At 35.6% G+C, this 257,500-nt stretch overlaps 12 protein-coding genes across 12 annotated transcripts; 6 read left to right on the top strand and 6 right to left on the bottom strand.

The window, feature by feature from the left end:
* Positions 1–33,888: 33,888 nt before the first annotated feature.
* On the top strand, positions 33,889–62,699 carry sim (bHLH transcription factor single-minded). Its single transcript, XM_090118189.1, has 9 exons — positions 33,889–33,949; positions 36,843–37,061; positions 38,188–38,363; positions 39,138–39,259; positions 48,827–48,947; positions 50,144–50,322; positions 60,240–60,346; positions 61,028–61,175; positions 62,194–62,699. Exons 1-9 carry the CDS (start codon positions 33,889–33,891, stop codon positions 62,669–62,671), a joined length of 1,611 nt encoding a protein of 536 aa, XP_089974315.1. The 3' UTR covers positions 62,672–62,699.
* Positions 62,700–69,583: 6,884 nt separating this feature from the next.
* On the bottom strand, positions 69,584–75,236 carry Nse4 (SMC5-SMC6 complex kleisin component Non-SMC element 1). The gene is made up of 7 exons (XM_090118232.1): positions 75,059–75,236; positions 74,353–74,463; positions 73,193–73,311; positions 72,441–72,607; positions 71,423–71,610; positions 70,419–70,528; positions 69,584–69,712 (listed from the first exon to the last, which is right to left on the bottom strand). Exons 1-7 carry the CDS (start codon positions 75,126–75,128, stop codon positions 69,656–69,658), a joined length of 822 nt encoding a protein of 273 aa, XP_089974358.1. The 5' UTR covers positions 75,129–75,236; the 3' UTR covers positions 69,584–69,655.
* A 1,158-nt stretch (positions 75,237–76,394) lies between these two features.
* On the bottom strand, positions 76,395–81,863 carry LOC149896234 (uncharacterized). The gene has a single exon (XM_090118413.1). The coding sequence runs from the start codon at positions 81,861–81,863 to the stop codon at positions 76,395–76,397; it is 5,469 nt and encodes a 1,822-aa protein (XP_089974539.1).
* A 3,802-nt stretch (positions 81,864–85,665) lies between these two features.
* Positions 85,666–129,293, top strand: mahj (LisH and WD40 domain-containing protein mahjong). The gene is made up of 34 exons (XM_090117964.1): positions 85,666–85,990; positions 90,756–90,906; positions 92,317–92,454; positions 93,636–93,760; positions 94,266–94,341; positions 95,128–95,230; positions 95,868–95,975; positions 97,626–97,721; positions 99,186–99,271; positions 100,054–100,221; positions 101,159–101,292; positions 104,510–104,621; positions 106,899–107,035; positions 107,856–107,940; positions 108,736–108,896; positions 109,564–109,694; positions 110,737–110,828; positions 112,459–112,581; positions 112,832–112,985; positions 114,003–114,148; positions 114,750–114,950; positions 115,754–115,866; positions 116,478–116,675; positions 118,648–118,852; positions 121,557–121,676; positions 122,531–122,622; positions 123,517–123,713; positions 124,188–124,285; positions 125,246–125,323; positions 126,010–126,130; positions 126,929–127,086; positions 127,434–127,515; positions 128,446–128,555; positions 129,143–129,293. Exons 1-34 carry the CDS (start codon positions 85,893–85,895, stop codon positions 129,215–129,217), a joined length of 4,272 nt encoding a protein of 1,423 aa, XP_089974090.1. The 5' UTR covers positions 85,666–85,892; the 3' UTR covers positions 129,218–129,293.
* A 3,076-nt stretch (positions 129,294–132,369) lies between these two features.
* LOC149896232 (coiled-coil domain-containing protein 186-like) lies at positions 132,370–164,583 on the bottom strand. The gene is made up of 15 exons (XM_090117828.1): positions 163,334–164,583; positions 162,406–162,618; positions 161,636–161,755; positions 152,760–152,868; positions 151,566–151,720; positions 150,608–150,717; positions 148,552–148,711; positions 145,018–145,155; positions 143,461–143,562; positions 142,391–142,484; positions 139,990–140,078; positions 136,837–137,043; positions 135,363–135,383; positions 134,629–134,775; positions 132,370–134,055 (listed from the first exon to the last, which is right to left on the bottom strand). Exons 1-15 carry the CDS (start codon positions 164,429–164,431, stop codon positions 133,987–133,989), a joined length of 2,832 nt encoding a protein of 943 aa, XP_089973954.1. The 5' UTR covers positions 164,432–164,583; the 3' UTR covers positions 132,370–133,986.
* Positions 164,584–165,066: 483 nt separating this feature from the next.
* Klp64D (kinesin-like protein 64D) lies at positions 165,067–204,586 on the top strand. The gene is made up of 14 exons (XM_090117878.1): positions 165,067–165,230; positions 165,497–165,706; positions 190,294–190,499; positions 190,966–191,096; positions 191,536–191,735; positions 193,005–193,202; positions 194,409–194,539; positions 195,181–195,233; positions 196,101–196,228; positions 197,018–197,094; positions 197,933–198,113; positions 199,485–199,721; positions 200,868–200,990; positions 203,875–204,586. The coding sequence occupies exons 1-14, from the start codon at positions 165,225–165,227 to the stop codon at positions 203,998–204,000; spliced, it is 2,007 nt and encodes a 668-aa protein (XP_089974004.1). The 5' UTR covers positions 165,067–165,224; the 3' UTR covers positions 204,001–204,586.
* A 983-nt stretch (positions 204,587–205,569) lies between these two features.
* Positions 205,570–211,275, top strand: LOC149896229 (uncharacterized). The gene is made up of 8 exons (XM_090118284.1): positions 205,570–205,680; positions 206,248–206,403; positions 206,706–206,831; positions 207,080–207,243; positions 207,681–207,836; positions 210,091–210,218; positions 210,777–210,883; positions 211,112–211,275. The coding sequence occupies exons 1-8, from the start codon at positions 205,570–205,572 to the stop codon at positions 211,271–211,273; spliced, it is 1,110 nt and encodes a 369-aa protein (XP_089974410.1). The 3' UTR covers positions 211,274–211,275.
* On the top strand, positions 208,286–209,550 carry Kpc2 (Kip1 ubiquitination-promoting complex subunit 2). The gene has a single exon (XM_090118283.1). It carries the CDS (start codon positions 208,411–208,413, stop codon positions 209,548–209,550), a length of 1,140 nt encoding a protein of 379 aa, XP_089974409.1. The 5' UTR covers positions 208,286–208,410.
* Positions 211,276–212,763: 1,488 nt separating the features above from the next.
* On the bottom strand, positions 212,764–231,414 carry LOC149896227 (uncharacterized). The gene is made up of 8 exons (XM_090117998.1): positions 231,277–231,414; positions 229,898–230,035; positions 224,156–228,781; positions 223,135–223,307; positions 222,147–222,364; positions 221,046–221,148; positions 219,804–219,906; positions 212,764–213,943 (listed from the first exon to the last, which is right to left on the bottom strand). The coding sequence occupies exons 1-8, from the start codon at positions 231,318–231,320 to the stop codon at positions 213,859–213,861; spliced, it is 5,490 nt and encodes a 1,829-aa protein (XP_089974124.1). The 5' UTR covers positions 231,321–231,414; the 3' UTR covers positions 212,764–213,858.
* On the bottom strand, positions 215,192–216,915 carry LOC149896228 (uncharacterized). Its single transcript, XM_090118374.1, has 3 exons — positions 216,747–216,915; positions 216,440–216,531; positions 215,192–216,094 (listed from the first exon to the last, which is right to left on the bottom strand). Exons 1-3 carry the CDS (start codon positions 216,913–216,915, stop codon positions 215,192–215,194), a joined length of 1,164 nt encoding a protein of 387 aa, XP_089974500.1.
* A 1,382-nt stretch (positions 231,415–232,796) lies between the features above and the next one.
* LOC149896226 (uncharacterized) lies at positions 232,797–234,415 on the bottom strand. The gene is made up of 3 exons (XM_090117795.1): positions 234,245–234,415; positions 233,350–233,549; positions 232,797–232,887 (listed from the first exon to the last, which is right to left on the bottom strand). Exons 1-3 carry the CDS (start codon positions 234,383–234,385, stop codon positions 232,797–232,799), a joined length of 432 nt encoding a protein of 143 aa, XP_089973921.1. The 5' UTR covers positions 234,386–234,415.
* Positions 234,416–234,969: 554 nt separating this feature from the next.
* Positions 234,970–244,800, top strand: LOC149896225 (V-type proton ATPase subunit e 2-like). The gene is made up of 4 exons (XM_090118156.1): positions 234,970–235,162; positions 235,247–235,294; positions 238,745–238,832; positions 244,453–244,800. Exons 1-4 carry the CDS (start codon positions 235,065–235,067, stop codon positions 244,471–244,473), a joined length of 255 nt encoding a protein of 84 aa, XP_089974282.1. The 5' UTR covers positions 234,970–235,064; the 3' UTR covers positions 244,474–244,800.
* Positions 244,801–257,500: the final 12,700 nt, after the last annotated feature.

Below are 257,500 nucleotides of genomic sequence, written 5' to 3'. Positions count from 1 at the left end.
TTATGGACATAAACTAAAATGTTGTAAACGCCTCAAATTGTAATTTAATTCAAATCAAATCATTTATTTGCAATCAAACATGGTTACACACAACAGACAACTTACATAATATATAATAACAACCTATAAATATTATGTGGTAGATACATTTTTGTGTATTACAATTTACAATTGAAAATGTTCTTATAACAGTTATACTGTTGGTTTGTCTAAAATAAGTAGGTACCTAAATAGAACAGTCCTACGTCATTTATATGAAAAATGGTTAAAATATTAAGCATTTTATACGAAGTTCTATAGCATTCAAATGCTATGTAAAAGAGAAATTTAAAAGAATAGAAAAACATCGATCCCGTCCTGAAATTGATTATTTCTGCAGTTCTTTAAAAATTCTCAAATATTATGTGTACGTACGCTTAGATTATTGTTATCTAAGTCCTACTAATATTATAAATGGGAAAGTTTGTGAGAATGTGTGTGTGTGTGTGTGTGTGTTTGTTACTCTTTCACGCAAATACAACTGAACCGATTACAATCAAATTTAGCACACATATAGAGGGTAACTTGGATTAACACATAGGATAAGTTTTATCCCGGAAATCCCACGGGAACGGGAACTATGCGGGTTTTCCTTTGAAAACGCGGGCGAAGCCGCGGGCGGAAAGCTAGTATCTATATCATAAATCAAAATATAGGTTCATATAACGTACGAAATATCTTAAATATACATATCTTTCACATAAAACCGCATAAAACATCACTAGGTACATAGTATAAAGCAAAGTCGCTTTCTCTGTCCCTATGTCCCTATAATATGTATGCTTAAATCTTTAAAACTACGCAACGGATTTTGATGCGGTTTTTTTAATAGATAAAATGATTCAAGAGGAAGTTATTATGTTTTAGACAAACTTAACTTAAACCTTTTTTTTCTACCTACCATCGTAATTTCAGTAAGCTTGTTACCTTTTGCCCAGGTTGCCTGGAAGAGATCACTTCTAAGTGATAAGGCCGCCTAATAAACTATACTTTCCTTGTTTTGTTTTGTATAAATTAGCAATAAGTTAAATATAATTGTATCTACTAAATGTATAGTTTTATTAAAGAGTAATAAATAAATAAATTAATTAATTAATTAAAGCCGCGGGCGGAAAGCTAGTTATTGCATAAGTACCTACAATCCATACTAATATTATAAATGCGAAAGTAACTCTGTCTGTCTGTCTGTTACTCAATCACGCCTAAACTACTGAACCAATTTGCATGAAATTTGGTATGGAGATATTTTGATACCCGAGAAAGGACATAGGCTACCTTTTATTGCGAAATATGTACCACGGGCGAAGCCGGGGCGGACCTCTAGTTATTGTATAAGTACAATAATACCATATTTGTAAAGTTATTACTCCCAAACCCGTCGGGAGCGTGTACGTCAAAACAGTGTCGAATTACAGCTATAAAATATTAAAACAACCTTTGTGCCCTACGACATTCCTTTTGAATTATTGTTTTTGTTCTTTGTTTCTTTGTTTAATGACCGTTAATAATTGTGTCAGATTTAAAAATAGATTTTGAAAAGAATCGGTTATATATCTTTGTTAGGTTAGACGTTAGTCAGGAGTCAGCACTCAGGTCACGGACGAATCTATAGATACCTGAAGAGTTTGTTTGTTTGAACGCGCTTATCTCAGGAACTACAAGGTCCGATTTGAAAAATTCTTTCGGTGTTAGATAGCCCATTTATCGAGGATGGCTAGGCTATATGTCATCGAGCTAAAACCAACAGGAGCGGAGCAATGCGATGCGGGTAAAACCGCGGGGCAGAGCTAGTAAATTACATAACTGCCGAATATCAACAAAATCCTTTCAGTGGTTTTCGAATAATAGAGTAACAAACATACAAAATGTAGCGTTTCCAAAATTAGTAGAATTTTGATGGGCTTCCTTTAGGAGTTGTAGGTAGGGTGTAGGTACAGCTTTTTGTCTGACTGACACTTTTTTGTGAATCTCCGCAATTCGAAGCGAAGGCTTCTGGATACAACTCCAATAAGTAAACACTGTGCTGTTAGCTGTTAGTAATAATCTTGGTGGTGGTGGTAAATGTGGTTAATAAATAAGAGCAAGTGTGCGGAGCACACGTGTCAGAAGTGAAACTTCTTTAGCAAGATTCAAAGATATCAAAGTCGTAGATACTCCATGACGTGACTGTATTGCCATGACGCGACCTTTTATTAACTCACAACGCGCCCAAAGAAGTTTCATTTCAAAAATAAAAAACACGTTTAATATTCAGATTTCAGAATAATAAGATAAACTTATGAAATTATTGTAATGTCACTGATCCTTGATAGGTACCTAAGTGTACGAAGTTTTTATTGAATCTATCAGTTTAAAGTGGGTAAGTCCAAAGGAGTCGGTAGACATACTTACAGCTGGGGTCGTCCTAAGAACGCAATAACCATAATGTTTAATTATGGTACTTACCTATAATATGAATTTGTCAGTCAGTTCAATTCACGGCGTAAACTGTCTGGAAATAAGAGGTTAAAAAAAGGTTTCAAGTTATTAAAACTAAATTTGTGAAGTAATCAGCTTTCCGTTCCAGACTGATTTTGATAAGTCTCCATCAGGAATTTAGAGCTTTTTCCTTTTTACACGCTTTATATTAGCTTCACCTGTAGGTATGTTTGTAACCGACTTCTTTGGGCGCGATTTTGACCCACTTTAAACGGCCAGATTTCGTTCAAACTTTGTAGATTTATTGAGGACCGATGACAATACACTAATTTGATAAAAATTTTCTATTTTTTAGTTCGGTTTTCTATAAAAAGCGTGTTCTTTAGTTTTTTTTAAACTATTATTATTTAGATAGAAATATTATCTAAAACAAAGCCGAAACTCAATACCGTTACTATCGTAACTTCAAGCACACCCTTACCTTAAAAAAGCGTCAATTAAATTGACAAACAAGCAAAATGCAGCGCAAACAGAACCTTAGCACCCTTCAAGGGGTGAGATAGGGCACGTAATTCCCCGCGCTCTGATTGGCGGAGGCCCCCAGCTGCCACCCTGGTATCGACCAATGAAACGCCAGAACGGCCACCCCGGCCAATGATTGGTCGTGGAATTTTAAAATAAGAACGATGGAACGTTGCTCTTTTTTGAGAATTGTTGGATGTCTATTTGGATTGAACTGGTTTTTTAATATTTGATAATAATGTGTTATTTGTTAACGTTGTTGGGAATGGAGGACTGAGGTCGAACGGTCTACACTAATATTATAAAGAGGAAAACTTTGTTTGTTTGTTTGTTTGATTGTAATGAATAGGCTCATAAACTACTGGACCGATTTTAAAAATTCTTTCACCATTCGAAAGCTACATTATCCACGAGTAACATAGGCTAGGTTTTATCCCGGAAATCCACGGCCGGAATTCAATCCAAAATTTGAAAACGCGGGCGAAGCCGCAGGCGGAAAGCTAGTGCTATAATATAATGATTAGACATCGGATTATATGCACTAACAAAATGCCAAAATATTCATGCAAATATGCACTAAAAAAAGGCCGAAATATGCACTAAAAACGACTGATATGCCTAAAATATGCACAATACAAAATCAAAAAACGAGGAATAACACCTGGGCAGGTGCGAGTTGGAATCGCGCGAGGGTTCAGTATGATTGTGTATGTATGATTTTACTATGTGCTATTATAAAACGTTACTTCTAACAAAATTTCATGATTCTGCGTCACGGGAAGTACCCTGTAAGTTTTGATTCCTTGAGATCCTTTTGAATGTCGAAAAAATAGGGGAGACCGGGTACAAAAGTAACGGTGGGTCGAAAGTAACAAATGCTCTCTAGATTTATCCAATGGGCGAACACCGCTAAGCCTCTGTCAGGCGATAGCCGAGAGCGTCCCCCTTAATTGTATTCATTCGCCGCGTGCGCCACGCGCTGTTAGGCTGTGTGACAGGACGCTACGTGTTTTCACGAATCAAAAGTAAGATTTTCGACATTTTTTTATTAACCGTTTACGTAGTCTTAAAAGGATGATAGAAATCTGAATGTTTGCATATCCATTCTTGATTAGAGTAATTGTACATTGCTCATAATCATTTTTATGTAGCACGTTCCGTTTTAAAGTTTTGTTGCACGTCTTGGCAAAAATATAGACGGGTATAAAAGTAACATAGCCCTATGGGTACAAAAGTAACATGTTATTTTTGTCCCATTATGATTATGTATATTTTTATGTACATCTTTACTTCAACAGAATGCCGCGACAACGCATTAGAACTACTGATCGAGGAATTACCAACACGGCTGAAGAGCATTTTGAAAGATGTTGCAACAATTAGAGGCCTTGCAAAAATATAATATGTATTTGCCATGTAACATTATACAGGGTGTCCCAAAAAGTAGTGATGAACGCAAGTTGGGAGGTAGAGGACCTAGAGGGCTATCCGAATCACCCCCATGTATGTTATGCGATTTTTCGTATTTTCGGAGTTATGACGTTTTTTTCAATTTTTCTGCTATCGCCGAGTACGATGATATTTTCACTCATGGTGACGTGAATTATTGCGCTAGATGCTTAATTTTTTTTGTGTGCTAAGCTGAAAGATAGGTCAATTCAGTATGGTAACATTTATTATCGTTAAATCTTCAAATGGAATAAAAAAAAGAGTTAAATGTCAAGAAAGATAAAATTATCCAGTATGTTCAAAACTTCAAGGGCCCATAAAAAAATAAAATCACAAGAAAAAAGTTTTCCATTTGGCTTTTAAAAACTTGCTCTATCTATTGAGTAGCTACCCTAAAAATTTCATTTTATTATTCAGAAGGTTTCAATCGAAAAATTGAAATCTAATGTGATAAGTGCAAATATTTTATTAACATGTGTAAGGTTTTCTAATTATTATTATTATTTTATCAACTATAGATTATTTATAATTTCATATTTTTATAATGTAAGGTTTTCTAATTATTATTATTTTATCAACTATAGATTATTTATAATTTCATATTTTTATAATTCAATATTAATTGTTTAATCAACTGGCAACACTGATGGCCGCTTGGTGGCGCGCGGCATTCAAAACGACAGTTGAGACTTAGCGCTCGAAGTGTTCGGTTGTACTTAAGTTTTGTTACCGACATTTTCAAGAAATATAGTCTTTGAGAGTTTGAATATTGGAGTTTAATTACAACCCTCGACAACCAGTGCAGTGTTACAAGGGGATCTTACATCTCAGAAGCGGGATAGACAATAAAAGTGTAAGTACACGCCTACAACTTAATTATGCTCTGTAAAGTCTGATTGTTAAACGTTGTAGTTGCTTTCACGAATAGAAGTTTATTATAGTGATCCGAACCTAACGTCATACCAGATGTTGAAGCCGTGTTGTAAATAGACATTGAACGCATGATATTCACTTTACGCCACTTACCTTCGAAGTTTAAGCTGATGTTATGCTTCCCGCATAACAGTAAAGGAACTATAATATACTTAAAGATAACTCGCCAATGGTGTTGGTAACTCCAGAACGGCTGAACCGACATCCTTAATTCTTACTTTTCTTATTTTCGTTTATTCCTCGATGTACGAGGATGGCTCTTATGGAGGGAAAGCGTGGATGTGTACCACGGGCGAAGCCGGGGCGGACCGTTAGTTTTAAATATCGTTAAACTAGGAGAAGTTTAAATTGAGGGTAAAAAAAAAAAAAAACCTGAATGTGGCTATTTTTATTGTTGCGTCTGGGGGTTTATAAGGGGGGGTCAAAATTTCGTTATTTTCTGCGTAGCACGCCTAGTTTTCAAGATATTACTGATTTTGTCTTTTCAATAAAAATGTTACCCGATCTTATACTAATGCACACAATTTTCCGGCTACGAGTTTCAGATGGAATCAAACGATGTTGGACGGAACGCAGGAACTCCCCGACGGAGCCTATCGCGTTCCAGGCGCAGCCTCACTCGCGGCCGTGAACGTGACTCCAGTCGCAGCCTCACTCGGGGGCGTGATCGCGATTCCAGTGGACGCAGCCGCAGCTACTGCCGCCGGCTGCAGGATCGTGAAGAGGCATTGAAGAAAGAACAGAAGCGGCTTCGCCAACTGGAGCGCGAGCTGCAACAACAACGAGACGTGGAGCAACGTCGGCAGCGCAGCGTAAGCCGCGTGCCGCTACAGAGGGTGAGGGCGTGTCCACATGTACACGGCACGGCGCCGTCAACGCGCAACGATGCGATGTCGCGGCGCAGTGTGTTGCCGCGTCGTAGAAATTAACGTTGCCGTATTGTAAAAATTCACGTCACTATGCCGCAACGTTACAGGGCACGGCAGCCTTGGCAGAGAAGTGGCAGTCTGTAGCACAGTGTGATCAGAATTACCAGAATTCTGCGATTTTAGCAGAATATGAACCCTGATTTAGGGCTTAGCATAATACGCCGCACAATAGATAAAGTTGACAATTTTTAGCAGAATCTTAATAATCTTAACATAATTCAACATTTATTGTAAGTTAACTAGAATAGGTTTCATTGAAATAGTTGTGCTAGAAACATAGAAAAATCTATCATTTCCATTTTATGTAACGTTTTTGTTGGTGTGTTTGCCTTGGCCACCCTTCAGCAGAGCAGAAATTCAGGATTTTTTTAAATGTTTAGCATATTTTAGCAGATTAACCAAGCAACTAGCAGAATTTCTGCGGGGGTCATATTCTGCTAAAATCGCAGAATTTTGTTAAATCTGATCACACTGTGCTACAGACTGCCACTTCTCTGCCAAGGCTGCCGTGCCCTGTAACGTTGCGGCATAGTGATGTGAATTTTTACGATACGGCAACGTTAATTTCTACGACGCGGCAACGCACCGCGCCGCGACATCGCATCGTTGCGCGTTGACGGCGCCGTGCCGTGTACATGTGGACAGGCCCTGACCCGTGAGAGCCACAGCTGCAATTTTTGTAAATAGGCATCTGGGTGACGTTGGCGGAAGCGCCAACTAGGGACCTGTGTAAGGCCTGTTGTAAATAGGCATCTGGGTGACGTTGGCGGAAGCGCCAACTAGGGACCTGTGTAAGGCCTGTTGTAAATAGGCATCTGGGTGACGTTGGCGGAAGCGCCAACTAGGGACCTGTGTAAGGCCTGTTGTAAGTAGGTATCTGGGTGACGTCGGTGGGCCCACCGACTAGGGACCTGTGTAAAGCCTACTGAATAGGTATCTGGGTTGACCTTTGTAGACTTGTAACATGTAAATTTTAGCAGCTCCCCCCCCAATTGACAATACAGTATGAGATAAGACATTCGCCCAAAGTTTTATAGGTCTTAATAATTAAGTCCTGGTTGGCAATATCTCTCAAGGTTTTGAAAATTACTTTCAGTCGTCTAAGTCTGCTCACCGTACTAGTAATTTGTTCTTTCCAGTTGAGGTTTTCATCAATCCAGATACCCAGGTATTTTATTTTGGGTGTCCTGTTCAGAGTTGGGCAAGAGCATAAACTTGTTATGTTGTTGCGGTTACAGGGAAAGATGTGTAATTTAATATTTATGTTCTCTTTTGGCTGCATAGATGAAGGTTTTAATGAAGCAAATGTATTTGTTTTCGGTATTTAAGGTCAATAGACTGTTTCAAACCATTTGCTAATTATACGTCCTTTAGTCCCTTTTCAGCTTTATCAATGGCTTTCACCCAAGTCTTTGCGCTAAATAGAACCACAGTATCATCAGCAAACATAGTAGCTTGTCCACATCCAATATCAAGGTTACATAAGCCGTTGACGTAAATCAAGAACAGAGTAGGTCCTAAGGTACTGCCCTGCGGTACTCCGTATGTACACTTGTACTCTGAACTAAGATTGCCGTCAACTCTTACTCGTTGGGTTCTATCGCTAAGATAGCTTTGGAACCAGTCTTTGGGAATACATCTAACGCCTGCATCTTCCAGCCTACTTAACAGGATAGGTATGGAAACAGTGTCAAAGGCTTTTTGTAAATCAAGAAAGACCCCCAGCATTAGAGTCAAGATACGATGTGACCAGAGATGTTAAACGCAAGGTAGCGCCCTCGGTGGATAGGGCACTTCTGAAACCAAATTGATTAGGATTAAGTAATCTAAATGATTCCAGGTAGTTCATGAGTCTTTTATTGACACATTTTTCTAAAATCTTGGATGGAGTACCAAGCAGTTATATAGGTCTATATAGTTTGAAGGAGACGTTTTATCGCCAGTTTTGTATATTGGACAGACTATAGCTTTTGAATAGATCAGGAAATATACCGCTAGTGAGACTTAAATCACACAAATGGGCTATTGGTTCTGATAGGATATCTTTGCAAATCTGGATTATGGGAGGGGGTATTGTCATGTCCAGAAGAGTTGGTGTTTTTGAGACCAGTGATAATAGCATTTATCTCATATTTATCAGTAGGTGTAAATGCAATGAGTTAGCCGGACAATTCCTGTCACTGGCTAGGGTTGCTAGTTCGAGTTCTGATTGGTTTAACTTATTTAGAGTTTCATTGGCTAAGGCTGATCCGATTGAGACAAAGTACTTATTTACAGCATTTAGAGATTTAGTAGGACATGAGTCTATTCTTAGTAAATCTGTACATTTGTTAGTAGTTTTCGTAATATGACATGCTTCTTTAATAATGTTCCAAGTTTCTTTTATATTGTCAGTCTGCTGTTCTAGTTTTTGTTTATAGTAAATTTTCTTTGCTGTCCTTATTAGCTTGTTACATAAATTTCTATAACTTCTATATTTATTTAACATCTCTTCATCGCAAGGTGATTTTTTTTAGTGTGAAGTTTGTTTCTAAATCTTATGCTTTTGATTAAACCTGATGTGATCCAAGGTTTCAATGGTCGTTTACGGTTAGGTATCCTTCTAATACCTTTTTCGTTAGCTCTACTTAATGTTAGCGTTAGATAGTTGTATTAGGGTCAGTAATATTATAAAGATTTTGCCAGTCAGTTTCACTAATAACGCTAGAAATAATTTGTTTGTCGAATATTGTTTTATATTTATCTAGTTTATGTGTGTTGAATTTAAATTTGTTAAAAGCTAGTAAGATAGGGCAGTTAATGCATCAAATATATATGTTAGGCAATATTTTTTTTGATTTGACCATAAAATGGTCGATACATGTTCGTAGTCTAGTAGGTTTATCAATAGCTTGTCGGAAACCGTGATAACACAATATGTTTAGGCACTCATTAGGTTAGATAAGTTAGATGGCAAAATATCTAGATTTATATCACCAGTGAACATAACATTATCAGAATTAATTGAGGATAAGAGATTACTGATTGAATTAATGTATTTGGTAGGGTTCGAAAAAGATGGAGGTCTATATGAGCACACAATGGTGGTGTTATTCGATATCTTTAAGAGCAGGCAGTTACCATCGTCTATTAATGGTTTAAATTCTAAATCTTTTTAATATAAGCAATGACACCATCATTTTGATTATAAGTTGCAGTGTATGAATTGAGTGGTATTTGTCTATGGAGGGTATTAAGCTATCCTGATTAGTCCAACATTCTGTGAGGATGACTATATTATCTATGTCAACCCCCAAACTCTCCATAAATACAACCAGCGAATCGAAATTTCGATGAACGCTTCTTATATTAACAGTTAGAATTAGGAATTGATCTTCTTTTATTTGTTTTCTTATGACCCTCAAATTCTAATAAATTACAAGAAACACATTTTATTGCGCAGGAAGAATCAAGGTCTTTAATTAAATTGGAGTTGAGGTTATCGAATGTTGATAATTTTTGAAAAAAAAAAGTCAAATAAAAATATTACACATATTATGTTATGTTGAATAAACGAACGACATGGTTTATTTTTAATGAATATATAATATATTTTATGTTGCCAATAGTGGTAATCATTGTGTGTAAGTTGTGGGTCATAATTCTTCAATGTAGTAGAAAGTGTATTATATAGGTTGATGTGTTAGGGTTAGTAAAATTTGTTAGATCACTAATTAAAGTATAATCTAGTCACAATGATTGTTTAAGAGAGAGTAGTTGATGCTCATTTTTAATGAGAGCTTGTTTAGGCGTTATCTTCCTTCCTTATAAAAACTCTCCCGTTGGATGTCCAACAATATTTGTAATGATATTCTGTAGCAAATGTCCGCGTAAGATAGAAAAGTTTCTTCGTTTTGCTGTGAGACTTTCAGCTATATAGATGGAACATGCCATTTCAATATGGCTGGAGTTAAATTTAAAATGCAATCTTAGTTTAATGTATGTACGTTGTGATTTAAATGAATGAGGAAGTTGATTTGCTGTGTCTTATTGTTTAGAAATAGGATAGTAGGATATTGTGATTATGTCCTGTCTAGCTGTTGTTAAATCCATGTTCATTTCGAGTTTGCTCTATATGTATAACGTATAAATGTTTCCGAAAGATAATTTTATGATTATAAAGTTAGTTATAGAAGGTTACAAGGTTACAAGGTTACAAGGTTACAATGGTTACAATATTACAATGGTTACAAGGTTACAATGGTTACAAGGTTACAATGGTTACAAGGTTACAATGGTTACAAGGTTACAATGGTTACAAGGTTACAATGGTTACAAGGTTACAATGGTTACAAGGTTACAATGATTACAAGGTTACAATGGTTACAAGGTTACAATGGTTACAAGGTTACAATGGTTACAATGGTTACAAGGTTACAATGGTTACAAGGTTACAATGGTTACAAGGTTACAATTGTTACAAGGTTACAATGGTTACAATGGTTGCAGGGTTGCAAGGCTACAAGGATAACTGTAGCCTTGTAACCTTGCCTAGTGTTTAAGGTTCTGTAGATAGTGAAGTCAAAAGTGATTATTTGGTTACAAAGATAAAAACGAACTTTTGTAAAATTATTATTAACTCATTTACATGTATTGTATCTCTTGCTAATTTGTTAATGATGAATAAATTTTAATTAACGGTTATAGCGTGTATCATAAAAGTGAATATTGTATATTATATTATTAGTCTTTGGCATATTATGATATATTATGTAGTTAGATATAAGTTACATATTATGTAATATTGACATGATTTTAAAAGAGCAACTATGGAGTTTCTTGCCGATTCTTCTCCATAGATACTGCTTTGCGAATCGGTGGTAAATGTTAAAAATACTTAACTATGTAATGACGATTCGAAAGTGCTACTAAATAGTAGTCTAATTGAAAAAATGAATGTTTGAGTTTGAGTTTGAGTCGAATGCCTCGTTCTGCCAAGTGTAAGGTTTTATATGGTTCCACCTGGTGCATGCATGAGGACATGCATGTCATCAGGATGGTCGAGTGTAAGGTTTTCTAATTATTATTATTATTTTATCAACTATAGATTATTTATAATTTCATATTTTTATAATGTAAGGTTTTCTAATTATTATTATTTTATCAACTATAGATTATTTATAATTTCATATTTTTATAATTCAATATTAATTGTTTAATCAACTGGCAACACTGATGGCCGCTTGGTGGCGCGCGGCATTCAAAACGACAGTTGAGACTTAGCGCTCGAAGTGTTCGGTTGTACTTAAGTTTTGTTACCGACATTTTCAAGAAATATAGTCTTTGAGAGTTTGAATATTGGAGTTTAATTACAACCCTCGACAACCAGTGCAGTGTTACAAGGGGATCTTACACATGATGATCATTAAAACTATTAAATAGGTGTTTAATTACCAGAAATTTTTAAAATAACCCTGCTGTGGCTCAATGCAAGTGCGACACCACCTTAAAAAGTTGTCTTTTAAATGTCTGAATGCCCTTTTATCATTTTTAATGGTTTCTTCTGCTACTATGAATTTCAGGGTTATTTCGTCCAAATTGTGGCATTCTTTCAAGTAGCCGAGGTCTTTTTAGTATCCCCATTGAAACAATTCAATGGGGTTTAGGTCGAGGGACCGTGGAGGCCAGGATTTAAGGCAGGCGTCACCGGCGCATGCGCAGGCTGCAACGACCAATCTATCTTTCAGGGTATCTTTGCCCTTTAGCCTGGGCTCCACGGTCCCCGGACATAAACCCTATTAATTTTTTTCCGTGGAGATACTACAAAGACGAGATACTGCCATAATTTGGACGAAATAACCCCGAAATTCATAGTAGCAGAAGAAACCATTAAAAATGATAAAAGGGCATTCAGATATTTAAAAGACAACTTTTTACGGTGATGTCGCACTTGAACTGAGCAACAGCAGGGTTATTTTAAAAATTTCTGGTAATTAAACACCTTGTTATTGGTTTTATTTTTTTTTTTTATCAATCATCATGTAAATTCAATTTTTTCACTTGCCTCATTTAGATTTAAATTTTTCTATTGAAGCCTTCTGAATAATAAAATGAAATTTTCAGGGTAGCTACCTGATAGATAGAGCAAGTTTTTAAAAGCCAAATGGAAAACTTTTTTTATGTGATTTTATTTTTTTACGGGCTCTTGAAGTGGTGAGCATACTCTGTAATTTTATCTTTCTTGGCATTTAATTCTTTTTTTATTCCATTCAAAGTTCTAACTATAGTAAATGTTACCATACTGAATTGGCCTATCTTTCAGCTTAGCACAAAAAAAAAATCAAGCATATTCCGCAATAATTGACGTCACCATGAGTGAAAATATCATCGTACTCGGCGATAGCAGAAAAATTGAAAAAAACGTCATAACTCCGAAAATACGAAAAATCGCATAACATATATGGGGGTGATTCGGATAGCCCTCTAGGTCCTCTACCTCCCAACTTGCGTTCATCACTACTTTTTGGGACACCCTGTATAGATTTATAAAAAAATTATAAGCCGTAATACTAGTGCAGCTACCTTGCGTCGATCGAGATTTACTAATAACAAGTAAAGTAATCTACGCGACTATTTAATCGAGTGCTCTGCAGTTTATTTTCAGTTATCTCCATCAACGAGCATAATGTGAATAATTTTTTTGATAACCTTGCTGAGGTATTGTGAAAGATACCAATTTGAGCCTAAAGATACTTGGAATATGGACGAGACAGGGGTGACCACAAACCAAATTTGTAGATTAAAAAGGGATAAAACAAGTAGGTGCCATATCCTTAGCAGAGCCTGGAAAATTAGTAACTGTTGCTGTTGCCATTAATGCTCTAGGAGAACACATTCCGCTTTTTTCGTATTGCCGAGGGTCCTGTTGGTTGTGCTGGAGCTGGGAATGCTAGTGGATGGATGCGGGATGCAGAATTTTTAATTATAAAATAATGATTCCCTTAATTAATCTCATGACTTGAACTTCGAATATTTTTTATCGATTGTTTTGTATTATATTTGCAAGTATTATATTTAAAATACAAAAGTTGATATGTGTTATTAATACAAAGTCTTAAAACAAATAATTTGTTGATTTACCATCATAATATTGTATTAATTACCAACCCCTTTGTCTTGTTACTTTCGACCCATGACGTGTTACTTTCGACCTGCTTACGGGGTCGAAAGTAACAACTGACGATTTTTTTTTAAACTTACTTTATGAATATAAAACACTACATAATATAATAAATTGAGGTGCTAGTGTAAAGAATATAAACTAAATTTATATATGGTTATATTAATTTAATGATAACAGTAACACCCAGTCAGAAATCAAGGTATAAGTACAAAGTGTTACTTTTGTACCCGGTCTCCCCTACAGCAAAAATGTCTGTACATATTATAGGGTCTTAACATACAGACAGATATACAGACAATGAAGTAATCCTATAAAGTATAAGGGTTTCTTTTTCCCTTTTTCGTTCGGAACCCAAAAAAAGAAATGATGCATAAAGCTCATGTAAGCTGTGCAGTGTGCATTTAGCTGAGCTTTTAGGCTCAAATAGACATATTTTTCGCGGTCTTATAAAAACCGACAGGCAATTCCAATTATTCTTTTTGGTACAAATTCGCCATATTATTATGTATCTAGGTATCTTTCTCTTATATATAAAATTCTCGTGTCACAATGTTAGTCTGCATACTCCTCCGAAACGGGTGGACCGATTCTCATGAAATTTTCTGTGCATATCGGGTAAGTCTGAGAATCGGCCAACATCTATTTTTCATATGTACCACGGGCGAAGCCGGGGCGGACCGCTAGTCTTATATATAAAAATGAATCGCAAAATGTGTTGGTAAGCGCATAACTCGAGAACGGCTGAACCGATATCGATAATTCTTTTTTTATTATATTCCTTGAAGTACGAGGATGGTTCTTATGTAGAGAAAACGTAAATATTATCTACCACGGGCGAAGCCGGGGCGGACCGCTAGTCTATAATATAAAAATGAATCCCAAAATGTGTTGGTAAGCGCATAACTCGAGAACGGCTGAACCGATTTCGATAATTCTTTTTTTATTATATTCCTTGAAGTACGAGGATGGTTCTTGTGCAGAGAAAACGTAAACATGTACCACGGGCGAAGCCGGGGCGGACCGCTAGTGCTAAATAAATATTTACGTTCATCCAAAAGTAAATTCAGCAAGATTGAATATTCTCCATAATCTCAAGATAAATACCTACATATTCAAATAAAACCGAGAGTGCTCCATTAGATTGGAATTACAGTAAAGCCGGTATGAGTGGTGTATGTTTGTTCAAAAATTATCGTTCCTCTGTAAACGCGTGCGCCGAATGATAACAAGGGGGAGTAATCGTTTTGCGGAATATTTAGTATTTACTTAAGCGAGAAATAAACGACTAAACCATACCAGGGGCCGTATTATGACCTCTTATTTCCAGGCAGTTTACGCCGTGAATTGAACTGACTGGCAAATTCATATTATGATCGCAATAACCAGCCATAGTTAATAACCATTCAATTTGCCAGTTAGTTCAATTCACGGCGTAAACTGTCTGAAAATAAGAGGTCATAATACTGCCCCAGGGGAGAGGAAAAAGTGCAAGTCGGACTCGCACACCGAGGCTGTGACTGAGGGTTCCGTATGAACCTGTTTTGATGCGAAGTTGTTGTAGTTTTGAGAGTAAAATTTCAAGGTCGCGTCATGACAATGCCGTCACGTCATTGAGTAGGCGACGATTTTGGTACCTTTGAATCTTGCCAAAAATTTTCACTTCTGACACGTGTACCTACCACTACTGGGCATATACGCTCTTTTTTTTATTATCAGCTATATGTGTATATTTTGTAGTGTGATAAATTTGGCGAAGCCGCGAGTGGCAAGCTAGTATGTGTCTACCTAGGTACATAACTCTATTACTATTTGACTTTATACGTATTATATTTGTACGAGCGTTAAATTATTCATTTTGAATTTACCGATGATCTTTTTATTTATTTTAACTCAATAACACGGATCAAATGATTAGTAGACCTATTAAGTCATTCAAAGATACTATTCTAAAATGTTTAAAAAATTACCATAAACAACGTTCGTCAATCAAAGTATTTTAAAATCCTTAAAAATCTACCATAAACATTCAAACAACGCAGCTGGCATGTGATCAATTATCTCTCTGGGCGGAGCGAGCTTGGCCCCGCCTTCACCTGTATTGATACCATAGAGTACAGACTACAGAGTATAGATTATAGACTATAGAGTTTTGTGTCTATGATTAGACTTAATATTTGCTAATCGATACAATGTTATAGGCTAATCCTAAATTAGCGTTATTTAATAGTCTATAGAGCTTTGTGTCTATGATTAGACTTTATAATATAAGCTTATCGATATTTGTATATGGGCTAATCATAAATTAACATTCGAGTTGATATGGGATTTGATTGATATAGGTAAATAAAAATTCAATAGACTATATTTTTTTGTCAATGATTATTTATTAATATATTTGCTCTTTGAATTGTTGATATGGAAATGTGTCTAGTAGGTACCTACCTACCTACGGTCTGTTATAAGACTTTTTATGGGCTTATCTCATTATTTTTTCACTAGCTGTGCCCCGCGGTTTCACCCGCGTGGCTCCGCTCCTTTTGGTCTGAGCGTGCGGTGATACCTATACCTATAGCCTTGCACGATAAATGGGCTATTTATCTAACAGCAAAAGACACATCGGGCCAGTAGTGCCTGAGATTAGCGCGTTCAAACAAACAAACAAACTCTTCAGCTTTATGATATTGTAAGTATCGATTTCAACAAAACACTACTACAAATTCCCGTCGGCACCCATCCGACTTCCAGCCGCGCTAACATACGCTTACCCTTTACGTCTGTTTGGCACAAACAATGCCGCTGCTGGTGTCGTTAATGATGCGATTCTCACGCCGCAGTAGGTCGCTTAATGAATGAAATGAATAGCGGGTGGTAGGTGGGTGGGAAAAATATTTATGAATTGATTTTAAAGTCATTTTAGGGAAAATAGTGAAATAAGCAGAGCGCTGAGACAAACGAACGAATTTTGTCTGGATGGGAATTTTGGTCTTTGTCGTCGTCGTCGTTGGTAATGTGACCGAACCATTATTAAAATGTCATGAGCTTATGTCAATAATTAGCGATAGCAGTTTATATTCCTTAGCATTTATTCTATTCTCTGCCATTAGTCTCGACCTGCAGAAATATTTATTTATGACACTTCATTGTACAATACCAGTAATAAGAACATATATAAACATGAATATGGTGTGCACAATAGGCGGCCTTATTGCTTAAAGCAATCTCTTCCAGGCAACTATAAAAATAATAGACATGTAGGATGCTGGTGATGCTGCATGAAATATGCCGAGAGCGTTGATATTTTTTTAGGTTTTTTTTCCGTATCAGAGCTTTTCCCTACCCAGGAACTAAAAAAACATTCCCATTCATATTGTACCTACCTCATCTAATCGTATCAAAATAGCATGTTTTTCTATAGATATTATATGTTTGTATGGGGTGTAAAAATGGGTATCAATATTTTAACGCAAATACACAAAAACACATAATATATAATTATAGGTAATTTCTTTCTTAAATGATCTTAAAAATTTACCTAACTTACCTTCCTTCAACTGAGATTAATTAATGAAACATTGAAAATATTATTTATCTAGATATAATCATTAATAATCATTATCATTTATCAGCAATTAAAAGCAATATCAATTCTTAGCAAAACCACGATTTACAACTGCGAACTAACTTCCATTTACGCACGTACGATTTACATTGATGATTGAACATTCGAATTAACAATTATGTGACGTCACAAAAATGTTCTCGTCAAAACAAATGACGGACTATAGACAAATACTTCTTTAAATTCATTTATTAACTTAAATTCAATTAAGCATTTTCTATACTAACTGCGCCCCGCGGTTTACCCGCGTGGCTCCGCTCCTGTTGGTCTTATATTATAATATAGCCTTCCTCGATAAATGGGCTATCCAAGACCGAAATAATTTTTCATATCGGACCAGTAGTTCTTGAGATTAACGCGTTCAAACAAAAAAGAAACAAACTCTTCAGCTTTATAATATTAGTATAGACATAGATAATTTTAGCTGTCCACCTGTTCACGCGTAATCAGCTGGACAATTTTCGAAAATTATTATTTGCACGATTTATTTTATTAATTATTTTAAAATGAAAATTTTACGGTTCCTTAAAATTCACGGGTGACAGGGATAAATACATGCGAAGATAGGACCACGGGCTAGTTACAAATATAATGAATGTAGGTAGGTAATTATTATCAGCAAAATTCTTAGTCAAATCACCATAATATAATAAAACCGTGCGTTTAACTTCCATTTATGCACGTACGATTCACATTATCGAATTCACAATGACGTCACAGTTGACAGATCGTAAAACCCGGTTCCCGCCAAAACAAATGACGGGGCATAGACAAATGGCCGATTTTTATTGTCATATACGTAATACGGGCGGTGCTTACCGCGTCACGTTCGAATCGACCTTTTTTGTTAAAACTGATTTATTAGTGCATTTTAATGTGCATTGGCGGATATGCCGCCTACATAATCTGTACTAAAGGGCTGTTTAAAGTGCTATTGTGATTTTTACATGGGGTTTATATGTATGTTATGTGCTTGTAGGAAACATCATTTGTTAGGATTAGAATGTTTTTGTGATAGGTTCGATCCATGTTTGAAATTTTATAATAAATCGCGTTCTTCTGCACGTATCGCGCTGAAATACACTTTCGACGAATACTAGTGATGCGGATTATTGATTACCTACAGAAACGACGCTTTTTTATTACAACGGACCCTTAGTAATAAATAAAGGAGTGATAATTAACTATGTGAAAATAATCTATACTAATATGTATTATTAAGCTGAAAAGTTTGCTTGAACGCGCTAATCTCAGGAACTACTGGTCCGATTTGAAAAATTATTTCCGTGTAAGATAGCCCGTTTATCGAGAATGGCTATAGGCCATAATTATATCATCACAACAATAGCGGAGTCACGGGGGTGAAACCGCGGGCACAGCTAGTGTGTTTTATACCATCAATCACGAACCAAAACATGATTAGAGACCTCGACCCAGATTTTCACGCATGACCAAGGGAAATACGGGTTCATTATCTTATAGGAAAAATAACAACTATTTCTATATATTATATAAAAAAATACAAGTTACATAGGTCGTAACTAGTACAAGTTTAAGACGTGATGATAACCTCCTGAATTCCTGATATATCACTTAAAATCTTAATACCCTACAAATTAAACACCTTTCACGTCTAAAACAACAGTTTATCCGTTACACCATAAACACAAAGACCCCTGCGCGTGACACGGAATAATGTTATTGTCTATGGCCGATTGACGAACTGTCAAAGTGACACTTGAGTTTTATAGCGGCGTGCGGGCTACATAATGGATGTCTTTTTGTAATCTTCATCTTGATTGGATTGAAGAGTTTTAAATTATAATTAATTTTATGCTATACTAGCTGTGCTTCGCGGTTTCCGCGTAGCTCCGCTCCTGTTGGTCTTAGCGAGGTGAAAACTAGCCTATGGCTTTCCCCGATGAATGGGCTATCTAACACCGAAATAATTTTTATCGGACCAGTAGTTCCTGAGATTAGCGCGTTCAAACAAACAAACAAACTCATATTATCAGTGTTGGATAGCCAATTTATCGAGAAAGGTTGTAACTTTGTAAGGCCTAAGGTAGATATGATCTCACTAAGACTTGCAATAGAAGCGGAGCACTAAGTGTAAAACCGCGGAGCGCAGCTAGTAATACCTACATTATTTTTTTTATTGTTGATAGGGAAGAGCTTGACCACAATCTCGCCTGATGTTAAGCTGAGATGTGGTCTAAGATGGTCTAAAAATATCTATGGTTTTAGACGGTTAATATGACGGTGCGTCATATTAATTTATGATTTGTATTTGTCAGCCTTAGGCAATATAGTACCTATGTAATTTTCATGAACATTGCAAAATATTATCACTTGCTACAACACTATCAATGTTGGTAAAATATTGGGAAATGCATTGTAATATTATTTAGAATTATTGCTAATTATATTGTAATCTTTGTTCGTTAATTATTAATACAATAGATATTAATGTCGCAGGCAAATTGTATAATCTCGCCGTTTACAAACGCGCGGCATTTTGTAATATTATTATGTTGTGTATTTACTTTTTTCAAACGTCCACAAGAAGACGGTTGCGAACCGATGGAGCCCTCGCTTCGTGGGGTTCCTATTTCTGTGTAGTTTTAAAAACAATAACCTAATCTAACCCACCCCCTTATCCAAACCCAAAATTTCTGATTACGAATTCTCGACATATAACAAAATGCCTAGCGTTTGTAAAATGACAGACGCCGCGCCGTTTGTAAACAGAGGAAATTGTACAATGTGCCTGCGACATTAATATGATAACTATTAAGAATCGATAGTGTAAATTCGCTTTCTCTTAAATATGTATAGGTATCAAATGAGAATAGTGCTTATAAAGATTTTTATTTTAAGTCAGACCCATAGGGCATAAGACAATAAAAATTATGCTTTAATTTTTTTTAAACTATGATAAATAAATAGAAAAGTTTTGATGATATAGTAAATAAACTAGCTTTCCGCCCGCGGCTTTGCTCGCGTTTTCAATGAAAAACCCGCATAGTTTCCGTTCCATAGTCCGGGATCCATCGCCCATTTTTGCAAGTGATTACTATCAAGCTAATTTTTCGTGAGTAGCTTTATTTTGATGAGATGCCCAATAATTTCATGTACGAAACTCTCGATTGTGGTAGCTACCAGAGGAAACAAGGATAAAATATTTTGATTTGATGGTTCTCAAATATTAATTACTAACTGAATGTTTTTTTTTGTTCAATCTCAATATAATTATCTAAATTATTCGAAAAAATATTTGTCTTACAAAATCTATGGTTTGATCAAAAAGTCCCCCTTTCCAATGTGTATCGATAACGAAGTCATCATAAATGATTACTAACCAGCTGATTTTTTTATTTTCACTTATTTAATACTTATATAATTCAACAGACATATTGTCCTACAAATTGCGTAATAAATATTTGAGAACCGTCAAATCAAAAATTTTTATCCTTGTTTCCTCTGTAAGCTACCACAATCGAGAGTTTCGTACATGAAATTATTGGGCATCTCATCAAAATAAAGCTACTCACGAAAAATTAGCTTGATAGTAATCACTTGCAAAAATGGGCGATGTATCCCGGACTGGCATTTCCGAGATAAAACCTATCCTATGTGTTAATCCAAGTTACCCTCTATATGTGTGCTAAATTTTATTGTAATCGGTTTAGTAGTATTTGCGTGAAAGAGAAACAAACACACACATCCTCACAAACTTTCGCATTTATAATATTAGTAGGATAAAATATTAGTAGGATAAAATATTAGTAGGATTGACCTAACTGTAAGCCTAACCTACATAACCATTATTACAGAAAACCGACTTAAAAGGTAATACAATCAGTAATGAGGCCAGTTACAAACTGTCCCTCAGCTACGTAACGCTGATACCGCAAAACATTTGACATTGTAAAATATAATAATAACACGGAAATTAATTTTCATATCGAACCTCATTCGTCGGCCATTATTTTTTCATTTGACAGGTCGGTTCGCGCGCTTTCTCGCATAGATAAGCGATGTTCCAATCGGTGTTTTTTTCGCATAGATAATTAATATTAAATAATTGTAGATTTTTAAGGGATGTTCTTTACGTTGTTTTTGAATCGTGTTTTGGTGTGTGTGTGTTGGATAGAAGAATGAAGATGAAGATCACTGGTAAATAATTTTTTATGTTGTTGGTACATGGATTAAGTTGTAAGTACCTAAGCTCATGAATCATGATGGTTATTAATATTACTGGAATTATTATTAAATTTATTTTATTACTAGTCTATATTTAATTGATATTTAATATGACAAAAAACCTAAAAATAACAAGTGACTTGTTCATTTACACCGGAAGACTTAACGTGAAAATTAATTAACATTTTCTTTTAAACAGTTATTTGGTTACCTGTTAAAATATTATATTTAAAATAGTATTTATAAGTCTTGGAGTCGCTAAGTTATTAGTGAAAACATTATACAGTTATACCTATACTAAAATAACCATTTTTATAAAATCGTTAGACGTAAAATCCACATTTGAGATATATCTTAGAACAACAATATGTAGAAAGCTGAAATCCATCAAACCGTTTGCGATACAGAAGTTGCTATATAAATTATAGGTAATCGTACATAATATACCTATATCCAATAGAATTAAAATGCAATAACTTATAGCTTTCCGCCCGCGACTTCGTCCGCCTAGTCAATGTAATAAAAAGTAGCCTCAAAACTCTATCAGGTCCTAATCTCCAGATACAAAACTCATCGCTCCGTTGCGACGAGAAAGAGAGACACACAAACATACTTTTGCATGTATAATATTAGCACAGAATACTTAATAGTAGCTAAAGGGAAATAATGGATATAGAAACGCATATAGAGTACAGCCCAAGCCGAGGTTCGGGATCCCCGTGGTGGGGGGACGCCCTTGCGCATGTCGCTACCAGGGTGAACCTTCAGTTCATGTGAACATTGAGAGACCCCCCAAAAAAAAAATTACTCTCAACGCGCCTAAAGATGTTTCACTTCAATAATATTAAAATTATATTCAACATAAAGTAGGTACCTAGGTACTTCCTAGGTATATTATGTTCGTTTTAAATTAACGATTTTAATAATTTCCTTCCTTTTTCTGCCAGACGTCATGACTAAAACTATTTTTTTAATTATTTGATAAATAATCAAAAAAACGGGCAAACATTTAATATACTAAACTAATATTACCTAATGTTCTTGCTTTCTTTATATTATAGCCCTACTTATGCGTATAGTTTTGCCCGGCGATTTCATTTGCGGAGAAAACAAAATCTTTAATCTTCTATCCTTTTCCTCTGTTTGAACCGAGGTCGTTAACTTTTTTTCATTTCAAATTTCATCAATAATTTTTTCTGTGTTTAGACGTGGAATCATGACGGATACGGACACACATTAAACTCACAAAGGTACAGCATTCAAAGATGGCGAGTATATTTTCAAGTTCATATAGTATATAGTTATTTTCATCAAATCCACCACATAACTCACTTATATTATATTACGAACTATTGAATCATAAACAATGGACTATTGTTAATTATTTAAAATAATAATTTAAAAAATATATTCATGAGTTTTCAATCTATAGTGGTTTAAAGTTAACTCAAAAATGGAGCATTTTCGTAAACTTTCTAAAAAATCTTAGAGAAAGTGTAAGAAATGTTATAGTATGCTATATATTCGTGATCTACTCAATAAGCTCTTTCATTTGATACCCGACACGGCATGTTTTGGAAATTTTTATTTTCTTCTTTGTATGCCATATTTAATTACCGGGGTGCGGGGAGGGGGACCACAAAACTGGTTGGCAACATCTGTCTATAGGATGTCTGGGATCTATACAATATATATCAGAAGTCAGATTTAGGTCCGCTATTTTTGCAAACGAACATCTCCTTGGAGCCTGCTCTATAATGAAATCGTTGGAAAATCAAAACTGTAAAATAGAATATTTTTTAAAATAATTCTTGGGGCGTCATTTAAAATAGATACCGAAGCCAAAAAATATAGTTTTTAGAATTTCTGTCTGTTTCTCATGTTTGTTTGTACATTCTACATAATATTTCCGGGCTAAACTTAAAAAAAAACTGCATGGATTTGCTTAGAGATTGGCATAGATATCTCTATTTCTTGAGACCTGTGGAAGGACCTAGGATAAGTTGTACCTATACCTTGGAAATCCCACGGGAACGGGAACTATGGGTTTTCTTTGAATACGCGGGCGAAGCCGCTGGCGGAGAGCTAGTTAAGTATAATATTAGTAGGATGTATTCGTTCAGATAAGGATAGAAGTACCTATCTACATTACCTACCGCATACTTCTTAAAATACAGATAATAAAACCACGTGCGATAAATAATGGAAGACAAAGCAAAATAATCGAATTGTATTCGTTACGTATGACCTTGTATCATTGACACACATAAAATTGCTGAATCATATGCTTTGTGCTAACTATCAACTTTATTCACGATAGTATATAGAACCTTCAATCGTGGTCGTTATTTAATAAAGCCTATATGTTTTAACTCCTTTATTAAATTAATAGCATTCCGCCCGCGACTTCGCCCGCCTGGTCTAGAATCAAATAGGTACGATATACGTACTTAACCTAACTCAATTGAATCACTCCCGCATCAAAATTCGTAGGCAGTCTTAAAGATTTAAGCATAGGTACATAGGGATATTAGATATAGGGACAGAGATTGCGACTTTGTTTTATACTAATGGTAATGATAAAGTTAAAAGTTAAATTTAGAGGTGATATAAAAGTTTTTTTTTGTAGGTCTTATTTTTGAAATCGTTCTTAGGTAGGTACTGTGGTACCCCCTCTATTTATTAGATAAGAGTCGAATTGAGAACCCGTTTAAGGTCGTTTGCACTGAAAAGGACAGATTTGTGATGCGAAGTTTTTACTGTTCATCTCAATACGCTTTCAAATTAAAATATACTAGCGGTCCGCCCAAGCTTCGCCCGTGGTACCTACATGTTTAAACTATCCTATCTCTCAAGTTGGATCGAACTGTACATGGTGTGCGAATTTTATTATAATCGGTTAAGTGGTTTAGGAGTACATTGAGGACCATTGAAACGTTGTGACACGAGATTTATATATATTAAGATTTGCCTCAACTCCAACGTTAGTCTGATATTTCTCCCTGCCCAGATACCTGAGGAAAAATTCCTGTTGACAAATGACAGATCACATATTGACACGTTAAATATCGGTAGCCATGTTGGTTTTACGCAAACAACGATAAAATGGCCGCCATGTTCGATTCCAGGTAAATGATACATATTTGATTCAATTGATAACTTACTACGCTACGCAATCCTATCCTATCTTATCCTACTGATAATATTATAAATGCGAAAGTTTGTGAGGATGGATGTGTGTGTATGTTTGTTGCTCTTTCACGCAAATACCTACTACTGAAACGATTACAATGAAATTTAGCACACATATAGGGGGTAACTTGGATTAACACATAGGATAGGATTTATCCCGGAAATCCCACGGATACGGGAACTATGCGGGTTGTTATTTGAAAACGCGGGCGAAGCCGCGGGCGGAGAACTAGTAGATAGTAAAATCAAATAACTCTTTTTGTATCGACAAAAACTAGTAAAAAATTTACAATTAGGCATATGGATTTACAATTTGTAGAAAGTTTGTTTCAAACAGAGAAATCTTCGCGATCGAATTATTAGGTATGTTCTTATGCCCCCCTAGTCAAGTGGCTTTCTGTTAGCGTAGCGTTCAATAGAATAGACTACGAATGTATGAGATTGACGTAAGCTGTAGATACGTTTATCGACAGCTTACGTCAATCTCATACATTCGCAGTCTATTCTATTAAACGCTACGCTAACAGAAAACCACTTGACTAGGGGGGCTGGTAAGATCTGTAGCGTACACGCCTTGATGAATTTTAGCTTCGAAGGTGTAGATTCACCGATTTTTCGTTTGTACGTGTCTTATTTCACACTAGCTTTCCGCCCGCGGCTTCGCCCGCTTTGTCTCCCTCCTCCTCCTCCTTTTTCATTTTTTTTTTCGATCAGGTCACGTGTCCTGAGTCCTGACCGCTGACGCGAGTTTGATTTTATACCAATTACAGAAAAAGTGCTCAACGCCGCGTCAATATTTTCTTCTAAAAATATTATTTATTTACCAAACCTGTCCCATCCAACTATTAGCATTTACGGATAAACGCTTAAACAAGCAAACATTGAATCCATAAATAGATCATAGATCATTTTACGTAAAGCACCCGAAAAATGTAGCGATCGTCACGCACAAAAACGATCTATACGGATTTCGGATACGTGCGTGCGCGCATGACGGATTCAAAATGGCCGCTGTTTTTTCTATTTTTATTTGTTTATTGCAAGGAATGCATTGGTGCAGTCACGAAGTGGATATTAGGATGGATTTTTGGCTATTGATATATTTTTATTGTAATGTTTGTTGAGTTGAGATGAAAATACATTCATGATACATTGAAAAAGTTTAGAGTCAATGAGTTTCGGAAGGATTTGGTTAAGTATTTTTATAAAACTTCAAATATAAATTGTAAATTGGCGTGAATGCTTATTTTTTTGTAAAGTAATAAAAACAATAAAAATAGATTTTTTTTTTCAAATATTAATTGACTGCAGATACATGTTGCAGTCAGATAGTACAAATCGCCGTATTACATAACGGCTGGTTGTTCCAAAAAACATTTTATATTTACTATTGCAGAAGAAGAAGGGCCAGGTTGTTAGTCTTTTGAGCTGTTTGGTGTTCGTTTGAAACTTCTGTTTCCGTTTAATTTATAAAGTGCGAAACAAACAGAACATATTTTCTGATTCCGAATTCTCGACCGCAATAGAAACAGCTCAGCTTTTGCTAGCAGTTACTCTAATGATGATACTATGTTCTAAGGATAAGGTTCGCAATTCAAATGTTTTTTCCCCTCAGAACTTTCTACTGGATTAACCAATTTTGTTGATCCTCTTTTCTTTGAAAGCTGTTGCTTCCCATTAAATTTGATGAATTTCTGAAAATTTGAAAGCATTTTAGTGTTTATTAAAAAATAATAGTATTATTGTAAACAGTTAACCTCACGATTAGGTTAATAGCTAATGATTTATTTAGCATGACTTTTTTAAACATAAATCACTTCTTCGTGGTTTTGTCGCAACGAAATGTTTTTAAGATGTGACTTCCATGTCTAAACTTAGGAGGCTAGTGAAACATTTCATTTCTGTTGGAATTTCCTTTGACTATACATTCGAAGTCGCGCGGCACAGCCAGTATTACAATACTTTAACGGTAGCAAGTGTACGTGACTTGTACACACCAACAGCAATGTATTTACGTTGTGAGCACGTATTAGTACATTGTTGCGCGATGACATGTCGTAAATAGCGTACAGTGTTGCGATTATTCGCGTAAAGGTATGTGTATACTGGGAGGGTGATGTAAAGGTGTGGGTACATTGGGAGTAATAAAATTGTTTTAGTATGTTTAATGGTAACATTAAGCGATGAGAGAACAATGTCTAAGTATCTGTACTAGTAAATCTGTGGTAGATATGGGTAAAGATGCGGGTAAGGGGACGATATACAGAAGTATACAGTGCAGATGTAAGTGCTTACTCTCGTACCCTCGCTCGTAGCACAGTATAACAAAACTAAATTCGTAGTCTATGTGAAAATCCATCCCTCCTATAATGTTAAGACTAGACCTTACTAGTTCATCCTAGAGTATATATCAACTTATTTCTACTAGGTTTTGGCTAGGAATTGGTTTATTTTATTGGACTTTGGATAAATTAGTTTGCATAAAGCTATACTATCACATACTATGGCGTAAAGAAAAATTTAGCCTAGACAAAACGAGTTTATCTTGAAAGAAGGGTTTTCCGGTAACATCTATTACAAGGGTAAATAATAATGACGCATGAACATTGTGAGGCACCTTTTCGCGACAAAGTAAAGGTAACTAAAATTTATCGTTAGTTAAATATAATAGTATTGTAGTTACACATTGTGCGACTTCAGTTCTACATAAATACAAATGCAACAATGTTACGGTAATTTTGCATGTTAACACGGAATATTGGTGTGGATGAGAAATAACAATCAGCGGAAATACCTACCTACCTTCTGTAACTGAAAATAATTATATTTAACTAGCTTTCCGCCCGCGGCTTCGCCCGCGTTTTAAAAAAGACCAAAGTTCCCGTTCTCGTGGGATTTCCAGGATTAAACCTATCCTATGTGTTAATCCAAGTTACCCTCTATATGTGTGCTACATTTTATTGTAATCGGTTCAGTAGTATTTGCGTGAAAGAGTAACAAACATACATACTTTTGCATTTATAATATTAGTAGGATAGGATAGGATGCTAAAGCATGTTTCTTACAGATGAAGTGATAATATATGTGCATGATAATTGTTATTTTTTTTGAAGTGAAACTTCTTTAGGCGCGTTGAGAGAAAAATTTCAAGGCGAGGATTTTGGTATCTTGAATCTTGCCAAAGAAGTTCCACTTCTGACACGTGTGCTCGGCACACACGTGTAATCATGGGTTTTATAAAACAACTGAAAAAAAACTGGTAAAACACATCAACGTGTTTTATAAAATGACAACAAAAAAATAAACGTTTTTGCGTAAAAAATCTACTTTACATCTATGTGGATCATTATTTATTATTAACCAACATACAAACTTTTCAACAGCTGTTAACAACACATAAATAAACAACATATCTATTTATCAAAGCATAGTCTAGCCACATACAGTCTAGACTGAAGCACCCTCACTGTGACGTCACTAATGGTCAGGTCAGACTTCACTCAACATTTTCGGTCGTACTTTGATGTTAAACTTCTGTTTAATTATAATTGACGTCATTAGAGTTTGTCACGGACTTGATAAAATGGGCAAATACGTCACGAAACAATACTATTAAAAATATGGTTTGTTTTTAATTTAAGGAATTACGATCTCCATATTAGCCAAAGTCTTACTACTACTAACTTTTAAAAAGCACCACAAGCTCCAGAATATAGCTTTTTCTGTGTGTATTTTATTCCCGCTATTTCTATTTAAATTTATTATGCCTAACGCTAACACAATCCTATAACGATACAAATTTTTTCAGTGAAATAAAAATAACAAATTTCTCGTCTTCTTATGTGTTCGTTTGGAAAAAGTAAATTTTTTTATTTTTTTTATTTTATTTATTTGGTCAACCAACATTTGTTTACAATGATTCTTAAATATAAATTTTACATAACATATAGTTCTTGCGATAAAGTAACAAATAATTAGAGGTTGACACAGCATGCGCCAATTATACAGAGTTAGTTCTTAAAAGTAGGATACTTGTTATTGTTAATATTATTAAAAGAATAAGAATTATTTAATTATGGTGATGACAACAATTTAAGGTTTTAATTTTTGTATATCCTTCACTATAGAACGGAGCTTGTTGGATGTATGGAAGAAGATGTCGATTTTATCACTGTATTTATTTACAATTTTGGATAGCCTGGGTAGTGGCGAGTTGGCCCCGGAGACGGATTTGCGGAGAGGAGGAGCTAATGGGGTTATTTTGCAGCGGGGATAAGGATAAATTGTCGTCATTCAATGAACGCGCTAGTCAGTCAGTCAAATAGCAGATTTAACCAGATGACGGCGACATTGCCATGACACGCTATTACAAACCTTAAGGGACATACAAGAAGCTTGGTACATAAAAAAGGGCGTGTGTGCCGAGCACATTTGTCAGAAATGAAACTTCTTTGGCAAGATTCAAAAATCAAAAATCGTCGCCTTACTCAATGACGTGACGGTATTGCCGCGACGCGACCTTGAAATTTTACTCTCAACGCGCCTCAAAAAGTTTCAGTTCAAAAATCACGAGATTACAAGACTAAATAAAAACATTCCAAACACTTAGGTACAATCAATTTCACTAATAGCAACCCTAACTGCCAGATGTTTTACCCACCAGATTACGAGCCCATATAATTTTTGTTGCGCACAATAATCTTATAATCCCGTACTACTGGGGCGGATAGCGATAAATCTATGTTTCCTGTAAATCACTTGTGTTTTTACACCTTTCAATGTGTCATGTTTCTTTACTAAGTAATTAAAATTAGGTTTCTCGAGTGCTAAATTTTCGATTAAATTTATTTAAGTAGTATTTTAAACTAAATAAATACGATGCGTTGATGCCTTACTAATTTTTACACGCTTTATATTAGCTTCACCTGTATGTTTGTAACCGACTTCTTTGGGCGCACGGCCAGATTTCGTTCAAACTTTGTAGATTTATTGAGGACCGATGACAATACACTAATTTGATAAAATTTTCTATTTTTTAGTTCGGTTTTCTATAAAAAGCGTGTTTTTTAGTTTTTTTAAACTATTATTATTTATACTTAATTGCGTTACAAAAAGAAACATAACATAAACTCTAGCTAACACTAGCAAGCTACTAGATATTATTCTGTGACGCTAGTAAAACTTATAGCAGCAGTAAAAAGGCGACATAGGTACATCCGCAGTTACCTATTTAGAATAAAAAAATCCAGTTCTAAAATCAGTGAAGTCTTGTAATTTCTACGAGGATTACTCAATTTAAAACCATTTCATACTACATTGATTCCCTTAACAGGTCTATTAAAAAAAACGTAACAAAAACAACCTCAATTACAATTATAAACAACCTGTCATCCCGTAACCACGAATACCACGAATATTTAAAACCAATATAGTAATAAAGCAATTTACATTACCCTTGCATGATTTATTATGCAAATTATTAAAAAAAAACCTATTGTCTATGCTCCGTTCCCGCGCTAAACAATGCCTTGTCATTCTTCCCGCCAATTTTGATCTGTCAACTGAAAAAAAAAAGAAGACAACTGAATGCAGCCCTAAAGCTTGCTATTCGAGTATGTTCTTTAATTATTCTAAGTTAAGATTTATTTTTGAAAGCATTTTGGTAAAATTTAAATGAGAAAGTATTATTTTAGCACTATAGCGCGATATGTATTGTTTAGTTTACTTTGAGGTGCGTGGGAACAGATTTTAAAATATTGTGATATTCACTAAAAATTAAAACCATTGGTAATAAACACTTGTTTTTACATAATTATTTATGATTGTAAATTGTAATGTATACCTATCATATTATGCTTTATTATAAAGTAACTAATTACCTATACCACTTCACCTACTTCTGTAAATTAGATAAGGTTTTCAGTCAACTTGATAAAAATGTCTAAGTAATAAATAATTAATGTTGTTATTTAAAACTGTTTTCACAGTAAAATGTTGAATTAGAAGATATAATATTATGATGATCTCGTCACACATCGATACATATTCGCAAGAACATAAAAATCAGTGCCAATAAAGCGCCAAAACTCACACCTTATCTGCATACGTCATTCACAATTCCACAACCCAAAGTTCCCACAAACACGCAAATTGCTGAATGATTACGCATCATGAATGACTCTACAGGTGTCTACTACGCGAAAAAAAAACAAAACACAGTAAAACCTGTTGTAGACACGTGCGTCCGCCTTGCGGCCATAGACAATGGCCGGTGACACCCCGCCTACGAAAAAAAAAGTTAAGACCATAGACAATTTTTTTTTGTTTTCATTGACTCGTTACTCGTTCCCACGTAGTTTTTGTGTTTCGAATTTGTCATATTTTATTGTTTATTGAAATTTTTGTTAAAGCCTCGCGATCATATAATATTTATAATACCCACACCTATTTAATAAGTACAGCTATAGATTCAATTAATTTAAAAATTCAATAGACGTAATTAAATTTCTGCTTTAATTTAAAATTTCAAAGGGTGTTTCTATCTCATAAACACATCCAAAAAAGTGCCCTATTAAAGTGAAACTTTTATTACATCGTCTCAAACTTTTTGGTCTGTGTAGCGCATGTCGCGTGTATCGCGGCTGCCGAGTAGGTATACCTACTCGGCACGCGACATGCGCTACACAAAGCAGTGTTCGGAACCGTTCGAACAGTTTCACTTTTACCGTGGTTTCATAAAACCACACAACATTTTTTATTTAATTTATTTCGATTACTTCCTCTTCATCTCTAGATGCTCTTCATCCTTTCAATTAAAATTGTAAACTACAGATTTAAAAAAATACGAAACAAACAAATTATTCCCAATTTATTATTCTTCAATAGAACCTTCGTACCTAGTCCCAACATTGGTTTAAAACTAAATCCTTTCACTTTCTAACGACAAAATGTAATCCACTGATTCGATTATCCATTTACAAGCATTGTGTAATGGAGGTAAACATCTGAAAGAGATTATCCTTGTAAAGATTATAAGTTAATAGGTTTGTTCAGAAAATACTAATATTTTTTCAATATGAGCACACGAGTTTTTATATGTGTGATTTTACAGCGTGGGTTAATTGATGAAACGATAAAAAACAAATATCTATGTAGGTAATGTTATTTTGTAAAAATAACCAAAAATGTATAATGATATAATGTACATGATTATTTGGCCTAATATTTTTTTCTGTAGGTAGGTACATAATATGTTTGTCTCTGAACTCCTAAACGACTACCTAGACCGATTTTGATGATATTTTTTGTGTCTTCAAAATATTAAGATAATGGTCTAGATTTACAATTCAAACGCAAAAGCTAGTCCTATCTTGATATGATTATTCGATCTCCTAGTCTTGTCTTATAGGTAGGTAGGTATATGAAGTTCGACAAAATCAGTCATTAAGTTTTCAAATTCTAATTTCAAAAACTCCCATATTTATCTACACTCAATTCGATTTAAATCCAACCATAAACAATTCCCTCCTACACTGATCACATATATACACATACTCAATTCGAAATTAAATCACACCATCAACAATTTCATAAATCGCGCATAGACAGCAGACTAAACAGTGGGATTATGTTGCCAGCAACAAAAACACGCACACGTGGTACGGATCTGGGCCGCATGGTGGTCCTTGAGATATATTGTTTTAAAGGGGCACAAATGCAAGCAGGATTTGCGTGATTTTCAAGGAAGAGGGGTAGTGATATTTTTTTTTTATTCATTTATGGTATTAAAAGATTTTTTATAAGAACGAGCCGCCATGTAAAACTGAAGCTACGGCCGTTACGTACAAAGTACTCCGTACTCCGTTTTCGATTTTAATTGTATTTATCGATTATATATTTTATTTATTTTTATAAGATCTAGACGCACACAATATTTAATAAAAAGCTTCTTGTAAAGAGTGGCTCAGAAAATAACAGTATAACCTTAGAGTTCATCTATAATGTTATTTTTCAAATTTATGTTAATACTAGAGGTCCGCCCCGGCTTCGCCCGTGGTACATATTTCGCAATTAAAGGTAGCCTATGTCTCAGGTATCAAAATATCTCCATACCAAATTTCATGCAAATTGGTTCAGTAGTTTAGGCGTGATTGAGTAACAGACAGACAGACAGAGTTACTTTCGAATTTATAATATTAGTATGGATGGTAATAATGTAAATACATAGGTACTGATTCGCGTACATTATTGCAGACTGTGTCCACCTCAAGAAGGTCACTTACTACCTGAGATGTCTCATAGAATAACCAAAGAAAGTGCTATAGCTACATATATTCCTCGGATAAAACCACGGGGCACAGCTAGCTTAAAATACCAATACGTCCATACGACCAAACCAACGCATTCAACACAAAAATAAGTATATCATCATATTCAATCTCTTTCATAGATCCAACGTCTCCAATATCCAAGATGGCCTGATATGCAAATATGTTTATTGATTTGCGCTCTTTGTCCGCGAATTATCTGTGACCACGCATAATTATGCCTCATTTGGTTATGGCTAAATAATGTTTGTGACATATGAATGTTATTGTAGATACTAGATACCTACTTCCTTTATGAAGTAATAGTTGTGTCGAGTTGTTGATCGTAAGGACACATTTGATCTAAAACTATAGGTAGGTACTTACCTACTAATAATATAAAGCTTAATAGTTTTTTGATTTGTTTGAACGCGCTAATCTCAGGAACTACAGATCCGTTTAGAATAATTCTTTCAGTGTTTATCGAGAAAGGCTATTTTGCCTATTTGCGTTTTTGCTTTTTTCTGTGATGATATAAATGATATCCTCACGAAAAAAAAATTGATTTTTTATTTGGTTGTAGGTACCTAGCCTAGTCAATTTAAAAACGGCTCGACCAGTTTAATTAGATAGATGATAATTTGCCCATTCGTAATTTCTTTTATTAGGTACGGGTCAAGTCGGGGCGAGGAAATTTTCGTTTAAATATCGTCAGAATAATGCAATAATTAATCTCTAAAATTAATTTCAAGATTTCGCAATCACCATATTAAATTTATCTCTACACCTAGCTCCCATCCAACCCTTACGTCTCAATTATTTTCAAATACAATCACAGTTATGTAACGCGATTATCAACACCAATACAATGGACTGTCAAAGCTGTCAAACAAAATACGGGCTCTTTGCAATCATTGTACCTGTGCCTTTTATTTTTTTTTTCGGAAACGGACATAGGAAGATGCACAGATAAAACAAAATATTGGGAAGGTGCAAACAGCCAGTACGATTTTGAACCTGTACGAGTAAGGTGTAACTTTTTAATTGTTTGAATTGCGAATGAGTTTCCCGCGCTTTTAAGTTTTTTTATTGGAGTGATTGCCAGTTGTTATAATGAAATTTCCGTGTAGAAGAGACCATATTAAGCATTCGAAAGAATTACACATGGATTTTTGTAAGTTCTTTTATTTTATTAATTAAAAATAAAATTAATATTCCTTACCTTAGTAAGTATATAAGTATTATTGTCGAATATTGTAATTTTGTGAAAATCTATTATTATTATATCATACAAAGTATAAAATTAAATTAAGCAATATACCTACTTTATAAATACATACATTTTAAAATATTATGTCGTATTTAAAAAGGCAAATTGAGTCCTCTATAAATATTGCTCTTGTCTTATTATGATATGACCACGCTCACTGCAGTGTCACGGACGTAATAATAATATGAATTAATCTTGTTAATATTTCGCTTAAAATTAATGAAAATAAAATGTCATTAATTTCGAAATTTCATTTTTTTTAATATTAACATGGTTCCTATAGACTATTTAGTATTTACTATTTAGTGTAGGTATATTATGTTTTCGATCGAGTTTATAAAATAAATACCATCACAAAATATTATGTAGCTAATTAGAGCACACCAATAAAAAAATAATAGCAAGTGAAAAATATTGCTTTGAATTTTAGTAAAACTTTCAAATTTAATAACAAGAATGACGACGCGAACGCATTAGATTTTTCTCTACTAAAAAATTTTTAACCGTGCAAAAGAAAAATCACTTCAAAAATAATTGTCTGAAGTTTATGAAAAAGGATACAAGGAAAGGTAGTTCACCTAAAAGAAAACCGCTTTCCGCCGTCTGTGTTCCTGTAGGTATGCTTAGATCTTTAAAACTACGCATCGGATTTTGATTGTTTTTAAGATTTAAGCATAGGTACATAATTACATAGGGAGATAAAGCGACTTTGTTTTATATTTATACTATACAGTAGGTATACAGGGTGTCCCACTATCGGTATACTAAGCGCGAAGTTACTTATAGTTTTGCATATTTACTGATCACGTAAAAAATATAATTACGCCAAAAATTTTTTGCTAAAATTAATCCATGTTTTCGTCTCTAGCTTCGCGCAGCCGGCATATACCGCTTCGCTAATATGAGCATTTCTATGAAAACATAATCTCACGTGCGGGTGGCAAAGTTGAGCGGGTCGCTTGTTAGGGGTGTACACATATCATCTATTTGTCAAAAAAAGTCGTTTGGAGTTTTATAATTATTTTTTGCGTACTCAGCGTATGCAAAACTATAACTTCCTAGTTCCTTGGGGCTTGGTATACCTACCGTTGCTGCGGGCGGTGAGCAATCTCAAAAAATAGTCAATAGTAATACTGAAATCAAAACTATAGAAAAAGGTTGCTATATCAAAATAGAAATACGTTGCAAATTTGGAAATAGAACAAATACCATTGAGCTCACAATAGTTTATTGCAATTCCAATATAAATGGCGGCCATATGTTCTATTTATTGTCGCGCGGTTTTAGCGCTATTGGCCAATTTATGGGGTTTCTAGTGTGGATGTAAAATTACCTTAAAAATAATTTTTGTTAAAATTTGTTGAAAAATTCTACTCTAGTAGGTACAATATGCAATGTTTAATTTAGTAAATAGATTTTATGATTTAAAAATTTTTGAAGTGAAATTCCTTAGGCGCGTTGAGAGTAAAATTTCAAGGTCGCGTCATGGCAATACCGTCACGTCATGGAATAAGACGACGATTTTGGTGCTCGGCACACACTCTCATTTTTTACTATTTGTGTATTTGGAGAGTGTTTTAGTGATACGAGTGGGAGTATGTTTTTACCCGACTGCCAAAGAAGGAGGGTAATGTTTTTCGAGTGTATGTAAGTATGTATGTATGTCTTTTCCTTTGTGACCACCTGTAGCCTAAACGGCTTGATGGATTTTGATGTATGAGGTATCGTTAGATTTGTCTTGATTACGGGAGTGTCATAGGATACATTTTATCCTAAAAGTCCCACGGGATAAAGACATAATAATATTTTTTCTAAATTTCCCTTTAAAAAAATATGTATGCGGTATCATTAGATTCATTTCAATCACTCTTTTTTTAGTGTGCAGTCGGGTATTTTGTTTTTTTAATAATTTACTTGTCAATCAGAATGGTTGAAGGTCTCCAAAACTAAAGTATGTAGAAAATCGTGTTTTGAAGTTCTCAAATGAATTAGTATTACTTACGTTATTAATAAGTATACCTGTAGTACCTACTACTGGTAAATAAATTTGTAAGAGATCGTTTTATCCTTATATAAATATTTTTACCAAAATATTAATTAACTTCAATAAATGTTCATTTGTTGCATTTTTAAATGTGTATAAATAAGGATTTATTTTCGTTTCTGCTAGATTTTGAAACATATAGAATGGCAAAATTTCCTCAAAATCGGGGAAAATCTCCCTACTCACAATAAAGCCAATTCGTATACGTTAAGCCGGTAACGTCATTTGTAAGAATTACGGTTGATTTGAATTATTCATCACCGTTGTTGTTTTCCCGCCATTTTGTCTATGTTTTTTTTTTCTTCACAGATTATGAATATGTATATATCGTTAGGGTCATGTAAATTTTTCGCATGCATAATTTTTTATTCATATATTCGCGTTTGAAAAATGAAATATGCTGGAAAATTGTGAACATGTAAATTTCTAGGTGAAATTGTACTATGCGGTAGGTATAGATACTATGTTTATAAGTGTTTACGTATTAGGTTATCTCACTTTGTAGCCTAATTAAAAGTACTCTCCATGTTGCGAACTTTCATATACATATTTTCATAATTCTATTCAACAATATTATGGTCTAATATCCGGCATTAGAAAAATATAATGTGTTAATTAGACGAAACAGTTTTTTATAAGCTGATTTAAATGTCATGAATTTATAAAAACAAGCTTTGTAAAATAAGTCTGTTCATTGTTAAAGTTATTGCAAAGTTTCTAAAATGTATAATTCAAAATAATAATATCCCTCAGCCTGCCGCAAAGAAGCGCGGCCGCACTCCATCAACGCCGCCATCATGAAAGAGAAAAGCAAGAACGCGGCCCGATCTCGTCGGGAGAAAGAGAACGCAGAGTTCCTGGAACTGGCGAAGCTTCTCCCTCTACCGTCAGCGATCACTTCGCAACTGGACAAGGCGTCTGTTATACGGCTTACGACTAGCTACTTGAAGATGCGACAGGTTTTCCCAGACGGTAAGTATTTATAGTAATAGAGGTGGTAATGAAGCTTGTGATAAATCTGGTGATGAAGCTGCCGTACATGGACAGGTAGTATGGTTAAGCAGAAGCCATGGTAAAGGTAGAAACATCAATATCGTGGTAGGTCACCTACAATGTTTAAGAAGAAGGCAAAATGCTCGATAAAGCTGGTAATATAGCGACGCCATGAACAATGCACTAAAATCGTGGAAAGAGAAAAAGAACGCAGAGTTCCTCGAGCTGGCGAAGCTTCTCCCTCTACCGTCAGCGATCACTTCGCAACTGGACAAGGCGTCTGTTATACGGCTTACGACTAGCTACTTCAAGATGCGACAGGTTTTCCCAGACGGTAAGTAGTAGATAGGTAATGAGGGTGATGATGATAGGGCTAGTATAGCTGGTAATAAGATTGGTAATCCAGCTGGTGATGTGGTTTATGAAGAAGCTTGTAATACAGCTGCAACATGGACAGGCAGGTCACTTACAATAAGGTGACACGATTAAGCAGAAGCGATAGTAAAGGAGAAACATAAATGCGAAAATCAGTATTAAGGCTAAGGTAAGTGGTAAGTTTAGATATTATCTATATATGTATTTATTAAATATTATATATTTTATCGTCGCCTAGTAGGTACCCACAACACAAGCCTTAATTGAGCTTACTGTGGGACTAGGTCGATTTGTGTAATAATGTCCTATAATATTTATTATTTATTTATTTATTATTATACGTGATGATAATGATGAAGGTGGTGGTGATGAAGTTCGAGTTATTCGATACTTACAATATCAAAGCGTTGCTACGCATACGGCATACCGTATGCTTAGCAACGCATACGCATAAGTTAAGCGAAAGCAATCAATTTTTTGGGTGTATTCGTTCGTAGTTTTAATTATTATACTTTTACAAAATGTAGGTGGTATTTTAAGTTTTAAAATTTTCAAAAAGCTTATATCGAGATACTCTATGTAAGATAGTTAAATATACCACTTATGAAAGATTCATCCGCCGTCGATATCTCCCTGGAAATATTTTATTAAATTTTAAACAATTTTAACTTTTCCATATCCCGTGGGCACCAGCTTCATGCCCAGTACAATATTCCCTCCTTTTCACCAGGCCTAGGAGACGCGTGGGGAGCAGCACCACCGCCCCCACAGCCGCGAGAACTGTCCATACGAGAACTCGGATCCCACCTCTTGCAGACCCTCGATGGGTTCATCTTCGTGGTCGCACCTGATGGCAAGATCATGTATATAAGTGAAACAGCGTCTGTTCATTTGGGTTTGAGTCAGGTAAGTGAATTTTAGAACATGTTTGCTCTGTTTTAAGAATTTTTAATATAGTAATGTAGTATATTAGTGAGGGTAGACACAAATAATGTCACCCAATGTCACCATAAATAATGTCAATAATGTCACACAAATAGTGTCATTTTTGTTGCTGTGAGTAAAAGTGATTGCATCATCCTTGTGTTTCAATCTAAATTAAGCCTCAAATACCATATAAGAACAGTTTGTACTTTTTTAACATGATTTTTTTTTTACTTGTAGGTAACTATGTTGTGTAAAACAATTTTTTAGTTATTGGCAAATTTTGGAAAGGAAATGTAGTTTTTATGAAAGAACGTTTCTTTCTTAATTTTAGTTGTTGTCGTTCGAGCTTTCAGAAAGTCAGTGTTTTTGCCTAATTATCATGAAAATAATGAAAATTTTAAATATCAATGCCATTTTTGTAACCTAAATAGTCAATAGCAAAGTTCTACTTTATCTACTTTACAAATGAACTATTTGAAAACGGCATTGACCGAAAGGTTGAAGAGCTTGTTTGTTTGAACGCGCTAATCTCAGTCACTACTTTTCTGATTTGAAAAATCGGTGTTAGATAGCCCATTCATCGAGGAAGGCTATAGACTAATACATCATCACGCTAAGACCAACAGGAGCTGAGCAATGCGGGTGAAACCGCGGGGCACAGCTAGTTACTACTATAATACTATATTGTCTGTTACATATAGAAGCCCTTTAAAAGCAAATTCAACCATATTTTCCTTCAAATTTCCCCAACAGGTGGAATTAACAGGCAACTCCATATACGAGTACATCCACCAAGCGGACCATGAAGAGATGAACGCAGTTCTCAGCTTACAGCATCCACACTCTTATTTAGGACATCAATGTCCTACCATTGGGTAAGTTATACTTAGGGCCGATTTTTCAATGCTTGGATAAAACTTATCCGTCCAATAAATTATTACACCATAATATTAAAATGTCACGTAAACTGCCAAATACGGGCAATTAGAATACGTTTTTAAAATGGTAGTTTTATACATTATTCGACGAATAAGTTTTATCCAAGCATTGAAAAATCGCCTTTATTTGACTTGTTTTGACAGACTTAATGTTATATTTTGATGTATTAGTTCCTATTTCGACACGTTTGATTTCATGGGCGTAGCTAGCCATGGGCTCAGGGTGGGGCAATCATATAAAATAATATGTAACTAGAAACAGTACCTACCCGAGCTGAGGTCTTATATAATAATAATAAGCTTTATTTATTTCCACCTTACAATTATTAATAAACTAGAGGTCCGCCCCGGCTTCGCACGTGGTACATATTTCGCAATAAAAGGTAGCCTATGTCCTTTCTCGGGTATCAAAATATCTCCATACCAAATTTCATGCAAATTGGTTCAGTAGTTTAGGCGTGATTGAGTAACAGACAGACAGACAGACAGAGTTACTTTCGCATTTATAATTATATTAGTATGGATACATAATCATACATAATACATTTCAGTTATTTTTTTCCTTTTGTAATTACTTATAATAAGAATATATTTTTTATTTTTATTTATCTATTCCTTGTTAGGTGGCCCCTTATGGGTAAAAGCCTCCTCCATCTTGTACCAAAGATCCCTATCTTGGGCCATACGCATCCAGTTTTTTCCTGCTATTTTCTCTATGTCGTCCACCCACCTCTTCTTCTGCCTTCCCACTTTCCTTTTGCCGATTGGGCCCTGCCATTTAGTGGTATGGTATGTCCACCTGTCATCTTTATATCTGGAGAGGTGTCCTGCCCATTTCCACTTTTGTTTTAAACTGAAATTAAGTGCGTCTGTTAGTTTGGTTTTCTTGCGAATGTCCACGTTCCTTTGTTTTTCTATTCTTCTTAGTTTCAGTATACTTCGTTCCATAGCATGTTGGCATGATGAAATTTTGTTCTTTACTTGTTCTGTGAAGACCCATGTTTGGCTTGCATAAGTAAGGCTTGGAAGAATACAGGAATCCATTATTGTCTTTTTTATTTTAAGGCTATAATTACCTTTTAGAATTTCTTTTTGGGCCCAGTATTTTTTCCAGGCTGTAATTATTCTTCTGTCTACTTCGTTTTCGTTGCTTTTTGTATCAAAAGAAACCAACTTTCCAAGGTACACATATTCATTTACATAGTCTATTGGGTTTTCCTCTATTCTAATTGTTTTCTTTTGACTATTTGACATAATTTTAGTTTTAGATGCGTTCATGTGTGGCCGACTTTTATGCTTGCAGAATTTAATTTTTGTAGCATTGATTCTAGCCCTGTTGCAGACTCACTGAAAAGAACAATGTCATCAGCAAACCTTAGGTGTGTAAGTTTTTTATTTCGTATCCATATGCCATTATTTTCCCACTTAATGTTTTTAAAAATATTTAATAGAGCTGAGGTCTTATCCCGGTTAAATTTTAGGGTTCCAAACCTCAAAAGGAAAAAAGGAATCCTTATAGGATCACTTTGTTGTCCGTCTGTCTGCCTGTTTATCTTTAAACTTTTTTCTCAGGAACGCGTAAAGATATGAAGCTGAAATTAATATTAAATACTAATGTCTACCGTCCCTTGAAGCTGTGAAAAAATCAAACTTATAAACCAACGCAATCAAAAGATACAGCCGTTTATGCTGTAAATTTTCGCAAATTGCGACTTTCGCAAGGGAATCATAACCTACAGGGTACTTTCCGTGAACACAGAATCTTGAAATTTGGTAAGAAGCAACATCTTATATGATAGATACAAGAATAATTATTGTGAAAAGTATAAATTTTCTGTAACAACATATAAACAGGCTCATACGCAACCATCGGTGCACAAGTTAAACTCGCGGTTTTTATTTCATACTAAATGGTCAGAAGGGTCTGGCCGGGTGTTGTAGGGACAACACCCGGCCTTGTATCAAGAAATAAGATAACAGTTGTGTCTTCTAGATACTACATGGATGTAGTTAATAGTACCTACCTAGACACAACCAAAAAACCGGCCAAGTGCGAATCGAACTCACGCACCGAGGGTTCTATACAAACATGTTTTTTTTGTTGTTACCTACTTTAAATTTATGCTTTTCGCAAAATTTTTCTATATCTGCGCTATAAGAAGTTACTTAATACCATCTTAATACAGATTCTGGTTTCACGGGAAGTACCCTGTAGGTTTTCTTCCTTGGGACCCTTTCGATTCTTGAAATTTTTTAGCAAAAGCGGCTATATCTTTTTGATTGCTTTGCCTAGTAGTTGGATTTTTCATTTTTTTTTCTTCAAGGGACCTTAGATTTGAGTATTCGATAGCAATACATCCACGCGTTCCTGATAAAAAAGGTGTTGACAGACAGACGGACAACAAAGTGATCCTAAAAGGGTTCCGCTTTTTTCCTTTTGGTGGTTCAGAACCCTAAACATATGTTTGGGGCTACTTTATTATACAATTTAGTTTTCTATAAATACAATAATTTGATTTATTAATTTCTTTTTTACCATGAAATGTAGTTTAAAAAGTTTTTGGCCAATATCTCAAAAACTATCCACTTTTGGGCAAAAGTTACCTATTAATGTGACCTTTTTTGTAGAGAATAAAATTTCGCATCTTTTCTACCTTTTAAACTTTTTCGTAAAACTGAATATTTTCCATTGCCCATATTTTTTGAGCATAGAACGTTTAATGTAGAAATGCCGCGGGCGGCCGAAATAAACTACTTACCTATAAATTTTTAAGCACTATTTTTTTTTAGTTTGTTGAATTTGTACCATTATATACTGTGCATAACTTGAAATTTTCGATTAAACGCCCAGTAGTCCAACATTAAACGTTCTATAACTCAAAAAGTACGGGCATTAGAAAAAAAAAATCAAACAAATGCTGTAGAGTGTAGAAAATAAAGTGCTCTTAAAAAATGAATAGATGCATTTTATTGATTAATCAAATATTTTAAGAGTTATTAGCCAAAAACAATAAACCGGTTCATTAAATAAGCCATAAATTGTAAACGGTAAGTTTTACAAAAAAGTTTACAAGGTGAAAAAGATGCGAAATTTAATTCTCTACAAAAAAGTCATGATAATTTTTGCCCTAAAGTAGATAGTTTCCGAGAAATCGGAGAAAAAGATTGCGTTTGTGTACGTATAAGATAAATCGTACCAGCTTTTTGTTTTGATCGCATTTTTTATGTCGACTGACGACTTTTGAGTGTGAATTTCTTATAAATATTAAGTACCTAATTAGTATATAGTTAGTTCCTAGATAATTCAGTTTTTTTAAATTTGGTTAGGTACCTTCCAGGTCAGAGCCAGGGTGGGGCAAGCGCCCCACCCTGCCCCACCGTGGCTACGCCCATGTTTGATTTGACGTAATATTCTTATTTTGACACACTTTTTTGACATATTTGACTTAATGTTCTTATTTCGACATTTATTTAACTTTATCACAATTGAAAATAGAAGTAGAGTCAAAACTATATCTATTTGATAGGTAGTCGTTGATTTGATATATTTCAAAAAATTTGGATTGACAAAATATAATAGCATATAAGTTATTGGAATATTCTCTATACTTCATGCCAGTATTTACTTTTTTAACTATTTGTCTTATTGGTATTTCTGTATTTGAATCATTCGATATTTTTATCATATTTGTCTCATATGTATATCGGCGACGGCTGGATTTTAAAACTATGTGGGCTGGTTATATCCTCTACATTGGGCATCTTGGGTAACTTCGAGCATCAAAAGACATAAACGGAATCTAACACTGACAATCACTAATGAACTGAAATGAATACTTTGTATAGCGAATCTAAACTCAAACTAATATAGAGACTGATATAGACTCGAACAGACAAGTCCGCTCGGCACGAGCTCCAACACTAGAATGCCCGTCCGCTACCACGGCCATGTCCAAGTGCACTTCGTGAGTCATGCGCTTGCGTTCGGTAATATCAGGGGGGGGGGGGATCTCCGACACGGCCATCTCTGACGATCACACGTCCTCGTGTGAAGTCTCTGCAAAGATTACATACTCACAGTATCCTGCTCGGCCATACTGATTCTTGTCAACCATTTTAGGTTTTCACATTTATCATTATTGATCAATCAGCGCCGCACCAACAGCTCTCCTCGATTTCGCACCTACGAAACGAACACAACACTGAATAATGTTAATACAATGACTCACCGCAATTTCGCACCAACGAAATAAATAAAGCACGGAACATCGTCGCTACAACGACACACCACAATTTCGCACCAACGAAATGAGGCTTAACATCGAATAACGTCGCTACAACGACTCATCTCGCGTTCGCAACAACGAAAACAAGGATATCTCAAAAAGGTCGTCGCTTCAACGACTCATCTTGTCAACGCACCAACGTAAACAAGGACAACTCAAAATGTCGTCGCTACAACGACTCATGTTGCTTATGCACCAGCGAAAGCAAGGATAGCCCGTCGCTACAACGACATTACTCGTTAACGCACCAACGTAACGAAGAATCTACTACCACTCAACAAACGGCACTACAATGCATTACAAAATCCAGATAAAACATTTTACATCTCCCCTTTTTTACACATTACACAAAGTTCTTACGTCATTTTATCTACTACCACTACTAGCTACTACTAATAACCTCATGGTCGGATATTTTCCTGACTCTGTTGTGAGGATTTTGGAATTGAATGATTTGAAATGGTAACTATCATTATACCTCAACAATTTTTAAGCGTACCCTTATACTTCAAGTCAAGCTTGCTCTGATTTATTTCCTCAATTTCGAAAAGAAGATTATCACCAACATTAAATTTCCATTTAGAGAAGCTTTACTTTTATCATAACTTGATCGACTTCATTATCAATTACAGACATTAACCCCAAAGTCTCCTTTAACAAATAATAGCTCCTTCAGCTATCTAGCTTTTGTAACACGGTTTATAGTGAAGTTCATTGCCAGTCATACGTCACCTAACGTATCTTGACAATATCGATGTTTGCTAGACTCTACTGCTGTGTCTAGCAGTGAACAACCAAAGGATGTTGATGATGATGACGATGACGACTTCCATGTTCAGCAGTGAATACGAAAGGCAGATGTTGACGATGACGGTGATGATGACTTCCATGTCCAGCAGTGTACCGCAAAAGGCTGATTAAGTTGACGATGACGCCATGTCCAGTAGTGGACTATATCGATGACGATGATGAATGATGACTGCCATGAGCACACCTTTTCAGCGTACTCGTCACTATCTACCTGATCATTAACACCACTACCCTCGGTGGAGACTACATCTTAATGTAACTTAATGTAACTTTTTTTACAAAATAACTACGAAAACATTTACTTTCTAAGCACCTGCCCGATCATCATTAATACTGGCTAGTTATCCAAACAAATGAACACTGGCCTCCAGTGCCGTTATACTACTTCTACTACTACTATACCACTCTACACATTTTTAAAGTAATAGAGCAAAACATATCGGGTGAAAGACTCAATTAGACTTAAACATACTCCTTAACATCATTCTTCCCACTAAGTTTCCCCTGTAGCATCAATGTGCACGGAATACTAACTTAAGAGTTCTGCCTGAATTCTACTTGAGCTAGGCTTAGAGATTTAGCAAGTGATAAAGTTCACAACGAACTTACACCCGAACTTAGACATGTAGCCCAGATGCATGACTAAATCGTGGATATTATGTACCACTGATCTTTTACCATTTTATCTGCACCTTGACAAATAATTTGCAACCTTACCGCATATGTCTTCCAGACATCAACAAGTAACAACTCATTCTGCATGTCCAAATGCCTCTCATGGTCCTGGCAGCCAGTCAACGGAAAGCTCAACTAGGTTGACTCGATTCTGCCCCACACAATTTGGAATAAACGAAATACATACTGTGACAGCGAATGTGCATTGCGCGATACTCGAAAGGCAACCAACCTCCTTTATACTAGCTCCCTTTATCTCTGTCATGAATGATATTAGAGTCGATAGACTGGAGACAGACCCTCTCTACCTGTGAACACGTGAAGACACTCCTCTGCTTTTTACTAAACGGCTCCCACCGAATTGCAATCAGTCACCACTGCAAACTTGCAAACCTGTAAATAATACCTGAAGTGCATAACTGCATTAACCACTGCTATGCTGCTGCAACTTAAACTGCGGTCTCGTGTGCATGGAAGTAAAACCTGGACTCTAAGGCAGTAGTTCTGCGTCTGTAGTAAGCGACTGGACAGTTCAGTACCAACATACATCCGCGCTCGCATCTATGTGAACTGAGGTCATACACCATAAGAATAGGCTGTGATGTTAAAAGACTAATAAACGTTCGACTGATTAGCTCATGTGATGATGAGTAATCACTAATCAATTTTACTTCCCTTGTAACTTGTAAGCATAAACAACAGTGCTATAATTTAAGAAAACTGTTAATAAACTAACAGAAATAAGAAGCTGTATAAGCTATGTGACTGTACTTTACCATCCTTAATAACAAAGCCTAAGTATTCAACACTTTGCTTTCAAAACTCACATTTGGATAGGTTGAAAGAAGATACTACCTTCCTCAAAGCACTCTCTCCATTCCTTACTACAATCTGGATACGCACTGTACCTTGTTCCACGTCAGAAGCTGACCAGATAGCTACTTGGTTTCACTAATCCAGCTGTTAAAAACTCATTGACACTTTGTTACGCAATCTGCTGCTCGTTCAACGCACAAATTTCCTCTAGAACAGACACATATTTCAACTGTAACTCAGATGGTAAATCAGTGCTAATGCAATAATAATAATACACTAAAACACAACACATTAAAATTCTCTAATTGAAATTCACGCCTCTGCATGTTGGACTTATGTCCCTACGTAAGCCTACCAAACCGCTAGGTATCTTTCTTCTATCGGTACCAGTGTATATTAGAGAGAAACTCAATTAACTAAGCAACACGCTTCAATAAGATGAAATTATTGTATTGTCACTATTCCTTAGTAAATGTACACAGTGTGAACTAAATCTGTCTCATTAAAGTAGGTAGTTCAAAAATAGAGTCCATTACATACGAACAATAAAGGAAGCCAATGTTAAGCGTGATAAAAATCAAAACAATTTGTCGTATCAGACTTGTTACAAATAAGTTTACATTAAACATTATTACACAATAAAATAACACATTACAATATCACACATGTAAACTTTGTGTTTAAATTCTCAACCTAATAAGCTAGCATCGCTATCATAATAATGATTAGGCACAACACAAATTAAAATTACTAAAAAGTAATCACCCATTGTAACTTGCCATAAACCTTGTTATGAACTGTCTACGTTACTATTTGTTATGTTATTATTAAAAACGCTTACTAGTCAATTTGCTACTAGCAATTATATCTCTGATAAGGATACACTCAGTACCTACCAAGAAACAAAACTAAACATGTATGACTCACAGTTGTCCATAAGTTTGCCACACGGCACGTGTTGACTCAATGATTGCGCTCAGGCAACGTGGATGTACCTGACCTGCTGGTTTTCGGTGATTCTATGCCTAGTGCAATCATTAGCACCTTATCCGCTCGTGCACTCCGATGCAAAGTGGCCAGACACGCCACACATGAAACAAATGACTCGCGATGGTTAAACCCTACACTAAGAGGACTGCTGATCCGTCGCGCGCCCTCCATCTGCTGTCTGCGAATGGGATTTACACGCAGGTCTCATACAGACTTATTGATAGCACACATTCAGCGAAGCAGCCCTGTTACGCCTCGCACTTGTCCTGTAAATGTCACTAATTTGCGAAGCCCTTCACCGCATAAAGACGGCTGCCCTGAGCTCTTGCTGCAGCAATCCCCGGCAACAAACTCAGTAGTAGCAAGGGCCATACGCTGCAAACGCTTGTTAAACCGTGAAACACGCGACAACACGGTTGAAGTGGCAACTTCCTTCACGCTCACATATCGCCACGAAGCCACTGACGCACACAACCCGAAGACACACACCGACAGGCACTCACGTCGCTAGGCTCGCCACCCTGCAAGTTAACACAAGCAGCCGCAGCGGGCTTAACATAGTCACATTACGGTACACAATACTGTAACAATTCTCCTTACTGTGTCCCCTGCTACCAGAAAATAAATTAAGAGACATGATAGACACTGCAAAGCACTTTAACGCATCATAAATAGCAAATAGTAACAAATAATAACTTTAACGGCTTTTTTCAAAACACAGATCAACGGACAATAGCATTACATCACGCACGTTGTTGTTCCACTTGTTGTATGTTGTAAGCACTCACCGGTTTTCTTATGGCTACGATTAAACGTCGCATGATACTATTTTGCACCTCCAGAATAATTTTATAACACGTCTACATTACCACATGATGATTGTAAAAATCACGTTTATTCTTTGTGCTCAAAGCAATCCCGCTTCTGATATCGGCGACGGCTGGATTTTAAAACTATGTGGGCTGGTTATATCCTCTACATTGGGCATCTTGGGTAACTTCGAGCATCAAAAGACATAAACGGAATCTAACACTGACAATCACTAATGAACTGAAATGAATACTTTGTATAGCGAATCTAAACTCAAACTAATATAGAGACTGATATAGACTCGAACAGACAAGTCCGCTCGGCACGAGCTCCAACACTAGAATGCCCGTCCGCTACCACGGCCATGTCCAAGTGCACTTCGTGAGTCATGCGCTTGCGTTCGGTAATATCAGGGGGGGGGATCTCCGACATGTAGATACCCAGCAACGTGAAAGAGCGTTCAAACATTGCAGATCTATTTGATTGGTCTTTTTTGACCTATTTGTCATATTCGACCTATGTGACATAATATTTGACTTATTTATCCTATTTGGAATATGTTTAACATTTGACGCATTTGACCCATTGATGCATTTATTTCTTCTATTTCACTTATTGAAGTGAAACTTCTTTATCGGGGTTGGAAAAAAATTTAGTGTAACATTTTTCGTTACGCGTGACATTTTTCCGTTACGCGCCATCTTTTTCTTATCCCTACCACGCGTGATTCGAAGTAATCTGTATAGTTGCATATATGTAGTAAATTATTTTTTGAAAAATAAGGTCATAACGAAGTTTCACTTCTAACGTGTGTACACTAGTACACGCACACATTTTTTTGACATATTTGTCTCATTTGAGTTAGTCATCATATTTCTCTTTAATCAGATATCCAGTTGGTGGCACATGGAGTGCTAGCTCTAGCAGTGGACATGGAATGTATAAGAGCATTAAATTATTTCTCATTTTTGTATATTTAACTTGTCGTATTTTACGTATTTGACCAATTTGACATTTTTGACCAATTTGACTTACCTATTTGAAATATGTATTTGACCAATTTGACTTATTCAATATTTATGTCTTAATTGAAATATTTATCCTATTTGTCTCACAGATACCCAGTAGGCGGTACATGGAGTGCTAGCGTGGACATAGAATGTGAAAGAGCGTTCTTCATTCGAATGAAGTGTGTTTTGGCGAAACGGAACGCCGGTCTCACTACCTCGGGGTACAAGGTTCGTTGTTTTTTTAATTTTAAATGGTATTTTTAATAAGAGAAAGATAAATTAAGTTTCATTCCCTAACGTTCTTCAGTCTCGTGTTCTTTGTGGATCCAGAGGAAAACCAAACAGGACTCATCGGTAAACAGAAGCAATCAACGTGTGGAACATTTTACACGGCTTTGCAACTTATACTAGAAAATTATTTAATATGTGCACAATTTCACAATTGTATCGTATTTGAATAAAAAAACATTGAATATTTTATCTTTATTTACACTGCACATTCTGAAGGGGATCTGGGATTTGAAGTAATAGAACAAATTTATAATAAAAAACAAATAGGTACAGCTTCAATGTTTACACTTTACATCAAATTTCTTCGAGCACCTTCTGATATATATCAACTAAGTTTGAGATATGAGCATTTAACAACATGTACTTAATTTTTTAACACAGTCAAGTACAGTCATAATTTTAAATTTACTATCAATAAAGATTCCTTTTTAAAAATTAATTTGGATATCATTAACAAACATGCTTGGATTTAAATCTAAAATAAATGAGTTCAATATGACCGCACCCTAATGTGAACACCCTGTAGCGAGGCATATTGCACTTTGCGTGTGATAATTAGTGTACAGGGTGATGAGAGGGTATTATAATTGTATATTAGGGGTGGTTTTAGTTATTCTAATGAAATATGCAATTATTTTACTTATGACATCAGATATAGGTATTACTTTTCTTTTATCTTTATATTGGTTAAATAGAACCATAAGCAAGTGGATTTGATTTGGAGCTTCTCCATAATATTTGTTTAAATAATGTCAATGTCGTCATCTGTCATCTGGATCAATCTGCTATTTGATTGAATGACTAGCGCGTTCATTGAATGACGACAGAATTTATTTTTTCTAAACGTCCGCAAGAAGACAATGGCGACTTGACGGAGCCCGCTTGGCGGGGTTCCTATTTCTGTGTAGTTAAAAAAAAACACGAACTAAACCTAACCTAGCCCATCCCCTTATCCAAACTAACGACTATGCTAAATGACGTTCAGTCAATACGTTGAACGTTACATTCAATAAGTCCATAATTCAATTATTAAGGAAGGTGTTAGTCATTAAATAAAATAGCAGATGACTCCGACATACTGCCTTTAAACTGACTCCGACATACTGCCTTTAAACTGACTAACTCGACCTCAGGTGATCCACTGTTCCGGTTACCTCCGAGCCCGTCGTTTCGGTGAAGGCTCTGCGCCACTCGGTCTAGTGGCCGTCGGACACTCACTCCCGCCCTCCGCAGTCACCGAACTGAAGCTGCACTCCAATATGTTCATGTTCCGCGCGAGCCTTGATATGCGACTTATATTCTTGGACGCCAGGTAAGCATACACACATGACACAACACATCACATAGTGATCACATCAATAGCACATAACATACATACTGCGCATAGCACATAACACAACGCATTGCACATAATACACTGCAAACAATACGCTGCAAACAACACACTGAACACAACACTGCACACAACACATTGCACACAGCACACAACATACTGCACACAACGAACTGCACACAACACACTGCACACAACTCACAACACACAACTTAGCAAATTTATTTAAAAAGCCCGCGATTTCGGGCGCGTGATACCCAGTTAAAACTTGCTCATGATGTGCTAAACTCAATCTCTCTACCATTAACAACCGTTGACTAGATTGACTTCCTTCTGATTTAAAAAATTATGGTTCAATATTGATGCTGTGCTGAGTTGTAACTTGTATACCCTAAATAATGACAAACTCACATTTTTACAAATATATTGCGTAAAAACACATTACAAAAAACTATAATATAGAAACAGAACACAGCAGAAATGCATTCGTTACGGTTTGCTTTTCTTAAATACTACAGAATATGTACTACCTTCTATTTCACGTCAAATAGGAAAATACATATCACTTACTAAAGCCCTAGTAATAAATCGCAAATAATTCAAGCTCAGCCATTTGACATTGGATGTTTATTGCATTCCGAGAAGCATACAGCCAACAATACTATCGCGGACTGTTTCCATGGTAACACGATAAACTCGTGGGTTATTGTAGCCAGTTATGTGTAAAGCTCTAAGCTTTATTTTCAGATAACAGTAACGATATATAAAGAATGTCGTTTTAAACATAATATTATACCGTTCACCCCGGTTCAGCCAGAGTAGTTTTTTTCTTTTTCAAAATTTTTATCACTTCTTATCGAGATCAGCTTCACAAAAATCTGTCAAGCTGATCTTACACAACTTTCTTTATTTGCACTAGTCTTGGGAAACTGATTTTTAATTAATTTACTATTTTAGTTTAGTTGGCCGAGTTAAACTTTTTTGGTAAGAGGTTATTAGCATAACTAAATTAAAAAAAGTTTTTTTTTTTTTTTTTTTTCTTCTGTCACAACTGTCATAACCATGAAATCATACTCTCGTGAATATAAAATCGTTACTACGGGAAATATTCCAGTTTATGTCGTTAAAAAGTGAAAAAAGTGGAAAAGACAACCTGAAGTACATGTGTGATTGTTATCCAGTGAAAGTGTTGTGTTTTGCGTAAAAAAAACTAGTGCTAAAACTTTATAGTGACACTTTTAACTGTTTGCAATCGACAGACTACCCTCATTATTACACCTAACATTTTTATTGTCAAGTGAAAATGACATGACATTGACATGTTATGACAATCCATAGACAATATTCTCTGTGTTGCCACTATTTAAATTAATAATAATAGAAGATAAATTTAATTAACTTTTAAAAATATTTCTAAGAATAATAAATATAAAAAAAAAAAAAAAAAAAATTAAGTTGAAGTATATAGCCTTCATGACCGGAATGGGAGTAACCCGGTTGTGTGACCTGTATATTTGCCCTACCAATACCAATCAAAAAAGGCTTACACAACAAATTTTTCACCCTAGTCTCTTCAATAGACCAAGATCGCAATCCCTCACTGATTGCAGCCAAAACATTACTGATATAACTAACGACAATGAAAACCCGGATAATTCTAAGTGGACTGAAATTCAAAATCGCAAGAGACAAAGAAATAGTCCCGAAGCAGATAGAAGCCAAAAACAGTCTAAAATCAGCACATACTGGCTAAGCCAGCCGACACCCACACATAATTCCTTCTCTATGCTCGATAACGATATAGAAAAAGAGGACCATCAACCCCAGCCAACAGAAAGGATACCAAAACCTCCACCTATATTCATCGACAAAGTGAATAATATTCGTCCCTTAATAAAATTGCTGGACGAAACCGTGAAAGATCTTTTTGAAATTAAAGTATTACCCAAGGATCAGGTAAAAATTCAACCAGCAACAACAGACGCGTACAGGATCATTGTCAATGAACTAGATGCTAAGGGCACAGAATATTTTACTTACAAACCCAAACAAGAACGGAACTTTAAAGTCATACTTAAGAACATACATCCATCGACTGATACTGATGATATTAAAGAAGCATTGGCAAAGCTAGGGCACATCACCACTAATATCTGGAATATCAAACAAGCATTGACCAAAACCCCGTTGCATATGTTTGTAGTCGAACTCCAACCTAGCTCAAATAATAAAGATATTTATAAAATTAAAAACCTGCTATATTGTCGCGTAAAGTTTGAACCACCAAAACCAAAACGGACTATACCTCAGTGTGCCAATTGTCTTGATTACGGACACACAAAAGCCTATTGTCGTCGTTGTCCAAGATGCATTAAATGCGCCGGAAATCATGCATCGTCCACATGTGCGCGTAAAGATCGATCGGATGACGTCAAATGCGCTTTATGCGATGGAAATCACCCTGCGAACTATAAAGGCTGCTCTGTCTTCAAGGAGCTTCAGAAAAAGAAATACCCTGCTCTTCGAGCCAGAGCTCCTCAACAAGACCTGAACATCCCTACTTCTAATCAAGTCCAACATCCAATTCAGCCATATGCTGACGTCGTTCGCAACGGTCTAAATAAGAAACCACAAAACCAAAGGCTTTACAAACCTCAGCATGTAACAGTTGCAACTCACGCTCCTCCGCTACAGGATCCTAATCTGCCTAAAACTCAAACCCAACAAACTGGAAAGTCCAATGAAACCAATAATGACATTAAAGAACTCTTGGATATGCTTAAACAAATGATGCAACAATTGAACAACATGACAAGCCTTTTGCTAAGTGTAATATCCGACTGGCGATCGCAAACGACAAATCAAGGCAGTTGCGAGGATTTTATTCAGGCGGGAGGCAGGCGGCCCACCGTGCCCCCCCGCAACTAAGTATATTTAAACCCATAATCCTCGGCTTGTGGAATGCAAATGGGCTGTCAAATCATACTCAAGAACTAATATATTTTTTGCAAACTCATCAAATTGATTTTATGCTTATTTCTGAAACGCATTTTACCGTCAAATCCCACTTCCAAGTGCCAAGGTACAAATTGTATCACACTAACCACCCTGATGGCGGAGCTCATGCAGGTTCTGCAATACTGGTCAGGGACAATGTCAAACACTACGTCCACAATCCAATAAGCACTAACGAAATTCAAGCCACTACCATCTCTATTGAGAGTGCAAGTGGTCCAATACTGGTCTCAGCGCTTTACATACCCCCAAAGCACAACCTAAAAGCTGAGCAATATATGTCTTTCTTCAATCAACTCGGCAATAGATTCATTGCAGCGGGGGACTATAACGCCAAACATACTGACTGGGGCGCAAGAACCACTACTACGAAGGGTCGTGAACTAAAGAAAGCTGTCGAGCAACTTAACCTATGCGTTACATCTACTGGAAAACCGACATATTGGCCTTCCGATCCAAAGAAGAATCCTGACCTGGTTGATTTTTTCGTAACGAAAGGTCTTCCCATCTCTTCCCTACATTGCAAATCTACATACGAACTATCGTCTGATCATACACCTGTCATAGCCGTACTGTATAATGAGCCTGTGGAAGTAACAAAACCTTGCAGGATTCATTCTCGAAGAACTAACTGGGAATACTTTCGAGAAATTATAGTCAGCACAATAGATAAACATATACCCTTGAAATCAGATGACGATATAACCACAGCTGTTGAGAGTTTTAACAATTGCATTCAAACTGCTGCCTGGAAAGCTACGCCCAAACACAGAGATATTAAGATCATACCCATGTATCCACAAATAGCAACCGAACTAATACTTAAAAAGAGACAGGCAAGAAAACAGTGGCATACCTCTAGACATCCAGAAGATAAGAAAAAATTTAACAAACTAGCGAAGAAAGTTAAGAACACTCTAGAAGACATCAGGAACATAGAAATAGAGAATCGCTTGCACAGCCTAGATGCCACCTCTGCAACAGATTACTCTTTGTGGAAGACAACTAAATCTTTAAAAAGCCCAATATCTTTCCAATCACCACTTCGACGGGATGATGGCACGTGGGCCAAAAGTGACGCTGAAAAATCAATCTTGTTTGCTCAGCATCTTTCGCGAGTGTTCACGCCGAACTCTGCTGACGGCTCTAGCAAGATATCTGAAGTAACAGAAGCTCTATCGACACCGCATCAGCTTTCACCTCCCATAAAAAAGTTCACGGCAAGTGAAGTTCGTTCCACAATCAATAATCTTAGCTTGAACAAAGCTCCTGGTTATGACTTAATAACAACTAAAGCCATGAAGGAACTTCCTACCGTAGCCATTGACTTACTAACTGCTATATATAACGCTATACTGCGAAGAGAATACATACCTTCTCAGTGGAAAGTGGCTGAAATCATACTTATTCCCAAACCAGGAAAGGCTCCTGAAAACGTTTCTTCCTACCGCCCCATAAGTCTACTACCTGTTGCCTCAAAGATCTTGGAAATTCTCATTCTGAAACGCCTGGCTCCACTGCTAGCCAAATCTGATTTAATACCGACCCATCAATTTGGCTTCCGCAAAGGTCACGGCACGATTGAACAAGTCCATCGTTTGGTCGAGATGATTAATAACGCATACGAACACAAAAAATATTGTTCAGCAGCTTTTTTGGACATTTCGCAGGCATTCGATCGTGTATGGCATGAGGGCCTTCTTTATAAAATATTCCAAGCTTTACCTATAAACTTCTACCTAATCATTAAGTCTTATAATCATTAAGTCTATAATATCTTCAACAACGACACTTCTATGTTAAGCATGGAGACGACAGAACAAATCTCTACGAAATTAAGGCTGGTGTTCCGCAGGGCAGCGTAATGGGTCCTGTATTATATCTAATATACACTTATGACTTACCGACTAAAGAAGATGTTCTCGTTGGGACATTTGCTGACGATACTGCTCTCATCGCAATGCATGAGGATCCTGTATCTGCCTCGAAAATGTTACAGCAAAGCTTAAATGATGTCTCAGTGTGGCTGAAAGACTGGAGAATAAAAGCCAACGAAACGAAGTCGGTGCAAGTGACATTTACCCTCAGACGCGATACTTGCCCACCCGTTCAACTTAACGGAATAAGAAGTCCCCAGTCAGAAGATGTGCGTTACTTAGGTATATACTTGGACAGACGTCTTACATGGAAGAAACATATATTCACAAAAAGGAAAGCTCTTAGTGTACAGTTTCGCAAATTGTACTGGCTCTTGGCGCGTAACTCTGGCCTTTCACTGAACAACAAACTTCTTTTGTACAAGTCTATCCTCAAACCAATTTGGTCATATGGAGTTGAACTTTGGGGTACTGCAGCTCACTCTAATCTGGAAATTATACAACGTTTCCAGTCAAAAATACTTCGTATCATATCTCAAGCTCCGTGGTTCATTAGCAATTGTCATCTTCACCGTGACTTGTTTATTCCAACTGTTAAAGAGGAAATTCTCAAGAAACTTAAGTCATATAAAAGCCGTATAAAAAATCACCCCAACATACTTGTCTGGAACATGATGGAGCCCACTCGCACTTTTAAGCGCATAAAACGGAGAGCTCCACAAGACCTCCTTCAACCGTAGAATCAGACTTACCATGATCATAGAAAATATTATATGGAGACGCCACTGGGCGTTTGCCATGCATGCCAACATTAAAACTTTTAACCACCAGCTTAATGCTTAATAAGGCAGATTGCAGGTTTAGAGGAGATTTAAAAAAAAAAAAAAAAAAAAAAAAAATTAAAAAAAAAGACAGGTTGCACTCCGGGAGTGCCGGCAGAAGTGAAAACTTGATTATTAACGTTCAGCATGTTTGATATTTTGGAATGGTATCCGTCTTACGCATGGAATATAAGGGTTTAAAAAAAAAAAACATCCGTCTTACGCTTTCTCGATCAGGTCACGTGTCCTGACACGAGTTTAAGATTTTATACCCAACGCCGCTTAAGAAGTTTTCACTTCAAAAAAAATATACTTGTTTGTACAAAACAAAACATATCCATGCTATATTATGTACATTTTCGTTTGTAATATATCAAGCAAAAACATGTTTTACTTTGTTAGTTTCTCACACGTCACGATAATCCCGTACCGTGTGTTCATGGAAACGCGCTCACATTTATTGGTTCACGCCAATCAGCGGCGGGCCGAACAATCGTCGCTTCGTCGAAACATTACTATAACCGGTCGAGCCGTTCCCTATATTCACTTATAAAAGAAATACTCGCTAATATTGTTCGACACTTATTTATACAATTACTAGCCTCGGCTTTGCCCGCGTTTTCAAAGAAAAACCCACATAGTTCCCGTTCCCATGGGATTTCCGGCATAAAACCTATCCTATGTGTTAATCCAAGTTAGCCTCTATATGTGTGCTTAATTTCATTGTAATCGGTTCAGTAGTATTTGCGTGAAAGAGTAACAAATACACATACACATACATATCCATCCCCACAAACTTTCGCATTTATAATAATTAATAATTATAGTAGGATAGGATGTTGTACCTATGCGTATGTGGTAAATATAATATCCATATTTTTAAATGTTATAAATGTTTGTCTGTCTGTTACGTATATTATGTTATTTTAAATAGTTTGGTAACACTTTTTACAATTTAAAAATAATTAGATTTTTCTTTCATAACCCTCAACAAATTATTATGCGCTAGCTTTCCTCTCGCGGCTTCGCCCGCTTTATCTAAAACCTAATAAATTATATACTAAATCCTTCCTCTTGAATCACTCTATCTTTTAAAAAAATCGCTTCAAAATCCGTTGCGTAGTTTCAAAGTTTTAAGCAAAGATAGGGACATAGGGAAAGAGAAAGCGACTTTGTTTTATACTATGTAGTGAAGTATAGATATTATGTCGATCTTTCTAGTCTAAAAATAGTAATCTATCCATACCATAGATACAATAATATTCGAGTACTAAGAAGTAAGAATAAAATAGTTATTCAATACCAAAACATCGCACCTGAGCGCCAGATGGTTGTAACTCTATACGTTGATTTTATCTCGCATCAGCAAAATTTCAAATAGATACATTGACCTAGTGATATTATGAGTAATCTATATTCTATACTATCTATATTATACTAGCGGTCCGCCCCGGCTTCGCCCGTGGTACTTACGTTTTCTCTACATAAAAACCATCCTCGTACTTCAAGGAATATAATAAAAAAAGAATTATCGAAATCGGTTCAGCCGTTCTCGAGTTATGCGCTTACCAACACATTTTGCGATTCATTTTTATATATAAGACTAGCGGTCCGCCCCGGCTTCGCCCGTGGTACATGTTTACGTTTTCTCTACATAAGAACCATCCTCGTACTTCAAGGAATATAATAAAAAAAGAATTATCGAAATCGGTTCAGCCGTTCTCGAGTTATGCGCTTACCAACACATTTTGCGATTCATTTTTATATATAAGATTATAAAGGTGAAGTTTGTTTGTTTGAACGCGCTAATCTCGGGAACTACTGGTTCGAAATATGTATATGATAGATGAAAAATATTTCATCTATCATATACATAATATCATCACGCTAAGACCAACAGCAGCGGAGCAGCACAGCTAGTAATAAATATGTATAGTAAAAAGTAAAAACAAAACTAAAAAACCGGCCAAGTGCGTGTCAGACTCGCGCACGAATTCCGTAATCCGTACTATGTAGGGGACGTATATTTTTTAATTTTTAGTAGGTACCTATTTGTTGTTATAGCAGCAGCGGAAATACATCATTTGTGAAAATTACAGCTTTCTAGCTATCACTGTTTATGACATACAGCCTGGAGACAGACAGACAGACAGACAGACAGACAGCGGAGGCTTTATAATAGGGTCCCGTTTTACCCTTAGGATACGGAACCCTAAAAAGGCTTAAACTCAACATTTGTGGGTCAAATATTCAAAATCGAGTCTAAAGAAGTCCATTACATACAAATGTTATGAAAACACAAAAAAATAAGCGAATCTCATTTTTCCAGAAACAGATAAAATCCTCAAATGATATAAAAATTACTAAGCAATTATTTGAAAATAATATATCAAATGACGAAAATTATTTCAATTAAAACTCGATCTTATTACAATTGAATAAAATACATTTTAACTAAACAAGCTTGGTACGTGCCAAAGTGGTTTAGACGCAGATTGCTTCCGCGACGTCAGCATTGTGAAATGTGTGGAGTCGCTTTGTTTTTATTTTAATAAAATTATTATTGAAAACACATTTAACTCAAACAGAATAAACATGATTATTCATTTATTTTGGTTGATGTGAAAGTGTTTGTGAAATAATTATGAACAATTTATATTTAAATTAGCTTTCCACTTGCAGCTTCGCCCGCTTTGACTAAAACCTAATAAATTACATACTAAAACCTTCGTCGAGAATCATTCTATCTATTAAAAAAATCGCATCAAAAATCCGTTGCGTAGTTTTAAAGATTTAAGCATACAAAGGGACATAGGGACAGAGAAAGCTACTTTGTTTTATACTATGTAGTGATGATGAACAACTCCACGAATAGGTAAAACTCATTCAACACCCGGGTGAATGAGTTTTAATCCTTATGTTCATAATCCTTAAAAACAAAAAGTAGCCTAAGTCACTACTTATTACATCGGCTATATGTCTGTGAAACTAGGGAGGCTATCCTTCTGCAACAAACATACAGACAGCCAATTAGGTAGGTACCTACTACCTAGTGTAAAAATTACTTTTTTGATTTATGTACTGTGTATACATCCATCTTTTTGTAAAAAGCGGTAATTTCATTATTACAAATAGACACTCTAATTTTATTATTGGTATAGATAAATACATGCGACTCCATACCTTTTTGTTCGCCAACCACTCCACTAGGCGTCAACTGCCAGCATAATTGCTACGCCTTCAAGTTTGCAGAATCGATCTCTGTTAGATAACTACAGTTTATATATTATTTGTGACTACTTAGTTAACTTTAGAAAAATAAGGTCTTTGTATTTTTTGGTAGAAAAGAAATTTTTGATAAAATTAAAAATTCCTATGTCAGGTAGAAAGAGTAAAAACCTACTAAGTACTTCTTTTTTTACTATGTATAATAATATAAAGCCGACTTTTTACATAAAAAGAAAAAGATACAACTTTTTCTTTTTATGTAAAAACTAAAAAGTCGGCTAAAAAGGGGCTGTAAGTCCTTCAGGCAGATCTTCAGACGCACAGTTTCAAACTACCTAATATTTCCCAATTGTTTTACGAGAAAATATGAGATAATTTTACATTAAAAAAAGGCAATTAAGTAGATACTTTATTTTCCCTCCATAATCACCATTAAGTTCTTACCCATCCAAAAACAAACCCCGCTCTCCGTTGCTTAACCCTTCAACAACCACTTAAGCTATAATATAATATCAGCTTCCTTTAAAAATTAACTACAAGCTTTCATAAACAATATGTTTAAATTTAGAACAATAGAACCCCCATTTAAAAATCGAACGCGATTCAAAAAGCGGAAGTCGAGCGCCCTCTATGCTTAATTGGCGGAAGTGATAGGTTTTTGTGTCAACAGATTTTTTGAAGGGTGTAATCTGACGCTTGGCAAATTATTTTTTCACTTCATAGATATTGGAGAGGGTAAAAAAAGTATGGTGTTTGCTTTTTTTGTAACAAATATGCAATAAAAATGACAGTTGCACTTTTTATGAGCATTATAGACACTATTGGTCTTACCACAAAACAATTTAAACAGTCAACAGTCAACATTTTGGTATCTTTGAATCTTAACAAAGAAGTTTCACTTCTGATACATGTGCTCGGCAAACGCTCTTTTAATTTTATTGTTTCTTTCTTACAGAGTAGCGTCTCTAACGGGTTATGAACCACAGGACCTGATAGAGAAGACGTTATATCACTACATACACGGCACCGATGTCCTGCATATGAGATATTCGCATTGTACATGTAAGTTTTTAATAAATACCCTTTAAATATAAATTTAATTTTATAAAGAATAGAAAAAAATTCGATCACGAGGCGGGACTCGAACCCGCATCCTTTCACGCGGAAAAAAGATCTCTATCATGATTTAAAAAACGCAAACTGACTGACTGATCTATACAGCCCAAACTTGTTAACTGATCAAGAGATAGCCACTGTGACGTAAGCATCCGATAAAATAATTTTGACTCCTACCTGCTTATGGGGATAAAAAAGGTTAAATATTTATTCTGGCCACAATTTTCCTTCTTTTCCCAAAATTTTCTTCAAAAAAAATGTCGTTTTTTTGCATCAACAGTGTTAACAAAAGACTGAAAGACGTTCTATTGTAGAATAGAACTACATAATATATTATAATATTCCAGAAAACTTGGAAAAATCCTAAAAAAATGTTGTGTGGTTTTATGAAACCACGGTAAAAGTGAAACTGTTCGAACGGTTCCGAACACTGCTTTGTGTAGCGCATGTCGCGTGACGGTCGGCTGCCGAGTAGGTATAGAATACCTACTCGGCAGCCGCGATACACGCGACATGCGCTACACAGACCAAAAAGTTTAAGACGATGTAATAAAAGTTTCACTTTAAAATATTATCTCTTTAAAACAGTCAAAAATATTTATAAAAATATCTTCTTTTCCCTAACAGTGTTAACAAAAGGCCAAGTGACCTCCCGGTACTACCGGTTCCTCACGAAATCTGGAGGCTGGGTTTGGATGCAGAGCTATGCCACTATCGTACATAACTCCAGGTCTTCTCGACCACACTGTATCGTTTCTGTTAATTATGTTCTCAGGTAAGATTTTATATATTTTCTCGTTTGATTTTGTAATTTAATTTTTACGGATTTTAAACGCGATTTATTCATTATAGTCTGGGGTCATGGTAAATAGGGGTAAATAAAAAAGTGTGAAGTCCCGTCTCCCCTAGTGGGGCAGATGCATTAAGCGCGTCATACACGGTGAAGATACTATAATATTTTATCTTAAGATACTGTAATATTTTATATTACAGTATCTTAAGGTATGCGGTATCAGCGTTCTGACCATCATTTTTCTTTTTGTCATTGCGTACTAAGGCGCGGGACATATACAAGCGGCGCGGCGTGCATCGGGTGCGCTATTGGCATTTTGTATGAAATAATTTTGGGGCGGCGCAACCTTGGCACAACCGTGGCGTGCCGTCTCGACGCCTGTCCAAAATTCTTTCATACAAAATGTATAAGAAGCACGTGGTGCAAAACAGATTCAAGAGGTGCGCTTATGGCACGCCCGCGCCAAGCCGCGCGTGTTTGACCCGCGCCTTAGACCCCTGTAGAACCGCCATCCTGTTACAAATAACCCGAAATTTTGTAGGTCATTTATAACAGGATGGCGGTTCTACAGGGGTCCTTAGTACGCAATGACAAAAAAAAAATGATGGTCAGAACGCTGATACCGGATGCGTTAAGATACTGTAATATAAAATATTATAGTATCTTCACCGTGTGTGACGCGCTTCATGCATTCATCTGTTTCACTGATCGATTTTCTTTAGGGACAAGTAGACAATCAGACTTCTGTGTCCTGCCAGACCGAGACATTTTTTTTTCTTCGTCTCCACCGGGAATCGAACCTCGGTTCTACGCTCACGCGTCAACCACTGTACCAAGGAGGCGGTCATTAAGGCTACAATATACTTAATAATTATTTTCAAGTTAGGATATCTTTTCTCTTCAAATCAAATACTTTGATTGCTAAGAATCCGAAACCAAATTTCAAACCCCTCCTCACGATTATAATTTTCATGCTATAAAACTAATATTTATTTTTCAGTGACATAGAAGAAAAGAACCTCATCCTCAACATAGAGCAAGGCCCACCGAAAAACAACGAACCACACAGACAAACAGACAAACTGAACGAAGACTTCAGCCCAGACTCTAGTTACACTTACCCCGAATATAATTTGCCCATACTACCAACTTACGACACTACCGAAGAATACCAAAATGGCTACCAGGAAATCTTCTATGAAAACTACACGGAACCCGAAGTTGCCAATTACGCATATCCACAAAATCAACGGCCATTTTCTGCAAGTTCTTCCTCTTGTTCGTCTATAGAAAGTTCTGAAGTTAACCAATTTAATTATACAATTTACTATGGGCAGAATCAAAATGGCCGACCGGATAATTTTGGTAATTTCGCGAAAATACCGAGTCCAACAGTACAAGAGGGATATACTAGTGTTATTGTGGATAATACACAGCAATTCCATCATGGCAGTAATGTTAATGAGTTCGTTCATTGATACCTCGTGACTGATTTGTCTGAGTAGTTCGAGCAATAATTTTGTAATTTCTATTTTATGTATGTTACATATCTTAAAAAGAGCGTGTGTGAAGTCAGAAGTGAAACTTCTTTGGCAAGATTTTAATTATTTCTTTTCAATATGGTTCAAAGATACCAAAATCGTCGCCTCCATGATGTGACGGTATTGCCAAGTCGACTTAGAAATTTTACTCTAAAGAAGTTTCAATTCAAAAATGTATTTAATTTTTCCATCAGATTCGTCATTTTTATATTTCATTTTAAACTACATATTGATATTATTAAGAACAAATAATATAATAATTATTACTGTCTTCAAATTATTGTATTCTTAACAATAAAAAAAGAAGGAAAGCCATCTATAAAACACATCAACGTGAAATATTACATATAGTAGTGGCTAAAGAATAGACCCTTGAAGCACACCAAGCTTCATTATAAATACTTAGTTTACATTTAAATATGAACGTAAACACTAATATAAAAAGGATTTTCTTCATACATTGACATCATAAGGCTGGTTCCAATTTATAAAAATATGAAATACGTAATAATTTTATAATGTACTCAATCGAATGCTTTCCAAAAGTCAGTTTTAAATTGTTAAAAATGCATCGATCTTGCCTTAAAATTAGATATTTGCTTGTCGAATATTATAACTAATAACAATATAATATAACGCCTATAAATTTATCATAAATTTTGTAAATAATTTGTATAGATTCTGTTTAGTTTGTAAATAATTATTATTAGACTTAGTAAAAAAATAATAAATTCAACTTGATTATTACTATAGTATTTTTAACGTCATAAATAGGTATTATGTTTATAAATAGGTTTTTTTTATATAAATTTTAGATGACGGATTGATTTTTTTGTGAAAACTTGGAACAAAAATATTTTATTTTTAAACATTTAAAATTATATATCATGTACTAGACAATAATAGTCATATAATAATAATTATTAGAATGTAAATATTAATTAAGTACTCATTTATTTATATTTTCATCTATTTCAAGTTCTAATTCTAAGAAAAATTTAATAATACAATTTTTACAAATATTTTTTTTATTTGTTTTACAATTTGCGAACGTATTTTTATTATAAAATTGTTTTTAGAAATCTGCAGAGGCTATGTTATTTCAGTATTATAATGATCTGTTTAGTTTTATTTTTAATTTTAGCTTTATTCAAAAATTGCTTTAAAATTTGTATTTTTTTTAATATCAAGCTTAATATTTTTTTATTTTATCGCGGCCATTTTTTTCTGAATATACATATATTTGTAATATATTATTTTTAATACGAAAAGATCTTTAGTTTATATAAGGACTGAGATCGGCTAGTCGGTAACTGTATAATAATATGTAAGTTAAGAATCATTTTTATCCAAGCTTTTGATAATGTACCTAATAATATTTAATACTGAAATATATTTATCTAGTAATCTATTTTCTTTTATTTTTTAATACTTCCTACCATATTCCTACTTATCCTTTACTAGACTTTCTAAAAAGAGGGCAATATACACATTTAGGAAATATCGAAAAATTTTCAAGGGAAAAGATGATCCGAAACATCTCAACCGCTAGAGCGAGTGAAAATTTTACTTGATTAACAAATATGTATATAAGGATTTAGGATTTGAAAAAAGTATAACTAAGAAATTATTAATTTTGTGGAAACTTCTTCCTGAACTCCTATTTATTTTTGTGGCTCAAATTTTCTGGTAAAAATGCGTGAGCTTAGAAACGGGTTCAATTCCCGTTGGAGTCTAGCAAAAAAATATCTTGTTCTTAGAGGATACTAAATAAAGTAGATCAGAAAAATAGGTTTAAAATTAAAGAGCCGAATATCCCACGACAAGATAACACTTTTATTCGAAAACGCAAAAAAAAATCTCAAAGTATACACATAACGCCATCTAGTGTTATATTAAAAAAACTTGTAATATGAAAAAAAGACAAGCACATTTGAGCACATTTCATTTTCTCGTGAACTGCATTTTACCCTAAGATTTTACCATACGTTGTACAATTTAGTTTTTAAATTTAAGTTTCCGCGAGCAAGCAAACGGCGAAATCAAACAATTTGCCTAGGATATAATACCTATTGTTGTTGGACAAATTTATAAATTACATATATTCATATTATTATATTTAAATTTATTAACATGTCGCTAGATGGTGTGGTCTGAAAACTTTGAGAATGAAGATGAAATATCGGCTTTGCAACTGTTATATTTATTAAATTACAAATATGAAAAATGTACTGTATTTTTGTAACAGCTTTTATAAAATGTAACGGAATTATCGAGTTTAACGATTTGATAGATTATGCCAAATAGCAGCTTTTTTGAAAAATAGGTAGTCCTTAATCCTTATATTGGACACATAAAATAGATATTTTTATTATGTACATCAAAATATGTAATTATGCAGTGAAAGGTGTTATTTTTAAACAGGTACCTAGGTATCTTGTAAGTATCAAGTAAGTCAAGTAGTATTTAGTTACCGAAACCGAGTAAATAAAAGGTAAGGTAAGTAAGTAAATTACAAGATTTATAAAAAAAAAACGGCTCTACCATTTTTAATCGTTACTAGGTATTACGAAAGACTCAATTAAAAATCCTATTAAGTTTTACCGAGTCTGTACACATAACACAATGTGCAAATCGAGTTTCCTTCAAATAAAACAACAAAACAAAAAATAATCATTTATTTAACAAGTTTGCGACTGCGTACATGTCACATAACACATTTATAAAATAGCGCTGTTTATCGGTATAAATAAATTTCGGAGCGAATTATATAGGCTAGGGGTTATAGGCAACCTAAATATAAGTTGGAGTACAATATACTACATATTACAACCTAAATATTAATAAATGTTACATTAAATACTTTTGAAATTTTGCGTTTTTCTCGTTTTATTTAAAAAAAAATATTATTGTAATTTTTCTCATTAGGTGAAGTGCTTTCGATATCAGTTTAAAGTTTTTTTTATATCTGCAATAGTTACGGAATAATCGCCTGTGCACACCACAGAGCAAGTATGTGCACACTAATCAGAGATATGTAACATTATTTTAAGCATGTAATTTTGAATATTTGAGGTGATATTACCATATCCCATCCTTTAGCTTGTTTATAATAAATAATAATATTGTGCTTTTGAAGACTTCTTCCGACTCAAAAAAATAAAAAATCCTAGGTAGTTGTTATTAAGATAGTACATAAAGGGAGTTTTCAAATAAAACAACAACATAAAAAACAATCATTTATTCAACAACAATGTCTTACACACAATTCTTATAAAAAATAACTTTTATAACAGCGCCCTCTGTCGTCTCCGGGCAGAATCACTTCAATCCTTTTAGTTCTAATATTTCAAAGCTTCGCTTAGTTAAAACTAGATGTCGTTTTACCAAAATACCCTAAAATACAATTCTTATAAAAATAATTTTTATAACAGCGCCCTCTGTCATTTACGGGCAGAATCACTTCAATATTTTAAATTTAATTATTACAAAGCTACGCTTAGTTAAAACTAGATGTCGTTTTACCAAAATACCTTTTAATTTACAGTATTGCAAAGCTAATAATGCGCATGCAAATCTTCGCAATTGTCGTATTTCCAAAATGTATTTCATTTGACTAAACAAATTTTACATAAAATTATGCATGAAGAAAATGCATTTAGGGCCGATTTTTCAATGCTTGGATAAAACTTATTCGTAGAATAATGTATAAAACTACCTTTTTAAAAACGTATTCTAATAGCCCGTATTTGACAGTTTACGTGACATTTTAATATTATCGTGTAACACTTTATTGGACGGATAAGTTTTATCCAAGCATTGAAACATCGGCCCTTAACCACTCTATATATATATATATATGACAGTTGCCGAACAGTGACGAAGATTTCTATGCGCATTATTACTTTTGGACTACTGTAACTGTCTTACCACAAAGAACTTTAGACAGGGTTTAACTTTAAGCGCGGGTTCTCTTTAATCTGGTTTTGACAGATCCCTGGTTTAAAGTTAAGACTGTGTTTAAATTGTTTCGTGGTAAGATCATAACAATCTCATACAAAACTTTAAAATTAAGGGTGCTATAACAGTTTTTTAACAAAAACCGCTATTTTACGGTACAATTTTAACTCAAAGCACTTACACGTGAGAACAAAGTAATATCTTAATTTAAAGATAATATATTCAGTTCTACGATCATCTTATAAAAATTGTACGACGTCATACAAAATTGTCACTGAAATACGATTTTCCCAGCACAATGATCGCATAAAATGCAAAAAAATGGGGTCTAAACCGGTACACTTTTAAGAAAATTAAAAGCCTAATCTATCTTCTTACCTATAAATTATTGAGGGATATATAGTCCTTTATAGATTGTGATAATTTTTTTGTATCTAAATCAAAATTTTATTTCAATTATAAGCTAAATTAAAAATACTTGTCGATTTCTTCATACATTTTGCTCTCGCGGGTCGTCAGACCGCGCTCAGAAGCGCTCTTGGAAGGACGGGTGTATCGCTCCTCGTCCCAAAAATAAAAACGAATTAGAAAAAGATTATTGTGCGTATACTGTCGTTTTCGTGATTTGAAATATTTGATACTTTATAAGAGTAAACTGTATAAGTTTCATATTCCAGTTATTTGTAATTTAAAATTATGTTTTAAAAATTATGTTGACTGAGATCCTCTTTTTTTATGGGTTGTTGAACGGATTGGTGGGGTAAAGCAATTTGACAAAACTTAAATCCAAAATGGCGCCGACGAAAATTTGCCATCTTTTCGTCATGGGTGTCATTTTCATGGTTTTTGGGGTAGCTATTAACCAATATGAGGTCAAAAATAAAATCCAAGATGGCGCCGACGAAAATTTTACATCTTTTCATCATGGGTGTCATTTTCATGGTTTTTGGGGTAGCTATTAACTAATATGAGGTCAAAACTAAAATCCAAGATGGCGCCGACGAAAATTTTACATCTTTTCGTCATGGGTGTCATTTTCATGGTTTTTGGGGTAGCTATTAGCCAATATGAGGTCAAAAATAAAATCCAAGATGGCGCCAACGAAAATTTTACATCTTTCCGTGATGGGTGTCATTTTCATGGTTTTTGGGGTAGCTATTAGTCAATATGAGGTCAAAAATAAAATCCAAGATGGCGCCGACGAAAATTTTACATCTTTCCGTGATGGGTGTCATTTTCATGGTTTTTGGGGTGGATATTACGCAATATGAGGTCAGAACTAAAATCCAAGATGGCGCCGGTGAAAATTTGACATCTTTTCGTCATGGGTGTCATTTTCATGGTTTTTGGGGTAGCTATTAAATAATATGAGGTCAAAACTAAAAATCCAAGATGGCGCCGACGAAAATTTTACATCTTTTCGTCATGGGTGTCATTTTCATGGTTTTTGGGGTAGCTATTAACCAATATGAGGTCAAAAATAAAATCCAAGATGGCGCCGACGAAAATTTTACATCTTTTCGTCATGGGTGTCATTTTCATGGTTTTTGGGGTAGCTATTAACCAATATGAGGTCAAAAATAAAATCCAAGATGGCGCCGACGAAAATTTTACATCTTTTCGTCATGGGTGTCATTTTCATGGTTTTTGGGGTAGCTATTAACCAATATGAGGTCAAAAATAAAATCCAAGATGGCGCCGACGAAAATCTGTTATTTTATTTTAGTTTACTTCTTTATTATTAAGAAAATTACACCTATGACGAAAAGATGTCAAATTTTCGTCGGCGCCATCTTGGATTTTGGTTTTAACCTCATATTCGTTAATAGCTACCCCAAAAACCATGAAAATGACACCCATCACGAAAAAAAGTCAAATTTTCGTCGGCGCCATCTTGGATTTTGGTTTTAACCTCATATTCGTTAATAGCTACCCCAAAAACCATGAAAATGACACCCATCACGAAAAAAGTCAAATTTTCGTCGGCGCCATCTTGGATTTTAGTTTTGACCTCATATTTGTTAAGAGCTACTCCAAAACCTTGAAAATGACACCCATGACGAAAAGATGTAAAATTTTCGTCGGCGCCATCTTGGATTTTAGTTTTGACCTCATATTGGTTAATAGCTACCCCAAAAACTACCCACACTTGCAATTGTGTTTGCTACGTAGGAAAAGTTCAGATTTAAGAGTATCCTAGGTAATGTGTTATGTGACGAATACCTATAATTTATTTCATTCCGACTATTTTTCGGAATAACATACATTTTCTAAGAATTGTATACAATGCCGGATTTAATACAGTGCCGGTAACATCATATGTATGATAATAATTCTACATTTCTTAAAAAGCTTTGATATTGTATACAATTCATAGATTATTATTCAATGAAATAATGTTGTAAAATAGTCACACTTTTTTAAGTTGTTTGAATATACTAACATACTTATTAGGATCGTACCTACTAATAAAAGTAACAAAATGAATTTTTAAAGTTCCTAGTAATCTTCTGGAATCAATTTCAATAAAAATACATAATATCAAAAATTAAAAATAATATCAAGTATGAAGATGGTCTATAAAATGGAATGCGCTATGTTTACGTGAGCGTGATATTGCCGCGAACAAAGTTACGTCGTTAGATACCTAAATTTGAGTAACGCAGATTTGTGACAGCGTCCTTAACGAGGTAGGTATTATTTTAGTCACTAAATAGCTTCCCTTGGGGAAAATATCACAAATCAGTGTCAATCTTAATTTTAGTCTATTCATATTTTAACGCTGAAGAGTTGTTTGTTTGTTTGTTTGAACGCGCTAATCTCAAGAACTACTGGCCCGATTTGAAAAATTCTTTCGGTGTTAGATAGCACATTTATAGAGGAAGGCTATATAATATCATCACGCTGAGACCAACAGGAGCGGAGCAATGCGGGTGAAACCGTGGGGCGCAGCTATAACTATTATAATCTCTTCAAAACCATCATTGGCTGCGTTATTCCAAATGCTTCAATCAGATCCTGAAAAAAATTCAAATATATTGTTATTTTTTATTTATTTTCACTCAAAAAGGTAAGAAAAATGAAATAGGTAAGTTTACAGCTACACACAATATCTATTCATGTAGGTACATAATATACTAATCCTACTAATATTATAAATGCGAATGTTTGTGAGGATGGATGATTGTTACTCTTTCACGCATATACTACTGAAGCGATTATAATGAAATTTGGTATGTAGGTAGCTCAATATCCGGAATAGCACACAGGCTCCTTTTTTTGAAAACGCAGGCAAAGCCGCGGGCAGAAATATTTACTAACGGCCTTACTAATAAAAAGGTAAACAATGGATAAAATTCAACCATTTTCTACCATAGCTGTGTCCTGCTCTTGCTCACATGAAATGTCAATCATAAAAACAAGACAGGTTATTGCAATAACTAATCCATTGAATAGCGAATGGGTAACATTTTATTAGTAAGACCGTAGTATTATAAAGCTGAAGAGTTTGTTTGTTTGAACGCGCTAATCTCAGGAACTACTGGTCCGATTTGAAAAATTCTCTCGTTGTTAGATAGCTCATTTATCGAGGAAAATTATAAGCTATACATCATCATAGTAAGATCAACAGGAGCGGAACCACGCGGGTGAAACCGAACAGCACAGCTAGTGTAGTATAAAAAGTTTCCAAAATTTGTTAGTTTGATCACTGTTACACACTCACCCGCCATCTTTCCATGTTCATAGAAACAATAAATTGGTTCTCGTCAGAAACGTCTTCGTTTTGCACCGTTTGGGGCACCGGTTCTACAAACGGTAGCCCGTGTTCTGGGTCTGGAAAAATGATATTTTTACATGAAAATTATGTTAATCTTAATATATGTATGTCGTGGCGATATCGTAAATTTGCTCATTTCATGAAATGGCCATTATAGTTTGATCAGATCGTTAAATCGTCAACGTTTCACGATTTCGTCATCGACATTTGACCAGATCGTATAAAATATCTTAGGGCCGATTTTTCAATGCTTGGATAAAACTTATTCGTCGAATAATGTATAAAACTACCATTTTAAAAACGTATTCTTATTACCCGTATTTGACAGTTTATGTGACATTTTAGTACTATTGTGTAATACTTTATTGGACGCATAAGTTTTATCCAAGCATTGAAAAATCGGCCCTTAGAGAGTCCATAAAACATTAAAAAATTCAGAATATTTTAAGAACTTGTTTATTGCCAGAAGCGAATCGCTTTTTAAAAAAGAAACAAAAATGGTCGCATTTCGTGAAATGAGCAAATCTACGATATGGCCACGACATATATATAAATCTCGTGTCACAATGTTTGTCCTCAATGGACTCCTAAACCACTAAACCGATTATAATAAAATTCGCACACCATGTGCAGTTCGATCCAACTTGAGAGATAGGATAGTTTAAACATGTAGGTACCACGGGCGAAGCCGGGGCGGACCGCTATAGTATATTACATTATCTATGGTCTACTCACGTTCATAGACCCTGATGAGGTATTACGCCTATAGAAACTATCGCTCTACAAAAAACCACAAAAAATAAATTTTTTTTGACCAACACTTTTTCACAAAAATACATTTTTTTTTAGTTGTGTTATTTCTATTAAAGTGTGTTGTTTTACTAATATTTCGTAACAAACCTTCAATTTTTGCCACCAGAAAAAAGCATCCATTTTTATTGTTTACTCACGTTCATAGACCCTGATAAGCCCGTCTCGCACCAAAAACGACATATAGTATATATTCTCTATGGTCTTTGTGAAACTCGTGGGATCCAACACTATATGGTAGTAACTCTTGGCTCCGTTTCTACACGCCTTGTTTATGAAACGGTGCACTCGGCTCACCATCTCTGAGCCTTCATCGGTTTTTTCTAGTCTGTAAAAGAATAAAATAATTATTGTCAAAATATATTGCGAGATAACAAAATTATAAAAACTGATCCGAACATGGATATTTCTCGTTTTACTTTAAAAAAATAGTAAAGGTATATCAGTTTAAAGTTTTTTGATACCTGCAATAGTAACGGAATAATCGCCTGTGCATACTTCGATTACACCCGGTATACCTATACTAATATTAAAAAAGCTGAAGAGTTTGTTTGTTTGAACGCGTTTATCTCAGTTTCTTTCGGTGTTAGAGCCCATATATCGGGGAAGGCTATAGGCTATATATATCATTACGCTATGACCAACAGGAGCAGAGCCACGCGGGTGAAACCGCGAAGCGCAGCTAGTAATAGATAAAAAATGATTTATAAAAATATAATTTCCCTTTGGAAAGATATAACCTTTGTCATAATAATTACGTTTAACTTTTTTTACCGACAGGTTCCGCGTTCTGTATGTCCTGTGCTTTCACTCACTTTACTAAATCGACCCATGCAAACTTTTTGTCCGTCAGTCTGTGTCGGCCAATCTCTGGAACGGTTGGACCGATTTTGACTAGCAGATAGCTAATGTAATAAACGTCTATCTATCAAAACTTTCGTTTCAATCAACCCCTTTATATCCACCCACCAATTTTAACCATCTGTTCGTACAAATAATACCCCCTGCCTACCCCAACTATCAACCCCCCTTATCACGCTTAACCAAACTATTAACCTCCCCCCCCCAAATCACCACTTAATCCAAGTATTCAGAACCCCCCCTACTTTTTCAACCTATTCAGCCCTCCCCCCACCCCCCCTTTTCCCCCCAACTCACCGATCAACACACTCCGGAGCGCTCAACTGAGCATTCTTCTGCGCCACGCGACGTTGCCGCTCTTTTGGTCTGTGTTCGGGCGGCGTTGGTGCGAACGTGCCGTGTAGTGATATAGAGGTGGACACTTCGCGGGGGAGGGGAAACGACCAGAATGTGGGGTTTTCCCGCTAGAATAGGGAATATTACTTTTTTTAAAGTGAAACTTGTTTAGGCGCGTTGAGAGTAAAATTTCAAGCTCATGGCAATACCGAGCGTGACAGCGAAAGAGCGTGTGCCGAGCACATGTGTCAGAAGTGAAATTTCTTTGGCAAAATTCAGATCATGATGTGACCTTGAAATTTTACTTTCACGCGCCTACAAGTTTCACCTCATAATATTTTTTATGAATATTATAACCTCACCTCATAATATTTAATTTAATATATGAATAAACATTGTTCTGCTTTTCTGTTATCACTGTATGAAAACTAGATGTCCGATTTTTAGGTCTACAAAATAGGCACACAAAATTTCATAGGAATCCGTCAAGCTGTTTCGGAAGAGTTTAAACCTTATTTTTCATGATATCTATAACAATGAAACCCGTTTTCCTTGGTCACGGCATCACGCGTGAACGGGTGGACCGATTTCGATAATTCTTTTTATAATATTCCTTGAAGTACAAGGTTCTTATGGAAAAAAAACATAAACATTTACCACGGGCGAAGCCGGGGCGGACCGCTAGTTAAGTATAAAATTTTTAGAAAACTTACAATATGCTGCGCCAGCTCATGTTTGTCATATTTATTCTCTAGTCCAGTGACGGCTTCAGAACAACTTATAGCCAAATCACTGGCCGCTCGGAGCACACGAGAGTCGAGATAGCTCTCACCTGAAATGTGGTGTCATTTCTGAGATTTGAGTTAAATTTTGAGGTTAGTTTAGGTTTTATTTATTTATTTATTTCTTTAGGACAACTTACAAAATATACACCATTACATGATTACAGATATAAAAGATACAAATATATAGCCGAGTGTTGTTTTAATTACAAGTTGCCACGGCTTGTTAACGGACTATAAAAAAATATACGATTTATTACATAAAATGACTATTTTGATTATTAACAAAATAAATCTTAATTGAAAAAAATACATATTTAAGTTAAAAACTATAAACTACATTAAAAATAAAATTCATTGAAATATAAACATTTAAATTCATAAAAATCAGTAGGGAATATAAACTATAACTCTTAGATAGACTTATAAGTCAAATCCCAAAAATTGTAGGATAGGGGGAGGGTAAATCGTGAATTACCTCCAACTGCCCTTCTTCCTCTGTGGGATGGCCCTCGCTACGCTGCGCTTCGCACGGAAAAAAAAACTTAACCTAACCAACAATGAGGAATTCTGTATTGATTTAGAAATGATAAAAAATAGTTTACTAGCTTTCCGCCCTCGGCTTCGCCCGCTTTGTGTAAATCTTACGGAGCTTTCTTTCTTTCTTCTTCTTTAAACAAACATAGAGCATTTTGTTGCATTCAAGATGACGAGTTTTCGTTTACACTAAAAGATCAAGAAATAATGCTCTAGCTCTATGATCATTTGACTGCCTCCTTGGTACAGTGGTTGACGCGTGAGTATAACACCGAGGGGGCCTGGGTTCGATTCCCGGTGGAGACAAAGAAAAAAAAATGTCTCGATGCAGGACACAGAAGGCTGATCACCTACTTGTCCCTAAAGAAAATCGATTAGTGAAACATATGTATAATGCATCTGCCCCTTACCCCACTTGGGGACATGGGACTTCACTTTTTTTTTGTCATTTGCTGAATCGAAATTTACGACTCTCAACTCGACGTCCAAAAAAAGTAATGTTTTAACCGAATAAATAAATATTTGAGTTTTAATGTTTAATGATGATTGTATACCTGGATGCCGCACCCTCTCCTCGACGCCACCTTGCTGCAGCAGCTTCTTCACCTCGTGAACAGCCTCCGTCGTCTTTTGCATTCTCTGATCATTGTTATCATTCTCTTGCTCTGAAAATGTGAGAAATAGATGTTTAAAACTAAGATTGTAGACTACAGGCCCATGTTGAAACAATTATGGGTCATTTGAATCACCAGATGACCTATCTAGAACAATATATGTCTCTCTCATCTAGTACTTTCGAATTCTCATCTGCACTCAGTTGGACAGCTTACAAGTGACGGCATAGTGCTGAATCTTATTATTTTATGCTCTTATATCGTTCTAGATCACCTTGTGGTTCAAATAAATAATAATAACACCGAAAGAAATTTTCAAATCGGACCAGTACTCCCTGAGATATTAGCGCGTTCAAACAAACAAACTCTTCAGCTTTATAATATTATAGATTAATTACTGCTGATGCTAAACTTTTTGTAGAAGCTAATTTTGATACAATCCATACTAATATTATAAATGCGAAAGTAACTCTGTCTGTCTGTCTGTTGAGTATCACGCCTAAACTACTGAACCAATTTGCATGAAATTTGGTATGGAGATATTTTGATACCCGAGAAAGGACATAGGCTACCTTTTATTGCGAAATATGTACCACGGGCGAAGCCGCGGAGGACCTCTAGTAGTAAATAATAATAAAGAACTTACCCAAGCTTAAATCTTGAAGTATGACCCTATACCGCATCTTCCTATCATGACTCGTGGTAGATGAACTCATGGCGTCCTCTTGATTAGATTTTCTCGTTTAAATGATTAGTTTAAAACACTTTTACATGTAATAAACGGCCGAAAAGCGGTATCTGTGAGCGGTATCCGTATTTGTTATTCCAAATTTCAATATTTTTTGGCAGGATCCAATTTTGAATATTGACATTTGACATCAATTTTTTTATTGATTTATTTTTTAGACGGATACTGAAAAATTAGACGACTACAGAATAAGTTAATATTCTACATAATGCATATAGTAACTATTTATTAATCTATGAAATGATAACCAAACAAGAAGCTTATATATCTAATACACTGGAGATTGCACTATGACCATTATATAACTTGTAACAAGAAAATATGTTTTTTTATCCCTTTCACACCTAATAGCATCTACAGACGCTACGATTCGGTTGGTGCCAACCATCCGACCACGACCAAATCGGAAAGTGTAGAGAGCGGTCGGTCCGACATAATTATTATTAATATTGGTTTGACGTGGTCGGATGCGCCAGCAATACCGACCAAACCAACTTCCTATCAGATCCAACCAAATTGGAACGTTTGGAAGTGTGAGGGACTGTAAGACTCACATCGGTGGAGGCTTCCACCCTATAATTGTGCTGGGGTTGGTGAAGAGAAAGACCAAATGCTGCTTATTACTATACGACGAGTCTTCTACCGCAGAGTGTACTATGTGGTCTGAGTTATGCGAGCGTGCGTGCGTTTGGCGCGAAAATCGGTTATATTTATGTGTCGATTACAGGTGTTAATGCGTGCGGTAGGAAAACTCTCGCGTAGTACTCATTTATTTCTCATAATTTCTTATATCTATTACATTATATTATTTACTTATATCTATTACATTATAATACTATTTACTTATGCTAAAATAACAACACCAATAATCATAAACTTTATTTGTCAAACAATCTATAAACTATAAAAATTATACGAACACTATTTTTACTATCTATTATGTATCACACACTATTTTCTCTTATATACTATTACAATTTACGAACATAACACATTTAAATCAGTCTTAAAACATTCTATACAGGTTAACACAACTAAATACACGAAAAAGAACATTACACATACATTATAAACGATTAAACTTGTTATGTAAAACAAATGAACTTATAACACCGTTAAACTATTATGAAACGAAATAAACACTCTATATAAATGAAACTTAAAGTAATAACTTTTACATACGTTTTTATATTGTCGCGAACATTCTCCCGCCGTGAATTGACTCTGAGTCAATTCAGTCTCCTGCGTGAGCGGCTGCTGCTGCTGTTGATGGTAGCACGATGAGTTTCTTTGCAGGTCGCCGGAGTATGCTCCCCTTCGTGCGGACGTCCACTGTTCTCACGATGCCGTCTGCTCCCGGGTAAGTTGCTGTGATGATTCCGAGCGGCCATGTGTTGCGTGGGAGTGTGTTGTCCACTATTAGCACTATGTCACCCACGCGTAGCGCTGCGCCTTTGCCGTAGGGCTCCCGCCGGTTCTGCAGTCCAGGTAGGTACTCCTGTACCCAGCGTGTCCAGAACATGTCCGCTAGTCTCTGTGCTGCTCTCCAGTGTGTTCTGCCGATCAGGTCTTTGTCATCGAACGGGCCCCAGGTAGGTACTCGAGCCGGTCCGAGCAGCAGGAAGTGATTCGGTGTGAGCGCTTCAGGTGAGTCCGGGTCGACTGATACATGTGTCAACGGACGGCTGTTGATGGTGAACTCCACTTCAGCGAGGAAGGTGGTGAGTACTTCCTCTGTTGGATGACGCTGATGCAGCACTGCTTCTAATGCTGTTTTTGTGCTTCTCACGAGACGTTCCCACGCGCCGCCCATGAACGGCGCGCCTGGAGGTATGTACCGCCAGTTGATGAGTCGCCGGCTGGCTTCGTCTTCTGTTGCTGCGTCGATCGCCTGACGTATCTCCTTGTCTGCCGACTTCAAGTTGGTTCCATTGTCAGACCAAATCTCTGTAGGGCAGCCGCGGCGCGCTATCATTCTTCGAAGCGCCATGACTGCTGATTCGGTGGTGAGTGAACCCGCCAGCTCGAGATGTATCGCTCGCGTCGTGAGGCACGTGAAGAGTGCCACATACCTCTTCTGTGTTGATCTATTCACTGTGACTGTTAGCGGGCCGAAATAGTCGATTCCCGTATATGTGAACGGACGTTGATGATGTGCAAGTCGACACTCGGGATGGTCGCCGGTCGGTGGCGCGGTCGGCATAGCTCGTCGTCGTCTGCACGCAAGACATCGATGTATTATCATCCTCGTCGCCGGTCGTAATCGAATAATCCAATAGTGTTGTCTGCACTCGTTAATTGTAGCTTCGACGCCGGCGTGATGTAGCTGTCTATGTATATATTCTATATACAGCTTTGCTTCTATACTATTTCCGTCGAGTATCGGAGGATGTTTTTGACTATCGGTGATGTCGCGCGTCCTTGCTATGCGTGTTTTCACTCTTATCAGTCCGTTGATAAGAACAATTGATAATTGTTTTGTTCTACTGTTGATAGGCGGCGCTGCATTCTTCATTAAACAGCTTAACTCGTTCGAAAAATAACTATGTTGACTCGCTCGCACTATTAATTCTTCAGCTTGTTTCATGAGTGACGCCGCTATTGTTTTAAATTTTCTGTTGTCTTGTACTTGCGTCCGCTTGCTATTGTGTTGTTGTTTTTTAACTTTTTTGTTCCAGTTTTCGTCGGCGCGTTGATTGGCTTTCGTTTTCTTGTAATTAACTTTTTCTGTGCGCGCCGATCGACATAAATCGATGAATTGAAGTACTCTTGCGGTCGTTCGTATTAAACGTTCCCATTTTGAAAATCGCGCGGGCTCTGGAAGCGCTTCTGATAGGTTGCAGATAGGCTGTCTGCTGACTATGTTGTTGATTTTTTCTTCGCCCGTTTCATGTTTCAGCTTCGGCTGTTCTATGCACCATGTTGAGGGGTCCGACTTGAGGAATTCGGGGCCCTGGTACCATCGATGGGTGTTGCTGAAGTCATGCGGTATGTCTCGTGTGGCGTCGTCTGCTACATTTAATTTCGTAGGTACCCAGCGCCATTCGTTGACCGCGCTGTGTTCTTCTATTGCAGCGATGCGATGAGCCACGAATGGTTTGTACGAGCGGGAACCTGTTTGCAACCATGTGAGTACTGTGCGGCTGTCGGTCCAGTATGTGATGGACTCCGGTTTTCTATCATGTTCTTCGATGACTGTGACCGCCATGCGACATCCCATCACAGCTGCTTGCAACTCGAGTCGTGGTATGGAGGTGACCTTGAGCGGCGCTACACGTGCTTTAGCGGTGATGAGTGACACGTGTGTTTCACCGTCGGCTGTGGTAGCTCGCCAGTAGAGCGCTGCTGCGTAGGTGGACTCGCTGGCGTCGACGAATACGTGCAGTTGTAATGACGTAGCTTCACTATATTGTGAATAGCACCGCGGTATGTTGATGCTACTCAGCGCTTTCAGGTGTTGCGTCCAGCTTCTCCACTTCGATGCGAGGTCTTCGGGCAGCTGTTCATCCCATCCGATTCCGCGGCGCCATACTTCTTGTAGTATCCGCTTGGCGTTGATGGTGACCGGCGAGGCGAGTCCGAGTGGATCGAACACGGACATCACTGTTTTCAATAACTCACGCTTAGTGGGCTTTTCGATGTCGAGCGCGCCCACTGGTAATCTTGACATGTCGAGGTTGAACGTGAGTGTGTCCGCGGCTGGTCTCCACATGAGACCCAGAACTCGTTCTATTTTTGACTCGTCGTTGATGTCGACCGTCGTCATCGATGTGTTGTTCTCACAGAGCGCTTCTATAACTTGTTGTGAATTCGACGCCCATTGCCTGAGTTCGTAATGTGCTTGTTGATGTATATAACGAACTTGTTTAGCTATCTTGATCGCCTCTTCTGTGGTTTTGTAGCTATGGAGATAATCATCTACGTAGTGATTGTTCACGATCGCTGCCGCCGCTTCCAGATATTCTTGTTCATATTTTGCGGCGTTTGTATTCTTTACGTAGATGGCGATGGCTGGCGAACACGTGGCTCCGAATATTAGTGACGTCATCCTATATTCCTCCGGCGGCTGGTCGTCACGTCGATTGCCTCGCCACAGGTATCGGAGCGCGTCTCTATCTTCTATATTCACTTTCACTTGCATAAACATTTCGCTTATGTCGGCGCTCACTGCTATTCTGTGTTGTCTGAAGCGCATCAGGACCCCCGGGAGAGATTGAAGGAGGTCCGGTCCCGAGAGGAGGTGATCGTTGAGTGAGACCCCCTGGCTTCTGGCCGCTGCATCATGTACTACACGTACTTTATTCGGCTTCATGGGATTGAGCACCGGGAAGTGTGGTAGGTACCACGTTCTATTGTCGCTTTTTTGTGGCGGCGCGGGCTCGGCGTATCCCTTTTCTATTAAAGCGTTCATCTGTTCGTTGTACTTTTCTTTCAGTCTTCCGTCTCTGTCTAATTTATTTTCTATGCTGTACAATCTTCGAAGTGTATTGCTGTAGTTATTCGGCATCTTGAAATCTCGTTGTTTCCACAATAACGGCATTTGATAACGGCCATCTTCTGTCTCTGTCGCACGCTCTTTGAGTTGAGAGAGAGCGCGCTGTTCCGGGTCGTTCGCTGGCCTCTTCTGTTCTATTGTGAGTGACTCGATGGCGAAGAATCTTTTCAATTGCTCATCCATGTTGTCTTCTATTGTTATGTGGTTTACGAAATTAACTCGTTGTCCTAGTGAACGAGTGTGCGCGCCGTGTAATACCCATCCCAACGGCGTGCGGGATGCGACGGGCTGATGTCGTTGTCCCTTTCGCACTTCGGACGCTATGAGCAGGTGCCAGTTGTCTTGACCGATGAGTATTCTGGGCTTCGCGTTGTAATATTTCAAACTGTTTTCTAAATCGCCAAGATGCTTGCAGCCGCGGACGTCTTCATCTGTTATTGTTTGCGGCGACAGTTGTAGGTGTTCTATTGTTCTCGCAGTCATCTTGTGATTTTTAGTTGCGCCGTGAATGGTGAGAGTGATACGGCGTGACTTCGTTGCTTCTATCTTTGTATTGGCGATCGCTTCTATGTGTAATGGATCGAAAGTGCCGGTGACGCCCGTCCTCTTCGCTATGTCGTTGTCTATGAGTGTGACGGTTGAGCCGTCGTCGAGGAGCGCGTACGTGTTGACATCTCCCGCCGGTCCGGATACACATACGGGCAGCATCTTCAAATACGCTCGCGTACCGCTCTTTGTCCATGTTGATGCGACCGTTTCTTGTTGATTTTCTGTCTCTTTCTCGGCGTGGATGAAGTGAAGCAGTCTGTGATGCGATCTTTCACAGTTATTTTCATTGCATCTTCTCTTGGGGCAATTGTGATTCTTTGTTCTATAACGAAGGCAGCGGAAACATAGCCGTTGTGATTTAGCTATGTCCCATCTCGTAGACACGTCGTTTTTCTTGAATTTTTCGCACTGTGATATGTTGTGTCCCTCTTCCTCGCAGACTGGACACTTCGATGGTGGCTTGCTGACCGTGCTGAACGTTCTCTGAGCTTTTCTTTTATTTTCTATATTTTCTATGTTGCTTTCAGGTTGAGCGTAAGGGCCGCATCGTTCCGCCTCCCTCTCGAGGAAGCGAGATAGCTTCAGTAGGTCGGCCTCTTCTGTCTCGTGCTCCGATGAAAAATCGTACCATCGATACTTCATTACTGGTGGTAATTTTTCTATTGTGATCTTCGTAGCTTCTGGATTATACAGATAATGTATGCGATTGAGAGCTTTCAGTGTCGCCGTGATGTTGGCGACGCGGCTCGCGAATACGCAGATATCTCTCGGCGTGTCGGCTGGGCGTGGCAACGATCGTAGCCGATCTATTTCGGCTAACGCTATTGAGTCTGGTCGGCCGAATCTTGATTCTAATGTCTTCATAATTTCTTCTGGATTCCCGCCGTATATGAGGAGACTCTCGACTGCTTCTTTTGCTCGCCCTTTAAGACTTCTGCGAAGGCGTGCTGTATTTTCTATTTTCGTAAACGCCGGTGCAGATTCGTTGTACGCTGCTTTGAATGAGAGCCATTCTTGATGTGACCCCGTATACTGTGGTAGATCGGTGATGTACCTCGGTGTTGTTGCAGGACCGCTTCTCGCGGCGATTGTGATGGCCGCCGCGAGCTCTGATATGTTGATGTTCGACGAGTTCTTCTCTGTTGACGCGTTGCTTTTTTCAGTTTTCGTAATGTTCACGTCGGTTGCTGCGGCGGGGGGGGGCGACGCGACCGTAGGCATTTCTTGCTGTGGTTCTTGCGTAATGGCTAGCAAGTGTGGCTGCGATGTGTGTAGCCATTGGCCGACCTTCTGGCGCGGCTCGTTCGATATGACGCTGCGGTTTTCTTCTTCACTATCTTCGGCTTCGATGGCGCTGATTTGTTCTTTAATTAATTTGAGTTTTAAGCGTAGCGCTGCTCTTTTGGCTTTCGCCAATCTTTGTTTCTTCGATTTTCTTTCTTCTGTGTAGGTTTCGTCCTCGCTGGAGGTTTCTTCTGTACTATGATCTTGACGACGTCGCGAACTTGCAGTTTTCGTTGTTTCTGATGCGGTGGTTGACTCTTCATTCGTCGAGGTGTCGGTGGTCGTGCTTGCATTTTCTGTAGTGGGTTCTGTAGGAGCAGCACGGCCGCCGGCTTCGCTATTTTCTTCCTTGCTCTTCTGTCTTGTAAGCGGCATTTTTTCTATTTTTCTATTCTTCTTTCTTCACAATCCTGCTCGAAGGACCAAAATGTGAGGGACTGTAAGACTCACATCGGTGGAGGCTTCCACCCTATAATTGTGCTGGGGTTGGTGAAGAGAAAGACCAAATGCTGCTTATTACTATACGACGAGTCTTCTACCGCAGAGTGTACTATGTGGTCTGAGTTATGCGAGCGTGCGTGCGTTTGGCGCGAAAATCGGTTATATTTATGTGTCGATTACAGGTGTTAATGCGTGCGGTAGGAAAACTCTCGCGTAGTACTCATTTATTTCTCATAATTTCTTATATCTATTACATTATATTATTTACTTATATCTATTACATTATAATACTATTTACTTATGCTAAAATAACAACACCAATAATCATAAACTTTATTTGTCAAACAATCTATAAACTATAAAAATTATACGAACACTATTTTTACTATCTATTATGTATCACACACTATTTTCTCTTATATACTATTACAATTTACGAACATAACACATTTAAATCAGTCTTAAAACATTCTATACAGGTTAACACAACTAAATACACGAAAAAGAACATTACACATACATTATAAACGATTAAACTTGTTATGTAAAACAAATGAACTTATAACACCGTTAAACTATTATGAAACGAAATAAACACTCTATATAAATGAAACTTAAAGTAATAACTTTTACATACGTTTTTATATTGTCGCGAACAGGAAGCTTTGTTCCGACCAAATCGGCTCATTCCATAGAGTAACATAGGTAATTGGCTCATTCACATTCGCAACGCCGCCGGTGTAGGACGTCAACATGAACGCCGAGGGATTTACGGTCACCGAACGTGACATATTAATAAAATTACTGGACTATATAAAGACTTTCCCTGTTTGTGGGACTTAAGTAACAAAGATTACGCAAATAGAGATGCCAGAAATCAAGCGTATTTTATTATGTTAGAAGTATTAAAAAAAAATGATAGTGCAGCTACATTAAAAACCTTAAAAAATAAGTTATAAGAGCCGCATATGACTGTAATTTTCTCTATTTCTATAGTAGAATTTAGCCCATTCTCTTCGAAGCATCTACAGACGCTCCGATTTGGTTGGTGCCAACCATATTGGAACCGACATGGCAACCATTCCAACATTGCTACAGATTGTCCGACGGTTGGCCTTCCAGCTGTCAGTTGACCATAGAGTAATATGTCAGTTGACCATAGTATAGCATCTACAGACGCTCCGATTTGGTTGGTGCCAACCATCCGACCACGACCAAATCGGAAAGTGTAGAGAGCGGTCGGTCCGACATAATTATTATTAATATTGGTTTGACGTGGTCGGATGCGCCGGCGATACCGACCAAACCAACTTCCTATCCGATCCAACCAAATTGGAACGTTTGGAAGCTTTGTTCCGACCAAATCGGCTCATTCCATAGAGTAATACAGGTAATTGGCTCATTCACATAATTGGCTTTGGATAATTTCATTAAGATTAATTGTGTGAGACCCATTTGTAAAAAAGTCTTCAAATAACGATTTTCGTGGACCCTCCGCCGTACGAACTACTGTTATGTGATATCCGAAGCTATAAGGCCGCCTGTCCTGCAAGAAAACTTCCGCAAGAAATGTCCGACAGTCTGTCTGACAGCAACTTGCAAGTCTACTTGCAGATGGATACACGGAGTTAGACATGCAAGCTACTGTTAGACAGACTGTCGGACATTTCTTGCGCAAGTTTTCTTTCAGATGGAAACGAGGCCTAACAAAAATATATGTCTGTGAAAAATACAGACGATAAGATTAACTCAAACTGCTAATTCCACGCCGAGAAGCTTATATATTGCAGTTAGTATTGCAGTGGTTACACAGCTACCTTAGTGGTCGTCGGCAAAGAATTAAAATTGATGACTCTTTGTCCTCCTGGTCGAATCTCACTGCTGGCGTTCCACAGGGCGGCATCCTCTCTCCTCTTCTTTTCGCTATTTATATCAACAACATAACAAAAGACATTTTATCACAGCATCACATATACGCAGACGACCTTCAAATATACACTCAAGCTCCTATCTCTGATCTCTCATCGGCTATTTCCACCACAAACACTGACTTGGCCACAATAGTAAGTTGGAGTAAACAGCATGGATTACATGTGAATCCAATAAAAACTCAATCAATAATTGTCGGTAGTTCACAATACATCCAAAAATTAGATTGGGAAAATCTGCCGCCAATAACTGTTGATGGTGTTGTGGTTCCGTACAGTAAGAATGTTAAAAATTTAGGTCTCTGCATTGATCGTTCTCTGTCTTGGAATGAACAGGTAAAGCAGGTCAGTAAGAAAATATATGCCGCATCACATTCGCTTAAACGAATTCGTAACTTTCTTCCAATTCCGACTAAAATTTTGCTGGCTCAATCCCTCCTTCTCCCTATCCTAGATTATGCCGATGTATCCTATCCCGATCTCACCGAACTTCTATTGGATAAGCTCGAGCGATTTCAAAATCTATGCATTAGATTTATATTTGGGTTACGCAAATATGACCATGTATCCGATTATCGTGCTAGACTCAGATGGCTCCCTATCAGATTACGCCGGGATACTCACATACTCCATTTGCTTTACAAAGTTTTGTTTTATCGTAACACTCCCTCATATCTCAAAGATAAATTTCAGTATTTATGTACTCACGGACTGAACCTGCGCTCTCATGAAACTCTATCTCTATGTATTCCTACACACAAATCTTTCTACAATTCTTCATTTACTGTGAAAGCTATTAAACTGTGGAATGATCTCCCCGTCACAATTAGAAAAGCTCAAACTTTCGAGACTTTCAAACGATTACTGAATAATCATTACAATAAAAAGTGATAACTTATTGTATTTAGGTATATATTTTTATTATGATATTTATTTAATATATGCTTTATGTATATATATATATATATATATGTATATATATGTATGTGTGTATGTATGTTTTTATTTATAATAATTTGTATGTACTTATGTATGTGTATGTGTAGGTATATTGTTTTTTTTTAATTTGTTTTTTTAATTATTAATCTAATATAGCTTTACCACCACCCTCTGTCATGATTTTATGTTTTTTTTATCTTGTGTTTGGTTGCCTGGAAGAGATGGCTACTAAAGCCATAAGGCCGCCATTTGTGCATGTCTCTCTTCTGTATATGTATGTCTTTTTCCTGTTTGTAATGGTGTACAATAAAGCGTTTTCATTCATTATATATTCTAATATCAGATCCCTTTCACACCAACTTGCCAAGTTAGGTGTGAAAGGGATAAAAAAACATACAGGTGTCATTCAACGTCATATTTTCTTGTTACAAGTTAATGTTCATACTGAAATCTCCAGTGTATTAGATATAAGCTTCTTGTTCCACGCTTATTCCCACAAAAAAAAAAGGTTTCGTTTTAAATATATTTTTAAGATTTTGCGCTACATTAGAGGCAATTTTTATTAGGACGCTAAAATGACATGCAATTTTTTGATATGGTATACCAATTTCTACCTGTCTTGTCTTGTCTGCCCCCCTATGCAAGTGGCTTTCTGTTAGCGTAGCGTTCAATAGAATAGACTACGAATGTATGAGATTGACGTAAGCTGTAGATACGTTTATCTACAGCTTACGTCAATCTCATACATTCGTAGTCTATTCTATTGAACCGTTTATCTACAGCTTACGTCAATCTCATACATTCGTAGTCTATTCTATTGAACGCTACGCACACAGAAAGCCACTTGCATAGGGGGCCTGAACTCTGAAATCTGATGGAAAATTGCGGAGCGCGGCTTGAGGACAATACGGTTGACTTATGTCGAATTTAAGTGTACATTTTATTATATATAAAAATAAAATTTAAATGTTTTATCTAATATGTATCATAAATATGATTCATTATTACACAACAACTTGTAAAGTGTGTTGAGGCTGGCAGTGTTTGTGAGGTTATATTTGTTTTCTAGGATTTATAAACGTGTTTGTAATTAAAAATGGATTCAGGACCAGCTCAAGAAGTAACTGAGCTATTACGGCAATGGGAGGAACAACATACGACTCCGACGTACGACCCAATACCAACATTAACAAGGTAATTTTTTTTTATAAAGTTTGTTTCATACTTCGTTGGTACTTTTTTACCTTTCAAATTGCCAGGATTATGTATAACCAATATTGCCAAAACTTCAAAAAGTTTACTTTTTTTGCAACTATTTCAATCTTATATGTCCCCCCCCAGGGCCTACTGTTACAAGTAGGGGGTCTCAGTAGAAACCAAACTAATTTACTATTTATAAATTTACAATATGTTATCAATAACCAGACTACTTAATATGATAAAAATTGTAACTTTTAAAAATTTACTTTAAAAAAGTCATAAAAAAGGTATTAAGACAATATATTACCGCAGATAATTCTATACATATTACTATTAGTCAACAACTGATCACAGATGATAATAAAAAAAAACATTACTATAGCTCTTTATCAAAAATCTATGAAAATTGAGAATTATTTCTAAGTGTCCTCATTTCTTAACACAATTATCAGACAGCTGGAAACATATGGATAATCCTAAAAAATACACTACATTTTACTAGCCTTTGAGAAGAAATAAATTCCTTTTCACATAGTGTGATAGGACAGGTGTATTATACATCTGTTTAATTGGTTAAGCTTTAAAAAGACTTATATGCCATATAACTTGTTAACTACAATAAAATGCGTAAACTAACTGACAAATTCAAGCTTTGAACTAGTCTCTTAGGAACGATTGTTATAACTGTCTGTTCCCCATGACCTCAATGATTGTACTAATGAATGAATGAAAAATTCTTTATTGCAATCAAAAATACAGGATTACAAAATAAGAGTGATACAAGTTAAAATATGTACAGAGGGTCGTCTTATCGCTGTAAGCCATTTCTGCCAGATAACCCGCAAATCATAAGGATTCCATATTTTATTGTGATGGTGCATTACATTTAGGTACATTTTGCTTTAAAATTGAATAAAATCTATAAATAATTATGTCATAAACAATAAATATATAAATACTAATCTTCATTATATTTCACCAATGTAAAGTGTGGTTCTTGAGGAAAGATTTAGTATATAATTTCTTAAGTTATAGACAAAACAGGCGAACCTGTGAAAGCTAGTTATCTTATTAAAAAATCAAGTAAATCCCTTTGTCTAAAACCTCATAAATTATATACTAAAACCTTCCTCTTGATACACTCCATCTATAAACAAAAACCGCATCAAAAACCGTTGCATAATTTTAGAGATTTGTAATATGTAGCCCTATCCTATTAATATTATAAATGTGAAAGTTTGTGAGGATGTGTGTGTGTTACTTTTTCACGCAAATTCTACCGAACCGATTACAATGAAATTTAGCACACATATAGAGGGTAACTTGGATTAACACATAGAATGGGTTTTATCCCGGAAATCCCACGGGAACGGGAACTATGCGGGTTTTTCTTTGAAAACGCGGGCGAAGCCGCGGGAGGAAATTTAGTGATATATAAGGTTAAGGAAATAATATAAAAGACTTATTCTAGTAACAATACAGTTATTGTTGAAATAATTTTATTCAAATGATTATTGGGCTAAATAACTTGGCAAATATTCAATTTACCACAAATTGATATATAAACACAATTGTATAGACTTCCTTGGTGGAATAACCTTCATGAGATATTTATAAGACTTTTTAAGTGTACTACAACTGATCTATAAATGTTTTTTATATGTTTTGTTTCTAATTACATAGTTACTCTACAATGAAATTTTTCTATAAAGGTGATGGTCCAAAAAAAACCCAGAGTCGATTTAGACAAATTGGGTATCAATGGCTATATTATATTACACAATTTACCCCACCGAAAAATTAATGCCCATATCCATGGGGTATGAGAGTTATAGGCTAACAAAGTATGTATGAAAAAATCATGAGTAACTTGTTATTTTTACCAGTTTTTACAACAGCAGTATACTATTAAACCATCCATCAGCCGAAGGACGTCCACTGCTGATCATAGGCCTCCCCCAAGGTTTTCCACCGCGATCGGTCCTGTGCCACCCGTATCCAGCGGCTACCCGCGACCTTCACCAGATCGTCGGTCCACCTTGTGGGGGGCCTACCAACACTACATCCTCCGATTCGCGGCCGCCATTCGAGGACCTTTCCGCCCCAAGAAAAAAAAAAAAGCCGCTGGATGCGGGTGGCACAGTACCGATCGCAGTGGAAAACCTTGGGGGAGGCCAATGTCCAGCAGTGGACGTCCTTCGGCTGATGGATGGATTAACAGTATACTGCTGTTGTAAAAAATGGTAAAAATAACAAGTTACTCATGATTTTTCCATATATACTTTGTTAGCCTATAACTTAACTTAACTTAACTTAACTTATAAAATACTTAGGGATAACAATAGATAAAAACTTAAACTGGAAGCCGCAAATAGATGATTTAAAAAGTAGAATACGTAAACTTATACCAATTTTTAAAAAAATAAGACGCCTTAAGGATGAAACCACGAACAAAATCGTTTATCAGTCTTTGTGCCAATCGCTCATTAATTATGGTATCTCGGCTTGGGGTGGCGCAAACAAAACAACACTTCTTAAGCTCGAACGCACACAGAGATGTATCTTAAAAGTACTGCAATTTAAGCCGTTTAGATATCCAACAAATCTCTTGTACACCGAATGCCGCGTTCTGACTGTGAGGCAATTATTTATCAAAGTAATAGTCCTGGAGCAGCACACAGTTCCTCCATCTTCTTCCGTTGTTACAAAAAGAAAAACCCGCATTGAAGAGATTTACTGTGTGCCGGGTTGTAAAACTCGTTTTGCGAAAAATTTTGCATATTATATTGCTCCCTATTTGTATAATTATATTAACAATAAAATTAAAATAAAAGAAATGAGTAGATACCTTTGCAGTAAATCTTTGGATAAATTTCTGCTTAGCCTCGACTACAACGAGACAGAAAAACTGTTTGTGGCTCGTGCCTTTTAGTACACGTATTACTTAAAGTTACCTAATTATTGTTTATCCTCATAAGTTTTATATCTTTAAACCGTAGTGTAAACTTTGCAAAAAAATAAATAAATAAAAATAAAATAAAAATAAACTTCCCTACTGTAACACAGTGGCGTCAGCGACTAGCACGGAGGGAAGTAATTTATGTTTATTTGTAATAATTACTATGTCTTACTGAAATAGATTAATTGATGATTGTAAATTGTCTGGAGGTAAATATATAAATATAAATATACTAAATATACTAAATAATAAATTGTTGTGGATAGTTTTTAGAATTTTATAGTAACTAGAGTGTATTTAGTTAATTTATGTATGAGTTAAGCATTTAATTAATTTATGGTATTTTTTTGTATGTAATTTCAGTATTTATACTCTAAGAACAAGCATATTTTGTATGTCACAAAGTTTATCTCGTGCCTTTTATACCTACGAATCTATGTTGATGATTTCAAAGACTAAAATTGTTACATTGTAATATTATATTGGTGGTGGTAAGGTGAAATAAATAAAATAAAAATAAATAAATAAATAAATAAAAAACTCTCATACCCCATGGATATGGGCATTAATTTTTCGGTGGAGTAAATTGTGCAATATAATAAAGCCATTGATACCCAATTTGTCTAAATCGACTCTGGGTTTTTGGTCCATACATTTTTGGACCATCTCCTTTCTTGTAGAATATGCTTGTAATGTAGCTTCACTCCCATAATCAAGTAGGATTTCTGGAATAAAAATTACCCTTATCCTTTCTCAGGTCTCAATATATCTGAAATTCAAATTTCATATGAAAATTGGTGTAGTAGTTTTTGATTTCATCACGAATTAACAGACAAGGACATTGTTTTGTAATATTTAGTGACTTGTAAGTTATAATTATTTAGGCTATATACAATTTTTACCTATATTTTTTTTCCTGGAATAATAAAATAAAATATCACTAAGTATAAATTTTTAAATTTAAAAACACAATAATATTTCAAATTTCTATAGGCATCAATAAAATTGTGATTCAAGGTTATTTTATGCAACACAACAACACAGTCTCATAAATATGAAAGAGTCACACTATTTATTCATATCTCGGAAAGATTGGTATTGTGGGTACAGTCATTATTACCCAACTACGAAAGAAGGTGTTATTATAATCATCAAAATAACGATAGTGATATATATGTTGCTTGTTTAAAATTATCATTCAGGTTTTTGCGATTTCGTTATAGTAATAATTCTTATTAAAAAAATGATAAATTTTTTCCATGCAACTAAGGGCTTCAAAAATAAAAGATTCTATGGATAGAAGTACAATAAAAGAAAGTTTGTGAGGATGGTTAGATGTATGTGTGTTTGTTACTCTTTCGCAAAAAACTACTGGATGGATTCGGGTGGCACCTTACAATACGCGTTTTCAAAGAAAAACCCGCATAGTTCCCGTCCCCGTGAGATTTCCGGGATAAAACCTATCCTATGTGTTAATCCAAGTTACTCTCTATATTTGTGATAAAGGTCATTGTAATCCGTTCAGTAGTATTTGTACGAAAGAGTAACAAACATACATACACATATATCCTCCATCCATCTTCACAAACTTTCGCATTTATAATATTAGTAGGATAGGATAGGATACATCAGATTAGCACATGAGAATTAAAGAAATACTTGATTTTGCCCAGTGAAAACGCGCCACACAGCTGGTAATCAATATGTGTTGTACAATTCATTATAATAAAATACATTAAAAAGCACATTTATGCAATTAAAGATTATTTTATTTATTTTTTTAATAATTATAAATTCCAGGATAGCGGAAATAATAGAAGCGGAGACAGAGAATTTCATGAAGAAGGATCCGGACCCGTTCGACGAGAGACACCCGTCGCGGACGGACCCCGAGTGCGCGTTGGGACACGCGCTCAAAGTTATGTTTAAGAAGGACAATTTTATGACTAAGGTAATTATATTGTGCTCATTTTAATGGATTAAATTAAATTAAATCCATTAAATGGATTTTAATGGATTGGGGAACAGCCAGCCATAGCAATATCGAAATTCTCGAAAGGTTCCAGAATAAAACTATGAGAGCTATGTTCAACATCCCACCATACATTAGCAATAAATATATGAACTTAGATCTCAACCTGCACACAGTGAAGCAAGAAATAGAACTAAACAGCAAGAAATATCAAGGCAGATTGGGACACCATATAAATAAATTAGCTGCTGAACTGAAGGGAGGGGGCACTGTGAGATTTTCTCGCCTGAAGAGAAATAGCATACCCGATCTTGCGATAAGATTCGCAGACAAATGATGAGCTTTGCGTCACTGGATGCAAATCTCATTCTATGAACATATTTACAGATGAAAATCAGAGACCATATTAGATTATTGTTTACATAAACAGATGGCTAAGTTGCAGTATAGAAAAAAAAAAAAAAAAAAAAATTAATGGATTAAATGCGGTGTAGAGATGTTTGAACATTGTAAAGGAATTGAAAATTTTGAAGCGGGTTAAAACCTTCCTTTGCCATAAATATATGAAAATGTGGGTATAAACTATACAACATACTTATTAATAAATATGTAAGTGGGTATGTCTTACTAATATCTGTAAACATAGAACACAAGATGATTTATTTTTTCTTCTCTTCAAGTAGTTATAACATTTGAAAATCAAATTATCGCCTATTATTATAAATTATATTAAATACTAGCGGTCCGCCCCGGTTTCGTCCGTGGTACATATTTCGCAATTAAATGTAGCCTATGTTCTTTCTCACGGTCTAAATTGTCTGTGCAAAATTTCATCAAAATCGGTTGAGAGGTTTAAGCGGGAAAGCGTAACAGACAGAAAGACAGAGTTACTTTCGCATTTATAATATTATTAATAGGGATAAGTAGGGAAGTAGGGATAGGGATTATAAATTTATAAATGCAAAAGTTTTTGTTGGTTTTTTTGTCTCTCCTTCACGTCGCAACGAAACGATTTTATCATATGAATTTTCTATTAGGAAGATAGTTGTGCTGTAGGGAGACGTGTAATTTTCATGGGAATTTTCCTTCCACCCAGTTGGTAAGACGCGGGCGCAAAGCCTTTTATTATATCCTTAAATTTGAATAATAATTTGTGTTAATCATCTCAATAGACGGCGCGCAGTGTGTCCCTTAGACACATAAAACTGAAAGAATAGAATAAGTTCGATCGCTCTGGCGGGTCACGAGTGGCTGAGTTGGTCAGGCATCCGCCCCGGCATGGCGCGAAAGGATGCGGGTTCGAGTCCCGCTGAGTGATCGAATTTTTTCTATTCTTTATAAAAATAATATTGAATAATAATGTTCTTAAATAGTTAATTTATCTTTCAGCTAGTCAACGACTACGTACGAGACACGTACTATTCCCGTCAGAACATTACAGGTCGAGATGTTCATAAATTGAATGTAGCGGCTTGCAGATTGACGCTCGGTTTGATGCCCGGCCTCGAGATGAGTGTAGTGTTTCAGGTAATTGTAGTTTTTGTTTTTATCCAACTGTGGCAAAGGGAGTAATGTTTTTTGAGGGTATGTGTTTGTTTGCAACTGATATTTATAAATAGAGTATGACCATTTTAAGCCAAGAAATTTAAAAAAAATATAAGAAATACTGATTGTACTTTTTTGAATATGTGCCCACAGAACTTTCGTTTGCGACAATTGATTTTGATCATTATAAGAGCAAATAATGTGGGTTATATACTTAATTGTAAAAAAAAAAAAATTAATTATTTTTTTTATCATCATTCTTTTACTTACTTTCTGGCGCGATGACCCCAAATTGGGGCTTGGCCTCCGACAGCAAGATCATCATTCTTAAGTACTCTAAAAATAATAAATAAATAAATCATTCAGACAATTTTCACACTCGGCACGATCTGATCCCATACTAAGCTTTCGCTTGTGTTATGGAAACCAGATGGCTGATAAACATACATATTATACATATATATATAATTTTAAATAATAACTTATAATATTAACACCCCGACACAGAGCAAACATCTAAGTTCATCACTCAAATATTTGCCCTGGGTGGGAAGGCAGGGCCACTTATAATATTGACATGAATTAAATGATGTATTAATTTTGGTATTGTTACTAACATAGTTAGATATAAGAATATTGTCCTACAAATATTATAAATGCGAAAGTTTGTGAGGATGTGTGTGTGTTTGTTACTCTTTTACGCAAATACTACTAAACCGATTACAATGTAATTTAGCACACATATAAAGGGTAACTTGGATTAACACATAGGGTAGGTTTTATTTCGGAAATCCCACGGGAACGGGAGCTATGCGGGTTTTTCTTTGAAAACGCAGGCGAAGCCGCGGGCGGAAAGCTAGTTATTAATAAGTGGACCAATGATGTTTCAATGAATAAATGAATTATTGAAGTGAAACTTCTTTATCGGGGTTGGAAAAAAATTTAGTGTAACATTTTTTCGTTACGCGTGACATTTTTCCGTTACGCGCCATCTTTTTCTTATCCCTACCACGCGTGATTCGACGTATTTCTGTAAAGTTGCATAATAGGTATAGTAAATTATTTTTTTTTTAAATAAGGTCATAAAGAAGTTTCACTTCTTACGTGTGTACACTAGTACACGCACACATTTTTTATTATTATAATTACAATAATTTGTCCAGGACAACGAAGCGCTAATCCATCGTCTAGTGAACTGGGCGACGAATTCACCGGAGCCGCTACAATGCTACGCGACGGGTTTGCTCGCTGCGGCCATGGAGGTGCAGGAGATTGCTACTAATTTTAGGTATTTGTGTGTTTGAATTAACTTAATTTTCAAGTGTAATTAAGCTATTGCATAGCTTCTATCGCGGGCCTTGAGCGCGGGGACCGAATCCAGAAATTCCGTAACGAAAAAACCTCACGCTCCCCACTCCGACGGGCGCGGAGGTGTGGCTTGAAGGCATAGCATGCAATAGCTTTACCGCGGCAGTCCCCGAGTGACACACGTCTTTTTTATTTGTTTAGAATTAAGACGGTTTTCTTTTTGAAGAGGATCTGTATTTTCGTAATTGGTAGACATTATTTACTATCAGTAGTTAAAAAATCAAAAATTAACCATAAGTTACATGTTCTATTAATACAAATTACTACATGGTATAAAAAGTCGCTTTCCGTCGTCTGTGTGTCTGTATGCTTATTGTAGTGATTCTCGAGGAAGGTTTTCGTTTAGAATTTGTCAGTTTTAGACCAAGCGTAGTGTAACTCGTTTGATATACTGACTTCATACTTTATAAATTACTAACTTCCAGAGATCTGAATGCAATGCTCGTACCGCTAATGTTGAAGAGGCTCCACGAGTTAAGAAACAAAACGCAAGATGAAAAGGTGAGGTTTTAATTTTTGTTTTTTTTTTATTTATATGTGAATTAGATATTTTTTTTGTGATAAAATCATTGACATAGAATAAATAAACAACTCGACAAAACAATCACGCTCAAGAATGTCCGAAGCAAAACTCTGCCTTCTCGTCTATTAGGCAGAGTTTTCTAATGAGCGTATACAATAGACTTTGAACTTTACTGCAACGAAATAAGGTGTTAAATTGAATGAGTGTTATAATACGGTATAGTGTAAAAATTTATATATTTTCAAGTGTCTTATCATTTACTTGTTACTACAAATTAACTTACGGCCTTACTAATAAAAAGTTAAACAATGGATAAATTTCTACCATTTTCTACCATAGCTGTGTCCTGCTCTTGCTCACATGAAACGTCAATCATAAAAATAAGACAGGTTGTTGCAATAACTAATCCATTGCAAAGCGAATGGGTAACATTTTATTAGTAAGACCGTATTAGAAATTGAATATTTCTTCTCCATCTAAATAACAATAATGCATAACTGTAAAAAGAATGTGTGCGTGTACTAGTGTACACACGTAAGAATTGAAACTTCTTTATGACCTTATTTTCAAAAAAATAATTTACTATATGCAACTACAGAAATACGTCGAATCACGCGTGGTAGGGATAAGAAAAAAATGGCGCGCAACGGAAAAATGTCACGCGTAACGAAAAAATGTTACACTAAATTTTTTTCCAACCCTGATAAAGAAGTTTCACTTAAAAAATATTGTATTTTAAAGTACATAATATAAATAATTTTCAGCCGAACCACGTGACGCCGCCGAATCAGACGAGGCACTTTGCGCGTTTCGATAAAAGGAGGAATCACGATCATAAGAGTAATGGTCCTGTTAATGAAAAGACAGGTAAGTATCATATTTTTAATTACTTTTTCTTTATATAATAACTAGCTGCTCGTCCTGACTTCGTTTGGATTGATCCGGGATAACAAAATTAAATATTATGCACCTTTCTACTGGTGGAAGAATTTTTCAAATTGGTCATGTTTAATTTCGTAGCCTGTTTTAAACAAACAAACATAAAGTAAAAAGGTTTCATTTTTATTTATAGCTCTGCCCCGCGGTTTTACCCGCATTGCTTCGCTCCTGTTAGTCTTAGCGTTATGATATGTAGCCTATAGTCTTCCTCGATAAATGGGCTGAAATATTTTTTTCAAATCGGACCAGTAGTTCCTGAGATTAGAGTGTTCAAACAAACAAACTTACTCTTCAGGTTTATAATATTAGTATAGATTTTTTTAAGCTATTGCATAGCTTCTATCGCGGGCCTTGAGCGCAGGGACTGAATCGAGAAATTCCGTAACGAAAATCCTCACGCTCCCCACTCCGACGGGCACGGAGGTGTGGCTTGAAGGCATAGCATGCAATAGCTTTACCGCGGCAGTCCCCGAGTGACACACGTCTTTTTATTTGTCAAAATCGATAAAAAGTAATGAAAATGTTAAGAAAATGGTTTATTTATCTCAATGTATATAAATTGCAGATCACGCGAAAGACGAGGGGGGAGGGGGGGACATGGACGTTGACGTCACACACACCACACCACACACCCCCGTTAAAGATCCCGAAACGCCCGTCAAGAGTTATAATAGTGAGTTATCCTTATTCCCTAACAACATTACTAAAGTAAGGCCAACGAGAAGCGATACAAAAGGTCATTCACCTAAAAAACAACTGTGGCGTTGACAATCTAATATCCATCTCTTTCCATCTTGTGCCTTTGTCGTAATGTCTCGTTCTCCCGGCAAAAACATAACAACGTCAAGACGGATTCGCCAACATTCGGGTGGCCATTTTATTCTTATTATATTTTATGATTGAGAAAATTATTTTTATTCGCGTGATTTATTTTAAATCTACATTATACAATAATTCAAATTATGATAAAATTTATAAAAATAGACTATCCTTTTTGGTATTATTACAATTTGCCGGATATTTTTTAAAACTATATAAATCCAACCTCCTTTAAATGTGTTTTCCTGTTAATGTTAATGGTAGTCTGGAAGAGATCGCTGCCTAGCGATAAGGCCGCCATTTGTACATACTTGCATCTATTTGTCTTTCTCTGTGTTTATTGTAAATCTTGTGTGTGTGCAATAAAGAATTATCTATCTATCTATCTATCTATCTAATCCAACTTTCAAAAAGTTACGCACCCCTGCAATTCCCAATGACCTTGCATGTGTTTTGTTTACATTTGATATCGCTTCTCGTTGGCCGTACTTTAGACTCTTTGATCCTAAAATAAAATGACCAAATTTACCCCGGCAATTGTAGGAAAATAAAAATAAATTCCGACTTTGTGGACCACCATTTTTGTACGGCATCTGTGTCATACTATTTCTATACTGCTTTTAATCCATTATTCCGCAACGCCGTACAAAAATCATGGAGACAAGGGGAAAAAATCTCTACCTGTACTTTCGAATCCTCGCCTGCACTCAGTTGGACAGCTTACAAGTGACGGCATAGTGCTGAATCTTATTATTTTTTGCTCTTATATCGTTATAGATAGGTCACCTGGTGGTTCAAATGACCCATAACTTTTTCAACATGGGCCTGTAGTCTATACATTTTTTCTAATATTATTTAATTCAATATTAATATTATTTCACTCATTCATTATTTTATCAAAGGAGAACGACCACGCGTGGAATCGGCAAAATTTTAGTTGTGTCACGTATTCGTGATGTGTTTAATTCCTATTTGTATTTATAATAAATATATTTATCACTATTTTTTGAAGTGAAACTTCTTTAGCCGCGTTGAGAGTAAAATTTCAAGGTCGCGTCATGGCAATACCATCACATCATCGAGTAAGGCGACCATTTTTGTAACTTAGAATATTGCCAAAGAAGTTTCACTTCTGACACGTGTGCATTGCACACACGCGCTTTTTTTATTTGTCTGTTTCTGCGTGATGATATTATATAGCCTATAGCCTTCCTCGATAAATGGGCTATCTAACACCGAATAAGCGCGATCAAACAAACAAACGCTTCAGCTTTATAATATACTAGCTTACCGCCCGCGGCTTCGCCCGCTTTGTCTAAAACCTAATAAATTATATACTAAAACCTTCCTCTTGAATCACTCTATCTATTAAAAAAACCGCATCAAAATCCGTTGCGTAGTTTTAAAGATTTAAGCATACAAAGGGACATAGGGACAGAGAAAGCGACTTTGTTTTATACTATGTAGTGAAGTATAGATTCAATAAATAATGTATTTTCAACAGATGTAGTATGGTCGCCGCCCGGCAGCGCTTGTAGGCCACAGATACATGAAACATCGTCAAATTCTAGTTGGGTCGAAATGGAGACATATGTTATTGGTAAGTTATTATATACTAGCCGTGCCCCGCGGTGTTACCCGGATTGCTCTGCTCTTGTTGGTCTTAGCGTGATGATTCCTCGATAAATGGGCTAACTTTACGTCCGCGTTATTAAATTAAAACCCGCATAGTTCCCGTTCCCGTGGGATTTCCGGGATAAAACCTGTGCTATGTCCTTTACCAGGACTCAACTATTTATCTTATATATAAAATTCTCGTGTCACAATGTTAGTCTGCATACTCCTCCGAAACGGGTGGACCGATTCTCATGAAATTTTCTGTGCATATCGGGTAAGTCTGAGAATCGGCCAACATCTATTTTTCATATGTACCACGGGCGAAGCCGGGGCGGACCGCTAGTATTATATGAAATTTCATTTTTCGTCAAAATCGGTTCAGTCAATTCAGGCGTGAAGAAGAGGCAAACAGATAGACAGACGCATAGAGTTGCTTTAGAATTTATAATACAATATTTAATATAGTAGGGACTGGCGATTCGCCCGGCTTTGCTCGTGGTACATACATAGCCTATATTATAGTACTAAGGGATCATGTTCATATCCAATAGTGAAGGAACTTTTTTTTAAATTAGTTCATCATGAAAATATGCTGTATTATTATTATTTTTTTTAAGCTTTTGCCACAGAATACATAATAGTAGCTAAACGCTACAGAACGGACACTCTCCGCCTCCCGCCAAAATTAAACTTACCTCACCCCCGCGCGATCAGACATAAAATGGGCCATATTTTTCTGCAAGGACGATACGCAACGAAGATTGACAACATTAATCAAATTGACTTAAAGTAATTTTATTATTTTGGATTTGTGATTATCGTTTTTCGTAGAAAATGGTTAGATATTGTGCTGTTTACGGATGTATTTCATCAGAAAAACGCGAATTTTTTTTTATGCTAGTCACAAATGTGCCAACCATAAAGCGTTAACACACACATTTGCAGTCTCTACAGTGTGACTGTCAAAACGATCATTTTGTATGGAGTGTCCGGGGTGTGCTTTTGCATAGCTTCTATCGCGGGCCTTGAGCGCGGGGACTGAATCGAGAAATCCCGAAACGAAAAACCTCACGCTCCCCACTCCGACGGGCACGGTGTGACGGAGGTGTGGCTTGAAGGCATAGCATGCAATAGCTTTATCGCGGCAGTCCCCGAGTGCCACACGTCTTTTTGACGTGACAACGTCTTATAATTCGATAGAGCCGGCTGCACGCACGAAAAAACATGACTCATGCGGCGTTACCTCGCTCTGAGGCGTTCCATGTAAGGCTTGAAGTGCAAGCGAGAGCGCGGATCGAGCGACAAAGAAGCACAATCGGACGTTGTCACGTTCAACTATCGTCAGTAAACGGACTTTACAGACAACCAATTTTTTTTTAATTAGTTTTTCTTGACAATATGCTGAATTATTATAAATTTTTTTATGTATTTTTCTCCTTTTTTTCAGGCAACATACAAATACATCCACCTACAGACGCAACGAAACAAATGCTTATATTAAGGTATTTAACACCGATGGGAGAATATCAAGAGGTGAGTCGAATTCAAATAATTTAGTCTCTGAATATTATTGTATAAGTAGCTTTATTTTCGAGAAATATCCTAAAGTTAAATCATAAGTATATTTGTGAAGAATATCTAGTAATGGATTTTATTATAATAAACAACTAAATTCAGATTCACGTTTAAAATTGTCTGAAACTAAACTCTGCCTACACTTGTATTGGGCAGAGTTTTAAATGAGCGAGGCAATAGTCCGCTTCATATGAATTTGACAAATTTAATAAAACCTTCCTTGACCACTATATCCATTCAAAAAAAACCGCATCGATATCCGTTGCGTAGTTTTATAGATCTAAGTGAACATATACAGTGTGGAAATTTTCGATGGTCCCTGGAGGGAAAGTACTTGAAATACTGAAGATAGCAAATTTGGCTCAGAGGAAACACACATTCCTTTATTTTTAAAAAAGAAATAGAACTACATTCAAAGATTTTGAAAAATTCACTTGTTTCGACCGGGAATCGAACTAAAAATAAAAAATAAATAATTATCATTTCATTCTTCAAAATTAGTTTCTTTACATTATTTTTCTTGCTATCTAATACTAGCTTTCCGCCCGCGGCTTCGTCCGCTTTGTCTAAAACATAATAAATTATATACTAAAACCTTCCTCTTGAATCACTCTATCTATTAAAAAAACCGCATCAAAATCCGTTGCGTAGTTATAAAGATTTAAGCATACATAGGGACAGAGAAAGCGACTTTGTTTTATACTATGTAGTAGGTGTGTATTTTATTTATTTTTTTCCAGTTTCTATCGCACGTGTTCGAGAAAGACGCTCTAGGACTGATCTTAGGCTATCTAAACGTGAGGGAGTCGAAAGATTCACGATTGGCGTTCGAAGCATTGAAGTATTTAGCGGCTCTGCTGTGTCATAAGAAGTTCTCGATAGATTTCATTAATATGGGCGGTTTGCAGGTATGGTTTTGTGTTTATCTATTATAATAATAATAGTTTAAAAAAACTAAAAACACGCTTTTAGTTCGGTTTTCTATAAAACGCGTGTTTTTTATTTTTTTTAACTATTATTTATTTTATCAAATTATTGTATTGTCATCGGTCCTAAATAAATCTACAAAGTTTGAACGAAATCTGGCCGTTTAAAGTGGGTCAAAATCGCGCCCAAAGAAGTCGGTTACAAACATACAGGTGAAGCTAATATAAAGCGTGTAAAAATGAAACCCGTTTCGCGTTGTCACGGCATCAACATCGGCTGAACCGATTTCGATAATTATTTTTTTATTATATTCCTTGAAGTACAAGGATGATTCTTATAAAGAGAAAACGTAAATATGTACCACGGGCGAAGCAGGGGCGGACCGCTAGTTTTAAATAATAATAATGATTGTTTTTGTGTTTATATAGTACTAGCTGTGCCCCGCGGTTTTACCCGCAGTTCTCTCCTGTTGGTCTTAGCGTGATGATATATAGCCTCTAGCCTTCCTCGATAAATGGGTTATCTAACACCGAAAGAATTTTTCAAATCGGATGAGTAGTTCCTGAGATTTCGCTCGCTCAAACAAACTCTTCAGCTTTATAATATTAGTATAGATTAAGTAACCAAGTGAAGTCCCATGTCCCCAAGTGGGGTAAGGGGCAGATGCATTATACATATGTTTCACTGATCGATTTTCTTTAGGGACAAGTAGGTGATCAGCCTTCTGTGTCCTGCCAGACAGAGACATTTTTTTATTTCTTCGTCTCCACCGGGAATCGAACCCAGGACCCCTCGGTGCTACGCCCACGCGTCAACCACTGTACCGAGGAGGCGGTGGTTGATTAAGTAACCATATAGCATTTAATTAAATAATTTATCTACCACATAATTTATCTAGTAATAATTTATCTTTTACAGAAATTCCTCGAAGTACCAAGACCATCGGTGGCCGCTACAGGAGTTTCTATATGTCTCTACTATCTGGCATATTGTGAAGATGCTATGGAAAGAGTGTGTCTGTTGCCAAGGAGGACATTGGCTGATTTAGTGCGGTAAGTGTAGGAAAGATAGACAAAAGATTGAAAAAAAGATAGGAAAAAAAGACGGGTTGCACTCCGGGAGTGCCGGCAGAAGTGAAAACTTGATTATTAACGTTGAGCATGTTGGATATTTTGGAATGGTATCCGTCTTACGCTTTTTTGATCAGGTCACGTGTCCTGACGCGAGTTTAAGATTTTATACCCATTACAGAAAAAGTGCTCAACGCCGCTAAAGAAGTTTTCACTTCAAAAACACGCTCAAAATCAAAATTATTACTTTGTCACCAATCTTTAAAGTGGGTCCAAATCCATTATAAAGGAATTATACATACACTGACACATTTAATTAAAATTTTTTACACTTATCAAGGATTACAGTGACGGAGTAGGGAGTAATAATTTCATTAGTTTGTTTGTGTGCGTGTTTTTTTTAATAGGCGTGCTCCTTCACATATTACATATAAAAATCACATTTATATACAGGGCTTAGATCATTAAGTAATGGATAACACACGCAGGCGTTTCCCCTTTTGCCGAGGTATAAGATTATTCGAATCGAAAAATCTTATGCTTTCATAAAAACTACTTGCGTAATCGATTACGAACACTCTGCGTATTCGTAAAACATCGAAAGGACGTCTGCGAGTGCTCCGCTAAAAATGCCGTTTTGCACTGTCAAGTCTTGCAGAAGCAATTCAAACATGTCGAATATTAAAAAAGATGGAATAACCTTTCATTTGTGTATATTTTTTTATTTTTTTAACGTACATTTCTAATTAAATGCAATTTCTAATAATCGTCGATGTATCGTTTAGCGATATGATCAAGACAAATAATCGAGTCATGTGTGTACTCGATCATTGATGCGGCCTCACGAGACTATCATGGAAAGAAAATATACAAATTTAATCTTTATGAACTAAGCGATAAAGTTGAATTTAGAACGCGATATTGAACCGCACTCCCCACGAGACTATAAAGTGATGTAGCGAGACTATCTTGAAGAGAAAATATACAAATTCTTTATGAACTAAGCGATAAAGTTGAATTTAGAACGCGATATTGAACCGCACTCCCCACGAGACTATAAAGTGATGTAGCGAGACTATCTTGAAGAGAAATTCAAATTTAATCTTTATGAACTTAGTGATAGAGTTGAATTTAAAAACTCGTCGCTTAAAAGGTCGTTATTTTTTACGACTTTCTTAGTGACGGACTGCTTTTAACTTGAACGTCGATAAAAAAATATTTTTCTAAGTATAATTTGAAATGAGATGAGAATTATTAATCTTTATTATATTAAAATTTTACACAACTGCATAAAAAGGAGTATAATGTTTATTTTGTAAGTCTTGTATATATTTATTGAAATTTACGCTCGGTTACTTTTAACTGGCAGAATATTTTAATGGTACTGAACCCTGCGTGCGCGAGTCCGACTCGCATTTAGCCGTTTTTTTTGTAATGTTAATCTTGTAACCTTTCTATTATGTAATCTATACTAATATTATAAAGTTGAAGAGTCTGTTTGTTTGTTTGAACGCGCTATTCTCGGGAACTACTGGTCCGATTTGAAAAATTCTTTCGGTGTTAGATAGCCCATTTATCGAGGAAGGTATATATCATCACGCTACGACCAACAGGAGTGGAGCCACGGGGGTGAAACCGCGCGGAGCAGCTACTTTATTTATATGTATGTACGAATATTGCGTATATTTCAGATTTACAAAAAATCCTGCTTTAAGGCTAAGGTGGATTGAATGCTGTGGGAGAAAATCAGAATGGACACCTCGGTACAGAAATAATAAAAATTTCTGGGCCGATATTTATTTTATTGAATATAATATGTGATGTGTTGAATAAATACATATTCAAATACAAATAAAATGGCGTTTTATTGTTTTTTCGTATGCATATAATAATGATGAAAACGTTACAAATGACCTGTGTAGTATTTTTTATGAATATAATATTAATGTTATTTCTAATTTCAACAAAATTATTATTTTTGTAATATCGATATGGTTACATCCCTTTAGAGCGATTGTATTATTACGTATATGTATAGAGATTTTTCTGTGTAATCGATGTATGTGTGCAAAAACATGCTAGTCTGTCCATTTTGTAATAGTTTGAGTTTGTAAAGACACAAATTATTTTTGTGAATGTGTGATTGTGTTTCAAAGTGTGAGTTACCCTCCCCGCACCAAAACCGGCAGAAAGTTTAGTTAGAACATTTGCCAGCGTGCTCCATCCATTACTTAATGATCTAAGATACAGGGTGTCCCACTGTTGGTATACTAAGCTCAAAGGAGGTTATAGTTTAGCATATGCTGAGTTCGTAAAAAATACTTCCTGACGCATTTTTTTTCAAATAGATGAATTCTTAAAACTCTTTGTGTACACCCATAACAAGCAACCCGCCCAACTTTGCCTCCAGCACGTGAGCTATCCTTTAAGATTATGTTTTCATAGACAAAATGCTCACATTGGCGAAGCGGTATTTGCTGGCTGAAAATTTTTGACGTAATTTTGTTGTTTAAGTATTTTTTACGTGATCAATGTATGCAAAACTACAAGTCCCTTGGCGCTTAGTATACCAATAGTGGGACACCCTGTATACATAGATAGATATATCACACTTAACATCAGGCGGAATAGTGGTCAAACTTATTTATATAGATATTTTACGACGATGAAGACGATGGACGATGATAATAATGGTGATATCTATTGTCGAGCCAATTTAATAGGCAACATTTGACGTCTATCAATTTTATCTTCGAAGAGAGGTAACCTGCTTAAAATCATCGATTAAAGTGAATTAATCGATACGGATTTGAAACATTTGTCAATCGAATTTATGATGATTTTTATTCACAACTAATCAATGCATTTGATTCTAGATGTCAGATTTCGATTTTTAGAGTAACGTCTCTGGTATTAAAAAAGATCAAAGGTTTATAGACACAAAATTGTAGCGACGTCAGTTCTTCAATTCTGAATAATTATTATGTTTAGAATGGTTTATCAGTAAAATGAAATCTTAAAATTACTTCGGTCATTATTATTATAAATATGTAGTCGTAATTGAAAAAAGTTGAGCAAATGTGCATTTCTAACAAAACGAAATATCATGTTATTCTATGTCGTCGTTACTAGGTTACGTTGTTGAATTTTGTTGAACTGTCCAATGTTGCCTATTAAAATGGTTCTACTATAATTTCAGATACGCACTATGGCTACTAGAGTGCTCTCACGACTCTGGCCGATGTCACGCGACCATGTTCTTTGGCCTGTCGTTCCAATTTAGAGTTATTTTAGAGGAGTTTGACAATCAGGTACGTTATGTTTATTTTTTATGGGAAGTTTTTATATCTCTTATATATAAAACTAGCTGTTCCCCGCGGTTTCACCCGCATTGCTTCGCTCCTGTTGATCTTAGCGTGATGATATATAGCCTTTCTCGATAAATGTGCTATCTAACACCGAGAGAATTTTGCAAATCGGATCAGTAGTTCCCGAGATTAGCGCGATCAAACAAACAAACTAACTCTTCAGCTTTATAATATTATTATAGTATAGAAGATAAATCCCTATTTGCCTTGGTCATGGCACCAACCCAACAAATTAACCGGTGTCGATAAATATTTTGATCGATTTTTTTGAGGTATTCGTTCTTGTCAGGATCTTATGAAAGAAGATCTTAAGAAATTGCAAGGTTTTTCAATAAGTAAAAATTAAGTCAGCCGAGGCAAGTGTGACATAAATTTAAATGGTACAAATTATTTTTTTTAATATTTCGTTACCGTAATAGTCCTATGCCGATATTTTAATTTTAATACATTAATTATTCATTTGTTCAATATTTTAACAATGATTTGTAATGTTCCTAGAAGTTTTGTGTGACATACGTAAGCAAAAAGAAAGGAAGGTTGGAGATTGACACACTTACCCCAGGAATGGGGCAAGTGTAACAGATAGCATTTTTATTTGTTCCTCTGGTTATTGTTGCTGGTCTCTTACTGAAATAATGAGATATTAAATATGTCAACTTAATTTATAATCTAATTCAATAACACGATAGTCTATTCTTGCTTGCAACAGATTTATATTCTAGAAGGGGTAAGTGTGACAGATTTTTCGAGGACTAGTGATGTGACAGTATGTTACACTTCCCCCGGGAAGGTTTAAGCATAATAAAACGTAAATATGTACTTATTAGTTAAATATTATATTTAATTAAAAAAAGTAACTATTACAATTGAAGCCATTTTCTTCTCAAAATCCTTTGAAAAAACTGTTGGTCTCCCATGAGATTTCGATTTTACACCACGAACACCATTTACGTGTGAAATTATAGTTGCTCTAGGAACATTGTAAACTCTGGATGCTTTCATGCGGGTCATATGCTGCTCCCGTACTGCTTTGACTGCTTCGCGTAGAGTTTCTTGAGAGTATTTATCAGTAGCTTTTCTTTTATAGTATCGTACCATCTAAAACAAAAAAAAATGCTTCAATTTTACTTTTAAAAAAATCGTTGTATAAATATATGCTGTCCCATCACTATCATGGTATCCTCATACAAAAGGGCTGGGGTAAGTGTGACTGTGTCACACTTTCCCATGTTAGGTTAGCGGGTGAGGTAAGTGTGACATTGCACATATGTCAAAGAATATCAGAAATTTGGGCACAGAAACATATAAAACTTAATACAAATCGTAATACTTTGTCGCTTACCTTTAACTCCTTAAAACAACACTCCAAAACACCAAAAATCACTAAACGCGACGTCCCAGATATCACGGACTTCAATCATAATTCGCTTTGTTTTTCAAAATGGCGTATGTCGGTAAAACAGTTGAGTATTTGCTGTGTGTCGATACAAAAATTAATGATGAATAAGTTCTTCTAACGTACGTTAGATGGCGTTAAAACAAATAAACGTGTTTAGGGCGCGTAATTTGAATTTGTTACACTAGCCCCACTGTCACACTTGCCTCGGTTGACGATATTATTTTCTTTTCTTAAATTTTTGCCAAAAATATGTATTGTACGGGCAGCTAGTATAAAATATGGAAAGAAAAAACTAAATTCTTAATTTTTTTTTGTGTGTGTATTTGTCACTGTACTCCTGAACGGTTGGATTTTAATAAAAAAAATTGTGTCTTCTAGCGAATTTGATGTGTTTTTTTTTATTAAAATACTATACAATAAAAAGTACAAACACTTAATTGTTGCCACTGGAACATTGATTTGATTTTATCTCAATAAATATATGTCGGCTGCGGCTGGATTTTAAGACTATGTGGGCTGGTTATATCATTGGGCATCTTGGGTAACTTCGAGCATCAAAAGACATAAACGGAATCTAACACTGACAATAATAACTGAAATCACTAATGAACTGAAATGAATACTTTGTATAGCGAATCTAAACTCAAAATAACATAGACTGATATAGACTCGAACAGACACGTCCGCTCGGCACGAGCTCCAATACTTGAATGCCCGTCCGCTACCACGGCCATGTCCAAGTGCACTCCGTGAGTCATGTGCTTGCGTTCGGTAATATCAGGGGGGGATCTCCGACATATATATTTTTATTTCCATTCCAGGACGGTCTCCGAAAACTGTACAACGTGATATCCACCCTACCGATCCTCGGGTCTGATGATGAGGAGCTCCGGGTGTCTGATGATGAGACGTGCGCAGCGAGACAGATTGTGAGGCACGTGTGTGTCGCTTTACGAAGGTAATTTTAGTAATAGATATAAAAGATATACATTTTTGTGTATGGGAAACTTTTCTGGTCGTGTACAGCAAGTTTTCGTAAGGGAAAAATCTTATGGCTGGATTGTTTTTAGGAGAAAAAAACTTATTGTAGGGCGATAGACCCAGTGATGGGCTGCGTGGCTAGTGTTGGAGGGATTTGTTATAAAATTAAACTAAAATTGACACTAATTAATTTATTACTAAAATCACTGTTCTACTTGTTTGTTACAAAACACTGTTATACTTTACTTGCTAATGTTTTACTGTTAATGCTATTATTAATAATTGTTAAATTATATATTAATTATTCTGTTAGATTTTTATGTTATGTTATAATATGTTTAATGTTAATGTTATGTACGCGTCGCGACGGTAATATGTTATTTTGTGGACTGCATGAATTTATGTTAAACGCCGCCCGCGATACCTAGTATTTGCTGACTAGGCTGTTCGGTGGTCATTGCACCGAACACTTATTTTGTTGGTTTGAGCAGTTTTTTGTAGGGGAAAATGTTATAGGGCTGTTTTTTTTGGTATAGGAAACTTTTTAAGCTGTATTCAATAGATTTTGTCTGGGAAAATCTTTTGTACTGATTTTTTTTTGGGATTAAAAACTTCTTGGGTCGCTTTGAGCAGTTTTTGGTAGGCTATTTTTGGGCTATATTTTTTTTACTAAAATCTTTATGTAACGACGACTGCCATTCGTCTTTTGGGTACATGAAAAGTAGAAAAACACAAAAAATTAATAGTGTCAAAAATTATATCGCCAAAAATAAATATAATATGTTCGTATTTTGCAGGTACTTCGAAGCGCACTTACGAATACGAGCGGCACAAGTTGCGAGACAGCAAGGCGACACTGTGCCCGAACCGCCGCCTTATAAGGTCAGTCAGATACATGTTAATGCACATACATTATTGTTTTCAACAACATATACAATCTTGCACAAAAAGTCAAAGGGCGGCCGTACACGGACTGCTTCAAGCAGTTGAGACCGACGGCTTGAAGCCGCGACCGCGCGGTGAACTATAGTCACTGCCGTACACGGACTGCTCGAGCAGTCAACGGCTGAGTGACGTACACGGACTGCTCGAGCGGTCGGTCGTTGACTGCTCGAGCTGTCGCTACAAACCGCGCAGTTGACGGCTTGAAGCGGTCGCGACTGCTCGAGCAGTCATGTGTACGGCGGTGAATGAATGTCCATAGTTCATGTCGCGGTCCGTGTATTGCCGCCCTTATTTTGTAGATAGATATAATCCGTTACGGTCTTGTTTTCAACATTGACATTGTTTTTGACATTGAAATCGATATCTTACCATTACCCATCTATGATATCAAACTCAAACATTTATTTATTCAATTAGACTTCTTATAAAAGCACTTTTGAATCGTCATTATATATTTTTAAAATTTACCACCGATTCGGAAAGCAGTATCTACGGAGAAGAACCGGCAAGAAACTCCATAGTTGCTCTTTTAAAGTCATGTCAATATTACAATTTAATTTTACAACTTATCGATTTTAAAGACTTATCGATTATTATTATTTTTCGAGATTTAACAACTTTTTTTGGCGTGCATTAGGAGAGGCCTACGTCCAGCAGTGGACATCGAAAGGCTGATGATTGATTGATTGATTGATTTAACAACTTTTTTACAACTTTTTTTCTACAAACTAGGCGTCGAAATCGTCCCCCGAAGAGATCCAAGAGCAGATAGAGCTCGTGCAGCACGCGGCTTGCGCTCGCTGGCCGCCCGCCGACGAGCTGCTCGCGCTCGGCGGAGTTACACTGCTGCTACAGGTTGTGGGCTACGCGTATGACTGGAACTTTAACGGCCGGTGAGTTTGGGGATGCCATCCTCGAGCGGGGATTACAGTGGGGATGCCATCTTCTTATGAGGATTGACGTCTTGGAGGTACAGTGGGGCTATCTACGAGCGGGGATGGCCATCCTTGAGAGGGGATGCCATCCTCTTGTAAGGATTGACATGTTGGAGGTGTATTGGGGCCATCTTTAAGCGGGGATGGCCATCCTCTTGTGAGGATGGGCATCAAGGGGGGTGTAGGGGGGTGAGACACCGCAGACGAGCTGCTCGCGCTCGGTGGCGTCACGCTGCTGCTGCAGGTTGTGGGCTACGCGTATGACTGGAACTTTAACGGCCGGTGAGTTTGGGGATGCCATCCTTGAGCGGGGATTTAAATAAATTAATAAATAAATAAAACACATTTATTGTCAGAATCACATAAAGATATACATTTACAATTTTAAAGATATACAATTTAGAAGATTACAAAAGATATACATTTAGATTTCAGTGGGCATGACATTCTCGAGTGAGGATTGGCCTCTCTGAAGTGTAGTAGGGCCATTTTCGAGTGGGGATTGCCATCCTCGAGTGGGGATGCCATCCTCTTGTTATTTTGTGTCTTTTTTGACAAAAAAAGTTAAAGATTATGCGACTTTTAAATTGTTTTTCATAAAATCACGTTTTTTCCTCACACACAGAGCGGAGACAGTCCGCTCAGCGCTGGACGTGGTGGCTATCTGCTGCGTGGCGCCGCGCGTGCAGCTGCTGCTCACCGAGCGGCTCGACATGCGCGACACCGAGCTCACCACCGGCGTGCACATCGTGCTCGGTGAGCGCACACGCACTTGCACCGACACTTACACACTATGGCTAACACACAATATTTTAGTGTATGTATTTTATCATGCGTATGTATTACACATAACAAATATTTAAATATTTTATTTCATATTTATATTAGTATTTAATTATAACACAAACATTCATCACACAAAAACACAAAAAATACAGACATGCATTACACTCATACAAAATAATTATAATATTTATTATTCCATGACATAGTCGCGGTATTTGCGTAGTATGCGTGCCGCGACAAAAATATCACGAATCGAGCGGGTACATCGATATACTTCTTCATTAAGTTTCTTTATAATTTAAAATTAAATCAGTACGATCTTAGTTATTGAATGCGCATGTTGTCAGTGTTTTTTATTTCGTATATTTTAATGTTAAAAATGTTTCTTGTGTCTGTTAAATATTATATGGAATCCTCTCTCCTTCTATGTGGAGTAATAAACGATAAATAAACTGTGAGTGTGTGATTATTTGTGTATCAATAAAAGGTACTGTACCTACTGTTAACATCCATTATCACGCACCCCACAAATTGGTGACCCCGACGTGAAGTGTATGTATTTTAAAAAGTTACTACACTAAAATATTGTGTGTTAGCCACACATGCCACGCCACAACACCCCTCGTGACGACATGCCACGCCACACCACACAAAATATCGCAACGTCGACATGCAATAAAGTGACTATATCTATATTGTCACTTCAACTAAAACTAGCTAACACTTGCACTAACACACACGCCACGCCACACACCACCACAACAAAACAAAATATCGCAACACCGAAATACAATAAAGTGACAATATTGTTCTTCTTCAACCATAACTAACTTTTGTCAGTTTTAGACTTTTAGAGATATAAAAATACGGTAAATACTAGCTATTTACGCCGGATCCGCACATGTTTATCCAGTAAAAAAATAGCAAATGTTGTGAAATCGTAATAAACAAAAAAAGCCTTTGTAATAGTAGTAATTATAAATTCAAGATTTTGTTACACAAATTATTACAGGTGCAGCGGACGGTGATATAGTGGTGGAACCAGAAGTACAAAAGGCGGCATTAAACGTGCTTGTCAACTGTGTGTGCGCACCTTTACACCGGGTGAGTTGATGATTACAATAAACAACGAGACAAAATATCATGTTTATAAAGAAAAAAAATGTGTGCGTGTACTAGTGTACACACGTAAGAAATGAAACTTCTTTATGACCTTATTTTTATAAAAATAATTTACTATATGCAACTTTACAGAAATACGTCGAATCACGTGTGGTAGGAATAAGAAAAAGATGGCGCGTAACGGAAAAATGTCACGCGTAACGAAAAAATGTTACACTACTTTTTTTACCAACCCCGATAAAGAAGTTTCACGTCAAAATAAAATTATTGTCCGAAGCAAAACTCTGCCTAATATATTCAAAGGCAGAGTTTTGCGTTGGATTTTTTTTGCTAATGCGCGCATGCAATAGACTGTGAACATTATTGGAACGAAATAAGGTGTTAATTTGAAATTTGGATGAATTTTTTATACAACACCGCTCGGACATTTTGACGATCTTTTAATAGGGGATTGTGCGTCTAGTTTTTTACTAGGTTTCCGCCCGCGGCTCCGCCCGCGATTTCAAAGAAAAATAGTTCCCGTTCCCTTGGGATTTCCGGGATAAAACCTATCCTATGTGTTAATCCAAGTTACCCTCTATATGTGTGCCAAATTTCATTGTAATCGGTTCAGTAGTATTTGCGTGAAAGAGTAACAAACACACACACATCCTCACAAACTAGTAGGATTAGTAGGATAGGATTCAAGTTGCCTACTTTTGAAATATAATTCAAGCAATCAAATCACGAGGTAATTTAGCCCTAAGTTATGCATTCCGGTATAAATGTTTAAGTTAACAAGCTTCAACTTGCCTCAACTTTATACTGAGGAGGGCTCTTTAAATAAAATTCAAGTTTCAACCTTATAACTAGACATCGGATTATATGCACTAACAAAATGCCAAAATATGCATGCAAATATGCACAAAAAATGGCCGAAATATGCACTAAAAACGACTGATATGCCTAAAATATGCACAATACAAAATCAAAAAACCTTTATTATTTCTATATATTTCAATCAAAGACTGTACAGAAACAGTGACTGTACAGCCCAGTGTTGCCACCTTAGACCTTTCCGGGCTAAATCTAGCCCTGTTTTGGAATTCAACCCGTGTTTTAAGTTTTTATTCCCAAAAGTATAATCTAGCCCTATTCTGAATGGCTCAAAATTTACTTAAAATGGAGCCCATTTTGAAATTTTTGGCCATTCTACCATGCCAAAATGGGTTTGTTTACTCGCTGAGCGTTCTGATTGGCTAATAAGGGTTATTCGACCAATCAAAACTCCCGCTACTTAACGAAATATGCACGATTGGGGAAAAAGGCTAAAATATGCACTAACGCCGTAATTAGAGAGTTTTATGCATTTGCATATGCAAATATGCAAATGCAAAAAAATAATCCGATGTCTACTTCTAACTTAACCATAACTTATCTCTTTCACACTAGACACATAAAACTGAAAGAATAGAATAAATTCGATCGCTCTGGCGGGTCACGAGTGGCTGAGTTGGTCAGGTATCCGCCCCGGATTGGTGTGAAAGGATGCGGGTTCGAGTCCCGCTGAGTGATCGAATTTTTTCTATTCTTTATAAATTTATATTAAATATTAATATATTATCTCTTTCAGTCTGGTGTTTCAACAGCTCGGTTTTCGCTAACCGGGTCTACGAAGAAGAAAGCGGCGGTCAAATCGTACGAGGACGTGATACAAAAAGTTTGGGAGAGCGTACGAACTAACAATGGCATAATGGTAAGGATAATGTATTTAATTTTTATTGTATATGTTTTTTGAAATTTTTATAAGTAGCGATGCATAAAAAAGAACATGTGTGCCGAGCACACGTATCAGAATTCAGAAGTGAAACCTCTTTTGTTACTTCGACGATAGGTGACAGATTTGGTATCTTTGAATCATGCTAAAGAAGTTTCACTTCTGACACGTGTGCTCTACAAACATGCTCTTTTTATTGATGTTTTTACGAAAACTACGCAATTTGCAGGTGTTACTATCGCTAATGATGGTCAAATCGCCGATAACGGACGCGGACCGTATACGAGGGCTCGCTTGTAGAGCGCTTGCCGGTTTAGCTCGATGTCCGACCGTTCGGCAGATCATATCCAAGCTTCCGCTGTTCACAACTTCGCAGATACAGGGTGAGTATTGAATAAGTTCTAATATTCTAATAGCTTGGATATAATTATGGTGGTGACAGAGGTACTGTCACTCGGCACCTAAGACATGATTTAGGGCCGATTTTTCAATGCTTGGATAAAACTTATCCGTCCAATAAAGTATTACACGATAATATTAAAATGTCACGTAAACTGTCAAATACGGGCAATTAGAATACGTTTTTAAAATGGTAGTTTTATACATTATTCGACGAATAAGTTTTATCCAAGCATTGAAAAATCGGCCCTTAAAAGAGCAACTATGGAGTTTCTTGCCGGTTCTTCTTCGTAGATACTGCTTTCTGTTGTATTATTATTTCTGTTATTTCTGCTGTATTGTTTGTTATTATTATGGAGTCAAATAAATGATCTTTCTTTCTTCTTTCTTTCCGTATCGGTGGTAAATGTTAAAAATAATATGTAATGACGATTCAAAAGTGCGTCTAGAAGTCTAATTGAATAAATAAATGTTTGACTTGAAGTATACCGCTTTATACTACCTCGAAGATACAAGTTTTCTTTAATATCGGAAAATAGCTAATTTTTTTTTAATATGTTGTCATCTGCCAGTAATTATTTAACTAAATAGTTGACTCCGAAAATTAAGTATAAATGAAATTTATTTATTTACGTGTAATTTCATTCATAGAAATAAAAAAGTTTCTTTTTCTTTAATAATAATCACTCTAAATCAACTGACCATCAACGACTGACAATCGACTGACCGGTTGTCTTGGTTGGTAGTGGCCCTGCATTCCAAGCCAGCGGTCGTGGGTTCGATTCCCACACAGGGAAAATATTTGTGTGATGAACATAGATGTTTGCTCTATTTCTGGGTGTTATTTATCTATATAAGTATTTATTTAAAATTATATATGTATGTTTATCAGCCATCTAGTTTCCAATAACACAAGCGAAAGCTTAGTATGGGATCAGATCGTGCCGTGTGTGAAAATTGTCCTGAAATATTTATTTATTATTTATTAAATACATTTTCAGTGTTAATGCGCGATCCTATTTTACAAGAGAAGCGTCAAGAGCACGTGATGTTCCAAAAGTACGCGCTTGAGTTGCTCGAGCGTGTCTCCGGCAAGAGCAAGCACAAGGGAGCAGAGTTCGAGACGTCGCTCGCTAATATACACCGGGTGAGTGAGTGAATGAATGAATTGAAAGAATAAAATGTGTATGGAGAGAATTTATGAACGAATGAAAATTGAATGAATGAAAAAAATCAAGAAATGCGGCGCCTCTCCTCTAATACGGAGACACAAATGCTGAGTAGTCCACCTAATCACGAATACCGACTAATATTTGAATATATTTATTGTATTTTAAGGTTTAAATTTATTAATGTGTATTTTTCTCTAAAGTGTATTAGGTATAAATGAAAAATTGTAGTTAAGTATTTGTGATTAAACGTATTTTCTTTCTTTCTAAATGTACAGTGGTTGAGTGAACGACTTAACGAAAACCTGGACATTTTAGTTAGTAAATTAGTGAATGAAAACAATTTACATTTGGCAATGAACAAATGAGAAAAAAATTCATTGAAATTAACGCCTAATTTATGTTGCAGTAATTTTTAAGGTGTATTGTATTTTTTATAAGAAAACTCTGCTTAATAGATATGCAGGCAGTTTCATTTTGGGTCAATTTTAACTATTGTTTTCCGTTTTGTATGTAAATTTGTTGACAGTACGTAAACGAATCATCCAATCTTTTATCTATCTATCTTTTACCTAACAGGCGAACGTGGTAGCGCAAACGCGCATCAACTACAACGAGCGGCAATTACTCCAATTAGTAGCGCGCCATCTTGCGGCTCGGGGCTTACACGAAAGTGCTGCAACGTTACAAAGGGAAGCAGCCTTACCTCCCCCCGGCCCCCCGCCCGCCCCCACACACCCGCACCCCCCGCCCGTGTACGCGCCCGCTACACCCGCCAGAGTGAGTATATACACACAGACAGACAGACAATAATTATACACACACATTGCACGTGCCCCACCACCGACCGACGATACCAACGAGAAAGACACACCGACACACATATGCACAAATACACAAACACGTACAAAGAGATAAGCATTCACACACATGTACATGCATGTCCGTATACTATAGCGGATAGGCATTGGCCACACACACTAACGAAGTGCATAGACACCACACACACACGCACGTACCACACCCGTCAGATCGTTAAGAGTATTAGTGATATGCGTACATACGCATACCTACCAACATCCAACACAGACGCCCTAAGAACGTTCTGACAGATGCCTACATTCGACACATGATACACATGCAAGCCACAATATACATACATACAGTAGGGAAACTTCATACAAAACGTTCGAAATGGCTCACGCACACAAGCAAGCGTGTCTAAGGGTATTCTTATATCTGTCAATTATTGTCATAATACCCTTACGATTCTCGTAAACACGCTTTCTTGTGTATGTGAGCCATTTCAAAAATGTTGTATGAAGTTTCCCTACTGGTTGTATCTGTATATTGTGTGCAAGCAGACACCGTCTCTACCGTCGCCGTAAATCGATAAAATAAAAGAGGAGAAAAGTTTTTAATTATTTAATGTGTATAGTAAGTAAATTCTCTATTTTGTTAATGTATTCCACATTAACAAAATATATGAAATACATGTATCAACTGATAACACTTAAAAATAAATAATTTATTTTAAATATTCAAAAGGTATAGTAACTTATATACATATAAACATATTACAGCCCCGTCTGTCCGTGTCCCGTACGAGTAGCGCAAGTCTACTGAGAGATAGTATGGACTTGAACCATTCTACACACGAGGAGAATAGTCCGCTACCGCCTGTTATTAAATTAAGGTACGTAAAATCAAACACCGGAAATTTTTAGGTTATAAGTGAAGTCCCATGTCCCCTAGTAGGGTAATGGCGCAGTTTCATTAGTCGATAGGGCCCGCATGCGGGGTGCGAGAGATTTCTGGAACGCGTGCCACAGGGCCAGCATTCGGGGAACCGTTTTCATTAGTCGATAGGGCCCGCATGCGGGGTGTAGGGAGAACCTCCATTTTCCAAGCTGTATATTGACCGATGAATTTCATTGGTCGATATCACGGTCGGTATTAAGCATGCGGGGAACTTGTTTTCATTGGTTGTTATCTCGCCTGCGGGGACTCCCCGTATGCTGTATACCGAACGAGTTAACGACTAATGAAACTGCGCCGGGGCAAATGCATTATACATCTGTTTCACTGATCGATTTTCTTTAGGGACAAGTAGGTGATCAGCCTTCTGTGTCCTACGAGACCAAGACATTTTTTTTTCTTCGTCTCCACCGGGAATCGAACCCGGGACCCATCGGTACTACGCTCGCGCGTCAATCACTGTACCAAGGAGGCGGAAAATTTTAGATTATAACTAATGTATTATTAAAACGTGCAATATGTAAATTAACACGACAAAACCTCCCCCAGAAAGGTCCAGACGACCCCCCACCCGCCAACCCCCACAGCGGAAAAGCGGTCCCTACAGAAGCAGTTCAGCGCGGGAGCTGACCGTCCACCGTCACCCCCGAGGGTCACACTCCACTCCATCATCACGGAGTACCTCTACAACCAGCACGCGCTCTGCAAGAACCCGGTGGTCACTTGCCCACAGTTCAACTTGTTCGAGTGAGTAGATACACACAGCCAGACCGACAGACAGACATTAAACTTATTTTACTTGATCTATGAATTGTACTATATAAAGTAATTGAAGTGAAAAAATTTTAAGGGCCTTGAGCACTTTTTCTGTAATGGGTATAAAATCTTAAACCCGCGTCAGGACACGTGACCTGATCGAAAAAGCGTAAGACGGATACCATTCCAAAACATGCTCAACGTTAATAATCAAGTTTTCACTTCTGCCGGCACTCCCGGAGTGAAACCCGTCTTTTTTTTTAATAATTTTTTTCCCTCCAACTATACTGTGTGTATACAATTTGGATGGCATTTTGCCGCAACATGTGATTGTTCTACGTAAATCTATACTAATATTATAAAGCTGAAGAGTTTGTTTGTTTGAACGCGCTAATCTCGGGAACTACTGGTCCAATTTGAAAAATTCTTTCGGTGTTATCCTATATGGTAGCCTATTTATCGAGGAAGGTTATAGGTTATATCATCACGCTACGACCAACAGGAGTGGAGCCACGGGGGTGAAACCGCGCGGAGCAGCTAGTGTGTGTATAATCAGTCAAAATTGTCAGCTGTGGTGTGCACCTATTTAAATAAATAAATAAACTGATACATTTATTTATTCAATTAGACTTCTTGTAAAAGCACTTTTGAATCGTCATAACATTTTTAACATTTACCATCGATTCTGAATTCGAGAATGACGCTGCACCCCATCATCATTAAATTTGTTCGACTGGGGGCCGATTTTTCAATGCTTGGATAAAACTTATCCGTCCAATAAAGTATTACACGATAATATTAAAATGTCACGTAAACTGTCAAATACGGGCAATTAGAATACGTTTTTAAAATTGTAGTTTTATACATTATTCGACGAATAAGTTTTATCCAAGCATTTAAAAATCGGCCCTGGGACATTTAATTTATTCGAGAAGTAGATAGTTGATTAATTAATAGTAGGGTAACTTTGTTCAGAAGCAATCCTTCCAGAAGAACTCCCAGTCGAATCGCTCCCTCCAGAAGTAGATCAGCGTGGGAGCTGTACGTTCTAGAATATTTTGCCCGAATCTCCACCCTTAAGGCCAAACAAAATTAACAGTTGTCATGTATTAAACTTTGAAATGTAATTTATAAATTTTGAAGTTAACACACACAATCGATTATCCACCATTTTTGGGAAACCCTGTATAATAATATATTATTATCGTTATATGTCCGTATACTATATTCATTATTAAATATAAAAAAAAACAAAATTGTATATTTGGAACAAAACTTTACTAATTGCCTCCCCCCTATTCCGTGTTTAGACCACACGCGTGCCCATCCCCACGTAGTGGAGGCTTATTATCCCCCACGGAACCCCGAAACGTATGCGCATGTAGTATACGATCTTATACCTATATTTAAAGTGTCTTTCGTGTGCTTATTGCTATCTATGCATACCTAACGCCTACCCCTTATTTCTAGACCACACGCGTGCCCATCAACACATACCGGCGGTCTTATTATCCCCCACCGAACCTAGAAACGTATGCGCAAGAGTAGTATACGATCTTATACTTATATTTAAAGTGTCTTTCGTGTGCTCTTTACTTTCTATATGTACTCAACCCTTCCATTGCTCTTTAAACAGACCACACGCGTGCCCATTCCCACGTACCGGTGGCTTATTATCCCCCACGGAACCCCGAAACGTATGCGCAAGAGTAGTATACGATCTTATACCTATATTCAAAGTGTCTTTCGTGTGATTTTTGCTATCTATGCATACCTAACGCCTCCCCCTTATTTATAGACCACACGCGTGTCCATCCCCACGTACCGGCGGCTTATTATCCCCCACCAAACCTAGAATCGTATGCGCAAGAGTAGTATACGATCTTATACCTATTTTTAAAGTGTTTTTCGTGTGTTCTTTACTTTCTATATGTACTCAACCCCTCCATTTCTCTTCATACAGACCACACGCGTGTCCATCCCCACGTACCGGCGGCTTACTATCCCCCACGGAACCCCGAAACGTATGCGCTCGAGTAGTGCGCCGAGAGCTCGGCGGCGCGTCGTCACGGCGACAGCACTCCGCGCTCGCGCACGCGCACTTCGCCGCGGCGCGCACGCTGCGCCTGCAGGACGACGACGCGTACTTCACGCACACCATGTTCCACGTGAGTGTGCACACTACACCACACTACATACCACGCCACGCCACGCTACGCCACACAAAGCCACATCACACCACCCCACATCACACCACGCCACGCCATGCTACTTCCCGTCACGCCATGCCACACCACACCACACCACGCCATGCAACGCTATGCCACGCCACACCACACATCCCAACAAACAATTATGCGTTAAGACAAGCTTTATTAGACATGTATTTCGGTTCTACTTAGATATTTAAGAGGTAGCGTATTTCTTATAAGAGAGTTATAGAGTGTAATAACACCTTTATACCCTCGATTTTGGCACAAAATTTTGCAGGCTAAGCCTGTATGAATCCCTATATAGTGGTTCTACAAAGCCTTTAGTTGAAGTGTGTAAGAGGTGTTACAAGAACGTCAATTTTAGTTTGAAACTTTATAGCGCCTTTAGAATGGAGTTAAGTTGAAACCTAGAGTTATATAACATATCTATAGTGGTGTTAGTTAGAACTAAGACCGGTACGTTGATACCTTATAAGTCATTTGAAAAGTTTTCTGTGTCAAAATCAGATTGTAAAAGCTTTAAAGTAAAAAGAATTCTATTAATTTATTAAGTTATTATTTGTCCAAATGAGTGCTTCGTTTATCTGCCGACAGTATGCCGCCATTGCAATATTCTCATCACAAAATGTATGATTTGGATTTAAAGTATTTTTGAAGTGTTAAGTTAATTATTAGTGCGCTTGCCAGTTTACTGTGATAGTGTATCGTGTTTCTCATCTCAATTTTAACGCGCCCTCAAAAAATTATGAATTAGAGGAATAAAAGGATAACATTTGAAAATGCAAATAACCTAAAATAGTTTTAAACGTCATTTTCAAGTGTTGCTCGGTTTTATTAGTGATTATATACATAAAACTAAGTAAAATAATTAGAAAAATGTAAATATATCGTTATTAGAAAGTGATTTTGTACCAATAAATTTTTAGGTTATGTTTACAGAAAGTAATCAAAATGGCGATTTTTTCTTAAAGTTACAGTCTTCCCTTAAATCAATAATTATGACACTTGATGAACTACAACGCCGGTGGTAAAGAGTATTATACGGTCTTGGGTTGATATAAGAGAGGAATTATACACGTATCGAAGACATTTACCTGCTGTGGAGACTAAAATACTGATTTTAGCTTTATTTATACATGTTTGGATTAGGGTTCCTTACAAAGTAATGAAACCCCTAATCTTCAAGTCACCCCAGGCGCAGGTTTCATTTTAAAGAAAATGCACAGCTTACAGTTCATACATTCACAAACACAAAAGATACACAAAAATATTTTCACGAGCTCAGTTCGATAAATGTTTTCAGAATTTGAGGTTAGGTTATGCATAAACTCTATAAGCGTTCGAAACATTTAATGGTGTTTTTACAGAGTTACAAGTAATTCATCTTACACCAAAACCTTTTATATAAGGATCGTACAAAACCACTGTAACTATTTAACCTATGATTGCCTTTAGTATAACAGGCGTAAACTGTATATAAGGGTTATACAACGTATGTAGAGTTTGGTGTTACTACACTCTTAATTAACTCCCTTGCAGAACCGCTAACGTTACTGAAGTTGAAATAAAGTCTTATGATCTAAAAGCAACTCCGTTATAGCAGATTTGTAGCAATAAGAGTTAAAGAGAGTTAATGAAGATCTTTCAACAGGTTTTAACGTTGTAAGCAGAAACAAGCTTTAACGTCTTAAGTATATACGCAGCCACTGATACTACACTAACTACTAAGGAAATTGTGATTCGTTATTTACAGTTGTAATGCAACTTGAAGAGCTGAACTTATTTAATAAGTGTACTGAACCACCTTTAGTGATAACTGAATCCATTATAAATCAATAGTAGTACCTTAAACATTAAAATAGCCTGCAACCAACGCATAATTGTTTGTTGGGATACATACAACACCGTACAATACAAGCGTCCCACGTGTAAAACTCACGACACGTATTTATTTCAAGTAATAGGGGTAATATAACGATATCCACGCTGCATTGTAATTTGCACAAAGTGTTTATTTATTTATTTATTTATTTAGAATTTCCAACAGAGGATACAGATTACATTTGTTACATCTAATTATTTAAGTACATGGTCTTCTGCACCTTTAATTATAGGAAATTACAGCAAAATATTTATTACAATCACAATTCGTCAATTTATTAAAAAATATTAGTTAAACAAAAATTAAAGAAACTTAATAACATTGATTATATACGTTATACAGTGAGAATTACAAATTATACACCACATTCTATGTACATTACAAATTACGATACACTACATATACACTTTCGCCATTTATGTCCTCTTGGGAACCCGTAACTTTAAAAAAATTACGGGCTAATGTTATAAAAGTAAATATCAAATTTAAATATGTTCTATAAAAATATTAAATCCATACTAATATTATAAATGCGAAAGTAACTCTTTCTGTATGTTACTCAATCACGCCTAAACAATTTTCATAAAATTTGGTATGGAGATATCTTGATACCCGAGAAAGAACATAGGCTACTTTTTATCCCGAGAAAATGACGCAATCTTGGGAACTATGCGGGGTTTTCTTTGACTGCGCTGGCGAAACCGCGGGCGGAAACCTAGTATATAATATGTTATATTATATATTATATTATGTTTTTTATAATTATATTATTTGCAGCCGACACAACAACAATTGCTAGCGGCGACGTCATCAGGCGATATAAGGATATTCAACTTGTTCAGTGGCGTCGAAGAAAATTCGTATCAAGTGCACGAATCCTACATATATCATATGCAGGTCAGAATCTATACTAATATTATAAAGCTGAATAGTTTGTTTGATTGAACAAGCTAATCTAAGGAACTACTGGTCCGATTTGAAAAATTCTATCGGTGTTAGATAGCCCATTTGTCGAGGAAGGCTATATATCCAGCCACGCAGGTGAAACCGCAGGGCACAGCTAGTAATATAATAAAAAAATCATTTATTTATTTATCTCTTTCACAAGGGTTTTAAACGTTACAGATAATATTTTCAAGCATTATAAATATTATGTTATATTAATCTTTACTTTATCTAAAATACTAAAAATACAAATCTGAAGAGTTTGTTTGTTTGATCGATCTCATCTCAGTATTACCTGGACTTTCCAATAATTAAACAGACTTTTTAGTTTTATAAGTAATCTTTTTTATTATTTCTATAACGATCTAATAAAAATAGGAAAATAGCTTTAAAAAGATAGGACTGCCTGATGAACTTAGTTTTAAACAATTTATATGTTTTTTTAATGTGTTTCCTTCTTATCTCATTATAAAGAAAAAATAAATATAGTTTAAGAAATTACATGAGAGGCCGGGTTAAATATTAGTTTGAATGTAATAAGAATGTACTGCGATTCTACAGCTAGGTACCTAATTGATGTAGGTAGTTGATAACAAATCGCAGCAAGTCAACGACTATTAGCAAAGTGAGGTAAACAACGTCTGTGCCCCTAGGCACGATTCGTACGAATGCGCCACGAGACAAAGGAAAGCGGCTTTTTATAATATTCGACAGCTAAGCATGTACAGAAAGGAAATAGTGACAACTATTCACCCAAAAAATTATTAAATCACAAGTTACGTCTAACAATATATTGTATTTTTCAGGCAAGCAGAGACGGGCTATTATTACTAGCTTCTTCGTCGACAACGTGGCGGACGCTCTCAGCGTTGTGGAATATGAAGGAGTTTGAACAATTGTATGTATTTATTTGTTTTTTGTTATTTATTACACTTAACTAGCTTACCGCCCGCGGCTTCGCCCGCTTTGTCTAAAACCTAATAAATTATAAACTTACCCTTGAATCACTCTATCTATTACAAAAAACTGCATCAAAATCCGGTGCGTAGTTTTAAAGATTTAAACATACAAAGGGACATAGGGACAGAGAGAGCGACTTTGTTTTATACTATGTAGTGATGATATTTGTATGTCATTTTTAACATGCTTATATTAGCTTCACCTTTATGTTTGTATGTAACCGACTCCTTTACTCGATTTTGACCCACTTTAAACGGACAGATTTAATTCAAACTTTGTACACTTATCAAGGATCGGTGACAATACAATAATATCATTTTATTAAACCGAGTTAGATTTTTAGCTCATGATTTTTCTTATATGTCAGAATGAGCCCTTCTTAAAAAAAATTCGTGTGTCACTCGGGGACTGCCGCGGAAAAGCTATTGCATGCTATGCCTTCAAGCCACACCTCTGAGCCCGTCGAAGTGGGGAGCGTGAGGTTTATTCGTTACGTAATTTCTCGATTCGGTCCCCGCGCTCAAGGCCCGCGATAGAAGCTATGCAATAGCTTAAAAGTCTATTTTGTGATGAATTAAAAGAGCAACTTTTCTTGCCGGTTCTTCTCCATAGATACTGCTTTCCGAATCGGTGGTAAATGTTAAAAATATGTAATGACGATTCAAAAGTGCTTTTATAAGAAGTCTAATTGAATAAATATATGTTTGAGTTTGAAGAATACAACGGCTAGTGACGATTGTAATAAATTCGAAAGTATATGTTTTAGCCATAAATTTTTAATTCTTCGTAACTTATAAAAGTTACGAAGAATTAATTATTATTTTTTTTACAGATTCCAACTAGACAACGAAGAATATGTGGAATTCTCCAAAATGTCGGATGATCGGATAATCGGCACTAAGGGTGAAACGGCGACCATCTTTGATACTCGCACCGGAAGGGAATTGCTCACTTTGAGTCCGTCTATAAGTAATCAGTATGCTAAGAACCGGGCGTGTTTTAATCCAACCGATGAATTGGTACTGTCAGGTGGGTTTGATTATTATTTACTAGCGGTCCGCCCTGGCTTCGCCCGTGGTACATATTTCGCAATAAAAGGTAGCCTATGTTCTTTCTCAGGGTCTAAAGATTGTCTGTGCCAAATTTCATCAAAATCGGTCCAGTAGTTTATGCGTGAAAACCATACATACATAATTACAAACCTTTCCTCTTTATAATATTAGTATAGATTAACATTAAAATAAAACACCATCGTTATTATTATCATCATAATGATAATATGAACATAGATGTTAGCTCTGTGTCTGGGTGTTAATTATCTATATAAGTATTTATTTAAAATTATATATGTATGTTTATCAGCAATCTGGTTTCCATATCACAAGCGAAAGCTTAGTATGGGATCGGATCGTGCCGTGTGTGAAAATTGTCCTGAAATATTTACTTATTTATTTTTAATAATAGAAGATTCTAATATTATTAACAATATTTTTAATTTTTCAGACGGCGTCCTCTGGGATGTGAATACAGGAAAAGAAATACACAAGTTCGACAAATTGAACCAAACGCACAGCGGCGTGTTCCATCCGAATGGATTAGAGGTAATGTATTAGCACAGAATACATAATACATAGTAGCTAAACGCTACAGAACGGACACTCTTCGCCTCCCGCCAAAATTAAACACTTACGCACGCACGATCAGTCTAAAAATGGTCCGCATTTTTCTCCAAGGACGATACGCAACGAAGATTGACAACATTAATCAAATTGACTTAAAGTAATTTTATTATTTTCGATTTGTGATTATCGTTTTTCGTAGAAAATTGTTAGATATTGTGCTGTTTACGGATGTATTTCATCAGAAAAACGCGATTTTTTTTTTAACGCTAGTCACAAATGTGCCAACCATAAAGCGTTAACACACACATTTGCAGTCTCTACAGTGTGACTCAGACTGTCAAAACGATAATTTTGTATGGAGTGTCCGGGGTGTGGTATTAGTATAAGGGATGATTTTCCAATCCTAAGTTAAAACTTATTCAACGAATATCGTATTAAACAACCATTTTAAAAATGTGTTACTTGCCCACTTTTTGACAGTTTTTAGGTGACATCTGTATATTATTGTGTAATACTTTATTGGGCGGATAAGATTTAACCAAGGATTAAAAAATTAGCCCTAAATATATTTATTTATGAATTTACACTAATAAAATGAAAAACTACTCGGATGTGAGTTTCCCCCCTTTTCCCAGTTTTTCTTAAGTTATTGTAGAAAATATTCAAACATAAATGAATGTCGGGTTTGGAAACCACTTATGACTCAAGAATGGCTGAATTAATTTTAATGATTTTTGAATTTCTCTCCACGAGCAGATTGAAACTTAAATAATTTGAAAAGCACAGAAAAAAAAGAGGAGAAAGCAAGTAAAAAGTTTGTTACAAGAAATTTACTGATATAAAAAAGAGAATAATTTTTTTAATTATTTTAAATTTCTCAAAATAAATTTAAAAAATGACTTACTAATGATAATAATTTGTCACTTTTGCACTTTCCAGGTCATATCAAATACCGAAGTGTGGGATTTGAGAACGTTCCACTTATTGCGAACTGTACCAGCTTTGGACAAATCTGAAGTACGTATATATTTCTTTATTTATATCATTAATTACTTAACTTTTTATCAAGTTAAGTCATATGACGTCACAACACAACACAAATGAAATGATTTATTTTGCAAGAAATTTGGAAGATTTAATTATATGTTACATAATTAATTGTTCAGCACAAATCGCCAATTGATTGGCAAGCAAAAATTAACAATGGAATGTCAATGTACTACATAAATATCATTTTTTACAATTATATAAGCTTTCCGCCCGCGGCTTCGCCCGCGTTTTGAAAGAAAAGCCCGCATAGTTCCCGTTCCCGTGTAATATCTGAGATAAAACCTATATCCTATGTGTTAATCCAAGTTACTCTCTATATGTGTGCTAAATTTCATTGTAATCGGTTCAGTAGTATTTGCGTTAAAGAGTAATTAAAGCATCCTCACAAACTTTCGCATTTATAATATTATTAGTAGGACTGTGCCTCGCGGTTTTACCCGTTTGGTTCCGCTTCTGTTGGTCTTAGCGTGATGATATATATAATTATATATAGCCTATAGCCTTCCTCGATAAATGGGCTATCTAACACCGAAATAATTTTTCAAATCGGACCTGTAGTTCCCGAGATTAACGCGTTCAAACAAACTCTTCAGCTTTATAATATTAAGTATAGATATATGTTTATAAAAATGAAATTAAATACATATTTACAGGTAATATTCAACCCGGCATGTACAGCGCTATACGCAGTGTGTTCAGACCAAGATTCGGAAGATAGGAGTCAATTCGACACCAGCTTTAAGACTCTGGACGCGTACGACTACTCTAGTATAGGTGAGTTTTGACTGACTGCGAAAAGGGGGATGTGGTTTTTTGGCAGTGAATGTTCGAAAATTATTATATTTTTGTGTGAAAGAAAACGCAAGTAAAAATTTGTATTGGATCACCCTATAGGAAAAATTATCGTGTAGGTAGGTATATAGTGTAACTAGCGGTCCGCCCCGGCTTCGCCCGTGGTACCTACATGCTTAAACTATCCTATCTCTCAAGTTGGATTGAACTGCACATGGTGTGCGAATTTTATTATAATCGGTTAAGTGGTTTAGGAGTCCATTGAGGACAAACATTGTGACACGAGATTTATACATATTAAGATAAAGCGTCGTTTTTTCTTCATTTATTTATTTATGTTTGTGTGTACGTTTTTTCTTGTGTATTTTAATCGATATTTTCATCGTTTTTTATGGATACTTGTTTATAATCACTTGTTTAAATAAAAAATAATATGATATATAAAACTAGCTTACCGCCCGCGGCTTCGCCGGCTTGGTCTAAAACCTAATAAATTATATACTAAAACCTTCCTCTTATATCACTCTATCTATTTAAAAAAAAACCGCATCAAAATGGGTTGCCTCTTTAAAGATTTAAGCATACAAAGGGACATAGGGACAGAAAAAGCGACTTTGTTTTATACTATGTAGTGATGTTCACCGCTAATTTCGCTAAATGTGCTGCTGCGCTGAATCGATTTGGAAAATTATTAAATTTGGTCCTTATTTCTTGATTTCTTGATTCTTTAAATGGTAATTTTTCCCATTTTCTCCCACTAAACTATAAATTATTTTTCAGCGACCATAGACGTGAAACGCAACATATACTCGCTGAGTGTGTCCCGATACGGCACTCAAATATCCGTCGTAGAGAATTTGGGGGACTTCGAGCAAGTGCAAGAGTCGTGTGTCAAGATATACGATGTTGGCAGAAAGAGAGATCACGATGATGACGCGGTGAGTTGAGTGGGAGTGAGTTGGGGGGAGGAGAGAGAGAGGGTTGAGTTATAGTGAATAGAGAAGACTTTGAACAAGGTTGGTGCAAGAGTTCTGTGTGATGAAGAAATATACGACAAGGGTATTAATATGTTCCTGCTGATTTCTTGATCATGACGACAAAGCGGTGAAGTAGAGTGAGTAGAGAGAGAGAGAGAGAGATTTTTAATTAGAATGAGAAGAGATAGAGTGAATAGAGAATGAGTGAGTTAAGTGACTGTGTTAGAGTGAGTAGAGACTAGAGACTGCTGAATGTTGGTTTAACAAAGTAATAAATAAATTAATCAATTAAAATAATGTATGTACAGGAGGAAGACGACGAGGAGGAGCTAGCCGGAGGATCGGAGAACGACGACGGATCGGACTCCGGATCCGACAATGATGACGATTGTGAGTACATTTATATTGATAAATGTTTTACTTTATTTATGTGAAACGCATTGACCTTATTTATTTATGTTTTTTTATATTTATTTGATTTATTTCAGATAATTGCAATAATTATATAACTGTTAGTAGGTATCTTGTTACCTTAAAAACTATGTTAGTATTAAAATTACACAATTATTAACAATACTATTTTAAATCATAATGTGCTTGAGACATGGATTTTACTCCAATGTCTCAAGACATTGCTGTCCCATCTGTCCACGCTGACTAGCTAAAAATATAAATAGCTTATACCGGATGCCACTAATCATATTATGCCTCTAATCAAATTGCACTAACTCAATAAAGTGCGTCACACACGGTGAAGATACTATAATATTTTATCTTAAGATACTGTAATATTTTATATCACAGTATCTTAAGGTATCCGGTCCCGGACCCGAAATTTTGTGGGTCATTTGTAACAGGATGTCGGTTCTACAGGGGTCTTAGTACGCAATGACAAAAAGAAAAATGATGGTCAGAACGCTGATACCGGATACCTTAAGATACTATAACATAAAATATTACAGTATCTTAAGATAAAATATTATAGTATCTTCACCGTGTGTGACGCGCTTAAGTGTCAGTGGCTAAGTGACACTTGCATTGATGTACAATAAACAACAAGATTCACAATCACGCTCAAAAGTTGTCTGAAGCAAAACTCTGCCAACGCATACATTAGGAAGAGTAGTGGCTGTGTTGGTCAGGCATCCGCCCCGGAATGGCGCGAAACGATGCGGGTTCGAGTCCCGCTGTGTGATGGCATTTTTCTATTCTTTATAAATTTATATTTATAAAGCATTTGAATGCCATTAAACCAAAAATATCAAATTCAGCTAGTAAGTTTCCAATAAAAAAGTAATTTACAAGCCACAAATCTCCCAGTAGCGTCAAGTCTGTTGCGCAATGCGGTGATGGGGCTCGCCGGCGGGGACAGCTCGGGGGACAGCTCGCGGGACGAGCCGCAGAGACCCAACAGGCGACGGCGGCGCAGGGTGAGTTGAAAAACAAACACACAAATAAATAAGAAAGAAGACGGGTTGCACTGGGGGAGTGCCGGCAGAAGTGAAAACTTGATTATTAACCTTGAGCATGTTTGATATCCATCCGTCTTACGCTTTTTCGATCAAGTCACGTGTCCTGACGCGAGTTTAAGATTTTATACCCATTATTAAAAAAGTGCTCAACGCCGCTAAAGAAGTTTTCACTTCAATAAAAAAACACGCACACATACGCACACAACAGACAAACACACACGCACATCTCATACTCGCACACATTTATTTATTTCCAGAACAGTGGCTTACAGTCATGCCAAAGCGCCACTATGCTGTACAGTACAAAATCATTATTTGAAGTAAATACATGCAGTACTTTTTGAGTTTAGCCCTGACATAAATACAGACAAAAATTCAAAAAACTTTTGGCGATTTTAAATCACACCCCAAGTTTATTTTTAATATTCAATATACATATTTGACTTTCCTACGATTTTATTATATGTATAGATTAAAAACGATAAATAAAGCTTTTCATTGCTATAAAACTAAATATTAATATCGTTTTTTTTTCAAATTTACAGCAAGCGGATAACCACAGCAGCGATAGTGACGGGGACATTGACCTCGGCGATATTATTGAATTCGAACTGGACTAGACCAATAAATGTGTTTATAATAATTCGTCTTTTATTTTATTTATACGATGTAGTGGCAATAAAGTTTTATAATGTTTGGTGTGTTTTATTTTATGGAATACCCCTTTTTTATAGTGTACTAGCTGTGCCCTGCGGTTTTACCCGCATTGCTCCGCTCCTGTTGGTCGTAGCGTGATGATATAATATAGCCTATAGCTTGCCTCGACAAATGGGCTAACACCGAAAGAATTTTTAAAATCGGACTAGTAGTGCCTGAGATTAGCGCGTTCAAACTAACAAACTCTTCCGCTTTATAATACCTACTAAGAAAGGGAGTTTAATTTTTCAAATAAGTTTAGATAAAGTATTTTATTTTTAAACCATTTGTGGTACATATGCATTTTTGGCAAATACTTATAGAAATTGAATTTGATATTATAGTCTTCAAATCTTCTTATAAAATAAAAATGAACGCTAAAATGTGTGTTGATAAGCGCAAATCTCGAGAATGGTGAACACATTATTGAACTGTGCTTATATCGTGAAACAAAGCGATAGTACCTACGTAGTTACAGTGTATGAACTCGAAAGTATACCTTTCATATATATATTTTTTTTAATAAATAAAGTTGCTAACTTGCTAATTAAAATAGCACCCTAGATAAATTACAATTTACAATCTAGTCTACAACTGACAAGACTAATAAATAATTTTATGTTAACCTCAATTTCTAAATAACTTCCATTTTCACTTACTTAGTGTCTGACAGAATACTTAAAAGTAGGTCGAAGGCGACAACAGCTCATTATTGAACTGTGCTAATATCGTGAAAAATTTCCAGTGTATGAACTCGAAAGTATTACCTAGTATATCTTTCATATGAATCAGTTATTTCAGTCTGATACGTGGTTAATGTATCAAAAGGATAGGCGGGCCAACACAATTCTACTTATAAAAAAGTGTATGGTTTTAATTATTCTCCTCTTGCTCGCCCGCCTACACGAATCAAATTTTAGAGTGCCCATCTAGTTTTTTATTTTGATCATAAAATATCTTTAATGTTTTAAGTGTCTGGGTATTGTCAGAAATCTAGAAAGTGATAATATGTCTTTTAAATTACTTTTAACCGGAGTGGGACAACTCATTCCCTAGAAAGATGCTAGAAAGATTCCATAAGTTTCGCATTTGAGCCATTCCGAAATTTATAAATTCCGATAGATGGCGTTATTTTAAAAATGTGACATGAATGACAATTATTAGAAAATTTAAGATTTCATTACATATAATAATACCCCAACCACAGACCTGCCGGTTCTACTTCTTATATAGAGCTTTTCGAATCGGTGGTAAATTTAAAATATGTTTTGACCTGTGGTTTTGACGATTCCAGTGCTTCTAGTTTCTACTACTTAGATCTGATTGAATCTGAAAATTGAATTGAGGTCTAATTGAATAAATCAATGTTTGAGTTTGAATCGAGATTCGAGACTAAGATTAATTTATGTCAAATTTAACCACGATTTCGGCAGTGAGCTGCTTATGTGTGAAAGATAGATATTAGAGAGAATATACATCTATAAATAATAGCGTAGTTTGAATTTGACTGCACTGCAGAATATAATCAATTTTTATATACATATTACCTTATACTTTAATATGGTGATACCAAAGAAAGGGCTAAATCTATTATTTTCTATAGGTACTACTAATATTATAAAGCTGAAGAGTTTGTTTGAACGCGCTTATCTCAGAAACTACTGATCCGATTTGAAAAATTCTTTCCGTGTTAGATACCCCATTTATCGAGGAAGGCTGGCTATATATCATCACACTAAAACCAACAGCTAGTAAGAAATAAAACACAAAAAATGCTGAAAATATATTTAATTTTCGATTATCATACACAACACCATAACATATAATTATTACCAGCCAACATTTTGATACACTCTAAATTAATATTTGTTTAAACAATTTTTACATAATGGAGAACGCACACAGACACAGGAATAAATACTTATATATAGTTGTTACATGAATAAGTTGAATACTAAGTTATTGTACATATTTAATACTTAAACATATTTTGCGATATTAATTTTTGTCGGCCCATTTCTATAATTTAAAACAAGTAGTATTTGTAATAATAAGAAGTTAGGTGCAATTAGTTGAATTGAATTAATGTTGTAATTTGTAAATTCAAGTACATATATCCAAAATCAGAAAATAGTTTTAAAATATAGAAACAGGACTTAGGGCGGCAGTACACGGACCGCTTCAAGCAGTTGAGACCGACGGCTTGAAGCCGCGACCGCGCGGTGAACTATAGACATTCATTCACTGCCGTACACGGACTGCTCGAGCAGTCGCGACCGCTTCAAGCCGTCAACTGCGCGGTTTGTAGCGACAGCTCGAGCAGTCCGTGTACGTCACTCAGCCGTTCACTGCTCGAGCTGCCCGTTTACGGCCGCTCTAATTTGTCAATCGAACACTACATAAAACTGTGTTCATAAATTTCGTAATGCAGCCATTTTTTAAACTGTCAGTTTCGCAACTTCTGGATATGTTCTGAATAGCTTATCTGTCAGTTAAAATGACTCAATGAAAATTTAAGTCAAAAAGTTCTGAGTTTCATTCAGTATCATTGACTTTATCAGCAAGTTGGGAAACTGACTAATGTTATATAAGGAATAAAGTAGAATCATTTCTTTAAATACTTTTCCTTGGAATTACAATAAATAATAATTAGGTATGGAAAAGAATTATTAAGTTTCAACGTGAAAAATTTTAAAAAAATATTTACAAAACATAGAGAAATTATTTATACATTTTTTTACAAACAGCCTCCGAAAAATCAGTTCATCAATAATTAATGCTTTGACATATTCTGATAGCGCTCAGTAGTTTTTGTACGAAATAAAAAAAATTAACAATAATCACATTTTTACATATTCGTATTGCGACATGCTTCAACTATAATTTTGACAGAAATTATAAATTTAATTTCCTCACAATATTTTTCATCTTTATGCAAAACAAAATACATTTTAAATTTGTCGATTTTTTTTGCAATTAAACGTTCCTAATATTATAATTAATTTAAAGATGGCGCCAATTCTTATGCAATGAGTGCGATAGAGATAGTAGATCTATCTAATCTATCGATCTATCAATGTGTGGTCTACCACTATCAATGTGTAAGCGAGACGACATGATTATTTCGATTGTCTTGAACTGTATTTTGGTAATTTTCAGAAATATCAAATAAAATTAGAAAAAAAAATATATTTTAAGAAAATCTATGTGTATTTTTCGAATTAAGAATAATATTTCTTATTTCTATTGCAATATACGATATGTTCCCATACTACATCTGAACTATTTATATACATATATTATTTCATTTATCTTTGGACGTTTTAGGTCTATGTTTTATAATAAATAGAGTTACAATGAAGTTGTTACTTTGTACTATAGTATTAAATGATAACTGCGAATGCATAAACGCCAAAAATTATTTAATATGTACGTCGGAAAAACTGACATAATGGAAAAAAAATCTTATTTTAGTAACAAAAACTCAGAGTATTTAATAAAAATATTTCCGGAGCCGTAACTATTTTAAATATGATTTTGTCCAATAATTACAAAATTTATCACGTAATTTATAAGAGATCAAATTACAAGAAAATGAAAATGAAAAGCTGCAATAAAAATAACAAAAATACGTATTTTTAAAAGAAGCATTGTTCAGGTACATTTAGGTTTTAAATTCAAAATGAACTTAGCATAAATTTTGTTCTTTTTTATTTTAAAAGAGTCGTCAGGATATTATTAAGACAAAAAATATTCTAGCTAAAAAATATTAATATAAGGGGAGTGTTTATAATTTTTCGAAAACAAAAAATCTGATGATATTATAATAAAAATAAATCAGTATTTTTTATATTGTTTGGGAATTATTAAATCTAACACAGATTATCAGACAACTTACACAGCTTAAAAATAAATGTCTAGAATGTATAAATGTATAGGTTTTAGATATGAGCACTTGAAATAAAAAATGGCATTTATAATAACTAAAATATAAAGATTAAAGGTACTGACTTATCTAATATCTATTTTTTTGTTTGTATTTTAGAAAATTAAATGTCCGCTTCGTCTCAAAAAGAAAAAGGTGTAACAATACTGTCAATTTATATATTTTTTTAAACTAAATCTTTTCATTTAAGGGCCAATTTTTCAATCCTTGGTTAAAACTTATTCATCGATTATCGTACTAAACGACAATTTCAAAAATGTGTTACTTGCCCAATTTTTGACAGTTTTTAGGTGACATCTGTATATTATTGTGTAGTACTTTATTAGACGGATAAGATTTAACCGAGGATTGAAAAATCAGCACTTAAGTATAGAATAATTATTTTAAGCCCTCTTGAGGCGGCCATTTTGAATTTAGTATGAGGTTATGTTCTACTCATATATACCATTTAACCGATTTATTATGAAATAAATTCACATACAATATGCACGTTGAAATAATTTTTTTTCTGTAATAGATTTCAAAGAAAACTATAGTTATAATATGCCTTTCCTGGCTGTTTCGCTGAAATATTTTGTAGTAAGTAGGATTTTTTGTAAGTATTTTTCTTTACACTGGGATATTAATTCTCACCCTCCAAAACTTTAATTCCAATCTCTGAATACTATTTTTGATAAATTTTTTGATGACACAATAAAAATAACAATTTTAAATTCACATAGCCTTTAACACTTGGAATGTAATAATTCATTTTGTTTCCGTATTTTTCTTGCCTTTTAACCTCGCTATTTCTTCTCCTAGCGTGTCAATGTTTTCCTGAAAATATATAAAAAAAATTTAGAATTTCTGTTTTTGGAAAGCCGACATTTTTAGTTTATTTTTCGATGTTTTAAGTGAAACTTCTATAGACGCGTTGAGAGTAAAATTTCAAGTTCGCGTCATGGCAATACCGTCACGTCAGGAAGTAAGACGACGATTTTGGTATCTTTGAATCTTGCCAAAGAAGTTTCGCTTCTGATAGGTGTCTCAGCACAAACGCTCGTTTTTAAAAAGTGAAGAAATTCTATAGCTATGTGACATATTTGAATAAAAGATAGTCGTGATATTACTTACTTAACTAAAGAATGGCTGAACAAATTTTAATGATTTTTAGTGTCTGGATAACAAAACTTTAACTATTCACAAGTAGCTGAGTTGGTCAGGCATCCGCCACGGTTTGGCGCGAAAGGATGCGGGTTCGAGTCCCGCCTCGTGATCGAATTTTTTCTATTCTTTATAAATTTATATAAGTACTAGTTTACCATGAATATGGGGGATTTTTAATAGAAAATGTACAAGATATCTCAAGTAGGAGCAGATTTAATAGAATAAAACGGATAATAATCTTACCTTAAGCGTAATATTCTTAAGCAGTGTGTCCTCCAAAACAGCTTGTAATTTCTTGTTAATTTCTAGCGATAGTTCCAGAGAAATGCCGTTTGGATCTCCCCCCCACACTGCCGCCATTGCTCCACCGCCAAGACGCGCTATCTCTTTCTATAACCACCAAATTGTATTGGTTAAAGAGAGACAGCTATATAACCATATGTATTCACATACACACATCAACAAAGTCTAAGAATATTTTGTATTACATCAAATACCTACAAATCTATGAGTAATTTTGTGATATTGTAAATTGAAGAATTCAAAGCTAATTTTAATTATTTTTACATAAAAAAAAAACATTTCATGATTTTTTTTTTATTCTCATTAAAAATAAAAATGTTAATTTTTCTCAACAAACTGGAAACTTGAATGGTAAGGATCTTCATTTTTTATTAAAAAACTTCAGTTTTGACTAAAATTGACATTTTTTTAAAATCTAATAACTATAAACAGTGTTGTTCTTACTTAAAATTGAATGCAAAAATGTTTAAATTTGGCGGGTAAGGACTTAATGCAGAAAACTTTGAAATATGGCTTATAGACGTAGTGGTAGAAACGTTACTAAAACTAGATGTCGTTGCATAAAATGTTATAGAATATACTAAATGAAATGAACCAATGGTGAACACTACGTATCGAGATGAAACAAACATATGATACAAATCTACTTATCTAAATATACATGATAAAAATACCTTTGACAGTTTCCTGATTAACTACAGCGAGCATGGAAAAAACAACCTTAGCTTTATACCTCAAGCATTACATTTAAGAAATTCTATCATAATAAATCTTAAAGTACCTAATTGTCACATTTTGGTAATTATTACAATTGTTAAAAACAATCTCCACAAATTTATTGAAGTGAAACTTCTTTATCGGGGTTGGAAAAAAATGTAATGTAACATTTTTTCGTTACGCGTGACATTTTTCCATTACGCGCCATTTTTTTCTTATCCCTACCACGCGTGATGCGTCGTATTTCTGTAAAGTTGCATATAGTAAATTATTTTTTGAAAAATAAGGTCATAAAGAAGTTTCACTTCTTACGTGTACATTATTACACGCACACATTTTTTTTATATTACTGAGTGCCGTTTGTGAAAGCACGGAATCTCACTCACATTAAAAAAAAACAAATGAAATAACTCACAGTATATTTAATTTTTAATTATTAATTTGTTGCAAATGACCTCTAGTATAACCCCTTTGAAGGATCACGTCGAATTACCAGCCACCCTGTATACCTTATTCTTAAGCGCTCCTTTGAACCTTTTGCACCACCCCTTACCTTATCCCTCCTTCTTTTACCCTCTTATCCACTATCCAACCCACCTTTTCAGCTCATCTCGTGTGTGAGCTGCCGGGAGTGTTCCGTCTGTCTGTCTGTCTGTCTGTCTGTCCCTCACCTTGTTCCGATCACTGTTCTGCGAGGCCACAGCGCCCGCGGGCAGTGAGGCGAGCAAGTGCCGCAACAACCTGGCCTTGCCCCGCAGCTCGTGTGTGAGCTGCCGGGAGTGTTCCGTCTGTCTGTCTGTCTGTCTGTCTGTCTGTCCCTCACCTTGTTCCGATCACTGTTCTGCGAGGCCACAGCGCCCGCGGGCAGTGAGGCGAGCAAGTGCCGCAACAACCTGGCCTTGCCCCGCAGCTCGTGTGTGAGCTGCCGGGAGTGTTCCGTCTGTCTGTCTGTCTGTCTGTCTGTCTGTCCCTCACCTTGTTCCGATCACTGTTCTGCGAGGCCACAGCGCCCGCGGGCAGTGAGGCGAGCAAGTGCCGCAACAACCTGGCCTTGCCCCGCAGCTCGTGTGTGAGCTGCCGGGAGTGTTCCGTCTGTCTGTCTGTCTGTCTGTCTGTCTGTCCCTCACCTTGTTCCGATCACTGTTCTGCGAGGCCACAGCGCCCGCGGGCAGTGAGGCGAGCAAGTGCCGCAACAACCTGGCCTTGCCCCGCAGCTCGTGTGTGAGCTGCCGGGAGTGTTCCGTCTGTCTGTCTGTCTGTCTGTCTGTCTGTCCCTCACCTTGTTCCGATCACTGTTCTGCGAGGCCACAGCGCCCGCGGGCAGTGAGGCGAGCAAGTGCCGCAACAACCTGGCCTTGCCCCGCAGCTCGTGTGTGAGCTGCCGGGAGTGTTCCGTCTGTCTGTCTGTCTGTCTGTCTGTCTGTCCCTCACCTTGTTCCGATCACTGTTCTGCGAGGCCACAGCGCCCGCGGGCAGTGAGGCGAGCAAGTGCCGCAACAACCTGGCCTTGCCCCGCAGCTCGTGTGTGAGCTGCCGGGAGTGTTCCTCGAGGAACTCGCAGCGTTCCGCTCGGCGGGCGGCCGCCCGTTGCAATTGTACTATACGCTCGATCAGTGTCTGTCTGTCTGGTTCGCGCGTCTGGCGTGGGCAAATATGGGAAATATTATAACAATTATAATATTTAAAGCATAAACATTGACATATTATACAGGGTATCCCAGAAATAGTGGATAATCTAGAACGTGCGTGTGCGAGAGGGCAATGGGGTCACCTTTCGTCATCTTCAAAACTCTATCCCACGCACTCTCTGTGCACCCTCCCACACCCCCCCCCACCTCCGCAAGCCCCGCCCCCAACATCAACGCGCTCTATCGCCCCACGTCCACGCCACACCTACCCCTTCGTTGTAAAAAGCACCTCACCCAACTTCCCATTACCACTTCCACACGCAAATTGCGCCTCCCACCACCCCCATAGACTCAAACTCAAACATTCATTTATTCAATAGTAGTCTACTACTATTTAGTAGCAATTTCGAATCGTCATTATTTAAGTAAATAGAGTTCGAATTGCTCCCGTTCCCCTCCGTCCCGGCCTGCAAAGTGGCCGGGCTCGAAAAACTACAAAACGAGTCGAGTGACGAATCATCAGATGCTGAAAATCCGTATCCTTCAAACAAAATGTCTAAAAATCTTAAACAGGGCGATTCGCCTTCCTAATGACCCTACCGTATAACGGCGACGCTAACAACTTATTGAAGAGGGTAAAGCCTCCTAACGGAGGCTGCGTGTGAGACAATCCCGAGCCGTCAAAAGTCAAAACTCTATCCCGAAGGGCTCGCAATCTACGCCAGTTTAAATAAAATTAAAATATATTTATATAATAAACTAGCTGCTCCGCGCGGTTTCACCCCCATGGCTTCACTCCTGTTGGTCGTAGCGTGATGATATATAGATTTCCTCGATAAATGAGGTATCTAACACCGAAAGAATTTTTCAAATCGGACCAGTAGTTCCCGAGATTAGCGCGTTCAAACAAACAAACTCTTCAGCTTTATAGTATAGATTAAGATATACATATACAATTCTTCTCGCATTTATGGACATCACGTCTGCAGATTTCGTCCTAATTCCTTCCTAACGGTTATCCTATTAATTTTATAAACGCGAAAGTTTGTGAGGATGGATGTTTGTTATTCTTTCACAAATTTTTTGAGTTTATACCCTATTACCTCTCGCGCTCACGCGAGTACTAGATTAATTACTTTCCACCATTCCTGGGAAACCCTGTATAAATATCTACAACGCACATGTACAATAGTAAAAAATAGACACAAATATAATAAAGTGCAAATTTCGAGGTCGCGTCATGGCAATAGTATAGTGGCTAGCGACAGCCACTTAAAACATGAAAAAAAATTGGTTGTCTGTAAAGTCGGTTTACTGACGATAGTTGAACGTGACGTTGTCGTCTTAAGGCCGTTTGTGCTTCTTTGTCGCTCGTTCCGCGCTCTCGCTTGCACTTCAAGCCTTACATGGAACGCCTCAGAGCGAGGTAACGCCGCATGAGACATGTTTTTTCGTGCGTGCAGCCGGCTCTATCGAATTATAAGACGTTGTCACGTCAAAAAGTTTGAAGTGGCTGTCCCTGGCCACCAGTGGCTGTGGTCGGTAGCCCGGTTGTGCGCACCCTAACACTAAAGTGAGAATTGAAACTTCTTTTGCAGCATTCAAAATACCAAAATAATCGCCTTACTCCATGACGTGACGGTATTGCCATGACGCGACCTTGAAATTTTACTCTCAACGCGCCTAAATATCAATACTATTTATTACAAGAGGAACTATTACTATACACAAAAATATAAGAAATATTTCTGTTTTAAATAAGTCTATTTTACTGTAGAAATTGACATGAAAAATATACCTTAGGAAACATTTTTTCGAATATATTGCCAGTTTTAATCTGTGAAGTAAACATTAAATTGAAAATTCTATTTTGTTTATTCACTTAAGTTCATGTAAGTTCGTCTGTACATGTATCGGTTTGTAAATTTATAAAGAACTAGCGGTCCGCCCCGGCTTCGCCCGTGGTACCTACATGTTTAAACTATCCTATCTCTCAAGTTGGATCAAACTGCACATGGTGTGCGAATTTATTATAATCGGTTAAGTGGTTTAGGAGTCCATTGAGATTGGATATTAAGATCGATTCGATCACTCAGCGGGACTCGAACCCGCATCCTTTCACACCATTCCGGGGCGGATGCCTGACCAACTCGTGACCCGCCAGAGCGATCGAATTTATTCTATTCTTTCAGTTTTATGTGTCTAAGGGACACACCGCGCGCCATCTATTGAGATGATTAACAACCATCTCAACCAATATCAAAATTTTTTGAAGTGAAACTTCTTTATCGGGGTTGGAAAAAAATTAGTGTAACATATTTTCGCTACGCGTGACATTTTTCCGTCACGCGCCATCTTTTTCTTATCCCTACCACGCGTGATTTGACGTATTTCTGTAAAGTTGCATATAGTAAATTATTTTTTGAAAAATATAAGGCCATAAAGAAGTTTCACTTCTTACGTGTGTACACTAGTACACGCACACATTTTTTCAATGAATACAATATTGTAACGATGGAACACGACCTTTTTGTTGAATTTGATATTTTTGGTTTTACGGCATTCAAATGCTTTATAAATAATTTTTTTTTATCCATAATAATATTATAAATGCGAAAGTAACTCTGTCTGTCTGTTACTCAATCACGCCTTAACTACTGAACCAATTTGCATGCAATTTGGTATAGAGATATTTTGATACGCGAGAAAGGACATAGGCTACTTTTTACCCCGGGATATAGGATAGGTTTTATCCCGGAAATCCCACGGGAACGGGAACTATGCGGGTTTTTCTTTGACTGCGCGGGCGAAGCTGCGGGTGGAAAGCTAGTTCTTTATAAATTTTATTTGTAAAGCGTTTGAATGCCGTAAAACCAAAAATATCAAATTCATATATCGGTTGCTAACACATGACACTTATACAAATTACCTATACATGTATGTATGTATATATTACCTGTATATCTGGCAAGTTGTCTGTATGTCCGTTTGTCAGTCTCTCTTCGTGGGGCGCACTTTCCCCACTACTTAGTGATGTTACTGAACCTGCAAGTTAAAAATATATTGTTAGACGTAACTTTTGATTTAATATTTTTGTGGATGAATAGTTGTCACTATTTCCTATCAAAACATGCTTAGCTGTCGAATACTATAAAAAGCCGCTTTCCTTTGACTCGTGGCGCATTCGTACGAATCGTGTCTAGGGGCTCGGACGTTGTTTATACGACGTTCGACCCAACTACCCTCACTTTGCTAATAGTCGTTGACTTGCTGTGATTTGTTATCAACTACCTACATCAATTAGGTAGCTGTGTAGAATCGCAGTACATTCTTATTACATTCAAACTAATATTTAACCCGGCCTCGCGTGTAATTTCTTATAATATATTTATTATTTATATATGTTATTTATAAAAAAGAAAGTATTGTTAGGTACCACAACTCAAGAACGATTGGATTCTAATTATTGTTGGTTCGTTTTATTTGTGTCTACTTGGAAAGTTTTTTTTTACCAAGTAACTATTATGATAAAAATTCGCTATCAATGAGTTTCATTTCTTCTTAGGGCCAATTTTTCAATCCTTGGTTAAAATTTATCCGTCCAATAAAGTATTACACGAACATTTTAAAATGTCACCTGTAATCTGTCAAATACGGGCAAGTAGAATACATTTTTGAAATGGTAGTTTAATACGTTATTCGATGAATAAGTTTTAACCAAGGATTGAAAAATCAGCCCTTAATAAAATTATCTCAATTTAAATAGGAGTTACTAAACATGAATAGTTCATGGGGCAGAAAATATAAACAAGAATCTACACTTTATATTATACAGAAAAAGAGTTTTTGAAGTGAAACTTCTTTATCGGGGGTGGACAAAAATTTTGTGTAACATTTTTGCGTTACGCCGCGCGCGTGACATTTTTGCGTTACGCCGTACTCGTGACATTTTTGCGTTACGCCGTACTCGTGACTATAATACATGTTATATTAAAGTGATCAGCAAAATCAAAGGGTTTGTTTTAATTCTAATTCCAGTGAATTTCTAAAAAAAGTAAATAAGTAATTACATCTATTTTTCTAATACTTAGGTGTAATAATGGTATTTATTTTTCTAAGTTATAATTTATGATTAACCTCACTTTTGTTTGTATTTTTCAATACACTAACACGTGGGTGGAATTATGGTATCAATTTTTTCTAATACTTGAATGTTGATTGTGGTATTTATTTTTCTAAAATTGTATTTAAAGTTAACCTCAGTTTTTGATTGAATTTTTTAAAACACCAACACGTGGGCGAGATCATGTTATTTATTTTTCAAGTTATTTAAGCTTAACCTCTGTCATAATATGTATATACTATCAACTATGTGCGTCATTAATTTCTGACTGTTTCGAGATTTCGACATTAGGAATTTATATTTATTACCTCTATTGTTCGAACAAAAATAAGTTACCGCCTTTAAGAACTTGCCGACAATGTAAGTACAGTATTGTTTCTTAGAAAACATTTTAGGAGTATACGATAATAAATCTATGACTCACGTTAACACGTGTTTGCTTGATTGGTGTTCAATTATGATTTTGTGAATTCAATATTTATAAGAATAAACCTCAAACTCTTTATGTCCAATCAAAATCCGCTTAAGTCGAAATCCTTTATAAGTTGAAAACTCTATATAACTCGAATTTTTTGGCGTCTCCCTTGGTCTTTTGAACTACCGCACGAGCTGAGCGAGCGAAGCGAGCGAGTCGAGGCAGTGGCCGGCGTAAATATTCAAATAGGTAGCGAGGAGCGAAGCGACGAGCATCTTAGGTTAACTTTTGAACTACCGCACGAGCCGAGCGAGCGAAGCGAGCGAGTTGCAGCAGCGGCTGGTGTAAATATTTAAATAGGTAGCGAGGAGCGAAGCGACGAGCGTGAGACTAACGTATTTCTGTAATATTGTATACAAGCTGTGCCGCGCGGTTTCACCCGCGTGGCTATGCTCCTGTTGGTCTTAGAGTGATAATATATAGCCTATATTACTCGTGGATAATGTAGCTTTCGAATGGTGAAAGAATTTTTAAAATCGGTCCAGTAGTTTATGAGCCTATTCATTACAATCAATCAAACAAACAAACAAACAAAGTTTTCCTCTTTATAATATTAGTGTAGATAGTAAATTATTTTTTGAAAAATAAGGTCATAAAGAAGTTTCACTTCTTACGTGTGTACTCTAGTACACGCACACATTTTTTTTTTTCTTTCGCGCTAGTCTTTGGAACTACTGGTTCGTGTTGATAAAGTTTCTGTGATTGATAGGGCAAAAACGAATCCAGGATAGGAGATAGTTTAGAACTTACGACACTCACCAGTTCTTATAGATGTACTATCACCATTTTGCGGCATCTTAGCTTCCAACTGTTCGACGCGTTTCAACGCTCTTTGCAGTTCTCGATTTAATTCCTAAAGAAATACATATACTTTTATATATATAAATCTCGCGTCACAATGTTTGTCCTCAATGGACTCCTAAACCACTTAACCGATTATAATAAAATTCGCACACCATGTGTAGTTCGATCCAACTTGAGAGATAGGATAGTTTAAACGGGCGTAGCCGGGGCGGACCGCTAGTACTTTTATATAAATAACTAGCGGTCCGCTCCGGCTTCGCCCGTGGTACATATTTCGCAATAAAAGGTAGCCTATGTTCTTTCTCAGGGTCTAAAGATTGTCTGTGCCAAATTTCATCATAATCGCTCCAGTAGTTTATGCGTGACAACCATACATACATACATACAAACCTTTCCTCTTTATAACATTAAGCGGCGCGGCGCTTGTATATGTCCCGCGCCTAAGACTCTTTTTGTTAAACCTTATCTATCATATATCGAGACTAGCTTACCGCCCGCGGCTTCGCCCGCTTTGTCTAAAACCTAATCAATTATATATTAAAACCTTCCTCTTGAATCACTCTATATATTAAATAAACTCATCAAAATCCGTTGCGTAGTTTTAGGGATTTAAGCATACAAAGGGACATAGGGACAGAGAAAGCGACTTTGTTTTATACTATGTAGTGATGATTAAATGTTACATTAAATAATATCGAAATGTTAATATAATTTGTCAGATAGAAAATTTTGAGAAAATGAAATATGTATACAAAATTTAAGTGTTTCTCTCTTTTTTCCATGTACAAGTAAATATTTATAATATACTAGTGGTCCGCCCCGGCTTCACCCGTGTTTACATGTTTAAACTATCCTATCTCTCAAGTTGGATTGAACTGCACACATGGTGTGCGAATTTTATTATAATCGGTTAAGTGGTTTAGGAGTCCATTGAGGACAAACATTGTGACACGAGATTTATATATATTAAGATATAAATACTTAAAAAAAAACATATAAAATCAGTACGCCCAGTGTATACTCACCTTTATGGCACTGGCGTGTTTCTTCTTAAGCACTCCCACTTCTCCCTTCTCCCACTCCCACTTCTTATTCGCTTCTGCCGCTTCTTCTGTTAATTCCGCTACCTGAAAATTTTGTTTGTTTGTCTGTCGATCAGTGTGGAACGGCTCGAAACGTTTGGATGAAAATTTCAGAATAGTTAGTTTAAGGCAGACGCCTTATTAGTATCTAGTAATAGTCTTAGTTATATGGTTTATTTTAGCTACTTTCATAGCATTATGTCCTATGGAATTCTACTATGGGGCAGGGCAGCAGATATAGAAACTATATTTATCTTACAGAAAAGAGCCATTCGTTCTATATATAATTTACGTGCTCGGGACTCACTTAGAGATCTCTTTAAGAATACTGGTATCCTCACTGTACCATCACAGTATATATTTAATAACATTTTATATATACACAAAAATGCAGACTTACACACAAGAGTAGGAGATAGACACTGTTATAGCACAAGGAACAGAAATAAAATTGAAATGCCATTTTATCAGTTAGCGAAAGTTAAAAACTCATTTATGGGCCAAGGTATACTTTTTTACAACAGAATTCCTCATAGTATCAAAGAGTTTAGTAGTGCTAAATTTAAAAATTATGTAAAAAACGTATTAGTTCAGAGAGCCTATTACAGCATTAAGGAATATATGGAAGATAAAAACCCATGGAGGGTTGTCGCGTAAAAACCACAGGACAGTTCTCTGGCATATTATGATAATATACAGTTACATATTTTGTAAAATTAAATTGTAATACTGATATGTTTTAAAAGAGCAACTATGGAGTTTCTTGCCGATTCTTCTCCGTAGATACTGCTTTCCGAATCGGTGGTTAATGTAAAAATATGTATTGACGTTTCAAAAGTGCTTCTAGAAGAAGTCTAATTGAATAAATAAATGTTTGAGTTTTGAGTTTATGGTATTGTTTCCTTTGGAAACGTAACCCTTAAATCATCTTATTACAAAATATTGTACACTATCACCCGCGGCTTCGCCAAATAAATTATAATATACAAAACAAACCTCTTGAATCACTCTATAAAAAAAAACCGCATCAAAATCCGTTGCGTAGTTTTAGGGATTTAAGCATACAAAGGGACATAGGGACACGACGACTGGGATCTTCGCACACGCAGCCTCCGCAAGGAGGCTGCGTGGGGAACACTGTTCGGGGCGGGAAGCCCCCTGCAGTGGGTTTCAAGCGCCGCCCGTCAACACGGGCGGGTCATTGTGTGAGCGACTCGCTCTATTTATTAATTTGAGGCACAGTTTAGGAGACTGTGCCTGGACATAGGGACAGAGAAAGCGACTTTGTTTTATACTATGTAGTGATTCATATTGCCACAAATTAAACCGCCATTTGTTTATGTTATAGCTGCGCCCCGCGGTTTTACCCGCACTGCTCCGTTCCTTCTTAGCGAGAGGATATGTAGTCTATAGCCTACCGAAAGAATATTTCAAATCGGACCAGTAGTTCCCGAGATTAGCATGTTCAAACAAACAAACTCTTCAGCTTTATAATATTACCTTCCTAGCAAGTACTCTAGTCTCCTTGTTCCTCTTTTCAGTCTCTTCACGTAAAGCCTCTTCCAATTTGGTCACTTCGAGAACCAAACCCGCTACCTTCTCTCTGAGGGATGCGTTGTCGGCAGCTAACGCTTGCGCCTGTAATATTTAGAAAATTTATGTATACTGTAATTTCTAAAACTAATATTAATTAAAGAAAATAAAAAATCGTGTGTACGAAGCACAAGTGTCAGAAGTGAAACTTCTTTGGCAAGATTCAAAGATACTCAAATCGTCTCCTTACTCCATGACGTGACGATATTGCCTTGACGCAACCTTAAAATTTTACTCTCAACGCGCCTAAAGAAGTTTCACTTGAAAAACAAGCTTTAAATTTATGAAATAACTAGCAATGCCCTGCGGTTTCACCCGCATAGATAGCGATATCGTTACAGTGAAAAGTCTACTATAGGTCGGACTATAGGTTTAATTTTTAATCACATGAAAATCACCTTTACCCCGTCCCGCACTACGGCCTTTTTTTTTTTGTTTTAGTGGGGAAATCTTTCATAGATACCCACGGCCTCCGGGAGAGGGGCCGTGGGTTATGTCTGATTCCTACCGACCAAAACCCCACTGTGTTCCGTCAAGACGCATATTGGTAGAATTCCTCCGTGACCCCCGCACTACGGCCTGCTCGAACAGTATACCTACTATTTTCTGTAGATTGACACTTTTAAAAATTCGTTATATCTTTTGAATGGAATATCCAATTCTTTTCATTTAAAAAGTATTTTGCTGGTATTGAAACAGTCTATAATAAAACATCATTTAATGGGATAAGGATTAATATATGTGTATGGATAACATGGTTTGATTACTGTCGACACTTCTATTTACTTTGAAAACGTAAAAAAGTTGTTGTAGTAACATAACTACTGAAGATGGACATATGGTATCGCGGACTTTCTTGTAGATATTGATCCATTCTATAATACCGTAGAACATTTTTTTGTTCTATCTTCAATAGATTCCGCAGCGCACGCGATGACAGAAGTTTTATTGAGGATTTTTTTACACCTTGGGTTACATTATTGCATTTTTGGTAAGGATCTCTAATTTTTTTGAAAATGCAATATAGCCTATGTTGCTCAGTAAAGATGCAGCTTTCTAATGGTGAAAGAATTTTTGAAATCGGTCCAGTAGTTTTTTCGTGAAAACCATACATACATACATACATACATACTTACAAACTTTTCCTCTTTATAATATTAGTATAGAAAAAAGTGGGTTAAAATCGAGTATGAAGGAGTCGGTCACATACAGATGAAACTACTAAGAGTGTGTTAAAAATTGGTTGTTTGAAAAGTAGGTTTACGATCGAGATGTGTACGTGATAACGTCTTATTGGTGGCAGCGCTCGAGATGAGACGGGAGATCGGTCCGTCTCTCTCTCGTTATACCTGCGATCGCGCTCGTGAGGTTTTGGTGTGACACAAGTTTCTGATCATGACACCCGACTAAAACGATTTTAAAAACGTTATCACGTCAATAATAATAAAATTATATGAAAGAGATAGTAAATTTTTGTAAACCATTATGCATGAGTCACGCTACCGTGACGGAGCCGGGCCGTGCAAGATCCGGGCAACAAATGAAACGATATACTATATACACATTTCAACACTGTGCCCACGGCCACGGTAACGTATTTTATATAAAAAGATTAAGAAAGAGATTTTATTTCATATAAAAAGTAAACAAAAATGTGTGCGTGTACTAGTGTACACACGTAAGAAGTGAAACTTCTTTATGACCTTATTTTTCAAAAAATAATTTACTATATGCAACTTTACAGAAATACGTCAATCACGCGTGTAAGGGATAAAAACAAGATGGCGCGTAACGGAAAAATGTTACACAATTTTTTTCCAACCCCGATAAAGTTTCACTTCAATAATGTTTTATCGAGCCTCGGACAGGGCCCGGTCGCAGCACGGTGTAACGTAAACCATCCTTAATTTAGACTAGGCTTGATAATTTTTTTTTTTAATTATCGACACTGGTCAATCACGGTAGGATGAAATTTTTAGGTTATGTGAAGAATTGTAAAAACAAAAGTTGTCACCATAAGATTATAAAAGCCATATAGTAGTAGTGTACTGTCAGCAGTTTACTGTATTATGTAGTGTACTTTTAAGTGCACTATACTGAATGTTAAGTGTACCGTCTAGTGGTGTAGTGTCTGAATAAATACCCGAAACAGATATATTTTCTTTACTAGAATATTACCGTGGCCTCGTACTGTGCAGCCCGTGCTCTCTCCGCTACATGTGTGGCGGTGAGTCGTATTGCTTTTTAGTATAGTGTACTGTTTAGTGTGTAGTGCATAGTATAGTGTACTGTTTAGTGTGTAGTGCATAGTGTAGTGTTCTGTTTAGTGTGTAGTGCATAGTGTAGTGTACTGTTTAGTGTGTAGTGCATAGTATAGTGTACTGTTTAGTGTGTAGTGCATAGTGTAGTGTTCTGTTTAGTGTGTAGTGCATAGTGTAGTGTTCTGTTTAGTACAGTGTATAATTTAGTTTAGTATATTGTCTATAGTATAGTGTACTATCCATTGCATTGTAATATTCTGTCTAGTGTAGTGTACAAGTATAGTGTACTGTATAGTGCAGTGTACTGTCTAGTGTAGATTGCTGTTTAGTGTACTGCCTATTGCAGCTTATTGTATTGTGTGCTTTATAGTGCACTATACTGAATGTCAAGTGTATTTTCTAGTGTGACGTCTAGTGCAGTTTACCGAATAAACATCCGAGACGGAGACACATTTTAGAAGTGAAACTTCTTTATCAGGGTTGGAAAAATTTAGTGTAACATTTTTTTCGTTACGCGTGACATTTTTCCGTTACGCGCCATCTTTTTCTCATCTCTACCACGCGTGATTCGACGTATTTCTGTAAAGTTGCATATAGTAAATTATTTTTTTGAAAAATAAGGTCATAAAGAAGTTTCACTTCTTACGTGTGTACACTAGTACACGCACACATTTTTAAGCTATTGCATAGCTTCTATCGCGGGCCTTGAGCGCGGGGACCGAATCCAGAAATTGCGTAACGAAAAACCTCACGCTCCCCACTCCGACGAACACGGAGGTGTGGCTTGAAGGCATAGCATGCAATAGCTTTACCGCGGCAGTCCCCAAGTGACACACGTCTTTTTTATTTTATTTAAATACTATACCGTATTCTCGCACTGTGTAGCTCGTGTTCTTTCCGCCACATGTGTGGCGGTGAGTCGTGCGGCTGTATAGTGCAGTGCAGTGCAGTTAACTCTATGGAATACTGTAGTGTCTGGTGTTGTGTACTATCTACTGCAGTTTGCTATATGGTGTAGTGTACTGTCTAGTGACAGTGTAGATTACTGTTTAGTGTACTGTCTATTGCAGTTTATTGTATTATGTAGTGTACTTTTAAGTGCACTATACTGTGTACCGTCTAGTGGTGTAGTGTCTGAATAAATACCCGAAACAGATATTTTTTTTTATTTGAATATTACCGTATTCTCGCAGTGTGCAGCCCGTGCTCTCTCCGCGACATGTGTTGCGGTGAGTCGTGCTGCGTGCTCTAAAGCAGCCGCTTCACGTTTAGCGCAAGTTTCGCCTCGAGCTCGTTCCGCGTTCAACGCGTCTTCCGCTTGCGAGCGGAGTTCTGTTTCCCTGGAGATTTATATTTTTTAAATAAATAAATATTTCAGGACAATTTTCATACACCGCACGATCTGATCCCATTATAGAAACATAATGGCTGATAAACATACATCTATATATAGAAAACTCAAAGGTGACTGATATAGTGATCTATCAATGCACAGCCCAAACCACTGGACGTATTGGGCTGAAATTTGGCAAGCAGGTAGATGTTAGGACGTAGGCATCCGCTAAGAAAGGATTTCCCGAAATTCTTGCGGGAACGGAGAAAAACGGGGACGCACGTACAAAGTCGTGGACGGAAGCTAGTTCGATGATAAATGGGGTTAGACCGCGCGTGCGTGTATATCAACTTTTTACATAAAGTCGGGGGGCATTGTGTTCGTTGAAATCTCTACTTTCTGATGGTATAAAAAACATTACACATTAAAAAACAGACATTAGCAAAAAGTTTTCAGAAAATGCATACTAAGGCCCGGCGTAGATATGGCGAAGCGTAGCGCATTTTGACGTGACAAAGTCTTATAAATCGATAGCGCCGGCTGCACGCACGAAAAAATATGACTCATGCGGCGTTACCTCGCTCTGAGGCGTTCCAAGTAAAGCTTGAAGTACAAGCGAGAGCGCGGAACGAGCGACCAAGAAGCACAATCGGACGTTGTCACGTTCAACTATCGTCAGTAAACCGACTTTACAGAAAACCATTTTTTTTAATTGTCAAACTATTTTCGACATTGTTTTCCTTAAAATAAAATTCAATATCAAATTATTTTGGGGAGCATCGAAACGTCATACGCGAAAGGAAGCGCGCTGCGCTTTTGTGAACATTATTTTAATGAGGACAATGTCGATAATAGTTTGACAACAAGTCAATAACTGCGTTAAAAACAACCGACTTCAAACTTTCACTTGCAACATTTACAAATATAGACAAAAATGCTCATAAAATAAAAACTACTGGGCCTATCCGAATAAAATTTTTATGGGACCAATTCGACACCATCCCGCATCGAACAAAAAAAGAATCACGTAAATCGGTCCAGAAACCACGGAGTAATCGGTGTACATACATAAAAAAAAAAAAAAAAAAAACATACCGGCCGAATTGATAACCTCCTCCTTTTTTTTGAAGTCGGTTAATGAAAAGTGTGCTGCGCTGTGCTTGGTCAAATCGGCGCCGGGCCTAACAGTGTGATAGTAAGCTTTTACTAAATCAGGCACATTTCTAAAACGAGCTGAAATGTTTTATCAAAATCATTGCATGTATTTTGTTTTTGAATCCATACTAATATTTTATATTATAAATGCGAAAGTAACTGTCTGTCTGTTACTCAATCACGCCTTAACTACTGAACCAATTTGCATGAAATTTGGTATAGAGATTTTTGATACCCGAGAAAGGACATAGGCTACTTTTTACCCCGGGAAATAGGATAGGTTTTATCCCGGAAATCCCACGGGAACGGGAACTATGCGGGTTTTTCTTTGACTGCGCGGGCGAAGCCGCGGGTGGAAAGCTAGTATGCTATAAGCTATTAGCTCTTATATCGGTACTTTTAATAGATAATTTTTAAAGTGAAACTTTTATTACATCATCTCAAACTGTTTGGTCTGTGTAGCGCATGTCGCGTGTCGGTCGGCTGCCGAGTAGGTATACCTACTCGGCAGCCGCGATACACAAAGCAGTGTTCAGAACCGTTCGAACAGTTTCACTTTTACCGTGGTTTCATAAAACTACACAACATTTTTTTCTTTTGTAAAATATTACCAAAAAACAAGAATTTCCTTTCAGCAAAATTTGCTATCAGTATTTCAAGTATTTTCCCTCCATCGATATTTTCCCTCCAGGGCCCATCGAAAATTTCCACACTATGTAAAGGAAACTTTATGTGAAAAGTATCTCACCTCTGCAACTGTGAACTGAGTGTATCAGCCAAAGCTGCTTGAGCTCTTAAAGCGGCTAATTCAGCCGCTTCTTCTTCAAGACTGGACGCATGCTGTCTCACTCGCTCCAACTGAAAATGTATACGTCTGTCTCAGGTATGGGAACGTGTGATATTTTTGAAGTGAAAACTTCTTTAGCGGCGTTGAGCACTTTTTCTGTAATGGGTATAAAATCTTAAACTCGCGTCAGGACACGTGACCTGATCGAAAAAGCGTAAGACGGATACCATTCCAAAATATCAAACATGCTCAACGTTAATAATCAAGTTTTCACTTCTGCCGGCACTCCCCCAGTGCAACCCGTCTTTTTTTTTAATAATAAAGGTAAGTTATGAATTACATGATTTTTTTTATTGTATGTAAAAAATGTATGATAAAAAAAATAAAAATGTGTGGGAGTAAAAGACATAAATCATCGCAAAATAACGTTATTTTGAGCCGTTACAGATTCAAAAAAAAATATATGCTTTAGAGAACCTATGTGTTATATGTATAAATATTATGTCATTGCACCTTATAAAAAAAAATGTGTGCGTGTAACATTATTAGTGCGTAAGAAGTGAAACTTCTTTATGACCTTATTTTTCAAAAAATAATTAATATATGCAACTTTACAGAAATACGTCGAATCACGCGTGGTAGAGATAAGAAAAAGATGAAATTACTAAACTTTTTAAATTTTTTTTACAACCCCGATAAAGAAGTTATACTTCAAAAATCGTTTGCAGATAAATTTTGTACGACAAGCATCAAATGGTTCACTACTATACAAGATTTAGCGCGCGTTAGGTCATGGAGTAAGGCGACCATTTGGCATTTTTGAAACTTGCCAAAGAAGTTTCATTTCTGGCAGTTGTGCTCGGCACACACGCACTTTTTTAAATTAATAATCAATATATAATTTTGCTTTTTTTCTCACCTCAGCCTGTGTGTGAGCGAGAGCGCTGCTAGCTTCGTCTCTTTCCCTCTTACACGTTTCCAATTGCTGTAATGCTGTATTTAGTCTTCTTTCGAAGTCTTCTTTTTCATGTGTCCTTAAAATTAGGGCAGCTTGACTCTCTTTTAGTTCTGATTCTGAAATATTTGCATTAAGATAAAATAGAAGTATTGTTAGACGTAACTTTTGATTTAATATTTTTGTGGATGAATAGTAGTCACTATTTCCTGTCAAAACAATATGTTTAGCTGTCGAAAACTATAAATTGCCGTTTTCCTTTGACTCGTGGCGCATTCGTATGAATCGTGCCTAGGGGCTCGGACGTTGTTTATACGACGTTCGACCCAACTACCCTCACTTTATTAATAAAAAAATAATAATAATAACCCGGCCTCTCGTGTAATTTCTTATAGTATACTAGCTTTCCGCTCGCGGCTTCGCCCGCTTTGTCTAAAACCTAATAAATTCTATTCTAAAACCTTCCTCTTGAATCACTCTATAGTCTATAGTCTACCTTATTTAAAAAATCCGCATCAAAATCCGTTGCGTAGTTTTAAAGATTTAAGCATACATAGGGACATAGGGCGAGGCCACAACACTGCGTTGCGGCGTCGCGTCGTAAAAATGTACGACGCGGTGCGCTTATAATTCGTGTGAATATAACTACATTTTGCACGCCTCATAAGCGAAGCGTTGAGGTGGGTACTACTGTCACTTCGCGCAAAACATCTGATTTTTCAAACTTAAAATGTCTTTATGTATCATACATTTTAAAAGTCTGCGGCGTCGTAGATTTTTACGACGCGACGCCGCAACGCAGTGTTGTGGCCTCGCCCATAGGGACAGAGAAAGCGACTTTGTTTTATACCATGTAGTGATATTCAAAACCAAAGACTATAGTATTAAAACTATACAGCGTACAAAAATCAATGCGAAAAAAAGTTATTGCTATTAGATCCCTACTAATATTATAAATGCGAAAGTAACTCTGTCTGTCTGTATGTTACGTTTTCCCGTTTTAACCTCTGAACCGATTTTGATGAAATTTGGCACAGACAATCTTGAAAGAAATGATTGACCCTGAGAAAGAACATAGGCTACCTTATATCAAAACACCACGCGGGCGAAGCCGCAGACAGAAGCTAGTAAAGAACAAGTTTAAGTGCATTAACTTACCCAACTGTTTAGCCCTTGCAGAGTCAGATGCGTTGATACACGCAGTTTCTTTAGCGGCTTCTAATTCGGTAACTTGCTGCGATAGTTTCTCCGCTCGTTCTGCACTTTCCTAGGAAAGTAATTGAAACAAGAATTATAATTATTTTTCTATGTAGTCTATGTTATTGATATTTATTGTTTTATGCTTTATAAATATAAATTTATAAAGAATAGAAAAAATTCGATCACTCAGCGGGACTCGAACCCGCATCATTTCGCGCCATTCCGGGGCGGGGCATTCAGCCACTCGTGACCGCCAGAGCGATCGAATTTATTCTATTCTTTCAATTTTTTTTATTCGATCGCTCTGGCGGTCACGAGTGGCTGAGTTGGTCAGACATCCGCCCCGGAATGGCGCAAAAGGATGCGGGTTCGAGTCCCGATGAGTGATCGAATTTTTTCTATTCTTTATAAATTTATAGTCTATATAGTCTATGTTACTACCAAAATTCTGATGATTACAACGACATTACATAACAGTGCATTTACATCAAACAAACATAGATCTAGAGCTTCCTTTCGTGATCACGAATTGTGATAACAACCTGTATTCAGTGTTGTTCAGTATTTATAACATTGCATAGAATCTTTTCGAACGCACTAAGAAACGAAATAATGCTCTACGCCTGTTTACACTAAAATTATTTGACATCTAATATCTAATATTATATAATATACCGTCAAATGTGGCTACTTGACCTTTACTTGGCAACTTGACCACACCTTCCGTTTAACCACAAAATATCAAATTTTGTAGAATTGAAAGCAAATTGACCTAACGTATCGATGTTGGTAGGTTTTTAAAATATTAATTGGCAACATATTTTAATTTTAAAGCGGTAACGCTGTTGGTTCTCGCAATATAACGTATCGAAGTGTGACTGTGACTAAGGATCTTTTGCCGGTGTCAGTATTATTATGTTTGTAGAGCTTAAACTGCACATCTCAGGTGAGTACAGTTTTGATATGTTGTGTAATAAACCCTAGAGATTAATTTTACAGTGGGAACTTATCCAACTTTAGGCTCATCTGTCGAAATATTTGCTTGGGCATTGATGCCTCAGGTTAGGTCAAGTTGCCATTGACCGCTGCGTGGCAACTTGACCTACGCCTAGGGTTGACACAAAAAATAACGTGACTGCATTTTTTCCTTTTTTTATCTGTTTCGAGTTTTGCATAGTAAAATCAATAAATTTGCTGCAAATTTCGGACAATCCAGATACTTATACTCTCTTTGATGACAACGATTTAGCATATTTCTAATGAAAAATAAATGTTTCCTTACCTATTAATAAATACCTATAAGTATTAAGTAATATACATATACATATGTATTAAATTTAGTTTAATAAATAAATAGTTCATTAAAATTTGTGTCTTGTTTGTGACAACCCTATCCGACATGTAATGCTTTGTATGAAATCATTACAAATCCCGTGGCAACTTGACCAGGTAGCCAGAGCCTAACAGTTTATTGTAAAGGCTTCGGGCTGCAATATTTAAAAAGTCGAAGAATTAAAAAGTAATAGCAACTTAGCCTTAAACAAGAATGTTAAGCATCTACCTATGAAAACTGATGTGCAAGGTCAAGATACCACATCAGTGTCAACTTGACCTGTATTACGTTTATTTGTAAATAATGTCAGATTCAATATATTTTAAAGAAATACCTAGTAAAAGTGAATGATGAAATCATTCATGACATGAACAAATCATAAAATGTTAATAAAAGTTTAATATAAATAACTTAGATTAAGGATTGGTCTCCGCGCGCGCGCTACGACTAGATACCGCCCCACCTAAAAACAATAGCTCTGTGAGTGCGGCAACTCATTTCTGTAGTGTGTGTTAGGCAATTTGTAAAGACGCTAGTGTGTGTGAAGAATTGGGCTGCCAGCTACATAAATTTTACCTCATAAATGGGAAATCTGGCATCTTGGGAAGAAGTTTTAAAAATATTTTTTTCATCCTGACCTGGCCGGGAATCGAATCCATGAACATGTGACTCAAATCCACTTGCGACGCTACTATACTATAGTCACAAAGGTTGTTTAAAAGTAAAAAAACGGAAATAAAAAAAAAAAACATATTACATATATGAATCAGTTAAACATGGTTAAACAGAAATAAATTATTGTATTATACTTTTTTATACATGTGTTAGTAATAGTATTGAAAATAAAAGTTCAAATTATTGCTAAAATATTTCCTCAACCACGTGTATTTTTTTGGATATGCAATACGGCAACACTGAATGGCGTCGTATTTTCGTAGAAAAATTTTTCGAAGTAAAGGAGAAATTTCGAATAATACGATACTTAGTGATGGTACGTGATCCCAGTGTATTTCTTATTTTTTGTTGTATTATTTTTAAATAGTTTTATGACACAAATAGGCATTTTACTTCAGATTTTGTTCAAAATCTTTATAAATTATCGGTTGACCCTCTCCACACAATGCTTGTGACACGACTGGCTTGGGTACGCCGAATTCGGCGTACTATAAGTTGCCGCATTTTTCAAGTACGCCGGCGGTATCTAGTCGTAGCGCGCGCGCGGAGACCAATCCATAATCTAAGATAAATAAGTTAGCTAAGAAAAAGTAAAAAAATGTGGTCAAGTAGCCACATTTGACCGGTATCTAATATCTAATATATATTATAAAGGCGAAAGTTTGTAAGGATGTATGGATGTATGGATGTTTGTTACTCTTTCACGTAAAAACTACTGAACCGATTACAATGAAATTTAGCACACATATAGAGGGTAACTTGGATTAACGCATAGGATAGTTTTTGTCCCGGAAATCCCACGGGAACGGGAACTATGCGGGTTTTCCTTTGCAAACGCGGGCGAAGCCGCGCGCGGAAATCTAGTATGTATTATAATAATTTGGGGTTAGAATGAGCAATCGCTCGTTTGATGTAAATTCACCATAAGGCACAATCCGTGCAGCGGTTTGGGCAGAAGGGCGTGCCAAAGAAATATATAATACTAGCGGTCCGCCCCGGCTTCGCCCGTGGTACATATTTTGCAATAAAAGGTAGCCTATGTTCTTTCTCAGGGTCTAAAGATTATCTGTGCCAAATTTCATCAAAATCGGTCCAGTAGTTTATGCGTGAAAACCATACATACATACATACACACAAACCTTTCCTCTTTATAATATTAGTATAGATACAATATACATATATATAATATTTATCTTAATCTTAATCTATACATATAATAAAATCGTAGGAAAGTCAAAACTGTACATTGAATATTTTTTTAAAAGAATACTTGATCCATGATCTATAATCGATATAGAAGCCAAAAATATAGTTTTTAGAATTTTTGTCTGTTTGTCGGTTTGTCTGTTTGTCTGTTTGTCTGTATGTATTTCCGGGCTAATCTCAGAAAGTACTGCATAGATTTACTTCAAATTTTGCATGAATATTCCTAAGAGGTCGGGTGAGGATAGTTTAAACATATTATCATGATATCACCTTCGCGGGAGGAGCTGTGAACCTTTATTTTTCTTACATTTTCCGTGTACTACGACAGCGTACAATCTAAAGACTCATGTTTAAATGTTGGTTTCGAGTAAGCCATGCTATTATCTAGCTTTACAAAATAAAAACTATGTCATTTACGTAATTTGGGCAGAGAAACAGTTTAATGAATTTAGTAGTATAAAGACAAATTTGAAACAGCGCCATCTATGAGATTTCGTAAAAATCAAATCAATTTACATGTTATCACTACTGAACAACTGTTGAAAATTAATAATTTAAATATAATCATGTTATTTATTTAACTCTTTAACCCATATCTTCCCTTCCCTATAAGGTGCGCTTATATTTCGTGTGAATATACTACATTTTTAAAAGTGAGGGTAGATGTTTATTATTTTAAGTCAAACTAGACACCATTACAATTAATCTAATATTGATTGTGTTCATTGGTTACATTTTTAATCTTCGTGTTTTATAAATTTATAAAGAATAGAAAAAATTCGATCACGAGGCGGGACTCGAACCCACATAATTTCGTGATCGAATGTTTCTATTCTTTATAAATTTATTATTTATAAATTTATATTTATAAAGCATTTGAATAAATAAATAAATAAAATTAAAATAAATGTCATAAAACCAAAAATATCAAATTCAATCTTCGTGTTTTGTGAATTTTCACCATGCGTTCCCACAAAAGGTAAGTTGTTACTTTTATAGGTATTTATTTTTATAATGATAGCAATTCATGTTTTTTATTGGTTTTATAATGGTTTTATATTACACTTTTAGAATGAAATAATAAAATGATGAATTCTTTTTGACTTTTACAAGATTTTGAGGTGCGTTGGGAACAGTAGCTTGTTGATAAAATTTTATATGTAAGTAGCTTTTTTTATTGATTTACAATTATTAACGTTTGATTTTTTATTTACAGATTCAATGTTCATAAAATTATATCGCCTTTGGAAGACTATTTCTGCTGACAATTTTACAACAACACTTGAAAATTGATGATTTGATGATGAAGATAGTGGCAGCAAGGATTAAGTGGAAATTAGTAATCATCCGCTTCGTCAATTTTTGACTGAAGTTAATGTCCAACGTCCAATGGTTCAATCATTGGAAGTATCTCGGGAAATTTTGGAGGATATTTTTCAGGAAGGAGAGGAGGGGCAGCCAACCACATATCAAACTACTACGTTTTAGTACCGAAAAAAATGTTATTGCCAAATGAAACATAAATTTTGCACTCACAACTGTACAAGTTATGATTTTTATTCTGACTTTGCTGTTATCTGATTATAATATTTATCGTTATGGCTATCGAGGTACCGACCGTACTGGGATGAGAGTACATGATATTATACCTACTCATCATCCAGGATTGCTTAGAGCATTTTCACACTGAAAAAGATGTTTTCTTTGAATCGTAGTTGCTTCATTTATTTATTTTTAATCATTTTACATAATATGTTTTATATTTGCCCATTTTCATTATATTTTATAAATAAAATGGAACCAACATAACTTTGTTACGTAGGTATCATTTCTCTATTAATAATCCGTAGGCATATTTTCCGAGCACCCCATTTAAGGTGCGGTCCTGAAATTATAAAAAGTTAATGTATACTTTTGCCTAATATAAGCTCAAGATCATTTTTAGATAAAAATAACAAAAAGAACTTATTTATTAAAATTTAGTAGATAAAAGAAATTATGTTACGATTTTATAAAAAAACACAGTATATTTATTAGGCAGCGGTGATCTCTTCCAGGCAAAAGATATTCATCAGCTCAATAAAATTGAATAGTTGTTGTTAGTTATTCTTTAAATTCACTGATTGTAATGAGCATTTCCGCATGCAAGTTGTATCGTAGTTTAGATATATCATAGTTTTGACACATTACAGTTCCAACAAAACCCTCAAATTTTTGAGCAGAGTTGAGCAAGATAATTTAAAAAATGTGCTGTGTTAAGTATTATAGAAAAGGTTAGTTCGTTGATAATTATCATTTCTTCATCATTTACATGGGTGTTGTTAAATGTTAGTAAAAATAAACTTTGACTGTTAATACTTTTGTTCAGTATTTACCTGTATGATTATTGCTTGGTAATTAATATGTATATTTTCATGTCGTATAGCTAATTATAAACATAAGTGTGATGTGAAACTAGCTGGATTTATTTTTACACACTCACAGCCATATATTTTATATTAAAATAGTGTAAATCATAATATTTTTTCACAATTAAAAATATTTCCTTTTTTCTGATGGTGTTGGCATCGAATTAAACCGCGCTGTCGTTTCGTTCACTAAAAGTGATGTTATGAGGACCGAATATGTAGCCGCCTCAACTTACGGAAACGAGAGTAACCTGCGTTGTCTGTTAGTTATTGTATAGTCGAATTTAACGTTACATGGAAATTGGAATCTAAATATATTATGTATACTTAGGTATATTAAATCTGTACATGAAATATATTTCCTAAATAACTATCACGGGGTGATTAGGGATCGACACTGATGCCAAAGAAGCAAACAGTAAAATTTTTGTCCGTATAACCGGTATAGAAACAAAAACTACTCGACGGATTTAAACGAAACTTGGTACAATTATTTTTCATATTCCTGAGCAGAGCAGTAACTCCATTTTTAAGCTTTCGTCGCGTGTGCAACCTTAATGGTTAAAGCTACACAGAAATCATGTATTCAGAAAGAAATGTTCTCCTTATTATATAAAAAATATCTCCCGACATCATAAATGTCTATCTTTTATGGTTGACTCACAATAACACGTGTAACTTCCGATAGCTTAGGAGTTCGAAGCTTTCTGATTATATTTGTCTATAACACTCTCAGTCCGTTTTAACTCAATTTTTATTTTCATGCATCAGTGCCACCTAAAAAATCTTTATCTCGAAATTCGAGCAAAGCTAAGAAAATGAGAAATAAGAGTTCTCAAGAATCGTTAGAGGTATACTCTAGGCCGAAAACAACACGTGTTATGCCGAGAACCTGAAACCGCTTCACAACGAGAATTGCGGCTCACAGCTGACCGCGAACGGCATGTACTATCCCGTGAGACCGAAACCTTCACTGAGAGGGTATAACGTCTCACAGCTGATCACGGCCGTCACATTTTATCTCGAGAATCTGAAACTTTTACTCAATATGAAGACCGTTTGACAAATGATAGGGTGCACCATAATATTATTCGATCTCTTGAAGATGAACATGAGCATAAGCAATGACTAGAGTAGGGACGCGAATATTACAATTAATTGAGACAAAAACGATTATTAAGTTTGTTTAATGAAAGATTAAGAATTGAAACTATTCGGTCTCTGGAAACGGACGAATAGCGAGAGGCCCCTCTTACTGCAGACAGATTTCGCATAGTCTTAATGACTTAGAGGTAAACATAGAAGATCAATCTACGAATTCGGTGGTGGGGTCCGACAAATATAAAAGTGGGTTTTCTTATAACCTCACAATTGATTACAGATCATCTTCTGTATAGGCGATATTAACGTAGTATGTTATTTTTGTAATGCTTTAAAGTGGAGTAAGGAGTCGGCTTTCGTTTGAAGATACACCGGAACCTTTGAAATCACTACTTTTAGAGGAACATGACGTGCAATCTAAACAGTTCTTAGACAATATTCGCTCTTATAGTAGTGCGTTTCAAATGATCCTTTGATGCTCAACAATTATCAGAAGGTCCTTTCATGCTTACTTTTAAGATACAAGGTCAAGTTTACCATTTGATAGGATCCCTTTTGCCTGAAGGCCAACCTAAGTTTCTTTAAATATATTTTGTATTCGACTACAACGAATAGTCGAATACAAGAATTATCAATATTTCTCGAATTTAAAACTGAACTCATTTCACAATTTTAGAACACGTTTCATCAGGTTAATTCGTATGTATGCAGTTTTAAATCGACATTAGAAGCTTTTCCTCAAGATGGTGATATTAATATAAGATTGTTATAAATGTCTATCGGCACTCAGGAACTCCCTGGGCGTGTATAACGCCCAGGCCACAGTATTACAATTTTTCCTACAGCAGGGCGACGAATGTATTTTCGCATAGCAAAGGAGGGGAACTCGCGGGGGGTCAAGTGACGCGGGCCACGTACCATTAACATGCTTAGTTTGTGGTACCGAGCGCGAAAGAAAGTCATCGTGTTTTTGTTTTGTTACTATGTAAACTAACGTAATTTAATACTTAGGTACATATTCTATAACGGTGCGCTCAAACTGTTAATCTACATTTAATTTAGATTATTATTTGAAATACTAAGTAATGTAGAATTTAAATCACATTCCTTCATGTTTTCCTCAGATTTTCAATTTTCTCCGATTTTAAGATTTTCAGAGTGTTCAATTTTAATGTAGTTAAATTTTATAAGAGACAATTAAGAACATTCAAAAATAAAGTGTCACGTATTTTTTTTAAACGACGAATGACCTAAAACGACGTAATCGCGGACGAAGTCGCGGGCAACAGCTAGTAATATATATAAATCTCGTGTCAAAATGTTTGTCCTCAATGGACTCCTAAACCACTTAACCGATTATAATAAAATTCGCACACCATGTGCAGTTCAATCCAACTTGAGAGATAGGATAGTTTAAACATGTAGGTACCACGGGCGAAGCCGGGGCGGACCGCTAGTATGTATATAAAAATTACGTATCACGTTGTTTGTCCACAATGGACTCCTAAACTACTGAACCGATTTATAATTTGATTTGCACCCCGTGTGCAGTTTGATCTAACTTGAAAGAGAAGTTATATCTCAGTTTAAAGTTGCAATATTATTTTATTGCACATTATTTACCTATTATTTGACAGTCACAATTATTTATTTATTCTTTATTGTACATAATATACCAAACATAAATAAGCTATTACAATTAAGATACGATGAAAACACACGGCACATACATACTAAAAGGCAGCTTTATTGCTTAAAAGCAATCTCTTCCAGGCAACCCTGATCGGTAAGGAATGTATGCCAGAACGCGACTTGGCGCAAATTAAATGAATTATCTGTTAGCTCCAAACGATTCTTACATATGGCAACATTTAAATTACTAAGACAATGTCTGTCTTGTCTACTCAATCTATAATTAATATTATAAAGCTGAAGAATTCGTTTGTTTGTTTGAACGTGCTAATCTCAGGCACTACTGGTCCGATTTGAAAAATTTTCGGTGTTAGATAGCCCATTTATCGAGGAAGGCTTTAGGCTTATCGTCATGCTAAGGCCAACAGGAGAGGAGCACTGCGGGTAAAACTGCGGGGCATAGCTAGTAATCCTTATACCTTATAGGCATCCATTTCAGCTCGAAGTTTGCTCTGAGTCCATTTCAAGCGTCCCTCCAACTCTTTGAGATCTTCCCGAACTTTCGCCACTTCTTTTTCACTGTTCGCTAGGTCATGACACTGGAATAAATATAATATTAATATTTGAATTTTGAAGTGAAAACTTCTTTAGCGGCATTGGGTATAAAATCTTAAACTCGCGTCAGGACACGTGGCCTGATCGAAAAAGCGTAAGACAGATACCATTCCAAAATATCAAACATGCTGAACGTTAATAATCAAGTTTTCACTTCTGCTGGCATTCCTGGAGTGCAACCCGTCTTTTTTTTAATACATATTTAATATTTCGGGACAATTTTCACACACGGCACGATCTGATCCCATACTAAGATTTCGCTTGTTTTATGGAAACCAGATGGCTGATATACATATATAATTCTAAATAAATACTTATATAGATAATTAACACCCAGACACAGAGCTAACATCTGTGTTCATCACACAAATATTTGCCCCGGGTGGGAATCGAACCCACAACCAGTGGCTTGGAAGGCAGGATCACTACCAACTAAGCCAACCAACCGGCCAGTCGAATTAAGTATTCAGACGAATTAATTATTGTATATTTTTGTTTTCAAACTTAATTTTATACAAAAGAGTATAAATATGTGTGTGTGTGTGTGAAATCCCGTATAGTTTCACATAAAGAGTATAAATATGTGTGTGTGTGTGTGTGTGTGTGTAGTTTCACATAAAGAACCAATTCCCACCTTATCATCATACAACTGGCATATCCTCTGTTTCTCCTCCCTCGCCGTCTTCAGCTTATTCACCAGCAGCTCTTTCTCAGCAATTGCTGACCGTTCACTTTTGACAGCATTTTCAGCGGTCTTCCTCGCTTCGATCACAGTGCACTCGAGGCTCGCGTAACGCATAACGGCCGCGTCTTTTTCCCTTTGCGCTTGTTCTGTACGTTTTGACATCTGAAAGTTATATAGCCAAAAGCTAAAGAGAAAGCCTACAAAACCCTCTATAAATTAGATTTTCACCCGCGGCTTCGCCTGCGTTTTCAAAGAAAAACCCGCATAGTACCTGTTCCTGTGGGATTTTCGAGATGAAAAGTAACCTATGTCTTATTCTGGATCTTCAGCTACCTACATACCACATTGCATTGTAATCCGTTCAGTCGTTTTTACTTGAAAGAATCCATTTCATACTTACAAAATTGCGCGTTTATAATATTAATATGATGGAAAGGATAGACATAGGATGTGAAAGTTTGTAAGAATGCAAAGATTTATGTTTGTTTTTGTTACTTCATCATCAGCCCATATACACGGGCCTACTATGGCACAGGCCTATGTATCCCTCATGCTGGCCAAGTGTGGGTTGGCAGATATTTTGGTACATAATTTGATGAAATTTTGTGGTGATGTAGCTTTTGCATGCGGTTTATACTTAACATGAAATATATTTATGAACTAAAAGACTTTTGATTATTACTAATTTACAAAAATTAGTCATTATTTTTACTAGAAAGCAAACAAAATTTAGTTTTATTGTGAAAAAATTTTCATGTGAATACTTTATTTATTACTTTATAAAATTACTTTTAATATACATTATATTTTTTCTTTCAAGTATTCTATCACACAAATATATAAATATGTATTTCTTAATAATAATGAAATATATTACCAAATCAATTTTAACTTCCAACTCCTTGAAAGCCTGGTCCTTTGTTTGTAACTCTTCTATTTGCCTATTAACTTTCTCTCGTAACGATGCATTATCTCTTCTCTGCTCCGCTAAAACTCTTTCTAACGACTCTATTTGCAATTTTAAGACATCTTTATTAATATCTTTATCGTTTATTTCCTCTGTTTTAACTATATCTGTTGTTTCAGGAAGAATCTCCGGTTTATCTACGATTTTATCCTCTGCATCTTCAAATATATCGTTTAGAACTTTGCTTTGCGGGAGCTTCGTTTTTACAGGTTTTTGTGTTACTCTTTGGTTGTTATATGCATTCTTTAAACTACCGCTAACGGAAGAGAAGATGCCGTGTACGTTTCGAACTATACTGCCTAGATCTTGAGATAGAATCTCTTTCGGTATTTTACTTTTTAAATCTATTTGCACATTGTCTGGTAATATCTTCTGTGTTGCAACAACTTTGTGTTTTTGGTTTTGGAATTCATTCAAAATTTGTTCAGTGTCCAATTCGTTGGTTCCTTCGACATTCGTTAAATTATCAGCGCTCCTACTGAGCGATGATTGTATTGTGAATTTCTCATCAATTACATTCAAACTTGTAGTTGATTTGTTCAAGTGATCATTGTCTTTGTATACAATGTCACTGAGATTATCTTCAGAAGTGGATAGAGATTTATTTTCACATACTAATAGACTTTCTGAAACTTGATTATTTTTACAAATATCTTCGTCCATTTGATTTGTATTAATTTCTGTATTACAGTCATCGAGACTTTGTTTTTCAGAGCATGTAAAGCTAATTTGTTCGCTATCTGGGCTTATCGATACAGGAAAGGCTGAGTTACTTTCTTTTTCCGCAACTTCTATAGCCCTTTCATTATTGGCCTGTTTATCAATATCAGGAGTCTTTAAAGGCGATATTTCGGAATCGGAAGACGGGGGATACGTCGCAGAACATGATTCTAAGGTTTCAGCGCCTGAATCACTAGATAAATCACATAATATATTATTTTCATTCACTACAGTATTGACGTCGACAGCCTCAATATGGGGCAAGCCTTGGACAGTATCACCCGACATTTTTTACTTTTTAATTCTATTATACGGTTGCTCAAATTATCCATTACAAATTAAACAAAGCCATTGGGGAATTTATAGATAAGTTTTTCTTTTTTAATGAAAATAAACATCACTCGACTATTTTTTATCATATGACACTGACAGTATTTTGATTTCGAGTTTCGACTTGACATTAATTGACACAATCACACCTAGAATTTGACTTTTCCAATTTCATCAAAAAATCGATGGAGACACTTTCAGAAATTATTTTCTTTACATTTGAGTGCTTTTTATTTTCTACAATACATTGATTTAATTACGCATAGAAATGTTTACATCGACTTCTCTTTTTAAATTTTGTTCTTCTTCTTTTTTTTTCAAATGGCAACTACCGATCCCAGTGAGGAGAGATTCTGCCAATTTATAAATTTTGTTTGGATTTTACAGCTAGAAATTTTGTATATAATTATTATTGTTTTATTTGAGTATCCCCTACTATTATTAAGTATCATATAATCTAAACCTATTTTAAAACTATTTATTTTCTCTATTAAATTTAAATTAGAAATTATTGCCATATACAAAAGACGCTATTAAGGCAACACCTATAAATTAACTGTCATAAGTCATTTCAATTTCATTTTCGTTAGCATTTAGCAAGCAGCGAGGGCAGTGCGAACAAATCGAGGGCCCAAAGAAAAGTAGGTCGACAGTATTGATTTTACTCAATATTCGACAAACAAAGACGTCACTGCTTCAGTGCGATTATAAACACTCTGGTGCGTGAATCAACTGAGGAACAACGTGCAAAATGCCTGTAAGTGCCATTACTATTCTTATCATGTGATTTCCGGGCTACGATTTCGTAATTCACCATTTCCTCAGCCACATTGCTGCAATGGGAGCGTATTCCAATTGGAATTAACGAATTCGATTACGTAGCCAAACTTTTACTTGCAACAGTATCGTTTCCGCGTGACTCATAAGGGATTTATGTCAGGGTCATGTAACTACGCATATTGCGCGGCACGTGTGTGGAAAATGGAAATCTTGTTAATTTTTTTTTCTAATTTCCGCGGCTAGGATGCGGAGTTGGGCGGGACGGTCGAGAATGTTCGGGTGGTTGTGCGCCTGCGTCCGATGGATTCGAGGGAAAAAATCGACGGATCGTACAACTGCGTATCAGTTGACACGGTGAATAATACCATAGCAGTCACGAGGACGAATGTATCGCCGCCAGAGCCGCCGCGCATTTACGCTTATGATGCAGTCTTCGATAGCAACACTAGTCAGGTAAGGAAATAACCTTATATTGAGATATGACGTAATTCTGCAGCAAATCCATTTCCTGTTTAGGTTAAATATCGTTATTATGCTATGTACCAAATTTTAATTTGGATTTGGAATCTTGTATGGTCATCTTTTTGAATGATGTTTTCTAATTAAAAATAACTACATTGCATTTTTTCCTCATCAATTTTAAAAGATGACATCACCTGCATAAGTACATACTTACTACATTAGGTTGCCATATAATTATAAGTACCTTCTACTATAGCTATGTATAGGTGTTTCTTTCACAAATTACAGTATTTATAATTATTTTACTTTAACAAGAATGTAAATTAACTGCCCTCGAAGTGACCTAATTAGATAAATGTGTATTATTTAAAAAAATTAACAGTTCATAGATTACTACATAGTACATATTATATTATAGCAATGTAACAAACTACTATATAAAATAAAACCGGCCAAGTGCGAGTCGGGCTCGCGCACAAAGGGTTCCGTAGCAGCAAATATAATAAATTACAGTTAAATCAACCTATCTCAAAAACTATAAGAGATACTTTGATCAAACCAAAAATCGTTGAAAGAGTTAATTAGCATGCATCACCTCTATTTTTTTTAGAATTTTATACCCCGTAGTTATAAAAATAGAGGGGGGGGGACATACTTTTTACGACTTTGAGAGCTGATATCTCAAAAACCGTTCACTTTAAGAAAAATGTTTTTTAGAAAACTTTATATCATTTTAAAAGACCTTTCCATTGATACCCCACACGGGTATGTACATCGAAAAAAAAAATTTCATCCCTCAGTTACATGTATGGGGGGCCCCACCCCCAATTCTTTTTTTTACTATTTAGTGTCATATTTTTGTAGCGGTTCATACAACACATATTCCCATCAAATTTCATCACTGTAGTACTTATAGTTTCCGAGTAAATCGGCTGTGACAGACGGACAGACGGACAGACGGACATGACGAAACTATAAGGGTTCCGTTTTTGCCATTTTGGCTACGGAACCCTAAAAAAGGTATTGATAGACAGACAGACGGACAACAAAATTATTTTATAAGTGTTCCTTTTTTTTTGAGGTTTGGAACCCTAAAAATTATAAAAATATTAAATAGTATAATGCAAGATTAACATTTAAAGAATTCAACCTAAAGCTACAAAAAATTGATTTAATTTTGTTTCTTTCTTATCAAAGCCTTACTTAATCAATCTGCTTTTAAATACAATATTGTCAAATGCAATTTCCAAGTCCACTTTAAAGATTGCTTCAAAGATTTCAAAGTGACAATAAATAAATATTCGGGACAATTTTCACACACGGCACAATCTGATCCCATACTAAGCTTTTGCTTGTGTTATTGAAACCAGATGGCTCATTAACATACATATATAATTTCAAAAAAATCCTTATATAGATAATTAACACCCAGACACAGAGCAAACATGTTCATCACACAAAAATTTTCCCCGGGTGGGAATCGAACCCACAACCAGTGGCTCGGAAGGTAGGGTCGCTACCAACCAAGCCAACCAGTCAGACTATAATATAACTTTAATATTTTAAACTGCACATGCGAAATATCATTCAGCCTCCTTTTTTTTATTTAAAAAGCAGCTATACAAAGTAGAAGCTAAACATTATTTAATATCAGTTATAATAAAAATAATAACTCATGCATTTGAGTAAAAAATGTGTGCATGTACTAGTGTACACACATAAGAAGTGAAACTTGTTTATGACCTTATTTTTCAAAAAATAAAATCACGCGTGGTAGGGATAAGGGGGCAGACTGAAAATCAGCGCTGTTCAGGTGTTAAAGCCCGACAGCATGGCTGAGCCTGATCTGATTGCCATGTAAACTATTGTATATATTTTTTTAGTAATATAAGTAGTTATGTGTAACATGTGGCAATAAATATTTTTTCTTTCTTTCTTTCGTAAGAAAAAGATGGCGCGTAACGAAAAAATGTCTCGCGTAACGAAAAAATGTTACACTAAATTTTTTTCCAACCCCGACAAAGAAGGTTCACTTCAAAAATGCTTATAGGAAGATATAATATTGCATTTTGTAATGCTCTTACATAATTTCAACACAATAGTCGCTATAAAAACTAAGATTTATCCGTCATGTAATCATACTTTCTTGATAAAAATTTATTTCAAAAAAAGTCACAGATTTTTTGAAAAAATGTTTTCAAAAGAGTCACAGATTAATTATTAAATTTTCTAACAAGTCAAGTGGAAATATTCCTTTTTCTCTTTTCTTCTTTTACAAAAATTAACCAAAATGAATTATTTTTAAGTAATTAGATTTCCGCCCGCGGCTTCGCCCGCGTTTTCAAAGGAAAAACCGCATAGTTTTCGTTCCCGTGGGATTTCCGGGATTTTATATATACACTAGCTTTCCGCCTGCGGCTTCGCCCGCGTTTTCAAAGAAAAACCCGCATAGTTCCCGTTCCCGTGGGATTTCCGGGATAAAACCTAGCCTATGTTACTCGTGGATAATGTAGCTTTCGAATGGAGAAAGAATTTTTAAAATCGGTCCAGTAGTTTATGAGCCTATTCATTACAATCAAACAAACAAACAAACAAACAAAGTTTTCCTCTTTATAATATTAGTGTAGATTAGTGTAGATATAAAAAAGAAATACATTATAAGAACCTTTGTTCCACATAATTATCAGAAATATTTCAACATGTGTGAAACTGTTTTATCTAATCACAACGATTATCTTCGATGTTGATAATTCACGCCGCAAGTACGGGAAATAGGTTATAATATTATTTTAAACACGAACCATAGATATAGATACAAGTAGACTAGATACGGCATGTAATAGCGTGCCGAAAGGTGGTGCTATGCACTCACTTGTCGTAACGTTATTCGTAGTTCAGCCCTTGTGGTGGAAGGTTGTTCGCGTAGTTACGATTTACTAATACTTATTATTATACTATTGTTGTTGTGTACTATGATTGAGCACGGTTTTCAACGGACTAATAATTGGAGGTCATCGAAATTCGGCATTGCGACAGTCGATGTTGCAATGGAAGTTTTTATGTCGTTTTTTAGGTAGTGTTTTGGTGAATATAGTTGTTTTAAAATTATCTTCGTTACAACCTTAAAATATACGATTTATATAACTAGCTTTCCGCCCCCGGCTTCGCCTGCTTCGTCTAAAACCAAATAAATTATATACTAAAACCTTCCTCTTGAATCACTATCTATTAAAAAAACCGCATCAAATCGGTTGCGTAGTTTTAAAGGTTTAAGCATACTAGGGACACAGAAAGTGACTTTGTTTTATACTATGCATATTTTATTAAAAAGTAAATCGTTGTAGGTAGGTAAGAATAATTGAGAATATTTCAGATAAGCAAGTGATAACATTATGATTATAATAAATAAATTTTAATTAATTAGCACTAAAATGAATCGTGCTAGTAAAAATTAAATCAAATAATTAGATAAATCGAAGTTAATCTTATAGAACAGAACTGTGACCTACTTTCTGAAAGCTTCGTGTGTGCTTACTGCTTATATACTTACATAACATATCTTTAAATTTTAAATACTGTTTTGATATTTACGCATACAATAATTTCAATTAAAAATTTTCATCTCGATTTTCATAGATCGAAAACTACTATACTTTTAAAAAAATACATTCAAAACAAAATAATTTTTACAAAATTACGACATCTCTTGAGTATAAAACCGTAATGAGTTGTGTGCTATTGTTAGCTGTTAATTATTGAAATACTAGCGGTCCGCCCCGGCTTCGCCCGTGGTACTTATTTCTATGATAAAATGTAGCCTATGTCCTTTCTTGGGTATCAAAATATCTCCATACCAAATTTCATCAAAATTGGTTCAGTAGTTTAGGCGTGATTGAGTAACAGACAGACAGACAGAGTTACTTTCGCATTTATAATATTAGTATGGATATGCTACTTGAAATCTATTAGAACATCGTAATATCCTTATCAATATTCTTTGCATGATTTCCTTTCTTTCCTCTGTTCTGAAATCCTTTTTTTTCGTATCCTTTCATATTCCTTTCCCACATTTAAAAGGTACAATTTTTTTTGCTATTTTTTCTATTGAGTCTCATAGCAAATCAAGAGTCAAGAAAAAAAAGAACCATAGAGAAGAAGAACAAATGCAACTTTCCCGCCATTCGTCCGGATTGACGTTGTCTAACCGTCAGTCTTGTCGAATGGTGGGTAGGTTGTGTTTACAATCAACACGAAGAAAAAAAGGACCATAGACAACATACTCTATATCTGTGTGATACTCGATTTGGCAACATTGTTGTAATTCGATTCAGAAAATGATCATTAAAAAACATGTTTCTTATTTATTGATAATTTTACAATTAAATGCAATTAAGTACTATTTTTTACATTATTTTGTTAAATTTATCATCTCCAAAAATAAATTGTGACATATTGATCAATGAACAATGTTACTTTATATGTATTTAGTAATTACATTATTTTTTTTAATATTTTACACAAGGACAATGATTTTATTTGTTAAAAATAACAATGTTGCCGGCCAATCGAGTCATAGACTATAAACACCATAGACTACCAACATAACAGCAAACTGCGTGACGTTCTTTATGCATCTTGCACGTCCTCTGACGGTGCAAGGGGGCGGTAATGCTCATGCATCGTGAATGTTGCGCATTTAATCATCTGTGAAGACCATCGACTAAATAGTCTATGAATTGAGGGTGTTTTGATTTTGAATTTTTTTGGCGTGTGTATTGTATCTTATTGTAAAATGTATTGTGCGTATTTGCTTTGCAAATGTGTATTTTTTAACAATGTTTTTGAAGTGATACTTCTTTATCGGGGTTGGAAAAAAAATTAGTGTAACATTTTTTCGTTACGCGTGACATTTTTCCGTTACGCGCCATCTTTTTCTTATCCCTACCACGCGTGATTCGACGTATTTCTGTAAACTTGCAAGTAAATTATTTTTTGAAAAATAAGGTCATAAAGAAGTCTCACTTCTTCGTACACTAGTACACGCACACATTTTTTATTTTTATTTATGTAATGTTATATCTGTTATTTTTATGTTATAAATGTATATTTTATTGATGTATATTGTCTACATATTATAAAAAAAAAATTAAAAACTTATATTGAAATATGTATCTGTATTAAATAAATAAAAAAAATAAAATATCCTTTATTGAATTATTATGTACATTAATGGACGACTAAGATCCGTTAGGCGAAAATAAAATTACAAGAGTTAAGTATATTACATTACACAGTTATTGAAATAACACAAAAAAGTATCAATTTAGAAGTTATTTAAATATTAACGCAGAAGCCGGGCATAAAATGCCAAGATGCTGCTACCAAAATTCGTTAAAGCATTTATAATCGAGTTACTAGAAGTAAAAAGAATATTCCTAAATCTAGCAACGCGATGCCGCGTCTTTCCAAACTATACAAGGCCAGTACGCAACGGTGTGAAACTAATCACGTATAAATTGGAAATAACATTTTTACAAAGTTCTTCCAATCTATACAACAGCAGTACGCAAATACTCGCGTATACTTTGTAGTGAAGTAAGTAAGAATAGCGCTCCAAAATATACAGCGCCAGTACGCATGCGGACTAATCGTGTATGTTTCGGAGTAAGCGTGGCGTCTTTTCATTGCTCGCGTTTATACTATTGTATTGCTGTTTTGAAATCTATTATTAAAATGCATGTGTATTGTGTATATAATGTTGCGAACTGATCGTATATTTTTTGTATCGAGGATGCTTGTATCTTCGTTCCCGACTATGCTGCACGACTTACAATTGACAATAGTGCTAAAATGTAAGAATCTAATAAGAAGAAGACGGTTGCGAGGCGACGGAGCCCCGCTTCGCGGGGCTCCTATTTTTGTGTAGTTAAAAAAAACACGAACCTAACCTAACCCATAGCCCCCATAGGTAACATCTGTTACCTATTTATTTTTCTAAGCTTACCTAATAATATTAATATTATTCCATATTTTACTGAATCAATCAAGAAGAATAAAAGTAGATAGATATAGCTGTACAAGTCTTTGATTGCCTATATATTTATTATTTCGCTCAAGCGTAAGTGGTGTAGTAGCTATATTTAGTTATACATATTTTGCGTACTGATCGTGTATAGTTTGGAACGTAGAAGTAAGCATCCGCGTTACAAAGTATACACGATCAGTACGCAAAATTCGTGTATATATTGTAATAACAAACTTAAAAACAGCATTACAAAGTATACACGAGCAGTTTCCTATGGTTGCGTTCTGGCTATGTATAGTTTGGAAATACGCCGCGATGCCTGATCAATGCATCGAGAACCGGCACGCGGGCTTCCGCGAACATGCTAGACGCGCTACACCAACGCGGTAGTTTGAATAAAATTCGAAACGAATCATTGTATTGTACCCTAAAAATTCGATAGTATTATAAAATATAAAGTAATGTTCTTATTATATATTTCAAATATTAAACCAATTCTATTTATTATATTATTCTTGTGTACCTTGATGTGTCCTATTCCTTCCTGTATTTGCCTTAAAACACTTCCTACCTCATTTATCTTTTGTCAGATAATTGATTGTTACATCAATTGACAATTATTATTAATCGATGGTTGCCATTTTTAGATTGTTTTTTTTTTTTAATATTGCTCATCCATAAGCTTTGTCTTCAAAATTTACCTTATTAATAAAATAAGATTAAAATCTAAATATACTGTTAAATCTTTCCCATTTTAAAAGCATCTTTCCCATTTTAAAAGCATTTATAAGAACTGTAAGTTCGCAACTCCTCTGTAGGTAATGAAATTGCAAATAACCCTAAAAATACAACATTTAAGGCTAGTAAACTATGATGTTTACCTTTTAAGCGCATAATATTTGTAAAACATTTTTATCGCTGAAATAAGGACTAACGAAAAGAGTAAAGATATGCAATATAACTCCTAATTTTTATTAATACTTCAAATTTTCGATTCAGTACATTAAAATAGGGCAATACCGTCATGGAGTAAGGCGACGATTTTGGTATCTTTAAATCTTGCCAAAGAAGTTTCACTTCTGACAAGTGTGCTCAGCACACACGCTCTTCTTTAGTTAAGTTGTAGCATGTATGCTAGTCCGGACCAAAATCTAACTTTGTACAAAACCTATTGAATGATTTGGATGAAATTTAGAATGAAAATATTACCTAGTTGAAGACTCAGACTGAAACAGTCTAAACTCTTTGTGAATGTAGTGTTCATCTGTAATAGTTGTGCATAATAATGTGTAAATCCTATGTTACTGTTTTACGTGAATGATACATATGTAACAACTGGTGATGAACCTTTTTAATAAATAAAATAAAATAAAAAAAAAAAACAGTAATAGTCTGTTAAAAAAATCGACCATATAGAAAAAGGAAAAGAATTGAATTTGTCCACGAGCAAAAAACAAGGCACATCTAGTAAGTTTCTATTTGGCATACGACTTGGCGCCTCAAATGATAGTTTCATGTTACTAATGTAGGCCAGGGTCGCCATACTAAAGTTAAAAATAGAGAAATGTTCAGAGTTCCTATGAATTAGAGGCTAAATATTATGTAGAACTAAATGTGCCGCGCGGTTTCACCTGCAGATAAAGCAAAAAGTTCTTTGACATGTTATAAATAAATAGATAAATAATAAAAACTTTATTGACATAAAGAAATAGGTACAGCTTATAATATTTGAATCCATAGGCTCCTGAATTAGTTAAATACTGTGTCTCAGGAGCCAGTGGCTTCTCCCATTATATTCTTAACAGTATACCTACGTTATACATACTAATATTATAAATGCGAAAGTAACTCTGTCTGTCTGTCTGTTACTCAATCACGCCTAAACTACTGAACCAATTTGCATGAAATTTGGTATGGAGATATTTTGATACCCGAGAAAGGACATAGGCTACCTTTTATTGCGAAATATGTACCACGGGCGAAGCCGGGGCAGACCTCTAGTACAAAATAAAATTTAAAAATTACAAGTAAAGGTGGAAAGCGCTTTAATGTTTGTGTGTGTATGTGTTAGTGTGAGTGTGAGTATGTGTGTGTGTGTAGGTGTAGTTATGATTATGCACTTATTATTACTTAACTTGTAATACTGACATAGATACTGCTTTCCGAATCGGTGGTAAATGTTAAAAATATGTTATGACGATTCAAAAATTCTTCTACTAGTCTAATTGAATAAATAAATGTTTGAGTTGGAAAAAATGTGAATGCCTGTATCCCCAAATGGGGTATGGGGCAGATGCATTATGCAAGCTGTTTCACTATGTAATCGCTTTTCTTTACGGACAAGAAGGTGATCAGCCTCCTGTGTCCTATTTATTCTCGAATATTCGTGGATATAACTTCATCGCTTATGTTCCCATTGTAATGATTATTTTTGTTGAAAAATTGGTTATTATGAGAATTAGAGGGGAATTAAAAAAAAATTAAGGCGCTTTTTATTTTAGTATTTATATATTACTACGGTTTATAAAGGCTCAATTCGATCTGATGATGTACCCGAAACAGTGACTAGGGAAGAAGTGACGCAGTTACAGTTAGTTACCTTGTTGGGGCTTGATTCATTTGTATTTACTAGCTGTGCTCCGCAGTTTTACCCGCAGTGCTCCGCTCCTGTTGGTCTTAGCGAGATGATATATAGCCTATAGCCTTATATGGGCCCCATTTATCGAGGAAATGGGCTATCTAAAGCTTTGGTCTGGTGATCAGGACGCACAACGCTGAGGTATGCGCCCCAACGCAGCGTCACGACGCAGCATTTACCGTCCCTGCGGAGAGGTGGTCAGTTGATTTTGCCGCAGCTACCAAGGTAGACGTGAACATGAACAATTTTGCTGTAATTATCAAACTTCTATGTTTTTTGTCTTTATTTTTTATAAAGAAGGATAGCTGCGAACTAATTCTATTAAATTGTCTTCGAAAATATTCATATTGTCGCATTCATATATGCCGTGACGCATATCCGCACACCGCAGCGTTCAATCGAGAATGACGCCGCGCTGTGCGGGAGTACACCTCCCCACTCACCGCGCTTGCCCTTCGCCGCGGACGCATACTGCGACGGAACAAGAGAACATTGTCGACGTTTTTCATATGATTGAGTGTCCGGCATCGCAAACCGTATACCTCAGCGTTGTGCGTCATGATCACCAGACCAAAGCTTTACACCGAAATATTTTTTCAAATTGGACCAGGTAGTTCCCGAGATTACGTGTTCAAACAAACAAACTCTTCGGCTTTATAATATTAGTACAGATATACGTCCCATCTAGATGGGTTGTGCCATCTAGATGGGACGTATATCTGTATGTACGTATATCTGTCCTATGTCTTTAGGGGTATCTGTTCTTAGTTTCGTTTTAATTACCTATGACGTCACAAAATGGCGCAGAATCAATCAAATTCTTTGTAATTATCTAAATGGTTATTAATTTAAAATAATTATTAAACCAACTGGATACTTCTTGACAGAAGATTCAATCTTAAAGATTGAATCGGATTATTCTTTAGCTAAAAGATTCGTTTTAGTCTATTACCTACCTACACCATAATCCATACTTAATATTATAAATGCGAAAGTAACTCTGTCTGTCTGTCTGTTACTCAATCACGTCTAAACTACTGAACCAATTTGCATGAAATTTGGTTTAGAGATATTTTGATACCCGAGAAAGGACATAGGATAGGTTTTATCCCGGAAATCCTACGGGAACGAGTTGAAAACGCGGGCGAAGCCGCGGGCGGAAAGCTAGTTTTTTATATGTATACGGCGCGAGCATAGCTAGTTATAATATTATTTAATTCCCATGCCTTGCCTGACCAAGCCAAAATGCTTCAGTATGCGTATAGAATCTGTTAAAAATATACGTTTATGAGTACTAGCGTCCATCAAATAAAATGAAACCCTATTCTCATACGCTTTAGGTATAAAATCCTTATATTTCGATACGTACGGGTAAACCGAATATGTATTCTTATATACTATAGTATATCTAATACTGGTCCGCCGCAGCTTCGTCCATGGTACCTACATAATAAGCTATAACACTCAGGAATGAAGTACATATCCAATGGTTAAATAATTTTTAATCGGTTCAGTAGTTCTTGAGATTAGCGCGTTCAAACAAACACTTCAGCTTCATATTATTATTTATTTGTGTTAAGAGTTTGTTTCCTTGAACGCGCTAATTTCAGGAAACACGGGTCCGGAATAATAATAAGTAGTTTAAAAAAACTAAAAAACACGCTTTTCATAGAAAACCGTAAATAATTTTATCAAATTAGTGTATTGTCATCGGTCCTCAATAAATCTACAAAGTTTGAACGAAATCTGGCCGTTTCAAGTGGGTCAAAATCGCGCCCAAAGAAGTCGGTTACAAACATACAGGTGAAGCTAATATAAAGCGTGTAAAAATAGGTTTCACTGTCAGTTAGATAGTCCATTTCTCCTGTACCATCACGCTAAGACCAATAAGAGCGGAGCAATGCGGGTAAAACTGTGGGCGCAGCTAATAGATAACAAATTTTGACCACGTATAGTTTAATAGACAAAGGAAATTATAGAAAAAGTAAAACAGTAGGAACTTATTCTTGGTCGCGGAAGAATTCCAACCAATACCAGCGGCCCCATCATTAAAGGGGCTCGACGGAACACAGTGGGGTTTTAGTCGGTAAGAATCCGACATAACCCACGGCTCCTTCCCCGGGGGCCGTGGGTATCTTTGGAAGATTTCCCCACTTAAAAAAAAAGGAACTTATTCTTAACTAATTGCATTTAACTCATAGAACGTTTCTTTGTCCGTTTTAGTCCAGGGTAAAGAAAATGGTCAGGATCTCCTGAATAGCTGTTTAACTTTCTATTAGTCAAAGAATTTTTATGATCGAATCAGTTCTTTCGAAGATTACCCCTTACGGACATGTAAAATGAGATGTCCTCTTTATAATGCAAATTAGAAGCTAATAGCAATAGAAAGAAGGTTAGTAACTATGTAGTAATTAAGGATAATATATACACACATAAAAATGCTATATGTACTACTAAAAGCTATTTTTGATAATGGTTCATAAATATACATAGTTCACAACAAAGGAACAAACATAACTACGTAAAACTAACTGCATACACCCTTCGACATAGCAACCTGACCAAAGTACATCCCAATGTCCATACTACATAAATAGAACTACAGTGCTCGATCAATACATGCAACGCGCACACCTACCGCGCGGCTCCGTCCTCGCCCTACTGACCTACTTGTACATTGTGAAGGCGGGAATTAGAATTAAAAAAAAAAAGATTAAAATATAGTCTATACTCTATGGATTAGAACGACTTATGGAATGCAAGTCAGTTTGTTTATGGTTCGCGGTTTGATTTTGAATTTTGATGGAACGTTGTTTTTTTTTTCTTTTTATAGTATTATGGCAAAAGTGTAGGCAAAGGAAATGTATGTTTTTAGGAAAATACTTATGGAATTTATTTGGAAAATTTTGATGGAAATTTCAAGAGATGAAGGTTAAAAAATAAGCTTTGTTCTCTATTGGATTAATAAAAATTCAAACATTAATTCATTAAGTTAGAGTTCCTTGAGAAGCCCTTTTCAAATTACATAATTTAGCATTTAGCACTATTTCAGAAAGCATTTTCTACAAAGAAGAGCCGGCAAGAAACTGTAAAGATAGAAAGTATTATGACCAAAGTACCTAAGAGATCTTTTATTTATGTTTCAACTAGCGGTCCGCCCCGGCTTCGCCCGTGGTACATGTTTACGTTTTCTCTACATAAGAACCATCCTTGTACTTCCAGGAATATAATAAAAAAAGAATTATCGAAATCGGTTCAGCCGTTCTCTAGTTATGCGCTTACCAACACATTTTGCGATTCATTTTTATATATAAGACTAGCTTTCCGCCTGCGGCTTCGCCCGCGTTCCCGTGGGATTTCCTGGATAAAACCTAGCCTATGTTGCTCAATGAAGATGCAACTTTCTAATGGTGAAAGAATTTTTGAAATCGGTCCAGTAGTTTATGCGTGAAAACCATACATACATACATAATTACAAACCTTTCCTCTTTAAATTATTAGTATAGATATATAATATATATATATAATATTGACAACGATTGATCTTCTCTTATATGTATATAAAAATGAATCGCAAAATGTGTTGGTAAGCGCATAACTCGAGAACGGCTGAACCGATTTCGATAATTCTTTTTTTATTATATTCCTTGAAGTACGAGGATGGTTTATATGTAGAAAAAACGTAAATACGTACCACGGGCGAAGCCGGGGCGGACCGCTAGTATTTTATATATTTAAGTTATTGAAGATGCGACTACAATATAAAATTACATGAACTTTAATGTAAAAAGGAAGACAAATACATATCTTTTCATTTAATATCAATTTCAGTTCATTTTCATATGAATATTATTTTATTTCGAACTAGCTTCGCCCGCGACTCCGTCCGCGCGGATGTCGCTCTTCGCGTGGATGGTTTATTTCTCCATTTTGAGTAACTCTGACAATACCATCTTATAAATATCTATTGGACTCAAATACGGCTAGGCCTATAATAATACCCAACGTGTGTTCGCTGTTCTACAGAACAACGTCTATGGATAAAACTGAAAAATTAAGATTATGTTTTTTCTTCGTATTTTTTCAGGATAAAAAGTAAGTATCCTATTTTACGCCCAGGATAATAAGGTATAAACTATAATTATACCAAGTTTCATCGAAATCGAACCGTTAGTTTTCACGTGATGTCTTCACATACAGACAGACAGACAGACAAAAATTTTTTTAATCACATATTTGGGTTTGGTATCGATCCAGTAACACCCCCTGCTATTTATTTTTTCAATATTTTCAATGTACAGAATTGACCCTTCTACAGATTTATTATATGTATAGATTATCAAAGTGAATAAATCAAATTTGGACAAAAAATGTCTACACAATAGATATGGTTTTGAGGTTTGTAAATTGTAATACAGTGTTATATAATATATCATATTCATATAATTTAAAATATGGAATGCTCTAGCGAACCACCATACACATATGACACACAGTGCTCTTACATCCTACGACCTACATATCATAAATGCGAAAGTTTGTGAGGATGCATGTTTGTTATTCTTTCACGTAAAAACTATTGGACCGATTACAAAGAAATTTAGTATGTAAAAGTAAGTAGCTGAAGACCCAGAATAAAACATAGGCTTTTATCCCGGAAATCCTACAGGAACGGGACCTATGCGGGTTTTTCTTTTAAAACGCAGGCGAAGCCGCGGTCACAAATCTAGTATTATCTAAATGAGAAATTTTGCAAAATTGATAACACTTTTAAAGAGCAATTATATAGTTTCTTGCCGGCTCTTCTATATAGAAACTGCTTACTGAATCACTAGTAGAAAAAAATGTGTGCGTGTACTATAGTGTACACACGTAAGAAGTGAAACTTCTTTATGACCTTATTTTTCAAAAAATAATTTACTTTATGCAACTTTACAGAAATACGTCGAATAACGCGTGGTAGGGATAAGAAAAATATGGCGCGTAACGGAAAAATGTCACGCGGAACGAAAAAATGTTACACTAAATTTTTTTCCAACCCCGATAAAGAAGTTTCACTTCAAATATGCTCCAAGTTAAAAGTTGAGGTTGCCTTACCTGGCCTTATTCTATCATATTAAAATTTAGGAACATAGTTAAAACATTTTGTTCCAGAAATCATTTCAATAATAATTAAATAACGTAGAGAAAAATGCTATATGAACAAGTAACTTAGTTCAGTGAAAATAGATGTCGCTATACGCTATTGAGTCGAGTTGAATCGCGCTAGTGAAATTTTTTGTTGTATACTGATATAATTTTTGAATGGAAAGAAAGAGACGAAGCACTATGCCGAGACAAATTGTCAATTTTTGAAAAATCTGACAGTTAGTCAGATTTGTTTAAAATGTAGTGGAAGTTGATTATAATGACTCCGAAGCTGAAGGGATTATCATACACGCCAAACTGACAGAAAAAAGAGGCCGCCATAGCCCATAGCACAGCCCGTCGTAGGTAGAAAGCATTTTGTAGAAAATAAACAATCCTGCTGGTTTTGTAACTATAATACTTTTGTACTTTTATTACAAACTAGCCACCCGCCCCGGCTTCGCACGGGTGCAATGGCGGCCGGCCGGTACCGCCGCAAACGCTACGTCCCGCAATTTTTAAATCTGTAATATCTTCGAAAATATTCACTTTAATCATACGGTGTAAAGGGCCATATAGATCTATATTAAATGAACAATGTATTCAAGGTATTTAATTCGTTAAGGATTAATGCTGTATTGGTTAAAATCGCTTCGAAAATTTACCATTATATTTTGTCGTAAAAAGTAAATGACAAAAAAAGTTATTGTGGGTTATCCATAAGAGATAGACATATAGGTACCATCGCGGACTTTTCTGTAGACCTTTTCAATGTGTACAATACTTAGTACATTATTTTGATAAAACGCGCAGCCTGCGTTTGCAATGTAAGCGGAAAAAATATAATTATTTACGACATCACATTAGAAACCTCAAAAATAACAGTACTTCTCCACTATTTAATGGATGTTATTATACATATAAACCTTCCTCTTGAATTACTCTATCTATTAAAAAAACCGCATCAAAATCCGTTTCGTAGTTTCAAAGATTTAAGCGTACAAAGGGACATAGGGACATAGGGACAGAGAAAGCGACTTTGTTTTATACTATTTAGTGAAGCTATTTTCTATCAAACATGACTAATAATAGATGCTCTAAAACAAAATGGTTCGTGAATGGATAAAAATATAATAGTCCATTGAATAAAAAGTTCTAGAGTGCGTGAGTTAGTAACGTAAGATGTTTCTTCGGAAACATGTTAAGAGTCCCTAGGTAATAAACATACTAAAACCCCGGGCCACTAGGAGGAGCCCCGGAGTGGGGGGAGGGGGGAAATGGGTCCATTTTTTCATTTTTCGCTTAAATCTCAAAAACGGTACATGTTAGAGAAAAACTTTCAAGGAAAAATTGAAAGGCCATAAAATTATCTACAAGTTGTACCTGAATCATTTTTTCCTATATCCTACCGTTTCTGAGTTATACGCAGTAAAACATGATTTTGGCTCAAACAATTTCAACATCAATCGATCAAAAAATATTTCTTTCTTCCAAAAAACTCAAATGTGCAACTTGTGACCAGTACTGATAGATTGCTCTTAATTAGTTCTATAATTGGTAAAATAAACACATTCCTCCATGGAAGCCTTTAGGAGGAATCGATTGTCAAAATATTATATTATGGTAGTTTGAGTTACTGAACTTGATCTTTTTATTTTTTTCTTCCAAAAAACTCATAAGTGCAACTTGTGACCGGTACAGATAGATTGCTCATAATTGGGTCTATCATTGATAAAAATACCAGATTCCAACACGGAGGCGTTTACGGGGAATTGAATTTTATTAGGGTAGTTACGATACTTGAACTTTTTATTTTTTTTCTCCAAAAAAACTCAAAAGTGCAACTTGTGACCGATACTGATAGATTGCTCTTAATTAGGTCTATAATTAGTAAAATAAACACATTCCTCCATGGAAGCCTTTAGGAGGAATCGATTTTCAAAATACTATATTAGGGTAGTTTGAGTTACTGAACTTGATCTTTTTATTTTTTTCTTCCAAAAAACTCAAAAGTGCATCTTGTGACTGGTACTGTTAGATTGCTCTTAATTAGGTCTATAATTGGTAAAATAAACACATTCCTCCATGGTAGCCTTTAGGAGGAATCGATTGTCAAAATACTATATCAATATTGGGATCAATATTGGGACCTCTATTATTTATCCTGTACAGTGCCGATGTAGTATCACGCATAAAACATTGCAATTACCAGATGTACGCTGACGATATGCAACTGTACATATCTTGCTATCCTAATGAGACACAAAATGCCATAAACCAAATTAATTCTGATTTAAATAGTGTATTTACATGGTCCGTAGGTAATTCTTTATTTTTAAATTTATCGAAAACCAAATTTATGCTTCTAGGAAGCCCTAAGATGGTAAAAGCGATTGAGCAATTTGATCCCAAAATAGTAGTTGATAATAATTTAATCGAGCGTGTACACGAGGCAAGGAATTTAGGCTTATTATTTGACGAGAATTTGAGATTCGAAAAACATATTAATAATACCATTTCTAATTCTTTTTATAGGTTAAAAATTTTGTATAAAATAAGAAAATATATAAATTTAAATTTACGTATCCGTCTATGTGATTCTCTTGTATTGTCGAAATTTAACTTTTCGGATACTGTATATGGCCCTAGACTGCTTAGCCGTACTAGAACAGCAATACAACGCGTCCAGAATGCCTGTGCACGATATTGCTGGAACGTTCCACCTAGAAGCCACATCAGTCCCTATCTTAAAGACGCCAATATTTTAAATATGGATGGACGTAGGAAATTGCATTTTGCTACTTTGGTATTTGGTTTAATGAACAAAAAAATACCATTATATCTATATAAAAAATTAGCCTGGTTAGGTCAACGAAGCGACCTAAAATACAAAACTAGATTTGCCAGCATAAAGCTATCAATACCCATGCACTACACTGCATCATTTAGAGGCGGTTTCACATACAGCGCCACTAAGTGCTGGAACAACCTTCCACCACCCCTGTCTGAAGTAAAAAGTATTACAAACTTTCGATTTAAATATAAAAAACATTTATTAAATACGCTGTACCAGCCTTAGTGCCGTTGGTGTGTCCCGCTGTATGTGTATGGGTATCTCTATTCTCTTCGTATATAATATCATACTTCTTAATGTAGTTATTTATTATTCTTAATTTATTATTTTTTTCTATACATATATTTTTATTACACATATATTTCTTATATTATATAAGTAGTAAGTACAAATATTTTATAAATATAATATATCACACTTATCACTATTTCATCATATATAGTTATATATTATCTATTAATATTATCTATTAAAAAAAAAAAAAAAAAAAAAATCTAAAGCTGTAACTCCAACCGTCGCAACCGATAGGGGCTCCTGAAAATCAGTGCTGTTAGTGTTCCTATGGGGGCACTACAGCTTATAGCTGAGTAGTCCCTTTTGATGATGGACATTACCACACAGTTCTTTGTTGTTGTTTTTAGTTATATATTTTTTTAAGTTTAGTTATAAGGTTTTTTATATTATTTTATTTTATTTGTTATGTCTGTAAGTTTTATTAGTTGTAGTTTGTAGCTGTTTTAAGTCTGTAAGTTTTATTAGTTTTTAAGTTTTATTGGTTTTTTGCTTTCTTTTTTAAATATGTTTGTTTTTTGTATCTGTGTGGTGTGTTTTGTTGTCAATAAATGTTTTTATTATTATTATTATTATTATGTTTCTCTGTTCCATAATACTCGGGTACCACCAGAAGGACGGTACCCGGATCTTTGGAAGGCTTACGTGGGGACAGGGGTCCAACACGCAGAGGCCCTTTCGAGAATTTTAATGTGTTGTGGGACACCAGCCGCAGCCTGCCCATGACTGCACTATAGAGATACAGCCCTAGGCAGTCCGCGGCCGATGTAGGACTATTGCAAGATAAGGGAATAAAATAAACTGGGCTATGGAATGGGATGTTAATGGACCGGAATTAAGGACTATGGAAGACTATGGCACCTGCCTTTCTACTAAGATATAGCAAAAAATTGTTGGCAGGTGGTGACTCGCCCTCTCACTGTATGGGCCCCCGAAATAAGTCGCTGCAATAGTGCGACAAGGGGGCAACATATTGTGAGCAGCTAAGGGTGGAGAGGCGTCCCTGGACTTTAAACTACGATCACGCGCTCCCTGAGGGTCCAGCATCACGTGCCCACTCGCCACTTACGCTTCGCATCCACCCTTCGAGCTAAAAGCTCTCGCGACTCCACTCTGGCCGGCCGGTTAAGGCAAGCCAGAGGTGGGGGTCCTGTCCTCGTCAGGCTTCACTCCGACCGGCCGGTGAAGGCGAGCCGGAGATGAAGACAGGGGCCTCCCCCGGGAGCACTCGGTTCCCGCGGGGTCGCTACTCCCCGACACCCCGCCACAAGGTGTCCTGCGGGTTGACTGATTGCACGGGTGGAATATCTATTGTCACGTAGACAATAGATATTCCAACCGTGGGCGATGGGGTCGTCACATCCCTACGCCCTTATTATTATTATTATTATATTAGGGTAGTTTGAGTTACTGAACTTGATCTTTTTATTTTTTCTTCCAAAAAACTCAAAAGTGCAACTTGTGACTGGTACAGATAGATTGCTCATAATTAGGTCTATCATTGATAAAAATACTAGATTCCACCATGGAGGCGTTTACGGGGAATTGAATTTTATTAGGGTAGATACGATACTTGAACTTTTTATTTTTTTTCTTCCAAAAAAACTCAAAAGTGCAACTTGTGACCGGTACCGATAGATTGCTCATAATTAGGTCTATCATTGATAAAAAAACCAGATTCCACCATGGAGGCCTTTAGGAGGTATTGAATTTTATTAGGGTAGTTACGATACATGAACTTTTTAACTAACTACCCTAATAAAATTCAATTCCCCGTAAACGCCTCCATGGTGGAATCTGGTATTTTTATCAATGATAGACCTAATTATGAGCAATCTATCTGTACCGGTCACAAGTTGCACTTTTGAGCTTTTTGGAAGAAAAAAAATAAAAAGTTCATGTATCGTAACTACCCTGATAAAATTAAATTCCCCGTAAACGCCTCCGTGGTGGAATCTGGTATTTTTAGCAATGATAGACCTAATTATGAGCAATCTATCTGTACCGGTCACAAGTTGCACTTTTGAGTTTTTTGGAAGAAAAAAATAAAAAGATCAAGTTCAGTAACTCAAACTGCCCTAATATAATATTTTGACAATCGATTCCTCCTGAAGGCTTCCATGGAGGAATGTGTTTATTTTACCAATTATAGAACTAATTAAGAGCAATCTATCAGTACTGGTCACAAGTTGCACATTTGAGTTTTTTGGAAGAAAGAAATATTTTTTGATCGATTGATGTTGAAATTGTTTGAGCCAAAATCATGTTTTACTGCGTATAACTCAGAAACGGTAGGATATAGGAAAAAATGATTCAGGTACAACTTGTAGATAATTTTATGGCCTTTCAATTTTTCCTTGAAAGTTTTTCTCTAACATGTACCGTTTTTGAGATTTAAGCGAAAAATGAAAAAATGGACCCATTTCCCCCCTCCCCCCACTCCGGGGCTCCTCCTAGTGGCCCGGGGTTTTAGTATGTTTATTACCTAGGGACTCTTGACATGTTTCCGAAGAAACATCTTACGTTACTAACTCACGCACTCTAGACCCCCCTTGGAGGGACTCATTCAATGGACTATAAACCAAGTAGCTGTGCCGCGCAGAGCATAATAAAGAAGGCTATAAGCTCATTTGTTATTCTGATGACCTATATTACTGTAAAGTTTCATCGAAATATGTAGAGTAGATTTTTCGTGAACAAGTAACAAACATCCATACATCCTCACAAACTTTTACATCACTACATAGTATAAAACAAAATTGCTTTCTCTGCCCCTATGTATGCTTATAAAATTAAATCTTATTATTAAATCTTTAAAACTACGCAACGGATTTTAATGCGGTTTTTTTAATAGAAAGAGTTATTCTCGAGGAAGGTTTAAGTAGGTATATAATTTATGAGGGTTTAGACAAAGCAGGCGAAGCCTCGGACGGAAAGCTAGTAACCAATATTGCAGTAAAGTTCAAAAAACCGTCCAATAGATTTTTCGTGAAAGAGTAACAAACATCCATACATCCATCCATCCTCACAAACTTTCACATTAATTATAATATTAGTAGTCAGTAGGATAGGATAGTACGATTTTATACCGACCGAATTATAATAACTTTTAGTTGAACTTTCTTCTGTGAATATAAGGATACTAGCTAACCTAAGCAATAAGCAAGCTTGGTAAAGGTTTTATTTTTAACTCGCTTTCCGCCCGAGACTTCGCCCGCGTATTTAAAAGAAAACTCGCTTTATAGTTTCCGTTGGCGAGAGTTTTCCGGGATAAAAGCTATCCTATATCAGTGTCTAAATTTCACCCAAATCGGTTCAGTTGTTTAGGCGTGTAAAAGAGACGGGACAGACAGACGAAGAAACCGAGTTACTTTCACATTTATAATATCATTCCATTCTTGAATTCCATTCCATTTTTGAAAAAAAAGAAATTTAAAGATTTCCGAAAATTCGTTTGTCATGGCCGGAAATCGAACTGAATATGATCTGTTAAAATTACACCCTGTATGGTCTAAGATCCGAAAATAGGTCGACCTGTACCGGCGTGATAATAGAATGAGACCAATTTTATAATAAACTAGCGGTCCGCCCCGGCTTCGCCCGTGGTACATATTTACGTTTTCTCTACATAAAAACCATCCTCGTACTTCAAGGAATATAATAAAAAAAGAATTATCAAAATCGGTTCAGCCGTTCTCGAGTTATGCGCTTACCAACACATTTTGCGATTCATTTTTATATATAAGAAGATGTAGTCTATTAAAAAATCTATTAGAGATGGGTTTACTGAAAAAATCCTGTACAGGATATTTTTAGTTAATTATTAAAAAAATCTTTTTATTTTTTTAATTATGCAGTGTTGAGACAATAAACAATTTTGTTATAAAACAGCGCTCATGTCGATTTATATTTTTTTTCTATCATCCCATCAAGTTAAAGTAACTGGTACGGACATGCCTGTTTATACCTGCCAAGTGCCAACCTATCAGTTTGTCCAGGTAAATATTAGAAAACCCTATGACTGCACATTCTGTAGGTTTCATACTTCAAAGTTCAAGTCTATTATAATTTTTTTTATTATCTTGATAAGTACTGCAATTAATTAAAAAAAATATATTTTTGAAAAAATAATCAAAATGTCCTGTCCAGGATTTTTTCAGTCAACCCATCTTTAATAGATTTTTTTAATAGACTACATTTATTATAAAATTGGTCTCATTCTATTATCACGCCGGTACAGGTCGACCTATATTCGGATCTTAGACCAGTACATTTATTGCATCAATCATATTTCAATCGTAATTAAATCAGCTGAAGAAGTTGTTTGTATGAACGCGCTATACTCAGGAACTACTGATCCGATTTGAAAAATTATTTCGGTGTTAGATAGCCCGTTTATCGAGAAACGCTATAGGTATATCATCACGCTAAGACCAACAGGAGCGGAGCAATGCGGGCAAAACCGCGGGGCACAGCTAGTATTTAATTATACTAGTTGTGCTGCCTGTGTCTATAGCCTTCCTCGATAAATGGACTATCTAACACCGAATGACCGAAATAATTTTTCAAATCGGGCCAGTAGTTCTTGATATTAACGCGTTCAAACAAACAAACTCTTCAGCTTTATAATACATATTAGTTTATCTAAGCATGTTAAAAACAGCTGTTAAAATGCATCAATGTTCTTACGTCAAATAATTTTCATAAGTAGTTACGTGCCGCAGCTATTAACAACCTCTATGGGCCTCTATGACGTCACAAATGGGCATTCATAGTCTTTTACCCTATAGATTTGTATGCCATAAAGAAGAATTGGTGTTATTTAATATTTTGTTTATGGTCATCTGAAGTAATAGATAATGTTTTGGAAATTGGAATGAGGGATTTTAAATTTCGAATTTGGAACTTCGGAAAAATCTGCCTACTGGTTTTCGACACACATTACATAGAGTTATAATTTAAAAAGACGTGTGGCACTCGGGGACTGCCGCGGTAAAGCTATTTATTCCATGCTATGCCTTCAAGCCAGACCTCCGCGCCCGTCGGAGTGGGGAGCGTGAGGTTTTTCGTTACTAAATTTCTGGATTCGGTCCACGCGCTCAAGGCCCGCGATAGAAGCTATGCAATAGCTTAAAAAAATGTACAGAAATGGTTATCTTTTAAAAATATAACTGTTGAATAATCTCCAGATCTTCCACATACTAAAGGTATTTTTTTTGGTGTCAATATGAATGTACACCTTGGAGAATATAACCAAGTACGGAAATTTTGGTCTCCAAACCAAATCTAGATTCTAGGCATCGCCATATGGTGGACGTTCCATGTACCCGGACTAAGCGGTTCGATTCCACATTCTTTATCCGAACCGCAAGGAACTGGAACAGTCTTCCTGAATCTGTATTCCCCGACGAGTACAATATGGGGGTCTTCATGCGTAGAGTGAACAGGTACCTTCTAGGGAAGCGCGTACTATCTCTGACCACATCTCAGCTTAACATCAAGCGAGATTGTGGTCAAGCTCTTCCCTATCGACAGTAAAAAATAAAAAAAATCTAACTGGGTGTAAAACCGAAATTACAGTTAAAATTAAGAACTACCCTGATTAATTACCAAACAATATTTTTCTCTATTGCAAATTACTCTAAAAATATGTTTATCGTTCACTACACGCAAAAACAAAATGCACACAAACAAAGAGCACTATAAACTAGTTCAGAAAAAGTTATATCATTGTTATATTATATCAACGTACGGTAGGTACCTATACGTTCTTTTCGACACTTGCCCTACTGACCCAAATTGTACGTAGTTACGCTACGGCGCCATATTTAAGTCTTATAAACTACTAGTTTTGGCCATGGGTTCGCTTTGACAAAGAAATTCCACTGAGATATTTCACTACAGCAGTTTTTTTTTAGACTAATTATCTCTAGACGCATATCCAGACTAACCAAACAAAAATCATCTAAAAACGTTCTTTTGTGACGTGAAAATTGTTGTTTGTTGTTTGACCTTTACCTAATGAGTAAAATGACAATAATAACTTTTTAAAAATAAAACGGGAAATATCCAAAAAAAAATTACATAAAACACGCCCATACATTTAGTATGAGATATGACGGATATGACTATCCCAACATGTAATATGAAAGGTTAAGGTTATTTTTTTGGTTTTATGCTTAAATTACTTCGCAAATTTTATTAAAAATTTATGTAGAAACTGTAAATAGAGCTCGATGTGGAATACAATGGTATACTAAATCGAGGATGTGACTCCGAACATTTGCTTTGAATACAAAATGTATGGGAAATTAAATGTATTGCCGGGTTTGATGTAAATATTTTGGATATTTCCCGTTTTATTTTTAAAAAGTTATTATTGTCATTTTACTCATTACGTAAAGGGCTTTCGATATCAGTTTAAAGTTTTTTGATATCTGCAATAGTTACGGAATAATCGCTCGTGCACACTTAACGATTACACCCTGTATAGTTTTCCTCGATAAATGAGCTATCTAACACCGAAATAATTTTTCAAATCGAACAAGTAGGTCCTGAGCACGTCCTGTCTCCTGAGATAGCTGTTCCTCGCGGTTTTACCCGCATTGCTCCGCTTTTGTTATGTTAGTCTTAGTGTGATGGTATAGCCTATAGCCTTCCTCGATAAATGGGCTATCTAACACCGAAATAATTTTTCAAATCGGACCAGTAGTTCCTGAGATTAGCGCGTTCAAACAAACAAACTCTTCAGCTTTATAATATTAGTATAGACACAGAATAATAACTAATAGCTAGTGTAGATTACATTCCCATCTGATTTTCCTGTAATCGCGATGCTACAAACTACATTTCTATGAAAATTGAAAAGATTCAAGTGAGGCGAGGTCTCATAAAATCGATAAATGGAATTGGGTGACCTACATGGGTCTGTGTGCAGCGGGGTGGTATGAAATAGGGTCAGGGGATGCAATTAAATATGAATTCTGAGTGCTAGGGAGGTTTATAAGTATTTGTGTGTCTTTTTGGAATGTGGAAGGGTATGAGACTTGAGACATTGTGGGATTTTTCTTTCTATAAGCTTACCGCCCGCGACTTCGCCCGCTTTGTCTAAAACCTAATAAATTATATACTAAAACCTTCCTCTTGAATCACTCGATCTATTAAAAAAAACCGCTTCACAATCCGTTGCGTAGTTTTAAAGATTTAAGCATACATAGGGACATAGGGACAGAAAAAGCGACTTTGTTTTATACTATGTAGTGATATACCCTTATTTTTTTAAAGAATAAAAAAAAACATTTTAATAAAGCATTTGTGTGCCATAAAACCAAAATATCAAATTCAAAGTTATACCCTTTTCAAAATAGTTAAACAAGTGAAGTCCCATGTCCCCAAGTGGGGTAAGGGGCAGATGCATTATGCATACATCTGTTTCACTGATCGATTTTCTTCAGGGACAAGTAGGTGATCAGCCTTCTGTGTCCTGTCAGACCGAGACATTTTTTTTTCTTCGTCTCCACCGGGAATCGAATCCAGGCCCCTCGGTTCTACACTCACGCGTCAACCACTGTACCAAGGAGGCAGTCAAAATAGTTGGCTTTGATCTAAAGAAATAATTACAGTATCAAATAATGAATTTTCAGATGGACATATACATCCAGACGGCTAGTCCCATCGTCGAGGAGGTACTCAAAGGGTACAACGGGACCATATTTGCCTATGGGCAGACGGGTACAGGCAAAACGTACACGATGGCGGGCAGCAACTCTGCCCCAGAGCTGAGGGGCATAATACCCAACTCGTTTGCCCATATATTCAGCCATATTGCGAAGGCGAAAGATGATGAAAAGTTAGTATTGTTTTTTATTTGTTCAAGTATAAGAGGTATAGAGAAGAAATCCTACTAATATAATAAATGCGAAAGTTTATATGTTTATTTGTTTGTTTGTTACTCCTTCAAGAACTGCTGAACCAATTTACCTGAAATTTGGCCCACACATAGAGGGTAACTTGGATTAACACATAGAATAATTTTTATCCCGAAAATCCCCATTATGGGAACGGCAACAATGAGGGTTTTCCTTTGACTGAAAAGCTAGTCATATATAAGAACACTATAAAAATATACACATTTTAATATTTTCTTAGACAATTACAAGTAACTAGGTCCACAAGTCTCTTCAAGCTTTTTTGCCATACAAAAATAAATTAAAACTTTGTACACTTATCAAGGATCGGTGGCAATACTATAATTTCATGAGTTCATCTAGTGTGTTTTTTTAACTAATTACATTTATTTTATAATATCCTTTCAGATTCCTCGTATGCGTGACATACTTGGAGATTTACAATGAAGAAGTAAGAGATCTTTTGGGAAACAACCCACACCAGAGTCTGGAAGTGAAAGAGAGGCCCGATATAGGCGTCTTTGTCAAGGACTTGACTGGTGAGGGCAAAACAATATACTAGCTATTCGCCCCGTCTCTGCTCGAGTAGTAATTTCTTTGTTTCTCATTATTTTATGAGTTTTTATACCAAGCGGAGACGAATCCAACGAACCAAATATCATTTAAATCTATTCAACCAATCTTGAATTGTAAAATTTGTAATTAACACGACTTTCTTTTATATTGGTAAGTAGTCTTTTAACAAACGCCAACATTTATTTATTTTAGAAGTGATGCTAAATCTTCAATATACACAAACAATATTTACCACTGGTTTGGAAAGCAGTTTCTATTTCCAGCATTTAAGTATATAAGTGTTATAAAACTCTGCCTAATAGACGCGTAAGCAGAGTTTTGCTTCAGACAATTTTTAGTATTATCTTATAGTAGGTTAATATAAAATTACCATACTTTACTTCTAAAATTCCATAATTTCAGGTTACGTAGTCCACAATGCAGATGAATTAGAAAAAATAATGGCGGTTGGCAACAAAAACAGGCACATAGGAGCTACAGCTATGAACATAGAGAGTTCTAGATCGCACGCCATTTTCTCCATCACGGTCGAGAGTAGCAAGCGTGGTTCGGATAATAAGATGCACGTGAAGATGGGGAAATTGCACCTTGTTGACTTGGCGGTAAGGTTCAATTTTGTCTGGCATATTTGTAATTATTAGCATGGTGGTAAGGCGTATATTGATAAGTCGTTGTAAGGCAATTTGTATCTTATATAAGGGGTAAGGGTCAATTTTGTATGAATGTCTATCGACTGTGTGGACTTGGCTTTGAGTGATTTTCCATCTTATTGTGTTTGGGGTAAGGATCAAATTGGTATATGTGTATGTATCATTTTTATAAAAAAAAAATCTTAAATAAGAAATCAGTGACTTTATCAACCAGTCGCAAAATTTATTAAACCTAAATACAAAAACATATTTCTTAAATAATGATAATTATTCGTATTAAGTATTAAAATGCAATTCATAAATTAAAAAATATGAAACACTAGTGGTCTGGCCCGGCTTCGCCCGTGGTACCTACATGTTTAAACTATCCTATCTCTCAAGTTGGATTGAACTGCACACATGGTGTGCGAATTTTATTATAATCGGTTAAGTGGTTTAGGAGTCCATTGAGGACAAACATTGTGACACGAGATTTATATAATATACTAGCGGTCCGCCCCGGCTTCGCCCGTGGTACATATTTACGTTTTCTCTACATAAGAACCATCCTCGTACTTCAAGGAATATAATAAAAAAAGAATTATCGAAATCGGTTCAGCCGTTCTCAAGTTATGCGCTTACCAACACATTTTGGGATTCATTTTTATATTATAGACTAGCGGTCCGCCCCGGCTTCGCCCGTGGTATATATTTACGTTTTCTCTACATAAAAACCATCCTCGTACTTCAAGGAATATAATAAAAAAAGAATTAACGAAATCGGTTCAGCCGTTCTCGAGTTATGCGCTTACCAACACATTTTGGGATTCATTTTTATATTATAAGACTAGCGGTCCGCCCCGGCTTCGCCCGTGGTACATGTTTACGTTTTCTCTACATAAGAACCATCCTCGTACTTCAAGGAATATAATAAAAAAAGAATTATCGAAATCGGTTCAGCCGTTCTCAAGTTATGCGCTTACCAACACATTTTGCGATTCATTTTTATATATAAAATTCTCGTGTCACAATGTTAGTCTGCATACTCCTCCGAAACGGGTGGACCGAATCTCATGAAATTTTCTGTGCATATCGGGTAAGTCTGAGAATCGGCCAACATCTATTTTTCATATGTACCACGGACGAAGCCGGGGCGGACCGCTAGTTTTTATATATAAGATTAAGATATCGAAGGAGGTCATCAATTTTTCAACAAAATGTTTTAAAACAAATTACTTTCAGGGTTCAGAACGGCAAAGCAAAACGCAAGCCACGGGCACTCGACTGAAAGAAGCGACCAAAATTAACCAATCTCTATCCGTTTTGGGCAATGTTATTTCTGCGCTCGTTGATGGCAAATCAACGCATATACCGTACAGGAATAGTAAGCTGACCAGACTGTTACAGGACTCGCTTGGTGGTAATTCGAAAACTGTTATGGTAAGTTGAATACAAATAATATAATTAATAGATTTCCGCCTGAAAAACTCGCATAGTTCCCATTCCTGTGGGATTTCCGGTATAAAAAGTAGCCTATGTCTTATTCTGGGTCTTCACCTACCTACATACCAAATTTCATTGTAATCGGTTCAGTAGTATTTGCGTGAAAAAGTTGAAAACATCCATCCATCCATACTCATAAACTTTCACATTTATAATATTATGACGATTTGTCTGTAAGTATTAACGTCGAATTGGCTCAAAAAGTACTGGACGGATTTAGATGAAACTTTTCAGTAATATAGGTACGCGTATGAAACACGAAAGTTTGTCAGAATGTATGGATGTTTGCATGTTTGTTACTCTTTCACGTGAAACCCACTTGACGCATTTGCGTGATACTTGTAATACGCGCCATTCATTCGTCATCCAGTGATGCCATTTTCAGGAATAAATAAAACCACCTTGCGCTTATTTACCACTAACCAACGATAACACATTTTCATAGTTTACCCTCAGATTATTCAATAACCGTAAATACTAGCCGGTGACTGTTAAAATAAGTAAAAAATATTATTATTACACACATTGATGTAGATTATGTCTATACTAATTAATATTAGTTTTATCCTTTCCTCTTTATAATTAAAGAGGAAAGGTTTGTAATTGTGTATGTATGTATGGTTTTCACGCATAAACTGACTGATTTCAAAAATTCTTTCACCATTAGAAAGCTGCATCTTCACTGAGCAACATAGGATAAGTTTTATCCAGGAAATCCCACGGGAACGGGAACTATGCGGGTTTTTCTTTGAAAACGCGGGCGAAGCCGCAGGCGGAAAGCTAGTGATTTAATAAAAGTAGAAATACATGCTCTTATCCGTGGGTTCGTCTGCGCGTGAAATCGCACGCTAATAAAACAACATCTCGTTACTACTATCTCGTCAAATAATGGCGCTAAGACGATCCTATATACCCCAGACGCTATGTTAATATTTTTCATGATAATCTATCCAAGATGGCGGCCCTAAAAAATGTCGGATTAATAAATTTGAAATTCAACGACAAAATGGGATTGGGGTTTTTTTCAATTAAAATTTGATTACATTATATGGTATTCACCAGTTTTTCTTTAATGCTTTTAAAGCTTGTATTGATTTATAAATATATATGAATACACTTCAATATATTTATATATGCAAACAGATAGCGACAATCGGCCCAGCGGACACAAACTATGTGGAAACTATAAGTACACTCCGATACGCGAATCGAGCCAAAAATATTGAGAATAAGACGCATGTTAACAGCGAACCCGGTGATGCTTTGCTTACAAGGTGAGATTATTATAGTAACAAAAAGATTTTTAATTAAAACAATCGTTTTTCGTGCAATTTTTGCGATCTTTTTGGATTTTCATGTAGGTACATATAATGTTGGTTTATTAAATATATAAGAATATAAGAAAAAACAAATTGACTTGATACATACTATTTTACTTTTCGCAGTTTTAAAACGATTTAACGTTATATTTTCTCTCAATTTAAACCTTTTTATATAATATAGCCTTTTATTCCTAAACATAGGGTTACAAGAGGTCCCTTGTTCGGTGTGCCTTTTGGCATAGGCCTCCTCCAATTCTTTCCAATGTAACCTGTCCCTTGCTACTCTCATCCAAAATGGTCCCGCAGTCTGTTTCAAGTCATCTTCCCATCTTTCATCTTAAACCTATTTATTGTATTAATAAATTGTGTACTATTTGCTGCAAATTCTATGTTTAATACATACATAAATAAATGTATTTGAAATAAGATTTCCAGTTTTATAGCGCTTCAAACACACACATATATTTTAATATTTATTTAATGTGTTAGAAAATATATAAAAAAAACCGTTAATCTCCATTTTTGTTAGTATTCGTATTCAGAACAGATTATTTTTTTGCAAAATAAATATTTAAATACATGTTTTATTTTAGATTCCAGCAAGAGATTGATCAACTTAAGAAGCAATTGGAGGAATCAGCAATCGGTGAGAATCTATTCAATTAAAATGACTAAATCTAACTATCCTACTAATATATAAACGCAAAATGTATGAATGTATGTTTGTTACTCTTTCACGCAAGAACAGCTGATCGGATAGATAACTTTTTACCCGGGTACCAACTTTATGCATCTACATAAAAGGAATAAGAAAAAAAAGACGTGTAGCACTCGGGGACTGCCGCGGTAAAGCTATTGCATGCTATGCCTTCAAGCCACACCTCCGCGCCCGTCCCCGTGGGGAGCGTATTTTTCGTTACGGAATTTCTGCATTCGGTCCCCGCGCTCAAGGCCCGCGATAGAAGCTATGCAATAGCTTAAAAACTAAAAAAAAAACCTATTTTGGCTCACTTAATATAATTTTTTTACTTCTATAATGTAAATATAATGATCTATTACAGATTTTAACTGACGTTGTTCCAAATAAATAATTTTGAATTTGAACATAGAGTCGAGCTCTAATCGTTATTATTCTAACTCTAATTTATTTATTATCTAGACAATAAAATTCTTATGGACTTACCACAAAACAATTTAAACACAGTCTAACTTTAAACCAGGGAGACACTTTAATAGTTGTGAAATACGACAAAACCAGATTAAAGAGAACCCGCGATTAAAGATAAACCCTGTCTTAAGTTTTTTGTGGTAAGACAGATATTCTTATTATTCTCAATTATTTGTTCTTGGGTCTGGGTGTTATCTATATATGTATTTATTAAATATTATATTTATCGTCGCCTAGTACCCACAACACAAGCCTTAATTGAGCTTACTGTGGGACTAGGTCGATATTTTGTGTAATAATGTCCTATAATATTTATTTATTATTATTTATTATATTCTCTTCTAGATGTGGAAGAAGAAGGGGATGAAGAAGAATTGTCAGAAGACACGGATGATACTCTCACTGACCCTGAAATGGATGTACTGGCTCCAGAGGAGAAGAAATTACGTCGTAGATTGAGAAAGGAAGAGAAGGTAATAGTTCCTTAAGGGGGCGCATAAAGCAAAATAACCAATCTTCTATTAGATGATACGTGTAATATGCAAGACCAAATCTAAAAAATAAAATATATATCAAACTAGATGATATGTTCAACGATTCTGTTTAATCAAAAACATAAAATATTAAAATTTACTCGATAAAAAAAAATCACCAAGTTAGCTCTAATTTTCACACTTTTACGTTTTCTACTTGACATGGTAATACTTATTATGATTTTTTTTTCATAAACAATTATATTAAAACATTTGCAAGATATTTGTCAGAGCATTTTGTGTAATTACTTTTAGTTTTGGTTTTATCTGCGATAAACCACTTTTGGCGCTCTTTTTTTCTCGAGATAAACGTTTGATTTTGTCACGATAAAAGTGGTTTATCGCAGATAAATATTTGTATCGAAGAATCTGTATTTTTTTCGTATATTTTATCATCACAATATAGTATAGAACAAAGTCGCTTTCTCTGTCCCTATGTATGCTTAAATCTTTAAAACTACGCAATGTTTTTTTTTTATAGATAGAGTGATTCAAGAGGAAGGTTTTGGTATATAATTTATTACGTTTTAGACAAAGCGGGCGAAGCCGCGGATAGAAACTCGATAAATAAAAAACTTTAAAACAATATTGTGCTGACGCTACCACACTCAAAAAAGATTTATCACATTTACAGTACAGTCGTTCGGAAGTTGGCGTATGCGTATGCGTAATGCAAGTAGAACTAATACATGGCGATTCCTTCAAACATTAAAATGTTTTTTTTTTCAGGAAAAAGCTAAAAGGGAGATGGCACACCAGGCTCGGAAAGTACTCGAAGAAAAGAAGGCCGAGTTACAGAGAACCAAGTATGTAACAACCTTTATATTTTAATTGTCTTAACTATAAAAATGACTTTAAAAAAGTTAAAATTAAATATTTTTACTCGATTAGAATTTATAAAAAATTTATAAAAATCGCACTGAAATCGGTTCATACACATGTTAAAATGTATATTGTATAACACTTTAAATGATAAACATTCATTTGTATTTTGTTACAATACTTATTTAATTCTTGGAGTTTTATAAAAAATCTTGGAAATTAGGATCTAATTTCCAAGATGTCATGTGATGTAAATGATCTTTCATGTTCAAAGTTTTTCTTGAGCATAACTGTGAGTCTTATATATACAAATACAAATACTACCTGTTGTTCAGGCTCCTGAAAAACAGTTCTTACTATCTTAGGAGCCTGGGTCGCTCTAATATGTGAAATGTTTTAAGTGAAATAAATGATTTATTTATTTATACTTTAACCTTAATAAAACGTCTATAAATATCTTCTTAAACACAATATAAATCTTTATTTATTTATAATACAAATACAATAAAGAATTTTTCATTCATTCGTCCAATACAAAACAATGAGGTACAAATATTTTGCACAATTGACGGCTTCAACATATTCTTTGGCATATATATGATATATGCTGTTACATATTTTGTAAAATTAAATTGTAATACTAACATGATTAAAAAGAGTAACTATGGAGTTTCTTGCCGGTTCCTCTCTGCTGCTTTCCGAATCGGTGGTAAATGTTAAAAATATGTAATGACGATTCAAAAGTGCTTCTAGAAAAATAGTCTAATTGAATAAATAATTGAGTTTGAGTTCTAAAACTTAAATATTAATCTTTATTTTCAGAAAACAGCAAGAAGAACTCAAAGACAAGTTGCAACGTCTGGAATCCAAAGTGCTGGTCGGTGGTGAGAACCTTCTGGACCGAGCGGACGCTCAGCGCAGACTCTTGGAACAAGCTGCCAAGGAATTGGACCAGAGGAAACTTATTGAATTGAGATTGCAAGAAGATTTACAGAAGAAAGAGGTAAGATTTTTTTTATAAAAATAAAAGACGTGTGGCACGGCGACTGCCGCGGTAAAGCTATTGCATGCTATGCCTTCAAGCCACACCTCCGCGCCCGTCGGAGTGGGGAGCGTGAGGTTTTTTCGTTACGGAATTTCTGGATTCGGTCCCCGCGCTCAAGGCCCGCGATAGAAGCTATGCAATAGCTTAAAAAATGTATTTTCAAATTAACTTCTTTGCACAAAGTAGGTAGTAAAAAAGATGTTAGGTAGATACAAATTCTTCTACATTCTGCTCGTAATTGAGCGTGCATATAATATTTTTTATCGATTTTTCTATTATTTCATTACCTTTCCGCTTGGAAGCGCGGGAAGTGCGCGTGGACATCGTTGCAACGTTGTTGTCCTTACAATGTTTTTTTTTGTCGTTAAAATTTATTATTGACGACGCGGTTGGCGCAGTGGTAAAGTAACTGCCTACTGAGCCGACGGTCCCGGGTTCGATCCCCGGTCAGGGCAAATATTTGTGTGATGAACTCAATTATTTGTTCTTGGGTCTGGGTGTTATTATCTATATATGTATTTATTAAATATTATATTTATCGTCGCCTAGTACCCACAACACAAGCCTTAATTGAGCTTACTGTGGGACTAGGTCGATTTGTGTAATAATGTCCTATAATATTTATTTATTTTATTTATTTATTTTATTATTGAATCCTAATTAAAAAACAATACTGAACACAATTTGGTGATACTTGGCATTGAAGGAGCTTATGTATCAGAAAAGAACATTCTTATTTGAAAATATTTTGCCCAAGTTCGTGCGCAGGGGAACTGCTTTGCTAGTGTTTTTAGAATAGAACTTTAACGGATTTTAAACACGATTTTTTTATTATATTATTTCTTCCGAGTTTCGAATACCTTATACCGTATAACGTTTTCATGGGACGACTGAGATTAAGAAAATAGATAAATTTAAAGTTTATTCATGTTATTTGTGAAGTATCTTAGCCTATTTGTAATCTTCTATACGGGTCCTATTTGAAAAATTATTTTGGTGTTAGATAATTTATCGAGGGAGGCTATAATATGTATAGCATTACGCTAAGACCAACAGGAGCGGAGCAATGCGGGTAAAATCGCGGGACATAGCTAGTCTATACTTCTATACTAATATTATAAAGAGGAAAGGTTTGTGTGTATGTAATATGTATGTATGTATGGTTTTCACGCATAAACTACTGGACCGATTTTGATGAAATCTTAAGACCCTGAGAAAGAACATAGGCTACCTTTTATTGCGAAATATGTACCACGGGCGAAGCCGGGGCGGACCGCTAGTTCCTAATAAATTGGCTAAAAATACTTTAACTATAAAAAATCCTTTCAGGCGGAACGTCTAGACCTCGAAGAGCGTTACTCCAGTCTACAAGAAGAGAACGCAGCAAAGACCCGCAAACTAAAGCGAGCGGTTCAACTTCTAAACTCCGCTAAAGCAGAATTGGCAGATCAGCAGAGAGAACAGCAAAGGGAGATGGAGGGGATACTAGATGGTATTAGGGCTCTTAAGAGGGAACTGCAATTGGCTGATTTGGTCCTGGACTCGTATATACCTAAGGAGTACCAGGTAGACTTTTTTGGGGTATTTTTGTAGGGCAAATTACCTAAAGAGTACCAGGTAAAGCTTTTTGGGGTATTTTTGTAGGGCAAATAGCACTTTGTTATGGCAACTCTGAGCATTTTAGTAAGCTCGTTTAGAAGTAAAAAATTATTAATACCACGATAGCTATATTTTTGTTATTGAGTTAATATTAACGAAAATGTAACAATTAAAATTGTCTAAATTTCACTAATTTTGGTGCGTATGAGTTTTAACACGTGGTATTGTTGTATGTCATTCTGGACGCATTGCATATAATTTTTTTACGAAAATACGCCCATTCCGCGCAAATATAGACGCGCCTTGATACATACTTATTTTGAGAACGCATCCTTAAAGTATGCTAGCCCATTTGAAGTGAAACTTCTTTAGGCGCGTTCAGAGTAAAATTTCAAGGTCGCGTCATGGCAATACCGTCATGTCATGGAGTAAGTCGACAATTTTGGTATCTTTGAATTTCAAAGAAGTTTCACTTCTGACACGTGTGCTCGGCACACACAGTGTTTTTTTTTCTTGCTTTAATTATGATAATATGTTATATGTGATTATAAATCTCATATAGCTTTATATAATTTATTTATTTTGTACTTCTTACTTACCTCCTCCTTCATACTATTACTCCACACAGTAGGTTGCCTGGAAGAGATCACTCTTAAGTTATAAGGGCCGCCTTCTGTGCTGGACTCGTTATAAGTTTTAATTTTAAGGATTTATTTATTATGCCAGCACAATAAAGTGTAAATAAATAAATAAAAATAAAATATTGTAAGAAATTACACGGGCGACTGGGTTAAATACTAATTTGATGTAATAACAATGTACTGCGATTCTACACAACTGCCTAATTGATGTAGTTGATAACAAATCACAGCAAGTCAAAGACTATTAGCAAAGTGGGGGTATTTGGGTCGAACGTCGTATAAACAACGTCGAAGCCCCTAGGCGCGATTCGTACGAATGCGCCACGATTCAAAAGATAGCGGCAATTTATAGTTTTCGACAGCTTAACATGTTTTGTTTGATATGAAATAATGACAACTATTCATCCACAAAATAATTAAATCAAAAGTTACGTCTAACAATATGATAATGTTTATGACTTATATATTCCAGACACTAATCGACCAGTACGTTCACTGGAACGAGCAGCTCGGCGAGTGGCAAGTGAAGTGCGTCGCTTACACCGGGAACAACATGGCGCCGCACCAAGCGCACGTGGATAAGCGACAGAGCCATGTGAGATATATACACACACACAAGTACACATACACACACACACACACAAGCGAGCCATGTAAGATATACACACACACACGACAGTCATTTGAGATATACACAAACATACACACACAAGCGAGCCATATAAGATATACACACAAACACATGACAGAGCCATGTAAAATTACATTTTTATTATTACATATTATACTTAACTAGTTGTACGATTTTACCCGCAGTGCACTGCTCCTGTTGATCCGTGATGATATATAGCTCTCCTCGATAAATAGGTTATCTAACACTGAAAGATATTTTTTTTTTTCAAATCGGACCAGTACCTGAGATTAACGCGTTCAAACAAACTCTTCAACTTTATAATATTAGTATAGATGTGAAAGTTTGTGAGGATGTTTATGTGTGTGTTTGATACTCTTTCACGCAAATACTACTGAACCGATTACAATGAAATTTAGCACAAATATAGAGAGTAACTTGGATTTTTATCCCGAAAATCCCACGGGAACGGGAACTATGCGGGTTTTTCTTTGAAAATGTGGGCGGTTCATACCCCTAAGTGATAAGAGTAAGGCAGAATAACGTTTGCTGGGACACATACATATATTATACACTAGCGGTCCGCCCCGGCTTCGCCCGTGGTACATATTTACGTTTTCTCTACATAAAAACCATCCTCGTACTTCAAGGAATATAATAGAAAAGAATTATCGAAATCGGTTCAGCCGTTCACACGTGATGCCATGACAACGCGAAACGGGTGCAGACCCGCCGCCTTTTTATAGCTCCCGCCGCGAAGCGCGTCGAACGCGGCAACTGATACACAAAAATAATCCTTATGGCTGCATGATTCTGTATTCACGCGCGATGACTTATAGCGTATTTCATGTATAACTTTGGTGTTTCTACACCGATTTACATGATTCTTTTACTATAACCTGCCCAGGAGTATGAAGAATAATTGTGCCAAATTTGGTTAAAATCCGTCGTGTAGTTTTTGTTTCTATAACGAATATACAGACAGACAGACAGACAGACAGACAGACAAAAATTTTACTGATTGCATTTTTGGCATCAGTAGCGATCCCTTATCACCCCTTCATAGTTTTTTTTTAAATATATTTCATGTACAGAATTGGCCTCTCTACAGATTTATTATAAGTATAGATAGATTATGCATGCTAGCTGATGCTCGCGTTGTCAAAGAGAATTTATTTAAATTACAGTTATCATACATCTCACATTTATAATACAACGACATCTAATGAATTTTGCCAGAAGAATGGCACGTTTCATATAAACTACTATAACCAGATACGAAAACCATGTCACAAAATCACTCGTTGCGTATAGAACTGACAAACAAGTAACGTATTTTTAAATTTATTATTACTTTATTTATGAATATAACTTATACACAACTTAATTTATACATAACTTAATACTTATTAAACAACATAGCGCTACAATTTTACTGTTTTGTTTGTCATACAGGGTGTAATCGTTAATTTATAGATAAGTTATAATTGTCATTTTGCTCATTAGGGTAGGTATAGAACTGAAAAAGTTATCTATAGTTATCTATAAGTTAAAGATATCTGTAAAAGTTACGGAATAATCGCCTGTACAGTGCGACACAAAAGAGATGAAAATAAATGAGGGCGCCACCGTCGCTCATATAGCAACACTGATACTGCGACGCAAGCGATCTTGATACTATAGAATAAAAATCCAAAAATCTATATAATATAATCTAAAATAAATACCGCGATTTAAACCGTTATAATTGTTTCATTGTAGCAATAGTGTAATTTAAGACAAAAATACATTAGTATTTTAATTGACCTACCTAGGTCAAATTTTACTTAAATGTATTTGGAATTAGTTATTTTATAAAAATCGGTCAAGTGTTTAGACTGCAGAGGCGCACATAGAATCAAACATACAAACAAGCATACATGCAGCTCAAACACATTACCCTCTTTCTGGGTCCGTCGGGTAGAAAAAAACAAGGCGATTTGAAAACCACATATTTTTATTTTTTTTGTAGATAAATTTTGTACATTAATATAATTCATCAAAATCTAAATATTCTACTCCTTCAAAGGACTGATCATCACTCTGTTTCGAAGTACTGGCAAGAAGGTACGGGGCATCTTCAGTATCTGTAAATATGATACAGTAAATATGATTTTTTTTCTTATGGTTTGATTGATTAATAGATAGATAGCTGTATGAAAACAGTTATCACTATACTATGTAGTAAAATCTAAACTAGGTACTTTATTTGAGGCTGGTTGGATTGGATATAACTTCTTGACTCAAATTGTGCTGGTCGCACTATAAAAACTAGTTTTTGTTTACATACAAATAACCTCAAATTAAATTGCGAAAACGTAATAATCGCCATACATACATACATTAAACACTCGTTACTAATGGAATATTCTATTTTACGTAGTACTGAGCAAAAATAAATGGAATCTCACCGGTATATTCTGCTGTACGTTTGTAAACGTTTTCCAAATCAGTCAATAAATTTCCAGCTTGAAATTCGGACAAACACCGAATAAAAACTTTATACACCACATCACGGACACCGCTACGTTTAACCTTTTTCATGATGTCTCCTTTTTTATTTAAATTTCTTGTTCTAAATAACAATTTTATCTCAATAATTCTCCACTTCACGAAAAAAACAACAAATTTTTATTCAACTTGACAGCTACATTGCCAATTCAGGGTTGCCAGGTAATGAAAAACGAATTAGTTCCAAAATAATTAATTTCATCTCTTTTATGTCGTACTATACACACTTAACGATTACACCTGGTATATTTTATAATATTTGCCATATTATATTATATTTTATATTGTATTCTTCCAGATCGAACCACCGGATCTGTCAGACCGTTACCTATCGTACTCGACAGTGGCTCGCGCCAGTACTCGCCTGGCCAGACCACTGTCAGCTGTGCCTCGTCCACACACTGCCTTGAGACAACGTCATTAGAGAAAAAATGTGTGCGTGTACTAGTTTACATACACACGTAAGAAGTGAAACTTCTTTATAACCTTATTTTTCAAAAAATAATTTACTACTAACAACTACGTACATACGTCGCAACTTGACAAAAATACGTCGAATCACGCGTGGTAGGGATAAGAACAAGATGGCGCGTAACGAAAAAATGTTACACTAAATTTTTTTCCAACCCCTATAAAGAAGTTTCACTTCAAAAAATAATTGACGTACTGAACACCTAGACTCATAATGGCCTATTGATAGATCGTCAAAAATGTCTGAGTGGCTTTTTTCAAACGAATACATTAACTTAATTAAAATATTCATTGAAATTAACACCTTATTTCGGGGTAGTAATGTTCAAAGTCTATTGTATCGCTCATAAGAAAAGTCTGCCTTATGCATAGGCAGATTTTTAGTTCGGACTATTTTTGAGCATGATTGTGAGTCTTATTGTTTATTGTACATCAATGCAAAAATACACATATAGTTTGATAGTTTGAGGTTTTATAAAAAAATATTTAAAAAAGGAAAAAAATAACGTTTGTAATAAATGCATTTCTTTAAATCTCGATGTACTGAATAGCAAAAGCTATTTTTAATAAAAAAAAATTCAAAACAATCTGTCTATCTCTATGGATAAAAATGTAAAAAAGAAAAAACGAAAAAGACGCTGACATTTATTTAATTTTAATGATAACTTTATCTTAAGATCTCAATAATATTTAACAATGCTAGTCACATTCCCGTGATTTTTTATGTATTCAGACGTTTTATACACGATTTTTATTTATTCCCGTTAAAAATTAACTAAATTCAAAACAGCTCTCTGAATAAAAACTTTCTCCATTTATAAAACAAAAAGAAAATGACGTTTAAATGTCAAAATTTCCCGCCTTTAGATAGACCACAGATAAGAAATCAATCGTAACTTTTTTAATATGTCAATTGTTTCAAATATGCTTATTTTAAACCGTTCGTGTGTAATTCGCTTTAGTCGCATAGAATTTGTATTCGTAGCTTTATATTATTTTACATTATATTGTATCACTGCTTTTTGTAGGCACATTATTGTGATATTGTAACCTTACAGTATTTTAGTAATAAATAATTAGTGTGGAGCAAAATTTTTTTATTTTTTATTACCCTACTTCAAAATAGTTCTTTGATCAATTTAAAATCAAAAACTTAATAAACAAAACTGAAGATCAGAATTGAATAATTCTGATCTTCATTAATGCAAATTTTTGAAGTGAAACTTTGAGAGTAAAATTTCAAGGTCGCGTCATGGCAATACCGTCACGTCATGGCTTCTCGCGATTTCGGTATTTTTTAATTTTGTCAAAGAAGTTTCACTTTTGACACACGCTCTTTTATTAATTGATTGTTTAGTATTAATAATGGTTATTTTATTTATTTTCTACAAACATTAATTATATAAGATTGAGAATCATGATAATAAATTTAATCTATGGATCACAGCCTCATAGATTATTTACTTCACTCTATTTTTTTGCATGTCTATGTTTGTTTTCAAAATTCTCGTAATAACACACAATGACTCTAATAAAAGCAATATTACGGGCTCAACCTAAACCCGAAAAGAAGTACTATTCCCCCCCTCCAGAAGTTACAGGTGTAAAAATTAGTAAGAAGAAAAAAGCTAAAGTAAATATTTAACCTACTAATATTATATACGCGAAAGTATGTAGTAAGTACGTGAGAACTGAACAGATTTTGTTGATATTTGCCTGTTATGTAGCTTATACTATATTAGAACACACATATTATAGAAATACTTGCTTTAGTTTGCGACTCAGCTTGTAAAATATTGAATATAATATCAGAATAATATTGTGAATGCTTAAAGAAAATCTATTTATTATAAATGAAAATTATCTTACGATTTTCTTAGCAGAAATTTTCATTCATTTAGTAGGTTAGCCGTTTATAAGCCGGTCTTTCATTCACTTATTTTAAAACAAATTACTACTATCTCGCTCCCTAGAGTCAGGCAATTGCCTGGCTGTATTACCATTCTGGAGTGTACACGTATCTAAAAATTCAAAAACAACTTAGTTTGTTTATACCTGTCTGTATGTAACCGATTCCATAATACAGGATTTTCACCCACTTTTGACGTGCAGATTTAAATAAATTGGAACACTTATCAAGCATCAATGAACATACAATCATTTCATCAATTTATCGTTTTTTAATACATTATTTTAATAGAAACATCAAGCAATAGGTTCAAAGGTAGATTCATCTTCGCCCATTTATTTGGCCAATCGAATGGTAAGAGATCTACCAGGATGGGTGAATAATGCTCGTGATTTGTATTATGAGAATGTAAAGCTCGTTATGGCTATAAAAGCGGCGCATTTTAAGGTAATTATTTTATATTTAGACGGTGAATTTAGTTTTGATATATATACCGAATGATATTAGGAAAAAAAGGGAAGAAATTGGTAAAAGATACTTGAAAAAATACTGTTTATTCGTCATCTTTTTCTAGTACTTACATACTTATTTGTATTATTGTGATGGACAATTAAATTTTGAATATTAAAAAAATGTCCTAAATCCTTTAGAAAACTACTTGCATAATTTTCTCCACAATCTAATTTCTTGAATAATTTTGTTGCTCTTTCCATAAAAACATACAAATAAGACCATTTCAATGATCGTAGGGTAATATCGACAGTCGTTGGACGCGACTACCACCACCTTGCAAGCAATATTACGAACAAAGATTGTACACATACAAACGAATATGTAGGGAAAATAAACAATTATACAAGCTAATTAAAAGTACTGTAAGTAACCTACAAGTGTTAATATTTTAAATTTAAAAAAAGTCACAATTGCATACAAGGTCGTCAAAAAACGCTGTATAAAATATTCATTCAAATTATAACCCTATTTCCTGGCAGTAAAGTTTAAAATTCTGATTGTATCGCTCATTAAAAACTCAGGAATTTTCTGTATCAAAACTCTGCCTCTGCCTCTCTGAGTTTTGTATCGCACTGTCGTTGTTGATTGCATGTCAATAGTTTTATTTCAGCCACCACGTCTAGAAACTTCATCGTCTTTAAACAAAGAATGGTTTAACACTAAACTGAGAATAATGCACATGTCACGAAGCGAATTTATATTGTTTCCACTCAAAATAGAGGAAATAATAGAAGACCCAGTGTTCATACCTCCACCGGGCGTCAAGAGACCAAGGTTTGCTTTCTATAGACAAACGCGTAGCATAAATAAGGATTTATTTAATCAAAAGAATCATCAGAAGAACGTTTTAAAACACAAAAATTATAATAATATGTACTTACAGTTGAATTAAGAACCTCCTCCTCCTTTTTTAAAGCCGGTAGAAAATATATTTCGCAGATCATTTTTTTCACAAAATAATAAATTTAACATATAATAATTGCCCATAATTGCAAAGTGTGCAAATAACTTGAAAATGGTATCTAATGTCGCGGCCACACTATGCTCCTCGCGCTGCTCATCGCTCTGCTCATCGCGCTGCTGTTATTCGCCGCGATATTGCCCTCTCTGGCCACACACTGCTCTACTCGCGCAATTAATCGCGACGCTCCTCACTTGTCTTGTTAATTAAAAGTCAATTTACATGAATAAAAATAATATTTATTTATCAGAGTGTACATAACATTAAAAATCCGTGGTGCCGCTACTATGGGTACGATAGCAGCCGAGCTTTTCACTGACGTGTGTCCGAATACTTGCAAATTATTCCTGGATCTTCTCGATGGTGACGGCGTTGGGTATGGCTATGTTGGTACACGGTTCTTTAGGTATGTATGTCTGGAAATAAGAATATTATAAACGTAGGAGTTTGTAAGGATAAAAGAAGAATGCAAAAATGAGCTGTAGGTATGTTTGGGATAGAGATTGATTATTTATAGACTACTTTTTATAAGCCAGGTGAAGTTAATTAGTTAAATCATAAATTATGATTTATTTTTGCATTGTTCTCCGCAAGGGAATCCATTTGCCTTAACCCATTGAGCCCCGAACGGCCCGATCGGTCCACGACACAATACATATTCTATTGTGTCTGTGATTCCGGGGCCTGAGTTATTAAAACGTTGCTGATTTTTTTTTAACAATATACTTAGTTATGCACGTCCCTCGTTCATTACTATTTTTTACCCTAATTGCGTGTAAAATTGAACATAATATATTTTCACACAAAACCTTTTTAAAACGACTCCAAATTAACAAAACAAAAACAACGTCACACGTCACCAAAATGACGTCAAATTATGATAAAATTAATCTTGTGTCTAATAGCTTTTTTTACTAGCATATTTCTATTCCTTTTACTGATTTTAATTAAAGTTATCGATCTAGAAGAGATCACCACAGATGCTGGTGTCGGATACCGGGTTAAGTGGTCAAAATGATGTCTTCGTTAAGATCGTCAGTCCTGAAGGACAGGTGTTCAGTGCTTACTTCCCAGACGATACGTTAATAGAAGAAGTGAAAAACAGATCAATTGATTACTTCTATCCAAACGGAGAGAACAGTTCGAGCCGGTTTAAGATTGTACGCGTATCCGATACGACAACCCTCCACGATTTTCTCACTATATCCCAAGAACAAGTGGCCATGTTTGACGAGTTACTGCTTATAGAGCGTCGTACGCCAGATGCTGGTGCTCTATGGGATTTGGGGTCGGTTAGAGCGCCACAGCCCAGTGCTATAGCGGCTGCTACAGCCTCTTTACCTTCCCCACAAAACGCAGTTAGACAGCCAAATTTACAATCATTATTATCGACCAATGAATTGTCGTTTGAACTGCGGAAGATTCTGATATCTTTAATCGAAGCTGGAGCTCGATTAGCTGCAGCAGGGCGGAATTACGAGCTAACATTAGCACAGCTATCAGCAGCGTTAGACGAACCGCAGAGGAACCAGCAGTTCACGGTCCAAGTGATCACGCCAGAAGAAATAGCAGCCAGATTAAACGCAACAGAAGAGAACACTGCATCGGTTTCATCTACAAGTGGAGACGATTCGTACAAACGAGCGGAGCATTTGCAGCGGTTTTTAGAAAAGTTTCGTGCGTGGAGAGCAAAGATTATCGAACCGCCGAACCCAGAAGCGCTTGTAACTTTGAAAAATCTTGGGTTTTCTTTAGAAGATTCGGAGGCGGCGCTACGTTATACTGGGAGCAATGTACCGGCTGCTGCGTCATGGTTGATAGGAGAGCGAGGGTCCAGTGTGTTTGAGCTTATCAATGGATTGCCAGATGGTTATATCCTGGAGACATTATTGAAACAGCCCCAAATACAAAGGGGTTTGCTAAATACGAGGATGTTGATTGCGTTCATAGCGATGGTTGGGCAGACGGGTAGTGCCTCTCTATGGCTGAACTCTCCGCATGGAAGCCCGTTACTATCGCAGATATCAAGGACGTATCATTCTGAGAAATATTGCCTCGCTGTGAACCAGTTTTCTGAGGAGAAACGGGAGCAAATGCCGTCTACTTCGCGGCAGAGATAGGTTTTGATTTTAGGCAGTTTTTATAATGGTGTTTTTAATAAAGATTTTTTTGGTGTGTTTACTTTATTTTTATGAAGTTGATTAAATATTGTGATGCCCCAAAAATATGCCCAACATATTTCATAATATCCTATTTACTATGTATTATCCTGTATTGGTATGTAGTTACTTTTGCGCCACAGTGCAGATTTAATGGTAGTTAGTACATTGCATTTATTGTAAAAAATATAGATAGACAATCAAAACGACATACCTAAACTAAAAAAATTAAACCACAATTATCTAATACTAGCGGTCCACCCCGGCTTCGCCCATGGTACCTACATGTTTTATAGCCTTTACTCGTTGATAATGTAGCTTTCGAATGGTGAAAGAATTTTTAAAATCGGTCCAGTAGTTTATGAGCCTATATTCATTACAATCAAACAAACAAATAAAGTTTTCCTCTTTATAATATTAGTGTAGATGATATACATAATAGATAATAGGTACATATTATTGTTTCCACTGATATGCACATTCAAAAAGATAAATTTGTAGAAAAGTCCCCAATTTATTCTGGAGTGGTGGAGATGTGGTTCACAATAACGGGTTTGGTTGCTACGCACAGAAGGGCAGATTCCAGCCTATCGGGGCTGAAAACTATCATTTTTCCCATTCAATGCCAGGTAAATGTATTTACCTAAAACGCATTTGTTTATTAAGCTATTGCATAGCTTCTATCGCGGGCCTTGAGCGCGGGGACCGAATTGAGAAATTTAGTAACGAAAAACCTCACGCTCCCCACTCCGACGGGCACGGTGTGACGGAGGTGTGGCTTGAAGGCATAGCATGCAATAGCTTTACCGCGGCAGTCCCCAAGTGCCACACGTCTTTTTTATATTATTATTTATCATAATAGGAAAGGTGTTTTTCTTTCTTTCACGTCGCAACGAAGAGATTGTATGATATTATGATTTAATTATCTAGATATAGACGTGGGGCAACATAGTACAGCTCATTCCCATCGGAAATTAGGTATTCTGACTATGAAGTCGAAGTTAAAAGCTTGTTAATTTTAATGTAATTTTATGTTTGTCCTTCTTATTTTTTTTTTCGGTTAACATGCTACCAAAGCTAAACTTCTCTAGGTGGTCTTTCTGTGATATAAGAAGTTACGTGTTCTTGAGATTTTCTGTCGCCAAACGTATTCTCAATCTTCACATTAAACGAATCTTATATTACAGGATTATTATCAATGCGAGTAACAAGAAACGATGAGATGTGCGGTATTTTCAATATAACGTTTAAATCAATACCAAAATTTGATTTGCAAAGCGTTGTTTTTGGAAGAGTAAGTAGTTACCCTGCTAGTTTTAGACGTGTTTTAGTCACGAAGTCTCCTCTGAAAATCAGCGCAGTAACTACCTAAATAGTAAATACCTACATTTTTTATTTTAAATTGGTTGCTTTGCTGACGGGGTGCCCTTTATGCTATTATTGCTGTTTTTCAGTTTAAAATATTATTTTACGAGTATATACATTTTGGCAAATAATAATTACTTACTATTTCTATTTCCAGATAATTCGTCCAAACAACACCTATGAAATGATGAAATCTCTAGGTTCTCCCCTCAATACGCAGCCCATAGTTGAAATTACATCAACTAAACGGTTTGATAGCCATTGGCGGTATGGCGTAAGGAACACAAATCTAGCTTCTGTAAGAAATCAAATTATGTGATAATAAAGTGTACATGCAAAATATTTAGGTTTTCATTAAAACCCTAGTTAGTTACCCTAGTTAGTTAGTTACTTTAATGAAATTCATTTTTGAAAAGTTCCATGAAACATCCAAGAATCAAATTATGAGAAAATGATAATAAAGTGTATGCAAAATATTCAGTTTTTAATTAAAACCCTATGTAGTTAGTTACCCTGCTTTTATGAAATTCATTTTTGAAAATTTCCATGAATAATCCAAGATTTAAGTAAGAAAAAGTATTTAAAACAATAATTATTATTGGTTACTATACCTACAAGCTACCTACTAATATACCTATACCTAGGGTTTCCGAGTTCTGTGGATGCAAATATTCTTAAATTTTATGGGTCTCCAGATTCTAGACTTATAAATAGAAAAGACAATCAATACAATGATTTGATATCTGAATACTGAGATCTTTTAGGTTTAGTTCAAGTTTACTATTCTCATAATCACGCTCAAAAAATGGCTGAAGCATATCGCTGTGTTTTTAATGAGCGATAATATATACAGGGTTACTTGTAAAACACCAGCAACCTCGCAGGACAAGATAGCTAACATCATAAGTAACAACATTTGTTCTACGACTTTTGATAATTTGTTAGATTTTATTTTCATACAAAAATAAATATTCATTTAATTTTCCGTTTGAATATTATAAACTCTACGCGCATCCCAAAAATTACGTAAACAAGAAGCGAACGAGAGGGGGAAGGTAGGGGCGGAGCGTTTGAACTTGACCTATCTGCGACAGTCGGCGCATAGACTTACAAATGTTAGGAGAGTACAATAAAAGCTTAAAAAAATCATTTAAAAATAATTTATTGCGTTATGCCAATAGTTGTAGAACAAATGTTGTTACTTATGATGTTAACTATATCTTGTCCTGCGAGGTTGCTCGTTTTTACAAGTAACCCCGTATAACTTTGATCATTACTGCCCCGAAATAAGGTGTTAATTTTTATACTTGGACATGTTCGAACAATTCAACAAGTCAATCTATTATCGACATTGTCCTCAACAATATTCAAAAGCGCACCTTTCGCATGTGACACTTCGATGCTACACGGGAATAAATTAATAAAAATAAATAATAATAAAATAAATATTTCAGGACAATTTTCACACACGGCACGATCTGGTCCCATACTAAGCTTTCGCTTGTGTTATGGAAACCAGATGGCTGATAAATATACATATATAATTTTAAATAAATACATAAATAGATAATTTGTTATTTAAATTGTTATTTGATTTTGAATTTTATTTTAATGAGGGCAATGTCGCTAATAGTTTGACAATGAAAAATGCTATGCACTGCGCTCCGCCATATCTACGCCGGCCCTTCGCAAAGTACAAGACGTCGCAGAACGGGAGTAAAATAAAACACAACAACTTATTTCACACATTTATTCAACAATGTAAATTATATAAAAGAAATAACTTAAACATTTATATTTAATGCCTCTTGCCATTTTTCCGAAATACCATTTATATAAAAAATCCTATTAAAATACCTAATATTTATGACACGTAAAGCTGTAGCAATATTATAAAACTAGCTTCCACCCGCGGCTTCGCCCGCGTGGTGTTTTGATAAAAGGTATGTTCTTTCTCAGAGTCTAAAGATTGTCTGTGCCAAATTTCATCAAAATCGGTTGAGAGGTTTAAGCGGGAAAGCGTAACAGACAGACAGACAGAGTTACTTTCGCATTTATAATATTATAAGTAGGGATTATATTATGAAGGTAAACAAACTTATACTATTATAAGTTTTTTGGTTTGACTGCGCTAATCTCAGTAACTACTGGATCGATTTCAAAATTTATTTTAATGTTTGATATTATGTACAAGATCCCGGACCGCTAGTTATTCAATATCTTAAAAAATGTTTGTATGTAGAAACTTTAAACGTTAAGAAAGAGAGATAACATCACAGTATTTTGTCTCTTTCCAAACTAACCAACACATCTTTAAAATCCTACAAATATTATAAATGCGAAAGTTTGTGATGATGGATGTATGTCAATGTATGTATGTTTGTTACTCTTTCACGCAAATACTACTGAACCGATTACAATGAAATTTAGCACACATATAGAAGGTAACTTGGATTAACACATAGGATATGTTTTATCCCGGAAATCCCACGGGAACGGGAACTATGCGGGTTTTTCTTTGCGGGCGAAACCGGGGCGGACTGCTAGTTTTTATATACATATTATTAAAAAGACTAGGCTAGTCTATATAATACAAATAATTCGCCCAATGTCGCGAAGCGTAAAAATATATTTATTATTTATTAATATTTAAATTTAAACATTTTCTAGTAGCGTAGTTTCTTATATATGAGGTATGAATTTGCGTGTTAGAATTTTTAAAGTTTAACTTTGAGTTTGAGTATGAGTTTGAGTGTAACTTTAAGTTTGAGTTTGAGTGTGACTTTAAGTTTTAGTTTGAGTGTGAATTAAAATGAATTTGCGTGTTACAATATTTGAGTTTGAGTATGAATTTGAGTTTGAGTTAACTACAGCTTCACGCTTCAGTCTTGTTGAGTGTAGAAACTAATGACATTTTAGTGTATTTAATATCGTGAGTCCGCATAAATCTTCATCTCTCATCTTGCGTTTGAGAAATTTGAATAATTTCCTGTAACAAAAAATATCTATTTTAAAAATATTAAGGGGAAAAAAGATGCTTCTATTCTTAAAATTTAAAAGATTTATTATTTTTCCGAATCTATACTAATACTAGCGGTCCGCCCCGGCTTCGCCCGTGGTACATATTTACGTTTTCTCTACATAAGAACCATCCTCGTACTTCAAGGAATATAATAAAAAAATAATTATCGAAATCGGTTCAGCCGTTCTCGAGTTATGCGCTTACCAACACATTTTGCGATTCATTTTTATATATAAGATTAGTGTGTTTGATTATTTGAACGCGCTAATCTCGGGAACTACTGGTCCGATTTGAAAAATTCTTTCGGTGTTAGATAGCCCATTTATCGAGGAAGGTTTATCGAGGCTATACATATATCATTACAGGAAACAGCGGAGCACAGCTAGTAAATAAATAATATTACAAAAGCGAAATTTTTTTAAGTGAATCTTCTTTAGGCGCGTTGAGAGTCACATTTCAAAGTCGCGTCATGGTAATACCGTCACGTCATGGAGTGAGGCGACGATTGAATCTTGTCTAAGAAGTTTCACTTCTGACACGAGTGCTCGGCACACACGCCCTTTTTAATGAAAGATCTTCCTCACATTACTATTTCTTTGAATCCAAACGACTGACTCAATATATTTTTTAAACTATTATTATAAACACTATGAATGTTGTTGTATACATATAATGGCATTCTAGCTGCACCCACACATGCTATTCAGCTCTTAAGGGCTTGGTCTAGTAGTGCAAACAAATGCATCCTGTCATCTATATGTAAATAATACAAATGTACTAAGGGAAAGTTGCTCCACTTAATTTTTAAAAATTAAATCATTCGTATGCATAATTTAATATTCGTTATAAGTACCTAAAATGACAATTTGAAACAATTTTCGTGAAAATTACACCGGGTGATTCTTTTTATCAGTACACAAAATTTGCGAATACGTTCTATTGATATCTTCAACTTTATGTTTATATAACTGATCAACTTTTACAAAGAAATTTGGACGAAATATAAAAAAAATAAGCTTTCCATACCAAATGCATAACTCTATACGTTTTCTCGACCTAAGTTTCTAAGTGAAAGTTGTTCAGTTTCATATAGATAAACAAATTTTGTATACAATAAAAAAATGTGATGTATGTGTAAAAAATTATAAAATAGAAAAATACGCAAATGAAAACAAAAAATATTTATTTCTCATTTATATTGATAAACCTAGTAAATTATTTGCTACTTTCTGATGCTTTATCGGTTACACTAGATTTTTCTCTATTTTTTTTTGTATATTTTTTTTCAATTGCTTGAATGATATAGGATGGGTCCTTGATGGGCATCGAACGCTGAAGTCTCGAATCAATCAATTCTGGCAGTAGGCAATTTATGTAAAATCTTGATAATGGCCCTATCATTTTATTTTGCCAAAACGTAACATCCCTTTTTATATATTCTATTTTTAACGAATGATTCACTCCAGTCCAAACGGCAAATAAGCAGACTTCTGCTTCTGCAATGTTTAGTTGTCCCTGAATTTGGAAAAAATAGTCATGATTCTTATCTACGACAAAATTTTTATTTTTTGCATTGTATTTCCAAAATTTTATTTTTTTATTTTTTACCGCATCTTCCGCATTCATGTCTTTTGCCGAAAATGGACATTTAACTTCAACTAGTCCCATTTTCCCTTCTTGATCATAGTAAATACCGTCAGGCGTAGCTGCTAAATATTGAAAATTTTTATGTATATACAATCCACAACCCATAATCGTAATGTTTTCCTGCAGGGATAATTGAGCTAACGCGGTTTGTTCGTGGGCTTTACCATAAGCAACCGATGGGACGTTAGATATATTTTGCGGTTTTACAATTGATTTTACTAAAGGACCGCAGCTAATATTATCTTTACGTTTACAAATTTTTCCGAACATAGATGCTGTTAATCTGTTTTTTCTCATTTCTATCCATTCTGCACTAGAACATTGATTAAAAGTTCTCTTTTGTATTTCATCTATTTGCTTATCAGTGAGTTCCATCTGTTTCAAAAATTCCTGTTTTGATAACTGAAAATCCTCATCAGCCATGTCTGGTCGTTGTGCATTTTGACCGTAATCTGGATCTTGTCCTTTTTTCTGAAATTTTTTACGAAACGCTTTTTTGTAAACTTTTCTTTGTGCTTTACTTGTCTCATACATATTTGAGTATTTGCCAGTAGGTTTACGAAATATGTGTGTATGCACAGCATGGATTGGTTTTTTTGAATTAAAAGATATTGCTGCAACTGAACACCTCTCCTGATATGAATTTCTTTGTGTATAATTAATTCTTTTTCCACCTACGTATTTAGCAATAACTGAATTGAATGTTTCTGCAGCATTACTATCAACGTCATGTATTAAACTTTTTGCGTTGTTTGCTAAGAAGGATACAATTTGGCACATTTTTCTCCAAAGGATTGAGTTTAGTAAAATTATTGCCGTATTGGTGTCTGTTTTATCAGGTGCAGGGCAAATAGCACTATCACAGTTCAAATGATCACCAAAAGTATGCTGTAAAGCATTAAAAATATCTGCGCGAAGTTTTACTATTTTTTGAGTTTCGGAAAATTTTTCGTGCTTTCTAAGCTTTATAGCTCGCACCGTGTATCTGCGCAACTTCATGACTTTGAAATCCGTCAGGTGTTTTCTCTGTTGAATAGGAATACTCGTATCTTTTATTAGTGCTCTTAACTTGTTGCAAAGATTTCTTAACAGATGGTTTCGGCACTCAATTTTTTGGACCAACACCCATCAGCGATCACGTCGATCATTGGTATACCATTGCTATTAACATTACCTATTTCTTTAGCATGTTCCGATTCTTCGATACCAGCCTTACGCATTTCTTCTAGCGCTGTCTCATGAAACCATTCATACACTTTTTTACTTGATTTGGCGTACATACTTTTTGTCATTCCGGGTATATCAGCATTTCCTGCTAGTTCATTTAAATTGGCTAATCCACATCCAATGCTAATAATAACCGCAACTATGCTATGATTGGCATCACAAGTGTAAGCCGGATCTTCAGTGCTGATGTCAAATTCAGAATTACAAAGTTCACATTTAAAATGTAATGTTGATATAAATCCTTTACGCTGTTCACCGAAACATTTTAAATGAGTTAATCTGCAACCGAAGGATGTTTCATTGTGATCAGCAATTTTTCCCAAAATTTAAAAAAAATACGCTATTGATACTATTCGTCGTCCCTCTAGACAAAAAACTTCACCACTGTTATCGATAATTTGTTTTTCATTTTCAATCAGCAATTGGGAATCATCAGTTTTGTTTTTTGCAGATTGGTGACGTACCCTAACAATACGTCGAAAAGGGAAAGCATCATCGAATTTTCGTTTTCGTCCTCTTTTTTTATTCTGTGCGTCTTTGTTACCTGTGTTTGTTGAGTTCTCAACACCCATTGAATGTTCTATGTTATTGTGATCTTCCATTACGTCTGAGTTTTGATGGTGTGATGATAATCCATTCGTTTTAATATTGGTACTTAGAGCTGTTAATGGTGGACGAAATGTGTCAGCGCGTCTGTAAGATCAAAGCATAAAACCAACTTATAATGACTTCCTGTATTTATGTTACAAACTTAATAATCAAACAACATGCCGCTACGTTTAAAATGACTCGAAAAAATAATTTAAAACACCTCGATATATTTAGAATTTTGTAGTAAACAAATCATTTTCACCGTATGTCCCTAGTTACAATAATAAACGAAAACTAAGCACTTTTCTATATAAGGAACTTTAGAAAAAAGAAAATGTATGAGCTAACTTTAATTTTAAAGGAACATATATCTCTATACTGACACCCCGTAAAATAAAGAAATTGATGCTACTCACCCTTGTAATCTATTTGCTTTCATTAACTTAACGTTTGAAGATATTTTTTTTTTCTAGTACACGCATATTTTTTTCGTTTATTTTCCATAACGAAATCGAATAATAGTTTGAAAATACAAAAGTTTTCACAAAACTAAGATAAAAATAATCAATTAACAAAAATATTAAATTTAATGAAGTAGAGCAACTTTCACTTCGGTATGAAGGAAAATCGAGCGTAGAGCACACGTCAGAACGCTCCGGCCCAAGGAGCGCGACTGAAGAAATTCGCTAGGATTTTTCCTAGTTATTTAAAATATGTTTTTAAAATTTAAAGAATTATCAAAATTCAAAATAAAAACTTTTTAAAGGATTAATACTCATTGGTCTTCAACCAACTCGAATAAATTAATGGAAAAATAGCTTTTAGCAGTATTTATCAATAGTTTTTTGTAAGGCAAAAAATGGGAAATTTAATGAATTTATAACGTTCTAATTAGGAAAATCATAAGTTTTTCGGCAATTGTATTCAGCACATTTGAATTACGACTATATAAGGATATTTATGTGCTGATCAAATTGTGTAAATTGTAATCGGTTGCAACGTAGTGAGTGCACAAACTTAGCTCGAAATGATTTTGGGGGAAAGAGACTTATCTTGAAGGCCTGATTAAGGTAACATAAAGTAACTTTATAAATGTGAAAAAATTCACGCGCATTGCGTATATATAACACTAATTGATAAACAAGAAAAAAAAATTCAGTTTATCATTTCATTAGCCGGGAAAAAATTGTCAAATAACTTGTTGAAAACGCAATTTTGCTAGACTGCAGCCTTAATATATATAAATCTCGTGTCACAATGTTTGTCCTCAATGGACTCCTAAACCACTTAACCGATTATAATAGAATTCGCACACCATGTGCAGTTCAATCCAACTTGAGAGATAGTTTTATCCCGGAAATCCCTCGGGAACGGGAACTATGCGGGTTTTTCTTTGAAAACGCGGGCGAAGCCGCGGGCGGAAAGCTAGTATAATATAGATTTAAAAGTTAACATATTTGTACAAGGTACGATGGGATTGACATCGTCATTTTGGACAAAAATCCCTTAAATAAACAAAGATTTAAAAAAAAACGATCATTTATTTAAGTTAAACTTCTTTATCGGGGTTGAATATAAAATTAGTGTAACTTCTTTATCGGGGTTGAAAATAAAATTAGTGTAACTTCTTTATCGGGGTTGAAAATAAATTTAGTGTAACATTTTTTCGTTACGCGTGACATTTTTCCGTTACGCGCCATCTTTTTCTTATCCCTACCACGCGTGATTCGACGTATTTCTGTAAAGTTGCATATAGTAAATTATTTTTGAAAAAATCTTAATACTATTATAAAGGCGAAAGTTTGTAAGGATGTATGGATGTATGGATGTATGGATGTATGGATGTTTGTTACTCTTTCACGTAAAAACTACTGAACCGATTACAATGAAATTTAGCACACATATAGAGGGTAACTTGGATTAACACATAGGATAGTTTTTATCCCAGAAATCCCACGGGAACGGGAACTATGCGGGTTTTCCTTTGCAAACGCGGGCGAAGCCGCGGGCGGAAATCTAGTAAGGTCATAAAGAAGTTTCACTTCTTACGTGTGTACACTATAGTACACGCACACATTTTTTATTTATTTATTTATTATCTTATCTTAATACTATTATAAAGGCGAAAGTTTGTAAGGATGTATGGATGTATGGATGTATGGATGTATGGATGTATGGATGTTTGTTACTCTTTCACGTAAAAACTACTGAACCGATTACAATGAAATTTAGCACACATATAGAGGGTAACTTGGATTAACACATAGGATAGGTTTTATCCCGGAAATCCCACGGGAACGGGAACTATGCGGGTTTTCCTTTGAAAACGCGGGCGAAGCCGCGGGCGGAAATCTAGTCTCACCATATAGTCCTGGGCGCGTGTCCCCAGTCGTGCGGCACTGACTTGGCCACTCGCCGCAAAGTTTCCACGGGAACCATTTCGTCTGCCACTATTGTTGTTATACCTGTCACACAATAATAAGTAAATTATTTATTTAATAATATTATAAAGCTGCAGAGTTTGCTTGTTTGAACGCGATAATCTCGGGAACTACTGGTCCGATTTGAAAAATTCTTTCGGTGTTAGATAGCTCATTTATCGAAGAAGGCTATATCACGCTAAGACCATCAGGAGCGGAGCACTGCGGGTAAAACCGCGAAGCATAGCTAGTTTAAACTAAATTTCAAACTAGTATAAACATTATTAATCAAATATATACGTCCTTACAAATACTTGCATCACTACATAGTATAAAACAAAGTCGCTTTCTCTGTCCCTATGTCCCTTTGTATGCTTAAATCTTTCAAACCACGCAACGGATTTTGATACCGTTTTTTTAAATAGATAGACTGATTCAAGAGGAAGGTTTAGTATATAATTTAGTAGGTTTTAGACAAAGCGGGCGTAGCCGCGGGCGGGAAGCTAGTGAATAATAATAAAAAAGTTTAATGACATAAAAAAGGTGATCCACTGACTACCAAACTAGTTAAACACTGTATTTTGTTGGCTTCTCCCTTAATAATAATTAATAACATATTACAAAAAGTTAGTCTTATATTATGATCAGGGGCGTAGCTACAGCCGTATCTGCCGTATCAATTATACGGGGCCCCCGCGCCAAGGGGGCCCCCAACGTGCGTAAGCAAAAATTACTAAAAACTTCCCAATTTTTTTTTCAGAAATGACAAACGTCAAAAAAGCAATTTTCTGGCCTCCTGTTTGTATATTTAATTCGAATTGTTTGTAAAAATTTAATAAGTGACAGATAGATAATTATGATGAATAAATATATCTTTTAATTTTATGCAAACATTTTTAAAGTGAAACTTTTATTACATCGTCTCAAACTTTTTGGTCTGTGTAGCGCATGTCGCGTGTATCGACCGTCACGCGACATGCGCTACACAAAGCAGTGTTCGGAACCGTTCGAACAGTTTCACTTTTACCGTGGTTTCATAAAACCACACAACATTTTTTTTTCTTTTGTAAGAAATCTTTACCCTTCCCCTTAAGGGCCCCCAAACAAATTTTTATACCTGGCCCCATATATCAAACATTAATTGTGCTTGCAAAACATGGCAGATAAACGTTCTACAAACTTACCAATATTACCGGCCCTCGGCCAAGCGGTTTCTTGTGCGTCTTCCACTATTAACTCTATCTTCATCGTCAACTCCCAAACTGAGCGGAGCGGCACGTTCGCTACCTGAAATGTATAAATAGTTCATTGAAAAGTTACATTTGGGGTTTCGTTTTTTAGAGGACGCAATTGTATTTTTTTGATGTGTAGGGGGGGTCAGTGTGAAGCTATCACCAAGTTTGTGGGATCGCCACCCTTGTCCCATGGCCGCCATCTTGAAAATAGCGGTTGAAATGGTTTTTACGATATATCTCTTAAACTATTTATCTGATAATAAAACAATGTTAACATTATTTGTTGCAAATTAAATTCTCTACAACTTAGGTTCAGTAACTTTTTGTCGTAGAACTATAAACAAAAAAGTTATAAGCGAAAATGTACAGAAATTAGAGATGTTTATATTTTTCAATAAAACTTTACATTTATACTTAATATTATAATATGGATTTTTGTACTAAAAAAAAACATACAAAATCCTACTAATATTATAAATGCGAAAGTTTATGAGGACGGATGCATGAATGGATAGATGGATGTTTGTTACTCTTTCATGCAAATACTACTGAATCGATTACAATGAAATTTGGTATGTAGCGGAAGACCCAGAATAAGACAAAGACAATTTTATCCCGGAAATCCCACAGGAACGGGAACGGTTTTTATTTGAAAACGCGGGCACAGCCGCGGGCGGAAAGCTAGTAAATTATACAAGGAACAAAATGGTTTCAAACGTGGGGATAAGTAAGGTTTAGACAAAAAAAAAAATAGAGAACAGTTTTAGTATCCAATAAATAAATTATACAGTAAGTATCCAATTTTCATCTGCTTCAGTTTCAATCGCTATCAGTTCACAAATTTTTAAATTATTAATCAACATTATTAATTAAAACTTTAATAATAAATCTTAATAACAAGTACACACGGACACGGTCATGGCAATACCGTCACGTCATGAAGTAAGGCGACGATTTTAGTACATCTTTGAATCGTGCCAAAGACACGTGTGCTCGGCACACAGGATCTCTTTTTAACTATATTTATAATTTAATTAATCTATCACAAACCTTCAATGTCACAACCCCGTCCTTGGTCACACTGAAAGCTAAGCGATACATAGCGTCTCGCATCGCTTTCCCCCACTGTATCGCTATACGCGCGACGCTATAGCATCGCTTCAGCGTGCTCGGTACGTCACACGCCTTATTGCAGTTGCGCGAACATTCGTACCGCATAGATTCTATTGCTAGGCGAATGCATAGCGATATAAGCGGGTCTCTTTCATCTGGAACGTGTTAGAATTAGAATAAATAAATATGTCAGGACAATTTTTCACACAGCACGATCTGATCCCATACTAAGCTTTCGCTTGTGTTATGGAAACCAGATGGCTGATAAACATACATGTATAATTTTAAATAAATACTTATATAGATAATTAACACCCAGACACAGAGCAAACGTCTATGTTCATCACACAAATATTTGCCCCGGGTGGGAATCGAACCCACGACCGCTGGCTTGGAAGGCAGGACCTCTACCAACCAAGCCAACCGGTCAGTCGAATGAACGAAAAAAAAAGAATGGGTTTGAGTTTGATTCTGGAATCGGAATGTGTGATTCTGGTGTGAGAATGGTGATTCTGGAATGGTATTGTGTGATTTTGGAATCAAATATCTCGAATTTTAGAAGAATTATGCATGTAGAAATGAGTGTGATTCTAGAGAGAAAATGTGATTCTAGAATGGAAATGAACGATTATGAAAATTTGTTTTTTCCGTATGTTTCTAAGAATTCATGCAAAAACTGACCGATTGTGATGAAACTTTTTTAGATATAAAGCTAGTGGTCGTCCACAACATAGGCTCTAATTGAATTTAAATCTACACTCGTAAGAAGGATCTATGTCAGCGCTGTTTGGTTCTTAATGCCAGATAGCTTGGCTGGGTCTGTACGACTGCCATTATACAACGTATATTTATGAATTATTGTATATGTTAATTTCGTTTCAATTTTGTTGTGTGTCAATAAAAGAGATAAAAAAAACCCACATACCATCCCTAACAGCATCCACACTAACACCCAACACCCCCGTATCTGCCGTCACCCTCGATCTCGGCGCGTTCAGGTAAGAGTGAGCGAGACGGATAGACACGCGCACACGAGAGCGGAGCAACAGAAACGACCACACGTCACCCGTACTGCTCTCCCATTCGCAGTCTGGTTTCCTTGGTAACGAAAAAAATATATTAAAAAATCGTTTTATAGCATTGAATCGTAAAGCAAGCTAGGGGGCAGGTGGCTTTATGATTGAGATACCTTGGATACATAAATATAAGAAATTTTAAGTTTTACAGCATTATAATGATTTTTTTATGTTCTGACATAAAGCAAAGGCTTATAGGAGAAAAAAAAATGGCCCCAGAATGGCGAAAGACGCAGGTAACGGGTTCGAATTCCACCTTGTGATAGAATTTTTTCTAATCTTTGAAATTTTAACTTTCATATTAGTATTAATTTTTTTACATCATATTACTAAATTGAGAATAATTGTTAAAAATAACCTACGAGTATTTCTAGTTTAGATTTTTTAAAGAAACACACAATTCATTTTTTTTAAAGAATAGTAAAAATCGATCATGAGATGGGATTAGAATCCCCATCGATAGCTCGAGACCTGAGAAAGGGCATAGGATAGGTTTGGTTGCATGCAGATTTTTTTTTTAATCACTACATAGTATAAAACAAAGTCGCTTTCTCTGTCCCTATGTCCCTATGTATGCTTAAATCTTTAAAACTACGCAACGGATTTTGATGCGGTTTTTTTTTTAATAGATAGAGTGATTCAAGAGGAAGGTTTTAGTATATACAAAGCGGGCGAAGCCGCGGGCGGAAAGCTAGTATTCGATATAAAAGAAAGATAATGTTAGTTACACCACAAACAGCTCTAAAACGACTGAACAGATAGAGATATTAGGATAATATTAAGTGGTAAAAAATATTACAAAAATGGGGACAGAGCCGGGGCGAAAAGCTACTCAATATAGTATTAACTATTTATAAAAATAAAACTCACCCCATAAACGGCAGCATATTAAGTTTGGCCACCACATTGCAACTAGAATCACATTCGCTAAAGAAATTTCTCGAACTTTCTTCACTTAACGTTTCTTTCGGCCAATCCTGTGACATTTCACTTCCAGACGTTTTCAAATTAGCTACACTCTCTGTATTTTCACTAAGAACATCTGTGCTATATGACGTCACAGTTTGAACACTCTCTTTGAACTCTGAGTCTATGGACATAACGTTCTTAATCGCGTGATCGACTTCGTCCGAAATTGTCTTTCTATCAATATCCACTATGTTGTATTCAGTTAGTAACTGCTGTATTGTGACAGACGGCTTCCTATTCTTCGGGCTTTTCGACTTTTTCGGCGACCTTTTCTCTGATAGTGTTTTTGGCGACTTTTCCTTGTCACTATTATTTGGGCTTTTGGAAATCTTCTGTATTTTGCTAACTGGTTTCGGAGTTACTTCCACTATCGGTTTATTCTTTTCCTGCTTAGTTGGACTGTAGCTACGTTTCCTTGCTTTTGAAGATTGAATGTCTTCGTAAAATTCTTCGTTGGACGTCAAATCGATGACGTCATTCGACTCTATTTTTTCAGTTAGCACGCCGTTTTTGTCCATTTTGTATATAACTCTTAATGCTGATTGCTTGCTGGTAACTTCATCTTCAGAAAGTGGACGACTATCAATGTCTACGTCGAAAGTACTACGTGCTAATGCGTCATCTACTAGAGTTAGAGACGAGTTCGCTTCTAGCAACTCTTTATTCTTTTTCATGACTATTTCTGTGTTTATTTCCGTGTCTTTCAAATCGGCTGCTATACCTTCAGTGGATCGATCTATAGACAGCGGCTTGCTTGTGTTAGATGTGATACTTTTAATATCAGATTTTTCATTATCTTTTTTGTCCGAACACGCGTCTCCAGCTGGCAAATTCTGAACGTCTACATTATATTGCGTCGATACTCTTTCAACTTCGACTTTATTTTCTTTCGAATCTGTGAATTGTACTGACCGTTTCTCTGGTACTAATGTCTCGTGGGATTTAATTGGATTGTACGGATGAGCGTCCTCATAATCCATTGGCGAAATTAGAACGTTATTAAGAGGATTATGCTGATCGAAGTAAATAATTTGCCCGGGTATAGATTGGTTTCTTCTCGGTATTTTCTGCTCTTTTGGACTTTCAGGGCTCTCTGGTTGATGTACTTCCTCCATAGACACGTCCAAAGATACGGGAGCTACGGAGTTTTTCAATATAGTAGAAATAGCTCTATCGCCCAAACGAGCTATTTCGTCCATTAAAGCCACGTCTTTCTTTATATCCGCCATAGATTCTGTATTCGAAAGTAACTCAACATCTAAATCGATTTGGCTTGAAGTGATGAGATTTGCTTGAATCTGTGTGCTCACGGTCGATTGACTTTTCTTAACACTAGATTCGAACGGTTGTACATCAGCCAGAGGCTTGACCAGATCACTCATTAGTTCTTTTATACCGTCCGACACATCGTACGTCGGTATAACTTTAGCTTTTTCATTTCTCTCTTTCATATATGAAGTTTCACCGAACGCCGTTTTCTTAAGCGGAGATATATCCATTTCTGTATTAATATCACTCGCTGTTTCATCGAATTGTAAAGCCTTGACCACATCGCTACTGATTCTTAGCGATCGTCTTCCAGATTTCTCTATAGACATGACGTCATCCGGAGAATCGTCTGTTTCTTCTACACTATCGCTGTCTACGTCAAATCGCGACTGTTTTAATGCCGCTTGAGCCATAGATATATTATTGAGCAAATCCTCTCTGCTCAATGTTGGTCGTCTGTTTGCTAAACTCTTTGAGTCGATTTCAACTTTCTCTTCATATTCTATCTCTGGTTCATCTTTTATGGGTGGTAAGGAACGACGATCGGTAAACTCGGATAGCATTTGCAAAAGCTCCCTTGTATCGTCTGCCGCGTTAAGAGATTTTGATACTCTCGACATGTTCGACTCTTTTAGTTTATTTTCAAAGTTGGCGTCACTTGCTTCTTCGTAATGCATATTTTTCGTTGCTGTTTTTAATTTATCTATTGTATTGTTCAAATCTTCACAATTGTCATCAACTTTGTATTCTAGAGCTGGAATGCGACTCTCAATTTCAGGTTTATTCAACACAGTATCAATTTTTTCTTCTACTTCAACAATCTCTGTATTTTCGCAATTACTGTCTCTTCGTATAATAAACACTCCACTTTTAGAAGAAGTATCACTTTTAGGGTCTTCTATTTTAGGAGATTCAACTGCGTCACTTTTAACAATTTCAACTTTCGGAGATTCGACTACGGCCATTACATTCTCTTCGCAATGATTTAAAGATACATTGGACATGTCTAAAAGTTCATTCAATATAGACTTTTTAGGTTTTAATGAACTATGCGAGGTAGGACCACTAATCATTTTATCAGAAATGTCATTATTTTCTTCTATTACAATACTTTCAGATTTTAATTCTTTAGACATATTTGTTGTAGATTCTTTAGGTTTTTTATCATCTTCTTCATTTAGTGTATCATCTGAATATTTATATAAATCAGTTTCTGTTACTTTATCAACTTCAATACACACATCTAGATCTTGTTCTTTTTCTTTTTTATTGCTAACATTACATTCCATTGATTGGTACACTATAAAGTCTTGATCACACATATACTTTTCTGGTTTTATTAGTGTTTTATTTTCTTGTGTTTTGTCCAAATCAGTTTTTATTGTTAGAATATCTCCTGGAATGGGCTTAGCGAGAGGCAAGTTACCCAAATCATTCTTATCATCATATGTTTTGTTAATTTTATCATTATTGGCTTCTTTTATATCATGTTTATGTATATTTTCTTCATCAGGTTGTATTATTTCTTCTTTTTTAGGTTTTTCAACCGATTCTTCATTTTCTATTAATAGCCCATTCGGCAAAACTTGCGTTGTAGACATGTTCTGTTCAAAGTCGTATTTAGTTTCATCTTTTTGTTTAGAAAGTATTATATTTGGAGGTAGCGCTTGTGTCATAGATATATCTTGATATTTAACTTCTGTTTTATTCAAGCAACTTTCCTTTCGAGATTTATCGATATTTTCCGTTTTTGTGTCACACGCGGCAATTAATACATTTTCTAATATTGGCAGAATCGCTTTCGCCGGCAAAGCTTCTGTGATTGAAATATCGCAATTACTATCGTTAAAAACGACCGTTTTTTGCTTGTCGGAAATTTGGGATAATATTATATTCTGTGGAACTGCTTGAGTCATGGATACCTCCATATCATTATCATATAATACTGTTTTGTGATTTTCCTTGTTAGTCAATATATTGCTGGGTATAGCTTGAGTCATGGATATATCGACTTCGTTGCAAATCGTTCGTCTTTTCGACTGTACTATGTTTTGGGGTATCGCTTGCGTAAACGATATTTCACTAGTATTAAAATGTACCGTTCCGTCATGCTGTTTAGTGGGAATTAAATTAGCAGGTAACGCTTGTGTGAAAGATATATTATCGTCTTCGTAAACTATTGTTTTATGTTTATCCTCGTGGCTTATTACTGGAGCGACTATGACTTTTGAGGGAAGGGCTTGAGTCATAGAAATGTTACATTTATCATTTTCAAAGACTATCGTCTGCCGTTTGGGTACATCTATTTTACTCTCCAACGTTTGCGTCATGGATAAGTTATCTTCAGAATAAACTGTATCATGATTCAATTTAGTCATTGGGGTCGTGAAATTCGGTAAATCGTCATCTGTGTTCAAAACTATCGTCTTTCTGAGCGGCGGTTCTGGTTTTTGCTTTTTCTCTGTTTGTACGGTCAGTCGTTTACCGTCAAACACTAATACTTTGTCCACTTCTTCGTTAACTGCAAAGTTTTCGGATTCTATTAACGGCGCGTAGGGGTTAACTGCTAGATTTTCTTTATCCTCCATATTAAATTCACTTATCGACTTTTTGCTTAGCGACTTCTTGGGTACTTCTTGCACTTTCGGACTACAAACTGTATCAGTTATGGACATATCATACTCATCATTTTTCAGACCAACATGCGTCATATTGAGATCGACTTCTATATATTCAGACACATTCCCACTAAAAACTGGTCCAGGACACATAACATTTTGCTGCGCGCGTTTCAAATCCTGCTGTATTTCGTCTAAATCATCACATTTACCATCCAGAGTCCGCATGACTGAGAAGTTAACGTTCATCGGATTTGTCATTTCGGTCATGCTGGGGCAAGTAAAGTCATTTCCGAACAATTTGCTTTGGTGGTCTGTTAGCGCGCTTAATTCGAAGTTCTGTTGCGGTAAAGTTAGTCTCTCGCCTGTGCATTCTAAGGCAGCGACTTGTTGTGTATAATTGGCAGTGTTTAGGGACGTTTGGAAGTCCTGTCTCGAGTTAGTCGGTACGATGGTACTTCCGAGATCCACAGCAACCACTTCATCAAACTGTTGGTCGAATATAGACCTGCCTATTTGTCCTATTGTCATTGGTTTATGTCTGTTCGCCACTGACTCATTGCCAGACGATTCTAGACTCTTGTTGTGCTCCTCATAAAAGTTCTTCCATGTTGTTGTCGCTTCGTTGGTGACAAACTCACTGTAATTGAAAATACAAGTATTATTTAATTGATGTTATTTGATGAAATACTTGTTAAAAAAATTAATCGTTCTCAAAGTTTGTAATGATTATTAATAAACTTTTAAAACATTTTAAAACGTCCTACACATTAAAATCATCAGCCAGGACTCATACTAATATTATAAATGCGAAAGTAACTCTGTCTGTTTGTTACTCAATCACGCCTTAACTACTGAACCAATTTGCATGAAATTTGGTATAGAGATATTTTGATACCCAAGAAAGGACATAGGCTACTTTTTACCCCGGGACAAAGGATAGGTTTTATCCCGGAAATCCCACGGGAACGGGAACTATGCGGGTTTTTCTTTGACTGCACGGGCGAAGCCGCGGGTGGAAAGCAATTTATAATAACTTTATAGTCAAATAACTGCTAAAAAGTCATCAAAGAAATGTGCATATTTTTTCTTTTTTTGCATATAAAACATTAATTGAAATTAACACCTTATTTTGTGTCCGTAATGTTCAAAGTCTATTGTATCGCTCATTAGAAGACTCTGCCTCTCAGCTTTGACAAATTTTTTAATGTAATTGTGAGTATAGTCTTGTCTAGTCTTGTTTATCGTTCTAACATCAATACATTGCTTTATAAACGACGGATTTCAAGCACATTCAATCTAATTCCTTGCCAAATAAGTTGAAAAATTTATGATAAATATTATAAAGCTCAAGAGTTTGTTTGTTTGAACGCGCTAATCTCGGGAACTACTCGTCTGATTTGAATAATTCTTTCGGTGTTAGATCGTCCATTTATCGAGGAAGGCTATAATATATCATCACGCTATGACCAACAGGAGTGAAGCCACGGGGGTGAAACCGCGCGGAGTTTATGATAAAACTCACCTACTATTCTAATTCCTATAAAATCTTAATATATATAAATCTCGTGTCACAATGTTTGTCCTCATTGGACTCCTAAACCACTTAACCGATTATAATAAAATTGCACACCATTTGCAGTTAGATTCAACTTGAGAGATAGGATAGTTTTTAGGAAAAAAAAACGTAAACATGTAGGTACCACGGGCGAAGCCGGGGCGAACCGCTAGTAAATGAATAAAGTTTCAAACTTACGCAACGCCCGTTCGCCTAGAGAAGCTAACACGTCGATTCTTGGTCGTGTCCGTCGGAGTGGCTACTTTAAACTCCAACTCGGAGAATGGAGTGCGCGGCGGCCTTTGACTCTTCAATATTGATGATCGTCTCTTCCTCCTGTAAGGATAGAAATATTTTTAAATAGTCTATAAAAACTATACATTTTTATATGAATATATTCTTAAATATATATATAAAAATGAAACCCGTTTCGGCTGATCCAATTTCAATAATTCCTTTTTTTATTATATTACTTGATGTACGAGGATGGTTCTTATGTAGAGGAAACGTAAATATGTACCACGGGCAAAGCCAGGGCGGTTATATTATAAATGATAAAGCCCTCATCTGAACTAAACAAACTATTCAGCTTTACATTAATAGTATAAGATAATACTAATATAAAACTGTATAGTTTGTTTGTTTGAAAGTGCTAATCTCAAGAAGTACTGGACTTATTTCTTAAAATTCTTTTGCCATTATATGTGATTCTGGAGATATATCATACATGCCATGGAAAGTATATTTAACATCTTCGAATAAAAATATAATGGTAAACTAAACTAAATGTGATTTACACTAAGTCACTACATAGTATAATGGCTGGTTCACACTTTGATTAGTGCGAGTGCAGGTGATGAGTAGTACTACGTGTGGACAGCGACTGTTTAGTGCGAGTGTTTAGTAGGCTGTGTAGTAAAGTGAATAGAAGCGTGTTCTATTTTTTTGCGAGTGGACTGCGAGTAGCCACGTCCCGCACGCCCTCCCTTCCCCCTCACTCGCAGTGTGCCTGCCTAAACACGTCTGGACAGGAGTGTTTAGTGTTTAGCGTAGTGTGTAGCGTCGCGAATTTCACCATTGTCCTGCACTCGCACTAATCACCTGCACTCGCAGTTGAATTGGACACTACTCGCACTACACACCTGCACTCGCACTACACACCTGCACTCACACTAATCAAAGTGTGAACCAGCCATAAAACAAAGTCGCTTTCTCTGTCCCTGTCCCTTTGTATGCTATCTTTAAAACTACGCAACGGATTTTGATGCGGTTTTTTTTTAATAGATAGAGTGATTCAAGAGGAAGGTTTTAGTATATGTATTTATTAGGTTTCAGACAAAGCGGGCGAAGCCGCGGGCGGTAAGATAGTAATAAATAAAATAAAGTTTACTTGTGTAAGCTTCTGACTATACTTCGAGCGAATGCGATGTTATTGTTATTAATAATTAATAGATAGTTCCTTTAAATAAAGTTAGTGTTAAATATAGTTAGTGTTAAGAATATCTTAGAAGAAAATAGTAATTTCAATTGCTTGGATGTAGCGATGTCCTTGTTTTATTTTCAAGTGTTTTACTTACGTTGCAGTTGCATTTAAAGATTTATTATTGTCTGTTGTATCCATTTTGTTGATTTTCAATTAAATCTTACACCTTTTCATTATAAATACAATCACTTTGTATTTTGTAAATAACTGTTTACAAATTTTTCAAACTGACGTTTTTAAACGGTCAGTTTCGAATTTGGCAGATTCAAAATAATGCGTTGTGTTGCCAGTTTGTAATTTAAACAAGTTGAAAAATGTTGTAAATAAAAGAATCACATATGTATTGTAAGGTAAAAATATTACAAAATACCAGTTAATATACTTTAATATCTAAAGCATATACTTAGACAATATAAATATAATATTTAATATTATTGCTATAATATTTTTTGATGTATTCCATGAACCCAAACAAAGTTACGGTACTACAGTACCTCAAGTGGGGCTTAATGTGGATATACTACCATTTAAACTTTAATAATTACATAATTCTAAAAAAAATAGCACTTACAAAATATATACGACTCCGAGAACAGTTACCGTAAGAAGTGTAATGTAAATGGACAAAATACCTAACCAAATAAAAAAACAAGCATAGTCTTCTACACTCAACGGTCCGGACATCGAAAATAAGATCTACATTTCTTTAAATTTTGACTACAAAAGTTTATAAAATACACAAAAATTTTGCTGCATAAAGCTTCATACTGACATATTTTGAATAGTCCTGTTTTTCTCTTCTATTTCTTGACGGTCTATGAATAAAATCATATTTGTTTTTTTTTATTTGTGTCATAGACGGTACCGTATTTCCATAATGTATGAGCTCTTCAAATTATTTCGATCAATTAATTAAAAATTGATGAGGTCAAAGAATATTTACCATCCATGGAAAAATTTAGTAATTAGAAATTATTAGTAAGGTCACTTTCGCATTAATATATTCGTGAAGACCGCTCCTTGAAAAAGGAGGTTATCAATTCGAGAGCGATGCAATTCTTCCAATAATACCAAAATAATACATACGCTTAGAATATTGTCAGAATTGCGTCGCTTTTTTATGTTATTCGTTATTCTATTACAGCTTAGAAACACGGAAGCAAAATTTTTATAGTTTCAAGTTTGTATGTAACTATGTACGTTTGCAAAAAATATTAAGTAAGTCGATGTGAAATGATTTATATTTAACTAGTTGTATAAACAACTTTATAATTTAGAAGTTTCGTCAAAATCGGTTCAGTTTACATAGACAATACTTTAATCTACACTAACATTATAAAGAGGAAAACTTTGTTTGTTTGTTTGTTTGATTGTAATGAATAGGCTCATAAACTACTGGACCGAAAGCTACATTATCCACGAGTAATATAGGCTAGGTTTTATCCAGGAAATCCCACGGGAACGGGAACTATGCGGGTTTTTCTTTAAAAACGCGGGCGAAGCCGCAGGTGGAAAGCTAGTCAAAATGATAACTTGATAAGGACTGACATTTAAAAAAACACACACACACCAAAATAAAACAATTATAATATAAACGTAACAAAATAAATAAATTCAATCGTCGTAAGATGCCTCTGTATCGTATGATGTATCCGAGTGAGTCCGTGAACAGCATGAGCATTTGGAAGATTCGGGAAGAAACCGTCTGGAAAGAACATAATCATTAACATTTTTTTGTAGTTTTGAACATTTTGAATTCGATATATACAACTTGATGGACCCTTTGTACAGCTAAAAAGTTTTTCATGAATTTTTTTGTGTGACCGCAAGCGAAGCTGCGGGCAAATCTATACTTTAATATGATAAAGCTAAAGAGTTTGTTTGGAAGCGCTAATCTGAGGAACTACTGGGCCGATTTGAAAAATTATTTCGGTGTTGGATAGCTTATTTATCGAGGAAGTCTATAGGCTATATTATATCATCACGCTAAGACCAACAGGAGCGGAGCCAGGTGGGTGAAACCGCGGGGCGCAGGTAGTCTGGTTATATTCTTTAGAATTAATGATTGTAACGGATTTTAAAAGCGATTTATTCATTATTTTTTTTACTCTTCTTCGCGCATTTACCTAAGTTACATAAAGTTAGTTTTTATTGCAAAGCAACCCACCCTCGACTATCTCTTTTCAAAGGCCGCCTGACCCTTCTCTTCGTTTGTGCTTTCTGGTTAGTATCATCTCTTTGATTTTCTTCCGTATCTCTTTCAGACACAGTCTGTTCATCTTCACGTTTGCGTCGGTCCTTGTAGACTTCACACGAATCTTTTGGCACGACTTTCCAAGTTTTCTTAACGTCTTTTAGTTGGTATTCCTGAAATATATACTTTAATTAGATACGATACGATTGTGAGGATATAATATGGTAACAATAAAATTTTTCATGGTGCATGGAAACATTCGAGTACGCCATTCGGTGGCCATTCGTTTCTTCAATCAATGAAACATTCGAATACGACTGTTAAAGGTAATCTATGTGCACACATTCGTCTGTCCTTTGATTTCATAGAAAAATGTTTCGCACACGAATATGCGAATTCCAAGGCGAATAGCAAGTGCACTGTTCAATTATGGGTGTTCTTTTTTCGCCGCGCTTTTCGCGGAAATCTTTATAATATAATCTAATATGCTTTGGATAATATAAAAAAAAATAAACACGATCTCAAGGGCGCACTACTTCCATTGATTTATGAGATCAATTATTTCTAGTTTATTTTATTTTATAGGATACTAGCTTTCCACCCGCGGCATCGCCCGCGCAGTCAAAGAGAAACCCGCATAGTTCCCGTTCCCGTGGGATTTCCGGGATAAAACCTATCCTATGTCCTTTCTCGGGTATCAAAATATCTCCATACCAAATTTCATGCAAATTGGTTCAGTAGTTTAGGCGTGATTGAGTAACAGACAGACAGACAGAGTTACTTTCGCATTTATAATATTAATAATATAGTATATAATATAGTATGGATTGTATTGTTTTTCATAACTATATTACAAAAACATACATACATGATCACGATTGATTTGATTGATAATATCGAAATCAGACGGTGCAATATTAAGGATGTGTCTCTTGTGTGTTTTATGAATTTTACTCTTTTTATGTGGTTTCCTCTTCTGTTTTTTATCTTTACGTTTTCGTGGTCGCATTGTACAAACCTATTATTAATGTTTTGAATAATTTTGAGATAATGAGGAAGATTTGATGGCAATTTTTTTTAACTTTTGCATAAATCATTAATGTCTCGTCATTGCTTGATGACTGTAATTGACAACAAATCATTACCAATTTACAAAGAGTTCATAATAAATTTACCTTGGATTTCAGTGATTTCAATATAAAATGTTATTTTTATTGATAAAAGTAGTATATTGCTTTGTATTATATATACAGAAAATAAGTATTTCATCCAAATAAGCTTGATGTGATAACCGAATTTCGTTTTTTTAACTGTGATTTTAACTTTACTATTTTGGTGACGATGGCAACATCACCATAAAAAATTAAAAAAATTCTCATTAAATAAATCTCGGATTCTCGGAATGATTGATTAAAAAAATTTGAGCTCTATCTAACATTTTCATAGCTATATTGTATTAATTAATATTGTTTTTATTTAATCATCATAAATGTATGGTTTTTTATAAGTTACTTTACGAAAAGGAAATCATTACTATTGCTAATTTGCTAGTATAAGTATCCGATTGTATTGTCATATGACTGTCGACGTACAGTCGTACCAACATTGAAAAAAGTCCACCATCTTTGGGCAGCTGATATTTGTGTTATTGAAAGATTTCTGCAAAATAAAGGCACCAGTGACCCAAAATGGGCGCATCATTCGTTCCCATCACCGTTTTCACGGTTCTCTGGGGTGTGGTGGGTATCGTTTGCCCGTTTTTCGCTCCAAAAGGACCTAACAGAGGGTATGTACTTGAACTACATTTTCTTCGTATTACCTCATTCATTTCATGTATTCCGTGTTTAATTCTATCATTAAAACGTTTCAGGATCATCCAGGTGGTGTTAATGTTAACAGCAGCTACTTGCTGGTTGTTGTAAGTATGATTTCTATTAATTCTAAAATTACCAACGCCTATATGGTTTTCCCTGTTTTCTTTATACATACGTATACCAAAGCGTAAATCCCTGGTTGAACGATCTCTAAACCTTATTTGTTTACTTTAAAATTGTCCAAATAAATAAATATATACCTAAAATGACCTTGGCAGTATAATTTTGTAAGGAAATATCCTTAAATGATAACAGGATAGTTCTCTTGTGCTTTAAGAGGACAATAGATTTGTAATTAGCAATAAAATTTGTATGACATCATATGTTACTAGGTCACTTTGTAGTCGCATCAATTTCAATAAATTGATCATATTGTTGGTAGTAATCACTATGATTGTATATTTTAAGCCTAACTTATGATAGATGCTCCACGTAAATCATTGAGACTATTTAAAGACACAATATAATCTGATGGCACACAAATTTGTCATGGCAAGTGGCAACCTTCTCGTTCAATAAGGTTGATTTGTACATAAAAAGTGAAGTTCCGTGTCTCCAAGTGGGATAAGGGGCAGATGCATTCTGCATACATCTGTTTCACTGATCGATTTTCTTTAGGGACAAGTAGTAGATCAGCCTTCTGTGTCCTGCCAGACCGAGACATTTTTTTTTCTCAGTCTCTTCGGGAATTGAACCAAGGACCCCTCGGTTCTACCCTCACATGTCAACCACTTTACTTAAGCAAGGCGGTCTATGTACATACTGTTCATTTTTTAAAATAAGATAAATAATAAAAATATCTTTATTTCACAACCATACAATTTATAAAATATACAATTTAGTTTATTTTTGATCAACAAATCTTGTGAATAAATATAGCCTAGATATAAAATAGTATGTCTATAAAACTATGTTGGTCTATAGCTGGGTATAGCTACTAAATAAATATTGTAATTTTTTTTAAATAAATACAATTTATTATGTACTAGCGGTCCGCCCCGGCTTCGCCCGTGGTACATAATTACGTTTTCTCTACATAAGAACCATCCTCGTACTTCAAGGAATATAATAAAAAAAGAATTATCGAAATCGGTTCAGCCGTTCTCGAGTTATGCGCTTACCAACACATTTTGCGATTCATTTTTATATATAAGAAACCATCCTCGTACTTCAAGGAATATAATAAAAAAAGAATTATCGAAATCGCTTAAGCCGTTCTCGAGTTATGCGCTTACCAACACATTTTGCGATTCATTTTTATATGTATATAAGATTATAGAAGTATAGATAGCAGGCAAAAATTAAGCAATACACCTACCAAAAAATTTTTTTGAGTGAAATCACACTTTGTTTTTTTTATTTTGATTATCGATTGATTAATGCATAAAATTTTATTTTTAAATTAATTATTCCTTTTCGCTTTGAACCATGTATTAAATTCTGTGATTAAATTCATGACACAGATAGCACAGAACTTTGAAATTAAAAAATAGAATAAACAGTGAATGACGATGGGTGATCTTCACTTTGACGATGGTGCCGACCTGCGGGTCTATGGGCGGCGGCGCGCGGCGGCGACTCGCTCTGCTCTCTCTGGTCGCGTTCGCGTTCAACCCCGTCTGTTGGCGCGCCAAGCAGCCGCTCCTTCATCTCGTGGATGTAAGGGCAACGCTGCATCGCGATGTAGAACTCGCGGACGCGCACCTGGATATACATTTAAGAACACTTTTATTTAAAGAAAAATAAAAATCATCTCAGAGAAAAATGCTATGTCGAGTATCAAGTAGCTTCGGTCAGTGAAAATAGATGTCGCTACTACACGCTATTGAGAAGAATTGAATCGCGCTAGCAAAGTTTTTTGTTGTATAATGATATAATTTTCTCCAATATCTAAAATAATATATTATGTATGAGCCAATCCTAATGTTTTATGAATTTTTGGAAAATCTGACATTTAGTCAGATTTTATATTATATTAAATAAATTATATTTTTATTTATTTATCTACCTATAGTCTGTCCACTATAAGAATTGCTTTTTGACAGCTCGACGGGTGATACCAGAAGTGATGTTCAAAAGATTATCGACTGTTGTACCATTTCAATTATAAATTCAAAATATTATCATAAATCGAATCAGGTACGTAAATAATAATTACAACGTAAACGTACTAATAAGATATGTAATAATAAGACCACATATCTATGCATTGTATGTTAAAACTAAACTAAACTAATATTTTATTATTTATTGGTTTCTATCTTACAATTTGGTTGTCTTTACGTTTGAATTATATAACATAATAGAAAAGTTTTTCTGTATCGGATATATTTTACAAAGTATTTCTATCGATTATTGCACGCCTCATAAGCGAAGCGTTGAGGTGGGTACTACTGTCACTTCGCGCAAAACATCTGATTTTTCAAACTTAAAATGTCTTTATGTATCATACATTGCACTTGTAAGATAATACATACACACACATATTAAGAAAAAACACTATTTTTAACGTTCATGATATTTTTGATGTCATTTTTGTTATTTAAACTAGTTAAAAAACAGTTTAAAAAAGTTCTGTCTTGGACGTCCGTGTGTCTGTATGTGCGGATCCTTTTTCTTGTTAACACGATAGCGACCGAAATACTTTACTAATCGAGTCTTTTTTTTTCTCTTACGCTTGAGTATGCTCAGGAATAGAACCCTTTCATTTTTCAGGGTCTGATTCGATGTGGTTTAATTGTTATTAAATAAACAAAAATAATAATTAATAAATATTTATTAAAAAAAAATTATGAGGCGTGCACTTTTGCATTTTCCAAATTATTATTTTAATCTATCGACCCATCATTGAATAATTCTGTGTAGGCATCACTAAGTGGGCGGGACCTGTCCATGAAGTACGATAATTACTTGTATGACATTTTAACATAGACAATTCAATTAAACATAGGCGTGAAGCTGTCAAAAAGCAAATAATATAATGGACAGAGTATAGTACCTACACGTTTCTATTAGTATGTATATTGTATGTAATATAATATTTACTTAATAATGTATTATGAAGTATATTTATTTGTCTATTTGTATTCGTTTGTAGTTTTCATTTAACTGCATACGATTTTCGCATAATAATTTATTTTCATATTAGCTTTCCGCCCGCGGCTTCGCGCGCGTTTTCAAAGAAAAACCCGTTCCCGTAGGATTTCCGGGATAAAACCTATCCTATGTCCTTTCTCGGGTATCAAAATATCTCTATACCGAATTTCATGCAAATTGGTTCAGTAGTTAAGGCGTGATTGAGTAACAGACAGACAGACAGAGTTACTTTCGCATTTATAATATTAGTATGGATTAAAGTTGTTGCCACCATCCTTGATATTTAACAAAGTGTAAACTATATCGTTGTATAGTTTAAAGTGTATTTAAATTGAGTCAAGGAGTTGGTTACAAATAAAGTAAAAACATGTATATAATAAAAATCCTATCAATTTCAGCTGGCTGTGTGCATACATGGCGCAGATGAACCCTCTCATTGGCCCCAGATTGAACAACGAGACCCTCATATGGATAGCTCGCTCATGGGTAAGTGTTTTCGCATTTTCTTAGTTTTCTAGATGCCAACATAAATTTTTTTATGGTTTTTCTCCTAACAACCAACAAATCAAAATAACAACTATTGAAATAGGTAGGTCCACCCATTCCTATGTGATGCTGTTACCTAGTGAAAAGGAGGTTAATTTTTATATGTACAGATATAATACCCGCAGTGTCCCGTGGTTTTACTATCATTGCTTCTTGCCTACTGATCTTAGCGTGATGATATAATATAGTCTATAGCCTTCCTTTGACCGCCTCCTTGGTACAGTGGTTGACGCGTGAGCGTAGCACCGAGGGGTCCTGGGTTCGATTCCCGGTGGAGACGAAGAAAAAAAAAATTTCTTGGTCTGGTAGGACACAGAAGGCTGATCACCTACTTGTCCCTAAAGAAAATCGATCAGTGAAACAGATGTATAATGCATCTGCCCCTTACCCCACTAGGGGACATGGGACTTCACTTTTATAGCCTTCCTCGATGAATGGGCTATCTAACACCGAAAGAATCTTACAAATCGACCAGTAGTTGTTCCATGTTCAAAGAATCAAACTCTTCAGCTATATATAATCTTATTTAAAAAAATGAATCGCAAAATGTGTTGGTAAGCGCATAACTCGAGAACGGCTGAACCGATTTCCATAATTCTTTTTTTATTATATTCCTTGAAGTACGAGGATGGTTTTTATGTAGAGAAAACGTAAATATGTACCACGGGCGAAGCCGGGGCGGACCGCTAGTAATTAATAAACAACAAAGTCGCTGTCTCTGCCTCCCAATGTACGCTTAAATCTTTAAAACTATGCAATGGATTTTGATACGGTTTTTTGTAATAGATAGAGTGATTCAAGAGGAAGGTTTTATTATATAATTTATTACGTTTTAGACAAAGCGGGCGAAGCCGCGGGCGGAAAGCTAGTTTATAATAATAGTTTAATTTATTTGCTCGGTGAATCTGACGGCACACAAATTTGTCATGGCAAGTGGCAACCTTCTCGTTCAATAAGGTTGATTTGTGAAGGTCAAGGTGGTTTGTTTTTTTTAAAGATCGTTTAGTGAAACTTTTCAAAAATAACGCGTGGAAGTTTTAAAAGACAGGTGGTCCACGCAAATTATTTTAATTTTTCTAAAGACTTAGAATTTTCTTGTTTTCTGGTTCTTTAACAAATGTGTAACATGAATACACATATTTATGTCAAAAGATGCAGATAAAGTAAACATCATAATGATAACTCAAAAACTTTAAGTAATATCTGAATCAAATTAAAGGTCCATGTCAAAAGAGGCAGTTTCAAAAAGAAAAGGTTATCCTACTAATATTATAAAGGCGAACGTTTGTATGAGGATGTGTTTGTTACTCTTTCACGCAAATTATACTGAACCGATTACAATAAAATTTAGCACACATATAGAGGGTAACTTGAATTAACACATAGGATAGGTTTTATCCCAGAAATCCCACGGAAACGGGAAATATGAATGAATGAATGAATGAATGAAAGCTTTATTGTACACACCAAAATGATGAAATAACATTAAGTAAAATATACATAAATTGCACAATAGGCGAAATATGCGGGCGAAGCCGCGGGCGGAAATCTAGTTAGATATATGTATAGGTAGTTAAAAATTACTGCGCGCGTGTCAAATGCGGTTTAGTACGGTCTATGTGTAATGTTTTATTTTTTATTGTCTTAATTATTTTATTCAGCATTATTTTTATTAAATAGCTAGCTGTAGTGCCGCGCGGTTTCATTCAACACGTGCATCCAAATCTGACCCGTAGTTTTTTTCATGAAAGAGTAAATAACAAACATACATACATTCATCCATCATTGCTAACTTTCGCATTTATAACATTAGCGGGAAGTAGAATAATGATTTATTTTTGTAATGTAAGCAATGTGCACTGCATAGATCCATAAACATTTGACTATATAAATATTTAACTATACGGCTGAGTCGGCGTGTCGCATGGGAACGTCTATCGCTGACCCTAGCGCATTCCCTTCTTATCCGACTTCAAAAAAGGAGGAGGTTATCAATTCGGCCGGTATGTTTTTTTTTATGTATGTACACCGATTACTCCGAGGTTTCTGAACCGATTTACGTGATTCTTTTTTTGTTCGATGCGGGATGGTGTCGAATTGGTCCCATAAAAATTTTATTCGGATAGGCCCAGTAGTTTTTATTTTATAAGCATTTTTTTCTGTATTTGTAAATGTTGCAAGTGCAAGTTTGAAGTCGGTTGTTTTTAACGCAGTTATCACTTGTCACGACGTAATTTTGTTTATATATTAGTAGCTGTGCCCCGCGGTTTCACCCACAGTGCTCCGCCCCTGTTGGTCTTAGCGTGATAATAATACATAGCCTATAGCCTTCCTTGATAAATGGATTATTTAACACTGAAATAGTTTTTCAAATCGGACCAGTAGTTCCCGAGATTAGCGCGTTCAAACAAACTCTTCAGCTTCACTACATAGTACAAAACAAAGTCGCTTTCTCTGTCCCTATATGTCCCTTTGTATGTTTAAATCTTTAAAACTAGGTACGCGACGGATTTTGATGCGGTTTTTTTAATAGATAGAGTGATTCAAGAGGAAGGTTTTAGTATATAATTTACTAGCTTTCCGCCCGCGGCTTCGCCCGCATTTTCAAAGATAAACCCGCATAGTTGCCGTTCCCGTGGGATTTCCGGGACAAAACCTATCCTATGTGTTAATCCAAGTTACCCTCTATATGTGTGCTAAAATTCATTGTAATCGGTTCAGTAGTTTTTGCGTGAAAATGTAACAAACATCCATACAAACTTTCACATTTATAATATTATTAGGATTAGGTTTTAGACAAAGCGGGCGAAGCCGCGGGCGGTAAGCTAGTTATAATATAAGTATAGATGAATTGTAACCTAGAAGTCAGTTGGTATTTTACCAAAGTCACAGTCAGTCCAAAGATACAACAATTACTATGCAAATAACCTGGCATTTGAAACTGGGCTAAATATAAATTCATTCGGTTCGTTCACGTGATGTAGACACGAGGAATAGGATATAGATGCTTTGAAGATAGATGCTAATATAAATGTGAAAGTGTTTGTTTGTTTGTCTTTTACGTCGTAACGGAGCGATTTATATTATTTTATATATAAAAAAAAATTTTTACTTAAATTAAAATTTTTTTTCCGGGAAAATGACGTAATCCCGGAAATCCCACGGGAACGGGAACTATGTTTGGTTTTTCTTAAATTGCCGAGGCCGCGAAGCCGCGGGCGGAAGCCTAGTTATCCGATAGCTTTCCGCCTGCGGCTTCGCCCGCGTTTTCAAAGAAAAACCCGCATAGTTCCCGTTCCCGTGAGATTTCCTGGATAAACCTAGCCTATATTACTCGTGGATAATGTAGCTTTCGAATGGTGAAAGAATTTTTTAAAATCGGTCCAGTAGTTTATGAGCCTATTCATTACAATCAAACAAACAAACAAACAATCAAAGTTTTCCTCTTTGTAATATTATTAGTGTAGATTATCGCCATACAAATTCCATATAATATGTACATCCGTGGTAATGCACTTTGATTCGTTAGGTCAGCTTGTATCAGATAAAGTCTAGACACGGTGCATTAAGATAGAGCAAGAGCATTCTTTCGTGATCTTTTAGTGTAAAAGAAAACTCGTATTCAGTGATGTTCAGTATTAGAAAATTGCATAGAATCTTTTCGAACGCACTAAGCCCGGTCGTACACGGACTGCTCGAGCAGTTAACGGCTGAGTGAGGTACACAGACTGCTCGAGCGGTCGGTCGTTGACTGCTCGAAGCTGTCGCTACCAACCGCGCAGTGAACAACGAAATAATGCTCTACGCCTGTTTACACTAAAATAATTTGACATAGTGGAGTTAGAAATGAGCATTCGCTCGTTTGATCTAAATGCACAGTTAGCCGAAGCTAGAATAAAGTCTAGATATAAATTAATACCACGTGTGCGAGCGTACTTTGTTTTATTTAGCACGTGTAGATAAATATATAAGTAGTTTATTAACCGACTTCAAAAAAAGGAGGAGGTTATCAATTCGGCCGGTATGTTTTTTTTTTTATGTATGTACACCGATTGGCGATTACTCCGAGGTTTCTGAACCGATTTACGTGATTCTTTTTTTGTTCGATGCGGAATGGTGTCGAATTGGTCCCATAAAAATTTTATTCGGATAGGCCCAGTAGTTTTTATTTTTTGAGCATTTTTGTCTGTATTTGTAAATGTTGCAAGTGCAAGTTTGAAGTCGGTTGTTCTTAACGCAGTTATCACTTGTTTTAATCTATACTTAATATAATAAAGCTGAAGAGTTTGTTTGTTTGTTTGAACGCGCTAATCTCGGGAACTACTGGTCCGATTTGAAAAATTCTTTCGGTGTTAGATAGCTCATTTATCGAGGAAGGCTATAGGCTATATAACATCACGCTAAGACCAACAGGAGTGGAGCCAAGCGGGTGAAACCGCAAATTTGTAATTAGACATTAATTCTGTTTGATTAGTATCGCGTGATGATACTTCTAATTATTTATATAATATGTACATGAAAAAACAGCTGACAAAAAGAAACTAAAGATTTTAACGGATTTTAAACGCGATTTATCATTTATTCATTACATGTATTAGTCTCCCCGTGACCACGCTCGCTGCATAGTGTGCGAAAGGTCGGGATAATAATATAATGTATAAAACGCGTTAAAATCCGTTAAAATCTTTAATTTCTAAATACTCGTGTAAAATCAAACCCAAAAAATATAAGAATACATACAAAAAGAATAATGTTTTGAATGTTTTTTATTCTTTAAGAACTTTTTTTTGAAGGCTGGCTCATAATATAATATGTACTGTTTAACTTATATATAAAAGTTGACGAATTCGTTTGTTTGCTTGAACGCGCCAATCTAAGGCCCTGCGCAGACGACAGACTATCCGTGACGCACTTTTTAGTCTGTGAAAATAGAACCTATGAAATTATATGCAGTAACGCACACGACGCGCAAAAAGTCCGGCGCACAAAAAATCCGTGTAATTCGGGCAGACCGCACCGCGCCGCTCCGCACAAAAGTGTGTGAAAAGAATTGAACGTTTGCTTCAACGCGCGCTAACGCAGACGGCGCACACTTTACACGATTTCCATAGCGTCTACATCCCTACAGCTCTGCCGACAAAATGATCGAAGATGTGCGTCGTGTGCGTTGAGTCTGTGAAAAATCCGCGACCGACTTTTTGCGCGCCATGAAGACTTTTTGTGCGCCGCAGACTCGATCGCACAAAGTGTGCCGTCTGCGCAGGGCCTAAGGAACATTTAAAGAATTATTTCAGTGTTAGATAGCCCATTTATCGAGGTAAGCCCATGCTAAGACCAATAGGAGCGGAGCAATTCTGGTAAAACCGTGGGCCACGGCTAGTTAATTATAAAACACTGTTTTGTGTTTTTTCTTTATCGGATTTATCTTGCCAACTATCCAATCTGTCAACGTGCGGTCGAAGGTCCTTGACACCAAGATTTCTCGTTACCTAAAAAAAATACCTCATGAATTTTTATACTCTGTGTATTTTAAATTTTAATCACATGTATTTTTTTACAGGGCAACGCCTACACCAAGTAAGTGACATGAGAAACAAGCAGAAAAAAAAATTGTCGCAACGCTACGAAAAAAAAAATTATCTGTATTAAAAACGCGGCAAAATGTGTGAATGTTATGATAATTTTAAGGTTATATTTTTCAAAATATTAATACAAATATCAGTTGTTGAATTTATTATGATCCTGATTGAATGTAAGATGTAATTTTATTTATTATCCACAATTTATTAAATGAAATGTTTTATTATTTGATTCATGCCATTCCAATCACCAATTAATAATAAGTAATAATATGATAACATGTATTTAATTGTAGATAATTATGTTCAAATAAATATAGTAAATACTGTTTGTTTTTGTTTTATTTTAACCTGTATAAAATTAATTTTAAATATTTGGCATTTATTAATATTCCAAATTGTAGTGGTGAAAACTTAGAGCGTGAAAGTATGAAAATTAAGGTATAATTAACTTTTAATAAAAACTTGATCTGAAAAAAATCTTAAAATCGGTCCAATACTTAATTATAATTATTGTGTTTTAAAATTAAAAGGTCCTATAATAAAACTTAAATGGAATAAATAATAAATAAATAAATATTATAGGACAATATTACACAAATCGACCTAGTCCCACAGTAAGCTCAATTAAGGCTTGTGTTGTGGGTACTAGGCGAAGATAAATATAATATTTAATAAATACATATATAGTCAACCGGGGCAAATGCAACTAAAAAATAACAAGTTTCAAGTTTGATCGGTTGCAGTTATCTCTTTTTATATTTGGTCATTTATTTGACCCATTTATTGTTTTTTGTATTTATTCAAGATTATTTTAAACCAATCAAGCAATACAGTAGTCTTATAAATAACTGGTAGTGAGAATATTTCCTAAAATTGGTAGAAAAAGTTACATTAACCCCTAGTCGGGGGTAAATGCAACTAACTGCCATAGCTCTTCTTCTATTTCATATAAAACAACGAATATAGAATATATTTATGAGATTTCATGTTATTCATAGGATTTTGAACTGTATTACCGCGTAGCAAGGACTAGTTTTCAGAAAAAAACTTATTTTTCTGATTGTGGGGTAAATGCAACTATTTGTTAGAGAATTAGTGTGGGGAATGCAAAAAACTTATTCATCGATATTTTTTTATTATTCTGCGTGTGATTTATATCGTACTATTGTGTATTAGATACGTAGTATATTATTATTAGTCTGTGGTATTAGGGAACTATTGCTACAATAACGTTGCGATCGTAGATGGCGCCGCATTATTTAGAGGAAAAACTCATGTACTTTGATTTACCACTTTAAATCGCAACAAAAAAAAATTACAGTGCCTACTAAGTCAATTTTAGTTTTTGGTCAGAACAAATAATATTCTTTGTGTTAAATATTGTTAAAAACGTAAACCAAACAAAATACGTTTACCTATTAGTTAACTAATCAACCGTTTACTAAAAATTACTTGAACAATCACAGAACTATCCTACCTATCGTTTTTAGTTACTTATATTCTTTAACCACGCTTTTTTTATCTAATTTGAATTTTACTTATGATCCCGTCTCTGGGTATAATATCGAAGAAATAATCGATGGTTCTTCTTTAATTAATCATAAAGAAAGTATATTTTGACTACCAAGAAGGATACATAATAAAAATATCGACACTGTCACATCACTAGTGTTTTTAGTTTCATACAAAAATATAAGGGGCTATTGTAACTAACCTCACAGTTGCAATAACCCCACAGTGAAATTTTCATGAGGCAAATGTAACTGCATCAATAACATAAAATAGAGTCAACTAACGCACTAAAAATATAAATGAAATAAGCTTAACGGCTTGTGATAATCGTGTTCAATCAAAAACACCTGCAAAAAATCACTCCTAAACAATTTTTTTGTCTGCAAAACTCGACACCTGTTTTTACGCACACCAACTTCAAAATAGCGGTTTGACACAATGGCCTATCAATCAAATAGTTTTCATCGTAGGGGCACCATCTATTACTTGTAAGATTTATTAGTCGTTGAGTTATTGAATCATAGGTGGCGATTTATTACAACAACTCTAATAAATTAGTTATGATAACTAGTTGCCATAGCCCCATAGTTGCATTTGCCCCGGTTGACCCTATAGATAATAACACCCAGACCCAAGAACAAATAATTGAGTTCATCACACAAATATTTGCCCTGACCGGGATCGAACCCGGGACCGTCGGCTCAGTAGGCAGTTACATTACCACTGCGCCAACCGCGTCGTCAAGCAAGAATACTAAGCTCATCGTTGTTCTATTTCTTTATTATATGCTAATAAAGTAATTATTCTATGCTATAAGTACAATAAACAGCTATCATAAGTATAAGTAAGTATAAGAATAAAAAATGCAATAAAAACAACATAAAATATATTATACGCTAGAACCGCTAGAATGACACTAGAAGAGCATAGTTTACATCGCGGTTTCCTTTTAAATTTTAACATAATGGTATGAATTTAGAGAAATACAACTTAATCAAACAAGAACATAACATTTAAATATACACACAAAATTAATAAAATACCTACATATTATTACACAAATCAGTACTTATCCAATACTGTTGCAATAATGCTAGGTAACCATTTTTAAATTTCCCGCTCAATGCTCATTCGCCGTTCCAAACTACGACACAAAGAAGGTTATATAAGCCAAAACGCATTCTATTCAATCAAAATTCAATGTTTCTCTAAAAATATATCACGATGCGTTTTACAATTAGTTCTTTTGTGTCTACAATCTACAATGTAATTCGTTCAATATGTCAAGACCACGTCAAACGATCACATGGTAGGTTATGTAAGGGTACGTTTTGGCGGGACGCCAAAAATTCTACGCATCAAGACACAAGGTTACTCAATGGGGGTCAAATGGTTTTTCAAAATAGCACTCACTTATATAATTTAAAGTAGAGTATTTATTGTGTAGTTTTAGGTAGTAATTAATAATAATTAATAGAAGAGGAAAGTTAGAATTTGAGGTTGATTTGACAAGATAGGTACAACCGTTCCTACTGAAGATTGAGTCGCTTCTAAAATAGGTGTCTTTGCCATGTCTTTGCTGAACTTTACAACAGAAATGATAAATATGACATTTTTTATTACATGGGCTCTAGTTATTAATTATTTTAACTCTTAATAGGTAGGTACATCTTTTCATTTAAAGATTTTACCATTATTCATTCTAATGTGTTTGAACTATGATGTAAAATCAACGTTTGAGTTGTCATTCACTACCTACAGGTCAAGCTGAAGAACATTCCAGTGACCCGAGCGCGGAGCGACATATTATCACATATCTTGCTGACCTGCGAATAATTTTTTTTTTCGTAGTACCTAGCAAGCTGAGGTTTTTATTTACACGTACACATTCATTTTCATGCAGGAAGGAATTGCCACTATGCAATCATTTGATTTTTCCTTATTTTTTATTTCTAATAAGTAGGTAAGTACTTACCTACTACCTAGGTAGGTATGGACAGATTTTTCAAGCCTTAAAAAACTTATTCGTCGAATATTAATTAATTAATAATTAATTTATTTTATCATTTTCTGTATTTAGTTCCTGACAATTTATAACACAACCTATCTGAACCATTTTACTTGTTATCAATTCTAGGATGATTGTGATGATACTAGGACAAGGTCATGACCGTATGACTCACGTATAACGTCAATTTCAAAGGGCCTTGTCCCTAATACGATGCGATATGGAAAATATAGAAAATTGTCTCGTTTGACATTTGGAAAATTACAACCTAGTTACCTTATATAATTTTTTATGTTGGAATTGTAATCTTTAGTTAATATTATAAAGCTGAAGAGTTTGTTTGTTTGTTTGAACGCGCTAATCTCAGAAACTACTGGTCCGATTTGATAAATCCTTTCGGTGTTATCAAGGAAGGCTATAGGCTATAATATATCATCATGCTAAGACCAACAGGAGCGGAGCACTGCGGGTAAAACCGCAGGGCACAGCTAGTATACGATATTTGGAAGATGTAAAGTAAATTGCTAAATTATCTTTGGATTTTCATTTATTACGAGGTAATGAATTTATTTGATTAGTATATTATTATTATTACGACCTCCTTGGTGCAATGGTTGATGTGTGAGCGAAGAATTGCTATTCCTGGAGGGGCTTAACAAAAAAAATCTTTGTCTGGCAGTACACAGATCAACTACTTGTCCCTAAGAGCCCACGCGCACTAATTTTAACTTGCCCGATAGCTTGAGAGCATCGGTATAGAGTTATATGGCAGTGTGCGCACTTGCAGATTAAAAGTTGTACATCTGTGAACTATCGAATCCGACAGCCCGATCCCTATTCGATCAAACCTTAGATCAAACAATCGATCGACTTATATCGCTAGTGCGCGCTGGCCCTAAAGAAAATCGATCAGTGAAACAGATGTACCTAGGTATTATGCATAGACTGCCGTCTGCCCCTTACGCAGTAGCACAGAATACATAATAGTAGCTAAACGCTACAGAACTGACACTCTCCGCCTCCCGCCAAAATTAAACTTACCTCACCCCCGCGCGATCAGACATAAAATGGGCCATATTTTTCTGCAAGGACTATACGCAACGAAGATTGACAACATTAATCAAATTGACTTAAAGTAATTTTATTATTTTGGATTTGTGATTATCGTTTTTCGTAGAAAATGGTTAGATATTGTGCTGTTTACGGATGTATTTCATCAGAAAAACGCGAATTTTTTTTTACGCTAGTCACAAATGTGCCAACCATAAAGCGTTAACACACACATTTGCAGTCTCTACAGTGTGACTGTCAAAATGATCATTTTGTATGGAGTGTCCGGGGTGTGGCAGTAGGTAACTAATACTTAATCTGTGCCTATACCACAATAGTTATAAATGCCAACGTTTTCCCTGCTAACAAGACGGTCAATAGTCGAGTTTACGCATAGCGGCATACTGCATCAAATAAATGTAATGACGTGTATAATATTTATATTACATAACAATAAGCAAGGTTTAAGCGTAGAAGTAGTTATTGCGCGTTATCTGCATTAGTTTAAAAATTACCTTTCAAATCACTATATAGTTTATAAGTTTATTTCTCTGTCCCTATGTCCCTAGGTACCTATGCTTAAATCTTTAAAACTACGCAATGGATTTTGATGCAGTTTTTTAATATACAGGGTGTCCCACTGTTGGTATACTAAGCGCGAAGGGACTTGTAGTTTTACATACACTGATCAAAAAATTTTTGCTAAATTTTTCCTGAAAATCCATGTTTTCTTCTCTAGCTTCGCACAGCCGGCATAATATACCGCTTGGCTAACGTGAGCATTTTGTCTATTAAAACATAATTAAACGATAGGTCACGTGCTGGTAGCAAAGCTGGGCGGGTTGCTTGGTATGGGTGTACACATAGAGTTTTAAGAATCCATCTATTTGAAAAAAAAACTGCGCCTGGAATTTTATAAGTATTTTTTACGTACTCAGCGTATGCAAAACTATTACCTCCTTTGAGCTTAGGGGCCATCCATAAAGTACGTCACACGTAAAGGGGGGGGAGGGGGTCGACAAAGTGTGACATGGTGTGACAAGGGGTGGGAGGGGTCCTAAGTTTCGTGACATCACATTTCAAAATCTAGAGGTACTAATCGCGTAATTTGAAATATTAATTAAACTAAAAAATATGTCCAAATCTATCTTTAGGGCAATACGGTTTAAATTGTTTTGTTGACAAGTTCATAGCCGCTTCTGACACGTGCCGATCGCCGACGAGTCCTTTGACTAATGCCGACAAACGCACCGCACCTCGCGTAGGTAATGTTTTTGTTTCTATATTTTCATTCGATATAAAGCCACTAGGCACTAACCAACACAAACAACTTCATAAGATTAAGCAAGATGTAGTTCCCATTGCAATGATACCTACATCAAAGAATAGCAGCTAGACGTGCCAGAGAAATTCTTTGTTTGGATATTAATGATGATGCCTTATGGTTGGATGAAAAAGATGTTGACTCCACAAATGTTCCTGACGTGAAAAACGAAGTGAACTGTGAAGTGACTGCCATGCCAGTTATAAATAACTAGCTGCTCCGCGCGGTTTCACCCCCGTGGCTCCACCCCTGTTGGTCGTAGCGTGATGATATATAGCCTATAACCTTCCTCGATAAATGGGCTATCTAACACCGAAAAAATTTTTCAAATCGTACAAGTAGTTCCCGAGATTAGCGCGTTCAAACAAACAAACAAACAAACTCTTCAGCTTTTTTATAATATTAGTATAGATTTAAAGGACTGGGTCCAAAGTCCATGGACTGAAGATGATTGAGTTTCTTTTTCTTTACATTCATTAGTTGATTTTTTTGTTATTGTTTCAAATATTTGATATTATGTTGTTGATTTCATAAAAAAGTACTTACCTAATTTAAATGGAAATAAAACTAATTTCGGAATTCTGCTGTTTTAATTTAATAAATTTTCGAATTTTTCGTTAAATTGCAAAACATGTGACGTCACACTAGGTAGGGGGGGGGTCTCAGAAATGTGACCACCTGTGACAAGGACGGGGGGGGGGCTCAAAAACTCATGAAATTAGTGTGACGTACTTTATGGATGGCCCCTTAGTATACCAACAGTGGGAGACCCTGTATAGAGCTGTGGTGAATAGGTAGTAGCTATAAATATATCCAATCAAATTAATCCAATAAAACAATTTTGTCTAATATATGTATACTAGCCCTTTTAGTTGACAAGGCCATGATCAAGTTTTATATGTTATCAATCCAAGGCTTGAATATTCGTGGTCCAAACTTCAAAACCATTTCGTTGTTTAAAAATAATTTCCTTAACAGGTAGGTAGATATGTGAAAATATCTCGTTTGGCTGAAAATATTAAAAAAGAGCGTGTGTGCCGAGCACGCGTGCTCACAAGTGATACTTCTTTGGCAAAATTCAAAGATACCAAAATCGTCGCCTGACGCCTTCATGACATGACGGTATTGCCATGACGCGACCTTGAAATTTCGCTCTCAACCCGCCTAAAGAAGTTTCACTTTAAAAATTCCTAACAAAATTCGTAAAAGCGAAAAAAATTACGTAATGAACATAAAATAGCTGACATAGTGACACAGTGCGTTATTGCCAACAGGAAGAAAAAAAAACATTGTAATTTTAATAGAGAACATATTGCTCTAAAATAACCGCGAAGTTGACATTGTTGACAATGTTAGGAATTATTACGGATAAAAAATTTACATTTTAAAGAAATTGATAAAACCGATAAATCAAAAAGCTTATCACGAGATTTCACAGATAAATAACACCATTTATAGAGAAATCACGTGTTTTGAAAAGTATTTAGTGAAATGCTTTAATTTTAAAATGAAAATATGTAGCAGTAAAAATAGATTGAAATTTTTATGTAAAACTAGCGGTCCGCCCCGGCTTCGCCCGTGGTACATAATATTTACGTTTTCTCTACATAAGAACCATCCTCGTACTTCAAGGAATATAATAAAAAAAGAATTATCGAAATCGGTTTAGCCGTTCTCGAATTATGCGCTTACCAACACATTTTGCGATTCATTTTTATATATAAGACTAGCGGACCGCCCCGGCTTCGCCCGTGGTACATGTTTACGTTTTCTCTACATAAAAACCATCCTCGTACTTCAAGGAATATAATAAAAAAAGAATTATCGAAATCGGTTCAGCCGTTCTCGAGTTATGCGCTTACCAACACATTTTGCGATTCATTTTTATATATAAGAAGATAAGAAGATGAAATAAAGTAAGTAGACTCTTTTGCAGGAGGAAATAATCCTAATTAGGGCCGATTTTTCAATGCTTGGATAAAACTTATTCGTCGAATAATGTATAAAACTACCATTTTAAAAACGTATTCTAATTGCCCGTATTTGACAGTTTACGTGACATTTTAATATTATCGTGTAATACTTTATTGGACGGATAAGTTTTATCCAAGCATTGAAAAATCGGCCCTTAAAAATATAAACTGCGGAGTTTGTGTGTTGTTTGAACGCTTAGTTTGAACTTTGAACGCACATATATATAGAACTATGTACTTTATCGATATCAAAAATTATTCATTTCTTGGGTTATTTTTTAGGGTTCCGTATCGAAAGCGTAAAATTTCCCTATTACTGAGACTTCGTTGTCTAGGCTGTATCTCGTAAACCGTGATAGCTAGAAAGCTGAAATTTTCACAAATTATGTATTTCCGTTGCCGCTATATAAGAACCAATACTAAAAAGTAAAAAAAATAGAGGTATTATTTATTTTTAAAGTGAAACTTTTATTACATCGTCTCAAACTTTTTGGTCTGTGTAGCGCATGTCGCGTGTATCGCGGCTGCCGAGTAGGTATACCTACTCGGCAGCCGACCGTCACGCGACATGCGCTGCACAAAGCAGTGTTCGGAACCGTTCGAACAGTTTCACTTTTACCGTGCTTTCATAAAACCACACAACATATTTTTTTGTTTTTTCTTATATTTTTTGTACTTACCTAGGTATCAGGTGAATCACGTTCCATTATCTCTTTATAATTACGCTAATTATATCAGTAAGTTAGATAAACTATGATCGGCTTATCAGTCTCAACCGCATTCCTACGTACTTACCAACAATGAAACACATTCGACAAATCCGCAATGTGATACGGGAACAACGATATACAGGGTGTCCCACTGTTGGTATACTAAGCTCAAAGGAAGTTATAGTTTTGCATACGCTGAGTATGTAAAAAATACTTATAAAATCCCAGGAGCAGTTTTTTTTCAAATGGATGAATTCTCAAAACGCTATGTGTACACGTACACCTATAACAAGCAACCCGCCCAGCTTTGCCACCCACACGTGTGCTATCGTTTAAGATTATGTTTTCATAGACAAATTGCTCACATTAGCAAAGCGGTATATGCCGGCTGTGCGAAGCTAGAGAAGAAATATGGATTTTCAGAAAAAATTGAGCAAAAATTTTTTGATGTAATTTTGTTAAGTATTTTTTACGTGATCAGTGTACGCAAAACTATAAGTCCCTGTATATACCAATAGTGGGAATTGGGATACCCTGTTTAGCCATGAGAGAAAGAACATCTTATATACAGGGTGTCCCACTATTGGTATACTAAGCGCGAAGGAACTTGTAGTTTTGCATACACTGATCACGTAAAAAATACTTTAAAAAAAAATTACGTCCAAAATTTTTTGCTAAATTTTTCCTGAAAATCCATGTTTTCTTCTCTAGCTTCGCGTAGCCGGCATATACCGCTTCTCTAATATGAGCATTTTATCTATGAAAACATAATCTTAAACGATAGCTCACGTGCTGGTGGCAAAGTTGGGCGGCTCGCTTGTTATGGGTGTACACATAGAGTTTTAAGAATTCATCTATTTGAAAAAAAAATGCGTCTGGAATTTTTAAATTATTTTTTACGTACTCAGCGTATGCAAAACTATAACCTCCTTTGAGCTTAGTATACCAACAGTGGGACACCCTGTATAAAATTCTCGTGTCACAATGTTAGTCTGCATACTCCTCCGAAGCGGGTGGACCAATTCTCATGAAATTTTCTGTGCATATCGGGTAAGTCTGAGAATCGGCCAACATCTATTTTTCATATGTACCACGGGCGAAGCCGGGGCGGACCGCTAGTATTATTATAATATTATGTACTTTTATATTAGGTATAATAAAATCGTAGGAAAGTCAAAACTGTACATTGAATATCACTACATAGTATAAAACAAAGTCGCTTTCTCTGTCCGTATGTTGCGCATCGGATTTTGATGCGGTTTTTTTAATAGATAGAGTGATTCAAGAGGAAAGTTTTAGTAGGTATATAATTTATTAGGTTTTAGACAAAGCGGGCGAAGTCGCGAGCGGAAAGCTAGTCCCACATATACATATTAACATAATTAATCAGATTACACTTAATTAGTTTGAATGAACAGCTATGACGTCACAAAATGGGGCTAAATCAAATCCTAATCTAAATCCTATCTTTTAGTTTTATAGATTCAACTACGCCACGTTAAGTAAAGTCTCAGGGGACCATTCCTTTCACGTAATAAGCAGCGACGTAGTTTATATAAGTGTACTAGCGGTCCGCCCCGGCTTCGCCCGTGGTACATATTTACGTTTTCTCTACATAAAAACCATCCTCGTACTTCAAGGAATATATTAAAAAAAGAATTATCGAAATCGGTTCAGCCGTTCTCGAGTAATGCGCTTACCAACACATTTTGCGATTCATTTTTATATATAAGAAAGATATCAAGCGGTAGTCCCGCCAGAGTTAAGTATATGATTACCTATATCGTTGCGAATCTAAGTTATTTTTGTACATTTGCCAAAATATCTTAACAAATAGCTAAAAATTTACCAAATTTTAACCCATTTATGCTAGTGAATCCATACTTACCTACTAATATTATCTATAAATGCGAAAGTAACTCTGTCTGTCTGTCTGTTACTCAATCACGCCTTAACTACTGAACCAATTTGCATGAAATTCGGTATAGAGATATTTTGATACCCGAGAAAGGACATAGGATAGGTTTTATCCCGGAAATCCTACGGGAACGGGTTTTTCTTTGAAAACGCGGGCGAAGCCGCGGGCGGAAAGCTAATATGAAAATAAATTATTATGAGAAAATCGTATGCAGTTAAATGAAAACTACAAACGAATACAAATAGACAAATAAATACACTTCATAATACATTATTAAGTAAATATTATATTACATACAATATACATACTAATAGAAACGTGTACTGTGTAGGTAGATAAATAAATAAAATTATAGTATAATATAAAATCTGACTAAATGTCAGATTTTCCAAAAATTCATAAAACATTAGGATTGGCTCATACATAATATATTATTTTAGATATTGGAGAAAATTATATCATTATACAACAAAAAACTTTGCTAGCGCGATTCAATTCTTCTCAATAGCGTGTAGTAGCGACATCTATTTTCACTGACCGAAGCTACTTGATACTCGACATAGCATTTTTCTCTGAGATGATTTTTAAAAAGTGTTCTTAAATGTATATCCAGGTGCGCGTCCGCGAGTTCTTCATCGCGATGCAGCGTTGCCCTTACATCCACGAGATGAAGGAGCGGCTGCTTGGCGCGCCAACAGACGGGGTTGAACGCGAACGCGACCAGAGAGAGCAGAGCGAGTCGCCGCCGCCGGCCGCGCGCCGCCGCCCATAGACCCGCAGGTCGGCAGGTCGGCACTCGGCACCATCGTCAAAGTGAAGATCATCCATCGTCATTCACTGTTTATTCAATTTTTTAATTTCAAAGTTCTGTGCTATCTGTGTCATGAATTTAATCACAGAATTTAATACATGGTTCAAAGCGAAAAGGAATAATCAATTTAAAAATAAAATTTTATGCATTAATCAATCGATAATCAAAATAAAAAAAAACAAAGTGTGATTTCATTAAAAAAAATGTTTTGGTAGGTGTATTGCTTAATTTTTGCCTGCTATCTATACTTCTATAATCTTCTTCTTCTTCTTTATATATAAAAATGAGTCGCAAAATGTGTTGGTAAGCGCATAACTCGAGAACGGCTGAACCGATTTCGATAATTCTTTTTTTATTATATTCCTTGAAGTACGAGGATGGTTCTTATGTAGAGAAAACGTAATTATGTACCACGGGCGAAGCCGGGGCGGACCGCTAGTAATATTATAAAGAGGAAAGGTTTGTAATTATGTATGTATACGTATGTAGATATGTATGGTTTTCACGCATAAACTACTGGACCGATTTCAAAAATTCTTTCACCATTAGACAGCTACATCTTCACTGAGCAACATAGGGTATATTGCATTTTGAAAAAAAAATAGAGATCCTTACCAAAAATGCAATAATGTAACGTGAATGTAACCCAAGGTGTAAAAAATTCCTCAATAAAACTTCTGTCATCGCGTGCGATGCGGAATCTATTGAAGATAGAACAAAAAAATGTTCTACGGTATTATAGAATGGATCAATATCTACAAGATAGTCCGCGATACCATATGTCCATCTTCAGTAGTTATGTTACTACAACAACTTTTTTACGTTTTCAAAGTAAATAGAAGTGCCGACAGTAATCAAACCATGTTATCCATACACATATTATATTAATCCTTATCCCATTAAATGATGTTTTAGTATAGACTGTTTCAATACCAGCAAAATACTTTTTAAATGAAAAAAATTGGATATTCCATTCAAAAGATATAACGAATTTTTAAAAGTGTCGATCTACAGAAAATAGTATGTATACTGTTCAAATTTCAATACAATGAGCAGGCCGTAGACCGTAGTGCGGGACGGGGTAAAGGTGATTTTCATGTGATTTAAGCTACGGACACACGTGCTCATAAAAATTAAACCTATAGTCCGACTTTTCACTGTCACGATATCGCTATCGCTATGCGGGTAAAACCGCAGGGCATTGCTAGTAGAAGTATAAAAATAAAACAAACGTTATAATTATAAATTTTACGTTAATTTTAACGTTTACCTAATATAGAAATCATTATAATATATTATTCATTTTCATAAAAGGAGAAGTCAGAATTTTCGATACCTATATTTTACTTAAACGGTCCAAATTACAAAAAAAATGTTAAAAAACACAAAATTAAAACGAGTCAATCAGTTGAAAATCCACGGAATTATCGATAGCGAGCTTTATAGTGAACAAAAACAAAAAAAAGCACATTCAGAACATGAGAACCTTCTTTTTGGCAACGTCGGTTAAAAAGGGTTTTTTATTATTTCATGCATTTCATCTGCCAAGAGTATCCGAATTGTATTTTTACCGCCAAACATACTCTTCCGGTTACGCAAGCATGCGGCAGACAGTTGGCAATACTGAGCAATCGATGAGGCTTTGTTGTAAGGTCATGACCCGTTCTATACATAACTATATTATAACTCAGTTTTCCTCTTCTTATTTTAAGAATAGAAT

This window comes from Colias eurytheme, chromosome 29 (assembly GCF_061535395.1).
Source record: "Colias eurytheme isolate Ceu_HAF_F1 chromosome 29, ilColEury1 Martin Lab GWU primary, whole genome shotgun sequence".
In the NCBI taxonomy this organism is placed as follows: Eukaryota; Metazoa; Arthropoda; class Insecta; order Lepidoptera; family Pieridae; genus Colias; species Colias eurytheme.
Note: the sequence above shows the minus strand (reverse complement) of the source record. Positions and strands in the feature narration are given on the sequence as shown.

Excerpts from the sequence above, each read along its gene's own strand:
- sim (XM_090118189.1), top strand. The coding sequence starts at position 33,889 with ATGAAATTTCCGTGTAGAAGAGACCATATTAAGCATTCGAAAGAATTA. Across the intron at positions 38,364-39,137 it reads TTCATTTGGGTTTGAGTCAG|GTGGAATTAACAGGCAACTC; the intron begins GTAAGTGAATTT and ends TTTCCCCAACAG. Across the intron at positions 50,323-60,239 it reads CTTATATTCTTGGACGCCAG|AGTAGCGTCTCTAACGGGTT; the intron begins GTAAGCATACAC and ends TCTTTCTTACAG.
- Nse4 (XM_090118232.1), bottom strand. The coding sequence starts at position 75,128 with ATGAGTTCATCTACCACGAGTCATGATAGGAAGATGCGGTATAGGGTC. Across the intron at positions 72,608-73,192 it reads ATGAGCTGGCGCAGCATATT|CGGGAAAACCCCACATTCTG; the intron begins GTAAGTTTTCTA and ends TCCCTATTCTAG. Across the intron at positions 71,611-72,440 it reads GCTCCGGAGTGTGTTGATCG|ACTAGAAAAAACCGATGAAG; the intron begins GTGAGTTGGGGG and ends ATTCTTTTACAG.
- LOC149896234 (XM_090118413.1), bottom strand. The coding sequence starts at position 81,863 with ATGCCGCTTACAAGACAGAAGAGCAAGGAAGAAAATAGCGAAGCCGGC.
- mahj (XM_090117964.1), top strand. The coding sequence starts at position 85,893 with ATGGATTCAGGACCAGCTCAAGAAGTAACTGAGCTATTACGGCAATGG. Across the intron at positions 94,342-95,127 it reads ACAAAACGCAAGATGAAAAG|CCGAACCACGTGACGCCGCC; the intron begins GTGAGGTTTTAA and ends AATAATTTTCAG. Across the intron at positions 125,324-126,009 it reads CAGCTTTGGACAAATCTGAA|GTAATATTCAACCCGGCATG; the intron begins GTACGTATATAT and ends ACATATTTACAG.
- LOC149896232 (XM_090117828.1), bottom strand. The coding sequence starts at position 164,431 with ATGTCGGGTGATACTGTCCAAGGCTTGCCCCATATTGAGGCTGTCGAC. Across the intron at positions 162,619-163,333 it reads TGGAAGTTAAAATTGATTTG|ATGTCAAAACGTACAGAACA; the intron begins GTAATATATTTC and ends TATAACTTTCAG. Across the intron at positions 151,721-152,759 it reads TGCAAGGGCTAAACAGTTGG|AATCAGAACTAAAAGAGAGT; the intron begins GTAAGTTAATGC and ends CAAATATTTCAG.
- Klp64D (XM_090117878.1), top strand. Across the intron at positions 195,234-196,100 it reads ATTGGAGGAATCAGCAATCG|ATGTGGAAGAAGAAGGGGAT; the intron begins GTGAGAATCTAT and ends ATTCTCTTCTAG. Across the intron at positions 197,095-197,932 it reads GCCGAGTTACAGAGAACCAA|AAAACAGCAAGAAGAACTCA; the intron begins GTATGTAACAAC and ends CTTTATTTTCAG.
- LOC149896229 (XM_090118284.1), top strand. The coding sequence starts at position 205,570 with ATGACTCTAATAAAAGCAATATTACGGGCTCAACCTAAACCCGAAAAG. Across the intron at positions 206,832-207,079 it reads ACAAGCTAATTAAAAGTACT|CCACCACGTCTAGAAACTTC; the intron begins GTAAGTAACCTA and ends GTTTTATTTCAG. Across the intron at positions 210,219-210,776 it reads TTTTTCCCATTCAATGCCAG|GATTATTATCAATGCGAGTA; the intron begins GTAAATGTATTT and ends CTTATATTACAG.
- Kpc2 (XM_090118283.1), top strand. The coding sequence starts at position 208,411 with ATGCTGGTGTCGGATACCGGGTTAAGTGGTCAAAATGATGTCTTCGTT.
- LOC149896228 (XM_090118374.1), bottom strand. The coding sequence starts at position 216,915 with ATGACAAAAAGTATGTACGCCAAATCAAGTAAAAAAGTGTATGAATGG. Across the intron at positions 216,532-216,746 it reads CGACGTGATCGCTGATGGGT|ATATTTTTAATGCTTTACAG; the intron begins GTTGGTCCAAAA and ends AACTTCGCGCAG. Across the intron at positions 216,095-216,439 it reads ATAAAACAGACACCAATACG|AAAAAAGGACAAGATCCAGA; the intron begins GCAATAATTTTA and ends AAAAAATTTCAG.
- LOC149896227 (XM_090117998.1), bottom strand. The coding sequence starts at position 231,320 with ATGGATACAACAGACAATAATAAATCTTTAAATGCAACTGCAAC. Across the intron at positions 222,365-223,134 it reads TGTGGATGCTGTTAGGGATG|ATGAAAGAGACCCGCTTATA; the intron begins GTATGTGGGTTT and ends AACACGTTCCAG. Across the intron at positions 219,907-221,045 it reads GCCGAGGGCCGGTAATATTG|GTATAACAACAATAGTGGCA; the intron begins GTAAGTTTGTAG and ends ATTGTGTGACAG.
- LOC149896226 (XM_090117795.1), bottom strand. The coding sequence starts at position 234,385 with ATGCGACCACGAAAACGTAAAGATAAAAAACAGAAGAGGAAACCACAT. Across the intron at positions 233,550-234,244 it reads ATCAAATCAATCGTGATCAT|GAATACCAACTAAAAGACGT; the intron begins GTATGTATGTTT and ends TATATATTTCAG. Across the intron at positions 232,888-233,349 it reads TTGAAAAGAGATAGTCGAGG|ACGGTTTCTTCCCGAATCTT; the intron begins GTGGGTTGCTTT and ends TGTTCTTTCCAG.
- LOC149896225 (XM_090118156.1), top strand. The coding sequence starts at position 235,065 with ATGGGCGCATCATTCGTTCCCATCACCGTTTTCACGGTTCTCTGGGGT. Across the intron at positions 235,295-238,744 it reads GCAGCTACTTGCTGGTTGTT|CTGGCTGTGTGCATACATGG; the intron begins GTAAGTATGATT and ends TATCAATTTCAG. Across the intron at positions 238,833-244,452 it reads TATGGATAGCTCGCTCATGG|GGCAACGCCTACACCAAGTA; the intron begins GTAAGTGTTTTC and ends ATTTTTTTACAG.